At 42.7% G+C, this 218,627-nt stretch overlaps 5 protein-coding genes across 6 annotated transcripts; 2 read left to right on the forward strand and 3 right to left on the reverse strand.

Moving 5' to 3' along the window:
* Positions 1–7,343: 7,343 nt before the first annotated feature.
* LOC309444195 (synaptotagmin-like protein 2) lies at positions 7,344–85,091 on the reverse strand. Of its 2 annotated transcripts, XM_082061828.1 has the most exons (17): positions 84,961–85,091; positions 30,896–31,473; positions 28,473–28,624; positions 24,613–24,706; positions 23,099–23,192; positions 22,831–22,924; positions 21,087–22,208; positions 19,693–19,791; positions 17,583–17,674; positions 17,001–17,102; positions 15,125–15,294; positions 14,218–14,320; positions 13,452–13,613; positions 12,638–12,716; positions 11,965–12,064; positions 10,824–11,029; positions 7,344–9,196 (listed from the first exon to the last, which is right to left on the reverse strand). In XM_082061828.1, exons 2-17 carry the CDS (start codon positions 30,994–30,996, stop codon positions 9,051–9,053), a joined length of 2,916 nt encoding a protein of 971 aa, XP_081917954.1. In that variant the 5' UTR covers positions 30,997–31,473; positions 84,961–85,091; the 3' UTR covers positions 7,344–9,050. The 2 variants fall into 2 exon arrangements, with proteins under 2 accessions (XP_081917954.1, XP_081917955.1); XM_082061829.1 differs by lacking the exons at positions 28,473–28,624; positions 30,896–31,473; positions 84,961–85,091 and adding an exon at positions 26,787–26,881.
* Positions 42,253–81,680, forward strand: VSIG1 (V-set and immunoglobulin domain containing 1; the record flags this gene model as incomplete). Its single annotated transcript, XM_082062192.1, has 10 exons — positions 42,253–42,300; positions 44,367–44,789; positions 60,218–60,266; positions 63,599–63,759; positions 70,074–70,181; positions 76,575–76,773; positions 78,101–78,256; positions 78,955–79,074; positions 80,018–80,144; positions 81,497–81,680. The coding sequence occupies 10 exons, from the start codon at positions 42,253–42,255 to the stop codon at positions 81,678–81,680; spliced, it is 1,575 nt and encodes a 524-aa protein (XP_081918318.1).
* Positions 85,092–85,167: 76 nt separating the features above from the next.
* On the reverse strand, positions 85,168–89,318 carry PSMD10 (proteasome 26S subunit, non-ATPase 10). Its single transcript, XM_082061848.1, has 5 exons — positions 89,152–89,318; positions 88,929–89,027; positions 87,624–87,770; positions 87,355–87,521; positions 85,168–86,339 (listed from the first exon to the last, which is right to left on the reverse strand). Exons 1-5 carry the CDS (start codon positions 89,263–89,265, stop codon positions 86,186–86,188), a joined length of 681 nt encoding a protein of 226 aa, XP_081917974.1. The 5' UTR covers positions 89,266–89,318; the 3' UTR covers positions 85,168–86,185.
* A 154-nt stretch (positions 89,319–89,472) lies between these two features.
* ATG4A (autophagy related 4A cysteine peptidase) lies at positions 89,473–101,723 on the forward strand. The gene is made up of 13 exons (XM_082061596.1): positions 89,473–89,538; positions 90,996–91,106; positions 92,259–92,330; positions 92,682–92,780; positions 94,048–94,149; positions 94,695–94,767; positions 95,828–95,907; positions 96,739–96,926; positions 97,033–97,111; positions 98,033–98,178; positions 98,794–98,850; positions 100,008–100,119; positions 100,444–101,723. Exons 1-13 carry the CDS (start codon positions 89,529–89,531, stop codon positions 100,506–100,508), a joined length of 1,194 nt encoding a protein of 397 aa, XP_081917722.1. The 5' UTR covers positions 89,473–89,528; the 3' UTR covers positions 100,509–101,723.
* Positions 101,724–101,903: 180 nt separating this feature from the next.
* Positions 101,904–182,905, reverse strand: COL4A6 (collagen type IV alpha 6 chain). The gene is made up of 43 exons (XM_082061597.1): positions 182,861–182,905; positions 149,284–149,418; positions 148,185–148,229; positions 142,420–142,536; positions 140,970–141,038; positions 139,899–139,934; positions 139,427–139,489; positions 138,740–138,775; positions 138,570–138,611; positions 137,628–137,720; positions 136,126–136,179; positions 134,858–134,917; positions 133,820–133,864; positions 132,563–132,616; positions 131,256–131,325; positions 130,436–130,546; positions 129,462–129,611; positions 127,755–127,859; positions 126,702–126,862; positions 125,578–125,757; positions 124,815–124,998; positions 120,111–120,182; positions 119,575–119,682; positions 118,291–118,512; positions 117,895–118,056; positions 115,729–115,899; positions 114,891–115,034; positions 114,491–114,616; positions 113,995–114,176; positions 113,636–113,699; positions 113,031–113,105; positions 112,516–112,623; positions 111,662–111,769; positions 111,165–111,236; positions 109,797–109,922; positions 109,317–109,433; positions 108,652–108,813; positions 107,629–107,727; positions 107,219–107,365; positions 106,761–106,877; positions 105,840–106,031; positions 105,319–105,605; positions 101,904–104,669 (listed from the first exon to the last, which is right to left on the reverse strand). The coding sequence occupies exons 3-43, from the start codon at positions 148,221–148,223 to the stop codon at positions 104,409–104,411; spliced, it is 4,791 nt and encodes a 1,596-aa protein (XP_081917723.1). The 5' UTR covers positions 148,224–148,229; positions 149,284–149,418; positions 182,861–182,905; the 3' UTR covers positions 101,904–104,408.
* Between the last annotated feature and the right edge of the window lie 35,722 nt (positions 182,906–218,627).

Genomic DNA, 218,627 nt, shown 5'->3' on the forward strand with positions numbered 1-218,627 from the left:
CTTTTTTAAAATTTATGAAAGCGTTGGTGTTTTTTTCTTAAATAAAGATTACTTCATTAAAAAGAGCTCTTCCTGCATGACCACTATTGAAATAAACACATTCACAGGGGCTATTATATTCACTAGGTCCTCAAAAAAGGACACACATATAGCCATGAGCTAGACAGCCAGCTCGCAAAGCAGACTAGGACATTAGAGAGACCCTTTCAAGTCTTGAGAAATAAATGGCAAGGATTTTTTTTCAATATCCTTCGAAATATATGTATTAAAAAATAATAACCCCAAATGATCCTATTTTAAAATACCTCAGAACAGGGAAAAAACCCCACAACAACAGATGAAGCAATCTGCACACAACAGAAACAGTGCAACAGAAAAATATTAAAGCCATAAATCCAAGTTAGCAGTACATTAACCCATGACTGATGGCCAGCAACGCTTTGTGGGGAACTGTTGCACTTTACCATATGATTTCTGAGTACTTGACGCCCATTAGTTCGAGCCCACAACAAACTGTGGTTTCTTGTATCTGTTTTTCTCTCCCCCTCGCGCACTCACACGCAGCCGCCCCATCCCCTTTCTTGCACGGGTTCCACGCACTCCAGCAGGCACAAGGTGCTCAGTAGTAACACACCCTGCAAGTCAGCAGCATCTCCAGGAGGTACCTCGGGGTGGAGGTGCTGGGGGACATCTCATGGCAGCAGCCGACGCACCCTGCCGTGCGGGGCTGCCAGGAGCCAAGGAGAGCCCCGCGGGGTGGGCTGGGGCCCGGCAGATGCTGTCATAGCCAGAGGAGTTCCTGGAGCACCAGGGACTGTTTTCCGCAGCAAATAAGCCCGCGCGATCCCGTGATGCAGATACTATTTTCATCTTCTCTGAACACCAGCGTAGAGATGAACGCATGCTGCGTGACTAGGCAGCCATGATATTAATTAGCAGCAACTGAGCAGGTAGGAGAAAATGAGATCCTGGGAGAGCCTTTGTTCTGGTACCGCTTTAGAAAATGGAAAGTCTGGTGTCTGAGAGACAGAGAATAACCTAGATTTGATGGAAAAGGAGGTTTGTTGGCTGGCGACAGGCCAGCAGGCCCTGGTGAGGAGCGGCAGCAGCGTGCAGGCGATGGCCACACTCAGAGCAGCCTCCGCAGCCCTGGGCGAGGGGCAGTCCTCCAGCGCTCCTTCCTGTGGGGCTGGGGGGACATTCTGGAGCGGCCCCTTTTCTCCTCACAGCTGCTGGTGCTGGGGGAGAGCTGCCCAAAGCCAACGTCGGCACAGGCGAGGGCACGGCAGAGCCCACCCTGGCACACAGGGCTGGGCTCTCGCACCTGCTGGCAGCGCCGTGACTCACTTGCTACCCTGTGCTGCCTGTGGTCTCTAGCCCAGAGCGGTTATGTTAAATTCCTTGCAGTGTTAGAGGACAAAGCTCTAATCCGATACTCAAGATGGGTTTTTGCAAACCCAGTTCCAACCCATTTCAGGCTGGTGGGTGGTGAGTGCTGTGTGCATTCCAAATGGCAGGGGTTGCTGCCATGCAACCCTGTGTTAAGAGCCTGGCGCCAGGCTCAGCAGCCCCTGGGGCTCAGGATGGTTTCAAGGTGCTCAGCTCCTCTCGGGCTGTAGCTCTCTGCCATGACGCCCAGGCTCCCTGTGGCTGCGCCACAAACAGAGAAGGTGCTGAGCCATGGCCAGGGATGGCTGGGAGTCAGACACCCCCCCGGACACCAGCACTGCCATTCACAGAGGTCCCATCCTCTAAATATTTTGCCTGTCGGTTGTAGTTTAGCTTTTCTCCAAAACCAGCCAGTGCCCTTTACACCCCATGGCTGGCAGCTGGAGGCTGAGGCCACGTCCGAGCCCATGGCAGCACTACGAGGAGGAGAGTGCATCAGCACCATGCAATTTTAATGCCCTTTCAGTTTCCAAGGATACAAAACCCAATCAATCAGACAGAATCCCTCGCTGCAGGGCTGTCTGCGCAGGAGCTGCCCCAGCCTGGGAAGGTGCAGCAATTGCAACACGCTGGTGACCCAGAGCACCCAAAAGCCACAGGCTGACGTCCCCAGCTCTCACAGGTTTTATATCCCAGCCCCACTCGCAATGGAGCTGATCATCACCAAGTGGAGCCCTGCAAGGGTACGCTACCAAACACACCAGAGACCAGCTACTGACTGAACATGGTTGTGGGCCACACAGCAGGGCAATGGGAGTGATGACAGGGCTGGCTTACCACATGTAGCAAACAATTTATTAGCTAGTTCCAAAAAACATCCCTGTCAAATGAGGCCTATCCAGGAGATGTGACGTGGAGACAGATTACACTGTTGACAGAGATGTGATTGCACCCATGACCTGCCAGCTGATGCGTGCCACTGTAAAACCCAGGACAGTGGGAAGGTATTAAGTGAAATAATGTTTATTATTTATATGATGCCCATAGTTAGGCAGGGTGATGCAGACAAGCATAAAGCCAAGGGTGCTCAGGAACTGACAGCCCAGCTGACAGCAGGCACTAGGAGAGTAATTTAGGACTTTGTGAGTAATTTAGGACTTTGTGACAAGGTGACAGCCTTGGAGCCTCCAACAGCAGTAGCAGGAGGGAAGCACCAGCAGAGCTGAACAGCACGAGGCACATGCTGAAGCTTCTGTCCCACCCTGGCTTTGGTCTGGGCTTGGGTGCCTTCTGTGGCAGTGGACTTCTGTGGCAGACCGGCAGCCTGTGTCCCCAGGAAACATGTCTAATCTCCCCCCACAAATGACAACCTGTTGGCAAAATGCTTCTGCTGAGCAACGGAGTGCTGCACACCGAGGCAGCTCCAGGCTCCCTGCTGGCTGGGGCCCCAGGGGTGGCATCCTGCAGAGGTACCATAGTGTCACAGCCCAGTGTCACATCGGCATCAAATGAAAAGCAGTAGAAGCAGACACAGGCCTGATAAATGTGATAATTGCTGAGTGATGCTTGCTGTCCCTTTAAGGGTCCCCCATTAATACAGGAACAATTACCTAAATCTCTCTCCTACACTAGATGTCCAGGTTCGTTTTGTAGCCAACAGAGAGAGGCAGGAACATTTTGAGAGCTATTTATCTCACTTAGTTTGATGGGATAAACCATCCTCCACCACCATTGCTCTCTCCCTTGGCTGTAGAGAAACAAGGGGCCCAGCACCGAGCAGCTGCCCCGACCTCAGCTTGAATTGCCCCATCCCCTGAGCAGGAGGCTGTGCCTCCTCCCAAGGAGCTCAGCACCACCACAGAAACGGGGCTGCAAAGATCCGTGCCGATGGAGAATGTGGGAGACACGCAAATGCAGAGAAACTTCAGAAACAACCAGAAAACCCTCTCGAGTCAGCAGCAGTGCTCCAGGGCAGTGTTAGCATTTGCTTTGCAACCTGAATGGACAGGGAAGATCAAACTCTTGTACAGTGGGACCCACATGGGCGGACATGCACAGAGGATGAGCTCGTCCCTGCAAGTGCCACACAGCACCCACGCCACGCAGACTCCAGCCCCACCAGCCTGCACACATCAGCGAGTCAGCTGGGTTCTGAAAGAGATGAAAAACATTTCCAAAATGTTTCCCTGTGACAATAAATTAAATGTCCGCTTGTTACCATGGGATGGCTTACTCCCATGCAGCTCCTGGTGTCTTATTTCAGATTATGATCACATTAAAATGGTCATGGATTGACTGGTCAAAAAAGGGGGGCTCCCATCAAGAGATCATTGTATCTGCCCGAGTCTGTCTGAATTCAAGAACAGATCCTCCACTGGGAATATTATGTCCTTGTAGCTGTTCAGGTCTTCCCAGGAAGGGAACAGGATCTGCTTAGAGCAAATAGGAGCCATTACAATCCGGATAAATTAGTAATGGTGAGTGGGAGAGAGAGGAGGAAAGGAAAAGAGGTTATTGTGATTTTTCTTCCTACAGAGAGGGTGTCTGAGCTACTTACATTGCCAGAAAACAGCTCCCTCGCTTTCCCCCTGAGCCCAGACTGCTTGCTTACAGCTCAAGAGCTACTTTGGGTTGTTAAAAACTAGCAGGGTGGCATTACAGGTTCTTAGATGCATGAAATCTGATTTCTGTTCCTACTGGTAGCGTCTCAAGTTTAGCAGCAGCACAGGCAGGTCTGTAGAGTAAGAAAAGGCAAAATATTCTTGCATTTGCTCTTTTCAATGCTGCTAAACACATTGTTTTATCAGAAGCTGCAGCTCCCTTTGAGGACTAACTGTGGAGGTCTTTAAGGTGCTGCAGGGGGTAGAACTGTGGGTCTGTGATTTTGTATATTTTCCATTTCATAAAATAAAGGATGCCAAGTAATTCACTAAACACTGACTGAAGTAATGGAAGAAAAAGGTAAACGGAGCAGCAAAAAAGCCTTCATACTCAGGACTCCTTCCTTTCTTCCTAAGATGATTTATTAAAGCAGGGCTGGTTTAGCCAGTTTGGGTCTACAATGGAGGCTGGATCGCCACAGCCCAGAGACCAGTCTAGTCATTATACGATTACACAGCATTTTAAAAAGCAAACATGTGCCTGCTGAAGTGAGCTTCTATTTCAGCTCCCTTGCAGGGCAATGACTGTGCCAGCGCTGTCCCCTCTGCACAGCACTGCTACCTGGAGCCCTCCGGCATCAACCTGCATGACCGGCAAACCCGGCAAGCTCAGCCTCTGCTCCTGCTTGTGTTTTTCCACTCCTCTCAGGATGCTGCTGCCTGCGGATCTCTTCAACCAACTTCATTTAGATTTTACTATCTGACATGAGGCATTTCAGCTGAGTGAATGGGCAATTAATGCAAAACCAAAAGGAGCTTGGTCTAAGGCTGCTGAACTCCTGGAGGAGACACTCCCAGCTCTCTGCCATACCCACCCTATCTCATACAAGCCATTAATAGTAATTTCTCCATGGGCCTCCTGGAGGCGGATTCTCAGCCTCCCAAAAAGTGCAGCCCCTGGGAAAAAGCAGCTGCTCCCGGCCCACCCCACGGGAAGGGACTTCTGCCTCAAGAGCTTGCTTTCCACACGTCAGGAGGATCTTGTGCAGTAGCGAAGCTGCCGAGAGCAGCACAGCTCTGGTAACACGTACCTTCCAGCGTCTTTGCAAACACGTTTTTGCGTGGTGCTTTACATGGAGCTTCCCAGTGTCTTCTGACAACCTTCACGACAGCGCACACAGGGACGTCTCCGCCCGGGCATCCGTTCTGACAGTAACAGCGGGCGACCAGGACACCTGGGGGGTGGAAAGTAGGCAGGTGGAAACGATTAAGCCATGGAAGATATTAAAATACAAATCAGCCAACTAAATCAAACCTGGCGCTGAATATACTCACTCTTCGTTATCAGGCACTAAAGTGTGTTTATTTATTCAGCTTTTGATACACTGGTCTATTCAATACATTTTCTGACTTAATTTAACAGGCCTGCAAAAATACAGCATTTCTTACTTCAACAGATCACATTATTACTGTGTTTATTTAGCCAGCACAATTTTCTCCATGAATCTCCATAGTACTTCATTTTTTTTTTGGTCTTGGTGAAAGATAAAGCTGAGCAAATATTTTGTAATGGATAATTAATCTAACCACTCCTTTTCCATCTCCTCTGAGACACTCATTCACTGGATGCTGGTCAAGATTCAACAATTATTTCTCTTCTTCTTCTCTTCTTCTCTTCTCTTCTCTTCTCTTCTCTTCTCTTCTCTTCTCTTCTCTTCTCTTCTCTTCTCTTCTCTTCTCTTCTCTTCTCTTCTCTCTCTTCTCTCTTCTCTTCCCTTATCCTCTTCTCTTTTCTCTTCTCTTCTCCTCTTCTCTTTGCTTTTTTATTTTTCTTCCTTTCTTTCTCTTTCTCTCTCCCTCCCTTCCTTTCTTTCTTCCTTTCTCTTTAGTTAGCTTATAAACTATTTTCAATAGTTGCTGATACCAGTAATATGAGGAGTTTTGAATGGACATAGGCCACAGATTATATCTGAAATACCTTCTAGACTCTTGCTTTGTCTCCCTTTTTTTTTTTTCCTTCTTTCAATATTCCTGAGAAAAAGTTACACGAATAAGGCATGAACTCAGAGGAAGCATATTCACTCTCAAACGCAGGACATTCCTGGAAAGCAGTTGCCCAGCTCCACTGTAGATACTGAGGCTTGTATTTTATACCAAGGGTCCCAGCCTGTGACCCAGTGTCTCCTGGGCCTGCTCCGTCCCTGGGGTCACCCTGTGCCCAGCACGGGCTCTGTGCGCACAGTCGGCTCCCGCTGGCCGCAGGCACTGCACCCAGGGACGTCAGAGACACCAAACGCATTTACTGTATGCATCGAGTCTTACCATCTTATGGAACTTCACTTAACCCATTCTACCACGAACATGTCAACACAGTCAGAAAACTTTCCATCTGTTTTTATGTTTTGTTTTGTTTTTAAACCAGGTACTACCCAACTCATAACTGCCACATGCCCATGGGCCTGAGTCTGTTACCTGTAGAATTCACACACTAGTGTCAACATCATAAACCAAATGCAAACAGGCCCTTAACCTTATACTCACAAGCTCCTCCACTCCTCCTTATGACAATGAAAGTGCCTTAAATCTTTTTCTGATAAAGCGCTTTCTGCGCAGTGAGCGAAACAGATACAGCACAGCAAACGTCACCGCCGCAGATATAGCTGTGTTACAAACGGGCATGCGGTTTGGCAGAGTAATCTCTTACTCTGATAAACTATTAAATGCCAAAGAAAGCTTCTTAAGTTAATCAAGGCTCAATTTAAATAAACAAGCCACCAAAAGATTAACAAAAATCCTCAGCGGAATCTGAATGCAAAAATAGTCTGTTCAGAAAGTCCTGGGCTAAGTTCACAAAAGCAACAGTGCTGAGACAAAACTGGCCCACTGACCCCCTTTTTCTCCCTTTATTGGCACCACCAACAGAAAAGATGATAATTTTCTGAAACACCAACATGAACATTTCCAGCTCCACTGACAGAAACAGCAGTTTTGGCAACATCATTGCAACCGCATGTGCTAATCCTGCACGTGAGGAGGAGGAGGAGGAGGAGGAGGCGGATGACTCCATTTTTGTGATGGAGAGGAGTCAGCTGAACCCTCTGGGAAGAGACCCAGACCTGCCCGAGCCAAAGCCCCCAGTGTTACCAACCAAGAGCAGCAGCCCCATGGGTAACTCCCCTGCTCCAAGCCATTGCTCCAATGAGCAGGGCTCCTCCGAGTAGTTGAATTATACATAGGCATAAATATTCACGTGTTCAGCACCTAAGCAGGTACAGGTAATAATTTAGAAACTCCCATCTTAAGCCCAGTATTGTTATTTTATCCCACAAAGGCAATAAACGACCAAACCTCGGTGAACAATACATGCCAGGCTGGAGCCCACACAAAGTACCTTTGGGCTGACATGCTACGTAGATCAGGTCCTTCAGTAGATAGTCATTATTTAATTCTGCTGCTCTACAGATATTCTCTTAGTGCTTTCTGTATTATGACTAGTACATTTCAAAGTATAATACTATATTTTTCTAATTGCTAAACCATCTTCATTTTTTTCCACGAAAGCTGCTGATTGTCTCCCAAATCTTCCATTTCATGAAAAAGTCTTGTTATTTTAAGTGCACATTTTTCCATTCATTTCTTTACAACCATCTTTGCTAAGCTGAAAATTTATGCTGAGTTTGAGTTAAATAAAATCAATATGTTAAAGAAGAATATAAATATATTCACAAAGCCAAAATCTAGCTATAAAAACATGTCTCCATGACATTTCACTTGCCATTGGGCAAAACTGGTTCATTTTGGCATGACAAAATTTAACACCTCTTCTGCTTGCTTTTTTGTTACTCAGACCACGCTATAAATAGGTACAAGGACACCAGTTGATGACTAGAGAACAGCATTCTATTTAATCACAATATATACATCCAAAACAGGAATGACAAAGCCGCATTTCGAAATGCGTTCACAACGCCACTCTGCCACGGTTGATGTGCCGGACGCAACGTTTCTGCAAGCGACCGGCACAAAGGCAGTTCCAGCCAGGGGCACCAAGCGAAGGGAAACCCCAAGGGGCAGGAGCCCCCCAGGCAGTTTGTTCACTCCCCACTTACCTCTCCCACCAGCTCACAACTCCTGCGCTCCAGCGTTGTTCCGACCTTTCTCTCCTGACCCGTCACACCAGGCTAACGTGACTCTGTTTCCTACATCACTGTAGGAAATGTTTTGCACACACAAGGCATTTCAAAGGTGCAATTAGGCCCATTAGCAACGTAACCGTATTTTACATTTGGGCAAGCACGTCAGTTTATATTGCACCGAAACGGTCCTTTCACAGAGAAACTTGCCTGAGGTCACTGGGGAAGCCGGTGGGGAAAACAGCCCCTTGTGGCAAAATCCCACTAGTTGCAGGACCACCACTCCTCTCTTTCATATTAAAGCAGAAATAAATTAATATATTGAATTCCTCACTGTTATCCTCCTCAGGTTCCTTCATTTTCTGCTTCAAATAGTCCTTTCTTTCTTTAGATTCACCTTGGATCTCAATTTTCCTCATGTTAGAGACGTGTTATCACCAGCAAAGCTCCCATTCTCAGACTGTGCTGCTGGTGAGTTGGAGCAATTCTACATCAAGTACAAAGTGTACCACTTGCAGGGGAATATGAATAATACCATACTGCTGCTTTAGTACAACTACAACTCTGCACAGAAAAAAAATATGGCACAAGAAACAGTAAAAAAAAATAATCTATTATCTCCTTTTCCTTCTGCCAGTGTTCCCAGAGCTTAATGGAATTCAAAGGTACTGGATATAAATGATTAAATAAAAAAGCAAATGATGTTTCTTCTTGGTCAAAATCAAGTATAGCATCAGTTTGGCATCCTCCATGTCCTCTGTCAGGGAATTAATTAGTACTTAACATTTAACATCTCCAAAGTGCTGTTCAGCAATTGCCTTATTAACCTGGCATTTCCCAGCCACGTGGCTGGTCTCTGTCACCTCAGCGCAGGAAGCTTCCTAATTCTAACGAACACGTTCAGCCATTCTATGGCACGAGCGGTAGGTTATTTCAGTTTTTTCCTCCCTGCCAGCGAGCGCAGTGGCAGCAATCCCTCGATCCATTCATTGGAAGCCGACATCATCTCCTGCCAAAAGGCCACCTCCTCTTGCGTGGAGTCCATCCAGTCCACAGAGATGCCATAGCTCAAACCTGTCAAGAACAAGAAAACCACAACACTGAGAGCTACTCCATGCACAAATACTCCATGGGGTGTAACTGTTGCAGGCAGTATCTTAACATAAAAGGTGCTGACTCCCCTTCAGCAAGCTGCACCCTAATCACCTCCTGTTCTGCTCATGGCCTCCATTTTACACCAGTGTTCAGAATGAAGTCAATGGAAAAACCACAATATGCAAGAACCCAAAAGATAACCTGCCAAGGAAAATAACACTGGGCTCAAGCCCTTTCTGTATCTTTCAGAATGGTAAAGAAGGTCTAAAAGGCTTGGGTTTCCCTTGAAAAGATCTTCTTGTGGACAAGGTGGGGTATTTGTCAAAATTATCTTGCTCTACACTTCATCTGTATAGGAATCAAACATATGATAGTGGAAACGTGTGTACAGATCACAGCTTATCTTGTAGTTGGTATTTTTACATCTTGATTCTTCTTCTTCTTGTGACTTCCACTGAATAGATAACAGCCCTCCGGGTGACAGGTTAGAGATTGAAAACAGAGATTACACAAGCAAATACAATAAATATATGTGTACCTGCAAGGCAGACCTCCCAGTTGTTATGAGCCTTTTCCTGATACCCTCAAGGAACAGATATCCTTTAGTGCAATGTTCTGACATCTTTCATTTGCCTTTCACATCTCAGAGAGTCCTCTTGCTTAACAATAAATAGTTTAGAAAACCTTGGATATCACACTTATAAAAATCCGAAGATGAACATGCTATCTGTTAAAGCCTGGGTGCGGGCTACACTGAAAGCTAGGATAGAATGTTTAGAGAGGGACAAACCTCCATGATGGACAGCTGGACAAGGGCAGATGGTCCCATCTGCTTTTACAATTTTGTCTTAAAACTATTGGAATTTTCCTAACTTCAAGGATAAGTAAACCCATTGAAGCAGGACACTTTCAGCTAAGCACAGGTTTAAGTCCTTCTCTGAACTGGAATCTCATGCCATCAACTCCCAGAGACAGTGACTGTCTCCCAGTGGAGCAAATGGCACCTCTGCTGAGGTCTTCCAGCATTACACCGTCTAAATAAAAACAAAACCAGACCAATAACACCTTAGTCTACAGCCAGACAACTCCATTCTCCCAGTTTGTGATTTAATTCCAGATGGTGTACCCTCGGTACTGATTACCTACCCTATCAACTACTGTAGTGCACCCCGTTTTTCAAATATGAGTTACTCCTGCTACCAAAGCATTTGAAGGGAGGAGGTGATGTGGACAGAGTCACCAGGTGGTGCTGTCCCACATGGCATTCCAGTTGTCTTCATCTGAGCACTCTTCCCTGGGAGAAGCAGCAATATAATGCTGATTTGTAACACTGTCTGTTTTCCTGTAACAGCAGGAAAACTCTCCGATGGACCGAGGAGATTCCAGAGTTTTGTCGCACCTCAGCGCTGACGTTGGCAGAAAATGTGGGAAGAGAGGGTTGCTGTCATGTTACCAGGGCCCCCTCCATCCCGACACAGCACAAGTACCAAGAGTCTCACTAATTACTGAGAGTTTCCATCAGGAAAATGCTTTGCAACTTCCCATTATATCTTGTGGCTCAGCGACATGTTAACACTATTTATTTAACGCAAAGGAAACCACTTACCTGTCCCGAGGCCCAGCCTGATTCCTCCGAGGAAATGGTTGGTAAGTTTTTCATGATCCCACACAGTCAATTCAACACAGGCATCCTTTAGGTCCTCAGTATGAAAGCCATCATATACAATAGTGTGATTGAAAACAGGGTTTGTGTCTCTTTTGATGATTCGGGTCTTTTGGTAACTCTTCTTACTGGTGTCTGGAAGCACATAGCTTTGGGAAGAGGAAAAATACAGCATGTCGTACAGAGTATCAACTGAGATTTGAATGGTTCCTACGAAGTTCCTCAGTCTAAACAATCCTCAGTTCTGAAGAAAGGAAGAACTGGGTCTCAACATAAGAATCTATGTAGATTTAATGGAAAATGTTAATAATTCACAGATTTAACTTCAAGAAAATCCATTTTAAAAGGAAACATTTTCAGAAAGGAAGCTACTTGCTTAAAATTTCACATTAAAAAATGGACATTACTTTCACATATTTCTATTTTCATAAATTTTCATCACTAAGAGGACATTTTAAAATGGTTAGCTAAGCTTCCTGAGCAGCAAATCCTTCTGCAGGAGAACTCTATACGGATTTAAAATATACAAAAAACATGGTGAGCACTTCTAAGTACTGAAAATATCTCAAAATCTCCTTAAAAGAGTTTTAATTTTCTGGAATATTTGCAGCACCTTTTCCCATGTAAGAGGAGAACTGATGTTGCGCGCTGCAGAAAACATGCACATACTAAATTCTGGAAAAGATCAAAGCAGAATCCAACTGTATGATAGTTCTGATGAGCCCATAACAAATTCTCAAAATTCGCATGCAAGCCCATATCAAGGCAAAATTCGCAACTTCACGTTAAAACCCTGTGCTGAGGTGCAGGCCCCACATATTCCTTTCACTCTGATGTTATTGAGGTAAATCACTGAGTGAGTCACAGACAGTGATTGACCAAAAGCTTTATCACAGTAAGGATTCTCCTAATTTAGCCACGAGTGAATAACAAGGGCAATGCTCCTCTGTAGAGCCCAAAGCAACAGGAAAGGCTTTACAGTATGGAGGCACGGCTAGGTGAGCCTGAGAAAAGAGAAGAAAACGTACTGTTTGGTGGAGGCACTGCCCCAGGATCAAAGCCAAGACCATGCTCACGCACTCACCATTTCACAAAGGAGTCAACTCCCGAAGGACGCAACTGCAGCAGGTCCTTGACGTCTTTGACCCAAATGTGAACCTCACCAGAGGGAGGATTCTTGGGACCTGCCATTCAGGAGAAAAGAAAAACGATTGTGGCAGACCTTACAGTAGCTAGAATAGCAAAATGACAGGTTTTCGCTCCAGGGACCTGAGGGAGCAGCAACACAACTTCTCTGCCTACTCACTCCCTTGTGAACCCTGTACCCCCGGCTGCCACAGCACTGCTGCCACCCCACCACACTCACAGGAGACCCCTGACACCATGTGCTGATGCTGCTTTGAAACAGGAGAGGAGAAGGAACTGCTGGGCAAACCCAACCTTCCGCCTGCCCCACAGAAAGAGGGGCTGTGTGTTGCCGCTACCACATCCCAGCACCCTACAGTGCCCCCAGTGCTCAAAACAGCAGATGAGCTGGAGGTTGTTGAGCCTTTCCTCTCTCCCAATAAATCCAGATGTGAAAATCAGATGTAGGCTGCAGACAGTGCGATCGGGCACTCCTGGTTGTGCCTATGTGCTGATCTCTAAGATCCTGCTGTAATGAGATTACTCTTTAACCAGCCCTTAAACAGACGAGGCATTGCAAGTTGCATGACTGCACACGGGCAACGGTTCCTAATGCATGAAACACATTTTACCTAGGCTTCCTGGAGGGACGTACTTGATAGACAAATTCATCACTCCTCGATGATCCACACCATTAACAGCTGAGAGGCTCTGAAACAGAAAGAATTACGATTGACTAAATGAGGGATTGTGTAAACATGGCAAGCTTTTGTGATTGGTGGAGGGGCACAAACGGACCCACTCTGATTTTGCATGGCTGGGGCAGCCTGTTCTCAGGGCAGCTCCCCTCTTTGGGCCTTTGTTCTCAAACTCAGTCCTTCAGAACCAAAAGCCTGAGGATTCAGAGTGAGGCTGCCCTGTCAAACATGTCCAGCTGGACATAATTAAGAACCCTAGTTCTGATAGACAAATGTCCTTTATTTTATGGAACAGGATCTAAAATCAGACCTCTGAATCCAGAAGCATGCAGGAATCTGTACAGGCTTTACAAAAAAGTGGCGCCTGAATATTTACCTCTCAAAGCTTGTTCAACTGCATCACCTGGTACTCTGCTGTCTGTTTCTAAGGGATGGTCTTTATGTGAGTAGAGAGGGAGGCAAAGTCATGTCAGAGTTTCTGCTGATCAGTGTCAGATCACATTAATGAAGGTGTCCCTACAGATCAGTCACCAAATAAGACCCAAGAAGGCTGATGTTCAGAGCACTGAATGCTGCACTGACATGTCCAGGGCTTGCGGGTGTTTTACTGCACTTCCCTAGGTACAATTCAGGCTGTTCTGCTCCACCACACCACCCAAAGACCTCAGAGGAGTCAGGAGGAACTTCTGCCATGCCTAAAGGCTCATGGTTGGTCCCAGAAGCAGGATTGCAGCTGAGATGCACTTACTCGGGGCTTCAGTGGGTACCAGTTGAGTTTCCTGTTGCTCCAGTCCCAGCTGGCCAAGTCTATTTCGATCTCTCCCAAGAAACTGTTACGTCCCAGTGGGTCGTTGTGCCAAACAGAGAGATTTAATTTTTGGATCAGCAGTACCATTTTCTCTATTTTATACTGGAGGAAGAAAGAGAAGTCAGGTTGTTCAAGTTTTTCTTCTGTTTCTTTCACAATCCAAAATAAACTACTCAAAAGTTTGAATAATCTCTGACTGAGACACTCAAACCCACTCCACACTTGCACTAAGGGACTGGCCCTGCTCCGAACTCCGCTTTTTTTGTCCTGCAGCAATACTACTACCATGACAAGGCTTTTGCTGAGCACAGGGAAACCTAGCACTCAGTTTCCCACAGGGCAGAACCAATATTTTTTTTAATTATTAACACAGGCCCAGGCATTGTTAAACAATCCTCTAGGCTTTGATGAGTAAGATCAAACGACAAAGTCGTTTCTTACTAGTCTCATGGCTGCGCACCCGGGAAGGGAAGAAGAGCACCCCTTGCTCTGGCTGAAGACAGCTCAGGCTGCAGGTCCCGACCTCACCCAAAGATCACTGTGTGGTTTTGAGAGAGAAATCTTGTGTGCCACACAGACAGCTGCAGAGAAACCTGCAGCGTTGGCAGGAGGAAAAGTCTGGCCAAGAGGGCAGGATCTTTGCAGACCTGGCCCGCTGGAGCTTCCTGCTACAGCACAGGTTTTCAGAGCATGTATTTGTTCTCACCCGTAACACCTCGTTGTAAATGGGATTCACTGTCCTCTTCTTCACTGAAGTTTTCCTCTTACCCATTCTAGCTTTGTCTGGGAGCAGGTAAGTTTTAACATACCTGAAAAAGAAAACAAACTCCAGCTGGATATTGTTCTGTATTGTCAAGCTCCAATAAGTGGGCAGCACTTGTGAATTGTAACATGGGAATAAAAGACCTGGGGTTGGCTCTTTGAAGACGAAACTAATTTAGAGACCCACTAGGATATTAACTTGGCTTGCATGTGAAGTTATAAATCTCACTGGAGATGGGTGGATGCCACCAACATTCAGAACAGGCAGCCATCCAGGCAATATGGGAAGCCAGAAAGGTCATATAGCTATTTTCTGAAATGCCTGTAACTCCAGCATCTCTGTGCATTCAAAATCTGGGTGAAATTAGAGAGGAGGAACAAGGTGGAATGTCTTTAAGTCTCTCTCTCAGGGTTTACTCCCAAGCTCCTTTCCATCATCTTTTAAACTAGAGATCACTAACCCCTGCACAACTACCATTGTGCCCCTAATAGCACGTCTTTACGGACTTTCTTTCCGTATAGATGTGTGGGTTTACTGGAGTGTATTCACCATGGGCAGATCAAGGTTCACATGGATGAAGAGAGAACATATTCCAGTGATAACAGGAACTGTTTTTGTAGTGATCAAAGCTTTCTCAATCTGTTCAAATCTAAGTCTGTAACAACATATTTACTGATGCCAATGGTTCCAGAACCATCAGCTAGGAAAGTCCCAGCAGTAAGCATGCACCAGAAGTCTGAAGGAAGGAGGAAACCATGACATTTTAAAAGAGAAAACATCAGAAAAAACAATCCTCTTGAACACAAAATAAAGTAATGTAGAAGTCACAAGGCACCAAAGCGTCACTCACGGGTCAGATCTGCCTTTCTTTTCATCCACAACAGCCAAGTCCTTGCACTGGGACACATGAACCTGGAACTCCCGGTTCTTCTCGTCATAGTCTAGAGCAAACTCCACGGTACCTTGGGCATCCACACTCCCAAAATCGCCGCTGTAGACACTGAGCACACTGCCACTCACCTGCCAGGAGGAAGAGCAAGGTCAGTGCCAATGTAATCGGCACCGTCCTGACTTGGTTTCTGGACAAAGAATGTGCATTCCCAGAGAAATAATCTGCAATGTCTGTCCTTATGCAGTATTGTGTCCTTGACACAGAAATGGTACACATCTGCAGCTGTGCTCAAAGAAGCAAGAGTCAGAAAACCCAAATAAGGGTCTCACAAGGATGTACTATCCTAGCCCAGAACTTAGAAGCACTATTCTCTGAAATGCTCAATAAATGCAGAAGATTTTTCACTCCTAAATCCCAAAGCTTTGGGAAACAGAGTCAAATATTACTGGGGGAGGTAAACAAGTCTCTTCCCTTTCTCTGTGCTTACAGTACAAACAGCTGCTATCCTGTGCAGAACAGAAACGGATATAACCCGTCCTGAAAAGCCACTGATCCACCAGAGACAGCCTGTGTGCATTTACTTGGCACAAAGGCACGGCAGAATGGTATTTCTACAGGTACAAATCAGGAGCTAGGCACCCAAGAGTCCCTTGCTTTCCCAGAACAGACTGCATTTGCCCATAGGCCTTGGGGTTCTTTTTTGAAGGCTTTGTCTTTCACTGGCAGAAAGCAATGAAGCAAAACCAAAACACATCTCCAGAAAGATGAGAGAATTTTCTATTGCACCAATCACTTATGATTCCTCATGGGAAAACATAAAAGCTAATGCCATTTACAAAGCAAATAATTAACCCTCTATGCACTTTTCTGTGGTAGTCATGAACATTTATCAAAAAACTTTCCTAGGAATTAACCCAATTCTTCTCTGTTTTCCCCTACATCCTCTGGTTCTGAATGTCATTCTATCATAATCAAAATAATCTGCTAAATATCTCCTCCCGGTCCTTAGAGCTGCATTTACCATCCCATCAGGATACTCACCCCAGCAAAGAAGCCTGAGTGAGATTTCCAAGAACACCTGTGTGACTTGGACACAAACAGCTCATTTATGGCTCCCAGACTCTCTAGATTAGCAGGACTCACGTGCCCCAAATTTCAAGGGTTTTTCAACACATTTATCTACATTCATGACCTCTCCTTACCACCTTTGCTTCATATATATTCTTTAAATCTCACATATGCACCTCGGATATACCTGTGAGAGTAATAAAGCGAATTCAAGCACTTTTAAGCAGCACCCCCCCACACTGTTCTAAGGAATCTTTTAAAAATGCCCAACTGAACACACTCAGCTCTTTTCAGCTTTCCTTGGAAGCTGGAGCACTAAATCGCACTTTTGCTCTCCAACTCTTGAGTTCCCTTGAGTCTGTGGATAAAGTGAAGGATGAGCTTGAGAAGGGCACCTGTCTGCAGTCCCAGCTCTTCCAGAGCTGAGCCACAAACATGCCACTTGACAGCTGTGTGCCTCATTTCCCTACCCAGAAACAGGCCCCCTCTCTCCTGCACGCCGCCAGGCTCCAGAGCATCCGCGTTTCGGAGTGGGGACTATCGCTTACTGTGAATCTGTCTAACAATGACTCTGATTTGAGATGGTACCTGGAGACACTTCTTTAATGCAAGTAAGTAATTAACCATCGCCGTTCTTTTAATAATGTACCACGCAGAAACCAACAGGATACTCCGGAGGCCACATCATCAGTACCAGCCTAAACGCAGCATCATCGCATCTGATGGAGAAACACTATCTAGCGAGATGTACGTGTTAAATACCTACCGAGGAGACAGATGCCATGTCGGACGAGTGGCTGCCAACACTAGGCGTCTTTTTGTGCTTGTTAAACTGGAAGCTGATTTCCGAAGCCGTGTCTGATTCAGTCTGCTCAGAAAATAACAAGCATCTTTAAGCTCTGCCGTGTGAGCACTTCGCAACACCACAGCGACAAGCCAATAGCTCAGCAGAGTCCCATTAAGCAGCGATCAGGTTAGGAGAGTGGAGGAGAGCGCAGGGAGTCTCCCCAGAGGCACTCCCTCCGACCGGCAGCCAACGTCATCATTAACTGCCTCCAAACAGAGCTGCAAGCAACCGCCAGGGCTCTTGGATAGGGCACAGAATAGTGTGGTTTGAGACAGAGACCAGGGTTTGAGATAGGAAACCAGGACTCGAGATAGGAAACCAGGGCTCCTCTGGGTTACTGAGGGCTTTTTTCTTAAGGCTTTTCTCATTTAGTTATGACATAACGCAGGCATGCCCTAAAGCAAATACTGTTGGGGCCCAGGAGAAACATTCTCATGAAACCAACTGCCACTGAGGGGATGCTGCAAATGTGATTCCAGCCATTTCTGGCATCTAGCCTACCTCAGACAACAGGAGAGGAGAGGATCTGCTCAGCTCTTTGACTCTTTCAGGTTCAAGAAACTGATGGGGTATCAAATGAGGTTTATTGTATGCTGTAGGTACAAACAAAAAAGGCATCAAGATATCTTGTCAGAATCAGGAAAACATAAGAAAGTCACATTTTTGTTTAAGGGCACAAGGGAAGAGGAAAAGCTTGTGGGAGGCATCAGAGTACCACCTACTTGTCCTGTCTCTCTCGTCTGCCATGGAAGCTGTCCCTCCCCAAGACAAAAACTGCTGTAATACCTAACATCTTAAAGCTATTTTCAATGTGTTTCCATTCGATGTGTGGGAGCGTGCAAACTCCCTCTAGCGGCTAATCTAATTTATTCATTAGCCCAAGGATGTGTTATCTTGTTTGCACCACTTTCTCAGTGCAATTTAATTTAGACTAAAACCATACACGTCTGCCTCCTCGTCAAAGAAACCAAACATGCTCACATTTTCATCTCATAGCACATTGCCCTGTACAAAATAACTCTAAAATATTGATACCTACAATTTCACCTTGCATACACCTCTCAAATACTCTGCTAGACAAAGAGGTGGACAATAGCCTGATATCTAAGCGAAAAGTAATTCAGAAAGCTTCATATCAACTTAGAAAGATGGTTACTTCACTGCTTAAATGTCTAAATAAAACTTCTTCATTCTAGCTTTATCTTTTCTCCATAACTCCCTTGAAAAGGACTGTCTTCATCCCAAAATAACTTGTTTGTAGAAGATATTTGTGCATAAACACGCATGCACATATACACACTTGTTTGGCATGTTGGCCATGATGATACATTCATCAATGCTCAAAATGCCCAAGAGCTTCTTTCCCATTTTCTTTTAATATGACTCACCTTTTGTATCATTTACCATTCTTTTGATAGCTACTATTCTTATTTCCAAACATGAGCCAAGCATTAAATCTAGCCCACTCCACAGACTACTTGTTACACTGCAAACAAGTAGGTGTACCTCTGCAGAGGAGGGTCTCTGAGGATAAATTTTACGGCTTTAAATATGCTTTAATAAAGGGATGCTAAAATCTTGGCTGTCTGTGTAAAGACCACGTCACTGAACAGCAACGCACCTAAGACCTGAAGTCTGGAGCCACCATGCTGTGTGACATATGCTGCCGCTCCACAGGACAGGGCACATGCTTGCCAGGAGGCTACTGGATGGGTGGGGACAGTCCCAGGGCCACGCTGTGTGTCCCACCCTGGGGTGCCTTCACACCGACACGAAGGGGACTCTCCCTCCTCCCAAAACAAAGGGTTGGGTTTACTTAAGCAGGCTCAATCATTTCCTCTAAGCAGCTTTACCCATTCTTGGGCATTGCCTTCCCAGCTGCTCACCTCAGGACTGGCAGCCTTGGCCTTACCGCTTTGCTTTTACACAAGCTCTCTACTGTCCTCTTGGGCTTGCCAGTTTTCACCTTTCGGGGACTTCTATTTGCTTTCTTGGCCACAGAAGCTGCTGCTGCCTCCCTTCAGCCCGCCTTCCTCAGCTGCAGCTTTCTTGAGCTTCTTGATGGCACAGACAGGCTTCTTGGCCATGGGCTTCTTCAGCTTTGCTGCTGCTTGCTTGTTGCCTTCTCCATAGCTTCTCTTGGTTTTTCAGGTGGAAACTGTCACCATAAAGCATGTCCCAGGAGATCAGTCCAGCAAAGGGGGTCTGCTCCGAGCTCAGCAAACCCAGTGAATGCGTGACAGGAGCCTGCGGCAGGACTCACATGCTGGATGCGAGGTCTGGCACCCCCGATCCACCCACTGCCCAGGCTGCCAGGGTCCCCCAGTGCTCCGTGGGGGACGAGGAGAGACGGGCACAAGCTTCTTGCCAACCCTTTGAAGCCTGTGTGTTTTTTTGCTGAAGACACTGAGTAACACACCATCAATCTAGCTGCAGTTGCCTGGCTCTGAATTTAATTTTAGGCACTAGAAGCTCTCTAATTTGATGATGAAACAATATGTCATTTTCCTTGCCTGGTACACACGCAGAAGCACCAGGGATGCGAACATGGGCATAATATATTATCTTCAGGGAATGTAAACCAAAAAGGAGAAAAAAAGATGTTACTCACTCTCTGTGGTTGTGTAAATGTTCACCATGCTCTTTGCAAGATTAATGCTATTTGCTCGGGCCAATGCCTGAGCGGCAGGAGAATGATCCCCATCTTCCTCTGGAATACATGAAAAGCCAAATCAACATGGTAAATAAATAAACACAAACGGGCAGTGTGTCAACAAGCATGTGTGTGTGTGCCCCTCCTGGCTTGTTCACTCTGCTTAGAGCACACTGCAGTTACATTGCACAGGGCTGCCTTCAAATCATCAGTGCACTTTACACTATGATGGGAAACATAAACACTGGATTAACCCAGGCCCTAAAACACACCAGCACTTGCAAAGAGCTTCCTGTGCCACACAGCCATCTGCTAATATAATCCTGAAATGAATGTAATAATCAGGCAAAAACCCCTGAGAAACAGAAGAATGATCTGGTATAGAAAGGAAATATTTATGTTTACCTGAAGCGCAACTCAGGGTTTTCATAGACATGTTACATGATGTAGGAAATAAGCCAAGAAATAATACAGTTAAAAAATAAAAGTCAGTCGAGTCTATGGAAAATCCTCTTAAACAGGTCTTACCCAGGTACATGAGGACAGGAAATTTGGAAAAAGCTCTCTCTTCCTAGGTCTTTACTTGGCAGAGAGCAGAGTTGTGGGCAATCAGAGCCCACATGTAAAACGAACTACAATTAACAATAGCTTTTGCTCATAGTAACAGTCACTACAAGAGCCCATCAAACCCAGAGGAAGAGGATGATGAAGTGTTGATACTATTGACACAATCATGGTTGAGAACATGGTACCAGAACCCAGAGAGATCAGACTCCTTGTTCAGTCCACTTTGGTTGCAGTTTTATATCCAAATTCACTTGTGCATTCCCAATAGACCCAGAATGTCATTTAAGCACTGACAACCAGCCGTTATATCACGGTAGTCTAACAGCCAAGGTATTTGTTAAACACTTTCCTTCACATTTTATTTCTTCTACTTGTGTCAGTCTTATCTCTACCACCAGAAAGGATTCCTCCAGCCCCACACCTGAAGATCGAGTACAGTCCTCCCAGTGAGGGAAATACAGTAAGTTCCTGTGACCTGTTGTAGGCAGTGCTAAAGAAACAGGGCTGTCCCGTGCAGAGGTGCTTGCAGGTAAGGCAGGAGGGCTGGCAGCAGGGAGGAGGGAACGGGGCTCTGACTCCTTTTACACTCGCACTGTGCAACACAAGATTTGTTTCCAGAGCTGTTTGCTAAACGCATTCCACACATGCAAACTCTGCACAAATTGCAATATAGGATAAATAGACAAATGAAGAAAATGTGCAAAATGCAGAAGGGCTAGGGAAGAACACAGGCTTAGGAATGATTCTGTTGGGATTTCACATGGTGCAGTTACAGCCCTCAGTACCTGAGTAAACAGCTGAGTCCATTCCCTGAACGGCTTCTCTCTCTGTAGCTGGTTCACTGGCTGTTGGTTTGTCTGAAGACTCACAGGTTTTCTCCTTAGGTAGCTCTCCATTTATTTCCATGTTGTCATGAGTGCCCAGATTAGATCTTTCCTCTTTCTCACAATCATTTTCACCATCTGTAAGCACAGGCTCGATCAGTATCTGCACACTGTTCGCCAAGGAATTTGTTGTATGCTTGTGCTCTTCTGCCACGATAAGCTCGTTTGTAGGCGTCTCTGGCTCAAACGTGCTGCCAGACACTTCTTTGGTAGGCGACTCGACTTTGACGGAAGGCGCTCGCACAGGCAATCTGGATTTCTTGGAGCAGCGCTGTGCCATCTTCTCTTCCTCCGGCACTGGCAGCTTCCCATTGCTCTCACTCAGCGAGTTATTCCTTGTAACCAGGCCACCTTTGCCCTTGGTGTACGTGGATCTAGGAATGACGGCAACTGAACCCTTCCTTGCAGGGGCCACGTAGCTTGGTTCTTCCTCACTAGAAGACAAGGTTATTGTCCTTTTGTAAGGGGTTCTTGTTTTGGGAAAGACACCAGGTTTTTCTTCACTATTCTGGCCTTGCCCAGGCTGCACGGAGAGTGAGCGGCACAGCTTGAACTGCCTGCTGTCTGCCTCCACCCCGCTCGGGGCCTCCGGCACATTCCCCACCATTGCAGATTCTGCTCCTTTCTCCCAGAAGTTCTTCAAGTTCTTGAAGTGTTCACGATCGAGGCCAAAATCCTCCTCTTTGTTACTCATTGATGAGATTGTATAGTTCCCACCTTGCTTCACAGCCTGGCTGCTTTCCCCCTCTGTGGTCAGTGGTTTGGGACTTGCTGGCAGCTCTCTCTTTGGCAGGCTGCTCTCTGCCAGCCCCATGTGATTCACAAACTGCTCGGATTTGGGGGAAGATCTGCTTGGTTTCCTCTTAATTGGTATCTTGCTGGGAGCAAAAGTTTCTTCAGGTGGAGTTTTTGGACCCACTGTGGTGCCAGCAGATCCATCAACAGCTTCTCCTTCAGCTGTATTGCTGGGCTGAGGCACAGCATCCTCCAAAAGCTTGGTGGGCAATGGAGGCTCTCCGTGACCTACAACAACAACAAATGCTCACAGACTGTCCAACCACATCACATTGTATTTCCCCAGAAGATTTGGGTTGCAGCTTCTCAAAGAGAAGCCAGGGAGAGTTTCCAGAAACCATTAATATATTCCTAATTCTTGCCCATTTTGAGACCCTAGCAAGCCCCCTTCCCTTCGAAGAAAGCCCTGAAAACCCCAGCCCTTCTCTCTGCAACAGGATGCGGAAAAACATCCACTGAGCTCTAAAGGGTTGCTGTGAGTTGGGGATTTGTTCACAGCTTTGCTTTCAGTTTGACAGCTTTCCTACTGGCTATTTGCTATGTACTAAAAATATACTATACATTCAAGGCAGGGAAGAGAAGGTAACTTGGATCTGTGGATTAAGGAGTTGTGAGCCAAGAACTCAGTTTAAAATGTATTGAGAGCCAGAAGGTTTAGTCACTGGATTTCTTTTCTTGGTCTCTGCTGCCTTGGGTGTAATTCATACAAATACTGGCCACCCATTCTTACATGCCATGCTAAGAAACACTCTTTGTCATTCACTTCTACACACACAAAAAAGCACCTTGTCTCTTGGTGTTTGATGTTGAACACCAAAACCACCAATGGCTCACTGAACAAGAACCTTACCTTTTCTAGACATATGCAAGCCGTTTGCTGCAGCCACAAAGGGACTTGTTCCAGTGTCACTCTCTGAGGAAGAGACATCATGTATACTGGATCTCTGAAGGGAAAACAAACCCTATGAGTGTATATCAACCAGCAAGATTGGGAAAATGTATTTTATTTGAGCACAGACACCAAGGCAAGCAGCCTGTGGAGCACCTGCCAGAAGGTACAACCTGTATGAAGGTCCAAGGTATAACAGAACAAAGGGCAGAGGCTGTGCCTGTACTACCTTGTGTGATGCAGACAGTGGGACAGGAAGTCTCAGCTTCGGTTTTGGCAAGATTTTACACTCCTCTGCAGTACCGGGATCAGGTGTGCTGGATCTGTGGGACAAGAGAAATACCTGAGCAAGGAGATCAGTGGTAGTGATGTGCCTGGTAGGGGGATCAGGCGGTCTTCAACATCATCTCAGTTCTGCTCAGCTACTTTGCCACTTTTATCTACGGATCCAGCACAATATAAGGCTGCCCAGAGCCGATACCTTCGTTTATTTTCTCCATTACTGTTTGGAAGGACTGGGGAACACGTTAAATGGCCTGAACTTGGAGTAAGAATGTGTCTCCCACTGCAGTCAGTACAGAGCTTGCTCAATAAAAACAATGGTGTCAACTTCTAGGTTTATTCAGACTTTCCCCTTCTGGGAGGAAACCACAGGAAAAGCCACAGGAAGCAGCAGTGCCAGAAGAGCCCAGGAGCCAGGCAGGAGGGAGATGTGCCTCCATGCTACGGCCCAGGAAGGAACAGGCCAAAGGCGTAACCACATTGATGGAGGATTTAGAAACTACAGGAATGATTATGACAATGATAGTTAGGGCAAAACCAGAAGGAACAGATATAACAGGCAGTTTACTTGACTGTATCTACCATTTTTGGGAGCGTCTAGTGGTAGCTGCTCTCCAGATGGAAAGATTTAATATGGAAATGCATTGTGCTTAGGGTTGAATGAGAAAAACAAAGCAAGCTTTTCAGGACTTAATCAAACCCCCAAAAGACATTATGACTGTTGCTGTGTCAGTAAAGCAGGAGCATCTCAGGCTTGCCCACTCTGGTTCCTTTATTGAGCAATACCCAGTGACTGGCTGCAAGAGGTTTGGAAGTGCTGTCAAGGCCCATATTTAATATTTAACTGGAGCAATTGCCACCTGTGAAGAATGATTCCTCCTTCTGTTGACAAAACATGTAAATCAGATGGGAGCAACAATAAATGAATATGTGAATATTTTAATGGCTTCTCCATAATCCACAAATATTGAGTGAGGTCACTGATTTGCTCAGTGGAGTGCTTTTAGTGGGTGTTTCTGCTCAGTCAGCACAACGTGAAATCCTAACAAGCCTTGATGGAGACGGCTGAGCACTAGACACAAAGGCTGGCACCAGCAGGAAATGGGCAGTTTCCTCAAGCAGGTCATTTTGTTAGTGTTGCTCCATGGCAAAAATTAAACAAATAAAACCATAATTACTTTGAAAAACTAACCAGAATATCCTGACGTTAGAGACAGCTTCCATTTTACTGACCCCTTATCAGATCATGCAGGAAAAGACCTTTTTGTGGTAAGCACATTAGCACTTAGTTATTAGGGGAGGATTGAGATCCTGACAATTCCTGGAAAAAGGATTTTTAAGATATCCTATATAACATATACAGTCTTGGAAACTCAGTTAAAGACCAGGCTTTAATGGGTAGCATTCAGTTTCCATTAGAAGTAGGAGCAGCAGCCAGAGCGTTGCAGGAGCAGCGGTTACCTCTGCTCTCCTGCGCCAGCAGCGAGCTCGGGGCAGGCAGCGCTGGGGCCAGCTTGGCTTTCCAGACCCATCCGGATGTGCTCCTTGGCCTCATCTGTAACACAACACAGACAATCCAGAAATGACATTTATTTAAACTTGTAATTGTCAGTGTGTTTTGTTTGGGGAAAGAAAAGGCTTGTTAAGTGAGCCCCACCAGAGCAAGCCCTGGGGATTTAACAGGAGCTGGCTGACGGGCGGCTCTGCATCAGGGATGCCCTGGGCAGCATCGCCCATGCTCCCCTCGCAGCAGCCGGAGCTCCAGGCCCCGTGGGCTGCCCCATCACTGGAACCCCCTGCAGGACCTTGCCGTGGCTGTCCATGAAGTTAATCCGTACCAGGATTTAAATTCAGCCATTTCCTGTTTTGACTCAAAGTCATCGGATCTTGGCAAACAAAGGAGGCCAATACAGTTAATGAGGAGATCCTTGTTATTTTTACTGGCACAAGGCTCAGCTATGTCTTCTAAGCTCTCAAAGACCCTAAAGAAAAAACAATAGAAGACCATAACCTTTAGAGTAGCCTGCCAGGGTATAAAGTTGCATTAGACATTTTGCTGGCAAGCAGACTTTCTTGCTACTGCAAAATTAAAAGGATTAAACTCTCACACAGCCGAGAAAAGATCTTAGTCTAGTCAACAAGTTCTGCACATATTTATTCACACGCAGCTAGGTCTATTTTAAAGAATAAATCAGTCTATTTTAAAGAATAAATCTACCTGTTACAAAAACTGCCAGATCTGTTTAGGATATATTTTATTACACAACACAACAGAATCAGAGGCTCAAAGGATTCAGATGTGACATTCGATAATATAGCCTCGCTTGTTATCTGGTTAGAAACCTGCACTAAGCCCAAGAGCAGACAGGTCCAATGGACAGGCTGGGATATCCACATCACACCGTGTTGTGTTGTACAGTGAGCAACGTCCCCTCTGCCTCAGACCCCAGGGAGGGAGATGCTCTGGAAGCAGAGGAACCCAACACAGAGCTCCCACGTTTTCCCTCTGCCTGTCACCGTTGAAAAGACCTCGACAACCAAAGACTGCATGTATTTCTCACCTCACATCCAAAGCCATTGCATCATATTTGCTTTTCACTGCCACTTGCCCCTCAGACAGAGCTCCCCCCTCCCGTGGGCAGAGGCAGTGGGAGGTGTTCAATTCCTCCCATCCAAATCACTGCCCTTCCAAATGGCTCAGCACAGCTGTACCTGGCTTCTACAACCACAAACAAACAGGTTATTAGTACTTCATAATCCATCAAGACAAGCAAAATGCCTTTGCTAACTTTAGAATGAGACAGAATAAGAAGCAAATTCCAACAGAAATTAGTAGTGGCCTGACCAGTTTGACTTGTCCGTGCATATATTTATATACATATGTATACAGCCACTCCTGCTCTAGCGCTTTAGCTGCTTTACTCATTTCCCATCACTCTAAAACACAGACACCCAACACTTGGGGAAATCATGGCTGACGGTGCCACTGGGGCTGCCTTGCCTCCGTGGGTGCATCAAATGGTCTCTCCTAGACAATTTTTAGCTCTCATACACTGCACACAAACTCGAGGAGAAGTTATCACCAACGTCACCCATCTGCGCTGCTCTGCAGGCTGCGGTTTAAATATATGGTATCTATCTATTTTATAGATTTATATTACTGCTGATTACTAGTGTTTTCTATTATAATCAAAACCAACTGTGAAGACCCTTAGGGATCCCTGCAACCCTCCCTTCCGCAGGTTAAAACCCTCCTCCAGAAAAGGTCACTGGGCATTTTCCTGTGCAGGCACGAATTTCCACTCCTCCTCTGCCCACTTACCATGCAAAAGGAATGCCAGCAATTACCTCAGTGGGGCTTTTCCATGCAAGAATTTTCTCATTTCATTCCCTAACACAGTCATCAAAAGCTTAAAGCAGTGTCATGACCATGTTACATTGATTTGGCTAAATGAACACACACTCCTTTGTCACCTTGAAAGCTGACAAAAGGTGAATGTCTCTGATCTTTCCAGAAGAAAAAAAGGTGTCAAGATGGCAAGCAAAAGCCCTTAGCACATCTACTGCATGTGAGCTGCACAGCCAAACTGTTTGTAAAGGGCTTCATCCTTGTTCCCTGATGGCCAAGCGCTCACCGGTGCAATCCTCTTGCTGACAAGTCAGTGAGAGAAGTGCCTGCCCTCATGTGTGAGGGAACAGCGAGGTGAAGATATTCACTGCAGTAGCTGTGATACAGCAGTGGGAAAAGTAAGAGCAAGTAATAAAGTCATGTTATACCTATGCTTTACCAAAATATGTCTGATAACAGAAAAAGAGAGAGAAAAAGAATAAAAAATTGAAAAAGAAATAAAGAGGGCAAGATCTAAATATAATTACTATAGTAATTTAGTAACATTTGCTTCTTCCTTTTTAAAACAGCATTAGTCACAGAATCACAGAATGTTTGGGGTTGGAAGGGACCAACCCATGCTAAAGCAGGTTCAGCAGAGCAGACAGCACAGAAAGGTGTCCCGGCGGGTTTGAATGTCTCCAGAGGAGACTCCACAGCCTCTCTGGGCAGCCTGTTCCAGGGCTCTAGCACCATCAACTAATAACAATATATATAAAATAAGTGATGGACAAGGCAATTTCTCATGAACTCCAGCCCTGGGCAGCTGATCCCAGAAGAACAGAGGTCCGGATGGCAGCTCACGCTCAAATCCAGTTGCGCTGAACAGTCAGTCCCAGAAAAGAGAGCACCCTGGTCCCGAACAGCTGATCCCTGAGACAGCAAAAAAGCAAAAGGCCAAAAGCTGAACTAACAAACTAACACAGAACTAACAAGCTGGAAAAGCTGAACTAACTGGCTCTAGCTCTATATGGAGCATGACAGTAATGGCAGGGAATATTTCACTGACCAACCTGGATGTCAGTCTAGGTGCTGTCCTGCTGTCCTGCTGTCCTCCCTCCCAGCTATTTGCACCTGCAGCTGGGAAGCTGAAAAAGTCCTTATTCTCCCAGTCAACAGCCAAAACATCGGTGAGTTCTTACATTCTTTTAATATCAACTCCGAAACACATCTTAATTGCTGGAAAGAAAAAAGTTAACTCTTGCCAGGCAAAGCATGGGAAACCCAGCATGTTATCACATTATTCTCTTAATAAATCCAAACCAAAAGACTATGCTAGTTACTGAAAAGATTCTAACTACTATGAAGAAAATTAACTCAGTTCCAACAAAACCAGCACAGATGTGAATCATCCCCAGTTCTGCTTTGCGCAAATGTTCAGCACAAAGTGCCAGCTCCAGGCTGGTTGCATTTGGACTCAAAGCACAGTCCTGCTTGTTCAACAAGGGGCTGATCTGCTCTGCCCCGAGTCAACAAATCTGATTTATCTGTTTTACATACCACCATGAGATTTCATCTGCATGTCAAACAACACGCAATACATCTGCTTCGAATTAACACAAGGGCCCAGACATAGCCTTGTTCTGGCACAGCAACCTGGGTACAATTCAGACTTAGCCCCAAAGCCCTTTTTCCTTTGAAAACCACATTGTGCATTGGAATTATTCCCATGTAAAAAACTATGCATGGAGCATCCTTCCCCTCTCGCAGTGGGCAAATACTTGCCAGAAAAAGAGAGGCCCCGCATCCCTTTGCAGAGATGTGGCCCTGACTTTGATAATCTGGTATTTTTTCTAGCACTGAAAGCTTAGCTGAGAATCCCTATATCACAACACAAAGGCTGGTCCCCAGCAGTACAGGGAGAACCCCATACCTGACCACTTTTTTCTGGTTCATCAGTTTGTTTTCTTAAGATCCACACTAACATACTTACTTTCTAGTTTGCCCTTCTTCCTTCTAATCGATGCCCGAAGTAGATCTGGCCCCTCTAAGTCTTCCTGAAACCGTTTCGCCTTCACTTCTGAAAACCATTCACCTGTCACAAACTTCTTCTTCTTTTCATCCTTGATGGAGCCTTGTATCCGCCTGAAAGGCAATGAGAACATTACACACCAAAAAGATGTCCAAGGTTTTGTCTTCCTGTGAGCTACCTTTGTAACAACTGTCTGAACAATTCCCCTGTCTGATACTACAAAGGATCCAGAGGTTATTCTCTGCAATCACGAGGTTCCAACCAGCATTAAAACAAAAGTTGATTTATTCTTTCTCTGAAATGGGAACAGCACCTTGAAAACACAGGCCTTCACCTCTCTCAATTTTTACAAATCCAAATCAGAGTCACCTGGCAAGGAGATTCATCCATTTGCTTTGCAGCCCTGAGGGTTTAGGAAGGGGTGGGGCTGTTTGCAGGTCTTGCACTTCTCAGTTTTATTTGTCCATTAATCTCTTTACGAGCGGCAAAGCCTTTTGGATCAAATCTGATGCAAACCACGGAAACAAATCATGTCGTTGAGGGGAGCAGCCTATCCCTGCAGCACTGTCCCTGGACACTGCTCCTCTCCTGGCTCCTCCTGCCAGGCCAATTTTGGCACTCAAACAGTTAGCTGCCTTCCTGAGCACAGCTTCTCCTCCCTGAGCTTACTCGGGCACACCCAGGGCTGGTTTTTGGCACCTAAACCTGTCAGTGCTCTGTTTGCTAGCCTGTACTTTTAACCCTCCTCCGGGTATTTTGTCTTTACACCACAGCTTGCTGAATTAGCTGCCTTTCTGCTGGCACTGCCTCCCACAGCTCACCCACAATTCAGGGTCCCTGTGAGACCTGAGAGGCCAGGGGAAACTCCCACCTCAGTCCAAATCTCACCAGGAAGCCGGGGCAAAACCCCAAATAACTGTGAAGCCTTGAAGGGTCACATTTGGCTGCCTAAAGGCCAAAAGGCAGCAGGTATAACGGGGCTCAGGCCTCTAAGTTGCACAGCTCCCACCTACATCAGGGCTGCATCTGCCCTGTGAGGGTCTCGAGATGGTGGGCCAGAGGAGATGTAGGAACACATTTTAATGTTGCTGACACCAGATCAGTGTAATGACTTCATTTCGCCCAGCAGGCAGCTTGTGTTGGCGCCAAATTTGTCTACACTTGCACCAAAGGTCTTACTGCATGTAGCCATACATACAGCAAGGGGCACTTGGAACCAGCCAGTCAGGATCTTGCTCATTTCGCTCCCAAATGAAAGCCTCCTGTGCAACAGCTTCCAAAGAGAAGTGAAACAAAACTGAAATAATCCAAGCACTCTTTTCCCCAAACCTCTGCTGGTTTATCCACAGCAGAAATTGTATTGCATTTCAGAAAAAGAAAAAAAAAAAAAAAAAAAAAAGAAAACCTTTTTGAAACTGTGTTTCAATTCAAAGGAGATTGTAAGAGCATGCAGATGCATCCACCTCAAGTCCAAGCTGCCTGCATGCCACCACCAGTTCTGCTCCCCAGCTCCCGCCCCGAGCAGAGCGCACGGACGCTCCCTGGAGCTGATGCAGATACCCACTGCCCCTGCCAGCCTCGAGCATCCCTCATACATGAGGCTCACTCTTTTTTGGCTCAACAGCAAGTCGAAGACTCACATCCTTAGCAGGGGTAAACTGGCTCAGCGCCACCCGCACTCACTGAAATACTCATTCCTTGCCGTGTGCAGTCTGGTGCCAGCTTCCCGAGCCTGGTGCGTACTGTCAACCCAGATGGTCTAATGGCTGGCATTTAAAAAGTGACAGCAGCAACAAGCAATCCAATCAGCCAGACCTGAGCTCCAGGATGGCCAGTGGCAAGTGAGCTGAACTGAGAGCGATTCCTGGCTCTGAAAGGGCTCCCCGAAAACCTTTGGCAGATCAATGTAGTCTCTCACTGCCCCTCTCTGCCTGCACGATGGATGCTGCATACACATCCACCTCAAAGAGAACCAGGGGTACAGAAAGAAGAGATGGGGATGTAAAGTCTCATTTAAAAATACCCAACAGGGTTCCTGTGCTACTGAGTGAGGAAAACAAGGTAGCAGCTTCTCCCCTGCTCGGGCTTCTTACACCAAGAAATCAGCATCTGCCTCCCTATAGCAGGAAAGGGATGATTTCCTTTGGCATCCCTGAGGGCTGCTGATTAACTCAAAAGGAGAGTCCAGCCCTGCAGTCCTACAGAGAGAGGACAGCAGCGACAGCAGGATGGCTGAGAAAGCAGGAGGTGCAATGGAAAGATCCATGAGGATCTGAGCAAGAAGAGACAAGCACACACAGGCACATACACTCTGCTCTCTAAAAGAAATAAATAAATCCCCCCAGGGGAAGCTCACGTCCTGCTGTTATCACACACTCTCTCACCTGATGCGATCCCCATCCTTCTTCTTCAGCTCTGCATCTCTCTGCAGAACCTTCATCAGCTGCTCATACTCCTCCTCGGTCAGGAAGCTCAAGTCCAACATCTTCCCTGTGATCTTCTTCGGTTCTTCAGACAGCTGAAGCAACAACACACCAGGAACTAATCCAGCCTGGACTGCGGCAATGCCATGGGCAGCCCCCGTGCAGCCACCCTGGTGCGCTGAGCAAGACGCGGCTGGAGAAAAAGGACTTTACAACAGCATGGCTTGGGTGCGAGTTGCGTTAGCACCTGGACTTGCGCTTCCAAGCTCCTCGCTGGCACGTTTCTCTGCACTGCATGCCTTCCCCTGCCAGGAAAATTCTCTCTGCAAAATTAGGCTCCTTCGCTTTTCTTCAGGCACAGTCGCAGTGATTTGGAAGCCAACGTCAATCAAACAGGCAAGCACAGGAAGGAGCAAGCTTGCCGCCTGCTTCAGCTGCCTCGACAGGCACGAAAGCTCATCTCACCAACAGCAACCCCAGCACCTCTGGCATGCGCGTTCTTCAGCAGGCAAGTCTGCCTCCGTGGAGGTCACGCATCCCTGCAAAGAAATAACACCGAGATGCCTTTTACGATAAGCGTGACATATGGTAACCGAATGTGTACATTGGGGGTTTTTATTTGTCCTTCTGCACAACTTCCAAAACAAGCTGCCCTACTTTCCTCCCCATCCTACAGCTCTTCACAGGGTATTAACCTGAACAAGACAATATTTTATTTTAGCCTCTTTCCTACTAACAGGTAAACAGTTGACTCAGCATGCTACAAGCAAAATATGCCTATAAATTACCAAATTGCTTGCTTGCTTTTTATCTCCATTCTTCTTTTTCTCACTTCTTTATGCCCTAGATGAGAGCAAGGATAAGCAGCCGACCTTAGTAAAGCAATTGGAAAATTACAGAACAACAACCTGCAAGTGTTATTGCTGCTTGTTATGCTATGAAATACCAGAGGCTGCTCATTTTCTAATATGTGTGCACTTGGCTTTATGCTGCACTGATATTTGCTATTCAAACAGTACGGGCGCAGATCACTTAGTGTTTCAACAGACATCACAAATGGCCAGAGGCTGCAGGGCGTGGAGGAAGAGTAAATCATGTGTTGCTTTATTACTTTCTTTCTTTCTTTTCCTCTCTCCTGGCCAACTAGAGAGCAATAAGACACCCCTCCGAGGGAGCAGAAGTTCTGCTTGTGTCCATGTAGGCAGTTTCTAGCTCACCAGATGGGATTTTTCCACTGTTTCCAAGCCCAGCAGGTGACTGTGGGTTTTATCATATTTGGCTTTTTCTCCCAAAGCCACAGCCTTGGGAGTCAGGTCATTCAAAATGAATAAATCCAACTTTCATGGCAAACATGATCTGAAGGGCATCAGGCCCATTCCCTTCCCTAATTGTATCACCCCTACTCTCTGTCTGTCTAAAGTGCCCCTTTGAGGATGGCAACTGCAGCCCTCCCGGGCCACCTATTTCAGTGCTTTGCTAACTGGCAGCAAGAAACTTCTTCCTATTGCCCACCCCAGGTCTCCCTGATAGATGTCAACCTGTCCTGTCCACCACATCAAGCGACCCCAGCTCCTTCAGGTTCGTCAGAGCTGGGGTCTTCATCACTTTTGTCACTCTTCTTTAGGCTGGCTCCAGATGGTGCATCTCTTCCTTCAGCTGCCATATCCAAAGCTGAGCACAAGCACTGGAACAGGCTGCCCAGGGAAGTGGCAGAGCCACCATCGCTGGAGGTTTAAAAGATACGTAGATGTGGCACTTGGACATGGTTTAGTGACGCACTTGGCAGTGTTAGGTTAATGGTCGAACTTGATGATCTTGAAGGTCTTTTCTAACCTAAATGATTTTATGTATTATTCTATTTCAGCTGAATTTTGCTCATTTGTCATAATTTCACAGATTTAAATTATTTTATGGATGAAATGTTTGCCTCTTTCATAATGGTTTAACCAAATGTTAGAAGAAAGAATAGTCATCTGACCTTAATGCTCACAAAGATACACCACAGAACACCACATTAAAAGGTTCATAAAAGGAATGGGCATTGTCATCAAAACTTTGTAATTATTTGGAAAAAAAAAATTGGAGGGAAGGAAACAACATTTCATATTTCTTTGAGACAAGTATGGCTCTTCTTGTCACACTACAATTACAGCCTTTATCATCCGAGAAACTATTGATACCACCTAAACAGTTAGAAACAGTAATAAAAAGCCCTGATGAATCTCCACTGGTTAAACCTACATTTCACCCACACTTGGTTCCAACCATCTTCTCTCTCTGGCTCTCAGGCACAATCCTACTTCTATGAATACATTTACAGAAATTTCTGGGACAGATTTTATTTTTAAAAAAGTATCTAGGGACACAGTTTTCACAGTATTTGCTTCTCTAGAACTTCTATTTATTTTTAACAAACCCATGACGTGGGCTGAAAGTACTTCAGAAAACATTTTCAGCAAAGACTCATATTTATTCATTAGTACAGTAGTCAATTAGAAAAAGAAGAAAGGCTACTTCTTTGTAAATAGCCTTTTATTTTTCTCCTGAGAATGTTTTATCTTACTAGAGTAGTTACATTGGAAAGAAAAGGTTAACAGAAACCGAACAGCCACCTCCTTCTTTTGTTTTAAATAGTTAAAAATCAAACCACTTATTGCACTGGCTGTGGGAAAGTGAGCTGGTCCAGGAGACTGCTCTACCTGGGGGTTTTGCTGGCAGCCTCAGGAGCTGCAAAGCTGTTGACCCAGGCCTGCAGCAGGAAACATGGCTGGGAAATTATCTCCATACACGCCACGGCCACAGGGCCGTCCCTGCTGCCACCGGAGCTTGTGCAGCCTGTGACGGGTGCACCGTGCGGCTGTGTCTTGGTTGCTGCAGAGGCTTGAAACAGCAGAACCCCACCATGAACCATGCAGGCACGCAGCCATTAGGGAAGGCATGTTATTTGTTTATTTGGGTCTGCAAGTGCAATAGAATAAGGATAAAAATGAACTGACATGTACAGTATGTTATCAGGCAGGCAGACTGCGCTGTACCTGACCATCACCTGCTCCCCCAGATTGCTTCATCCCAGAGTTTACGCTCCTTAAGCAGCACCGCGTAACTTTGATTTGCTTTGCTAGATTGCACATAATCCCCTCCCCTCCCAAAGCCTTGTTAATAAACAGTTTGGATACCACAGGGAAGATGCAGTACAAACACCTAAACCGACAGATCTGTAAGAGAGCCAGGACCCCGTGGATCTCACACAGACAAGGCCATGCCCCATGTGTCCTGCCCAGCCCTCATTACCTCTGCAAACTGCAGGGGAGGGAAACACAAAAGCCTTGCAGATTTGTAGGGCAAATATGGGAGCCAGCAGGCAGCACTGGGGAAGATTTTGCCCTAGACTGGGACTTCTTCAGTGCAAGCACATTTTTTAGCCCGCTGACGTGAATTGGTTTTGGACAAACTGTGACAAGCAAAAGAAAGCTGTGCCCTCCTTCCCTCCTGCCAGTGGGAGACCCCTCCTAGGCCAGGATTGCCCTCTGGCAAGAGGAGCAAAACACAGAGTCGTGAAAGAGCGAACTGTTCAGAGTCCAGATAGCAGCATCTGCTTGAAGCCTGGTGCAAACTCTGCAGGACAAACTCAAGCTGCTCTCAGGTGCAGCCCCAGCACAGGGGGAGCAGCCCAGCCAGGTCCTGACACTTGTCATGACAAAGCAGACAAGTGCTATGGACAAAACAGATCAGCATGGCTACAGGAAACACCATAAATTCGAGCAGAGGAGAATGCTGGATGCTTTTCTGGGGAAGAGAATATCCCGGAGAGATTGACTCCCACACCCAGCCGTGTTGACAAACTCTGGGTGTGGAGGGGCTGCGCACACAAGCAGAAGCATGACCTATCATGTACCATAACTATCTCTTACTGTGATAGCTTTTGACCGCTCGTGGTTGCCACCACAAGCAGCAGCAAGTGCTCTAGTCCCCAGAGCAGATCTGTGGTGCTGTGTTATGCCGCTGTGCAGCTTGTCAAACCCAGAGCCCAAGCACGGGCAGAGCAGTGAGGCCTGTGCTGCTACAACAGCATATTGGGATCTGTGCATCTTGTCTCCCAACAGATTTTCAGTGTCCAGTTTAAAAATACAGGAAAGGCCACGCAGGGTTAGGCTGAAGGTCCCTGTAACACACTGGTTTATCTCCACCAAGGGCTGACAGCACACAGTGAGCCGTCCTGCGGCCCAGCCTCCTGCAAGGTGCCGGGCAGCAACCCCCCGAAGCAGGAGCAACATCTCTACATTTCACAGATCCTTCTAATTACTTTCTGAACTCACATTAATTTTAAGCATTTGCAATATCCTCAAAAGCCCCACAGTACCATGGCCTCACTACACTTTAAAGGCAAAAGTATCTGCCCTTGTTTTGTTTTGACTTGCCGCTTGCTTCATTTTATATCCCCAAGCATATATTGGAAATATATTAGAAATATAGAAATATATTAGAAAACCCAGTAAGGATCACTCTGCATTTATGTACTCCATGTAGCTCATTGTGCAGATCTGTGTCACATCCATGCTTTCTCTTCCAGATGAAGAAAGGTTTTTGTTTGCTTATTCCAGCTTTGATCATTCCCCACACTCTTCTCTGCCCCCCACCTAGCTCACTACAGAAACGCTTAGCAGTGTTTTGGTGTGAAAAGCCTTTTCCCAACAGCTGCAAGCTCTGGTATCTTCACCTGCGAGCCTGGTTTTGCAGTGCCAGGAGAGGCGGTGTGAGCGGTGTGCGGCTGCAGCTCTGCAGCCAGGAGGGACTCAGGCGATGATACCAGCCTCCACATGGGGACACATAATGGCTCTGCCAGCCCCCTGGAGAGAAGAGAGCTCTGATCCACTGCAGAAAAGCTAAGAGGGATACTAATAAAAGGAACAAACCTTCCCTTTCTCAGCTGCTTGGACTGTGCACCAGCAAAGAGCACTGCCACTCAGGGAGAACAGCAGTGCCAGTTTTGGAGCTGACAGCCAGGGAAAGGGCAGGTGCTGAGTGATTCCCATTTACACTAACTGAGACATGGAAATTTGTGACCCGTCCAAAACTGCCCCTTTCCCTTCAGTAAAGCATCAAGCGTTGGTATGACACGCATTCCCCTAGCACCAACCCAATATCCAACCCCTAGAAGTGAAAGCGCAAATAAACACCAACCTTTCTTCAGCGGAGCGCAACATCCTCTGGCAGGACACAGACCTGCACCGGGATGCACGCAGCGAGAGCGTGTCCGGACAGCCTGCAGCCTGGAGAGGGCTCGTCTCCTCCTTCCTCAGCACTTTGCAGCGCGTTCCCACACATGTGATCAAAACCAGCTGAATTACCAGCGGTCCTGCCTCCCGTCGCCCGGAGCCTGCTGGCCGCACGAGCACCGGCAGCTGTGCCTGCGAGCCAAAGCTCGGGAAGGTGCAGTTCTGGAGCACTTTCCAAAATAAATAGTTTGACTAATCCCATGTAGGGTTTCTGCAGCAGTAAGAGCTATTTATAAAGGAAGGTACGTTACAGTCCTCTCACCTGAATTAATATATCCTCTCTCTTTATGTTTTTTCTTTTTATTACTGTGGAGAAGGGTCTTCAGGGAGTTGTTTGGTTTTTTTAAGTAACTCTTTCAAACAGTTTTATCAGGTGAAAATTAAACGCTTGCTTAGCCTAGCAGGCATGAAACATAGCCTCTTTTGGAAAGGCAGATGCTAAAGAGGCTGCTGCCTTCTTTGTGATGCATTTTCACTTTATTTCTGGGAGGTTTAACTCAGCTCCAGCTCAAAACAGAATTATGTTAATGCTCTTCATAACTAACCCGGGCACAAACTGCTCAGATGCTCAGTACCAGCTCAGTGCTCTTGCTGACGTCTGCCTACCGGCAGGAGTTATCTATAGACCATCTGCGGGGCACTCCAGTCTTGGTTCTGATTTCTCAGTGTGCACCTTTCTTTCCCAACGCAGCACATCTTCCTCACTGCTGGGATGTGCACAGATTAATAATACACACCACGGGCCAGGCAGATTTCATTGAGTAGACATTGTGTTGCATGCAAAGGAAGAGGAGGAATTACGAACTTTAACCTGCCAGTTTGGCAGTCAGGTCCCACAAATGATGACAGTATTTAACACCCCAATTTCATCTCCTAGGTCAGGGTAGGACCATCCAGACCCACTTCACCCTTTGAGACCTGGAGCTGCACATAAGCCCATGTAATAAAGATATGAAAACATCCCTACCCAAAACATAACAAAACCCGGAACAGATAATACTGATCTCACCAGACTATTCATAGCCAGATGAAAATAGCAGCAAGCTGGAAAGGCTGCTTGCCTCTGTCCATACCTCTTTATCACATATCCTGTCACAATGTAAGGAAATAACCTCCTTTTGCTTTACAATGCGTGGTCACTTCCCAATGTCCTTATTAGTCAAGACAGCTCTTGTAGAGCAGGGCGAAACCAAGGGTGGCATTGTATCAAGAATGATGGATGTGGCCCTGGCACCCACAGTCATACGGCAGTTCCCAATACATGCTGTAATGAACAGTACCAGAAATGCTCAGCGTCAGAACTGCCATACCTGTACAGCGTCTGCGATCACCTTGTGCCTCTCCCTGCCTCATGCCAGAGGATCCAGCCCCAATCTTCCATCTTACTTCTGCTGCTGTCAGTACCATTAAGTATGCAGAGGTATTGCCAGCACTATTTTACAGGCAAAACACTGACAGCCATTACAATGCTCACAGGTGTAATATGATGACATTTGATTGACCTCCTTTGCCAGCAGCAACGAATAAAAAGCAACTATAGGATGGTCTTTCCCTTTGGGATGGATGGGCAAAAACACAGCATAAAGCTTCCTGTTGATGGAGACTGTCTCCCTGCCTGAAGTCTGGTGCTGCGGCTGCAGCCAGGCAGGGAGCAGAGCAATCCCATCTCCGCCCAGCACAGGAGCCTCCGGCCGGCCGCAGGCTGCCCCAGTTCAGTCCCCGAGAGCAACAACAGTCCCAGGCTGGTAACCCACAAGCCGATGGGGTTGCTGTGGCAGAAGGGAGCCAGATGTGTGGGTCTCACTGAGACCTGGGGCAGCTGGACTGACACAAGTGCTCCCTTTTACACAGGGACGAGCCGTCAGGGTGCAGCAATACAGGTAGGAAGGGTATTGCACAAACCTCCAAATACTGCTCATAAAGGATCAGACTGCTGGATAACAGCGAGTGCGGTCAGTGTGTCACCTTCACACTGGAATTCAGGTGCTGCTAAGGCAGCTGGGGGCTGTCCCGCTGGCCAGGCACACAGTGACGAGCAGAAATTCCCACCAGGTACATCCTGCCTGTGGCCACAGTCACACCACTCATCCTCTTTCTCCCTCTCTGTGTTCACATCTCCCCTCTCACTGCCATGAAATAAATATATATGATACTTGCCTTTTGGTTAGCCATTGCAAAGCAAAGCTCCACAGCATCATAAGAGCTCTTCCAAAGTGCACCATTTTCTCTTAATTTGCAACATGCTACTTGCAGCTTTGGGCTGTCCGGTCCATAGACCAAGGGCAGCTGCAAGCTGTGAGAACACAGAATATATTTAATACAGTTGTTTTCTGAAAAGGTATTCCACTAAAAGTGCTGTTGCTGCACTGTCTGCAATGCTATTTTGTCTGACTTGTCCCAGCAAAAGGAAAGAGTAGAGGTATACTGTTCCTACCCAAAAAACTCCTAAGGAACTAAGTCATATAGAAATGGCCTTCAGATGAGAGACAGCTGATAAGAACAACTTCAAACAAAGCAGGCAATTGTGGTCTCCCAGAGCAGTCCATGTATAAATGCATCTGTTACCATCACACAGGGAATGTCAAGGCCAAATTCTGGTCAATAAGAGGCTGGTTTAGTCTCACCCATCTCCAAATGCTAAAATTACTCAAGCCTGACTAATCACAGACTTCACACAGATTCTCCTCTGTTCAGTGAGGGCTGTACATGCCACGATGAGCCTCAGACACAACGATGAGCAGCTGGTGCCCACCGATCAGCACCACAAGGGCAGCGCGGGCAGACGCGAGGGGCGGGCTGGAGGCAGCAGCTCTGACCCTGCCCGTGGCTCTTCAACGTGCAGCACAGAACAAAAAATCCTGCTTAGTTCACTGTAAGCCCAGCCTTGGATGTTTTCTCTCAGTTTCAGTCAATGTCTGACATTACATTTTCCAAGAACAACCAGCACGATGGAGAATCTCAGCTGTTTTATTAAAATCTTTTTCCTTCTCCTCTCCCCGGGCAGCTCTAGAGAAGGATGTCCACTGATCAAGAACGGCCCTGAGACACTCTTGGGCACACAGGAATTTATCAGAGCAATAAGGTCTCTAGTCCAGCCGCTTGAGAGCAGCCAGTAGAAGGTATTTTAGAAGAACGACACAATGCTAAGCCAAAAAAAATTAGTAAACTCCCCTACTAAGTGCATGTGGGGGATGTGTAATTGAGGAGATGCTCCACTGACCACATTAGAAGCGGGTGAACTCTGCTTATTTGCACTTAGCCTCAGAAATACCACTGCTTCTGAAGGAGGTATGAGACACACAATATTATGGAACAGTTACCTTTTGTAAAAAAATATGCATAAGGATTTTTCTCCCTTATTCACTTCTGCCCAATGCAATGTAACTGTCACGAGTTTCTATCTACACTGAACTCTACCCATCTCCTCCTAGCGAGGAACTGTATGGGTGGAATTTGCATTATATACAATTTACTTCCTTTCATCCAGTTTTAATTAAATGAACCATCCTACGGTTACCACCTAGGGTAAACAAAAGACTGAGTTTCACAGTCCTAACCAATATTTCCCAGAGGCAGCATCACCAGAAAAAAACAAAAAAATCAGAGGAAATGTGTGACTCAGACTCCTTAAAGTCGATAAGGCCTTTTACTGGTAATAAACTGGTAATCCAACGCTTTAGTTTAAATATTTGAGACTTCTGTTTATTTCATAGGTGGGGACTATTTGCAGATCTTGCAGGATGCAGCCCATTGTAATTCTGCAGATCGGCAGAACGCAAATAAACAAGCACAGCCGCCTGGGACACTGAGAAATCCTCTGGTCTCCCATTGAACAAGGATGGCCGTGTCCCGGCTGCGAGAGCGGGTGACAGCGTTTCCAGGACCCGGCTGTGCCCGTCACCCATGCAGCCCTGCGCAGGCCAGGGGTTTGGCGAAGGCCAGAGGGACGCGCTCCCGCACCAAGCGCACTTGGCTTTGGGGAGGGGGCAGAGGCTTGTGCTGAGGTTTGCACTAAACCTGTGCTTATATCCTCAGGAAAGCACAGCTTTAAAAGAATTTGCAATTCCCTGTCTATTGGTTTGTAATAAACCCATTGAGAGCTCCTCGTGCAAGTTGTGCCGCGTTTCTGCTGCAATGATATTTCTATCAGAGAAATATCCTGGTGTCCCAGCTTCCCTCTCAGCCAAGGGAGACAAGTCACATTTTATCAGCTTTAAAGAACCCAGCTGTCCTGCTAGCAGTCTTTTGAGATGCCACATGTATGAAGGTTACTCCTAAAAAGCATCTTCTCAGCTCTTATACTTGAAAAGGCAACAAGAAGTAAGTATATAGTACCTAAAAGTGAGAAAATAGCAGCTTAAAGCTAGACCACTGCAGGTGAAGGTTATGTATTTGGACTAATCACCTCCCTGTCCCCATTTGTCACTCATTCATCCTCAGAACCTGGATGTTCTCAGTATGATAAGGGAGATGGAAGATAAGTTTCAGCTGAGTTCAAACAAAGAAACTGTAGGATTGAAAGATTGAAGAAAAAAAGTAAACACCCATGAGAACTTCTGCCTTTTATTTTTGACCGTGAAAAATATTTGCTGACCTCAAATTTGCTTCCTTGCAAACATAATTCCTCCATGTTTACCTCCAGTGGTGACATGTCACAAATTGCTTTCCTGACCCGGCTCGTTATACCCCAGTAATACTGAGTTTGCAACACCTGCCCGGCCATCTGGAGCAGGTTAAAAGCCCTCAGAATGAGAAACCATTTTGTTGGGGAAAAAAACCAAACCAAACCACACCCAAACAAAACCACACAAAAAACCCCAATAAAACAACGAAGAAACAACCAAACAAAAACCACCAAGCAAACAAAACCCCCTGGTTTTGTAACATGGTGGGAGCTCAGAAGTCAAAACTGCGTGGGGCCCAACACCTTTGTACGCCTTTGCCTGCTGAGCTCGATGGCACGAGGCAGAGCGCGGTGCCAAAACCCACGGGAAACCAGTGCTGCTTGTTTAGGAAATTTTGCAGTCTGAGGGATCCTCCTTCTGGTCAGTGATTATTTTTAAGCCTCAGCCACGCCTGGATGATTCTGAAATAGCTCAAAAGAGGGATGAAGGTAACTGCAAAACAGTGGGGCATATCTCATCATTGCTTAAAATGAGGTACATTTGGAAGGTATAATTCCCTCCAGCATCTGGGAAAAGTTTCAGAAACAACCTTCTAAGAAATAATCTCCAGATCTGCAATTTCTAATTGTGATGCCAAAACACAGAGGGGCCATGTCCGGAGTCTGGGGTCAGTCCCTCACATTATGAAAGGGGAGAAAAATGAAGCTCTAGTCCCTCCTTAATTTGGGGTCCTCACCTTTTTCTCTCCTAATTTCCAAGCATGTGTTGAGGCCTGGATTGGTTTGTGCTGCACCTGGTTCAAGTACAGAAATGCTACAGTTTTAGCTAAAGCTGGTTTACTTTATCACCCTGAGATGCCGTGAAAGGGAGCTCCAGTGAGAGCAATCCCATCACCGATGCTGTGACTTCACCTTGTGTCATTGATCTTCTTCCATGAGAAAACAAATTCATACATGGGAATATTTTTTAATAAACTGGTCACTTTTCTTCCAGGATCAATGCAACTTTCCAATGCAAGCACAGACCCAGTCATTAATTCACTTACTGGAGTCACGTATGTGTTCTAGGAGCTGGATGACTTGAGTGAGACAGGAGGTATCTCTGGCACTGCTTGTTACCTACAAGAACAAAAAAAAGCACCTGTTGCCACTGTCTGTCCCTCACAGTGCTCAGGTGAAAGATCTTGTATTTAAGTGATGTACAATACCCACAGAGGTGAGGAGGCCAACACTGCCAAAGGGCAGTCTGAACGCACAAGGAAATTACTTAATTAAATAAATCAGATGCCACACTCATTTAATCACAAAGGCGCAGTTCTCATATTAGGTTTTCTCTATAGGAGAAAGTTACAGTGGGTTAATTAACTACAGGCATGGCTAACAGATGTGCTTAAACTAGCACAGATCTGCATGTGGACATGGACTGTCATTTAGCTGAGCTCAAGATAAAGTTTAGGCAAGCTCAAGTGAGAAATGCAAACACAGATTGCTCCAATTTAATTAAATCACTAAAAATAAAATAAGTTTCAGATGATCATCTGGTACCATTTTCTTGTGCAGACAAGGTGTTTCTTCCATCTGTGCAGCTCCATGAATACTTAGCAAATCTTGCAGGGAAGTGGAGAAGACAGACTTTTTGGATAAGAATAACAAGATCACCTGTCCTGTTGAACAATGTAGATTTATTTCTAGGTGCTCAAGCTGAAGAAGATTTGGAGCTTCTATATGAGCAGTGACAACCATAATTCAAAGAAGTCACTAATAAGCACTTACATCTCAATGCAGCTTTGCTGCCTGTTGACCCCCCCCAGACAGCGATGTACTCCTTTCAACTTTGTGGCAAACATTTATTATTGTTCTTTCTCCCCTGCTACATCTCTGAAGTGTAGATAACAATATTGATTTAAATGCAATCAAAGTGAGCCTGCCGTACAATGAACACTTTGTCCACGCTGTGCCATGCTGTGGCAAGCGCTGCCTCTTTCCCAGGGACGGAGGCACATTAAAGGGACATGATTCATGAATTCAGGAGGAAAAAACAAGTTGGCACTTCAATTATAGAATTGTGCAGGAGAGCAGAAAGTTGAGTCCCCACGTGGAGCTTCTCAGATATTCTGCCAAAGGTGGAACAGGGAGGGAGGGAGAGGAGCATAAGGTAAAGGAGATGGGTTCAGCCCTCATAACCAACTGATCCTCACCTGCTGACACCCTCACAGAAGTTCAGGACAGTAGATCTCCACCACCCTGATCATACCCTGTGGTCTGCCCTGGCGGCAGAGACACAGGGGACACAGAATGGTCTTTAATGTCACTGGGAAGGATAGGCTCCATTGCAAGTGATTTTATTTAAAAATTATTCTCTGCTGAAGAAATCCAGGAAAGACATAATAAATAAAACAGCAGCAGCCACAGGCTACCATAGCTTACACAACAGCATCAATCACACCAGAGCTGGCTGCAAAGGGAGCAGAAATTAATAAATGCTGCTCTTGTTGCCATGCCAACTATTTACAACAATGACGCAGGAATAAGGAAGTAAATAAAACCAGGATGGAGCAGGGGGGGTGTGTATGGAAATACAGACAAAACAGCAGGAGAAATCACAGGGAAGTGACACTTCACGTTCCAGGTTTTCACAAGTAGCTTTCAAAACAAAGTGGAGAAGCAATAACAAAAAGTACACTATAAAGTACCAGAAGTACACCTTATTTTCTAGGATTTTATTCTGTTTTCAAAAGTCTTTCACTTCAGATCTTTTTTACAACATTGCTACATTTTTGGCCTAATATCTCTCCTCTGAAAACCAGCAGCCGCCTCACAAACTTATTCTTAATAGAAGCCACAAAAAAACTCTATGACCAATTGTGACAACACAATTCACCAATGCAAGAGAAAATATGCTTTTATTTAGGTAGCAGCCCAAAGCCCTGACCAGTCTCATAAGCGTGGTGCCCCAACCCAGGTCTCCGCTGTCTGGTGCAGCACAGGGCCATGGAACTGACCCCCAGCCCCAAGACAAGGGCAGTGAGAGGCCCAGATACCTCTGCTCCCTAAGGAGCCTTCGGCCCGGGCTGCTGCCCATTTCACAGTATCACAGTATGTTTGGGATTGGAAGGGACCTCAAAAGATCACCTAGTCCAATCCCCCTGCTGGAGCAGGAACGCCTAGGTGAGGTCGCACAGGAACATGTCCAGGCGGGTCTTGGATGTCTCCAGAGAAGGAGACTCCACCACTTCCCTGGGCAGCCTGTTCCAGTGTTCCGTCACCCTTACTGAGAAGAAATTTTTTCTCAAATTTAAGTGGAACCTCTTGTGTTCCAGCTTGATCCCATTACCCCTTGTCCTATCATTGTTTGCCACCGAGAAGAGCCTGGCTCCCTTCTCGTGGCACTCACCCTTTATATATTTATAAACATTAATAAGGTCACCCCTCAGTCTCCTCCAAACTAAAGAGACCCAGCTCCCTCAGCCCTTCTTCATAAGGGAGGTGCTCCCCTGGGTGAGATGCTTTCCTGACCGCGTTACCCCCGCAGCACGCCCGCACCCGTTCCGACGCTCCCTGCCAGCACTTCCATTCCCTGCAGCGACTGCCGAGGTGGCGAAGCCGCCCCACGTGCTCCCAGGCCAGCCCGGGAACCCACGGCTCCCGCCCGCTGCTGCGGGACCACACGTGCCCGGCGGAAGGGGAGCAGGTCCCGGCGAGCAGGTCCCACGAGGGCGGGCCCTGGCGGGGAACCGCGGGCAGCGGGCACGGCTGGCTCCGGCGGCTGCTCGCTTTGCTACCAGCCCCGCGGCTCCTCATGCCGCTGGAGCGCGGCCGTCGCGGCAGGAGGCAGCGAGGGGAGCGGGACCTCAGCCGTGATCTAACCGCCTGCCGCACGGACGCTCTCCCCGCCCGGACAGCGAGAGACATCTGGTCGGCGTTGCCGGCAGCATCGGCACCGCCCCGCCGGGAGGTGCCGGGCGCCCCGTCCCGCGGCCGGGACCGGGACACGCCGAGCGCACGGACCCGAGGCGCTCGCACTCTGCCGGGACCGACCCGGGGATCGCCCTCCCGCCGCCCACGGGCACCGGGACTGAGCCCAGAACCGACGGAGCCCCCGGCGACCCTTACCTGCCCTCGGCTGCGCGGGGCGGCCGGCCGGGGCGGGGCTACCACCCGGGGGCGGGGTTATCCCCTCGGGGGCGGGGCCGTGCCAGCCCCTGGCGGCAGCACCGCGGAAAACCCGGCCCTCGGAGCGCCAAGAGCAGGACCTGGGGCAGGCGGGGTTTGGTTCAGGTCAGCGGGGGCCTGTTGGGGCCCCTCTCAATTTTCTCAGTTTTCCCTTGATTTATATTTCGGCTTGTAACTAGTCCCACCGTTGGCACAGCGGGGTAGGACCCACCTCAGGATAGCAGCACAGCCATCCCAAGCAGTTGCAGATACAGCAGCTGCTGCAGTTTTGTCTTCTGCAACAGATAAGACCAAAGCCAGACTAGTCACACCTGGACAAGTGCACTCGGTTTTTGCTGTTTGCCTGCTACATACAAATTCTTTCACGTGACTGTCCCTATTTTAAAGATGGAGAGATGAAGGATGCGAAGTGAAACACCTTGTCCTCAAGTCCAGTTTGTCCCCAGCAGCACTGCTGACCGGTTCACGACTTCCAGCCCTGAGATGAAACCCATTGGTCTGCTCAACGACGTCCTGCTCCTGGGCAATGCTCAAGTGCCTCTGCAAGGCTGAGCCTCCACAATGGGATTGAAGTCTTATTTTGAAAAGAGGGACATTAAGAGTTCAGGACAAAGGAACATTCGCGTTGGAGCACTTGTTTTCCCACTGTAAATGCTGATTTCCAGCTGAAGTAAACTAGAATCACTCTAATGATCTCAATTAGCTGATGTAAGTTTAATGGCAGCTGTGCGTGTCCTCCAGCTTGGATAAACGGAGAGCCGATGAAACAGAGGCAGCTCTGCCGATGGCCTTCAGCTCCTGGGCTTAGTCTTTCCAGTGGTGCCTTTGGGCTATAAAATGGAGCCCTGGCTTTGAAGGCAAATAGCCAGAGTCTTACTCCTGACCCTACCACTGACTTCATGTAGTGCCATAGAAATTACTTAACTTTTCTGTGTCTCAGCTTCGATCAATGGCAATAACACTAAAGCCCATTGACATCAGTTGGAGCACAGTGCCATTACTGCAACTTGGCTCAGATGCTCAGAATCCGTTTTGGGGTTTCAGCATCAAATTAATCAGTGCAAACTGGATTCTGCAGCTGCAGGAGGAATTTTGATATGAGGATTCAATAGAGTACAATATGACTTGGATTTACAACCTGTACTTTCACACTTTTACCCAGGCACCTTAAACCCAGGCCACTACAGCCTATGCCTAATAATGGGTGTAAAAAACCCTACAACATGCAGTAAACTTCAGAAGTGATAGACATACAAAGTGTCCAGACATCTCTATGAGTTTGAATTTCTGGGTGCTGGAGAGTCAATGCTCCTGCATTAAGTGGAGGAAGGAACAACAGCTTAGTGAAGATTTTATTTTTGGCCAGTTTTGCTCGGTGATAGAGAAAAATGTGACTTGGAATTGAGTAAATACAGTCACATGGGGGCAACTTTACAACAGCCTGTAAAACCAGTGAAGAAATGCATTTTATTACTGCAGCCAGCTACTCCTATGCTTTTCTCGACTTTCAGCTTTTTAATGTCTTCATAAGAACAACTGGCAGAAGCCACGTGAAACACTAAAATAGTAGGCAGAGGTGGAAAAAAAATGGATTTACTTGCTGATTTCTATTTAAGCTTTTATGGTCCATATCCTAAAGTGAACTGCTGATTCAAGACTAAGGTTTGGCCTATTAAGCTGAAAATACCGGGGGGTGTTCTGAGCCTGGGAGACGCTGGTTGCCACCTGCCCTTACAAGTCACTGAGCATCCCTTGCCAGCAGCTGGCACTGTGCTTATGGTCCACGTGCAGCCCTATAGGTGTGTGTTCAGGATATTGGCCAAGTGTGTAAACCTCCGTGCCTGGGGAAGGAGACCAGACATCCCTGAGCCAGACCAGTGTCTCTGGCTCTGTGGGTCTGGTTGAGGATTCCCCACTGCCCCGGAGCACCCAGCCCAGGGCGGGAAACAGTGACAAGACGGGACTCGGGGCTGTTTAAGCCCTCAATAGGTTTTAAACCAGCCTCAGGCTTGCCCCAAGACACCAGGTGCTTCTGCAGTAACCCTTAGTCACCAGAGCTCTCTGCAGTGCTTCCTCCCCTTGTGGCTGAAGCGACAAGGGTTTGTGTGCTTGTATTCCAGTGAGGAAGAAAAGTCCCTCAAAACTGACACAACTTTTCAGAGCACAACGGATGAGCCCTCTTTAGATCAGGTACACCTTTAACTCGGATCAACAGTCCTTTTGCTATTTGGCCTACATTTGGACCTCAGCCATAACACGGCTCATTGTTCTCAGGGTTTTTTTCTTCCTATGCTATCCTTTTTCTTAACTCAAACCCCATTAAGCCTAGAGTGTTTCAGTATCTTTAGCTGTGACTTTCAAAAGGCTGCCAAAAGATAGCTGAAAAGGATATAGCAGTGTGATTAATGCTCTCAGTGTTTCTTCATGATTTCTCAGTGTTAGAGGAACTTAAATGTGAAAGCATGACAAAATCGCTTGCAACTGTTTCATTGGGGTTTGCATTCAAATTTTTGCTACCCCAATGGGTCTCTGTAACTTTCCTCCCCAGCTACATAACTGCAGTGCTAAAATTACCAGGAGCACCAAGGGAAGAACACAGCGATTGTAGATGCCATTTACTTCCCACTGTCTTGTCACAGGAATATTATACTGAGAACAAACTGTCTCTTAGTTTTGTTTACTGGGTGCTAAAATTTTAGTTTACGGTATGCCACAGTAAAGAAACAGATAGAAAGTCCCTGTCCATTATTGGAAATACTCCAGCAGCAAGCCATAAACATAAATGTAGACTCCCAAGAAGAAAAACCAAACCCCCCAAAACCAAAACAAACAAAAAACAACAACCAAAACACAAACCACGACAAATCTGTGTATGAGCAGGATCCTACTCGCATCCGCAGGAACTGTGAATCTAGGACTGCACAGGTGCAGCATAGCAATGTGTCTCCTTAGACACATCCCCTGCGAGCCTGCTCTGTGTCTTACTTGCTGAGAGAAGGAAAGTCATCTAACAGCCAAAATCCAGTAAGCAAAATTCATTGCGGGTTAAGTGAAGCTACGTGGAGCTCATCCAGTTTAAACCAGCTATGAACTTGGCCTTATTTTATTTGGCACTGTGGACCTCAATTTTTACTGAAGAAAAGCTGAGCTGTTTTAATCGAAAACTCAGACTCTGTGTCCTTTCCACTCTAAGGTATAAATCTGTGTTGGTTGGCTGTGAGAATTATGGAAGATTTCTGATACTATTATATCTTGCTCAGCACTGCTAGCACAGTAAGATTTTTTTTTATTATTATTATTTAATAACAGCTTTAAAAGAGAAATTGGCTCATGTTTCCGAGAACTTTCTGAGAGGCTTACAAATCATGTGTCCCAAGTCATGGGAAAGGTGTTACTAATTGAGTACAGCAAAGCCAACAGTTTTCACAGGACCACGTTCGTCCCGCTCTCAGTGTCAGAGTGGGACAGCAAAGCACACGCAGCTCCCCGTGGCTCGGGTGACAGGAGGGGCTGGAGTCGCACCCAGTGATGGGGACAAGGTCCAGGCTCAGACCTGTGGTGGGAAGAGCTGGTTACCAGAGGTTTCCCGGTAGAAATGAGGAACACAGGCACCTGTAGAGATGAATCACCCCATCCTACAGCAGGGGAGGAAGAGCATGGATGTCCTTCCTGAGGTGACTCACCTTCTTTCACTGACTGCGTAAGGAATGAGACAAGACAGCCAGGGAGTCCCGCTCGAAATGGGGTAAGCGGCATCTGATTCCAAACCAGACTCCTTTGAGACCACTGGTGGGCTTTAAGGCTTATTTCATTCCAGTGGCCAGAAAGCCAAGTAACCATGCAAAATCTGGCGGGCACAAGGAAAATCCTTCTGGAAAAAAGATCTACAAGCACAAGACCTCCAACCATACATCAGGGCTGGTATTGATCAGTGTTAGTAGAGGAAACAGCTAAGAGTTTACCTGTGTGTGAGATAAAACAGCATTGATTCATTGATTGTATACAGGTACATACTGTTCTGGTTGCAATACATACATTTGTGGCCATATGTGTCTCAGTTGAGGGCAGTTCTACAACAGTGAAAACACCACAGAAAACAAAACGCTGTGCAGCTGCTCTTGCCACCACTGTCACTCCAGGTTTGCTGTGCCAAACTGAGTATTTAGGCCAGGCACGTGGTGCCTATGGCAAAAAGCATCCTGAGAAATCTGTTCTTAGGCTTCTAAGACATGCAGTAACCCACAGCTACAGCACGAGACAACATGGAACAGAAGGTGACTTTTCAAAGAGGCAATTAGCAAAGGTTTACCATTTTCAGACAGAAAAGTGCTGTTGATTGTTAAATGACACTGACATCTCTTCCACAGCCTGGCCCACCCCTGCCATCGGGATGCTCTGCATGCTCCCCTCACATCAGCAGGAAGCCATCAGAAATACATGTTTGCTCCTAACTGGCTTTAAAATTGCACTATGTTGTAAAAGGAAATAATACAGTCTCTCCTGTTGGGAACACATCCTGGCACGCCTTTAAAAACAAACAAACAATAAATCTTTCAGATAGAGGTTTCTTTGAAATATTAGTGAGTTTGCTGCCCTCTTGCAGTCCAAATCACATTTTAAAACTGGATTTCTCTTTGTTTCTGACAGGGTGTCCTGAGTAAAGGCTACACTGCAGCATGGTGCCACACAAGGAAAGATAACACAAAGGCAAAGCCATTTGCAAGATACAAAAAAAGAAATAGATGTTTTTCCGCTTAATGAGGATATTTGTGGTTGCATTAGCCTGTGAGTGAACAAACTCCAGTGAGTAAGAGTGAAGGACAGAGTTACCCACGGGGGCACGACCCTCCCCAGTGATGCTGCTTCACCACCAGTGCACAGCCCGTTTCATTGCTGTGCAGGGAGGCACCAGCATCCCAGAGAGCCGGGCCCTTCCGACCCCGCTCCTGCCTGTGAGATACACGGCAGCGGGGTTTGTTCATGGATCTGTCATGTAAAATAGGACATCTAAGCAGAAATGCTGCTTAGCAATATGAAACTGCACTCTGCTCCTGCACAAGACTCGGCACACAAACACTTCAGGTCCATAAAACTCCTTGTCACATTCAGCACTGCACATCGTCAGCTCTGGAATTTCCTTTTTTTGCCACCTATAACATGCACATGCAACATAACCTATTTTGGAATAAATACACTGCAGGCAAAGTTCAACATTTCAGCCACGTCTGTGCATTATCCGCAGTATGAACTCATAAAACACCCTAAGGACTAACTTCCCCGGAAACAGGCGCACATTTTGGATGTTGTGAAAACTGATACTTTAAAGATGGGTTCTTTACCAGTATATATACGTGCTTTCATCCAGTGTCTTACTTAGACCATTTTTATGGATTGTACTGTGCTTTGCATCAGACCCTTAGTGACATACTCACTTTGAACTAAAAGTCCACATTTTCACAGTGGATTTGAAGTACTATAGGTAAATGTCTATCCAGAGAGGAGTCCCCACTGAACTGCCAGGTATCAGTGCGAGAACGCCTGCTCAAAACAGAGGGATTTCAAAACTGCTTCTAACCAGAATTTTAAGGGACAAAATGCATTTGGTATTTAGTGCCTTGATGGTCAGACCCAAAACGCTCACCCGTGTGTATTCCTGACTGAAAAGGCTGCAATGGGGTTTTTAGCCATGAATGTACACCAAACTTTTGCATTGGAAACAAAAGGTATTAAAATAGGTTGTTTACTGAACATGCATGGAAAACAAAACAACAAAACCCAGGACTCTGCCAGAATTTCATATTATTAAAATATTTTTTAAACACTCAAACACATTATGCTGATATTTGCTCAGAGGAAGTATTGCTTTTGCTGTATGTGCCTTGAGGGATTACTGCACTAAATGAGTTTGCTTACAGGAAGGAGATCACAAAGACAGCATTTTCTAAGGAAACAGGAAATATTTGCTGCATGTTCTTTGGAAGTGCAAATTAAGCTTCTACAATGAGGGATAACATATTTAAGGCATATTAAAAAATGTCACGTGGATTTGTGCTCAATCGCAATTAAACAAGTCCTTTTTAATCGTTGAGAGTCACCCCTTGTGATGAACTCCCACGTCCTTTATGTTTATCCCTTTGTTCAGTTCATGTTCTAAAAAACAAAACAAAAATGCAGGTAGCCTATGAACGGCATTTGAACTGCAAGAGAGATTATATTATTCAAATAAACGTTTTGCTAGAAATTATCAACTCATTGTCAACTATATTACTGTTATTGTTAATACAATTCTGAACAAGAAAAATCAGAAAGAGGCGTTGTCCTGGTTGGCTTTAAAGTCCAAACTGCAAGTAGCAGCTAATAGTTTTTGATCCTTTCCAAAGCCATTGATGAAATATTCATGGTAGCTTTGTGCTTCACTAGGGCCATACTGTTTAAAAATTAACAATTATGTAAGTAATTGATTTACTTTCTGGGTTTTTTTTTGCTCTTTTAGGGAATATTTGGAACTATTTTTAAGACATTTAAGTGCGACCAAAAGGATAGAAACAACCTTTCCTGAAAGAAAAAGCAAACAAACTGACCTTTCGCATCATTATTCACCACCAGGCCCAGAGGTAAGGACTTAGTGGAAACCATTAATTAGCATGCGGTTCATGATAATTTTGACAGTCCTGGTGCACCTTAGGTCAATGTCTCCCCTGTTCAACATATCATGATGATGAAACACGGAGGCTCAACAGCAGCTTTCTCCAGCACGTGTGCTCCGCAGTGTCCTCCCGTCCCCAGCCCGGCTCCTGCAGCCGCTCACACGCGGCTGCAGCTTCACCCCGACACCACGGGACCCCAACCAACGCTGCAAACGGTCGTTTGCCAGGTCAGGGTCTTGCTGTGCCAGGAAGGCACTTTAATTACATGTAATTACTGTTAGCAATGTACAGCCACTCTAACCCATCTGCTATAGGTTAGTTGTCAGCTGCGGTGTGACCTGACTCCCCAAATCACCATGAACTGAAAACAGCTTTTTCTAGAGATGCAAAGACAGTGACCGTGATGGGCATTGAGTGCAACACTCCTGGCTGGATATATGCCATTAACCTGCAGAACGAAAAGGGGCAGAACAAAAAGCTAGTGCTAATTCAATATCAGTCACATCAGTGGTGCCAATTAATTAGTCCTTGAACTGGATTTTAAGCTATTATTTCTTTCTGGGGGCTGTCTGCTTACAGAATTGGAAGCTTTTCAGCATTTCATACAGGCTCCAGGAACATATCACTCTACTTATTGAACATTATAGAAGAGGCCACCCAGTTCGAGCTTTACATCATTGCTGGCACAGCAGCAATGCTCAGTGTTTGGGGAGGAGAAGAGCAAAAAGAGCCCCACTGCACTGCTGATAATTTTACAAACTGATTTGATTCTTTGGGGACACCCATACAAGCCTGTGGCTTTTTGCTTTTACCTTGTGAGAGCCTGGCAGTTACAGGGTGGTTTATAAATCGAGATTGTTGCAGCAAGTTGAGGGCTCGAGCATGGCACAGGCAAGGAGAGTCCGGCTGGGGGAGCGGCTGCCGGAGCAGGGCTGGGGCAGCACCTGCGGGTGCGGGCACAGGGCCCTGTGGGTGGCACCGTGGGGTTCCCCTGGCTCAGCAGTGCCTGCACTGGGGGAAGCAGCCGCGACGTGGGACTGAGGACGCGGCCACGCGTGGCGAAGGCACAGGACGCAGCCTGGCTGTGGGGGGCAGCGTGCCACAACTACCGGCCACGGATCAGTGGTTTCTCCACCAACACGACATGTTTGCGCAGCTGCAAACCCCTGCTGCCAGGAGCGGAGGCGTGACAGGGCTGTAACTGAGCCAGGCCAGGCTGCCCCACTGCTTTTATTAGCTCATTTGCATCAAATTGCTGTGTACAACTGGATTAGACACTTGTTCTTTAAAGGTTACACCCTACACCCTATTAAGATTCATGTGTTTTTCAGATGAAGTCATCTGCGTTGATTGGTTTCCCAGCTGCTGCCATGATGTGCAGGCTGCTGACACTTTCATTTTCCATTACTTGCCTCCAGTTCACACACTCGCTGTCTGCTTGATCACCAAAGGATAACAAGGGCTTCCAAAGAATTCGAACTGCTAACACACGGTGTGTAACAAAGCTGCTGGGCTACAGGATCTGAGTCCTGACCAGCTGATGAATAACTCCGGTTGCCTGCCACAAGCGAATCAAAGGCATGACCAAAAAGTGCTTAGCTTTATCTCAGCTGGTTTGCCACTCTGCTTTTTATTTGGGATAGCTGATCCTCTGCTCAACAACTTCATCACATCAGACCATTGCACTGTCACACTCAGTGTAATTAAAATAATTAAGAAAACTCTAATGAGATAATTAACAAAGCAAGATAGGAAGCATCATATCGTTCTTCCTGAAAATTAAAAACGAGTAACCTTGTCCCAGTACGAAGCTCCTGGGAATCAAAAGGAAAAGTCTCATCCAAACCAGGCACCAAGCAAGCAGTCACTCTTGGCTCCCTTCGCATTGCCTTGCTCACCTTATCGGACCGCAGCATTTCCAGAACACTGCCCAGCTTCGGGGAATCTCCCGAGGAAAACAGGAGCCGGCGGCGGCGCTGTGGTGGGAAGCCGCTTGCTGGTAGGCAGAGCCCAGCTCCAGCCAGCACTGGGGACACCGCGACACGCACACCTGGAGGAGGGCAGCTGAGGGAAAATGAGCTTTACAACCGTTAATTAATAATTAATGGCATCTACAATTATTATTCTGCCTCCTCAAGAAAAAGGCCACACAGTCTTGTTGAATTTATGCTCCTTCAGAGGGCAGCTGAGCTGCAGAGCCTGGACATGGAAAAGCTTCTCCCAGAGACTTCAGCCCCCCCTGCGGCCAGTTATGGGAAGTAAAATGGAAAGGATTAGTGCCCAGGCGAAACTCGGGCAGGCAAAGCAATGCTCAGACACCAGAGGCTGCTTCAGTCTCTTTCCTAAATGGGAGCACACCAAAAGCAAAGAGATTTTAGCAATTCCTCCGAGGTCAGCGCTACAGTCCCTGTGTCCAAGTATGTCCTTGAAACAGTGAGAACTAAAAACTAGCTGTTTTTTTAAATAATGAGATTGTCTTGCATTCATTTGACAGCATGAATTGGAGTGTTTGAAAAGCACCAAACACTAGCATTGTTTTAACATCTATTCACCTAAACCCTCCATTTCAGGCATGACAGAAGCAGGTGGAAATCATACAGTTTAGCACAATTGCATTAATTTTATGTCAGGTTTTAATTTGGCACAGTAATCCTAGAATTACGTTACCATACCTGTTAAAGCAAGCAGGCACCACAGAAATTATACATTACATTCTTAAGCTGAAAGCATTTTTCATTTTAGACAAGTACAACAAATGCTGCCAAACTCAAGGCACAATAGCACTTAACAGTTTCAGAAACTGTTAACCTATGAAAATGCAAATCATTATTAGAAAAAAGACCTTTCCCTCCGACAAGGCTGATAGACAGTCTAATCTCCAGATCCCCACTGTGAATTTTCCATTTTGTTTTGCTTTATTGGCTTCAATTCTGAAACAACATGGAAAAGAACAAGGGAAAAAAAAGAAGACATAACAACAAGACTTAATCATATGCAGTGAAAAGGTTACGTAGCCACAGCAAATACAAGGGAACAGCAATTCTACAAAGATAGAACCATTTTACTGTGATTTATCATGCAGCGGAGAGCTTGCTCTCGTTTTGACACCAGAGCCACAGTGCAAAAATGGGTTATTTGATGTTGGCACTTTTTGTTAGAAAGTCATTCTTTAGCCTGCACCAGTCAGGGCACTCGTGGTGCACAGCTCACCCACCAAACGAGGGGGTAAAACTTACCATTTATATTAATAATAACACCACAAGTGCCGCAAATCCAGGTCTCTGCCTCTCCAACAAAACTCTCCCAGCACTCCCATCATCCTGGTCCAGCACAATCCACAGCAGCCCAGTTCTGGGTCACACAGACGCTGCACCCGCATCCCCAGGAGGGCTGGGGCAGCATCACGAGCAGCTGCTTCTCTGCTTCTTTACACTTTTCTCAGGACAGAAGGCAGGGAAGGGGAATGTTACCATCAACCCAAAAGGCCTGAGCCAGACCCACAGATGTGTCCAGGTGTTTACGTTTGCACTGACCTCACACGAGACTTGGATGGCTAAATAAACATGGCTGTGCATATAGGCGTTACAGTTCTATTGCAACGTGTTGTGCACATACAAATCACTTCAACTGCAGCAGGCATCAGCTTCCTATAGCCAATACAGGATAAGGAAACTTCCTGCGTCTTCTGTGTCTGTCAAAGAGGGCAGATCAGATGGCAGAGGTCTTAACAAAATCCCACTCAATTAACTACCTGCCACATTATTGAGCAACCTAAAATGTCCAAGCTACCACAACTGCAATAATCCAGAAATGTGGAAAACATTCAAATAACAGCCTGGGCCATTGCCAGCCCCACTGGGGGAATATTTAAAGTTCTTTGCTCGCCCACATCCCGCTTCTGTCAGGTGTGATTTTCTTTGCAGCAGGGAGCTATTTTGGGTAGACTGGCTCAGAGAGTCACCCACTTGGGACAGTGTTTGGGTGATAAAGATCACTTAGATGCCTGCTGGGCGGTCTGGCAGGGGACTGCACTTTTGTGGCTGGGTAGTATTTATCCTCTGCAGGTTTACAGGGACACACAATTCTCTTGGATTCCACAGTTATCGCCTAGGACAGGGACATTTTCTTAGCTCTCCTCAGACAACATTCTCTGCATCAGTGAGCCCCAGCCTACTGGAAGCTTGTTTGTTTATTTCCATTTCCAAGCTTTCGTTATGATTGTTTTTCAGTTACAGCTCCACAATGGTTTCCTTTTCTTCTGTTCCCTTTCGAAGAGGCACAGCTTTCTGCACAGTGGAAGTTCTGTGTCTGCCGATGCTGCTATTTTCCTTGATGAAAAGACAGATTTGCTCTGGGTTTATGTCTGGTTTTGTTTGAACCTGCTTGTTCACAGCAGATTCAAAAACACATTTAAAGTTTACAGCCTGCTGCCTTTCCTTGGCTGGGAGGAGGAGGAAGATGGAAGGGTACGTTGCATCTGATTTTTCCTGAAAACTTTCAGGCTCTATCTCCACAAAGGGCTCTTTGCAAGTGTTCCTCCACAGACAGCTGAGGCCAACAATGACGGTTTGAAGGTGGCCTTCTGTGGAGAACTGTGTGTAATTTTACAGTAACCTCTGCCATAAGCAAAATGAGCCATCACGCGCAGTACCAGCAAAGCAATTACAGGGATGAAGGCAGCCTTGGTGTCGGGGGGTGAGTTCCATGACTGGGATGAGTCCATGGGACGTTGTGCTGGGGAAGGAGTTCAGTCCCCTTCCTCTCCCATTAAGTCCTCCGTCCTGCTGACTCGCACAGCCCATGGCTTCTCTGAGGAGCAGGAGAGAAACCATGGGGCTGTCCTGGAAATGCCAGCAGGCACCGTACCAAACCAGGGAAACAGCAAGCACAAGGTTGTGGTGGGAAGGATGCAGGAAGGGAGTCAAGGTACCTTCAAATTACAGGGCAGTCTAGGCTCATGTCACAGCCACAGACTGGGAGACCAGTGCTGATAAACCTGGGTTTACTAGCGCTCATGTATAAAATAAAAATTCATACATAGTCAAAGGGGTCCCCAGGTGTCACCCCTCAGCACGCTGGCAGGGATGCAGAGTGCAGCTTTGGGGTGATGTCTGTATTGTGCTTTGTGAGAGTAAGCTGGGCCTCTTCTGAGACTTGGATACGGAGTACATACAAAGTATATTTCTGAGCGGGCTATTTTGAGGTGACAAGCCATGGTGCTCTCCTCAGAAGAGTTTATTATTATTGGTACCTTTACAGTCTTGCATTCTCTGTGCGCTTGAAAATAACAGCGAGTTCATGAATTAACTTTTAGGCAGCAAACACTCCAGCGAAAGCTTATAAATCTTCTTTTAGACAACAAAGGAGGCTGTGCAATAAGCAAGCAAACTGTAAAGTGCATTTGAAAGTCAACCTAATGGTGGATTTACAGACTTAAAGCACATCTTTTACTGTGCTTGTTTGAAACTTTAATTACACTCTTCATGCCCAGCAATCAGATGTGATACTGAACTAGAGAGCTCTATAAATCACATTATGCTGCATTTGGTGTCTTTGGACAATCACAGATTTACTGTCTTTCAGGAAGACAAAGCAGTTGAAGTGCTGCTGAGCTTTGTCAAATTAAACACGGAATTCTACAGAACGTGGTTAAGTAGGTTTCAGGCCGACAGAAGCAACCCCTCACGCCAAGGCAGCGCTCAGCTGGGCCATGTGGCCTGGCCCTGGGTGTGCCCCTGGCCTTCGTTGTTTTAATGACTGACACTTCTATTTATAGAGTGAATAGGGAGTTGCTTGGAAAGGAACATTTCTGAGTACGTTTCAGTGTACACAGATTTGAGTCACAAAGTCTGTTAACACACGGTTCCTGGTACTGGCCCTTTCCATTTTATCTCGAGATAAGAGTCTTTGCTCCACCTGCGGCAAAGCGGCTGCTGCCGCTGCTGCGCTCTGTGCTGTTCTCTCAGCCCAGGGCCGGAGGTGTAAGTGAGAAATTCCTCCTTGTCCCACTGTCACTCAACCTTAACCATTGTCAAACCACACTCGATTTTGCTTTCTGTGTTCAGTTTTTTTCCTAAGGTGACATCTGAACAGGCAGCGCTGCTCCCTAGTAGCAACGAGCTGGAAGCAAAACCATCAGCTGACAGGTACCATCTGTTACCGTCACAGGAGAATCACCCCGGATGGCTTGGAAGATGAGTGCCAGGGCACACACTTTTGGTTTGATGGTATAAAATGAGCCCCAGGCTGGTAATAATAATAAGTAAATGCTACTGGTGTTCAGCATCCTCTGTGAAACAGGATTGATGGTTGTACTCATTTGCTACAAGACATGCTCTATAATTGGTAATCTCAGCCCTGCATCCCAAGCTTAAATGGGCGTATATTAGTGCAGAAGTTGTGTTATTTGTTCCTGTTCTCTGGTCAAACTGAGCATTTTACCCTTCAGGAGTCCTGTCACCTTTCAGAGACTTGATTCACAAGAAGTGAATGTAACAGGAAGAAAATATATTTTAGCTGAGGATGCCTTAAGTGCCAGAGAAAATATTTCTGTGATGGTAAATGAGAGGGAATTAGGGACACATTGATACTATGGTAAAGACACAGGATCCTGCGGATGCGTGCTGACCTGCCGTGTGGGGTGGCAATGCCTTCTGCATCTTCTTGAAAACTGCTGTCCTTTGCAAAGGGTCAGTGCTCTGTGAGCGACTAGCCTGACTCCTTCTGGGTATTAAGGAGCTGCCACAGGCAATCACTGAAATGGGTCTGCAGATTGTGCTCATATTCAGATCATTTGTGCTCATCCACAGCTAAATGATAGGAAGCCACCAGCAGCTCCCATTTTAGACTGACCTGGGGACAGTGAGAACTTCCCATGTGCATTTGGGATCTCTCCATGCTTCCTTAGTGAAGGTGAAGCTAAACACTTGTCATGTTTTGGAAGAAACCTGAATTTGAATTTCAGTCTTTCAACATACATATTCCTTTTCGGACCCTGTGTCACCTGGGCATCCTTGGATGAGACATTTAACTATTCCAAGTCTTGTCCTCGCCGTCACTAAAAGGCAAGTGCTGCCCACCCTGTGGGAATGCCGTGTGAAGTGCTGACAGTCAGAATTAAGGAAAAGACATATTTTATAGAACTTTTGGAGATGGCTCATATAAGAATATAATCGAACCCTGACAACTTCCCATGGATTTTTCAGACAACTGCCGTGCACAGAAATATCTGGCAGGATAAAAATCACCTAAGTCCATAACCCTGATCTCAATAGTAACTGATGCAATGAGTAACTCACCACTTCTACGCTGAAGAACCCACCACCACATCACACCAGAGATGGGGGAGAGCCTGGACGTACCTCTCCCCTCCAACCACACCTGGCCAGATGCTGAGCCCCCCCTGCCAAAGGGCTGCCCCAGCTGCAGCTCGTCCCTGCCATGGACGGGTGGCTGCCCTCGCCTGCTGCTGCCACAACGGGATCATCAGGCACAAACCAGGACCACGATTTCACCAAGAAAACGCCACTGACCATTTCAATTGTTCTGGTCCCAGGCACAGGCTCACATCGACAAGGCAATGCTGCCCTCTGTGATGTGTTCTGCCTCTTGCTCACGCGTGACTGTGTGCGCAGAACCAGCTTCTCCCATCGCAGCGGGGGGTTTGAATTACCCTCAGTCAAATGGCAGGGGACAAAGCGAGCAAGCAAGCTGAGCACCTTCCCTTCCTAATGAGCTTTAGAGACTTAGAGAAGGCGTTTGGCATTCGGTAAGGACAATGTAATCTACTGTGAGTTATCATAATTAGTCCTTCAAATCCTAATCTTTATTCAGGGTTTCTTTCACTATACAAATCAGGTATTAACATTTAAATAAAAATCAATATATTGACCCTGTGGTTTTGTATTAGTAGCATCCAACTTCATGGATTAAAACTGGATGAAACAGATTTTAATATCAGTTTAGAAGAAAGCTTTACTCTTTATTTTGGTGTATTACCTTATTGATGAGTTCAATATGGAAATTTCAAGGCAATCACAAGTCCAATGTAATCATTCTGTATAAAACCATATGAGAAATATCTTTTGCAATGAAAATACACTAACAACGTATTATCTCCACGTGCCCATTTTAAAAAAAGAAATTATAGAATTAACAGGAAATAAAGATTATTCCTTATTCATATTAGGCCTGACTCCAATGCTGGTAATCAGATTGTTAAATAGTTCACAAATGCTTTGCTTGTACTCTGTGGAAGTGCTCACGTAGGCAAATACTGCTGGGCCCTGGCAAAAGTGAGAGAATCTGGGCTTCTCTGATTCAAAGGTTTATTATTAACAAAACCCTCAGTTGCCCAAAACCCAGAAATGGTTTCAACTGAACAGTCACACCACTAGCTGGAGAAAAGCACACACGTCATAAAGGAGGGGAATGAAAAAGCTTATTGGCGTGTTGATACACAGCTGATAAGGAGACAAAAGCCTGCCTAAAAAAAACCCCAAACAGTTGAGTTTTAGTCAAAGTCAGAAGCAGCATCTGGTCTCTTTTCTCTCCCAACGTCAAGAAGTTTGCAACGATGCTGAAGATATTTGCAATTCTAGCCATCCTTACAGGTAAGAATAATAAATATTGAAATAGCACTGGAATAAAGGAGCTTGTTGAAATAAGAGAGCAGGTGAGCCTGACTGGCAAACTAGGAGAATATTTATTTCAGGACGGAATGAAAATCATGGCTATGATGCTATGCCATTTTGTGGAAATCAGCAAGCTGACCACTGACTGGTCTGAGTTTTTTGCTTAAGAATAGAATTTTAGCTTTGGTAAATAAATGCTTTGCTCTCAAGCCAGGAAGAGGCGAAGAGCTCCCGCGTCGAGTGTTAGGGGCTTTCAAGTATTTCAAGGTTGGGTTTTCTTAGGTTCAGCTTTTGTCTCCCCTTGATAACAGCCCTGGGAAATGCTGCCTCCATCCCACCCCACCAAAAAATGTTTAGGGATGCTTAACTTTAAGCATGCAAATAATCCTTTGGATTTCCCTGAAGTTAAGTGAGGGCATAATATTGTGTGGAATCTAGGAATTATATGGTATATGAAAGACTATATATTATTCATGTTTCAAGGACATTTCATTGTGCTACGCTTTATTTTTAATATATACAGAAGCAGAAGCAGACATTTTTAGTCTAAAGCTCGAGTGAGGTGAAACAGCCTCTGTATCCAGTAAAGAAAATGGAAGTTAGTTTCCACATTTTCTTTTCATGATGGAATTATCTGGTTCGGATGCCAGAGAAATATTTTTAAATAATTGCTCCTGGTGTTTCAATGTTCTCTCTCTCATACACACATCAACCCCATAGATTTTTGCCTTAGCAATGGAAAGTAATTCAGTGTTAGCACCAATACTTTTCGAAACAATGTCCTCTCATTTTAAAGTTGTGGATTTAAGACTAGCAGTGTGTCCACATTGATGGGGGTTTCTGCGGTGGCTTGGTAAAGACCAGCGAACTTGGATTTACTTCGTGAGTGTTAAAACTGCACGGGACTTGAGCAGAAGTGGGCGATTCCCAATTAACCACAATGACTTCCTCTGTAGCAAGAAACCTGTCTTATTGTAATATTGATGAGTAAAATACACGGATCAACTATTTTTAACAAGTTATGGTCCTGTTCAGACTAGCTTTGTTCACCGAGTTACTTCTTACTCATGTGTTTTTTTTTCAGTGCTGTATGTGTGAAATAGGATTACGAGTCTGAAATCGCAAACAGTGAACTAAATGCAAAGCAAAGCTCCCATTAACTTCCGTGATGAGAGAAAGGGCTGCTCAGCTCCAGGTCGCTCCATTTGCAGCCAAGAGCTCCATCTTACAATTAGTGATGGCTCTAAACAGCCTCACTGGACAATGGCAGTTTGATAGGTTTTGCCTTTTTAATTTTACTAGAGCCAAGCCTATTTCAACTGAATCTATTTCTTCAAAATATACAGCTTCATGGAAACTAGAATGCTTTGTGGAGCTGCTTATGCTAAAATTAATTTATTCTGGAAGACCTTGTAACAGCCATGCTCTGTGGCACTCCTGACTCCACAAACAGAGAATGATAAGGGAAATACGTGGAGCAGATGACTGAAATTGGATGTTTTCCGTAGAATGACATTGTGTTGCAAGATTGCAGCTTTAATCCTGCAAAGAGCAGAAAATAAATACATGTAAACCTGGAAGTATTATTGTGGCAAGAAACTATCATCCCCTGGCCAACTCTTAATTCTTAGAGCTGGGAACAGTGAACTGAGATATCTATAATAATATTACATGGCTTTTGTATTAGATCTCAGGAGTCAGCTCCTGCGAGCTGACAGGACAAGCAGGACTTGCAGCCAGCACTGGGATCCCATCTTTCCCCAAGGCAGGTTTGACACATTTAGGTCAGTCTCCAGCCACCCCTGTGAGACTTCACATATAATGTACATCTTGCTGTAGTTTGAACCTGCTAGTTCTCATCCTCGCCACTGCCAACATGGAAAGTAGATTATGCCCGTCTTCCTGGCAGTGAGATTTTATTATTGAAGCCAACAAACAAGGAAAAGAGACCCTGAAGAGTTCAAACAGGTTTGCATATTGTATCAACTGATGAATCTGCAATATTTACGTGGTTAAAAATGCCAAAATAGATTATATTTCCTTTTTAAACATGGTTTTCTCTCATAGGGCTGATAATTTGAACAAAGTACTCTTTTGATATTAGTGGAGGTTCTGCTTAAACTCTCAAAAGCAGCACCCAAAAATAAGATGCACAGATATTTCACTGAGAAGAATATTTTGTATTTTTTGCCTCTATCATTCATACATGCAATAAGCCCACATGAATATTATTGTTATAACAACATGAAGTTCCGACCTTGCCTATTTTGCGTAAAAAGCTCTGAAAGACTTATGTTTTCCTTTACATTAAAAATAAAACTGTTCTCCTTCAGAATCTTTAGACAGTAGCTTTAAAGCTGGACTCAATCATTTAGCAAAACCCTGAAATGCAGACTTATTTTTCTGACAGCTCTGACTTTGTTGCTGTAGGTCACCACTGCCAGTAACTTATATGGAGGACAGAAACAGATAAATACTGTAAGATGGTGCTCGATTCCTTTCATTAATATGGCTGTGTAGCCAAGCTTGACTGGAACATTATGGGAAAGGCCTCACAAGTTATGTTTGCTCTCTTTCTGCTTTGAGGAAAACAGAAAGGGTTGATCAAGTTATCACCGAATTTCTCCCAAACTACATAATAAAAGCATTTCCAAAAAGCTTAGTTTGACATCTCCATTGTAAAAGCATTGGAAAAGAACAGTTTCAAGCCCTAATAAACCAAAACAAAAGCAAAGTAATTAGCAAATGAAAAACAGAGGAAGGTTGCTGGGCTCCAGCCTGGGGAAACCTGACAGTGCTACTGAGTCCAAGACAGAGCTAAGAATGTAAAATGAGACAACATTGTAAGAGATGGTGACCCACAGGAGAGAAAATCAGACATCTAAAGGAAGAACAGCAAAAAGAAAAGGGCAAGAAGGGTGTAAAAGCGGGCTAGAGACAGCTGTGAATGCAAGTGCAAGGTGCAGGAGAGCATGGCGAGTGTACAAGAAAGGTTCGGTTTAGTCACAGGCTCCTGGTGAGAAGACAAGTCTCTGCAGGTGAGAACAAGTATGTTTTTACAAACTCTGCCTTTTCAGAATATTATCCATTGTAAGGGCACAGGTATTCTGGGGGATTTATTTGCTTGTTAGCTTTTACCCACTCCCAGCTCGTTATCACTAAAGTTTCCCCACAAAGCCCACGGGAAGCTGTAGTGAAAGGAGAATGATGAGACATGTTCGACGGGTTCTGTGATGACGCAGGGAGCAAAGCTCCCGTGGCTCCCAGGGCTGCCCCGGCTGATCTCTCCTTTCCACACTTACTGCCCACAGGCCACGTCAGCGGTGTGGTGGTGACCGTCCCTGAGAAGATAGTGAATGTCGCCACAGGTGGAAACGCAACCCTTCTCTGTACATACACCAGTTCTGGAGCGCTGGGAAATTTCTTTATTCAGTGGAGCTTTTACAGTGCCAAAGAGAGCCAGCTGCATACCGTAAGATATTTATTTATTATTAATATGAAGTTATATTTAAGATATCCTTAAGTGCTCAAAGAATCTTGTTACGTTTGATAGTGTTATCCTCACTATAGACCAGGAAGGCAGGGAATGTTGGTGTTCCCACACGAAAGACCAGGTTGCAATGAAATTTAAGGGCAGATGCACAAAGTTATCTAGGCTCCTAATTCCTACTGGCATGCCTGAACTCCTTTAGAAACATAGGTGCAAAAGCGATTCAGATGCTCCAATGATGCTCCAAGTCACACAGGGAATGTGAAGCAGAGCAACAACCAGGTATCCAAAAATCACACAAGTGCCCCAGCCCCTGGATCATCTATCTCCCTGTTCTCTTGGCTGGCAGATATTCCTGCCCCTGTGAAGGCTGTGCTTCTGGAGAGACGCCCTTGCCATGTGTCCCCCGTTTAAGGGTCAAACAAGAGCTCCTTGACTCAGCCACTATTGTTGCTATCAGGCAGCTCAGCAAGAGGAGCGATGCACAACAAGTGGGCCGTAAGCATTTTGGCACGACTCTGTAGAAATTTGTCATAGCAGGAAATCTACCCCAGCCAACTTGTGTTGGTATTTCACGGCATCCCACAGGTACCTTTGTGGCAGCAGAACAATTACAGATCAAAGGCAAATACTCCCTGCCCCTCCTGAGACCCTGAGAGGCAGCAGAGCCAAACTGGGTTTCTCTGCAAGGGTACAACGAGACCGCGTGGTAGGTTGGGGTGTCAGCACACAGACAGCGTCAGGACTGTGCAGGACACCAAGTACTAGACAGCTACAACTACTGCCCGAGCTCTTCATGTGGCTGCAAAGACCTTGCAGAGCAGCCTGGTCTCCCTGCAAGGGTCAGGGATGGGATGTGTAACTGCCTGTACGTACTCACGCTGCTGCCCAGACTTCAAGAGCTACCCCTTAATCTGTTTTTTGGTGGGGAAGTGAATCCATGAACCTCACACCCAGCATAACATGCAGGGCATGAGCTGCCATCAGCTCAGCCCTGACAGGTGCTGAGCAATCAGCAACACCTTCCTTTGTAAGAAGAAATGCTGATTAGAGGTGTTACTGCATTCTTGAAGATGACTGTGATTTTTTTTCCATGCCCTGGTTTGGGGCTTGTGCCTATTAGACAATCAGTCCCTTTTCTCTCCCATCATTTTTATCCTGTTGCTAACATTTTTCTTCAAAAAATTCAAGCCTTCTGCTCGGTGTTACACCAGTTGACATAAAGATAGCTGACTTAGAAGAGTGTCAATTCCACATTGATAATATTCCTGTCATGTTCACTGATTTCCTAGTAGTATTATGTTAGGAGGTTTGCCATTGCTGATAGAGTCATACTTTCTATTTTGTTCACCAATTATAGCAGAATCAGACTGTCTATCATTTGCAGGAGGTACAGTATGTGACGTATTTGGCATTGAACAGCGATAGCTAGTGTGTAAGAAATTGCAGTTTAACATAGGACAATGGCTCACCCTCCTGCGGTGTATTACACAGCCACAGAGGAAGACTGTACCGGTGTTAAATACAAACACTGTGCCCATCCCAAATTCTGACTCCAGCTGAATGCCAGACCGACACACACACACCTTGCCTGACTAATTGTATCAATACTTGTTACTCATCATTTGCTTTTTTCAAGTCAAAAGTAGTTTATTAAATGAAGAATTATTCATGAGAAGGTACTACGTGCAGGTTTCCTAAGTGAGTTGTATATAGTACAATATATTATAATTTTAATCCAGTACCTTACATCACAAATTTTAATCACTTGTTCGGGTGGGAAGTACAGCACTGGGATAGGATGGAGCTTATCTTCTCTGGATTCTGTTAGAGTCTCTCTGTTCTACTTGCGCTAAATTTTCCATGTTGCAAGACAATACATGCAATACATGTTCTGGTCACAACCAAGAGCAATAAGCAGATTGTAGCTGAAAGTATTTTAGAGGGAGAATCAGACAGTTTTGAGAGATTCAGGAGGGGAAAACCATTTATATAAACTGTGACCAATGATGGGAAAACACTCCCTGCGGATTATGATAATAAAATACTGTGGGTGATTCAGAATATTCTCAAGAAGAACTGGTATGAGGCTACCAAATGTCAGGGAAACCTTATGGATCAATCCCTTCAGCGCTCAGCCCCAATTCCTTTGGCTCCCAGCACTGGCACTGGGAAAGCCGTGTGCCTGTGAGGGCTGGAGCAAACGCTACTGAGAAAAAATGCAGCTGTTTTGCCCCACGTCTGAAACTAATTTCACAGTAAATTCACTTTTACACTGCAACACACATACATTTGCAATGGATGATTTGCATTTTCAGTAAATAACGTCGGTTCAGCCTAAAGAGGCCATGGGTTGGTGCCCGGTCCTGTTCTCCCCGAGCACAAGTGACACTGGGCTGGCTCCTCTATGGGGCCAGAGATGAGCACCCCTCACAGCCACTGTGTGCCCGGGGGCTGCGTGTGTGGGAAGAGCTGCAGGACAGGGCTTTACTCTTTCTAAAATGCATGTAACAATCCATTCCGTGCTGTATTACTTGGCCCTGTATCCTTTTGACCACAACATGGCAATTCCTTACCATTTGGAACCTATTCACAATAAAATTAACCGTGTTAATGCAAAGAACTAGGAATAAAGGCCTGTGACTGCTTGTGGAAAATACGGTTTAAGAAATTACACAACAGAGCTGAACATGAAATTGGATTTTCAATCTCCCTCTGAACCCACAGCAATACAAGGTTGCAATTTCTATTTCAGGCTGGTGACTTTTCTGAGCTTGAGAAAGGACAGAGTGCCTGAAAGCATGTGTGTTGTTCTCCTACTCGTTAAACAAAAAATAACCTCTCTTTCTACAAACCTGGCTTTGCCCTGTTTGCCTGGCATGTAGCTGAAGTTTCACATTTCATTCCAAGTAGGAGATACATGCATGGCAATGGAGGAGACTTCCAGCTTTGGCTTTCATTGTTTAGATGCAGTAACTTCAAAATGCAAGTCAAAAATATATTTAACATGCTGGTAAGATGATAAAAGCAACTGAATCAGACTGGCACTATACCTTATTGAATACCAGAACAGTAGCTTGCACTTTAAGTGGGATAAAATTATTTAATGTTATGAGATATTTAGATTCTTCTAAAATGTCCAAAATCAATGAACAAACAAACAAGCAAATGCTTCCTTATAAACAGCACATATTGTCCCTGCAAAAGTTTGTTGAAAAATCCTGGCTTCATTAAAAATTTGCCAGTTTTTTCTGTAACTAAATGGATAACATTTTCAACTTGATTTTTTAAAGTACAAAATTTCTGACAAATACTTTGAAGATAAGAGACTTCTAATTAAAAAAAAAAGGGCAGAAAATACATCTTCTTATCCCACTGCTACAATTTTAAATATTGCTGACATCTTAGTAAACATTAGCTGTCTTGATGACCCTGTTATTCACATGGCTGATATATTCACAATAATAAGATTAAGCAGGGAGGATGTTCTCCATAACAACTATGAGGTAAAAAAAAATCTTGATTCTGATAAATAAAATTTACTTACATAATAGTGAATATGACCCTTTCTCTCTACAGTGGCAGCAAGTGACAGAGCAAACTGTAGAATGACAGAATTAAGGGAATTTTATGTCATTAAGATGCCTTTGACTAGAAGCATTAATGAATGTGAGCTTTAAATTACTAGATTTGAGGACATAATATATAAGAGGCACAGAGGCCATAGGTACTCCTTTTAAAAAGAATGTCAGTATTTTTCACTGCCACTTACGTTACAGATTTTGCAGTGTTTTGAGATATGTAAGGTCAGGTACCGTCCTGTCTGGTGTGAAATCAGTCAGATCAGGATCAGGACTAGTGCCGGTGTTAATTTAATGCCCCAGAGTATTCAGCAGCAGATTTTACCTTGCCTCAAAGCGAGGCAGGGCTGCCGTTATTTTGCAGCCCTGACACAGATCTGCCTCCCCGCGCTGGTTTTGTGGAGGTGACCAGTATCTTTTGGTGTTTGTTCTGGTGTTTTCATGCCCACCTTACACAACACTGGTGCAGGTGCTCGACAGTTCAAAGTCACGGCAGTTACAGCGGGGAGGATGCAATACCACAAACAGGATGAAAAGGGAGGCAGCGAACAGCGGAATGGCAGGTGTGCGTGGTGCTGCTTTGAAGACAGCGCAGCTATATATAGTGTGTGAATATAGATCTTTTTACTAATTGGAGCCTAACTCTGCTCTTTTCCTGAGAAGTTTCTCCAGGGGAAGTAATTCCCCTCATTTGAACTAAATAATGTAAATATCAACTCAGGGAAAATAGGATGCCATATATATTTTTAACTTTTTCTTCTTGCCATTTATCCCTTAGCAACATGTCTTTTTAATGATAGATTTAATTTTTAAATAATAACACCTAGCCAAGGATCTTGAGAACTTTCCAATACTGAACTATCTGTATTTTCCATGCAGACAAACTAAGGCAAACACTACTTATTCAGCTTACCCAGGATAAGAGAGTACATCGCAGCCTGGCCTAGTTCATAAGGTGAAGTCTCAGCTCCTGCTAAGATCTACATCTGTACTTCATTTCATGCTCTGAGTCACTCAGCTGGCCTCGCTGTAAAGAATATAAGTAAATGTTTGAAAGATTGAAGCCTGCTGTTGACTCTGCACAGGCGAGGCTACAGCCTCGCAAAGCTAAATACAGCTCCTCAGCCTAACTAGGGCCACACCTTGAGTCTGCAGCCCAGGGCACCCACAGTTAAGTAAGGGAAACTATCAGAGACACCACCTGGCTACCTAAAATATGCCCAGGACAGAACCCTTGATTGAAATCTTAAATTCACTAGGAGAGTAAAGGGCATGAGTGACTCTTACTTGTGAGAGAAACTGAGTTATTGATAGACTTTTCATGCAAATATCATCTAAAAAAAGCCAAGCTTGAAATACTTGCCAACAGTGACATTGACACTGCTTTGGTAAAACTACTGATGGGAAGCTGAGAGGGAAAGTGTGTTAGCAGCAGGTAACAGCAAGAATATCTTCCATTTATTCCATATATTGGCTTTCACCCTGCCAGAGCCCTGTATTTTCCTCATACCTGTACTACCAAGAGAGCACCACTTAGTGGCTTGGGGCAAGGAGGGTTTCACTCACTGCAAACCGCAAAGAAGAGGAAGGTGGCACTGTTCCCACACAAGAAGTCCAGCGATGTCCTCATACGCAGGCACACGGGCCTGATGAGCAACTTTGCAAAACCTTCACAGGAGTGAGCACACTTGTGTCATGGTGTTGAGGAACAGGGGACAGGGTGGTGGAGCCCGAGGAAGGAAAGATATGCAAGAAGAGCGATTGGAGCACACCTGTGTCTGCTACTGTCACTCTGAAAGCCTGAATTCAGATTAGCAGCAGTCGCAGAGCCAGCACAGCTCTGCTGCCCGGCACAAAGCAAGGCACGGGCACTGCGCTACCACGGGAGCGCCAGGAGCCAGCCAGCCCTGCAAGTGTGGCCTCCCCATAAAAACTACTGAAAGAACAAATTCCTGCCCATGTAGCAGGAGCAGTTCCTGAGACTCCATCACAGGCTTTCAGCCCCAGACAACCGAGATCATGGGCTACAGAGGCCGCGAGTGCTGCAGGGACACGGGCTGGGGGGCAGAGCAGTCCACTCCAGCCCACAAGCCAAGATCAGCCTGTGCAAAGGGCCTTTCCAAAACATAGGCATTTCTTTTTGCCTAGATGTGATTTTTTAAAATTAAGCCTTATCTAGTACTTAGGTGACTGAGCACGCACTTAAAAGGAATAACTTCATGGACAGCAGAGGCAACACTCCAATGCAGAGGAGCGGAGAGCCTGTTGTCATGTCACTGCAGTCACGGTGACTCACGGGGTGTCACTGGGATTCCCATGGACTGCCTGGGGTTATTTCTGGCACTGCAGTGACATTCTGAAGAGAGAAGATAAAATAAACCGATACACTGACGCAGACAATCGTGAGAACACATGGCAAAGTGGAGAAAAGTAGAACATGATTGGGTTGTAACTAGGGTGTGTGGAGCAAACAATAGACTTCAATCTCAGCTTGCCTAATTTTAGGTAAAATTTAGAAATAAGGTTATATTGCATCTCGCTGTTGACAAAGGCTTGATATATCTGCCAAATCCGCTGAATATGAGGCATTCTGCCCTTGTGAACAGCACTGATGGTATGGATGGGGAGCTGCACGGAGAACAGGCTCTTTGATTTTGGGGGAACATTTAAAGTCTCATTTAACTCTCAGATCAGCACATTTTTACCCAAATACAGAGTTCCCTGTGTCACGATATTCTGAGTATGGATGACAAGTCAGTCAGTCATTGTCAAAAGATGGTGTATGTGACAGATGCACGGGGAAGATGTAGCTGGAGATACAAGGTAAGAAAAACATCACCACAATTTTAAGGGAGCTAAATAGCTTCTACTAGATTTATGCTACTGTGAGACCTGTACTCATATTCTGGATGAAAACCTTCAAACCAGCACAGGACTGAGACAAGCAGAATCAGATGCGTAATTCAGAAGTTTCAACTCACCTTATTTTTATTGAATTTTTCTCTATCAAAATTATTTTGGATGTAGCTGTTATTTTTTTCCCACAGCTATTCTAGGTAGCTGAAGTAGCACCTTCTACCCAAAGGGCATCTGAAGGTCATGTCCACACACCAGGAGCCTCTGGGCTGAAACGTGAGCAAGTCTGGATAGCTCAAATTTGGGACTACAGATTTACATAGCAAAGAAAAAAAAATAATCCTGGATCTTTTTAGAATATAGCACCATTTTGAGGTGTGATGGATACACAGGGACCCTAAGCTGCCTGCTGAACTGGCTTCGTCTCAGCTGGCGGCTCAACAGCCCAGCCATAATCCATTCACAGCTCTCTGACTGCAGTGGGATTAAGTCTCACCATGAAGTATAGGGTACAACCTGGTGTAAATTGAGGTCTAATAATAACTGCTGAGGAGCAGCTGCACCAAATGCACTGAGAAAACATGTTTGTTGATGCACTGTAGAAATTATTTACTATTATTTACTATTATTTACTATTTACTATTTACTGTTCCTTGGAAGTATTTTGCACCAGTTAATGTTGCTAAATGATTAATCCTTTAAAGGCTTCTGACTCCAACCCTTTTTTCTTCTACCAAGGAGCAATTGTGACAAGATGTTTCTAGTCATTATTAACATCCTCAATTACCCATGCAAAAATCCCAGTAATGCAGGACACAATATCCTCACTACAGTCTGGCAGATCAGGGTTCTGGCAAAATCTGTGGAAAACTGGGGATGAAAAACGACATTTGGGGCCAGACTCAGCCACATGACACATGTCAAAGAAACCAATGCACGTGTGAGCATTTGCTTTCTCATCTAGCTGAGTTCTGAATCGGGGCCTTGGGCTTTAATTAACACTTTGAGCGCACAGCATTTGTTCTCTAATTAGATGGCAAGATGCTTAAGGGAGTGAGGAACACTTTTTTCCCTTGTTATTTTATAAATTCTGTCTGTACTCAGAATTTAAAAAGAGATCATGATCTCAAAGCAGTAAGGTTGTTAATATCCTCCTTTGCATTTATCAGTGAGAAAGAGACTTTAATTGTTCTTTTTCTAGTAGCTTGAAAAAACATCAAACAGAAAATGGCTAAACAACCCAGTGATGGGGTGCTGTGAATTCCTGAGCTCTACAGCGCTCCTGGCAAAGCCTGTGAATCAGACGCTGAATCCAGCAGCCTAGAGAAACGTCACTGAACAGGATGCTATAGCTTTGCATCTGCTGGTGGGGGCAAGTGAGAAGGGGCTGGGGGAGGGAAGACAGGTACTGGAGAGGAAATCATGTCCTGACACTGCCCCCTCAGTCAGTAAATTAAGGCTACTGTAAGGATTAAGTGGGACATTTTGTAACACATCTTCAAGTACATGTTGTCTTACAATTTTGATATCCAGACTTACCAAGCATGTACAGCAATGTGAGGCAATGACACCAGGAGATGGGTGGTAGGAGGAATATTGACCTGGAAATTACTGAGTTCATCCAAAGACTTTTGAAAGACACATATTTATGCAAATTCTAGTACGTATTTGTCCTGCTCCAAGAAGAGAGGAAGCAGATGGAGGCGTGTTTCTTCTAATTTACTGCCTGCTTTTTCACACATACCCTCCACTCCCTAAGGAAGATGATCTTTCTATAGAAGCTGTATAAAGAGAACCTGAAGGTGGGTTCCTCACTCTCTGCCAAACATCTGGCAGCCTTTGAAAATCTCAACTCAGCACCAGCTTTGCCAACTGCTTCCTCTTCAGGCAAATGTTTTCCTCACTATCACACTGGAAGAGGAGCAGCCTTCCCACAATTCAGGCAGAAGGAGAAGAAAAGGAGATGTGATTTCATGTACCAGATCCTTCAGAACTGTGGACACAAATTATTTTGTCTCCAGCATCTAGAGTGCATTGAGATTATCGAGATTTTCTTCCAAATGAGTATGATCATTCCAAATTCCCTGTTCTGTTTGTAACCCAGCTCCCCCGAACAGGTACACAAATAATTGACTCGACTGCCTTGGAAGTGTATGAGCCCAAATCCTTTTCTTGGTTGCAGCAGAAATGGTGACTGTGGAAATGCCAAGCAACTATAGCACGGCCTTAGACGAGCAGGATGGCTGCTGGCGCCTCCGGCTTTAGGCGCTGCCTGCCCCGTGGGCCGAACAACCAGCTGCACCCAAGCCTTTCTACGGTCAGGCAGGCATTTTCTTGGCAATTCAGCTGTTTTGCAGAAACTGTTTTTTCATATCGTGGAGTTACAAGGGACAACATTTTTAGGAGTGATAATCTCCGCTCTTGTTTCTATCAGTTGTTTGATTAGTCATCCCAAGCAGCTGCTCCCATGAAATGTGAAAAGGCACCATTATATAAAAACTTGCATGAGCAACTAGCTGGTAATAAGAAGTAGCGTCCATTACCGCATCCTCAATATTGTTTTTACAGTGGTAAATCATCGACTTCACTAGAGCTGCTCATTATTTTCTTGAGGACATAAAAAGCAGATTTTTTTCAAGAGAAGCATAACAGATTTCTTTCATAGTTTTTTACATTCAAGATGTTGCACTTTAAATATATTTCTCACATCAAATTAAAAAGGCTTGCAGGAAAAGTCTACCACTGACTACATTTACAGTTTTCCCATACAGACATTTTAGGTAAAATGGAAAGAAATGTCAATGAGATGTGTGTCTGTAGGAGGGAACATTAACTGTCAGTTGCCCAAAAAGAAAAAGACTTCTATATCTTCAACAGAAAACAAGTTTTTTACTTTTGAAATGGATCAGCAACATTTTTGCAAAGATTTTCATTTCAGCTTTTTGAAAGGCACAAACATGAGCTTTTCAAGGACAGCATAAAACCACTTTGAACAAGGGTTTAAAATCTCCATTTTGAGTGTATTGTTTAAAATGGGTTATGAATTCACTGTCAATTAACTGAAACATGTTCCTCCTAAATGAAATTTCCTGTGTACACAATTCAGTCATACCTTTGGGACAAGATATACACTCAGTAATTAATCACAACATTACTCAGCCTTTTTGGTGTTTACCACCTTCCTTCAGGCAATAAACTCCAGAGTTAGTGAGATAAGCATCATAGAGGAGCAGGAGAACAGGGAACGGGCAGAAGCCTGCAGAGGAACTGAACACATTTCCTTAAGGTGTTCCACTGCCTTTATGTTCATAGTTGAAATAATAAATCAAAAACAACAAACAAACAGAAAGATTCTGTTTAAATCCATGAAGGAAACCAATATCCTTTGCTGTGTTAACACCTGCCTCAGCTTTAACAGTGTACACAAAATGTTTTCTCTGCATGCATTCAGACAGGATGAGAGAACACGGGGGATTAATTTTTCAGTGTATTGTATAAGGGCTTAGATACATAATTCACCCTGACTTCAGATCAAATATACCGAGTTGCGCTTTTTCCTCTACAGTGTTCACTGGCATGCCCTGAATGCATTGAAGACTGGTAGTGCCAGTCCTGTTCCCAGGAGCATGTGCTATAGCTGGGCTGGCACTCACTGGGTAGCTTCTGCTACTGTTTACTCTCACATAAAGCCCAGATCACTCTGGATAGAATTTAGCCCCTTTTTTTCAGTAATCAGGCCTTTTAGTAGGATATAATGGGCCTGCTTCTTGTCCCATACTGCTGCAAGTCACACATTACCTCACTGAAGTCATAGTACAACTTAGTTTCACATTAGTGTGATGAGCTGATGGAAGCCCTTTCTCTACTTCACTCAAACAGATGCAATCGATGGTGACGAGATGCAAATCCAGCCCATCACTGCTGAGATCTATACAGGAACATCGGCTTAAGAGGAGCCTGAAGTTAGAAGTCACAGTTCTTGTAACTTCAGACTCTTGCAAGGAACAGTGTATAACACTCTGTTATTACTCATACTCAGATAAATGTATAAGGAGACAAGTGTGGCCAGTATGGTTTTGTAATTACAGACAGAGCAGTTTTTTTTACGAGAGGTTTGCTTATATCAAACTCCCTATTTCAAACACTCTCTGTCCTTGGGGAATATGAGAGTGTGCATCCAGACTCTAGTTTTGCAATACAGGTCCATCTCTAGACATTTGCAAAGCATAAAATCAGTTTTCAAACTGATGGCATTGCATGCAGCAATGGAAACGGGAGAGCCCACGCAGCCATTCCACAGACTTTGGAGCCCAGTCTGCTCCTGTGCTGGACCTCCAGACTTTGGAGCCCAGTCTGCTCCTGTGCCACCACCTCCTCACTGCAGCACCAGTTCCGCACACCTGGAAAATGCGGCAGTGTAGCTGTGCTATGCAGAGCCCTGTGTCCATTGTACCAGGTATTTGTAATCCTGGGGCAGGGAGAGATAAAGTCTGGAGGTAAAATTGCACTTGAGCTGAGGCCAAGCTGCAGTACCGGAGCTGCTGGTGCTGTGCAGCCTGGGTTCTGACCTTCATTTCAGAGCCTTATCATTGCACAAAGCAGCTGTGCTCTGGCAGTTTTGGGGTGTAGATTGCCTTAAGCTAATAAAGGCTTTCAGATAACATTGCTTAAAGACTTCAGTCAACACTGTATCAGGGTGGACAAACAGAAGTAAGAATCAATATTCTTAATTCAAAATGCAATCAGTTGATCTGTAAAGTAAAGCATATTATACGTCTTGCCTGGGGATCTGCAGCATACCTAAACACAGGGAACTTTGACCAAAAGGAGGTTTTGATACTAGTCAAGTGTGAATGCCATTTCATGGGAGTTTGTGGAGCTTTATCCTACAAGCATTCTCCAGCTGTTCCCATTAAAAAACATGCTGTCAGTCCTGCTTCAATAAATACATTCACACTGCTGATTCTGGAATACTGTCAGTAGGAATGATGTTAGATATATTTGGCTCCCAACCTGTAATTCTATATGGTTACCTCTCATGTGTTTAAAAAAAAGGACTGAGTATGCTGGAACTGGTCTCTTTGCCTAAACAATGGAGTTCGTGCACGTAGACAATGGGGAACATGCTGCCTACCCCAAATATAGTACTATCACTTTTACACAACACTATCATTAACATCTGGGAAAAATAATTAATGTTCCATAGTTTTCCACATTAGCTTTGCTCTTTCCGATCTTGGTTTCACAGCAGACCTAGACTGGACAGAGTGTACTCCTTGAGAACTGTTATATTTACCCCAGAGCAGATGAGATGCTGCAGTTCCGAAGCAGACCCAAGGCCCCAGTCTCAGACTAGCAACCAGGCTGCACAGGGAGCACAGCTCTACCTCTCCTTTCCGCCAACAGACAACAGGTTTGGGCTTATAAGCTTCCGAGGTTAATTCTACTCCCACAGCGCTGTTAAGTACAACTGATGCTGCTGAAATCAGAGAAACCAGTCAACATTAAACAGCAAATTTTTATGTGGGAGGAAATGCTGCATTCCTTAGAGACATTTACTATATCTATAATTCTGCAAAACTTTTTTTACTGTTTAGTGAAAGGGGAATTTCTTGATTCCAAGTAAGTGAATCCAAGCACTGAATCCAACTGCTTGACTTCCACCTATGGAATAAACTCAAAACCACACGATAGTCCCTGACACTGGCTCTGACCCTGATTACACAAGCAAGGAGAACAGCATAGTTGCTCTCATTGAAAGCGTGATGATTCTGCTGGTGTTCTTGTATTGCATTTTTATTGCTTCCAAATTTACTGCCAACAGATCAGGCGCCTTGTTGGCTTAAACCTATGTCTTGTGGATTCATTTAAATTCTCTGTTTGTTAGCTTCTATATTTGGAAAGCTCTGCAGCCATCCACTTTTTGCAATGACATGTCCATTCTTGTCACAATCTTCTACTGAGCCGCCTATTAATAATGTCACAAACTATTAGTGCTTCAATTAGTATCACTATTCATTGTGTATGACAGCGTTTTTTCACAGAATTGTCATTTAGTAGTCAATGGTCTCACTTTTGTTTTTGCAAACGCATCAGTCTGTGACTGGAGTATCCACAAAGAACTAGCTACTGTCCATCTACACAATTAAAAAATCCCATTTCTGAAAAGCTTGTCTGTTACAAACCACTAAAAATATATATTCAAATGTACCATGTTCTCAACTCTGCTTTCTCGGGGGAGGGGGCCAGAAAAAGGGTGACATTGCTTGGCTTAATCACAAATCAACTATATTCCAACTATCAAACAAAGCGCCAGGAAGATCTCATGTTATTAAACTAAAAATTGATTCTTTATCACAGATCTATTATTATTCAGAAGGCCAATCTTACTCCTATGGAGAGTTTAAGAACAGGATAACAGCTGCAACAAGTCCAGGGAACGCATCAATAACAATCTCCAACATGCAGCCCTCAGACACCGGCTCCTACACCTGTGAAGTTTTCAGCCCACAGGGTGACGCGGGACAGAGTCAAAAATCTGTGATTGTCAATGTGCTCGGTAAGCGCCTTTCCTCTCTATCACTGCATTGTGGTTTTCTTCCCTTATTATGAAACATTGAATTCACAGCTGAAAATACGCAGGACCAGAGGGAATAAGAGAATGAGTGTGATAAACAAGGGCCATGTGGCAGGGAAGGGCTTGCTGTTGCAGATTTTGGCAGGGGTTGGGAGGCAGGCAGAGCCTGGGCTCCCTCTGGCTGCCAGACGCAGCAGACCTGACACCGCCCCACAGCCACTACCCTTGCTGGACCTGCTGTAAAATCTCATTTGCCCACCAGTGGCCTTCAGATCCACTTTGTATGGGTTGGATGGAAGTAATACAAAGTCCGTTTTGGATGGAAGAAAGCAATAGTTCAACCATAAAGAGGCAGTGCAGAAATGATGAAAAGCAGTGGAATGAGATATTTCACATCCTAGTAAGATAAAAGTTTGTACTAACCCCATCTAATAATTGCTTTAATATTGAGAATTCATACCTGGTCAGAGTGACAAATCAAAGTCATCTGAAAACATGATTCCAGCACCATTTGCCTATCTGCTAGTGGTAAGAAAAAGACATATGCAAACTCAATCCACGAAAAATTTAAGTACTACTGTTAATTCTCATCTAAAATTCTCCAAACAAAGAGTACATTTTGGAGCAGTTGAGTAAGAGATTGTAATTCACATGAAAAACAAGAAATGGTGTTCATTTATGCACACAAAACGGGGCTGTGTTCTCTGCTGGTATAGTTCCACTGACAGTACCCTAAAGAACCACAACATATCTATAGGTAGGAGATGAAAAATAATTGGTGAAGTGGAATAAGTGAAGAAAGAATCTTCTCCTGTGTGCAAAGTGAGGAAATGCTATCAAAACCGATATGTTTTTAACACAACCATAGTTAATTTATTTCCTTCACAACTGCAATATACTGAAGAGTCAGGCCTTGACCCTCTCCCTTTATGTGGAAAAGCTCCTGTTGTGTCCCTAAAGAAAATGATGCTGCTGTATGGCAGAATGCTGTATGACAAATACAGATTGGCCCATTATAACTAAAGTAATTGATAGCCTTCATCTCAACACCTCCATAATAATATTTAGCATGCAAATAGAAGAAAATATAATAAAAATATATACCAGGCCACGTACATATATTTAATATTAGTGAAATCTTTACGGGAGACCTTCTGGTCAGATCCATAAACAAGACTCTGGTCTCAGGTAGAAATCTGTAGATGGGGCTCAACTCTTATCACAGCACAGGACCAGAACTTGAGGTGAGTGCTTGTGGCCCCAGGTATGTACTCACGATGTGTCTGTTCTCCTCACTGTTATTTTACAGTCAAACCGTCAAAACCTTTCTGCAAAATAGAAGGAACGCCTGAAAGAGGCCACCTAATCTACCTCTTATGCAACTGTGAAGAAGGATTGCCTCGCCCTACCTACAGCTGGTACAAAATAGACGACAATGCCCTCAAGCCTGTGACCGAACAATTTAGTACGTAACTACAGGACTACCATACTGTGTTGCAGATCTGGAATTCCACAGTACCAGCCATTTCAAACACTGTGTATCAAATAGGGTAGTTAAAACCCATCCTCTTTTTCTGACAGTCAGTGTCACAAAATCATAATTTTATGTATCCAAACCAACTGACAGCTGTTCACAAACACAGGGCTTTTTTTCTATTTGTTTTAATAAAATCGTGTGGCATACTAAAGTCTTGTCTATGCCACTACTCCAAATTGTTAAAATGGGAGAAATATTTATGCCTTTACAGCTCACTTCTCTTGGAACTTTGAGGGAACTGATAGTCAGAATAAGTTAAGTCCATTCAACTTGTCATTCATGTGCTAAGTCCTCCATCCTGAAAATCTTCAGGACCTGTTACATTTTAATTTGTGAAGTTACACTGACAATAGTATCAATGTGGGTAGAACATCAGTCAGACAGGCTGATCTGCAGAGCAGGAGGCTGCTTCTCACGTTCTCATACACTCCTGCAGAATCCACTGCAGTATTTTTCAAGGAAGGTAAATGTTTTTTATTTAAAGAATATAAAAACTCTCAATGAATGAATAATTGGACAACCCTGGTTCTAATCTCTTAACAGCAATCAGTATTATCAACTAAAGAAAACAGTTTCCCTCTACGGTGTACAAACGTCAATCTGTACCTGCTCTCTGTTTGTCACAGACCCAAGCACTGGCATTCTTTACATTGGCAATCTCACCACCTTTGAAACTGGGTATTACCGATGCGTAGCCAGCAACAGCCTGGGGAACAGTACCTGTGAGCTTGACCTAAGTGCAAAATGTAAGTTTAATACATGAAAGTAATCACAAATTCGATATATGACACACACAGTTTACAGGAAACTGCTGTAACAACTTTAAATCTTACAGGCTTTGGAGAGCTCTGGAGTTTTCATCCTGGCATGCCCAGAATTTACACTGACCTAGACAACTGATTTAACATCCCCAGCTTGATTTCCCATGGGGAGCAGGAGCTGAACCTGGCTCTGATTGCAGAGCCTTTACCAAGAACCAACATACATGGAGTTTAGAGCAATTTTTTCCAGCCAACAGTCCCACCGAGCTCCCCCTGCCCCAGAATTTACAACCATCACTGAAATGTGGTGGTACAAGGACTGGGGAACTGTAGGTGTGACCACTAGCTAGAAATACTGCAGTCACGGAAAAATACCTTATTCTGACTGCCCTAAAGCAGTGATCAACCTTATCCCGACTGTTCTCAGGCGGTGGTCAAACACATTCGCATGCAGATTTTTCATGTAACCAGTAACATTTAACAAGAACCAAACATATGTTGTGCAACCAGCATGAGAGCTGTCCCTGACGTGGTGACTCAGATACTCAGTGTTCTACAGAATGACAACTGCACATCAGAGCTAAAAGCTGCACTGAAGTGGAAATAGGTGGTTTTGGCGGCCCACAAATGATCAAAGCACACGTGTTACATCTCACCTGAAAGACAGACTTAGAGGCAACCTGAATTTCAGAATTCGTTTACAAGGACTGAAGAGCAAAGGCCAGAGTTAACAGCCTAATGTTTTCTTTAGCCAGACATAAACATCAGGTTTATTGGGGCAGGGAGCTAACGGACAAGAAAGGAGGCAGCAAACCTCATATAAGCAGTTATCTCCTGGAGAATCTTTGGCCTCCTCCACTGAATTTCCATGGGACTTTGCTATAATACTACTTTTTACAAAGTCAAGTAATCTTTTTTGTCTTTCCAGATTCGGACAGTGGTGTTGTTGCTGGAGCATTAATTGGAGCAATTCTGGTAGCTGCCATCATTTGTGTTGTTGTCTGGGTCTTAACCAAGAAGGCGAAGAAGAGGAAGTCATCAAGTAATGAGATGCAGTAAGAGATTCTGTTTGCTTCTTTTTAAGACAATTATTTCTGTAAAGCACTGCTGATACTCCATAACAAAAGTGTAATTTAAATATTTTTTGAAAGGTAAATAATATGGGTTTTGAGAAAACCTCCAGAGTGAGAATATTTGCTTTTGTGTGACTTTTAAGCTGTTGCTCTTGCAACCAAAGTTGCCATTACCCTTTCCACTATGTCCACAGTCAGCTACCACTTACAAGTATGCTAAGTATCTAGCAAATGTTTTTTAAACATCACAAACTAAAAGTGGCAAGCTGGAAAAACAGTTTTTAATATTTAGAAGTTAGTAGTGACTGCTAATAGCAGGTGGAGGAAGTGAAAAAAGGAATAGCAGCTAAGGGTTGGCTCAGCAAATTTACTGGGATTGTACGCTCAGTTCGGTGCTATTTGAAATTACAGGACACATGCTTGGGATACTCAAATGGTAGGAGACACAAGGTTTAGTCAACAGAATGGAGCCCAGAATGTCCCTTTTGATCCTTCTCTGGAAATGCCTTTTCCTCTGTGCCTTGGTTGCTCATTTTTCCCTTAAATTGCCAAATCTTCAGGATAGGGATAATCTCACACACTATACAAAACTGTATTTAGCCCTATGATGTTAAATGCTAAACAAATACATGCAGCTGATGCCAGAAAAAAATGTCATGTGGACACTTCCCTGTAGCACAGGGCTAAGACCTCCTGATACAGAATTCTGCTAATCCACACCAGTAGCCAGTCACTCATGCATCTGATTTCTGCTTTCAGTTGATGTAGCATTAACATCTGATTTTGTCCTCGCATCCTAATAAGTCTTACTACATTGAATTAATCCACTAGCTTCTGATATTTTTTACATGTGAAAGTGCTTAAATATCTGGAGTCAGTTTATTATTGTTTGGATAAGATAAACGGAAATTCATACCTGTTACTAAAATATTGAAATCAATTTCAGCCTTTTCATAGCTCTTTTCTGACTACATTTGAATGGGACACGGAACTTCTCAGAAAGCTCACACCAAGCAGCGTGTTTTGCTGCCCCTTCTCAGACACAGTTTGCCAGCACTGTTTCCCATTCTGCTTTCATGGCTTAGCACTAAACACGCTAAATCAATTTTATTCTAAGGGGATCACTTAAACTAGTGATGCAGATCAGTCTTATTATCTAACACTCTGTCACTCTTCGTGTCTTAGCAGCAGTGATGCTGTTGCCTTCTCAGGTGCTCTTGGAACAGAGTCATAAGAATGAGGAGGTTGCTGTTTAGACAACAAAACCACAAAGACTCATTCTTTTGAAAGACTCTAGTGTGTGAAATCACAATTTCCATCCTGTCTTCCTGCAGAGAAATGGCTCCAAAACAGCCCAATGCGGAATATGTTCAGGTACCTAATGAAGAAAACATTCCTGCAACCACAGTTCCATCCAGCAATGCAACAAACGAATACCCGAGTGCTGATGAAACAGCAGCCTCTGGAACACCTGGAAATGATGAGAAGCAAGAAGCTGAAAAAGAAGAAGTAGCCTAGAGTTTTAATACAGCTTTGGACCCCTTTATACAAAAATTGTTGGCATTGAATTAATATAGAAGCGTGACTAAAATGGGCATTTGTAATGTGAATGACTGGACTGGAGACTGAAAAGGGTCTGTTACACATGCACTTTGTGAATAGCACAAGATTTAGCCTTTAAAGTTAACTAAATTTCATTTATTATCTAGTGATAATTATGCATAAATATAAAAATACTATCATCCACATTTATCCAACCTACTTTGCAAAACTAGTTAGGAAATGGGCTGAAGCATTTGACAAAGTAAGAGCTTTCCAGTCAACTACCACTAATGCCATGTGTATCTATCTGTACAGTCTGAACCACAGCAGTCTTCTCCAGAACGTGTTGGCCAACCTCATGTTTCCTGTGCACCAAGAACAATCATCATGGCAAATACACACCAGTGTTTAAAGGATCTGATTTTGCACGTCAAAAGTAAAAAGAAGTTTCATCAATGTCATCAGAGTGCAGAAACAGATGTTAAGACCTGGACCAATGAAATCTTGTGTGTCTGAATTGCACTTAAAGCTAAAACAAAGTCCTGGAAACTTTCACCCTGTTGCTGCATGCCATGGAATACATTTTGTTAACAGTGACCTGCTTGGCTTTAAAGTTTGCAAGGCACCAGCACTGTGTGTTTTAGCAGTTCTGGTTTTCAGTTAAGGGAACCAGCATTCAGGTACCCACTTCAGACATCAATTGACTGGTTTCCAGACAAGAGGAGCTGGAAATCTAGATCACTTGCAAGGCTTGTCATACAGGCACACAAAGCATCAGATTCCTCACGAGATGCAGACAGAGCTGCTTTCAAAATTCAGAAATGAATACTGCCTACTAGACTACACCCTAGTTTTGATTGCTTCCTCTACCTGAGGTGATTTAAATCTATTTCCAGGCAACTGCCCTACCCACTAAGCAACACACTCCTGCTACTTTTCCACCAGTCTCTTTAGCCCAGTGTAACTTCAACTGTTTTCTATAGGTGGAAGCATCAAAAGGGAAGGTAAGTATTGAATGCACACCAACAGCTCAAGGACCGCAGGGCCCAGGTGAACACACGCAGCCTCAGCAGCTCTCTTCTGAATTACATGAGGCAGATATTCGCTGACACAAGGAGACACTGGTTTCAGTCTCATGCACTGTAGAAAAATGTATCTGGCTCAGGGATCTGGAACTTTTTGGCGCTTAAGTTTTTTATAGGATCTAATGTTCATAAATCCTTTAGTGACTGTTTCTAGCCTGTAAACATCAGTTATATGCAACTATCATCTTTAAAATAGATGAATGATACATCTGTGATACAATTTTCACTTTCAGTCCCTATAGCTATTGGTATGTTCATCAACAGTGACCACAACAACAACAAAAAAAGCTAGCAACATTTAAAGAAGATGTAAGGCATGAGATCCTAATTAAGACTCAACTTGGATCATCAAGCACGACTGTATTCACTGCCCTTTCTACCCAGCTTTCTGGCTTTCAGATATTTGTCTTTGAAATGTGCGTCCTAGTGTTTAGCATCATTGCAGAGTAAAAGAGCATTTATAGTGCTCTTACTATTTTAGCTAAAACCTGCTTGTGCTGAACTATGAGGGTCAAACCCTTACTAACAGCAACACTGCCATATTCTACCAGTGGGTTCTCGCAGTCCTCTCTCCCCAGAGCACTCAGGGTAAACCTTAAGTCACGACCTGTACAGAAATCTCTTGTTAACCAGTCTTACTGACTCTTGTGGCAATTTTGCTTAGCAAAATCCACCAACTCTGGTCCTTCAATCTAGGTTTAGAAGTTTAATAAAAATTTCTAATATTCACACCCAAAATTTTGTAAGCATGCAGAACTACAACGTTAAGCACGCTCAGTAACAGCAAGAGCAGAGTAAGTGCTACCTACTCCTGTTTGGGTGCCATTTCTTGCCAAAGCTGTTTCCTAATTAGATAATTCCAATCAATTATAGGTGCAAGGGAGACCAAAACTTAGCTGACCGTGGCCTTAATTTTAAATAATGTCTTCTGTGACATTCCTAGGCATTCTTTCACTCTTGCTCTTCATGGGAAAACATAATCAACTCTTCACAACACTCCTGTAGTTTTATTAGCTCTTCTGAAGTAATCTCCTGTATGTATATGCCTTTGTTATATTTTTCTTACTGCAACAACTTTCCAACTTCCACGTTTCTGCCAACAGCACTATTGTGATTGAAGAGGGGAAGCTATTATTATATTTTTTTATATCTTTCCTTAATCTCACCTCCACAAATTTATCCGCATATATTCTTTATATAGCTTGCAACAGTAAGATAGGAGCTTAGGCTGGTGAAGTTGAAATCACCTTCTACGGCTAATGCAATCTTCCCAGAACACCACAGGTCTTGCATTTGCGAAAAAAGTAAAAATTGCTCAGCTTATGTTTTCCATAAAAAGAAAAAACAATTGAACACAAGTTCTAGACTAATAATTCTTCTCATACCTCTAACCACCAGTATGTAATAGTACTAAAAAAAAGGAAGGCAAAAAAAGGAAAAATAAGAAGCAAAACAGATTGCTGGGGGTGAGGAGGAAGGTAAGGAAAAGAACATTTATTTGGAATTTCTTAACATACTGAGGTATTTTTTAAGCCTTCTGGCAGATGTTTGTTCTCATTCTGAGTTTCTCTCATGCAAAACAGCTTTCTAAAAAGGATGGGGCACTGTTCCTAGTTTTCCACTGATGCTCTTGGCAAAGCACAAGCCAAATTAGGTATTGATCCATGGTCTATAGCTCAAAAACCCTGCAGAGCTATGCAGGATGCCAAAACATTTTTCAGAATTTGCCTCAGACATTCCGACAGTCTTTGCTGCATGGCCCATTTGTCTTCTCCTGAGGGAGTAGGGATCATTCATATGGAAACCAGATATTAAGCCAACATTCAAGCCACCATCTCCTGGGGACGTGGATTTACAAAGCTACAGAGCTGTGGCAGGGCTTTTTTTCCTATACAAAGATCAAGGATGAACACAGAATTTTAACTTCAGCTTTTCTCAAATAAAATTTTCAGCAGTGCCTGAAGAAACATTTACTCAGTCAGGTTCTTCTTTCAAGCAAGGTCTGCATGGCCAGAGCTCCCTGTACAGGCCAGTTCTCCCTCCTGCTCTCAATAGGTACCCTCCATGAAATTTAACCTGTATTTTGCTTTCTAGGATAGGCTTAAAGTACTTCGTGAAGATATTTGTTTGATTTTAAGTTTCTGGCTCGCTTAATAAATAAATTGCATTACCTTGATCCCTACCAGTCAAACTGTAGAAACTGTCATCTTCCAATTCAAACTTTCCTTGCAGCTGAAGAACAACCATGTTCTGTTTCCATACTGTGTAACGGATGGCATGGTTTCATCTGACTTGTTCACATCCCAAGCGTAAATCTGTTTAGAAAATACTTGTTTTGTTACATGTAAGTTTAATAAAGTTTTGTAACACCAAAAGACTGTTGTTTAGGAAAGTTCTTTATTTCACACAATTTCATCAGCATCATTGTTCAGAAGGGAGAATCTACCCCACTAGTGTCAAAAGTGATCTTTCCAACATCAGAACAGGAGGTCACTTTTCAGACTCAGTCTCATTAGCTCTGCCTTCTAATAACTTAATACCAGGATTTGCTATGAGTAAATAGAAATTAAACCAGGCTTCTGTTATAAAATAAGATAGGAAACTGCGAGAAAAACAGAACAGAAAAACAAACCTACAGAAGGACAAAGAGGAAATAAAATTAGATTTGAAGTACATCCCAGAGAAGTATCCAGAGCCATTCATTATATAACACTGTATTTGCAGAGATAACTCTGAAACTGCCTGTACTCTGCCAACAGCTCAGTGCACTTCACCAAATACACGTATTTAAAGATTCAAAGAAACAGGATAACAATAGATAACAACAGAAGAGCTTTAAACACTCAGAGCTCACTTGAATAGGCTGAGTAAAAATGGATACAATTATCTAAGTAACTGAGCAAACTGCATCCAACAAAAGGAAAGGTGTTGTTTAGAATAATCTGAAGGAAGAGAATCAGTGCCTACAAAAAAAAATCCAAACACACAAAAAAACACACACAAGGCACAAAGGCTAAGGGGAAAAAACAAAGACTCTAGAATAAGCTGCCAAAATAAAATTGACTTTAGATGGTTAAAGCATTTTTGGTCCTGTTGCTTAAAAGAAATAATCCTAAATTAGGTTCTGAAATAGAAGGAAGGACTGCATTTATACAGATCATACTGTAAACCAAAAGAAAACTGCAAGATATTGAAAAATACTTTAAAAATCACTGAACTCTTTAATTAACAGGAAGTACAAATGTATTGGCACTGTACTTGAAGGCAAGCTAGAGATACACATTTTATTACCACGCTGACGCCCATACACGACATCCTAGTTGAACTACCGAAATACAAAGTTTGCAGTCTTGAATACAAGTGCACCAGGAAAGAGAGTCAAGTGAGAAGTCCCCACTAGCCTTCCACCATTCTCTTAAGTCTGGCTCCCAGGCCACCCTTGGCCACTTTCAGTGGGGTCAGTTCTTCTTTATTCTCAATGTGAATACTTGCACCGTGAGAAACCAGCAGCTCTGCCTCCGCCACCCTCTCTTCATCACAGGCTAAATGACTGTAACAAGACCAAGAGAACAGCAGCCACTATTAAACAGTCCAAGCTTATAAGGAGCAATAATTATGCCTTGTCAAAATGACAGCGTGAATGTTGGGGGGGAAATACATTCTAGAACAAAACCACAGGCAACCAACTACCTACATAGATTCCAAAGCTCGCTGCCCAGTAACTGTTGTCACTAAGCAAATCAAGAATGTTTCTCCTGCTGTTGTCCTCACAATATTACGACACTTCTTTAGATTAGGATTTGGCTCTGCAGCCAGCAAAGCTAAGAAGCACACAATCCACAATGAAATTGGAAAATGGTAATCTCTATTTGAATCAAAAGTGATAAACCAAACTGTACAATGCTTAAAAATAGTCCAAGTAAAGTGTTACTGCAAATTTTTTTTTCCATTTGGCATAGTATCTTGAGAATAAATGTGTATGTCCCAGGACAATGCTGGGTTTTATGCACAGCTAAAACATACTGCTTGATCTTATTCATGGCAAAATCTCGATTCTACTGTAGACAGGGCAGAGTGTTGCCACCAACTTCAAAGCAGCTACAGTTTTATCCTTACAAATTAAAATTGATCTCTAAGGTAATATCAAACACTGGACTGACTGTACTTAAAATAAAACTTATTTTCCTAGACAGGTGAAGACAAGCTTCCAAAATTAGTTCTTGCTTGGCAGAACAGAGCAGGCCAGCCTGCAAGACCAGTCTCCTCTGACTGTGATGTCATTAGCTTACTTTCTGCCGTCTAGTGGCAACTGAATGTACTCCGAATTATTACAAAAGGTATTCTACACTTTTTAAGCAGATGTATTAACACAAAGCATGTATGTACAGACACACTACAGCAAAATAGTAAGGATGATATTCTCAGATCCTTTTTAATTACATAGGGATGTGAAGCAAGGGAGTATTTTGAGGCACTGAGAAATGTAAAAAAGAAATTGAAGTAATGGAGTTTCATTTCATAGAGATTATGCTATATTAAGCAAAATAAAAAGAAAAATGACTTACAGAGGAGTATTCCCTTCAGAATCCTGTATATTAACAGATGCATTGTAGTTCAGAAGGATCTGTACCATTTTTAGGTTTCCTTTGGCTGCTGCTCTGTGTAATGGGGTGGAATCAAAATGATCTGTTGCATCTGGATCAGCTCCGTTATCTAAAAGCATGACTGCAATCTGAATATGCAAAAAGAGAAAGGGGGAGGAGGAAGAAATGTTAATATAACTATATACTTCTTCCAAGAGCAACACCACCTCCAGTAGCATGAGCAAACATACCTCTTGTTCATTTTTGGAGGCTGCATAATGCAGAGGTGTACAGCCGTTCTGATTGACAGCATTTACATGAGCACCCTTGGCAATGAGGGCTTTCACAATTTCATCACGACCTGCTGAAGCAGCAATATGTAAGGGAGTCCAACCAGCCTGCCAAGGCAAGAAAAACCCCACATTATTCAAACCAGAAGTTTCAGGCAAAAAAAACCACAACAAAGCATAACACAAATACAGACTTGACTACTCCATATATTCTTATAACTGTAAAGCAAAACATTATTGATTATCACTAGAGAGACAAGTCTCACGTCCTCTGACATGCCTGTGTTCAGTACCTGACAAAAGCTGCCAGCTAAATGACAGAAATCAGTTCTGTTCATAGAATCACAGAATAGTTTGGGTTGGAAGGGACCTTCACAGCTCATAGATGCCATGAGCAGGGACATCTTCACCAGCTCAGGTTGCTCAGAGCCCTGTCCAGCCTGGTCTGGGATGTCTCCAGGGACAGGGCATCCACCACCTCTTTCGGCAACCTGGGCCAGCGTTTTATCACCACCCTTGTAAAAATGTCTTCCTCAAGTTTTAGTTTAAAACCACCACTTTGCCTCTGCAGAATTGACAGTAGTGCTTTTTAAAGCACAAATAAGAGTGGCAGAAAATGGCGTTCCAAAGTTTATGCAATCTTTTCTATATCCTACCTTCTAGTTAAACTGATGGGACATTTCTTTCTTTAAGAATGACCTTTAGTGTGCCTCATAGCAGATGCAATTATTTCAGTCCTTCCTCTAGAACAGTAACAAGTGTGAAATCACTGAAGCCATCACCTACTCTGTAATGCCTTCCCCAGTCATGAGGAATCCCCAGGGTACCTCAGATTTGGCACAACATATTCACAGGGATCACACAGACCTAACGATAACATGAAAAACCCCAACTACAGCCCAAACCCCCTTGTTTTTTTTTCCTTGACAATAAGTAAGTCTCATCAAGTCTCATTACCTCCTCTTCCACATAAGCGGTGAAACACTTCAACTTGCCTTTCTAGCGCACACTCAGTACTACGGCCTTTGGTTTAGAAATCACACTGGATACACCGACTGAGGTGGGGAACAGCAGGCAGTGACCCCCAGGCCGGGCCGCTGCTGGGGGCACCGGTGCGGCTGAAATGGTAACAGCCAAGGGTCCGGACAGAAACTGCGCAACCGAACTCCACAGGCAAACCGGCTCTCAGCACCTTCCCCGCCTCCGGCAGCAGCCCCAGCCCAGCCCGTCACGGGGCGGGGGCTCCCAGAGGCCTGCGACACTCACATCATCCTTGTCGTCCACAGGCACGCCGAGCCCCAGCAGGAGGTCGGCGACGTCCGTGCGCCCCGCCGAGCAGGCCCAGTGCAGCGCGGTGCGGTTGTCCTGAGGGAGGGAGCGGCGGTGAGCGCGGGGCGGGAAGCGGCTGACAGGAGCCGCCTGGCGGGGAGCGGCCCCACAGGCCGCCGGCTCCCGCCCCGCCGCGCAGGGAGGGCCGCAGCCGACTGACCTGGTCGGCCTTGGTGGCCAGCGCCCTGTCGTGCAGCAGCTGGGCCCGCAGCTCCTCCAGGCGCCCGGCGTAGGCCAGGTTGCAGATCCCCACGTCGGAGACGGCACCCTCCATGCTGACAGACACCGACCTGCCTCGGCCGCGAGGCTTCGGCCCGCGCCGGCCAATCAGAGGGGGGAGCGGGGGCCCAGCCAATCGCACTCACTGGCCTGTTCACCTCACCCCTCGGCCGCGGGGGCTGCTGGGATTTGTAGTCCCGCGGGCAGGGGCCCGCACGCTGCCGCCGGCCGGCGGGACTACAGTTCCCGGGGCGCCCTGCGCCGGGCCGTGTTGTGCCTCCGTGTCGGGGCGAGGAGGAGGATGGTGACAGCGGGAGGATGGAGGCTGGTGAGGGGCGGCGGCGCGGGGCCGCGGAAGGAGCGGGGGGCGAGTGAGGGGCGGGTTCGGCCGCTGGGGCGGCGGCTGGCGGGGCCGAGGCGCTGGCGAGGGGCCAGGCCGGCGTTCCGCCCGCCTCTGGGGCCGTCAGCTGGAGGCCCCGCGGGCTGAGGGGCGAAGCGGGGGGTCGGGGGTTTCCGTCGTGAGGGGAGAGCCGGGGCCCCGCGGCCTGTCGCGGGGGTCGGGCCGGAGGGACTCGGGGCGGCCTGGGCGCGGCGGGAGGCCCCGGGCAGCGCTGTGCCGGGCTGCAGCCCTGGGAGAGCCGGGGGGCGGCACGACAGACGCGGGAGAGCCCCGCGGTGCCTCCCGGGGCTCCGAGCTGTCCCCGGGCAGCGCGGCTCTCGCCCCTCGGGTCTCCAGGGCTGAGAGTCTAGTGGGTCTTCGGACTCAAAAAGAAACTGTTGACTGTGTTAGTGCAGTGGGTGATGAGCTTCTGACGGAAAGCAGAGCACGGTGTCAGAGGGTCTTTGCAGGCAGGCTGAAGAAACAAGGTCACCGTGTTTATTGACAGCTGCCCGCGCGGTGTGCAGGAGGGCGGCTGTGACACCAGCGCTGCGGCCCTGCTGCTCCCTCAGCGCGGGCTGCAGCTCCGTGTCGCTTCTCATTGCTATAATGTATGTTTTTACATTGAGTGGTTTTGTGTATTTACCTGTATATTTATACTGTATATATATGGACTTGACTTGAAGAGTAAAATATAATTGTGTTTGCTTTCACCTTCAGATTCTGATTTTTGAGCAGTATATGCCTTAAGATTGGTAAAAAAAGAAAATTATTTATTGTTACACTTGAAGGTCTGTTTTCCTTTTCCAACAAGCCCTGCTTTAATTATCTAAAAATTGATTGGTCTTCTTTAATATTAATTTTAATTTCTTCTTTGCACTAAATAGATCTAATGTTGAATAATGACATTAATACATCTCTTTTCCTGAAGTGTTTCAAATCTCCAGTTAGGAAAGTAAAACCCACTCTTGCTAACACTTCTTACATGCTCCCCATTAAGCACAAGGACGTAATTTCTGTGGGCAGCAGTATTTGTGTGTTTAAGATCGAACGTGGGCACATATGCTGTCATACCTAAATTGTTTTTCCCTTTCCTCATTTCCCTGAATCAAATCTTACTGCAGCCATCCTGAACTTCTGCCGCTGGCTTCGGTCGACTGCTTATAATCACGGTGTCAGCCGTGTTATTCTCTCAGCACTCGCTGACGATCAGAATAAAACCCAGCCAGGACAGTGGATGTTTCAGTGGCAGAGCAGCTTGTTAAAGGAAAAGAGCAAATGCAGCTGGCAGCACCGCTCAGAAGATCCAAACACTTGCTACAGCTAGTTCAGTCTGAGAACTCAAAGTTGTGCATAAAAGAACAGAGGGCCAAAATGGAGTTTGAATTTTGTGTATTCTTCTTCAGTTTTGTCTAGGTATGAAAACCAGATCACTATTTTGTCAGACTACTTAGAAGAATTTCCAGAAACTGATGAGCCAGTGTGGATTCTAGGAAGGCAACACCACCTAAACACAGGTATCGTTAGAATGGAAATTCACCCGTCACATCCGTAGAGTACTCGTGGATCCACATGCAACAGCAGCTGCTGATTTCTTTGTTTACTCTAAATGTCTCATGAGAGCAGTTTATTTTTCTCCATCAACAAGAAACCAACCACGAGCAGCGGTATTCATCGTAAAATGAAACGAGAAGTTTATCAATATACTTTCTACTATAATTTATGTAAGGAAATCATAAATGTAGGAGAGGCTAGTCAGGTATGAAGCTAGTCACTTCTCAAGAGCAAATGCCTTAGAAATAGATAAATAAGTAACTTCTGGGCAATGTTCAGTATTAGTATTTCCCTTGAGGGTTGATGTCTGCATCCTGTTATTTGCAACTAAAATGATCTTTCAAAAGAAAAATGATAGTAATCTAGGGTGCGTACTTTACTTTGATGAAAATAAATATATGACCTAAAAGTCATAGCAGAATGATGTGTTTATATATCATATAAAAATAAGATTTCAGAAGTGAGTTTTGCTCCCTGGGGAGAAGACCAGGGCATCTCCTGTGTCACATGTCAAAGGCAGCGGCCACCAGCACAGGCACAGCGTTCAGCACAGCCGGGGTGCCACGTGCAGCCTTCGTCAGCTGAAGGGCCTTTGAAAAGCCACAGCTCAGAGAAAATGCAGCAAATAAGATTCCTAGGAATTCTGTGATTGTGTTAAAAAAACAAGGGGGTGTGGGGAGACATTTAATTGAATTTAATATTATTAACCTTTTCTTAAAGTGACCTTGTATTGGCTTTGGAGGTAATGCATAATTTCATGTTGGTTTGCATGTAGAATTTCTTCACCTTTCATAACTTGCTTTACCAGTTCTTTCCTCAGGACATAGTTCTCCATAGTTGTTTCATTTAAGCTGGGCACAGTCATTCCAAACAACTTGTAAAACTTCATTGGCTAATAATTACTTCATTTTTAGTAAGTTGACTTTAATTAGCAGTCTACAAAAGCTCTCCACGTTTAAACAGCTAAAAATGTTTCGAGTGTTAAGGGTAAAATATATGTGAAAGTCAACAGGAGTCTTCTGTGCACTCTATATATTGACTGTACAGGGAAAATTAGAATTTCGCAATTTTAGAAGTTTGTTTTAATAATTTCTCTCCTCTTAAAAATATTCCAGACAAATCTAAGTTATTGTTGGATATAAGTGCTCGTCTCTGGTTTACATACAGAAGAAAGTTTTCACCCATTGGTGAGTACGCTGCAGACTGTTTGCCTTGTTATAAATTAGATAGCAGGATTAGTGACGTTATTGTGAACTGAAAAATGACTTTTACAGTATTAGAACCTTTTGGGCATAATTTTAACTGTTTAAGCAAACAAAACATTAAAGCCATTAAAAAATGTGTTTACTTGCACCTACATAAAATCAGGTCTTCATGTTTGTGGAGCAAGCAGTAAAGTTAGACAAGCAACATGGTACGAAAAGGTCTTGCTTGGTGCCTTTTACACGTGGTTGTTAGAGATTTTACCTCTGAAATCTTCTCTGTGGCGCTGCGCTCAGTTTAAAGCCCATCCTGCCTGTAATGACCTTTTCTAACAGGAGGCACTGGTCCTTCGTCGGACGCCGGCTGGGGATGCATGCTGCGCTGCGGGCAGATGATGCTGGCACAAGCTCTGATCTGCAGGCACCTAGGAAGAGGTGAGTACTGTCACTTTTAGTGGACTTTTGTGTCGTTTGGGGACCATTTAATTTTTGTTGTAATTTTCCGTGAAAGCACAAAACTTAAATTTATTAATGAAACTTTTTTTGATGCCCTGATAGAAGTTACTAGTGAATTATTCTTGTCTGACGGGGTGAAGTCATGCCAGCCTTAAGCAGTGGAACAGAAATAGAGGGAGGACAAATAGAGAATCCTGTTGTTATTTTACAAATCTTTTGAGGAACACCCAAGTTGAGGCCAAGGGAAAACCTGCTGCCCTGGGTGTGAGTTCTTACCCTTCTCTTCATTGCTTGCATAGCCACACATGCTCGCACACGTTGAGTGTGTGAGCAGTGACATAGTGATAGACATCACACAAAGTACTGCACAGACCACTCGCCCGTCACCAGCCTGAGCTCCAAACCCCCCGCAGAGCCCATTAACACAAGCAGTTAAGCCTGTATCAACACCTCGCATCCCGGGATCCCAGGTGGGTATCAGGTCCGGTCTGTGTGTAGCTACTGTATCCATTAAATCCTTAGGGTTGGGCTGTGATCCTTACACTGTTGCGCTGCGGTTTCTGTGGCAGCATGTTTGAGGAGTTACCTGCTTGAGTAAGTGAATCCACAGAAGGATGTGTCAGCTTCAGCAACTGAATGCACAGAACAGAGGTGCAAAGATTCAACTGGAGGAGTAGGCAAATAAATTATCTGAGGAAAACTAGAATATGAATTCATAGTATGTAGCTAGTTCATAGTACGAGCCCCGTGTACGCGCCTCTGTCACTAACTGGGAGGTAACCGCCTTACGTGAGAAGCGAGAGCGTACATGGCAAAGCTGTATCTTGGACTTTGCTGTGGGAGAAGGCCAGCACTGTGCTTGACTTTGATCTATAGATCTTATTATCTGATGTATATGTAGCAATCTAACAAAATCTAAACAGAGCGTATAGTTTTAAATAATCTTGAAGCTCATGTACAGCAATAGCTGCCAATTCTCAGCAGTGATCACTCAGAATATATTTGCAGTTGACATCTTAATTTTATTTTCCCGGTTGTCACAATCTAGCCTGTGATGATAAGGGAGACCTTGATAATAAGTGGCAAGCTGTGACTTCTAGGAACTCTAACCAAAATGCAAATTTTAGAGATGAATTGTACATTAGTCTTTTAACTTCTCATTGTATGGCTTTCTACTATCTAGAAATTTGATCAGCACAGTGGAAACGTTACTATTTTTTAATCGATCTAACTTTTTTCCTATAAGATTGGCAATGGGAAAAACACAAAGAACAACCAGAAGAATATCACAGAATCTTACGGTGCTTTCTAGACAGAAAAGATTGCTGTTATTCCATCCACCAAATGGGTAAGAACACACATCAACTTTTCTTTTTCCCACTGAAATTCCTACTGTGTTGAAGCTTTATGACTTGAAATATGTTAATTCAAACTTTTAAAAAGGTGATTATGAAAACAATGTATACATTTATATATAAATAAAAATGCATAGAAATGGTTACTAAGTATAATAATTCAGAAATGTTATTCACTGAGACCTGAATGCATCTGAATTCTAGAATCTAGCTCTTGATAGAGTATGTAAGCCTTGGGCACCAGAGTTGATAGTATTAAAATAGTCATGAAGCTTATTGCTGTAATTTGTAATGAAGGACACTAATATTTGTAATTCTCACTACAGTTTAGAAACTTTTTGTGAAGGAACTAGCAGTCATTAAGATTTGAAAAGAATATAGATTGAGAAAATAATTGTTGTTGCTAAACACAGTTTGCAATTGGTCTTGAATGTGTGTCAAAATGTTAGTAGGTCATGCTATTTAATATATATTGCGACCACACTCTCTGTGGTCTTTTTTTTTTTCTGCATGTGTGTGTTTTCCCTCATAAAAACAGCGCAGATGGGTGTTGGAGAGGGGAAATCCATTGGAGAATGGTTTGGACCAAACACAGTTGCCCAAGTACTGAAGTAAGTCCATTTGCACTGGCTCATTCAGAATATTCGCCCCTGGGGCAGCTGAGGCCCAAGATAGAGATTTAAAGGCCGATCCCTCTCTCAGAACGAGGGGTGTGTGTGGCGTGTGTTTGCAAGTACAGTGCAGGCCCTGGTGCAGGTACTGAGTTGGGATTGGGCGAGTTCTACATTTTAATATACTAAGATCTGCCGAAAGGTCCTAGTCTAGAAGGCCCACGTAAAAGAGTTCACTTTGCTGCATTTCTGAGGGGCAGGTGGAGATGCCACATGTCAAGTGGAGGCCACACTGCAGGCCCTGAGTGCTCAGCAGCAATTCTTTGCAGCCCTGGGAGAGACAGACATTCTGGAGGGACAGAGAGGAGCTGAATTGTGCCATAGCCTCCAGCTCTTCTCACTTACAAATTCCTCATGGCTTTAGTGCTCATGTATAGGTTTTTCTGGCTTATTTTATACAGCTGACTGCCTGTGCAGCTTTCTTCCCCAGAGTTTTGGATTTCACACAACTGGACAGAAACCTGTGTGCCATAATGCCTCCCTCCTACCTTTTGGATGCCAAAAACCTTGAGCTGATCTAGGTTTTAATGCCCTGAGTCTGCTGTCCACATGTGCACAGAAATCATTCCACTGAATTTAGTGGAACTTCTTAAGTAAAAAGTAATGTGCAAAAACTGGCACAGGAATTCTTTCCTCTCTAGCCGATGCCAGACGCAATGGCAGGATCCCATTGCGGAGGCTGTTAAATGCAATAAAAAGCAATAAACTTCATCATGTGGTTGAGCTGTTACTATCTCTGCATTTGGCGAAAGAACAAAAGAGTTTTCACATGGTACAGTGTGTGTGCTTTTCCTGGTGCCACTCAGTATTTATTTTTCTAAATATATTAAACATTAAATATTCAAAGTTATCTTTTTATTACATGGAGATTTAAAAAAAAGTCCAATAAATATGTTTTTCTGAAGACACAATTTTTTGCTCAAGAACCATCTAATTGCACTGAATGAAAAGCTACGCTCGTCGTCCTAATTATATTAATTTTTACCTTAATGTTTTCTAGGAAGCTTGCTTTATTTGATGAATGGAATTCATTAGCAGTTTATGTATCTATGGACAACACAGTGGTCATTGAAGACATTAGTAAGTGAAACATCAATTCTCTGGTTACATATTTGTTTTTTGACTTGTGAATTTCCTGAATGTATTTAAATATGAACAAAATATTTTTGGGCCATCCCTACTTGTTCCCAGGGTAAGAAAAGGAATAAAGGAAATGCAGGCTCAGGTTTGGGGTGCACAGAGCGATGTAAGCTTTTGGCGGCCAACTTAGATACCATGCGGTTTGAGCGAGGATGGAATTGGTCTGTGCTATCTGAGCTCCTACCCCAGAAATGGAATGAAGTTGCAGGATGTAGAAATGCAGAGAATTGTTTTTAATACAGAGTTTGCTGAAGAGATGGGCTTTTGTCAGGCAAAGGAGAAACCAGGGGCAGATTCTAGAGAAACAAGTGGCCAGGCTTGATTTTGTGTTGTAAGAAAGGTGGATTTACCAGTGGTGTTTAACCACAGCCTGTTTCTACGTTAGTCCCTACTTCTGATTATTTTATGTTCGCATCATTGGAGTTGAAGCGTTCCCTGAAGAGTTTCTAATGCTGTTATCTCTGCCGCTTCACTTCCCTGACATTTTATGGGAAGAGCTTGAAAATACTAATAACGCGAGTAGTAAATGGAACTTCAGTCTCAAATTTTTACCCCCTGGTCATTCATCTCATGTCTCCCTGATGTGCCAGCACATTGTCTGTCTGCTAAAATTACTTCTTCTAAATAATTACAGTTTCCATGCCCTGCTCCTTTTGCCTTCAAACAGGAGCTCTATTAAGATGTCTGGCAAAGTAGCTTAATTCTGATGGAGAGGAAGATCTGCTCCGTGTTCCTTTGTGCGCTCATCCATTTCTGTTTTTGTTCCCACAGAGAAAATGTGCTGGTCCCCCCCCCAGAGCAGCAGCGCGGCGCACAGCAGCGCACATCTGCACAGGAGCGCTCTTGGCCGAACGAAGAACGCGGCAGGATTCTGCACAGCCTGGAAGCCCCTCTTGCTTATTATACCTCTACGGCTAGGGATAAATCACATTAATCCAGTATATATTGATGCGTTCAAAGTAAGGGTTTTTTTCAGTGAATTATTTGTTATTGTGAAATAAGTTCAGGTATCATATCGATAAATCAATCAACTACTATGTCATTTTTCTCCCTTTGAACTCTTAGGAATGCTTTAAGATGCCACAGTCCTTGGGAGCATTAGGAGGAAAACCAAATAATGCTTATTATTTCATAGGATTTTTAGGTAAGGAAAAAATAAACTTATTCCAAATATATATATGATCTGAAGAGAAAGGCATTTTTTGGGAAGGCGCAATAGTAAGCAGTTTAAGCATGAGAACAGAGTAGAAGAAATGAAGGAACATACCTCAAATACTTAAGGAGCAGTGTGATATCATCCTCACAGGAATGGAGAAGCAGCAGCAAAGCTTGATGTAAAAAGAAGTACTGATCTAAGCAAGCAAAACACCCTAAGAATTGCTGATAGTATTTGATCTGTCAAATGTCACTACTGATTTGTTTTTTTCCCTAATCATGAATACTTTCTAATGAAGGGCGTCTTATTTTATTATTTTGCTTCACTATTTCCTTAAATTATCGGAATTCAAACTTTTTCTACAGCAGTATCTTTTTCACCTTCTTCCATGCCTTCCTTTATTAATTAAAGCAATAGTTAATACTGGATTCAGTGTTTCAGATTTCACCCCAGTTCAATCCATAATTTTCTGGAGGTTTTGTTTTTCCTTGGGTAAAATCTGAGCTGTTTTAGCCAGACTTCTTTGTTCTAATTTCCGAATGAATGCCTAATGGGATTACAGATTGAGTTTGTGATCATCCTGTACTTTTTGATCTGTGGAATGTTGGGGTTACATCAGTTGAGGCTAAAAAAAAATGTACTGGACCTTACATAGATAAAGGAAAATATGTGACAAAGGTAGAACAAACCAACCAACCAATCCACAGTAACAGGTCACAATAGAAAATTATACTAAATACTCTGGGAAACCATTGTGTCAAACTTTCTGATTTTCTTGAGGACTCCCTAGCTAGAATGTCTTGATATTGGATGTGATGACAATCTAATTTCTATTTTACAATTCTGGATGGAATAAATACTTATTAAAGTCTCTTGCTTATTACCAACATATGGATTTTACCCTTACAGGCAATGAGCTGATCTATTTGGACCCTCACACCACTCAAAGTTTTGTAGATTGGGAGGAAAATGGGACAGTTGATGACGAGAGCTTCCACTGCCAGCAAGCCCCGCACAGAATGAAGATCATGAATTTGGACCCTTCAGTAGCTTTAGTAGGTGTCAGGACATCATAGCCGTGTGCGCTTTATTTCAAAGCAAGACCTCTGTACATTGATAAAGGGCACTAACACCTTTCCTTGAGCGGAACCAAGATCAGAGAAGAGTCTTCTATGACCTGAAACTTAACACGTGGCAGTTCACATATTAACAGCATAGGATCCACTGATCTCAGGTCAAATGGGGAACTGGCTCTTTGTGTCCCAGGGAGCCAATTCCTTTTCTTTACTGAGGAGCATTTACCTTTGCAAGAAGTATTTTGAAAGTTGAAGCAAGGAAATGAATCGGGTTTCCTTGTTTTATTTCATCACTACCATATATTAATGGCTGTTCTGGAGAAGTTACTTACTTAACTCATTTTATATCATAATTTATGAATCTTGGAATGGAATTAGTTGTAGAAGTCATCCAGTAGGTGTCACAAGGTTACTGTGGTAGTTGATTAAATGAAATCTGATCCAGTGCCAGTGTCCTTTGGTTAGGTTATGGGTGACTGTCATTGAGGACACATTTCTAAAGCTTCAAGCAATGTGTAAAGATCCTGCAGCATCCTTCATGCATTGACAGACTGTGATTATTTAATATTACTACTGTATGTGTTTTTTCCTTAGGGCTTCTTTTGCAAAGAAGAATGTGATTTTGATAACTGGTGTAGTCTTGTACAAAAGGTAATAATACTGTCTTTATTTGCTTTGTATGCAATAAGGTGTACTTTTTTTTTTTTTAATGGAAATTCCCATTACATCTTTCTCTGCATGAAAATCAAACGAGCCATAGAGAAGACTGCAGTAATGCGTCAGGGAAAGCCAATACCACTGAACTGCTGAGCAGAGTTTGTTCAGCATTTTGACAACCACAAACGTGGCCACTTGGAACAGAAGTGTAAACATGTACCCTTCAAAAGTTTTCCTCTTTTTAGCACTACTGTGTTACTGGCTGAAACAGTCATTTACTGAGAAATAAATGTTAAAGTAAGTTTTAGCTGCCATGTTGTAGCAACTTATTGATTTATTTGCTTCCTGATCATTTTTTGTTTGACATAATATATTATTATGTATTCTGTTAATTCCTGGTACCCCAAAAGATCTGATTCTGTAAGTGCTGAATCCCTCCAGCTCCTGCTGAAGTGCAGGACACATGACAGGTGCTTGCAAGACTTCAGGACATGTCTGTGTGCAGCTGGTATAATAAGCAACAGAAGTAGGAATGTGAAGTAACATCAATATTTAAAGGCATTTACTAAAAAAAAAAGAAGGCGGCTAGAGAAAGTGGTTTGTAAATAACTGAAATACAGGATACAACATAGCTTACCTGACTGAAGGGGAGTGGAATTTGGCTTCAATAACAACTTGTTTCTCCTGATCAAAACCTACCCTTCAAAATCTGTTGGGTTTTTGGAGCTGGTAGAACTGTCTTTTGTTCCCATTGATCAACAGAAAACTTGAACACGGAGAGGTCCATGCAAGTAATCTTATTTTAAACAGCAAAAAATACTGTACGTTCTTGGCGTCCATTTGCTACGTGTAAATAAAATTATAAGCATATAGATATCAAAGCTAATTGTAACACTGATAACCTGTAGGGCTGTTCAAGAGATCTGTCTTCCAGGTGTGTTTTCAGCTAGGAAAGCATTACAGAGGTCTGTGGAGCAGGGATGCATAATGGCAAGTACTTGGAATACCAGGTTTTCACTGCGTGTCCGCATAAAGCCTTTGGTTTTTGATAGAAACACATAATGACAAACATTCTTATTTCAGCAGACATTTTTTGTGTTCTAAGGTTCTTCTGAGGCGCCTTTAAAAACGAAAGCATTCTCTCTCCCCAGGAGATCCTGAAGCAGCAGAGCCTGCGGATGTTCGAGCTGGTGCAGAAGCACCCGCCGCACTGGCCGCCCTTCGTCCCTCCAGCCAAGCCCGAAGTGACGACCACGGGAGCAGGTGCGGTGCGGGTGGAACCGCGGGTGTGCGGCAGCACCTCCCTGGGGGCACTGATCACAGCGGCAATCACTGCGCTTCCCTCAGGGCCCAGCACTCAGCAGGGGTTAAACGCCTGATTCTGATGGAGCATCAGACAGTTCTCCAAACAGGCCACGTAACAATTGCTGGCACAGATGTGTTATGTTGTTGGTGGTTTGTTTGTTTTTTACATCTTACAAAATACTTTGAAGGACACATCCCAGGAAAGTGGGGGTTTTGGTTTGTGGTTTTAAGTAAACAAAATGAGGCATGTCTCTAGATTCCTTTTTTTCTTTTTTTCCCCAGAACTCATTGAATCTACAGACAAGCTATTTGAATTGGAAGAAGAATTTGAAATCCTGAGTGTATGAAGGAAACTGTGGTGACCCTTCTGAGTATTGAACATATTACAACTATTATTGCATTGACTTAAATAACAGCCATGTTAGCCCCGAAGTGCCTGAAATTACAGAAAACAGAGCACAAAAACCCAGTAGCATCCAGAAGTCCAGCAGTGACAGTTCTGTTGTCAGAGAGCTTCCCCAGATGGAAAGGCAGTAAGATCTAATCCCATGACCCTTAAAGGGAACTTGTTTTCAATGTATGTCTTACCTGGAGACAAATGGACCTTTGAGATTAAGGCAAAACTAAGTCTATCACTGGGCTGTATCTTTGGAGAAAGGGATAACCCCCCATGGATATTTCTTGCTCTCATATAATGCAATAGTTCAGTTCTTAAAGCAAAACAGTCTTCAGTTACGGAGGATGTTTACTTCTGTTCCCTCCTGTGGGCTGCATTGTAGAAAACAGATGTTGTCTTGTTTAAAAGATCGACTGGATCAGAAGAAAAATGTTTCCTTGTTAAATATTTTAACATGTATTTGAGCAACCACACTTGATTACAAAAATGTTTCTGTAAAAGGAACTATGTCTAATGTATACATTTTGCAATAGCCTTCCTGTTTCTGGGAAACCTGAAGAGGAACAGGAGACTCAAATAGTTGATATAGATCACAACCACTGTAATTGTTATGATGTATTTCACCTTGACCTTAAAATTCTGATCAATAAAACTTAGGCTGACTTGTCTTTTGGAGCTAAAATGAGTCAAAGGTGGTTTAACTGTACCTTATTTATTTTAAAAAAAGATTTACACAGGTTTCTCTGTTACAGCACTTTATTTGTGCATCTAATAAATTTCTTAAGCTTCTCATAGGTTGTATGCTGCTATATTTTGTTAATTTGTTTGCGTGAACTAAATATAAACCAGGTTATCTTAAAACTTAATATATAGGCATATGCAAATTATGTAACTGTTCTTTTTTGACCTGTTGCCTTTTGAAATCTGTTTTGGTAAAAGTGCCTTAATTCTACAGGTTTATCAGAACAGCCTGTGCAGTTTTATTTCTACAGCAGAGCGTCTCTCTAGCAGCCAGAAGAAAAACAGCTCAGAATCATTAAAGGCAAAGATCTTTGGATCCATTATAAAGTTCCTCTGTACTGTCAGACAGTCCCTGTTATGGTCATTTTGTCATGATAGTGTAACGGACACGAATCGCAGAGTTTTGTCTTCACCAATAAATGACAACATAGAAAAACACCGAATCTTGTCTCCTGTCACTTGCAGTTCTGGATCAGGGCCAGTGTGATTTCCAAGAAAACAGTTGACCAGATCATATTCCATCTTGTTTGCCTTCAGTGTTTATTAACCAGTTTGGAAACTATACAGATATAAAAAATATTATTTTCTTCCCCTCTCCATGGATTACCTGCATGTTTGTTTTAAAACAAAGCATGACTTAATTAATACAGTAACGTATTGTTCGTGTAACAGCAATTGTAGCACTCTCCTCCCCACAGATGAAAATGAAGCCCTTGCTTTGAAATGCTCAGTCTTGAGCAGTAACTGCTAAAAGAATAAAAGGAAGCACCTACATTAAAAAAAAAATCCCTTGGTGGAGCACAGTGTATTTACTCCAAACACAGATTTGTTCTGTAGACACTGCTCAGAGGGCAGGTCTGCACTCCACAGACCTCTTGATTTTTGGAGACAAACAGGTTTATGAAAATGTGGCCGATGAGGAATGGCTGGTGGTTGGAATCCCCACCCCACGTACCTGGCAGCAAACGGGTTCTGTGTGAACAGCGTGGGGAAAGTCTGGGCCGCTTGACCCTGATGAGGTTTGGACAAAGCAAACAACCAGGTTATTGCAAGAGCAGCAGTTCCCTGAAGACAGTGGTGGTTAAAATGTGTAAGGCACTGATCCTGGGGGGGAAAAAATGTATTTGCATGTGTCTGTGTTCAAAAATAAACCCAAGTCCCTGTAGACACACTACCCAATGGACACCCCTTTGCACAGCACCATGGGAGCCCCATGGCTGACAAACCCCAGGGAGCCCCATGGCTGACAAACCCCAGGGAGCCCCATGGCTGACAAACCCCAGGGAGCCCCATGCCAGTTCTTTGCGCCAACTTTCCAAAAGCAGTGGGCTTCACTGTGCACACACTGTTTTCAAGTTGTATTTGCATAACCCAAGATGCAAATACAGTATGATGTGTCTGTGCTAGGAGAGCTAAGCAGTACATTGGATATTCTGCATAAAAGGATTGTCACTCGGGTGTGTTAAAATGCCTTAAAGGTATTTGGAAAACACAGCCAAAGCAGTTGTTGATCTTTCACAATTAGAAATAAGTTAAATGAAAGACTAAAATGTTCTTCATAAATTCTCTGCTTGTCTCCAGTGTGGTTCAACTCTAGAACATGCAGAGCCCTCTGACCTCAATCTAGGAAGATAATATTATGCATGTAAATAATCATTAAGAGTAAAAATGTTATCTGCTTAAAAGTAAGCATGTTCTTAAGTACTTTGCTGGATAGAGCTAGAGCCCTAGAACCTAGCAAAGAAATATTCTTTTAAAATAATGTATCAGTCTTGCATTAGTAATTTCTTAACAATTTTTCTCAAAGATTTTTAGGCCAAGGTGACAGTGCATTTGCAAGGCACTTCTTCAAATGTCCTGGGATGTCAATATATAAGGAGGTCGTATGCTTCATGCTAGAGGGGATGGTTATAACTTTAGCCCAACTAAATGAATTCATTATATATATTAGCATACCTTTTCATGGCTTCCCCTCAAAATATACACGGATAATACAATTAGTGGCACTTCTTTTTAATTATGCCCTGAAGGAAAGTGTGACTAGTTAACAGTGCATACACTAGAAATACAGTTTTTTAAACTAACAGAAAAAAAGCCCAGAGGAAGAAGTATACAACATACCGTAACTGCAGCAGTAAACATTGACATCCCTCAACTGCTCACCTCTGTGTCTGCAGAAGCTTGTTGCTGTCTACTAAAGCCTCTACTTTTCAAACACACACAGCCTGAAGAATTGCAAACCAAGTGTGCCCAGGCTACCTCAGCAAGGAAATGCACATTGATAGTAATGAAACGTTCCTGGTGGCTGCATGTCCTTTGCCTGCGAGGAGATAAGCACAGACCTTGGAGGAGACATTTTACCTGCAACATATTTCAACAGAAAGCTATGAAAAATGGTAGAGGTGGTTTGGATTCATCCCCACACCAAAAATGGCGTTTTCCACTGGGGTAGCTCTTTAAAGCCACCCGTGGATGAGAGGATGGATTTAGAACTGATTACTTGTCACTAGAAGAAAGAACATCCCATTTGTTTAATACGCAAAGCAAAACAAATTCATCTTTGAGTTTTCCTAGGAAAGTCAGTTATCAACCATTAACGCTTAGTGTTTCTAAGTCACCTGCAACACACTGATAAATTTTAGCTAGCTCTGTATTTCATAAGAGAAGGAGTCTTCGTTCCCTTTCACTAAATCAAATACTGTTTGCAAAGACACTAATAAAGCATAACTTTTCAAAAGTCTGTTGATGCTGATTGGCATGTTCCTCGGACAGAGGAGTGGTGTGATGTGAGACCTCAGTTACTCTTTGGTCTGAATATGGAACTCACAGAGACTTTCTGAGGTAGCCATAAATGAGGGGGAAAAAACCCCATGGAAGTAAAAGTGTAGCACCATGTTCCATAAAACAAATGAGGTTTCAGAGCACTGGTCTTTCCCTCCTCTGTGTGCTGTCAAACTCCTGGACTTGACTTGACTCTCAATTTTAGTAGAATTCTGGCTGTCCTGATGCACCCATCAACCACACACCAAACAGGTTCATGAATTTATCCTTTTTCACATCAGCGATGTCTACTCTCAGGTAACAAAGACTTAACGTTGCATTTTTGTTGCTACAAGTTCTTCATGCACACTTGGCAACGGCTGACCCTCGTGCGAAGCTGTCCCGCTTTCAGGGTTTCCGAGGGAGGAGCGCTGACAAACTGCTGCGACTGCTCCACCGTTGTCAGCCAGAAGCTGTATTTGTTTGCAAAGTAATGGCACGTTCCCCGGGCGCCGTTGCATTCGATGAACGGAGTGGCACGGAAATCCTCCAGGCAAGAGCCGGGTGAGACAAGGGACTGGCCTCCGCCTTCCGCACCAGCTGCTGTGTGCTGAAATAAGGATGTCGGTTTAGATGGGTTCAGAGGAACGGAGTGGGAGGTAAATAGGGGTGTCCTCCAGCTCCGGTGTTAAAAGGAGTACAACAGGCGACCACAATGGTACCTCGGCAGTGCCTGTCCTGTGAGTCAGGGCTACGGGTGAACGAGCAAAGGAATGCACTTAGGCTGAATAGACAGGTCTGGGATAACGGAAAACCAGCTTTTCACCTGCAAGCTGGGAAAATTTGGAAACTAATGCTGACTTCATACTTTTCTAACAATCTTACACTAAGGAGCTTCTAGAAGGGTGTGATGGAAAATATTCTACTTTTTCCACTGAAAGAGGGGATTAAGACAATGCTATAGCTCAGTTAGTGTTTCCACATTTAAAGGTTTGAAGAACAAAGAATATCTGTGCAATATGGAGCTGCTGCATCAACATTACTACTGAACTTGAGCAGTACAGGTAAGAAGAGCAGCTGAATGGGAACAAACTCAGCCGGCAGCAGGCCAGCTGCTAAGGAATAAACGCACCAGGGCAAGAAGCTACAGAGCCCTGGCTTCCTGTAAGCAACTTCCAGAACACAGTCTCAGTCACCTAATCAAAAAGGTGATATGGAAATGTTTAAAGCTGCCTTTGCGTTAGTGGTAGCATCCTCACCATAAGGAAGGAGTATCCTATCCAGAGGCTGCGCCAGCCGAGGGGACACTGCGGGATGGTGATGTCCTGGCTGTGCACGGCCACAGCCTGGGAAGGAGCTTCGCAGACCGAGCAGCGGCTGATGTACTGCGGGATCTGCTCGCTGTCCACCGGCATCATGGGGATGGGCGCAGTGGTGGAGAGCCAGTAGGACTTGTCGTTTCGGCTGGCGTAGTAGCACACTTCATTGATGTTGCAGTAAATGAAAGGCATGGTGCTGAAGCGAGGCAAACACGAGCCAGCAAAACCTGGAAAAAAAAATCAGAGAAGTGGTTCTGTCAAGTATGTGCCAAAGGCTCCAGCTCACACACAGCACACGAGTGGTGGAGGACGGGACAAGTGACACTGCTCCCGGTACAGATTCTGGCCAAGCAGACTACCACCACTTCTACTACAACCACCTGCAGTACCAGTGCAGATTGCTCATTTGAAACGGGATTTTGGCTACATTGGTTATGCCTGAGAGAATTTTGTCAGCTCACCAAGATCCTGGTTGTGGGACTTTTCCTGCCCCTCCACGTACAATAAGCTGTAGCCTTCCCAGAGCTTATTCATTCCTATGGGACACGGTGGGATTTGGTCTGACTGACTGTGCTTCACCAATGTGTATCCAACACCCACGCTCCGACCCGGCATTCCCGGCAAACCAAGCAAGCCTGGCTTTCCAGCAACACCTAGAAAACAGAAAAGGAGTCACTGTTACTAATAGGCAGCATGGACATCAGCTGGCTCTATACCTGATTTTGGCATCATTGTGCTTATGTCAGTCTTGTACAATGAGGAGTTTTGATGGTTGTTACATGAATAATTAGACTTATCAGTTCCAAAACCAGCCATTTCACAGCAGCATCCACCCATTTCCTACCACATTTAATATTCTTTCCTTGCCCAACAGCTCTGGTGCTAACGTATTAGCACATATCTCACAGTGCAATAATTCTGAGGGTCTCAAAGCACCAACCAAAGCTATAGTACTCTCCACGATGATATTCTTTTGACACAGGCCAAAAGTTGTACAACAAATCTCTGGCAGAATCGAAACCTTCTCTCTCTCGCTCTTGCTTTCCTCTGCTATCCAGCCCTCACAGCTGTGTTCACTGTGGATGCCACTTTGCTCTTTTAGATGTTCAAGATGTCTCCCACATCCACAAAACATCAAAACCAAAAGATGTTCAGAACTCTACCAAGGGAAACACCAGCAGCAACAGACGACGACACGTGACATAATCCTCCTCACCGAAGATTCTATTTACTTCACTGCAGATGCAAGACACAAGATAAGGCACATTGCCCGGTTTCCCAAGGTAAGCGGGTGATGGGAAGAGTATTTGCAGAACCTGCAGGCAAACAGAGTTCTACTGGTCGCTTCTTTCTGATCTGTGCTCCCCAAAGCACAAAATTACCTTCAAATCCTTGTGGCCCTGGCGCACCCGGAGGTCCTGGATCTCCAACTATGCCCGGTGTTCCAGGCAAACCATCACGTCCTTTCAAGCCAGACCTTCCTGGCAGACCTTTTGAACCTGAAATTAAATACAATTATTTATATCATTATTTCGTCATACTAATGCCTTCACTCCTGTAATCATCTTCCAGAAGAGAAATACGTTGTCAGCAGCCACGCTGAGAGGTCACTCTTCAACAGCTGTGGTTACAAACAACTCACTCCACAGGGGGATTCTACATGATCTGATTGTCTGTTGAAGGATCAAGAGGTGCAGCTGAACATTAAGCAAGGCTGAAAATGCAGCACTGAGATCTGGGATGAGCTACTGATCTCAGTCTGAAGCCACATCAGACCTAAGATTCAGGTTTCCATTTGGTGACTGTGAAAGCATTTCAGTGATCCAAGTGTACGTTTTACCTGGTTTTCCAGCTGGGCCCTGGAATCCATGATCTCCATCAAAGCCAGGGACACCATCTATTCCTGGCAGGCCAGGTAAGCCTGCAGGGGCTGTGATTTCTTCTGGCTGGGGGGTTATACCTGGAGCCCCTTGTCGGCCAGGGAGACCTGCACACAGTGCAAATGAGAGTGTAAGCACCTCATAAAAATTTCACAGTTCTGAAGACAATACTGACAAAAGAATTAAATCTGCCTTAGTACATCAGCACTGGCTATCTTTGTAAAAAGTGGTATGTAAGCTCTTTCTAATTTATTTCAATCTCTAAGAAACTAAGAGTTCCCCAAATAAGCCCATTCAAGGGAGCTCTGAAACGTTTCCCAGCCACAGCATGTGCAATGAAGTACAGGTTTTCAAATCCCCCAGCACTCACCTCGATGGCCCATTTCACCTTTCAGCCCAGGGTGACCAGGGTCCCCTGCAGGCCCATCTTTACCTGGCATCCCCATAAGGCCAGGGTCCCCTCTTATACCTGCAAAGACACACAGCTAAAGATCTCAGGGGCTAAGCACAGGGTCCTGATTCTTCTCCACAGCTGGGGCACTGAGAAACACACTGATGGCAGCAGTGGCAACAGCATTTCAGCTCTGAGAAGGAGGCGACCACAACCCTTAAGGAACTCAGACCATTCTGATATCCAGAATGGCTGCAGAGCCTCAACACAAGAATTTTCATGGCTACATAATTACACTTTATTGAAAGCATTCTTCTCTTCCTTGGGTAACCCAGGGAAAGTGGAGAGTACACAACTTTTCTGTTTGAATCCATCTCTATGCACAGGTCAGAGGGGTGGGCAGCTGCTGGCCTACAAAGACAGCGTACAGTTCTTCACGTGGCAATGGTTCTCTGTCCTTTCCTGGCCTTTGAGCTCTGCAGTCTCTTTGAAACCTTGCTAGCAGAGCTCTTGTTTGCAGCTGCCCTCTGGTCTCCTTTGGCAGAGATCAAAGAGAGAGCAACCTGCTCACTGCCTTAGCCTGGAACAAGATCTCTTAACTCCTACAATCCTCTTAGCTTCTTGTGGAGACCTAAATCCACCACACTGTGCCCCTCAATATACATAACAGGTGGGGTGGAACAGCATCTCCAGCCTTTGCCTAGACAGTATATGCAACTGAGTAACTGTAGTCAACAAGCACACCGCCAGTGCATGTGGACATCATGGGAAGGGGAAGGGACACACTGCAGGGCACCTGGAACTGGCCTCACTTCGCTGCTTTTGGAGTCAGTAGGTAAAACCTGCATGGGTCAAAAGGGCAGACTCGGCGGCAAACTCAGCTGTGCTCACACCTGCATTAGGACTCGTTCCAAAGCAGTCACACTAACCACACAACAGCCATTCCTACTGTCAAGGTGACAGCTGCCAAGCCCCACCCAGACCCTTTCAAGGCAAGATTACCTTTCAATCCAGATGCTCCAGGGAGTCCAATTGGACCAGTGGGTCCCACATCACCCTTAATGCCTCGCAAGCCAAGAACACCAGGGAAACCTGGATTGCCTGTGTCACCTTGGTCAGAAGCTGGGCCAGGGGGCCCTCGTGGTCCTGGAGGACCTGGAAGACCTAGAGACAACAGGAGTAATTAGCACAATCTGCTCCTCGGGCAAAGGAAAAGCTGAGTTTACCCTCGGTGTGTCTTTCTAGAGGACAGTCACGGTTCAGGTGTCTGTATTTTCAGGGGTGTCCTCTTCCTGAAGGAAAAGAACCAGACCCCGCCTGCTTAGGTCTCATAAACTTTAAAATCCTTGTAACCACAGTCATTTAGCTTTGAATGCCAGGCCTGAGCATAGCCCTGGTGCCACCTGGTAGCTAGCCTGGTGACTCAGCTGTTCCCTAGGAGAACATGAGCAGTGGCCTCAAATCTTTGGCTAGGGAAAGGTCTAGAGTATCAGCCTCTCCGACAAGGCTGTGAGGTACTGAATGGGTATCAACACCACCATCACAAATCTTTCCAACTATATTTGCTGTCGACCCTACAGCAAATGCTTCTTATGTACCTCTGAGTAGCAATGAAGCTTTGTTGCCTCCCAGCTCACACACTCTCCTTAAAAGGCCTCTCTTCATACCTGAGCTCCCATCAGTTCCTGGATGGCCAGCATCCCCGGGTCTGCCACGTATGTCAGAAGGAAGAGAAGCTCCGGGTGTTCCTGGCAAGCCAGGCAGTCCCACAGGACCAGGAGGACCTACAATAAGAAATACAAAGTGAGAAAGTGTACCCAAAGCTCTTCAGTGATCTTCCCAGACATGGACAGAAGTAGTGGTTGAGTAGTGTTTATATTGAGGAGAACAAGGAGACATCTCAGTACATGCAGGAAAAAATTACCATATTCTGCTGTTCAGGAGAGGTATAGACACTGTGAGAACTATGTAACCAACAGTTTCTCAAACATATAGCCACATCGCAAATTTAACGTGTAGCTGTCAAACTACTATTCACCTCTGTGGCTTTAGGAGTTCTCTTTGGTAATTCTGCTATGATTGATGATGCAACCCATTAACCTGAGCTACAATACATCCTGCTGGGTTTCCAGAATGTCAGTATTTACCCATGTCTCCTGATGAGCCTTTTGGTCCAGGGAATCCTGGAGCTCCTCTACCCAAGCCTGGAGAACCTTCTTCACCCTTTGGACCTGGGAGACCTGCAGGGCCTTTCAGTCCAGCTTCACTCAGACCTAATTAAACATGGTTAACAAAGGCAAGAGAGCCTATTTAAATTGCCTAATAGCAGTTAAATTATTACACAAATTGAGTTGTAATTAAAAAAAATTAGCTATTTACTATTCTCTCTGCTGAAAGATTTGGTGCCTCATGTGCTATTCTGGTTGTGCAGAGTGAATTTAAACAATCTGCAAGATGCTGAGAGAGAAGTGTATGACTGTTCTGGTCTTCCCACAAGCTCTTGCACAAGGCTCTGAACAGGATTTCCCTGCCAGCCTGTATGCTGTGTCTCTCAAAAGGATGCAACATAGACTCAGGCTTCTGGTCTTTAAATAATCTAGTGGGCTACATGCTCCAACACGGACAGACCAGTTTCCACATCCCACTGCAGAAGACACACTGAGGCACAAGCGGTGCAGGGCAGGGGCTCCCCAGAAGAGCTGCAGGGACATGTTCCTCATGTCACTCTGGTAAGAGGAAACACTACGCAGCTCTCTCAGATATGAAAATTGTGGAGGATCTATATGCTGCAAATCATTACCTTCCATAGAAAACACAAGTATCATTTGAGTTGTACACATCAAGATTGTTTGTCCATTTTCATGCATAAAATGTCTGCCACAAATTTTAAGTGCTGCTTTATGAGATGACTTTAACTAAACATGTCTCTTTGGAAAGGTCTTTCTCCACCTCTTTACATTTAGTAAAACACTGTTTGCAAAACAGAAGCATGTTCTATTTCATATAGTTAAGAATACAAAACCAACAAACAAACAAAAGAAACAGCAGAAGCTTCCCAAAAGCAGAATCCAGTAACTGATCAAAGATTCTGATTTTACTGATGTCTTTTTCTTGAGCTCCACATAATTGAGGGCTACGGAGAGCAGTAAGGAAACATGCCATCACTAAGCCCAACTCACAGCAAGCATTTGATGCTGCCCTGCTAAAATCAAACACCCATTAGAATGGAAGAGTTTTGTGATTTCATTCCATCAGCTTTCCAGCAGTGACATAGTCCTTCAGAAATACAAGGACAACAATCACCAGAAAAGCCTTTTCACTCCACAGGCTGCATCCTGTTCTTACTGGCATCAAAGAAGAATTTGCTCATGCACATTCAGTATCCTGAGGTTTTTCCTCACGTTATAATTAAATCCAGACCCAGGTGAAACAGGGGAATTTTGGGGGGAACACTGCTCTCATGATGGACCAGTGTGTGTATTTCCCCAGCTATGACATTTCTACTACTCCATTACCTGGTGTTCCAGGAGACCCCTTTGTGCCTGGCAAGCCATTCAGACCATTTAAACCCGGAAATCCATGAAACCCTGAAGAGACATTGGGAACACATAAGTGAACAAATAAGCAAATAATCTAGCTAGGTGGAAATGCATACGATGTTTCATGGAGACTGCAACATGTATGAGAAATCTGACACATGGGGCAACACCATATGTAAAGTTTTCATTCACGCAGGACCCCCTCCATGGAAACTTTTCCCACTGCTCTCATGGGTTTTAGCCTCAGTGAACCGCCAGTGACCCAAATCAAGCGAGAGACTCTCCCTTTCCAACCACTCCTCTGCTCATTTCTAGCAGCTGGTGCCTGCACCAGCATTGCCAAGAAACGAGCTGATTTCCCACGCACAGCTGGCCCACACAAAGGAGAGCTGCCTGCCTACACTGACACACTTGGCTGAAACACCAGTTTTCTGACCCTATTGCTCCCCTCCATGTGCATACTCCAGATGTACCTTTAGGTCCAGCTGCTCCATGAGCTCCAGGGAATCCGACAGATCCTGGCTGCCCTGGAGGTCCTGGTGGCCCAGGGGTTCCTCTCAGCCCAGCATTTCCAGGGATTCCTGAAAACAAGCAGAAAAATGTTTCTGTACCACAGATCCAGGCTGGAACAGCTCACAGCTTCCATCTTGCGGCTCCTTAACTCCTAAGATGGGTGAATAAACTACTATGTAGATAAAGCAAAATGAGATCCAAATCTCTCCTCACTACCACTACTGGCATAGCACTTAGCAAACTATTTACTTGACGTACAGCTTTATTTATAAGTCATAGCAATGACATTCTTCATCATCCACCAAGTGACACACTGGAACAGTTCACATACTGCATAACTAATTAAATTGGTTTTCAAACAAAATATTCTAATAACAACTGTCACTGCCATCTTTAATCTTGAGAACAATTTGAGAATATACCTGCTAGTTACACCACTACCCAAAGACACTTATAGCCATCCTTCTGGGTAGGTTTGGCTCTGGAGAGGGAACAGACAGAAGTGTTGCGATGGAAGATTTCAGAGCAGCCTTGCCCATAAGCAGCTGCAAAGAAGTTGCTACTGCTTCTACCTGAGGTCTTCTCTATTTGTTAAAGGAATTCCTTTAGGTTTCAATGTGTGGGATTCACATGGTTGACCCACAGGATCAGTCATGATGAGACAAGGTGACACCTTACACTAGTGTCAACAAAATTCCCGTCTTCTTCTTTAAGCCTCAGCTAAGACAAGCCAGCCAGGGCTAAGGAAACAGCCAGGTGAGGTGGTTCCACAGTCCCACCATGAACTTCAGAACTTAGATGCCTAATCCAGTACCTGCTGGTCCTTCTCGGCCAAGATCTCCTGGGCTGCCTTTGAGCCCACTGACCCCAGTGTTTCCTGGGTAGCCTGGTTCTCCCTTGGGTCCTTCTCTCCCTCTCTCTCCTGAAAGGATAAAAACAGATGACATGCCAGAGCACAAGTCAAACTGCAGGAAGGAGTGAGGAGAATAAGAAACATGTTATGTTGAGGCTGCAGCACTTGTGTCTGCTTAGCCAAGGTCTGGGCTCTGGACTGGACTCCCTTGATGGCAAACACCAGTGCAAGTTCACAAGCTCCTTCTCAAGACATGAAGTGGGACCCAGCGTTAGAGTTGGGCTGCTCTCTAACATGTTCATTATCATCCAGACTGGTGCCCCACCTGGATTCCAGACTCCTCAAATCTCACTGCCAGGAGAGGGCTAAGGTATTTAAATTTATAGATCACAAAAATACCCAAATTGGGCAATGCCATCCAGCTTCATCTCTAGAATTTTACATTATTGAAGTGAGCAATCAAGGGCTAACTTTACCTGGGAAGCCCGGGTCCCCTCGCTCTCCTTTTGCTCCAGCAATACCAGGAATGCCAACAGACTCTCCCTGGTCACCTGGAAAAGACAGACAAGGTGGGAAGGCAATTCCCTAATGGACTGTGGGGAGCAGTTTTCAGGGCTACTCAACAGCCTTGTTTATGAAAATAAACCTCGCTTACGCTTCAAATCCAAGGAGCAAACAAAGACAATAGTAAGTGACGTACTTGAGTTTGAAAATGCTTCAACAGCAACAGATGCGAATTCACCCATGCAAGTGCATGATAAGACAAATATTTATGGGTAATTGCACCACATCCTGCCCTTTATACTTTTGACACAAGGAGATGAGAGAGAAGGGTGCCTCTCGTACTGTCCAACATGCTCTGCACAGTGCCGTGGCCAAACTTCCAAAAGACCATAAAGTATTCAGACATTTGGCTTGGGACTGGTCTCATCCGAAAGAAGCCCCTTATGAGGAGACATGTCATTTGAAGCCAGTCACTGGAGAGCAACAGACACTTCTAGAACACTCCTCATTCATTTCAGTCATGCATGTTAGGACTGTGTGTACTGAAAGACCACAGACACTATGGAAGATTTCTTACCCTTTGGACCAGGGAGGCCAATAGGTCCTGGGAATCCAAGTGCTCCAGTGATACCATCTGGACCCTGAAAACAAACAAACAAACAAATAGATCACACCAAACAAAACCACAAATTAGCCTTTGCTTTTTATTCTTGCTGTTCCAAGTTTGAGTCATGAGGGATAACAGACCACAAAGATGTAGGAAGGAGTAGTATTTGAAGTGTCATTCAACAATACGAGCCAAATGAAAATAACCTGGAAGTTTTGTAAGGAAAAATCCTGCTCATTTCTGCTGCTTTGCCACAGAAGCACCAATTACAACACAGGATTTTCCTGAGAGGACTTAGAGAAGATGAAGATACTTAAGAAGGTATTTACCCTCTCTCCTGGCATTCCTGGAAATCCCACGATACCATGTGCACCCTTCTGTCCCGGCAGCCCAGGCTGTCCAGGTGGACCGGGGAAGCCTGGGTCACCATGAAGACCTTTCTCTTTGCTTGCTGACCCCACTGGACCAGGGAGACCAGGCTGTCCACGGCTGCCTGGGATTCCTTTATCACCTGGGTTTACAAAAGAGTGTAATTTCATTTAATAATACAGACGTACAGCTCATTTGGGCCAACTGACCTGTTCCCCAGAGCTCCCCTTTAAGAGAAGGAAGAGATGATGTTAGTGCTGCAGAACAGAGCTTCAAAGGAAATTTGTTTTTTCAAAATTCAGAATTGCCGTATGCAAATCATGCTAGACCGTGAATGACAGAACAGAAAACAGTAATCCTGCAGGGGCCGTCAAAAGGACAGACCATGCTCAACTGAAAATAAGCTCAGTTGCTGAACAACTGACACTGGCAACTAACTACAATGTTGTGAAATACCTCTAGGTCCAGGGAATCCTCCAAGTCCAGCTAACCCAGGATCTCCTTTGTCTCCTTTGAACTGCACTGCCTGTTCTGGAAGCCCAAGAGCAGGAAGACCAGGTGGACCTACATCACCTCTGTCACCTGAAGAAATAAGAAGTCAGTAAATCTTCTTGCAAAATAATCTGAGAAAGGGTATAACACTCGAAGTTGGCAGACAAAACCAGAACTTTTCCATGTCTCCTGATGCAAATTCATCAGTAAGTGCTCAGCATCTTTGGCAACCAGGCCAAAGTATTTCACAAGGAAGAACAGAACACAGCATTTAGAAGAAAACATTAAGTACACAGATATCTTAGAAGAGCTTCCTATGTCCCTCTGCTGCACAGCCAGCAAAAGCCTTTCAGCTGTTTCTCACCTTTTTGACCGTGGAGTCCCACAGCTCCAGGGCTCCCTTTTCCTCCAGCTGTGCCAGGAGCTCCTTTAAACCCATTCACCCCGGGGACACCCGGCAGGCCTGGCATGCCAGGGAAACCAAGCAGGCCAGAAGAGCCTTTCTCGCCTGTATAGAAAAGGTGAGAAACAGAAAGGGAAAATCAGTCTCTTCTGGTATGCTGCATATCCACCTAGCTGGTGGGTAAAGGCAGCATGAGTCCCCCACATCTGAGCAGTAAAACTTCATGGCACGAGCACAGCGAGGCTGCTCCCCTCGTGGGTCTCCACTCAGGGTATTTTCAACCAGCACTTTTCACTTCACCTTTGATAGCTTGGTCCTGCCCCCACTGGACAGCAAAACCCAGTCAATTTCCAAGAGAGCAACATGCAGTTGCATATTAATAGCTCTGCCACTCTCCACCTAAAATAACGCAGAATTCTCCAAGTAGCCAGCTATTGTATTGATGCTTAATGACCATACAGATTGCAAAATTTTATTTCCCCTTCGGTTTGTGCTTTATTCTCTCCCTTCTATAAATTACACTGCTCCTCATTTCTTCAATTTTCTTGCCTTTCTATCTTGATTTACGTGATCCTTTGTCCATAAGGGTCCACGTCCTTTAAGATGGACTTCCTTTTGACCATGATTTGATAATTAAATCCATCATTTGTAATTCACAACTCAGCAGCAAAAGAAATGCATTCCAACACTAGTTGAGAAGTTGTGCTCTTCTGACAAGCTGGGCCTAAAATCAGTATTAATTAGGTTATTTTTTTGTGGACACAGTAATGTCAGGCTATTCCCCTAGTGGAACACATACCTTTTGGCCCAGGGAAACCGGGATGTCCATCTTGACCAAAAGGTCCAGGCGGCCCTAAGAATCCTCTTTCCCCAGGGGATCCTGGTGTACCATCAAGACCTGGGAAGCCTTTCATACCAGCAGGGCCTTGCGGACCTACATCCCCAGCCAAGCCTTTGGCTCCAGGAAGTCCTGAATCAATACAAGAAATAACTCCATAGATTATGTCACACAACACTAGGACAATTTGTGGACAGCTTCCCAAACTCCTTAAACACAGCATTGTTTCTAACATGACGAATGGACCTTACGGCACATGCAGCCTACTAATAGGCATAAAGCTTAGAACTGCAAAAGCATTAGTTATCTAATAAAAAAATACATATGAAGAGGGTTACTGCCTACATCACTACACAACTGGCAAGAGTGAAACCCCTTATGATGTATCGGTTTTTGTCTCCTTTACCAGACACTCAACTGTAGCACACCAGTCTTACCTTTATCATCACCAAGGCAGCCAAACCAGAATGGGCAGCACCATTAATGTCAGCTTCTGCGGCCTGCCCCGGCCTCCGGGTGAACCAGAGATCATTGGAGAGGCTTGTTTTGGCAAGTTTCTTTTCCACATTGGTAGCTCAAGCGTTACTTCCAAGAGCAAATAGCTCAACTAGGGGAATAAGCTTCTGCTTGTCCTGTCACAAAGCCAAGACCATATGCACTGTTTTGCTTCTAAATGTTTCAGGATGCTTCCAGCTGAAGCTTTGTAATGGTTTACACAATTTTAAGTAAAGGCTCAAACCATTGAAAACAGAATGCTCAGATCCGAAGGGAGGAAGAGAAGGAAAAAGTAGGTGGCTTCTGAAAAACGGCATTTGCAGCAGTAGCACCCAATATACGAGCTTCGTTATGCTCAGGGCTTAAACTTTTTGAAGGTACAACCCACTATTTTTAAAAGCAGAACACAAAATGGCTGCTTTATTTAAGAAGGCAAAGAAAACACACACTAAAGGTCTGTATATATTAAGGATTTCCTTATAGGCTTCAGGCTTTGTTACTGTCTGAGCATTCCCACTACAATGGTTCTTTGCCTTCTGGTTTGACTAGCAATAATAAGGGGTATCACCTACAGTCAATGCAATTCTTGTAGCATTAAAAGCTAGGTTGTTAGTCCATGAGCTTTTATGCTACACTGCATTTTCTCACCTTGACAGCCTATGTGAAGAACCCATAACCAAACAGTGTGACATCAGAAATGGAGAGTTGATGATAAATGGAATAGAAACATGGTGAAGGAGAAAACAGACAATATGTAAACAGAAAGAACAAGGGTACCAAAGAAATTAATGATTCAGAGAGACAACAGCAGCAAAAAACTTAATCATTTGGTGCTTGTCATCATAGCAATGGAAGGTTTTTAAAAACAGTTGAAGAAAAGTCATATATGGCAAACAGTCCAAAAATGTAAAACAGTAAGGAGGCAAAAGCAATGTTAATGTTAAAATAAAAAAAAAAAAAGCTTCAAAACTCTGTGATTTTCATCTCAAATGGCGTTACTGCTTTCATTCATTGATTGTCACTGTCCTCCAGCACTGATGCTCTCCATGTCAGAAAGATGAATTATATCACAGACCATTATCTACTAATTCCCAGGTCCCTCTTTGCTTGGTTGTCAAGTCTTGCATATACAGTTATCATTAAACACTTTAGTCTGTGCAGCTTGAGAGATACTGTGGTACTCAAGTGGTGGGTTTTTTTCCCCTTAAAGGGAAGGGCCATAAAATTCTCTTCTGCCCCAGCAACAAGAAAGAGAAGACCAAAGTGCTTGTTCTGAGAAAGCCAACCATTTTTGAATCTATTAGTCACATTCCAAGCAACCCCATATATTAGAAAGTATTTGTCATGAAAATGGCAAATGAAGATTAGTCAATGATACAGCCAGCATGTAAGAGCAGAGATGTTTGAAATACTGAGACATTTAAGATGCTTTCTCCTGTCTTCCTGCTGTACTTCTTACAGCCTAGGCAGGAGGCAAAGGCTCAAATCCTGCACTCTCTTACCCCTAACCAGAGGCAGGAGCTCACCCCTAGCAAATGCCAAATCTCTCCCCCACTTAGAATCATAGAATCGCTTCCTCAGCAGTGCAGCATTCAGCTTAGCTCCTTGTCTTCCCCCGAAGGCATTACACACCTGGTGCTCCTGCAAGGCCAACCGACCCCACGGGGCCCGGTTTCCCCTTGATGCCAAAAGGACCTCCAGGACCGGGAGGTCCCCGCAATCCAGGGACACCCGAATATCCTGGATTACCCTGTTCGCCTTTAATACCTAGGAGGCCTGGTCTTCCATCTAACCCTGGGAACAGAGAGATGGAAGGTTACACAACAAATAAAACAAAATTCACACTTTTAATTAAAAAGCAGATTTTAATAAAAGCCTTTGAGTTGCATTAGATTCTAAGAGAAAACCTGCAAATCGTCGCAGCTAAGAGGAATGCTAACACAATATTCTAAGGAAACTGGAAAGAGGAAAGATTTTTGAAAGAAAAACAGTCTGATATTCCCAGATACAAGCAGTATCAGTGCTTACCTTTTGGTCCTGGAAATCCATGATCACCTGTAAGCCCTTTATCACCTGGGAGCCCAGGTCGGCCACGCTCTCCCAGGGCTCCACTCTCAGCACCAAATACATCTCCAGGAGCTCCTTTTGGTCCAGCTAAGCCTGAGGCGCCCATTTTCCCAGGCAGACCATCTGTTCCATCCAGTCCTGGAAGTCCTTGTAATCCTTGCTCTCCCCGAGGCCCAGGGAAGCCTTAGAGAAAACCAGTAAATGTCATAGAGCAGAAGTACAGAATATCTGCTTCCAATAGCATCTCTAACAAAATCAACATTTTAAAAGTTTCCGTGCAAGAAAAAGTTGTTTGGCAAGTTGTAGAAGGTTTCAGTACTGAATTAGAAACAATAATTGGTGACAGAAAGTGATGAAACTGTGTAAAACAGCTAAAATATCCTTTTTTTTTTTACACAAAATCATACTTTAGGAGTATCTGGGAGCTGCAGACAGTTGCAGCTTTACAAGCGTGGTTTCACTAGATGTCAGATTAGGCAAAAAGGACAAAAAAAAGGAGGAAGATGGTAATTTCAGGCTACAGGCAGTATCTCACTACCATAATCAACCACAAAAGCTGCGAAGATTTCACATTCACCACTCCTTTCTTACTCAGCCCTCTATGCCAGACAACTTGTGGCACTGTGGGACAGAAGACACTGCTGTGTGGATGTGTCACACTGCTCGGGGGTTATGTTATGAAATCAGTGACCCCATAAAGATGACATTCCCCCCTTAATTGCAGTGAAAGGATAGAGATTTCTTCAGCCATATCCAGAGAAACCTGACGGATACATAGCAACCTAGCTTTAGGAATATTCCTTCTCCACCTCTGCTGCTTGCTCTTGTATTTACATAACCATCAGAAATCCCCACAGCTAAACTGAGTCCAAACACTGTGTACAGCACGCCTGTACCACAGTACCACATGTGTTTTTTTTTTACACTAAACTTGTAGTTAACCTAAACCGTAACAAAGCACATTATGATGGTCTCTAAAGAAACAAATTGTGTTGGTTGTCCTCTTTTCTTCCAGCAGTGATGTCGTATTACGGGAAGGTAACAAGTATCCTGAACATTTCTTTTGTTTTCTTCCAAGCTGCAACCATGCAGAAATGGCATTTGGAAGGAGCACAATCGAGCTCTCAGTGGAGTGTTATGATGTACCAGGCAGAAAAGTGGCCAAGAAGGCTGGACAACTCATTTGATAAAATATTGTACACATTAATTAGACAATAAAAAGAACTCCAGTAACTTCCCTCTTACCAGGTTCCCCTTGCAAGCCTATTATTCCTGGAGACCCTGGATGTCCTTTTGACCCATGTAATCCAGGTTGGCCTGGAATGCCTGGAAAGCCTTTGCTGCCTTTGGCACCTAAGGGTAAAAATGTATTAATAAATAATATTAATGAATGAATAGTGGAAGACAAAAACACCGCACAAGAAAATAGGATCAGATTCTTTCTGCAAAGCTAGTGTTGAAAACACTCCCTGGATACACAAATTAAGCTAAATTAAGTCTCAAAGCTATGGTTGTTTCATCAGCTACAGAAACACAGAAGGAGAGGGTTTGTGTTCAGAGGCTACTTGAAAGGGAAGAAATGGTGCAGTCATCATGGTCCCCCATGGGATTTAAGCCAGATCTCTTTGGAGAAAAAAAAATAAATAAAAGGAACATTGTTCTGCCAATTAACTCTCTGGAATATCTATCACTTGGAGATTAATTAGTAGGTATTATCTCCCTTGTGGAACAAGTGCTTCTTGGCAGCCAGCCAGTGCATTGCAACCAGCTTGTCTCCCTACCTGGCAATCCTGGAAAGCCGGGAGTCCCTGGGGGCCCATACGCTCCAGGAACGACGCAGGGCAAGGTGATACCTAAAACAAAGAAACACTGGGGTTGCACACAGCCCCTTTCAGAGAGGCGGTCAGAAGAGGAACATGTAGTATCCAGAGGTTTTACAGGACATATCGTAAGTGGTTGTGAGTGAACTTACACACAAACACTGCTGACTTCTCAAATGTGTAATGTCAAGGAAAAGAACGGAGGGTGGAATAGCAAGGGGTTTTTATTTCAGCCTTACTCTCCAACTGCTTCTTCTACAGTCTGTCGGACTAAGAAATAACCACATGGCTTAAAAGGTTAACAGCAGCAAACACAACTTAGCAACTGTGAAGCTCTTTGACTGACTTCTACCTCTCTCTCAAAAAAAAGGCTCTGTACTAGCAATCCCTTTTCAGCAGAATGAAATTCATGTGGCATTATCAGAGTTGCTAGCACATCAGATTTACCTGAAAGATCTCCAACACCTCCAACATTCCTCCTTGTAGGTCACTGGCAATTTGAAGTCACATTCATGCAGTCAGAGAAATTATTATCACAAAAAATAATTCGAGACATTTCAATTCCAGAAATGCTTCCAGTTATTTTAAGAGGAATCTGTGCTAGAACTATAGAATTAGCTCCTAGGCTGTAACAGCTGGCATAGCCTTAAACAGTCATAGATACACTTCCTAAAAATGAAGATCTAAAGGACTTTAAAACTATTTATTCAGAGAGGTTACATTAAGAAGATGACTATTGTACTAAAGGAAATTTGGGGAAAAGAGATGGGGGTTTTTTTCATTACTGAGAACACTCCTATGCACAGAGAAATGGCTGCCTAACTGCACTGGTGCTTAATATTTGCTAATTCAAATCTGGCATGAACCACAAGGCTAATTAAGAATGAGACAATCAGGTACAACAGACACATTGTTTCTCATTTTCTTACGACTCTCTTTGCAGGATCCTTCTATTTAAGCTCCATTCCCAGACTGACAAGCCAAATTTATTCATCAGCCATTCAAGAGCACTCCAAACTGTGACTGCTTTCAGTTCTAAGGAGCTAATCTGCTCTCAACCAGGCAATGCTGGAGGTACTTCCAGCACAGCAACATGAATTAAACACTTCTTTTCAGAAAAGATTAACATGTTCAGATGACTAAAAAACTTTATTAATAAAAGACCCTGAGTCAAACTATTTCCTGGATAAATCCAATCAAATCAGCAAACTTCTGTATGGATAATAAATATGCTTCTTTGCTTCCAACACTGACAGTGGGAATAGGGGCAAAATTACATAAGCCAGGACAAAAACTCATAAAATAACTCAATATGTTTTTTCTGGCGCAAAGTCTGTAAAGATCCCTATGATTTTTTTTGGCCAAAACAGTGCTAAGAATTGGTTCAATTACATTCTTCTTGGATTCCAACGCAGTTCACAAAAGGCTGTGTAAAAATATTGTGACTTGGATGCCTGCATCCAAACAGAGATGGAAAAGTTAAGCTTTCAGTTCAGGGTCCAGCCCCAAACCCAGCCGGGATAGGCAGAGCTGAGCATCCCTCTCTCATGGCGACAAACGAGAGCGATTCTGGTTCGACCTCCCGTTTCTACCCTCTTTCATTCCATGCTCAACCCCGATTCTTGTTATTTCATTATTCAGACCTCTGAGAAGAAAGAAAAATCTTAATCTCAAATTCTATCCAGCTGGGGGCTGCTAACAGGTATCAGCTCTGGTATAAAGCAACACGCAAGGCTCATGTGGAAAGTGAGACGTAGCAGGGAATAAGAGGGAATGCAACCCCCAGGGTGTCTCATCTACTCACACGTTGAGATGCTATGCGAATTCTGAAGGAAGCACGAGAACATTTTCTACTTTGATGAGATAGAACCAAAGGTCAGTTCTCAATACATCACTTTTACCTTGATGTAAGGCATTCACTGAGAGCAAAATTAATTTCAAAGTGACTATACTCATGATAACATATCTACACAGAGTTGCAATAATACTTCCATCCTTACACAAAGCCAAGGAATGCTCTGTTTCCATCTGTTACAGCAATTCATCTTTGTAGCCAGCACAAGCTTTAAGAACAGAGCTTCAAAACTAAAATACCCATACCAAGCTTATGCTTTCAATGGATATGGGCACCTGGTACCATGACTGCAAATTGTAACACACACATTGGTGCCTGCACTTGGCTACACATTGACAGGGCATTCTTTTGTTAAGGTAAATGCTAGGGACACTAAATAAAAATTCCAGTTCTGGTCTTCTGCAATCCTGTGTGAGCCTGACGCTGAATCTTTATAAACCAAAAAGTTGAGGTTCATCTCTGAGACATTTCCTCCTCAGACACAGTGCAATAAAGAATGACATTTTTCAAAAAGCAAGCATTCAGGGCAGCCACTGGCAAGGAAAGGGAAGTCTAATTAATATTTGCATTCACGTCACACGGCTTTAAGGACTGTCTTATGTGACCTTTCCAAAAACAACTCTGTACAACAGTGTATTCTGTATTTGACATTACTAGCCAGCAGCAGGATACCTGAACAATGGATATTTCATGTGAGGATAACTGAAAAACAAATAGGACTGTTTCCTTGTGTGTTTTGCAGAATGATGCAAGCAAGGCTTAGTGTAAAATTTATAAAAGCAAAACTTAGTGTTCTCTTCGATACTTAATACCCTACATTATCACAGTTTACACAATAATATCCCAGTATCAATGAAATTAAACAATTAAACCATCATGTCAAGCATAAAAGCAAAATATAGGCAGTCCCAACACTTTTGAGTAATCTCATAATATCAGGTAAAATCAGCCTAGCTTTTTATAAAATACTGAGTTACTTTCCCAAAGCAAGACTGCTTCACCCTGTATTACTGCACGTGGCAGGAACTCCAGCACAATTCCTCAGTGGTAACTTCAGTAGTTACAATCTCTTTTTAATGCCTTTCCTCCTTTTGACGATAAGGTCTTTCAGCCTTGGCAGTACAAGGAATTATTATTTCTTCCACCCACACACATTTCTTTAATATTAGATGAAACTTACTACATCAAAGGGCCTTTTAATATATGCAAATTATCTCTAGTATGGAGAGAATGATGCATTCGCAAGTTTTCTTATACATCTCTATGGAGGTGCAAACTGAACTGGCTAATGACTTATTCACACTTTCCCACATATTTTGTCTCTAGATACTCGTCTACAAAGGACCACTCATTGTCAGCAAAGCTTTGATGTCACATTCATAATGAGCTGGCTTCTGATGTGCTCCACAGAGTATCTAGAGTTCACATCACGCACAGAGCATTTTACTTTTACTTATCTTACAATGCAATTTTAATTTAGTGGATTTTGTAAGAGACAATTTACCAAACAAAGATGCAAGCATTCATAGCTATGTATTAGTAAAGCTTTTAGCATTTAGCATGTGACTTGAATCGGAAAAAGAGCTTATGCAGACTGTTCCAGGGGGACGTGAATGCTAGCTGTCTCCTCACCCCGTAACAACACCCAGCATGACACTGATGTGAGGTAACATGCCACCCGGCATGTCTGTGCAACCTCCCGGTGCTGTTCTGGGCTGGCTCTCACCTCCCTCTGGGTCTGAGATTTCCCCGCCAACTCCTTGCACTGCCGTGGTCTTGCTGCCAAAGTTTTTGAACTCAGAGCATCAGTTTATCAGTCCATAAACCTGTGCAACAATATTATGCTTGCAAACATATTATTGATTCTGCATTATTGGTACTGACTGAATTATAAACCTACAAGCCTAAATATACACAGAATGGGAAATATACCAAAAATCAGCAGCAGCATAGAAAAAAATACTGTTTATCTTAAACTACACCTAAATGGCTGACATGGAATCAAGACATTGGGACTAGCTCTGTGCAGTCATTTTGTTATGAAAACATCTTCCATAAATGTTTAGACATATGACTTCCCATCTAACTCAGTTTGAACGCTGAGAATGAACACAGAACATCACACATGAAAAATTATCAAATCTACATTTACTGGCTTTATCACTTGTCATTATGGTATGCTTTAGGTACACATAATGACAAACCAACTGATCCAAACTGTACAACCTCAGGGAAGCACATCAGCCCAGAGCTGATTGCATTGTCATGACTGAACTCCACAGCCATCACGGCAATGTCTTATTCACCGTATTCTCACAGGTACCATGTACTACAGTTTCTTCTTTAAAAAAAAATTTAAAATCTGTAGCCCTTCTTATTTGAATAACAGTAGTAGTTCTGAAAACTGAGTCAGAAGTCTCAGCTGCCGGTGAGTTACTGCGTTTACCTGCACAAGGAAGTAGGTTGTGCTCTTTAAAAACCTAATTTTATCAATTTTCCTAACTGCCTTTGGTGTAAAATGGTTCTCCAGCAACAGTGAGTAGCTCCATTCAACATTCTTAGTATTTGAGTACTGTTTGAGTATTTGTTGCTTATTATCTGTGTCCTCCTGAGCATGACAACTTGAGAAAGCTGTGACTGCTGTGTGAGCTCTGGTGGGCCCACAAACCAGTTTCCGTTATTTTAAAGAGCAATCTTTAATCTAATGCAATCTTCTGGCCTGGCTACAACCAGAGCAGTAAGTTGAGTGCCATTTGGCTTGCAGCAGCTTTGCCACCTTTTCAGACTAGGGCAGACTCAGCAACACCTACCTGGAGGGCCTGGAAGACCTGCTTGTCCTGGAAACCCGTCCATTCCCGGGTCACCTGCTGGCCCACGAACTCCACTAGGACCTGGATATCCAACGCCAGGAGAACCAGTTTCTCCACGATGGCCCTTGGAGCCAGGCAATCCTGGCAGCCCTTTTTCACCTGGGAAACCTAGCGCGCCATCACCCTATGCACAGAAAAGACAGTCACAGCTGGAAACCAAAGAAATGTAGAAAGAATACACACCACTATCATTTTAACAAACGCGTAAGAGTTTGGCTGGTTCTGTGCAAGGTGCAGATGGGCCTGGGAAGGTACATGGAAACTACTGTAAATGATCCATCACTATTTCAAAAGGAAGAAAAACTCAGTGACTATTAAAAATAATATTTTACATTGTATTTGCCAAAATACTTATTTGAAAGACATATACTTTCTTTTTAATTAAAAAGATTCTCATGTGACTTTTCTAAGATTTGACCCACAGTTATGCCTACAGTACCTTTTATCTTCTAGGACACAACATAAAACAGCATTACAGACTACCCCACTACTGGAATTTTATCTTTTGACTGGGTAGCCAGAGGTTTAATGAGCACCAATTATTAATCCCCACCAAGACAAATTTGTGCTCAGGGACTGTGAGTTTTTTATGTATTTGGAGACTTACCACAAGGCTAATCAGGACTAGTAAGCCAAGCCTTTCTATTGCCTCTGCTCCTTACTTCAATTCTGAAGCACTGCTGCTAAATTAACCGGAACTTACTGGAGGGCCTGGTGGGCCTGGCAAGCCTGGGAGTCCATCCCTGCCAGGGGTTCCTGGGATGCCCGAAGGTCCTCTGGGTGCCGTTGCACCAGGGTCCCCACGAGCACCTTTGCCTGTTGCGTAGGACGAATCCCCTTTTTCTCCCTTAAGGCCTGGAAGACCTGGCTGACCAGCCGAAGCCTACGCACCAAAACACAGAAAAATAAGAATATGAATGTGCATAGCAAAGGCATTGCTGCTTAAAAACGTCATGAGGATAGGACATAATGACTGGAGCTAGAAACAACTGCCAAAGGGTTTCCTACTGTATACATTACATTAAAAAAAAAAAAAAAGGTTTAATTATTTCCAAATGTTTAAATATTTCAGTCACTATTGCCAAACCCTAGCGTGTAGCACCACAGTGACAGCAATGCTGTCACTCATGATATAACAGGGCCCAAGTATTGAACGTTCTTCCCTGTTACTTGGTGTGCTGTATTTACTGACATGGATAAAGATACTCTGAGGACAAAAGACTGGTATCTTCATGGACTATGATTTTCAAAAGTGAATACTGCCAATGAGCAACGCTCAGCACTTTGGAAAATCCTGTTTGTTATGGTTGCTGTTTCACATAAAACACAGCCCAACTCTCGCTAATGCATTTAGCATACAGCAGCTGAGAAGGAGACGGCATCTATGGCACACAGTTTTTATAGCTACGAGCAATGATGTGGAAAGACCTCACCGTTCCATTTTCAGGTCTTCTCTCCATGCAGATGTGTATCTGCTTCCCCAGCCAGCCCTCACTTAGGAAGAGCCCTGGGTCTAATCCATGCACACGTACAGCCAAGAAGCCCTGGGATGAGTAATTGTTACTGTTTTCCTCTTGACTGCTAAACATGCAATACTCAGAACTTAATAACCATTTCTCTCCTGTTTTTTATAGGTGATAATTTCTCTACTTTCAGCTTCTTTTCACATATCAGTTTCAGGGTTGCTTTTTTTTTTTTTAATCCAAACAAGTAGAAGAATTTATGCAAAAAATGTGTTGCTTTCACTGCAGTCAACGGCAGCCATTGCATACGGACACTGTTTCTCCTTTAATTTGTGACAACCAATATAAACTCTTCCTGCCTTACCGCAGGGCCTCGCAGTCCTGGTGCACCCACAGTGCCTGGGTCTCCACCAATGCCCTTACTCCCCGGCACACCAGGGCCTCCCGACGGACCTGCTGGACCTGAGATGCCTTTTAGACCAACTCTTGTAACTCCTCCATCACAGGCACAATCACCTGCCTCTCCTGGAAAATACAGTCAACACTCCAAACTCAGTTTCATTTGGATAAAGACGCTTTTCAGTTGCAAAAGCTCCAGAAGCAGTATTTGATTCCATTAGGGCAAAGCCATTCTCCCAGGATTTGATTTTGTGCCTGCTCCGTTCAGGTGATGTCAGTGTCAAGCAAGTGGAGCTTGGGTTTTGTCCAGGTTAATTTCTATGTAATACCCGCAACCAAATTACCATGTGCAGCATGAACCTCAGCACTTCTTCCGAAAGGTTTAGACTCTCCTAAATAGATGGTTTTAGGACAGATTTCTTGTGGGGTTTTTTTTGAGAGAGATAGTTATATGTCACAGAAAACAAGTTCATACTCCTACTCACAGTAGGTTACAATGACCTGCAGCTGCATATCTTCATATTTCCCTGAATCATAACTGGCCATGGATCCAAACAATCACAAAGCACAGTGATGTCTGCATCACTGTGGCTTTTGCTACTGGTTCTATCATACATCAAGACCAAATTCTCATAATTTTTAGCACAGAACAGAATAAAATTGAGTTTCTCTGTCATTTCCAGCCCGTATTGCAAAAAGCAGTAAACAAGATTTTATTTCCAAATCTCATTTCGCCTTATGGTTTTAAGGTATAACTTAGCTAATTTTCTGGGTATGAGATATTTATCTGCTCATTCGCCTGAGCAGGGTAGGAAGTAGGAAACAGGATTTTGCTGGCAGGGCCGGGCACAAGTCCCTCTAAATTGTAAAGGCTGTTTGCTCCTTCAATCCGCCTCAACCTCCTGTGATTTGTCATAAAGACACTTCCACCTCATCCCTTAGGATATTAACCACACGTAAGTAACTTTCTGATGCCCAATGACTGCTGAAAGGCTGTTCCAAAACAAGAGTCAATTACCTTTGTACCCCTTGGGACCCAAAGCTCCTGGCAACCCTCTTTGTCCGGGCTCCCCCGGGACCCCAGGCCTTCCATCCAGGATGGTGGCTGGCAGGGATGAAGGGCCTACAAGCAGAAAGCAAGCAAGCAAAAGCCATGAGAAGGCTAGATCTCCAGCTCACTAATTACTTACAATGTCCGTTATACAACTGAGAGAAATGGCACCCGAGCAAACCTGCAACTGTGGAAGTTACACAAGAAGATGGAACTTGGTTGATAGCACAGGCTGCAGCGCTCGGCCAGCTGTTGGCTTCCAGCTTCTCATACAGCAAAGCAAAAGATCTCACAATGTGGATGCAACAGTTTCATTCCTCTACTGCTCTACCATTGCACTTTTTCAAAGACTTAACGGCTAGTTGAAGAACTAACCGAACTGTGAACAGGTTGTATAAAGAAGGGCAAACGACTTAGTTCATGGCAGGTGTGCTTTTACAGCTCTGGGAGAAGCAGAGTTTCATATGGATAGAAGCTGAAGGGACAAATCAATGCATTGGTGATGGCGATGATTGGCTATTTCCCTTTCTGTTGGCACAGAAGCTATCACGTAAGAGCAGTGTCACGGCTGCTGCTGGCATGGTAGAATCAGCCCCAGGGCTACCTCCCTTCTGCAGAGCTCCTCAACTTCTCACTAAGTTGCTGCAGCTCAAAAAAAGAGACCAAACGGCAAAAAAGTTAAGTGGACTTTCCCTGTCCCTCGCTTTATGACTGCAGGATTATTTTCTATATCTCTTTATATGCTGAATAGAACGAAACATGAGCTGACAGTAACAGCAGTGGAAAGTGATCTACCATAAACTACTGTGTCTGAAAACCCTTCCCCTCAGCGCCAGCAGTAAGATGGAGTGCTGACCAGCACCCACTGGTGTTCCATGCAAACAAACTGCAACCCTCAGCTAAAAACAGCTACAGGAGCTTTACAGACTCTGCAGAAAAATGAGCTGGATTTGATTAGCAAACAGTTATTGACAACGGGACACTGATTTCTTCTCCACAGAAAATCATTTCATCAGACCATGTTCATTGGCTCCATTGCTGGAGTGTGCCCTGTTTTGAAAGGCTGGCTCTCAAAAATAGAACAGGCTGTTTGAACTCAGTTTATGGCAGAATGGTAAAATGCAAGGTTTGTGTAAAATCAACCCTTTTCCTGTAACACTTGATCTCTGAGGAAAACAGAACAATGCATGATTAATTCATTCAGGGTATGCACACAAACGACCATGTACAAATAAAATCAGATTTCCTTAGGTCTGAAAATTATCTCTTCAGTCATCCTATCTGACCTATCTGGTACCCAAAATACATACTCACAAGACTAGACGTTTACCCCAGGTGTTCACAAGGTCATGGTCTGTTCTTTATCTAAGCCAGTAGAAGATAAGCCTAGAACTTCAAAGTCCTCTGTATCATAAATTGTGTCTAGATAACCTTGTGCTTCAGCCTCTCAGGCTACCACTCTAACAAGTACTAGCTGTATTCTCTTACTTCAGAGGGGTGGCTGCTTATATATATAGTTAAGGTTGTGAGTTACAATCACAGTGAGGTGTCAACTGAACATCTAAGGTTTACAGACAAATAGTCCTCACTTGCAAATAAATAAATATATAAATTGTTATTTGTCTCGTTTCACTCTGAATCCAATACGAAAATAGATGTTAAAAATATACATACGTGGTGAACCAGGCAATCCTGGTGCTCCTGGCAGACCCGGTAAACCAACTCTGCCAGGACTGCCTGGTAATCCAATCGTTGCTCTTCCTGGTTCTCCCACTTCGCCCTTCACACCAGGAACACCTGGAGACCCGCCAGGGCCCATTCCATCTAGACAACAATGACACAGTGAGCAGCTCTCCAGCAGCAAACACATTCTAGTATTTTTAATGTTATGAAAATTACTGTTGTGGTTTGAACCACATCCATGTCAGCACAGAACAATTTATAATTGCACACAAAGGAAAATGTACTAATTTGAGGCATCAACTGTCTTCCATTTACACACTCCTTTAATCACCCAAAAAACGTCACAGGGCTGCATTCAAGTCCCACTGATCAGTTAGACAATTAACTACATAAGACTGTGTTTTATTTATTTTCTGATTTCCTCTGAGTGAGATAATTTCTTGAGTAGCTCCTAGTTTCTGGATCATTGCAGGCCAGGACTTCACAGATGACATTCAAGTGAAACAGATCTCACTTGAAAGTTTCTTCGGTGGGACAAGGGGGTTCTACCTACAGTGGGTTTCTCTATTTCAAATATGAATAGTCATAAAAAAGTATTTCTCAAAAACATTTGCTATTATTTAAAATGTAGGAAATGTTCTGCCAATCAACTAATTCAAAATAGAAATCAAGCAACCAACCTCCTGTGTACACTGCTGCACTGAATATTCACTCCCGAAGACTTACACAGGCTGTAATTATTGTAGGACTAATTCTGCTGCCATCCAAGTCAATGTACATGTTTTCCCTGTGTGTCAACCCTGCCTCCTATGTCTCACACAGCATTCTGCAAAACAGTCAGCCCAAGGACCAGAGAGAAGCTTTGCTTCTGTACCTTCACCATCTCCAGGCCACTACCCACAGAGCCTTCTCAGCGCCAAACACAGAACACAGCCTGTGAAGGGCACTGTTAGCAGCTGCTTTACCTCTCTCCAGACCTGGAAACCCTGGAGCTCCTGGAAGGCCTGGTAAACCACCGATCCCTTCATCTCCTGGAGGACCAGGTATTCCTGGATTTCCAGGGTCACCTGGGCCACCTAATTAGACAGATACAGAAAAAGAAGGAGGAAAATCTCATGAGAATTTCTGCTGAATGACTCTGTTCAATCAACTATCCCAGTGGCCACTGATCTCTTGACAGCAACGGATGCAAAGTCATCAGCAGTAACCTGTTAGTCAAAGTTAACAATGACAGGAAAAATTCCTCCTGACCTGTTAGAGGTCGTTTCAAACTTGACTGCATGCGAAGAAGGAAGAATAGGAGAGACCATGCAATTTGCCCCCTCACCTTTATAGCTTCAGAAACTCTTCATATCCAGGTCTCATTCAGCTGTGGTGTTAATTAAGCTAATTTTCTCAATGCTTTTCTTACCACATTGAATGACAAATAATAGCAGAATAACATTCAGAGTACCCATTTTTCCTTGGTACACCGAAGACAGACACAGAGGTGGACACACAGCACTCTGCTGTGCTCACACACAGCTGCCCAGGCTCTGCATTTCACCCTGCTTTGAAAGGTATCGCTCTGCAATGTGGGGGTGAAAGGTTTGTTGTGAACTCTGAAGTGATAAACATGGGGCCAAATGTATCTGTATGTCAACAATATAGATGTTAAAGGAAAAGTAACAAGGGATGGGTCAGAATCAATACACAATGTTGAAAAGCAGTAAAATATAGTAAGAAGGAAAGTTGGACCAGAAGAAGTGCTTTGGATGAGTTCCAAAACAAAATGCAAACATGTACCTGAAATGACTACACCTTCCCTGTCAATAACGATAGGAGGGCCTGGGGGACCGATGTCACCTAATTCACCCTGTAGAAGAAAACAGATTTCACACCACATTCAGATGGGTGACGGAGGGGAAGACTGCTTGTCAGGAAACAGGCTGCCTAGTGGTAGCAATACCCGCGGTCGGTCACTGACTGACCATCACTCTTTGTCTTGGTGAAGAATTCACTTTTTTCTTCTGCTATTCAAAGTCATCTGTTGTCCTGACTTACCTCCCTCCTGTCTGATGAAGCTGATGGATGCTTCAGCTAAAGTGTTTGCTTCTATCTATCTATCTATCTATCTATCTATCTATCTATCTATCTATCTATCTATCTACCTACCTACCTACCTACCTATCTACCTATCCTCTGAAGGCATCCCGTTACCTCAATAGGAAGCACAGACATGCATGTACCATGTGTACTGGAGATCAGTTATCATATCAGCATATTGACCAATAACAGGCAGATGACATTTATTTGTTCACCTTGTGGTAAAAGCAAGAGAGCTGCTATGAACAAATCCATTTTTAAAAGTGGTGATCACTGCAGCTACCTCTTGCCTTGGAATCCTGAATGTCAATAACAGGAGCTTCCAGGTAAATGGATTCCTCTATAAAACCACCCAGGTAGAACAAGCAGGTTGTGACAAACCACGGTATCAACCTGCACTACTACTTCTTCCACGTGCTCTCCACAAAAAAGTCCATCAGTGCTTGCATTTCACATGTTTGCCAACCATATACCAATCTTGGTGGTAGATAAAGAGTTTTTCACAGCAAACTACTATCCCACCGTTTTCCACTCTGTTTCCAGATGTCTGCCTGAATTGTGAGATACCCAGACAATGTCTGCTATACATTGCCTATCTTCAGTATAAGAAATTGAACATGTTTTTTTCAGGCTTGTCAATACCTGTACATCTGTGACCTAAGACTTCAGATAACCTTGGCAACTATCTTAACATCCAACATCCTCAATTGTCCAGTAAATACGGCATTGCTGTAAGGATAAAGGAGACCAGAGAGACTACATCTACAATTCTAAGCCATGAAGTTACATGAATGAACATTGAAAAGGTATTAAAATATCCGAGTGTCCATAGTTCAGCAACCATTCATTTTTATCCCTAACTATAAAGTAAATGAGGAACTGAAACATACTGAAAATTACAGTGATACACAGATAAAGAAGATATTTGATTGGGGCAATGATACTTATTCATTCATGCAAATATCTTTAAAAAAGCAATGCCGTAGTATTTTAATGTGAGAAGTTACCTTCATGCCTTCGACTCCATCCAGTCCTGGATAGCCTGGAATACCTGGATGACCCTGCAGAGTCACACCCGGGAACATTGTTACACAGTGAGACAATAAGGCAGTGGCATTATTTGTTAGCTGAGACATTTGCAGTGCCTGGACATGAATCACAAACCAAATTCATTGTCCTACCAAACATTTGCAGAAAAAATAAAGAGAAAGCTGATAGCATCAATTCCTCAGCACTCACAAAATACCAGAGCTCCTCTAGGCCTCCTTGTGCTGTAGAGAACACGAAACTTGCAAGCAGGCAGGAGTGTGTCCAAATCAGGACACGCTGGAGTTCTCAGAGAACTGTAGAAATGATTGTGCAGTGAGGAGTCCAGAACATTATTCTCCTTGTCCCCTACACTTTCCCCTCCACACCGTTCCTCCTCCAACAAATTATTGACACCAAAACCTTTGAAGTGACACTGGGAAATCCAGCTCTCCAGTTATCCATTTCCTGGTAACATTCTCAGGGACACCAAAATTCCCCTTCTGGATGTGTGGCTGGCAATCTACAGAGCAGTGACTACTGTTCTTTCCTGGGTCACATATTCAGCCTGGCCCAGCATGGACTGCAAATCCCACTGCCACTGCAAACAAAAGGGGATATTCTAAGAGCTGTGGAGCAGGGAACCTTACATTTAAACTTGCCTGTGATTCTGAAGTCTTGGACAGCTGTAGGCCCCAAGATAGCCCATGCACAGTAGTGTTGAGAAACGTGTCAAAAAGGACTTGCTTTTAATCATATTTTTTAACACAGAGATATAAATTAGATTACATTGTAGATACCATCATCTTCGGTATAACTTGAAAAGGACATGCATAAAAAAAAATATGAAGTGACAGAATTCCAGGCTGCAAAAGGAAAATCGTATTTCTAAAAGTTGCTTTCTTGAGCAATTTCCACTGCTGCATCTCAACCACTTGATCACCCAGCCATTTCCACTCCCCAAAGGGGAAAAGTGGGAGAGCTGATTGTTCCAGGAGGGAATGTACAATTTCCAATCTGTGGAGGTGGTCTTCTGAATATGTAGTGATAATTAGAGAGACAGTTAAAGGGATCTAGAGTTCTACATGGACTTTCTAGTTAGCTCTCACTAGTTTAATAAAGGCTGGTACATTCATCCATCAGAGGACTTGGAGCCACTAAAGAAGGAAGTCAGTGGATCTGAAGCAGACGATTTCTGTAATTGTAAGCACAGTAAAAAACAAAAAAAGAAACTTCACCTTTCTTCCAGGAATCCCATCAGATCCGTCCAGTCCCAAAAGACCCTGAAACAGGAAAAAACATTACGTTTCCGAGGCTCCATCTCAGCCTGGGTTTATTATATCAGGCTCCAAATATCTCGGCACCAAAGAATGAAAAGTTATAACTTTCAAAAGGAGATGTTACCACTGATTTTCCATATCTCCCAAATACTAATGATCATAATTGAAAGAATTCAGTAGAATAGCTAGATAAAAGAAGTCTTAACTTCTTTAGCCACTGTCTTTCTAATCAGCAGTTCAAGTCAAATAAGTCACAGAGTCTCAGCTTACTAGGAAGTAAGGCAGGTAGTTTGTAGTTACAAAGCCATGAAAATCAATACAATCAGAACTTTCTACCTGGACAATTTATTCTGCACATGCAGAACAGAATGCCTGTTGTGTACAAGCACATCTCTGCAGGGTCATGGTGGTTTGAAGAATCTATGGCTGGCATGCGATGGAGCATGCTGTTAGCTCCCACATTCATTGACTAGTTTGACCAATACTGACTGCCAGCTTTCCCAATTCTTCCCCAAATATCCATCCATCCATCCATCCATCCATCCATCCATCCATCCATCCATCCATCCATCCATCCATCCATCCATCCATCCCTGTTCTCCCATGGCTGGTTCTGGCACTGGTTAAGAGCTCCTTAAAGCCCCTGCAAGGCCTCTTTATTTGGACCTCCTGCAAGCTTCCTTTTCTGTGAAGCTTTCAAAAAAAAAAAAAAACCTCGAAAAACACAGGTCCTGAAGTATCAAGACATCCACTAAATACTTTCGTATTATTTTTTTGGACTGCATTGTCTGTGTACAGATTTCATCCCACCTTTAATCTGAGGCTTCACTGAGATAAGAACTATCTATTGGTTCTGTTGTATGGCGCTGGCTCCTGTGGCACCCAGTCCTCTGTCTGCTACATGTCTCCTACATGCTTTGGGAATGCTGCTGTTGATGGAAGTCCCACTTCATGTGCTCAAAACCAGGCATTTAAGGACTTTGTAAAGTTACCTACCCTGCCACCCGGTAAGCCAGGCACACCTTTTTCTCCTTTCTCTCCAACACCTCCAAAGCCCTGAAGAAAAATGTTAACGTTAAATCTGTGGTCTGTTTGGAACTGAATATTTCAGCTGTAAAACACACTGAGCACAAATCCGTCTATTAATAGAATAGGGTGCTGCTGTCTATTGTAGTCTACATTTAGAAATTATTTCAAATCTAATTTCTTAACAGCAGCTCAAGGGAGTGCTCAGAACATGCTTTTTCATTTCTAAAGCCTAAGAATGACACAAAACAAGCATCTTCACGCTCAACATTTGGAAATGTTTGGTGCTTTTCCCAGTCAGCAAGAAGACTCAATCCAGAGATAGAACACCAGGATTTAATTTCAGTGAGCATTACAGTAGTTAAGCAATTTTCAGGCTTCGATCTTGAAATATCTTATGGTTGTGGTTAAGTTCACACATATGTTCAACTCTGCCACCCTCAATGGGCCTCTTGTGATGCATAAAGCTAAACATGCACATAATGGAACATGTCCAGAAAGGCTAATAACAAACTGTGCTTCGTGTACAGGTTTTTCTTGCACGTCTTTCTACTAAGAACATCTGTATGTTGAAGAAACTGGCAAACAATTTATCTGATTAGTCAGAACTTCCACAAAATATTTATACCCTAAACTTATCAAAATAACCTGTGTTTACAAAAGGTTATAAGCTGGGAGATAGTTGTCTGGAATCCAGGGATAAATTGTTGCTCTTGATTCATACAGAGAAGATGCTACACATTCCCAAGCTTATGAGCACTAATGTTAAACAGCCCATTTGAAAACTAGATATATATAGACAAGCAGAAAGACCTGCATGTGCTTTACCACTTTAAAATAAAAGAATAAAAAATATGTTTAGACTTCATTGAAGGAAAAAAATACTATGTAAAAAAATATACATGTGGGACATCAAGAAACACTGCCATCAAGTGGCCACGGAAAGGGTATGTCTGCTTGCAGGTCTCTGCAAACTGCAGGTTACATGTACTGAAATGACGGCTGCTTTGTAACGTCTATAGTAGGACAGTATTATCTTCTTTGTATCTCCAGGACAAAAAAAATATCAGATTACAGTTACACTCTTCAAAAAGTCTTGCGGACATGTTAATCAGATTTTCAAAGTACTCTGTTGCCTAGAAACTCCTGTAGAGACCTTGTGAGCTATTCAGAGGATGTTGAACCATCTAACCCACACCAGGCACATATTAATATTAAAAGCTCTTCTCTGTCCTTACCGGCAGGCCAGGCAATCCTTTTTCTCCAGGGAATCCTTGAGGACCTGGCTCACCCTGACAAGGGGAAGAAGTAAACACAATAAATCACTGTGTCCATGAAAGCACGACCTTCCCCATCCACTCACTCATCATGCTCCTGACTCCTAAAGTAAGGCCTTGCAATTCGTTTGTCAGCAAGTATACTTGATCTGCCTCATCATGTGCCAGATATGCAGAGTGTTTCAAAAAGGTGGACCCAATTTCCAAGCAATATATTTCACGATGGCAACATGTTACAGTTACACAAAAATTTACAAATGGTTTAATGTGTTATCAAGTTTTAGTAACATTTTAATGCTTTTTATACCATTTAAATGCTCTGTGTCCCCTTCGCCTGCTGTACAGACAACATTGAGACAATAGCTGAATTTGTCCCAAACACCTCTCAAAGTTTCTTCTTCCGCTGAGGTCACCAGTGCTGTGACTCTGGTTCTGGGGCGAAAAACTCTATGCCTCCCATTTCAAATGCTAAGAGTTTCATTCATGGGCAGTTTATGGTTGCAGAGATATAGCGATTTCAAAATGGGTCCATCTTTTTGATCCACCCTGTAGCGTAGTCTCAGCACAAAGCATGCAACAGATTGTCTGTCACCACTTCCTATGGCTTCAGCGGCCACTACTCGGGAACTATTGTTCTGCTGCCCTCCACTAATTGCTGATTTTGGGTATCAAATCCAGAAGCATTTCCTTTCGTCATCTAGGGGACTGGAACATGCACAGCCCTTCATCAAAAGCACTGAAATCATATATGATGAGATAGCATAATATCTTCACAAGCCTGCTTACAAATTCAAGAGCGAGGCAAAAGGAATGGTGTTTGTTTGAATTCCACCTCCCACTAATATGACTCCACCAAGTAAGACAATCTCCCCCATGACTTATGCAGGGGCTTAGGCAAGCTCAGACTGGGCTCCTGAACCAGTCTGTATAGGTCCTAAGTTAATTCAGTATGCCTAAATTTCATGCATATAGAGAATCTTTAACTCAAGATCCATACAGCTTTTATAAAAGCACCGATGAGCTAAATATGTATCTCAGTAAATGTCAGGATAACAGAGTAAATGAGAGATATCTGATTATTTCAGAGTAGTGTGCACCATAGCCAAAGCAAAAGTGATGGAGCTTTTATTTATTTTTCTAAATGGATTTGGCTTTTTTTGCTTCACTTTACACAATTTCACAGGTCCAACAGAAACAAACTACAGTTCATTTATTTTTAGGATTAATGAGGAAAATCTTTAATTAGCTTTCAGATTTCTCCTTCTGAGAGGTATGCATTCTCCAGTGGTCCACAATGCTCTCAGCTAAGAATATATTTATTCAATAGCCATCTGGCAGATTAAACTAGTACAGAAAAAGATTTTGATTTGGAAATATAAGAGCCCTCGCTGTCCAGTAATTTCATTCAGCCTTGAATGAAGGAGCATTGGAAGGGGGAGGGTTTGTAAAGTGAATTTACAGACCTTTTCTCCTTGCTTGCCTTTTGGAAATCCCATGAATTCCAGTATTCCAGTGGATGGTGGGGGACCTGGAGGGCCAGGCAGCCCTACATCACCCTGTTAGCAAAAGAGAAAGCTATTAACATAGGCAGAACATGTTTGAATTCACATGAATGTGGCTTCTGGATCAGAAAAAAGCCTCTCTAATTATAGCCCACACACATAGTATCAGTGCACCTGAATGCTGGCACAGGAGTTCGGTCATGGAACTCCACAGAACAGACCGAAAATTAATATGAACAAAATGCATTAATTGTGTTTCAGAAGAGTTGTAGCTATAAAACATGGCAAGGAAAAAAAAAGGCTCAGCTTTTGAATCAACATGAAAATATTCCAGAAAAACTTTGGGGTGATATACGAAAGAAGACAAGAAACAATTAGAAATGTCGGATAATGAGAACCAATTTTAACAGCAGAGTCAAGTCCCAAATTGAGAACTTTGAGAAGGCCCATTATGTCAGTGTAAATTCTCACACATACTACAGGACACCCATTTAGGATAGTGAGACTATAAATAACACATCGGTTGACCCAAAGAATACTATGAAAGTCACAAAGAATAAAGTCAGTAGAACGATTCAATACGAGAGTCCAAAGAAACTGAGAAAGAGATTAAAAAGATGTCTAAGAAGCTCATTTCCCAATAACCATGAAAATATTGCACCAAACTGACATTTTTCGCCTTCCCCCTCTTCATCCAGAAAAAGCTGCTATCCTTTTTTTGTGTACCAACAGATAAAGAACCAGCAAGACTCTTTAGTATTTGGATCATCAATCGGTCCAAGAGACTAAAAGGAAAGGAAGAAAACACCAGAATCTAGCCACTTCCTAGAGTATTGAGATACGATGGAACACTAGAGTATTATTATTTCATGCTCTTTCCATAACAGAACAAGTTTCACCCACCTTTTCTCCTTTCTCTCCTTGAAAGCCTAATCCCATGTTACCCTAGTAGAGAAAAGAATGATGATGAATGAATAATAAAACAACAGCACCACTATCATCTAGACCCACAGCACTGTTACAAAAAGCCAAAAAACAGGTGTAGAAAGAAGACAGGAAAGGCAGGTACTTACTTTTGGACCTGGTGGCCCAGGGGGACCCATTGGACCCTAAACGTGAACAAGATCAAGATTTTAATTCTTTTGACTACGTTAGGATGCACACAATTGGAACAATGCTGGGATGTGCAGTGGAACCTGAACTTTCACCTCTCGCCCCCAAAGAAAAAGTAACTAATACAGATGACGTCCAGGCCTTCACATCCATCACGGACAGCATGGCCCTTTGGTACTGTGGATAACTAACAGGAAACTTCAGCTTAAAAGCAACAAACGCATAGTTCATTTTTACCTCTGGCCAATGGAAACTCTCTGGTAACATCTTGAAAAAGGAAATCTTTGCATATTTCATGATGAGAAAGGCTCCCAACACACAGAGATCAGCATCATTCCTCTAGCCCCAAGACGAGGAGGTGCTCACAATAGCATAACGTGGTGTTTGTACACAGCACCCCAGGGCTTTGCTGGAGTCCTTATTCACAATTGCTGCTCTGAACACCACTCCAGAGAGGAGCCTTCCCTCTCGTGAGGAGATCAAACTATCCACGTTCAGGTACTCTGTGCTTGAAGTCAGCTGTGCTCAGTCCTTCTAGATGCGCACACACTTTCGCTCGTTGTCATGACACAAACACAGACAAGCAGGGAAAACTACCAACATTTTGAACTGTTCTACCAACAAGTGCAACAGCTGAGGTCTCTTACCTGCAAACCTGGTAATCCTATAGGGCCTGCAGCACCTATGGGACCTGGGAAACCTTTTGGGCCCTATAAGAACAACATAGGAAAATAGATAGTGTGTAGCACTTACCCCATCAAATCCCAGCCAAAGGCAAAGTGAGTCTCAGGAAACATTAAGTAATATTCCCTCATTAACCATGCCAATTTAAATACTGTAACAATCCATTTCATATTATTAGAAGTGTTTTAAAATCAAAGTTACAGAGTTCAATGGCAGAAGAAAGTTTGATTTCAAAAAAGAAAAACTAGAATAGATAATAGCAAAAATGGAACTTCCTCTACCATAATATGGATCCACTCAAACCATGACAAAGCTGGAATTGCTCATGCTACTGGTATCACACAGGTAAATACATGGCCCACTAATTTGAAAAGTATCCTTAAGAACCTACTTAATACTCTTTAAAATCATTATTCCCCAAATTAAATAACTTACAGAAATTCCATCCAATCCAGGAAGACCATTTTCTCCCTAAAAATTATAAATGCATGAGTAAAAATTACACTATGTTATTGCAACAAGCCATAAGGAACAATAAGTTTTGTACAAATAGAAATATTTTCTGTTAGTTACTATTAGATCAAGTGTCAATGGGAAATTATTTTGACATCTGTGCTTCCATATTTATGGAGAGATTCCAAAACCCTGGAGAAACAACAACCATTTTAGAGAAACTAAAGTCATATAAAAACCCCTGTATTAATTGTAAAACCACTGGAAAATACACTATAAAAACTCTCATTACAAAACTACTATAAAATATGTAAAAGCGTATCATTATTATATGTAATTATCTGTATTTCCCTTAAGCACTGAAGTAAATAAATAAAGATCTAGAACTTTTACCAACTTATCAGTGTATCTAATGTAGGTAGAATTTTAGAAAAGTTCTTAATTTGGACCAACAAAGTTAGTGTAAGGGGCCTTAAGTGACAGAATAATTTTCTTAATATTTTCAATATTTAATGAAGCACGAGGCTGCTTAATATTACTGAATTCAGCACCACAAGAGGTACCACGAGAGGTACTGAATCCTTCGTAGATTTATTCCAAACCTAGTATTTCTGGAAAAAAATAATCAAACCCATGGTAAGCTGGTGAGTATTTGTTTCAAGGCAACAAAGAACCAAATCTTTTTTATGCTACCTCATATAAGTCAGGATAAGCTGACAAGAAATTCCTCACATCCACGGTTTGGCAGCACAACCGAATGGTGGGAGCTCTCCAGAGACAGGCCCAGCACCTACACTGACCTGGAACAGGACAAGCAATGTCCCAGCATGGGATGAGCAACATCTCTGCCACGAGCAAGCAACTCCAAGTTCTGAGAGCATTCTGTGCTGTCAGTAATTAAGTTATTATGAGGCCTTTTTCACGGCTCTGCATTGGACATGCCCAGGATACCCACATCATGAGCAACCTAACACGCAGCATAAGCCCTGCAAGCTGTAGGACATCAAAGTGTTTCTTGTACTGTATATTCTCCTATGAGATGACAAGTCTTACCTTCATTCCCTTAAGACTGCCTTGTGCAAAAACAGGTTCCCCTTTAAGGCCTTTTGGGCCAGGACGACCCTGATTTAAAAAAAAAACAAACAAAAAAGTCAAAAATAAATTTCTGGGAAAGATACTGATTTTGTGTTGAAAGGATTTATATTCAGCATAATGAACAATGAAAACTCCCAGCTCCAGTCAACTGCAAAAGATAGATTTACCCAATTTATTTTAACCTTGATCATCCCATCCAGTTTGTTGAGGGTGATTGCATTCAATTGCCAAATTAATTTGAGATGGGTTGCCTGATCCAAGCAGCTTTTTTAGCCAAAAATGCAATCATATTAACCATTATAAAATAGAAATTTGAGCAGTAGGTGTGAGTAAATCAGTTAATTTAGGAAGCAGAATTTCAGTTGGTCTTATCGCTTCAGTATTTTTCAACATCATATGAACGTCAGTTCTGGGGGACACATAAAAATGTCTTAGCAGAGTTTAGAAAAACTGAAACAAATGGCATTATTTACATCCCCTAGACGCATTTTCTTCCTAAATGCATACGTGCAAAGCAGTTCCACTACACGTATAGTTACTCACATGACCTGTGTTTGTAAGATCAGACTTCAAATGTGAACAAATATTAAAATATTTGTCAAATATTTTAATATCGAGTCAAATATTTTTTGCTTACACTTCAAAAATAACAATGTAGTTTTTATAAAGCACTACAGATCCCAAAAGGATCTAAGAGTGGAGCTCTTATAACCAATCTTACCCACTTAAAACAGAGAGTGGAGCATGACCTAGCTACCTTCCCTTTCTCTACAGTCAATGCAGATAAATGTGTATCTCCAAAGACAACTCATCCTGAAAGGCAGGGGGGAAGTGCTCTCTCAGGTACCGCTCTCTGAGAGAGGGAAGTCCAGATGAACAGACTAGACATCTCACTTCAGGCATCCAGTGCAGACTAGATAGAACTCCAACCTGGTAGAAAAGTGTTTTCAAAAGTAGAACACATACCCTGGAAAGTAAATCCTGTTGACACTCTGAGACTGAAGCTTTTGGCTATCTTAAGACATGAAGGAAGGCATCCAGTATTTGATGCATAGACTTGAACATATGATAACATCCTCCCCTGAATTGGCATCAACTAACTTGAAACATGCCAGGTGGAAGATGGTGGACACTTCATGGTTCTTAAACACTTTATCATAGTTTCTTCTGAGTTACCTTGAATACTGCCAGTGACAAAGGTGTGGGAGCATAATGAATTCATGGGATCTTCATTTTATCACCAGAGTGTAATTTCAATATGAAAATTATACTGAGCTCTAACAATGCTAATAAACTTAGGGTTATTAGGGTTCTTCCAAAGCACTTGGGAGTTACTTTTCCAACAATGGCATGAAAAGCAAATCCTGGCTTAGTGAGTACAGAAGACCATATTTGAGTTGGGACGTACAGGCAACCCAGGCAGGCCAGGAAACCCATCTGATCCAGAAACGCCAGGACTCCCAGTGGTACCATTGCAGCCATCGAGGCCAGGCCGACCTCTAGGTCCAGATTGTCCAGGGTGACCCTGTGTAAAGGGGAAAAAGAGAGAATGGCTGACAGGATTAATTATTGCATTAGTAATACTGTCCCCAGAAAAGTGATATCTTCCAAATGGCAGCACAAAACAAAAGAAATACACAACTCCCACTCAAGTTCGGTGTATTACAGACTGCAACAGAACGAGCTTCTTTGGCCAGTGTTGTTTAACCTCCCCAAAGCTTAAAGCCTAGAACATTGGCTGCATTCATTTAATCATCTTTTTCTCTGAGGGATAATTTTCTGAAGTACATAACTTGTGCATGACTAGGTCCCAAAAAGGCAATACTCATCCCACAGCAGCCTGAAATACACAGCATACAACACAGTGTAGAACAGCACTAAGGGTGCACCTGACACTGGGAATGGAAGTTACTCATGTAAAAACAAGGGCAGAGGCAGACTCAACAATACTGAGCATTTATGATTCCAATCTACTTAAAGTTTCAGTGACTTCTCTTCCTCTCCATCGTGGGTTCTTCCCTTTCCTAGTTCAACAGATGTTACAGCTCCAGCATAAGGACACTTAAGCAAAACCACTTTTCTTGTTATATTAAACATTAGGCAACGCAACTGGGAGAAAGATCTAATTAAACTAACAGCATTTAAAAGAAAGTATTTGTAATGGTCAATTATTAATCAAGCAGAGTAGAATACACTTGTACCTAATGCGGATTTCACACCTCTTTTGCCCTGATATAGCTCTGTTAAATCGGCTAGAATTTACTCAGCATGGTACTGGTATAAAGGACATCAAAGTTTGAGACTTCAGTTACTTTCTCTTCAATGTTGTAAGGGTACAGGTAGGCAAAACACAGAAAGGCAGAACTGTCAGTCACACTACCCAGGTATGGAGCAGCTCCTTCTATCCTCCTTTTCACAGAGATCAGTTCTGTGGCTCTCAAACACAGTGTTTTGTGGCAGGAAGAAAAATGAAACTTATGGAGACAGTAACTGACAGTTCTCACCCTCCCCTCTGTACACCCTGATCTTGACTCATCCCAAAAGTACTTTTGTTTGATCCCAAAGATTCATCCTTAAGATATGGCATTAAACACGTTATGACTCACACTAGGAAAGTAAAAGTAAACAGGGATAAATGGAGATAAAGCAGAACATTAATAACACTTCATGCCTGACACTTAAAACAAAACACACTTGTGTTGCTAAAGGCCTTCCCAGTCCAAGCCAAAAACATATGCTCTGACCAAACCCAATGAGAACTTTGCAGTAATGTAAAGCCTTTTATCTATGGATCTTAAAATGCCTTGCAAAAATGCGGGAATGCTGTAATCTTCATTTTACGGATCACGAGCTGGGGGCACACAGTAGCAGAGTGACTTTCCCAAGGATGCAGAACAACTTAGGCTGTAATTACAGGAATGCTTGAGCTGATCACTGCGCTCAGCTGTTGTCGCGAGGGCCATCACACACTCATGCTTACCCACACCTACCTCTTCCCTGTGTAGGCATAAGCTCAGGCAGAACAGGCGAGTTGGAGCAGGAAACCAACACAGCAGAGAAATAACTGTTCTGTTTCTTAATAGGGCTAATTTCCAAACAGATGAGTTCCTTGGTCCAGCTCATTTGGCATTTTGCTCTTTGTGCCAACAAAATGGAGAGGAGTGGAGAGAGCCCAGATCTGCTCTCTGTCAGTCAGCAAGATGCAACCTAAATGAATGCCAAGTGTGTCTCCACTATAGGATCAAGGCAGCTCACCCAGACAAGTAAAAATTTGAGATTAAACAAGGCCTCAGGACATGGAATGAAGTCATCCCAAAGCATTAGCATCAGGCACCACTGCATACTGCATATCAGTTGCCCTGATGAATAAAGTCTGTTTGTGAAAACACCCACATGTGGTGTGCAAGCAGGGACTTGCCAGGCCACAGAAGGCTGAAGCACCAATTTATTGCCACTTGTGCTTGTCTCTTAGAAATTATTTCATTTGGTTCCCAAAGCTGGACCAAACCAGTGGCAACCCACCTTCCTCCATCCATGTGGGATGTCACAGCCAAGAGCAGCGAGTCTCTGAGGGGACAGGCTGTGACTGCAGGAGGACGCCAGAGTGGGCATCATCTATCAGGTCTTTGTTTACAGCATCAACATAAACAGAAGCTGTGTGGGACAAGTGCACATATATCTGGTTACAGCATAAGGTGACCAGCTGCAGGACTTAGTGAAGCTGAACAGCCAAAATCTGCCCCTCAGAGCCAGACAACAGGAGCCAAGCTACTGAGCCCTCAGTGCTGGCCAAGAGCCAGCCCAGAGCACAGAGCTCACCGGTGGCCTCATGTCTTGGGAACCGCTTTGGGTGAGACCTAACTCTTGGCTCAACACAGTCTGTAAGTGGCCCAAAACGATTTCAGTATCCTCTCAATATGTGAGGAGGGCTCACAAAGAGAGGATATAAAGTGTGCTGTCCACAGCGATTGCTTATGTGTATGCAATAAATCTGTGGCCCTGTTACTTAATCCCACGGCATCCATATCTGTGGTTCTAAGCCAAAGCATGACACAGACTGACACACGTACACATACCATGCCCTCTGCTTTAGGAAAATAATCCACAGCATTTCCTACTTTTGAGCTAATCTGCTATCAGAGTTCACAATGTTTTGTTTTAAGAACCTTACCTGAGGAGATATTGAGCACCCACACTGACTTCCTTGAGAATTGTAAAGTTCTGGCTTAAATGAGCTGTTTCTTTAAAATATCGATTTAAAGACCCTGTTTGACCTGAAAAACGATGGTTAATAGTTTCACCGCTCTCACCTCCTCTAATTCTTGTTTTTTGGCAGATGTGCCAGTTCACTACAGGCGCCTCAATTGACTAAGGTGGAAAACTTTTACAGGCTTTACTTATACGTGGCAGGGTGACTAGTTCACAGACCTGAGCTAAAACACAGGCTGGAGAGATGACTTGTGCTCTCTGTTCTCACAGAAGGGGACATTCTCTGTGAGACAGATAAGGAAATTTGAACGGTTCATCTAGCCCCTTGCTTTACCTGACTCTTGCTCATACACTACCACCGTGATCCCAAGGGGCCTCCTTTCTAAATCAAGCAGCACAAAGGCGATCCCAACAGGAGAGCTCAACAAATATTTAAAAACAAGGAAACAAATGCAATTAAGGCTGAACACAAAACTAATTGAATAAGCACTTTCACGGATTGCTACGGCAAAGTGGCCTTTTTACAGTTGCTGCCAAGTGCTTGTATTTCCTCTAGGAGGGTCACAGAAAGAGAACTTTGCATCTCCATGTAGCTATCATGGTACTTCTCATAGAAATACTTCCTTCTAAAACTCCTTGGACAGTTAATGAAAAGCTATATACAGCTCCTGGCTCCAGTTGCAGCCTTTGCCAGACGTGTCCTTGAATCTGGCCCCATGGGAAAAAATAAACTTCTTGAGTAGGGTTAAGGAGTTGAGGGTTTCTTCTCCAGCGTGACACAGAAAGACTAGTGATAAACACATGTAGCTGCTGTATTTACTAAGTTAAAGGGATTAGTCAGGCCAGCTGCAACAACATGATCTACTTGCCACCAGCGTTCCCCAAGGGAACGCTGTGGAACACCACTGCCCTTAATGTCAATAGTGGGATTCCCCTCTGAACCACAGCTTTGCAAGTCTTTTGGCCATAACTAAAATATACCTGCCCTTGCTAACACAACTGCATACTATAAAGAATCTCTCTTCACATTTTGATGTTAATTCTTGTGCAGAGATAGCAATGTATTTTTAATTCTCTCTTACATGTATCAGCACACACATGCTCTCTCTCCTTTTCTGGCATTTCACACATCCATATAATGCACATATGTTCATATACATTTCACAACAAACCTAAGCTACTCCCTACCCTGAAATGCGACTGGCAAAAGCATAAATATTTTTGGAAGTATTTATCTCAATGTAAACAATATTAATTCGTTTCCTTTCCCATTTTTCTGTCCTGCAGTTGAGACACAGAGGAGCCACAGTGGTGAGCACTTTGCTGCTCATGAGCAGTAAAATCTGTCTCTCCCATTCGCCCACCTGCAGAATAGTGTAAAGCAGACAAAGTACATCTGCGAATGCTGGAGGCTTTGAATCCTCTCATCTGCCTCCCCTACTCTCTCCTTGGAATGCCTGCTGCTGCCAACTACCTGGCAATGGCTGCTGCTCTATCTCTGCCTTCACTCATTGTTGGGAATCCCCTTTCTCTAGAGCCTCATCTGAAAAAATACCCTGAGAACAGCACGTTCCCACAGTGTGTTCAATTAAATTAAGTATTATGGGAACAGCTTGTTCTCTTCAGAGCAGGAGGTTTGGCTGGTGGGAAAAGAAAAAAATAGCAGCAAGGGAGTAGAGCAGGAGAGAAAACAGGCAAGGATGAGCGGAGGGGGAGAGAAGGACAAGGGCCAAGAAGGAACGGGAATCAAGCAAGCTCCTTTACAGGGCCAACTGTGCATTTCCAGCCAATCTACCAAAACAATTCAGTTTTTGATAGGAAGTAAGAAAACAGAGCTCAACTGTTGGAGCTCTTGGTGAACTGAGGAAGTAGAGAAGATGAGAAAGAGCATGAGTATAGTCTGAAGGCACAAGAATACAAAGGACGGAAAACAGCATCAAGAAAAGAAAGAGAATTCTAATACCAGAAGGAAAAAGCAGCATGAGCTAAATAGAGAGAGAAAGGAAGTTTGGGGCAATTTCTAAAGCTGGTCCAGCTAAAACTCCCCTGTAAGACATCTTTGCAAAAAACACTGGGGAAAACCAAAGCAAAAGAAAGCTGGTCAAAATACTCTAGACACATAACTTTTGTACGGTAAAGGAAATAACCATCACTAGAATGTTAAAGCTCTAAAGAATGAAAGAAACAAACAAAAAAAATTCCTGATGGTTAGAGAAAGTGGTTACCATCCTCTGCCATCTGGAAAATGCAGCAATTATCTCTTTCCTGTCTTAGGTTTCTGCAAGGCTCAGATCTAAACCAGAGCTAGCACCCAGTGAAGAAGGAATGATTCTCCGGAGGGCCTCAGCTCTAATCACTGCTTTCACTCACATCATAGAAAAAGAAGACTGAGGGTGACCTGAGAAGTTATCACATACAAGAAGGTTAATACAAAGTAAATGGGTACAATCTGCTCTCTGTGTCCATGATGAGTAAGATGAGAACTAAGAGGTGTAAACTGCAGAAAGAAAGACTGAAATTAGGCATTAGCAAAGAAGTTAGAGTCCCCATCATTATAAGGTTTTAAGAACTGGTTAGGAAACACATACTAAAAATGGCCTGTAGCACAGCTGATCATGCCTGTTGGGCTGAGGTTCCTTTCAATTCCATAAGTCTATGATTTTATGATATGGTATTTTCTAGACATGGTGCTGAAAGAAAAGCTTATCAATGATGCAGTGTAGCCCCACGTTGCTCAGGCTCTCTTCCTGATACATATCAACTTCCTATCATCCCATAATAGGATCCAAACCTCTTACAAACCACCGTGGGACCACCAGGTAGACTAGCAAACACTGCCATTTCCCTCTAGAGAGCAGCGAGCACTTGCAAGATACCCAATGCATGTGCTAGGACAGTCTCACTGTGCTTATGTCCTTTTGGTTGTAACATTCTGGTGATTTATTTGTACAGATGCAAACTTACTGGGATGCCATTGATGCCTTGAAATCCTGGAACTCCCATTGGGCCCTGAAGGAAAAAAGTACACATTATATTTCACCTCATCAATCTGTATATGTCAGTTACCTGTGAGATACTTTTCACTCCAACATTTTCGGTCTTGGACTTTAGCTTTCAAAACCAAAAGGAGGAAATTATCTCATGCAGATTCTCTCTGACCACAGGGGTCAGTGAAGACAGGAACTGAGCATCTGAGCTTGACTGGGTGCCAACTGAGTGTTGCAGGAATGTTTTAATCAGGCAATTTAAAGTAAAAATATAATCTCCTACTGCACATCTGGGGAAAACAAGATGCCAGGAAAATAAACAATCCAGAATAAACTTAATTCTCAGTGTTAAACTTGACCTTCCAAGAGTTTCAACAGAATTTATGGGGTTTTCTGTCTATACTTGGATAGCACCACCCAGAGATATGCAGACCACTGAATTAACTTCAGACTACTCCTGTCTGAGTTGCAAGTAATTACCAGTTTGTTGGTTTTACTGCTCTGCTCTGGATAGTAGCAAAACAGATCATGTAAGCAGATTACTTAGCCTAAACTGCTCTTGCTTCAGAGAAGTAAAGTATATTGCTTCTGCCTACTCTTGCACACTGCATTCACTGATACCCACACTTCACGGGTTATTCCATTTGATATGACCTAGTTTACAACATTATTCCTGTTAAAAATAACTACACCTGCAAAACTGAATTGTCCGTTTCATTTAGTGCCCATTCTTTTTGCTTTTCTAGACACCAACTCAGGATCTTCTACACAGGAACCAGCTCCAGATCTCTCTGAACACCCTTTCTCCCCGGGCACTTGAAGTGAAAGACTGTTTGCAATGACGATACGCATTTGGTTATGATCCATCTACCAGGATGGCTACAATGTTCAGTAACTTTAAGAACTGTGTTTCCTTTCCCAAATAAGAGGATTCTCTGAAGATACTAATGAAATGCTCTTTTGTCCTTACCCCATGGCAGATAGACCAAGATTATCTTTATTCATTCAAAAATATATACAAGGCCATAGATCTATTGCAGAGGGGGAAAAAAAGGAAAAGTCACTGTTGAGCCTACCTTGTCTCCCTTCTGTCCAGCTGGTCCAGGGGGGCCCACTGCTCCCCTCTCACCTTTTGCTCCTGGCAAACCTTCTGGGCCAGTAAGTCCAGGTGCACCTATTGGTCCTTGAAGCCCAATTGGTCCTGGGCGACCCTAATATACAACAAAAAAAATAAGTCAATGCACCATGTTCACAAACGTCTTTGCAATTATTCTATCCAACTCAATCTTTAATACAATTTGATACCTCTCGGGGTAGTCAGTACGTCCTGAGGTTTTCTGTGTACATTCTTAGATAAAGAGTGTTTAGAGGTTGTTTTGGATAAGTCATGAGTAATAGTAAGAAATCTCCATTTTCCTGGCAGATTTATTACTACCCATATTGCTGTAGGAAGGAACAGGTGAAGACAACAGTGTTTTGAGATTAAACTGGCTGCTGCTTCTTGAATTTGCACCTCTATTTCCAAACTGCAGAGTACAAAAACATTTGGCTTATGCTTTAGATCAAGCACAACAAAAAGATAACACAAGATGCAAGAAGTCCACGGATCACATGCAGTTGGAAAGCACGCGTTAGAGAATCTGAACTAGTACAATGGTCGGCTCAAGACCGGCATGGATTCCACTCTGCTCTCCACATTCATTACCCTATAGTCAGGGTGTGGATTTTGACTTCTCAAGCACGAAAAGAAGGATGCGATGACTGAGCATCGCCCGAAGATGGCAGCCTTTTCTACAACTCATTGTTCTACTCGTTGCTGAAACAAGCCAACGTTTAAAAAATTTTGCTGTAGGTGCTCTGATTTCTGATAAGCCTCAGAAGCTGCCTCTTGGCAGGTGAACCCTTAACACAGAGTTTTGTGTTAACATTTTTGTACTTTTTACTTGGTTCATTTTGAGAGATCAAGAGAGCCTAAGGTCCCAAAGAATCAGCAGAAAATGGCAGTTTAGGGCTATGCTTTCTACTGGCAAGACAGTGGGTGGATTACATGAAGTTATCCATGCAAAGAATCAAGCCTTACATTAAAAGATACAGATCAGAGGAAGAAGTTAACAAAAACCCCTCTTCTTTCAGTTCTCCTCTAGGCTCATGTCCATGGTAGTGTGTTTGCCTTCTATTTCCCTAACTCCTTAAAACAGCAGAAGGAATGCAGCTCCCTGCTGCAAGTGTTTTAGTCATCTCAGCTGGAGACACAAAGTCCTGACTCCATGCCTTGGCAGGTAAACGACTTTACAGTTAATTTTAAAATGCATTTTTACATGTTAATAATGAAGCAAAGTGAAACGAAATGTAACTGATTTTAAAAATTCTTCTTCTGGGATCATTTTTAGTACCTGTTTAGGCTAAAACATTTCAGCCCATATTCCATGTTTCTTCACTACTGGAGCAGTTTCTTTCAAAGCGCAGTGGTTTCCCTGTGTCACTTTTTCTGCTGTGATTGTTTCATCCTGGCCTTTTAACTGAGGTCAAGTGCATGTTTTGTATTTCATACCTTTTCTGTCTAGACACTATCCATAGTGTGCACTTCCAGAGGCACATGCTCACATCCGAAAAGGCTTTTCTGTTGATTATTTTTAGCTTTCTTCACTCTGGGCTAATTATCAATGGAATCCTTTATATTGGGAACCATATGATCATAACATTAATCCCCCAATCTTCAGTGGTCCTTGGCAACCGTACACAACAAGGAACACGTTACGGAAATCACATGCTTTGCTCTCACTTTCAGTCTCAGCTTTAAGTTTTTAATGTCCCGTGGTCACAAGTTGTTCAGAGTCCTTCAGGCAACACCTGAGCAGCCACCCACCAGAGCAACAGCACCCAGGAATCCACCAAGGCTTCTGGACAAAAAACACTGGGAATTCCTCACTTGTTTGAATTGCTAACACTTCTGTATGCAATTAGTTTGATCGCCTGGTTAATGACAGTGCTTCACAATGACCGGGAGTGATAGGAATTAAAATTTCAGGCGGCTTTTGTCTTGCTGTGCGGCAGGGCCCTGGGAGAAACACATCTAGATGAGGCGGTCAGGAGCAGTAACTGCACGTTCTGCAGCTCTGACACGACAGCTAAACACATTCTCTGTGATTTCATTGGTAAAACGCTCTCTTTTGCCTTAGTGCCCTACAAGAAAGGTTTTAACAGCACTTGAAGATTTTATCTAGTGCCTTAGAGTGTCACGAAACCATAAAGACACAGTAAAGTGCTTCTAATCTCTCTGATAATGTGATTATGCCACGATAATCAGGCTCTCAAGAATTCCTACTGTGTCTTTTGAAGTCTATGTGGATGGAAATCACGTTTTCTATGCTGAAACAAAGGACTTGCCTCCGCTGCTAAAAAAGCGGCGGTTTTTGCCCCTCTAGCACTGCCGTGAACGGTCCCAAGATAAAAGCATTATAAAGAGCAGGCACCATGGTGTGCAGGAGCAATTCCAGGGCAAAAGCACAAGGAGAGCCCAGGTTTTACCACAAGGTAAACTTACAGGGTTCAACCCCAGGCGGAACTACTGTTTGACCTCACTAAGTTTATCTTGTGGTAAAAAGTGGTAAAAGTTAAATCTTTGCTGTGCTTTGGCATCACGAATGCTCTTACTTATCCAAAGGATAAAAGGAATAAAACATCTTTTAGCAGTGAGGACAATCTTAAACATAAAATGTGGATTACATAAAACAGAAACTACAGTGAATCAACAGAACTCCCTATTTTTCGACTTTTTTTGTTCAAAATATGTAGTCCAGTAGCCTGTAGAAAAGCCATTAGTAATGAAATCAAATGGTATCATTTTGGTTTCCTGGCTGCATGACAAACTTTTTTAAAATAAGGAAAATTATAAAATTATATTAACACTGAGCAAGGGCAAAGCCTATGAAATGACTGTGACTTCTGAATGTTTTCTCAAATGCCCATTAGAATTTCATATATTTGAAAACCATGACCTGCATTCTCAAACACATTTGTGCACCAGGCTTTTATCACGCAAGCAGCACTAAATGATGCCTGTCTCTCTGGAATGAATACACTGCTGGTAAAAAATGGCATTATTTCTTGATATACCACGGTATTTCCATAGATAATTACAGGATTTTGACCAGTTTGTGCCACAAGTTCGATATGAGCCATATGCATCTCTGTTATGCACTTAGCCATTGCAAACCATTAAAGATACAGAGATGTCTCAGACACCCAGGTTTCAATTCCCAGTGTGTGGTAACCAAGAGGAAAGAATGGCTGGGGTAGGAACCTCCCATTGCTCCCGAATCACCACACTGCAGAAAGCAGTAAAACAAAATGGCCTGAAAATCTAATTTGATGGCAGTGTCTTTCAAGATGGAAAACGTTCTGCAACATGTGCCTTCTTCCGCTCACCCTTTAAATTCATCCGCATCCCAGGGTGTGGTGGGGAAAGGCCAGTATAGTGGCTAATGATGGGGCCTCTAAGGAATTCACTGCTACACAATCAAATACATCACAGTTTCTCTATTGTCCCTACCCCTTTTGCCAACTCTAATACCCCACAGAAAATTTCGCCCACTGAAGCAGAGCTGCTACACATAGCATTGCAAATTCCAAACATTCTTTTTTCCCCCCCTCGTTGTCTCTGTGAGCTTGGGAAATAAAGTGTAAATCTATTTGATTTGTCGCTGTGCAAAGGAACATGTGACAGTGATATAGAACCAGTGGACATGCCCCTTATTTCAGGGACAAAAAGAATGTAATAATACAAATGCCTACTTACTTGGGGGACAGTTCTACGAGCCTCACTCACTATCAAATACTATCTCAGTGTTTCATCACCAAAAAGGACATCAGAACTCACAAAGTGAGAGAAGTTTAGCAGGACACCACTGATCAGGTAGGGCAGAACTGACCCCTATTTCAGTTAGTAAATTTGTAGACTACCGAATTTTAAGCAGCAAAGCATTATTACTTTTTTTTTTTTCTAAGCAAAATTAAGATCCAGTGTATGATAACACAACCTGAATTTAAATATGTTCAGGTTTTCTAAAACTAACATATAGTTCATTCTCTATGAGAATTCAGTGACCACACTTTAATGAAGGGTCTTGTTCACTCTATTTCTTAGTCCACTATTTCCCCCATAAACAAAGTTTTATCAACACAAAAAAATTACTAGTGACAAAGATTTACTTCACAAGCAAATGCTTTGTAGTCTGAAGCACCTTACACTCAGCCAATCCCATTAAGGCAAACCAAAGAGCCAGCCATTAAATCATTACAGCCCTAAAAATGGATGTTCTCATATACTGCACACACCAAGCAGAATCCAGCTTGGAACTTCCAAGGAAGACCTATGTACCCGATTCCCGTGTTGCCCAGGACAACCTGTACAAGGGACAGACCCTTCGAGATGCTCTTTCACGCAGACCAACGGCATTACCCGCTTCCATCCTGGCCCTTCTCTCTGATCGGGGGGACGTGTTACAAAATGCGACTTGCACAGAACTCAGATGGAGTGTCCGTAGGTGACTCATGGGTGCAAGGCCACCCTATGGCCATTAGTGACCAGCATGACCTGGGGTCAAGCGCTTCTCCTCTCTGCCCCATCCCCTCTCCTGCTGGGCAGGATTCCTGCGGCAGGGTTATCTCCAGCACCAGAGTCCTGCGCTCCGCTGGGGCCCCACGCTTCTACTGTAATAATAATAATTACTGATAAAACCCCCTTCACTGTTTTCCTAAATTACAGGTCAGGTACCCAGTGACTTGCTCACATTCCAGAGTAATTATTTTCCCTACTGAAAAATGCTTTGTACTTTTTAAAGAAAATTATTCTTCAGTTTTTCTTCTAAAAACTCAGCAAAATTCTGGTTCAAAATGACTTATTTATTTCTGTCATATAATTTACTGTTCCCCTGTGTAGCTTTTTACCCGCACAGCATGAGATGAATACACAAAACTGTACATAAATGCAGCAGTAACAGACCAGAAAAAACATCCCGTGCAACAACGCTGCTTCATCCAGCACCTTCCCAAAAATATCATCGTTTTTTTCCTTTGTTGGTCTCTGCTTCTTAAGGAAGGATATCGGGGTAAATTTTTTTTAAATGTATTTTTTTAAGAGAAGAGACAAATTATTCCTGCACCATGTGAACTTCTTTAATATCATAATTCCTTTTAGAATCTCTGTGTTTGGGCGAAGCAGAGCTCGGCACGCTCACGCTGCGCTGCCAAGGCTGCTCTGGGCATCTCGGGAGCAATTGCTGAATGTAGTAACGAGCAACTGCAGGCTGGTGCTCATAATAATCTCCAATTGTAGCTCATGTGATAGACTCCATCTTAAAAAAATACTTTTGTTATTTCCACTAAGTCTGACTAGACATGATCACAAGTAGAAAATCCAGGTGATAAAAAAATGTGTGCATATATATATATATATATGTTGTTTTACACCCTATTTTTAAACTGCTTAAAAATAATGAAATTTGATTCCGTAAACCATTTTGCTTCTTGAATCCTGTACTTCAGCCACATAAAGTTGCAATGGAAGGTTTACCACATTATAAATATAGAACTGCATATAAACCCTGCACATTAAACAACAACAACAATAACTATTTATTTTTAAATTGGATATTTAAATCTCTGAAAACTTTGTTCTTCAGAATGCTCAATTTCCAGTTAACAACTTTCATGGAACATTCTGATCCAATCAATTCCACATATTGCTATTTCTATTCATAGAACTCAAAGAGACCACACACTGTCATCTTTTCCACACCAGGGACAATGCTGGGAGTGACTCAGTGTTAACTCTAAGTAATTATTCTGTTTTATACTTCATAACCTTTAAATAAATTACTTATACTATAAAAAAAAATGTAAGAGAGTCAAAAAGGATGACTCAGATTGGTTTTTTGCTTTGATGTACTGAAATGTCCAAGTTAGATAAGACAGCAAGAGCCTGTGGGAAGGCTCTGGGCCACAGAGAACACAGATAATGTGTGGGTTGTGACACCCGTGTGAGATGTGCGGGCGAGGTGCCAGCGCTGCACGCCACGGAGAAGGGGATCCGCGCGTAACCCCCAGCATCAGACAGAATGAATATAAAGATATTATTTGTGGGGATTTTTTCAAATAAAGAACAAGCAGCAGGATTTACAAAGGATGGTGGTGACTTACATTGTATTTCAACTAAGCGAATAACAGTTGTATGAAAATGATGAGTTTAAGCTTATTTTTAAGGAGATGCGCTATATATCTGAATGACATTTACTGGCCCTTTTCATGATCATCACTCAGAATTACGGCTATTTCAGCAGAAACGGCACAAAACAGCTGTCATGGTTTGCAGAGAGCAGGTACTGCTGAACGTGACCCACAGTGTCAGCACAGCACAGGTGATCACCCCACAATCCCCAGCTTACCCACTGCTCATTTAAGCTAATTGGTCACAAGGCTCAGGTAATACAGAGTCATCTGAGATTAACTTTACGCTGCTTGCCACAGCAAAAGATTTTTTTGCTAGCTTGACTGATATCTTTAGGGCCTTTAACTGGAGGGGCAATACTAGGTTCATACATAAACAGAGAGCAATTCACATAGCCGGCATACAGGACTGACAGCTGGCAGGACTCCTCTGAAATCACACGTGTTTAAGCCTGACTTAAATGCAAGGAGGAGGTACCAGTGGCCAGGAACCAATCCCACACCTCATGGAGCTCTGGCCTTACGTTACACTCATCAACATTGCAAAAAATGGGCCTTATGTTGAAAGGATGGATTACACAATTATGAAATCTTAGCAAAAATGTTGCAGCAAGTGAGGTCTGACTGACTTCAATCTGCTTAGAAACTGAGCATTTTTTTAATTTATTTAACAAAAGAGCATAGTACAGCCAAAGGTTTGAATGGTTTATGAGATTTTATGGTCTTTTGCAACCCCAGTTCATCTTCTCCCCCTCAAGTCTCTGGTGCCTAATCTCTAAAAAATGTTTTAAGAAAGCCCTTACAGTTCCCTGACCTGTTCACATAGGACAGCAGCTGTCATAACATTTTCCTGCCCTTAACTGAAGGAAGGGCCCTTCTGAATATTGTGTACATCTCTTGACAGCAGCAGAAGTGCTAAGCTGAATTTTAATACAAAAGAGTTAGTTATTTCAGAAGAAAACACAGGGTTTCCCTAGGACTTCCTTCCATTTTCCTGATGGCAGTATGGGAAAGCAGACAAGGTAGCATATGCAAAGCACTTTTTTTTCCCCAGAATGCACTAAGTCATCACTGGTGAGAACGGTAGAAAATGACCAAATGGGAGCTCCTCAGCAGTCAGTCCCCGAAACAGGCCTTGCAGTATGTACTATGTGTCTATATACATATGTATATACAGTATACATGTGTATATATATTGGCTCTCCAACAAATTTGCTAAGATCAAGCATACTATTCTTCACAAACCATTTAAAGGATTTTCACCTAACTCATTACCGAGGAAGATACCACACTAATTATAGATATTAGACACCCTACAACACACAGCTTTTTCAGGGATCTGCTCTGGGCTCATGTGGAAAGAAGGACACGCAGCAATGTGTTATTTTCCCTTTCACTTATCCCTATCGCCCTACAGAACCAACCAAAAAGCCTGATGTCTTTCTGAAGCACTGGGTTAGTGAACAGCCACGATGAACTTTTTGCTACCTCCCCCTCTGGCTGGCATTTCCAAACTGCCTTCTTCATGGACTCAAGTGACAGAAGATTCATTGTTGTAAAAAAATGTTGTCAGTAGAAAATTAGCTGTATTAAGCAGTGTGCTGAACAAGTGAAATCTTGCCAGTGTCAGGCCTGCTAAGACTATTAAAGGGACATTGTATCTAGAAAGGCAGGGAGGTTCGGCCACATGCTGCAGCCGGACAGACTCCAAACCTCCCCAGGCGCTGCTGTGCCCAGATCTGTTAATTTGCTTCGGGCTCCTCTCCAGTTCTTTCTTTTACAACAAACCCAATTTTAAAATTTCTAATTCCCCTTGCAAGCAGAGGCTGTGAAAAGTCAGCGTTTCCTCAGAGACAGAGCAGGGCTGTGCGCAAGGAGCTGATCTCGCAGGAAGAGGCTGCCCAAACCATTCCCAGTACAACCATTCCGCAGCAGACTGGGAGGTTTGTCTGTCCCTGTCACACCGAGGGGCACAGCCGCTGGCTTCCGTGCGTCCCACACAGGCTGCAAGAGCCCAGGCCGTGCATGGAGAAAGCTGCGGTTCAGCTCTCCGAGAAGCAAACGAGGGGGAGAAACTGAACATCTGAGTCAACAAGTCGCTCTTTCGCAGCCAGAATTCTCTGTCCATCAGCCTCTATAGCACCCACCAAGGGCTGAGGGATTTAGAAAACTGAAGACTGAGGAAGGAAGGAAATGGGGAACCAGTAATAAAAAGGTCAAAAATACCTCTCCACTGGCTCACAGTTTCTAATACATTTCAACTACATTTGACTACTTTTCTCTTTCTGCCTAGGAAGTGGAAATCAAGCACAGCCAAGACATGTCCTGCTCCCCCAATAACATAGACATGAGATAACGCAGAGATAAGGAATATACCCAGAAGCATGAGACAAAGAGACGGAAAAGGAGCCGCGGAAGCCCCTTCTGCTCTGTGGATGATACAGAGAGCTTTGCATTTCCCCCATGCTGTGGGAACAGAGAGTGTCCCTTTGTACCAAAACCTCCCCAAACGTGACGTTCAGCCAGTAACAAAAGGAACGATGATGAAGAAACCAGTAACCAAAAATACGAGAAAAGCCTTGAGGTTTCCATGTATGCAAACAGCTACAAAGCTGTGATAACTCACCTTACATGATGCCTTCTTGGCCTTTCTAAAGGGTCTCATGCTAGAGATAAAAATATAGTTCCTGAACGTCTTACAGAAACTGCACTCACTGCAGCTCTTTATTGCAGTTTCAGCTGCAGATGAGCTATTCCCAGCTTCAGTTTCTATCGGCAGCTAAACTAAGTTCTGAGTCCATATGAACCCAGGCAATTATCCTCAGGAGCTCATGTCCACCAGATGCATCTAAGACCAGCAGTTCAGGAGTATTTTTACAGGAACAGCCACGCAGAGGAGAAGAACACAAACATATACAAGAATAGCTGCAAAAATGCCAGTTAAAGAGTTCTAGCAAAGGTTTAATGCCTTCTAGAGAGAAACCACCCACTAATCAGCAAGAGCCAGGACCAAGTTAAAGGGTACCAGTCTTTAGGACAATTATCCCAGGCTTACCAGCTGGGTTCCCTGCTAAGCACTGGAGTGGATAGGCCTAGTTTTTTCTGGGCTAGCAATAGCAATGTTCCCGTCTCTTCCGGCAATTTTAGACCCGGATCTGGAGTGTGCAGCCTGGGCTAGGCTCACGCATTCCCAGATTTCTGCAACGCCAAATCAAACTCGTTTTTAAATCATATTAAAGGGCTGGAGGCATTTGGTCATTCAAATAAAATAAGTATCTGTTTACATACATGCAAAAACCCCCAAAATGTTTTCTGCCAGGCAAAGAGTTTCAATCAGAAACACTCAGTTCATCAGAGCTACAGAAAACAGTCTTGTCTTTGATGCCAAAGACATTGTGAGTTTCCACTTGATTTGCTACTTCTACTTTGAAGGTGATTATCAATAAAATGTATCAGTGAAGTAATAACTGGAAATGCCATTGGACAGCAGTTTATCTGAACAGATTAGAGTAAAAAAATGGCTAGATGTGATATGAGGAAAAAGTGATAATGTAGTGTATGACACATCTCAAGGGAGACTGATCATTTATTTTCCATGGCAATTACTCTAGAGCAACAAATTCTCTTAAAGGACCATAGCGGAGGACCATTTTAATGGAGATATCATAGTATCACATGAATTTGTTAATTAGCAGCTGTAGCTCTGCTGGAACTACTACTCCCCTAGTTTTCACACTTCTTATGGAAGTTTCCTGTGTTGCTGTCGACCTTTTCACTGTATTCCGGAAAAACTTAGCTTGGCTTAAATGCTGCCAAATTATCAGCTGAGAGAACAACCTTCATATTTAACAGCTTGCCTTTGAATCTTCATCGAAGTTGCTCAATCTTTTCTTATTTCTCTTTGTCTATCAGCAGATATCCCAGCTACTGATGTGGCTGTTTGTATCAGAGTGATATTAGTTTGTCTTACTGCATTTTGTTATAATCTATACATTGAGGTGACTTGGTTGCAGAAACTACTTAATAGTAAGTAAAATAGCACAGATTTATTTTAATACTTGGAATAAAACATAGCTGTGTTTTTTCAGGTGCTAACTAACACAATAATTAAATAAAAGATGACAATGTTTGTGATTGTGTTCTCTGTTTCTGCAAAATGTGAAGTGAATCATTGGAATACGAACAAATGTGAACAACAAAGATTTGGATCACAAGCATAACACTGGTACTCTACAAGTCGATTTAAATGCCTGTATCCAATCTTGCCCTCAGGAGTTTATCTCAATTTGTCTCAAGCTCTTTAGAGAACAAGCTTGTAAACTGCTGAGATAGCTGAATTTAAATTCCGAAACCTTCCTCTAACTTAGCTTGCAATTCAAGTCATAGCGTAACCTATTCTGGACCAGGAATCTAACACTGCTTTTTTGGCTCACTTTTATCATACTGGAACATCTAACTGTTCTATTAAATTACGCTGTTACACAGAAAGTGTGTATCTATAAATTGCCACAAGTAAAAAAACGTTCCAGATAAACAATCTTGTCTTTTATCCTTTGTTCTTAATGATGCATTACTTATGTCCTTTCCCTATCCAATATCCAGTTTTCATGCTATTACAACCAAATTTTAGTACTTAGTACAATGGGACTCTGAAAGTGGCATCCGATCCATGCAGCATGCAGCTACCTCTGAGCCTTACTACCATGTCATGTATTAAAGTTATTCATCTGGCGAATTCCTTTTTTTTTTGGAAAAGAAAGAAAAAGACAAAAACCCACACACATTTAAACAAACAAACACACACGTTTTTAGCCACCAGACCATGTGCCACATGCTAAACATTCTGTTTACAAGAGAGAAACACAGCAAAAGTTCTCATTATCCACTAAGGTCACTCAGCCCCAAAGGATGCCTCTAGTCGGAAGGCAGGCGGTGAAAGTAGGACATTCAGAGATCTGTCCGGTGAGGGGTCAGCGCAGAACAATGGATTCTCTGCAAGCAGTTTCCCCTACATTTTGCCTCCCATAGCCTTCCCAGCATGTTACTGGCACTTGAGAGAGGTCTGAACGGCTCTCCTTGCACAGGGCTCTGCTGAAAACAAAATTATCTGTTGGAACAGATAATATTAGTCAAGATTTAAAACTCAGATGGGAACCGTTTGCTTATTCAAGATAGCGGATTTAGAACAAAAATGCTTCCCAGGGACCTGTTACACAGGAGAGCCGAGGGGAGTTTTGCAAACATGCAAACAATTCACTTTAAAGGGAAAAAATGAAGTCTGTGAACTCTCATCTACACATTGCTTGGAAACATCCAGACCAAAGCAGGAGGAGTGGAGGGTGGCAGAGGCCTGCAAATCTACAAACATAACATTCGGAGAGATTCCAGTTATCTCTGGAGGCTTAAGCAGAGCAGGTCCAGGCAAAATTTTACTGCGGTGCCTGATAACAAGAAGCGCCAGTCAGTCAGTGGCTGGTTTACTAAGCAGTGTCAGAGAGTAAACTGCAATTAGTAAAAATAACTTCAAACCAAAGTCAGGGAGAGAAAAAAATAGAGGATTTTTCATTTCTCCTAGTAAGTGTTGCATATTGATCAAGATAAGGACGGAAATGAACTCTTCACCTACTTGAATTCCCACTGGCTAAGGTATATAGAATAAATGATTAATTCCAATTTTGCTTGTCATCACATAAATTGTATGTTTAAGTCCTTGGACATCTACTGCGTGGCTGTATTAACACTCCAAAAAGCTTCATTCATTTGTTGGTATAAACTACACTTCCAGTCTGCTTAATCTTTGACAGACAGGTCTCATTGTCCCCAAAATCCCTCGCTACACAATACAACAAAGACTTAACTGAGTCCGTAGGGCTGCCCTGCTACCCACACTGCCTCGCGCTTCCTGCCCATATATCCCCGGAATTCATGACCACGCAGATTACTAAATTACACACTAGGCCAGGGATTAAGCCTGGCTCTTTGTACGGGAGCATCTGAGGTCTGGAAGAAGATTTTACCTGTCACGGTCTGTGCTCACTGGGCCTTGACGAGGGGCAGAAGGAAGCGGTGCTGCAGAAGATCACAAACGCTGCTGTGCGATACTCAGCGATCTGTGTGTGATGACGGGATAACCTGACCGGTGCTGCCCTGCACACGGGTCTAGGGAGCTTTACACAGACAATAACCAGCCCACTATTTCCAAAGCAGCTCAGCAGCTTCTTCCCGCTTAAAATAAAAGGGGAAAACGTTCCCTGTTCTGACAGACCGCATGGCCTTCACTGTACCCAAGCAGAACTGAAATGTCTCAGGGTTAGGAATGTATCCTGCAGTTAAGCAAACATACCAGTAAACCAAAGGGAGGGCTATGGGAGCTCATCAGTTGTTTTAAATTAGCTGCTAATCAAAGCTGGAATTGCTTCCGATTGCTTTCAGAATGCTTAAGAGCTACACATCCAAAAGAAAAAATAAAACCAAGAAAAACAGGCTTGAAATAACAGCATAAATTTAAACACCTCAAGGATATCAAATACCTTTTATCCATATGTACATACAGAAGTAACACTGCTTACTCCAAGCTTTGGCTAAATCTGTTGAGAAATTCAGTAGTTAAAAATTACAGTAGTCAGGACAGTTTAATGATGAAAGTCAGGACAAGTCTAAAGAGAGAGACAGCACATTTTACAAATTGTTTGCCCCCCCTCCCTCATTTTTTTTCTTAAAACTAGTAGGTGTTACCATCTTGTTTGCTTTCCTTCTCTTTGTATGCATAGTCTTCATTTCAAACAGTAAATACTGACATGTTCCAGGTTTTATTAGTTATACTGATGTAGCCATACTGGTATGAAAGATGATATTAACATTTCTCATTGAATTTTGCACTCTCCTGAAGCTCAGTGAATAACAGGAATTATCAAAAGCCTGACAAATAGAGAGTTCACAGCATAGGCTTTTTTTTTTTTTTTTTAGACAGCAAACTCTGCTAACAAAATATAACAAAATGGAGAACAGTATACCGCAATGCAGGGATGATTTCGTTCAACATCATCCAGTTACATCAAAGAGTAGTGTTACTACATGCCAACATGATGACACGTCATTTTAGAGGAACCAAAACTGCCTCAGATCTGCAAATAGCCTCCTAGAAGCTCATAAAAAATTGCAGCCCCCCAGAAGCCCTGGGAGGACAAGCACTGGAAGCGGATCTGGTCTGCACAGACTCAGCAGGACTCTTTGGAAGTTGCTGCCAGTGCTCCTTTTGCAGCCAGAACAGCCACTGTTGAGCTACACAAACTACTCTAAGCCCTTTCCCTAGAGCCATCAGCTAGAAACAATCATTAGGCTGCTGTTTGAGAAAAATAAGCAAAGCATACTTTACATGAATAGAGAAAAAAGAATCCTCTATTGATCACTGCTACAAACTGGCTTTGAATTTCCCTTGTTCATCAAGTGACTCCAATTTAAATTAAACCACAGCCATCCACAGCAGTGTTTTTCCATAGGATATTTTTTAAAGCCTCACACCACGCTGTATTTGCCTAGTGTGCAATAAACTGTGCCCTCAGCCACACACATACATACCGGCCTCCTTCAGACACTAGATTAAGTTGTTCATAATCCCTGTAGGTATTTGAAATGGCCTATTTTTTAGCCAGCAAGACCAGAAAAACAGTGAATATGAGTTAACGCATTCTCTGTATCTGAATCTCCAAAAAGACATTCACTTCCACGGAGTTTCAGATCATAGGAAAACCCAGTGTTTTCTCACTGACACCAATACAGACAAATAATAACTTCAGTGAAGTACAACCCTGATGTCAGAGCCAGAAGAATCAGGCCCGGTATCCATCACCCCTCCACTGCCACCGCTCTTGCCAGCACAGCTGGTCTTCGCTGGCCTGAATCAGCATCAGCAGCAACGTCCTACAGCTGCCACTGACTGCAAACGCCAGCTTTGCATCTGCTGACCGAAGCCAAAGAGCAATCATGCCACCAAGGAGGGCTACAGCGTCAAGGCTTAAAAGCAGAAGAAAAAAAAAGGAATCTGAGAAATAAAATAAAGGAGATAATGGTAAGAAATACAGAGCAGGCACAGCTACACCATCCACCTTCGGTCTGCAGCACAGACCAAACAGCACACACGAGGGAAGCCCACAAAAGTCAACCAGTCCTACACGTAGGGTAAGATGAAGCGTCTCAACTTGTGGTAAGGCAATGGGCTGTGTCCTTGGTCCCACTGTGAAACTAAGCACTGTGGATGCGCGTGGGGAACTCTTCCTGGTTGGTTTTTATGTGAATCTGGTGGCCACGTCCCTGCTTTTGCCATTGCTCCAGATGATAAAGCCAAGAGCCACGAACGCTGAGCGGCAGCTTTGCGGGCAGTCCTGGGGTTCGTTTCCCCAGCTCTCACCGAGGATGTGCCCAAGCCCAGGACTTGCATATCGAACACTGGGATTTTACTTGAGTCTCAAAAGCTGCATCATCATCTTGTTCCAGAAACATTTTCTTTTATTTCAACACGAGTAACATTGCAGTGTCAAAGATTTTATCTGTCAACTGGAATAACAGCTTTTTTATCTTTGGGAAGTGAAATTTAACTATCCAGAAACGTTGTCTTTACTGAACAAATAAAAGAGAAATTAATTTTCCTTGTCTTCATGTTACTGGATACAACAACAAATGGGGAACAAATCTGGGACTTCTGCTATTCCTCAGATTGTGATTTACGCGTATTGAATCAGTGTTACTTAGTTTGAGATGAATTGTTGTGGGGTTTTTTTCCTATCACTACACCACTCTAGTGTTAACAGCTCGTACTGTAATTGTTAAAGAAACAACTAACCATGAACACCTATTTTCTTTTCCTGTCCACTGAAGCAACATGTGAAGCGCACACCCTTTTCAAAATAGCAGCAGCTTCCAAGGCTTTTTTTTGGTATCTCCAAGTCCAGCAGCCTTCCGTGAAAGCAGGAGAGGTTGGATCCCCACCTGTATTTAGCACTTAGCAGGCCAGCACTCAGAGAGACAACACTATATTGAAGATATCTCACACCACTGATTGTAAATCTACCTAAATTTTGTGATCTACATATATTCAGCCATACAATAAGGGTTAAATGAGTGATCTATCTCTCTTTAAATTAACCAAAAGAATGCTAAAATTTGATCCATGCTCTTATGATCTGAAATAGGACATTCCACAGCTTCTTGGGGCATTTTTATGGCTCCTTAACTCCACTGAGAGCCCATGTGCTCTGAGAGCACATGCACTTGGTCACGTATAGGCCCTGTACGCTGCCCCGGCCCAGAGCCAGCTCCGGGTGCAGCCCGCTTCAGCTTCAGTGCTTGACTGGACCAACAAACCCTGAGACTCCTTCTCTGGCTCATGTTCCTTGAGAGTCTTATCCTTCAACATTGCTTGTGTGTACGCTGGGGCTCATTTTACTTAAATTATAGCGTGGACCCATTAAACGTGTCTTTAAACATCCTTATTATGTCTGCAGTGAACACTAAGTCCAAATGCTCCACAGTTAACGCAGATGGATATCCAGACCTGCCCTTGTGTCCAGCTACAGTTTGGGACAGTTCCATGGTTTTGTCCCAGCTGTTGTGCTTTTCTCTGAAAGTAAGTAAATTTAATGCTCAGAAAAGTGCTTTGGTGCAGGGTTTTTCCTGTTGTTTGTAAGAAGTACAACTCATCCTGATGTGTAACTGAGGCCCCAGGCCCTGTTGTACTATAAATATTGAAAACAATCATCAGACCAAGGAAACTAGAGTCTTTGCACAAATGCTGCTTTTCAAATACGAACCATTTGGATGGTACCTTCCAGTGCTGCTGGAAATAGTGGTTTTTTCCTATAGCTGTTACAGAACAGATATATTTCTAATTTACTGGCATAACTAGATTCTTCTACAGAGATGGTGTATGAAATATCAGTAGTTCTTGTAGTAGTTTGCGAGTTCAATGAAAGGAAAAAGTAATCAAGTGATAAGTAAAAAGTAATTGATTTCAACAGAAACCTCTTCCACAATTGAATTTTCTGGTTAGGTTTCAACACAAAAGTACCAGAAAATTCTGATATTTTTACACTGACATATTGAGAGAACAGCATCTCAAATGGTGTGTTGCGTGGCAAGAACCATAGAAAATTACACTAAGCAGACAATTTGTAAATATACTTTTTGTTTAGACTGCAATACAAATTTTATACAGCACATACAACTCTTTAATCCTATCCAAACAAAATTTGGGACAAAGTAGATTTTAAGAGTACGTACCTAGAACTGTAGGTTTTGTTTACTTCCAAAACTTGTGCAAAATATTTGGAAATTAATTTAAACATAGGAAGTATTAGCTCAGAAAGATTCCTTAGGAAAAAAGCAAAGTACATTGTTAGTCATAACTACATTTTATTAGTTCTTAATCCTGCAAGAATAAGGCTCCTTCACTCTTGGAATACAGTGGTTAAAACATTAATTCCATAAAGCTAAAATCAGATCAAACACTATAGGTTTAGCGAAAAAGAGTAAACCCTACTAGTTCTGACAAGCAAGTGGTGCTTGCTATGTTTTGGAAACTATCCAAAGTTTGTAACCTGAATAGCTAGTTGTGCTTAGAAAGAATTAGGGTAGGGAGTTTCTGATATGCAGTAGCATTAGGGAGCAAGCAAAGGGCACTGGATCTTAGAAATGTGTATAACTTTGTTCAGAGGCCATTTCTATCCAAAGCTACCTGAGACCCTGGGCCACTACACTCAGGAGAAACAGTTCATGTTCCTTTATGTTCACATCTCATGGGAAAGTGAGCAGATATTTGCTGGAGGTGAGATAAGGTCTTGCTAGATTTGCAAAACGACTGGCCAGCAGCAGCACTTCCAGCGTTGTACAGACTGCATGAGATTAGAGAGCACACCCCAAACCCCGGCAATGGCTTCACACTAGCGCTCTCTAAAACAATGTACAACCTAGCAAGGTTACACATGAACAACCAGCTTTCACTTTGAATAAAAATAGCTTTTGTTCTCCAGACCAGTGAAGCTTTTCACTCACACTTTGGTAGTTTAAAGAACATTAAGGTTTTTGCGTGTTTCTTCAAGTGATACAGTTGTTAAACACTCAGGCAATCAGTGGTTCAACACCCAGCAGCTGCATTACCCTCTGCAAAGTCAGTTCAGGTTTCTTTCTGCCTTGTCAGTGAAACTGTTCTCCCACTAGTCTCTACTTCTGCATATCAGATTACATATGTAAAGTTACTCCTAAAGATGGAAAGAAAGGCTAGATCTATAGCCAACACACCTGTAACAGTGTGGTCCAGGACCCCATTCATTTATTTTTCCTACCTAAACCTACAGCAGCATCACTGAAGTCAGCCAAGTGGCTTCTTCATGCTAGCAACTGGTTTTCACTGAAGAACAGACCTCCAGCAAAGCTAAACCAGGGAAACGCTGGTGCTTCTCCAATATTTCTGATACTTCTCTATCTGAGAAGTGTAGGAATGCAGCAGAATTAGAGTGAAATCAAGATTTGGTACTGAATGACATTTTGCTAATCACAATTTTAGAAATGTACTTCTAGAACTGATACTTCTCCATTTAAAACTCTCCTGACATACTCAGTAATTCAGTGAGCTCTTAATGTTTAATTTGGAAAGTTGAAACAAACTTTCCTTAAGACCTCACTAAACCCCAGGTGTTCTGCATCTTCCCAATACAACTATACTATGAGGTAACAAAGTAAACAGTCTAGTCCATGTATAAATATTTAAGAAGATGCTTGCATCTGGAGCAAAATGGACCTAACTTAGTGTTCCCTATTTATAACGTAAACAGATTAGTTGCATGACACAGTGTTTGTACAAACTTTCCTTGACTATAAACATTTGCTGATGTATTTCACCAATAACGTAATGTATAGGAACAGAGGAAGGATTTTCTCTGAAGAGCGCATGTGGATAAGGTCCAATTTTGCAACCTCCTCTCACCTGACAGTGCCTTTTCCTGAAGGCTCTTGAGACGAGTTTCCTGTGCCACATACTCCTTTCTACTGGCAAAGAGGAAAATGACCCCAGTTAAAAATCACCAGCAGACACCAAGAGAAGATGCTGTTGTGCCGCCTGCATCCCCGCACAAAGCAGATGCCACCGCACTCGCAGCACTCTGCTTGCTCAAGGACTGGCTCACCAGCCGCTTCAAACAAGGGCCTGCAAGTCAGAGTTCTTAAAACTAAACAACTTCAAACACGTTCACTTACTGCCTGAAGGAAAGTTTGTTCTGAAGACCTAATCCTGCAATGTCTTGATTGCCCTCAGCTTCTGCCCATGTTTCTGTGTCTTCAGCGAGGCTGTCAATGGTGTTACGGGATCTGGGTCTGACAATGTCAACTATTGCTGACGATGACACAAGCAACAGCAGGACAAGCCGGCCATTTGAGCTTCCTTCTCCCACAGTCTCTCTCTCTTTGTATTTATGTTGCAAGCTTCCATGTCTCCCCAGAGCCCTTCTGACTGTTTCTCATGCTGAGAACTCACATACCCAGAGACTCTAATTTCAGTGCTGCACTCAGTAGTTAACTCAGTACCAGAAAGGCTGGAAAGCTTGCCCTGTGCAACCTGCTTGTACTCAGCTCTCGCTGCGGACCTGATGCTATCCAGCTGAACCAAGGGTGACCACAGAGCATACTGTCCTCAGTGGAAATAAAAAGGCTCCATGATAACAGGGGGAGCGACAGCAAAGGGACACACTGAATTGCAGGGACATTCAGCTGGGAGATCCCATCAGAATGCAAGTCCTTCCTGCTCCCTGTAGATGACTGGCACAACAGACAGTCCTTGGTCACTGTTCTGTCAGGAGAAATGAAAAGGTTACACCTCTCACAACAGGTCAGCTGAAGACCAATGACATTAACAGATCCAAATCTCACTACTATTTGGAACAAGGAACTCAATTCTATTCAACTTCAGCTCTGAAAAATCTCAGTCTAAACTCACAACTACTTGCTAAAGACAATTCAGATGGGACCAAGAGCAGCCACAATTTCTGAGGTATTAAAAATGTACCTTTTCCTCCCAGAAAGAACTCCTCATTCCCATGTTACTGTCCTTCAGGAAGAAGCCAATACATTTCCTCTCCCATCTCTTGTATTAATTCTGTTCATCTTCCATAAAATCAGATCATTTTTGCATGGCCTTGTGATTTGAGACAGGGTGAAAATACCATAATTCTGTCAGAGCTTTTTCACAGGCAAATTTTCATATGCACAGTAAAACCACATTGGCCACAATGCTCCTTAACTAATCAAACACTGAAGAGCAGCAGCTTCTTTACAGGGGATATTTCTATCGCTGACCTGTTGAGGGGATGGAAAAGCAGCTACAAATCCCATGGAAGCATGAAAAGTCTTATAACTCTCCTGTTAACAGTTTACTTTACATCTATTCTGATACCAACATTTCCACACACAAAATAAGTATGTGAGAAATTATTTGATTCACTTTGACAAAGAGCTTAATTTACCTTTAATATCTCAGAGGATTATTTTAAGAAATAACAAGTAGGACAGGCAGAAAGTAAATCATTTTACGCTGCCACGTATCTTGAACACGGCTACTCAGCCTTCTGGAGGTGGTCATTTGCCCAGAATGGTCACAAAAACACAAAATGGCTTCTCCGAGGTCCTCTAAGAATTTAATGGCCATAGTCCGCAGCACTGAAAGTGATCCCTGGTAACATAGTTGGCTACCAAGATAATAACAGAAGCCAGTTGCATCATATGCTTTCCAATATGCAATAACAACAACAAAAAGATTAAAAAAAATCCTACAAACAGGGCTTTAGGCTTCAAGTCAAATATTTTTATCTAGTAGGCTTTACTCATGAGTAACCCCAAAGTACAAAGAGGAAATGTGAACCAAATGCTGCGCTTGTTAGTAAAGCATAAGTGAAAAAAAATTCATTATATGTATGCCAGACGGTTGTTATCAGAGGTAAGTCAGTATTTCTCAAGGATCTTTATTTTTGTTTGTCAAAGTTATTTGTTTCTATGTCCAGTTAAAACAGACAAAATTTAATTAAATGCAGGATTATTTAAAGAGGATTTTTTTTTTTTTAAACAAAACATACTCCTACTTCAATTTCTCTTGTGCCAAGAGCTGCATTTGGTGAAAAAGTCTATGATAGAAAAAAAAAAGAAAATTAAAGACTATGTAAACTGCATTTTCTTCTGCAGGCCTTTAAACATTGAAATATCGTTGAAACAGACACAACGAGCACCACAGATGCTCAGAAGTCATTATGACATTTTACAAAATAACAATAAAAATCCCAAACCCATTTTGCAAGAGCAAGGAAACCACTTTTAAATGCTTCTCCTGATGTGGCACTGCAAGTCACAGCCTGGGAACGTGGTGGAATTGTGCTCCTCAAAGAGGAGGTCTGGAAAACATCACATATCTGGAGCTTTCAAAGAAGCCTGTTGCACAAGATGGAACGGCCATTCAAGCTTCACCACCCTTGAGGGACACATAGCTTGCTTTTTTCTTGAGGGTAAACTACACTGTGATACAGTAAGACATTAAAAAAAACCCACTCTTCCTTCCTTCTCCCCACCCATTCCTGTTTGCCCATCTGCTAGAAGAGAAAATCTTCACCTCTTTGAAGTAACTGAACTGATCGAAAGCTCAACATCAGGAACTTGTGTTTGTAGTGAGCAGCACACAGAGCCGTCCCTGAAACCTCCTCCAAGGAAACACCCTGCACTGAAGCCTGTGAAATGTGATGGACGCTGTCCTGAAATGCCACATTTACACAGCATGGTCATGTTATCCCGGAGGCGCCACCACCATCACTGATGGGCTTGACCTTGCCCACCAGTGGGTCCCTCTTGGAGCCAACTGGGCTCTATCAGACATGGGGGAAGCTTCTGGTATCTTCTCACACAGGCCACCCCGCTACCAAACTTTGCCACGCAAACCCAATACAACATGTAAACACGGTACACCTGACATATGCAGAATATGACACCTACATTAACACTGTGAAGGAAACCCTGCCTGCTTTCTGTCACACCACCATAAGCAGAACTGTTATTCACTCAAATGTTCTCAGGAGTTAATGCACATTCTGGCTGATAAAAATGGTTAGAATAGATTAGTTCAGGTTTTAGTCCTGATGTTAGAAAAACAAGTGAAGTTTAATTATTTCACTGCTCTGGAAAAAGTCTGGAGATAACAATTATGTCATTTATTGTTTCAAGAGAAAACATTAAATCTCAGGAAAATTTCCTTTAATGCCCCAGGAACACTGATCCAAGCCGACAAGGAACCACCGGGTGTCCCGTTGCTAGTTTTGTAATGGTTTTGGATTTACAGCTCAAGTGCAGCTGGAGTTATACAGGGAATGACCACCTGCTGCCTTGATTTTGCATGCAGACTTTATTTATTTATTTTGAATTTGCTGTGAGACAGGCTGGCCTATATTTCCACTGCTAAGGGTATTCCAAATGTTGAGATCCTCCAAAAACATTTTGTACCGTTAGGAAGGCATGTCCTAATTAAAATGAAACAAGAACAACCTCTTCTGTTATCTTCTCTTTCACATGTCTCTAAGGTTGGAAAGCAAATACATTCCAGAAGAATTAACTATTTTCAGAGGTCCCTTATTAAGGAGTACAGAGTGCTAACTTTTAAAAGTTTTATTTTAAAAGACTTTTCTATTAAGTCACCTACTTTCCTGAAAATACAGTTAAGTAACAGACTTAACTAAAACTTGAGAAAACATATAACTAAATTCTTATGGAGTGAAAGCGCTTTGGAGCACCAGCTCTCTCCTACTCTACATCTGTAACTGCCCCACACTGCAGAACTTCCCCCATCTCAGCTGGGATCCTCAAGCATTAGTCAGCAGCATAAAAGAAACGCCACAACAGCATCATGTAGGTATTCAGAATGGCCACCACAGTCAGTAGGTATCAAGCAAAATGAAGCTTCACAAAGAAGAAACAAAAGCTGTTTAAAAATTGGCTAGAAAACAGCCATTACCTCTATTTCTCCTACAAGAATATCCTGAATTTCATTCCAGCTGTTCCAAGTGTGATTCGTGATGACAGGGTGAGCAGTCCTCGGTACATTTGTAGAACTACATTAAACAGTGTTCCCAATGAAAAGATCACTGCGATTCGCAGGAAGGGCAGAGCGAGGGCAAACATTCCTGCGCAGCTCCAAATAATCGGGAGCTCGCGTGCTGCCCACCTCCCAGGAAACCTGACACACAATACAAGCGGTAACTTCTGCACTTCTGAGAGTTATATCACTGTTCATCAATCCAAACCAGCAATCACTGCAGTTCAGGGTTCAACTTACAAATCATAAATTCATTATAAACAAAAAAATAACCGTACTGAACAGGACTATTTATGAACCTTGCAACCACGGTGGGACAGGATGTCCAGCTCCAAGACACCTCTTTGGTTCTACGACCACCATTCATTGTCTCTGGCGCAAAGGTACAATCTGAAAATATGCTTTATAGAATGACTCTGCCTCGCACAGCATGGGCTCTGCATGCACACTCTGAGAGCTTCAGTTCTTTTACACAACCAGAGATTGCTTTCTAATAATCCTTCAAAGTTGTGCATCACTTGTACTGTGTTTATTATGGATTAAAATGAGACATTTCAAAATTACTTTGACTTTTTATTAGTTTTGGCAGCACACTGCTGTGTTTTATTTTGTTTTTTAAAAAAAGGACAAAAAAAAAATCTTGCAAAAAATCACCCATTATTAAGAACATTCATACCCAGGCTACTTTTCAGACTACTGAATCGCTCCTTTTTCCAAAACAAGTAACTGGATGAGATACCTGGTACAGCTCAAGTATCCCTTTCTTGTTGCAGTTCGCACCTTCCCTCCAAGTTTTCCACGCTGGCAATTCCACAGAAGGTCGAAGAGTATGAAACACGTCACCCATAAAGTCAGCTTAACATTAGAGAGTTGTGAAAACACACTTGTTCTGTTTAATGGATTTATGACGTATTGGAGAAAAACAGCTGAAAGGTCTCTAATCAACAGCTTAAAAGACAGAGACTAGCTAACACCTGAGTTTTTCCTCCTATATTTGCAGAACGAGGTTGAGGGAAAAGTTGTTACTCTTCTTTACCTTGTTTTAGCAGGATCTCTCTTTTCCCACACTTACACTGGGGAGTCTTTCAGCCAGGATCTCTCAGAACCTGCCCTTTGCCCTCAGCCGTGCGGTGCTCTCATTCCAACACACAAGCTCAGGATGCACCATCCCCACCTACGACTTCCTCCTCTTCTCTTAGGACTATATGGTCCATCCATTTATAGCTATTTTTATACAATTTATGCTTATAGCCATATTCTTAGCCAGAGCATTCTAGATCCTGCATGCTATTCATTCACCTCTTATTCCCACGATGTTCTGTTATTTGGATGCTCCTTTATTTGTCCAAAATAAAGCCATCATTCCTTTTTCTTATTAGTCACATCTCCTGCATGAGATGCCTATTGCGATAACAATCACTGGTTTCCCTTTCTTTCATTTTCTTTGCCATCAAGTGCTTTGGAAGTCAGCCCTGACGTCTTCCTGGACACCAGCAAGCGTTCGCAATCCTCATTCATAAGGATACAACTTCTCCCCGTTCTCCTTGCCTATCATTCATGAACAAGCTATAGCATATTTACAGCAATCTTACATTTATTCTAATAATCCTTTGTAATGTTGATGAAGTTTTGTCATAGATTAATAGATTAATATTTTTCAGACCAAATAGCCCATTGAGGAAGTCATCTTTTGTTTTCAACTTATCAGACAGACTCTGTCACACAGAAGATCAGGTGACACACTTTAGAATCCTCCAGATCATTTTAAGCAATGAAAACTAATTCTGAAATAAACTTTTTTGCACGAATAATGCATACATGGCATTGTGATTCAGACTCCCTTTTCTTGGTTTTTCCCTTCTTGTACTACCTTTTCCAAACTCAGAGAGTGCCTGGTTACTTCCATTAAAGGCACAAGAGGTGTCATATACTGAAGTGAAAAAGCAGCATTAACCTACAGTTACTTCAGAGGTCCTACCCTTTCTTGTATAGATATACATGTCTTTTTCTCTTCTGAAGCAGGGAAACCATCTCTAAACAGCTCTTCAACCTCGCTCACCATGATAAGTGGAGAAACGTCAGGATGTTCTCTTCCGAAATCTATATTTTCCTATCAGAAAAAGCCGCAATTCACACCAAAAATACTGCACAGTTTTCCCCAAAACCAGGGATTGACAGCTGGCTTGGGGGACCCATGCATTTGGCTTTACTTCCCCGTAATTGGCACTGGAACCTCCTTTACCACTACAAACACAGTCTTGCCTGGTTACCCATCTTCGCTCTCTCTGGCTGCGGGCTCCATGGCTTCCTGCTTGGCTGTTGCCTAATTAAGTTTGCTTTGTGGTAATCCCTGCTCTCGGCTGTTTTCCTGGCTCATGAATCGGCTCCTAACCTGACTGTCGGCCAAATCTCTTAGAACTGGGCCTTACCCATAGACTGGTTCTGTGGTCCTTCTGGTTCCAAGAGACTGACTTACTTGAGAGATCACAATGAAAATCTATGTCACACTTTTTGTTTACTGCCAACGGAAACTCTTCAAGAAAGACTCGTTTCTGCAAAGGGCACCTCTTCTCATTTTAAGCAGCTTAAAAAATAATTAGTACCAGGAACATTCTGAAACAATTACTCTTAACTAGAAGATGGGCAAGTCTTGAGATCTGGTGAGAAAAGAGAGGTAGGAAGAAAATGAGTTATTAAAGAGAACTTAACCTGGAGAAAAAGGCTAGTAAGACACAGTTCAAGTAGCAAATCCCATACAGAAATGATACAGAATATGATGGATGGAAATGCCAATTGAGTAATTTCAAGGCAGGATATAAGTTACCCCTTCTTGTTTGTTAACTGCTTGGAGAGGAAAGGCAAAGCCTTGTGCCACTTCTCAGATGTTAGAGGGCATTAATCGTCTCTTTTCAACTGAGACATCATTGCAGGAATCATCAGACAAAAATCCTATAGCTTTTGTTAAGCAAAAGCCCAACTAGACATTCATATGTTCCAAAGACTCGTGTTAACATTTGCTTTTCCTGTCCTGGGCAGGACACCAGAGAGTTTCTCTTTGTACAGGAACTCTGAGTTGTCTTCCTGACTGCAAGGTGAAGGACAGGAAAAAAATGAAGAACATTTGCAACTCTTCACCTACTGTGAATAAATGAACCAGCAACAAAAACTGAAGGGTCAATATTAGTCCTGTTCTAAGGAGTTATATGGCAAGTAAATCACCACAGATTCATCAAACACTCCATTCTATAGCCAAGAAAGAACAAATTTTATAAAGAAAAAATTTGGATATGGGGATGTTTTTACTCTCCAATATTTAGAAAGCAAGGGGGGTTACCAGGAAACTGTTGTTGAAGTCTCTGGTTTGTCCATATGGATCAAATCTGTAGCACAACTTGTCATTTTTGGTCTTTTAAGAAAGTGCCACCCATCCAAAGCTAGAACAGAAGGCCAGTTGTGGCATGGCTCCAAGGAGGGAGGGAGAAGACTAGTCTGGTTCTGTCTTCCCATCTGTCAACATATATAACATGAAATCAGTGGGAGTGATGCCACTGGCTTCAAGGGGAGCAGTACTTTACCCACCGGCTTACCAACAGCAGCTGTGGCAGCTTGTATAAGCAAGAAATCCTGAAGTATCTATTCCCAGGGCAACGTGCATACACCCTCAGCTCACAGTGCCAGCAAAAGAACAGAGAGAACCACGGATTACTGTGTCCTCAGATGAGGAGGACGGATCACAGCACGGGCAGAGCAATCCGGCTCTGCCACTACCTGACTTCCAGTAGTCACCTCCAGCTTAAAGCCATCCCAGTAACACCTCACTTGGGCAGCTCAATTTGACAAAAACAGAGCCTTTTTCAGGCTGGTATCTGAAACTATATAACTGCTTCTCAGGCTGAGATAACTCACAGCATTGTAGCATGCGGCAAGGTGCTTTTTAAATGCTCCATTTGCTCCAAAAACACTGGAAAGACTTTAAAATCCTGGGTTTCAATTCACATGAAGCATGATCACTTGAACAGTGACAGATACTTCTTTGCTGGGCTTTTCCAAGCCATCTGGAAGTGCTCTATGGAGCACAGTTTGAGGACCCATGTTCTGGTTGATTTAAAAGTAAACACGGGCCCCCACTGCAATTACAAAATCTGCTGCCCTTGCAGGCAGATTTAGAAACAGATTCAGGTCACAGAGTCACCTCAGCCACGCTGGTGATACTGCAATGCTATGGTTTCTGGTTGGTTTCCAAAGCTCTGGAAATCTTCTTAATGGGATATGTTTCCTAGAGTATATTTAGCCTCATCCACTGCACATGTCCTTACAGGCAAACTGCAAAACAAATTATGGAAACATGATTTGCTACCAGAGGCTCCTTGGTTATCCTGCTGAAATGCAGTTGTTCACCATTACTGAGTTCTGTGACGTCTGTAGGCAAGATAAGACGGGTGCCTGTCCCCTCCAGAAGTCTTCACAAATGTACTCGAGATTATAAGAGATGATGTAAGACTGTACACAGGAACAGGTTTCGTCTTGACACCCATTGCATAAGGGATACTTTCAAATGCAATGGGATCTGGGTTTTTTTATGCTTTTTTAGTCAGTGTATGGTGTGGTTCTCATTAGGAGGTAAACTCAATGTGTTTAGGTTGGGTCAGGAGGACATGTACAATAATTGCTTAATGCTGCATTTGGAAAAGTTAGTTTTATTACTTTAAAAAAAAAAATCTTGGCAGTTGTTAAAAAAGCAGCTGGCACATAAGTTGTTTGACTTAACTATTACCTCATTTTCTCTCAAAATATTGCCAAAACTTCTTAATGACAGTGAACAGATGGTCAACGTTTTTCAACATTATAGATAATCCTCTTCCCAAATCAAACAATGCCCTTTCATTTATTTAACCAGAATGGGATTTGAACAACAATTAGACATAATTTACATATATTCCACTATTTCACTAGGGGTGAAAGTACTGCAATATTGTCAAAACTGCAACACATCGAGATAATTTTAAACAAAGTATAGTTCTCACTTTCACACTTGGAGGAGAAGGGTCTGGTTGCTCAGAGCCCGGCGGACAGCAGAGCAGCCTGGCTGCCTGAGCTGCTCTGCACAGCTGGGTGTGCTGCCCTCTGCCCACCTTAGAGCTCACCCTCAGGGATCACACAATCAGCTGGTGTAGAAAGAGGCTAAGGAAAGGAGAGAAATCAGACAGGCTGATGAAGTCTCTTACTTAGACATACATGAAAGTCCAAGATCTTTCATCTTCAGGTATGACTAAAAGACACAAAGAGATGAAACACAGGAATGCAGGTCGGGACAAGGGTTTGTAAGCAATATTTCCAGGCACCAGCCAGAAAGGAAACTACAGCTGCTTCTGCTGTACCCAGAAGAAAGTGACCTGAATTGTTCATGTGTAGACAGGAAAGGAATAGAATTGGATGTATTGTAGAGAATTACAGAAATTGGTTATAACCTGGCAGGGAGAGTCAAGTCAAGGATGGCATCTAACACAGCTGATTAAGTGAAACAATGCTGGTGTTGACAACAGCAAAGAGCAGGAGGAAAAGGAAGACTCGGTTCAAAACAGGACATTGGCTTCTGGAACTGTTGCATCTAAAGTGACAGGGAGACATTTGTAAGGACATGTGTGCAGGTCTGGTGAGACATACAGCTGATGGCAGAGGGAGAGAAAAGGAAAACAACTCACTACATTGAGACAGTGAATGAATGAATGAATGAATGAATAAATAGAAGAACAGAATAGTGGAACTGTGAAAGCCAAAGGAGGGAAAAGTACTGAGGCCTAGTTTGTGAACCAGATGTGAGCCCCCAAGGTTTGGATACAAGACTTTGTTAAAGTCTTTTCAAAGAACACAGTGCAGCAGTTGGACTGGAGGTTGCCTACAATGCAAGTGGAAAGGAAGAACCTCCAACAACAACAGTTGCCAAAGCCTGGAGGTACAATCAGAGATTGTGGCAAAACATACAAATAGTCCAGTCCAAACTTTTGGGTTCTTGCACAACAGGGAAAAAATAGTTGGCTGTACTTATCTTCTAACAGGAAGGATGCTGGAGAGAAATCTTTGGATGCAGGTAACAAGGAGAGAAAGCCAGGAACCATGGCTTCACAGATGTTTTAACTGGATGGTGAAGAATGACTCTAGTATCAAGCAACATTCCATTCCCACCTGAATTTCTAACCTCCTTGTCTGAGCTCACACTAACTAGAGAACTGACTCCATCCTGTATATGAATTCAGCGGTATTTGCTACTGTGTACTGTCTTGCTTGACCAAGCTTAAACACATTACAAGAGCCAGTGATGACAACCACTGTTAAATGGCCAGAATTTCTCAAGATACTACAATGCAATCATCCCTCCTTCTCCTGGATGTGAAAAGATCTTTACAAAAACTATATAATGATCCTGGTACTCCCTCTACCACGCTGATTATCTAGGGTTAGTACACTAAGGTTGTATCTTGGCACTGTCAGTTGGAAGGAAACATCAACATCTCAGAGTCTGGTTCGATTTAAATGGTACAGCGGCCTCCCTGCAGGCCACCAATATTGAAATGGCATCACTGTCCCACAGTGCTTGTCGAGCCAGGCAGTAAGAAGCCACATAGAAACAGGGAGAAGTTTGAACCAGTGGCTTAACAGAATGTTGTCCCCAGCGAATATGTTTGGGTAAAACACTTCTGCAAGAAAAGATTTCATTTTGTTGAGTTAACACTTCCAAAGAAATTGTGTTTCATCAGCAAATCCCTAAACTGTTCCAATTAGAGTGTTTAACCAGCCACAGCAGAATTCAGCAAACATTGTTAAAAAAACACAAGTTGTAATTATTACAATTTCATAGCAAAGAAATGTCAACTGATCTTCAACAAATTATCACAAGAGAGGCACTCTGTATACCCAGTATTAAGCAGAGGGGATTAATTCCAGACAAAAGTCAATCTAGGATCTCTTGCCAATGCAACACTAGTTCATGCTAGATAACAATTAGATTAAATCATCCAAAGTTCTGACCTCAGGTTATGCTGTTCACTGCATGGATATTGCTTAAGAATATATACATTATTTGACATGATCGCATATCACAGGAAAAAATGAAATATAATTGGTAACATCAAGCTCTCCCGATTTACAGCAATTCTATGCTGTAAAGCTGCCTCTCTGTTGAATAATTTGTGGAGCCTTGGAAATTATTTCTAATTTGTTTTCCCTTCAGATCCTTTCTTTTGATGAGGGGGGTGAGAACAGGACTCAGAATTAAAAAATGAGAGATCAATATCAGCTGAAGAGCTCCAGCACATATCGAGCAAAGTTTAAAACAAATCCTAATATTATAAATTCTAAGAGAAGTGAACAGGCATCAGGAGGAGGTAATACATGCAACAAGGACTGTGCCTGCTAGTTTGTCTTTGTGAGTGTTTGAAAGTTGATGACAGTATATAAAAACAAAGCCAACACTATCATAAACACATGCAAAATGAGCTGAAGAGATGAAATGGTGCAGGCCTTCTACTATTTAGCACTTCTTGAAACTCTGCAAATAGGGAAAATGCCCTCCTGGTTACTGCTAACTTATCCACAGTGCATTTCTTACGAAGACAGCATGAAATTTTCAAAGGGCATTATCCCTGCCCATAAACTGTGGATCAAACAGTGAGAAAGGGGAGCGAAAAACAATTTTAAACACATTAATTTTCTTCTGCCAAATCTTCTTCCCCAAAATGTTCTTGCTGCAGATCACTCACCTGCACTGGAACCATACATATTAGAAATCCAGCCTTTCACTAGACAGAGACCAGCATTGGAATTTACATTCACTTCCTCACACTATAATTTAATTTGGTTGCTTTTTCCACCTTCCCTCTTGTGCTTCATAGTTTAATATAAAGCGCTGTTGTGAAAGAGGTCTGTGTGCAGAAGTGGGTTCAATAAGTGTAAGTTTGTGTTCAGACTGCCTCCCTTTGCAAGAAGATTGCATGTACCAGGGTCCATTTGGGTAATTCCACTATTTCTGCAGACTTCCTTTCAAAACAGCCTTGTTGTACCAGTTTGAACACTGAGATCTCAGCCGGCCAGAAGAACGGGAGTAAGGCCACAGATTTAGAAATCCCATACATTCACCTAGAGACTCCAGCTGTAGGTAGGGCCTCTCATAATCTGTGTCAAACTACCTGGCATTTTCTTTACACAGCATTACGTCAGATTAAAGTCAGTAACAGTTCTAACAACGCAGTTTAGAGGAAATGAACAACATATCCAAAATTCCTGGATTTATAATTGGCCAAAATCAGTTTGGTGGGCTGCCCCTGCTATTACATTTACTCTTAAACTGTTGTGTGACCTGTAAGCTCAACCAGATATCTTCTTGTGCACTTAAGTACTAAGAGCCACATACTCAGTTTAACCTTTTGATTTCACCTCTGAGAAAACCTCCAGAAGGGTCCTAGCTGGGACCTTTCAGTAAAGGTAACACCTCCCCGCTAAGAACTGGACTTCTGCACAAGTCACTGGACTGTTACCCATGAATCTTTACAAGAATGAACTGATAAAGAGGGGCAAATGGCTACAATGTAGCCCAGGAGTTTTGCCCTTCAATTACACAGAGCCAAGTTTTTCCTTAACTTATTACATACAAGCACCAATTCTGAATCACTGGCTACGGTAAAAGCTGCTTCCATAACAGATTTCTTCTTGTGCAATCTTCACAGTAAATTGGATCACAACTTTACTGAACAGCCTAAAATGGGTACCAGCCAGTATTACGGCTTTTCAAAGCTAATGCTAGTCATTGGGATAATTAACAGAAATGAAATTCTGCTCTTGTAGGAGACGTGCCTCACCTCTCTGGTAGAGGAACTCCTTAAGTGGCTGCTAGACAACAGTGTACCACCCTTCCTTCTAAAAAGTATTACAATCTGTTCCATAAAGAGCTGGCTCACCTTATAGAGATTAAACTTCTACCAAGCTCCATCTTAAAGATAAGGACTTTATACTTGTTTTCTTCTTTATTTCTTTCTTGCACATGCATTAGAAATCTATAGTAAAAGCAAGAACCATGGGGGTTCTACATGCCTACATCCCATTTCTAGAAATATCTTTCACTAATGAGGCAGTGGGTCTTAGGCATTTTTGACATTTGTATTGCCAAAAAAATTTTCTTAAAGTATCTGGTCAGAAACAAGTTCATGACGACTTGGTTTGATCAGAAGTGCACTCAGGGAGGAGGACATTTAAGGACACTGCCTATATTATTTTCATTGAACTGTCAGCTTACTGTCATTTTCCCTGAGCTTTTAAGCTATTTTTTTCTTTTAAAATGAAAGCTTAGCTTTATTCTGACCTGGTTAATTGTGCAAAATTGACAGCTGAATCTTTTCTTTAAACAAAACATGGACTCAGGGCATTGGCAAAGTCCCATCTCCCATTTGCCTGTTCTGAACTTAAAGGTTTTGCAGCAATGGAGGAGAAGGTCAGCAGGAAGCCAAGGAATTAGCCTCAGGCTGTACAGTCTCCTCCAAGAAACAAGCTGTGCTGTAGGATACATAATCATAGCATCCCCTTTCCCAGTTCAGCCAGTCACCTCCTTATCCTCTGGCATGGCAGGACTCCAGTAGCTGCCTGCAGATGTCCAAGAAGGTGTCAGTAGGGCTCAGGATGGCTTGATGGAAGTAATGTTGTAAAAAGGAAAGATTACCACTTCCAGCAGTCAGTTCACTCCACAGACAGGTCTCAGTAGGTTGGAACGCGTGTTTAAAGGACTGAAACTGCCTACCGATACAGGTCACATAAGAAACAAGCTAAAGGCCAAATGAGTTCTCAGGTCAGCAATGAAAACAGCCTAAAATCTTTGTGACATCTTAACAAAAGAGATGCCAAGAGCTCAAACTGCAAGGTCAACAGTGTTCTGGCCAGTTCAAACAATCAAGTTGAACCCCGGGAATGTAAAGAGACAGAAGAATGATGCTCATTGCTATCTAAAGGCCAGAGCATTTACAGGATATTGTGTTCCAGAACCAAACTAGGTCTGTTCCTTACTGTATCGAATCATAAAAGGTGTTGAGCAGTTGGCTTTAGCTCATATTCTAGGTTATGTTGAGAACTTCCTTGCAAAGTTCTTCCACTTACTGTTTAGACATGCTTTCACCTTGTCACATGATGATTTGGAAGAATTTTTATATTTCCAGAGCAAACACATCATCAGTTATCATTTAAGATTTCATGCTTAAGTCTGTCTGCAATTAGGGAAACATTTAAGCCCATGCTGGTGATCATTTCTAAATAGCAACATTTTCCTAAATTCAGTCCTAGAAAGTGATGCCTTTAATTTGCCCATACTGTGCCACTGAAATACAAGGAAAGAAATAATCAGGATTTCTAGTATTTACATAAGACTTAAATTCTTTTGTTTTCCCCCAGAGTATGACTTTTCAATAGGATTTCAACAAGAATAACTGCTTTATTAAACAAGACAACTAGCATTATTTCCCTTCTCCTTAAGCCCTTCCAAGTTAATTCTTCCAAGTACCTACAACACAGCTCTTCCCTCCTTTCATTTCCATACGCAAAATTTATAAGATTCGTTTTGATACATGTTAAGATAATATTTTCTTTTAAGATCTCTAAAGTAAGTACATCGTGCCTGGACAAAAATTAACATCGTAATTGAAGGCAGAGTGAAGTCAGCTGCTCTGCATTACTCTAAGATAGGAAATAACCAGTCACATGAAGATAAAAGTTATAACCCTTACATACAATCAAAAGATACAGAAGATTTTTACAGAAAACTTGCTTAAACATTTGGCTGCTTCAAATGCAGACTTCAGAGAGAGGCTATAGCTAAACAAAGGACTTTCTGAAAGGGAAATGCTTTGATTCATTTAGAGTTTTGTTCCTTCATTAAAAAACACCAAAGTCAAAAACACTTCCACAAACAAATAGAAGCAATTACAGTAAGGACTGGGCAAAGTCTGTACTGGAAGCCCACACTGCTTTGATTTTCCTTTTTAATTGTTGTAATCTACTTAAAAACCATCTGACTTTTTTGAACTAGAGCTTAGATCACAAATAAATGAGATTCCATTGAAGATTCATTGCAAAGCTAATAATTTGTAAACCTTTAGAACAGCTTTTGAAATCTTGGCCAGGGACATTTGAAATGCAGATGGTCTTCATCATCTCTCTTATTTTATGAGGTCATTAGATTGAGAATTACACATATTAGTTTGGGTTCTATTTATTTATTTAGTTATAAAAAGATTGATAAGAGACACAAGGAGTAGTTGTATTAGTGAAAACAAGCTTACCCGTGCACCCTTCTCTGGAAAACACTTGCATCCAGCGCTGCAATCGCGGCCCCCACATGGTCCACTGTAAGACTTCTTTCCACCCTATTTGGGAATAAAAAAAAAACAAAACAACAAACAACTTTGAATATGATAACTACTTGTCAGCTGACGATCTTCTTTAATTACAATGCTTTGTTCCAGCACTTTTCACCTACGTTATACTTGTGTGAATTTACCAGGAAGTGGCAAAATACAGTTACATTCTAACTTCTCCATGACTGGGCCATTTTCAGAATCATCAAACAGACAGAAAAAGTAGGTTTAGAAATCCTCTGAGGATAAGTGAACTTGCACAAGTTGGTGCTGTTCTGCAAGGTGACGAGTGCTTTCTAGGGCCACCTAACCCCATAAAACTAGATGACGTTTTGAGATAGTACAGTATTAGATTAGGACCACAATTAGTAATTAGAACTTGTGCCTTAGCCATCCTGTGTACACAGGTATCTCTATGGCAACAAGAACCACCAAGACAAATTTAACTTTGCACATTCTAAGAGCAAGGAGCTGTGACCCGAGTCACAAGAACAGAGAAACTCCCAGATGAGAGATGTTAAACTCAGAATAGATGTGCAATAAGACAGTAGGCAACCAGCGTGCATCTGGATTTCATCTGAAAATATATTCTGAATTTGCTGTGCTAGCATTACTTATTAAGGATAATTTAAAAGTTTATGCAAATCTGAAGTCTCTGTATCACAAAGTTAATTCCCAGCTAGCACAGATGGTGACAGTACAGGAAAGTCAACTACATGAGTTCAGTTTAGGTAGTTTGACCCTTTTCCTCATCAGGCTTGAACCACTGAGCTGCCAAAAGCCCTGCGGCACTACTGACAACACTGTAACCATCCCGGAAAACAGCTCAGGTTAGTGCTGGAATTTAGCCACTCACTAAGAACACCCATCGCTAAGGAAACTTCATTCAAGTGTGCTCAGGTGCAGTCCCTCGGGTTTACAACTCAGAATGGAATGAACTTTAAGGCTTCCCCATACCCAAGGTGACCAAACTAAGTGCTGCGAAACAAGTTCAGACTGGAACTGAACATTTCCTTACAAAAGCATCCACAGAAAATATTTCTAAAGCTTTTAAAATTTCCTCTACAACTGTTGGTGAGGAATACGACAAATGAAAGACAATTGATGCAAGCTTATTGTGTGCTTCTGAACTTCTCTGCATCAGCTTTCTCAAAGAAAGTAACTAGTCTGACATCACTTGATAAGTTTTCTGCTAAAGGTAAAAAAAAAACCAAACACCCAAAACCTCTATATACCCTGATGTTTGCACCATCTTGCTGAATTAAACACCTCTGTTTTTAAGGCAGTGTAGAATGAACAGATACTAACAAAAAGCCTTAAATCCAACCTCCCATACCTCCCTAGCTTGGAGGGAACATCATCTCTTGCTGCAAAACAGTCATAACAACCTTCAAGCAATTCTAAGAGGCATCAAGTGCAAAAAAACCCAAGCAAACAGTACTTTTGCAAAATTTTTGGGCAGCTTTGTTCAGATAAGACCCCATTAGATATGAGGCTTTTGAACTACCCGTTAACATACTGTGGTAGGATGTAACACAAGACTTGAGCAGAACAGAAAGAAGCAACCCAACAGGATACACAATGCAGACAATTCTGACCCTAGGCAGTGGGACATAAAAGTAAGCTTAATTCAGTAAAAGGAAAAACCAAACAAAAAGGCAAAAAAACCCCGTATCTACAGGTTATGTAATGGACTCTAAGAGCATCTCCAAACTGTCTGCTCAGACAAGCAATGATTGGCATGAACTTGAGTCTGCCACGTACATCAGCAAGGGCTCAGCAAAACCAGGAAATCTGGTCCCTGTCTTAAGAGACACACTGCTGAGAGGTCATTGCTGGTCACAAGTGGTAACGAGGCTTTAGGATCTGGTTCTAAGAAAACTTGAAGAGTGAAGTGCACCGAGACACACCTTTTGCCATGATTACATGCATATTTTGCAGTGGAAATTTGCACTTATTGCCAGCCAATGCATACCTCATTCCTGACACTTAACCTTACATTTACACTCTCAGCAGATAGCTTTATGCCTCCAGGGAATCAGATTATGCCTTTGCAGACATTTATTCAACCTTAAATTCTTCAAAGTTTTCAACTCCCAAATAATTTTTTTCTCCAGATTATTCTTTGTTCCAAGAGTCATGTGCATGAGCCTCTGGGTGCTCTGGCTCTGTTAATTCTGCTTGCCTTCTAGGAGTGAAACTTGATTTCTCCGCAGGTCTGGATTCCCCCGCGGTCACTGCCTTGCAACAGCTGCTGGCTCAGGGCGCTGCCGCTCACCTTGGCAGAACCCCCCTGGCTCGGAGGGCAATCAGCTCCTTCCCAGAGACAGAGGGACAGACAAAAAGCAAATATTCTTTCCATGCCCACTGCTTGTGCCGCTCCCCACGGTGCTGTGGTTAGCAAATACGGTTCCAGTCAAAATCCCACTGAAGTCAGAAGAAATCTTTCCATTGAATTTATTGGGAGCTGGATCAAACTCTCATTGAGGTTTATTAAAAAATGAAAATACGTCCCTATTCTGTGTAAAATTATGTTCACAATGTATTTCTAGGTTCCTTTGCACAGCGTGTGGAGTCGTTTTGCTCAGTTATGAATGAAAGCATTTGGAGAGGAAGCAAACCAAAGCCAGTTGGCTCCAAACCAGGTGTTACATATCCTAGAGTATTTCATTTAGGGGAAGTAGCTGACATCAGACACTCCAATGCTACTTAAATAGCAAACAGCCATGTGCATAATATTTATGAATACAAGCCACATGTATATGACAAATCATATGAATAAATGTTGCATATAAGATTGTAGAGCATAATGTTCTCTTCTGAAGAGGTTTCTTACATTTTTCCATTCAAATGTATGAATGCATAAGTCATTCAAACATTTATAGATTGTTGTCTGAATGTTTAAGCATGGGCCCTTCATATGTTTTCTGTGTATGTATTCACAGAAGAGGTTTTCCCAACTACTCTGAAATATTTCAGATTGATGAATATGGCTCCTCAGAAACAATAAGAATTAAAGAAATAAAGGTACTAGTTATAATGGTGTGACCATTATAACTGAAATTAAACTATTTTATTTTCATTGGCTAGAAGGAGACCAAGGTTTTAAAAACAAAACAGAAACACAAAATAGTAGCACTGTTAAAAATACATTCTCTGTGATTTAAATAGATGTAATATAAACTGATTAACATACATACTGATTTTAATTAAGTTATTTCACGTTTACATAAGAATCAGTAGCATTTCAACAAAGGAAAAAACATTTTAAGAAGTATTGATATGAGTGAGAATCCATTTTTGAAAGACATTCAAAACACGAGTCAGTGTGAGACCAGTTTTCCTCTCCTGCTTCTAGTGTCCCTCCAGCAAGCAGCCCTGGGCAGCTGATCCACTCGGATGGAACGCCATGTGAATCTTTCCATTGACTTCAGCTTGCTCTGGAGTGGGGCCAAAGAGTAACGAAACCCAACAGCTGTGGTGCCATTAGAGGTGTCCCAGACTCACCGTCATTCCAGCTTCTCTAGAGCAACACACGGGAGCACACAATAGCTGCAAATGATCCCAAAGGCCTCGCTTGCAAGTCCAAAGACAACTGTACATGCAGCACAGGCCGGAGTAAACCTACCATGGGACGGCAGCGGGAGATCTCCAGGGAGCACAGCTCAGGTGCATGAGCTGGGGCCCAATTTTGCCCCAAAACTTCTGCTCTGGATCAGACTCAACTGCAGAAGGCTGGAAATGGATTGGCTGAAGACAATTATCTCCATCCGCCAGGAAGGTGAACCCACTAGACAACAGAAGAATGCAATGAAGGAACGTTTTGGGAAAGGACAGCAGCAAGGTTAACAACATCTTTAACATAAGGAGGTTAAAGTAGCGGTGTTGGCAATGGGAAAAACTGGAAACTTCTAGAAAATAATGGATTGTAAGGAAAATTGGAGGATGTAAAGCACACTGAAAAAAACAGCATGCCTGCGGTAAAAGAGGAAAAAAAGATAATGACAAAAAAAACAAAGTAGAAGAATCTCACACTTGCACAAGATATAGCAGGGATGAATATTTTTTTCCCCAATACTTATTTCCAGCCACTTCCCAACTCCAGTTAAGGACTGATCCAAGTCCAGAGCAAAATCCTAACAAGAAACTTAATCATCAAAAGCTGGCAGTGCAACATAATGAAAACTTCTGAAAAACTTCAAATAAACACCTTTCACATAGTTCAGGATCCTACTATGTGCTGATGACTAATAAGGAAATTATATTTACAGTATCACACATTCAGACACCCTCATAAAATGTCACAGTGAAAAAACTAGTGAAACATAATATCTCTGTTTACTTCATGAGGTACGTAATGCTGCTGTGTTAACCTTGCTCTTTTTAGCCTTCATGGCTTTTAGGAAATAAATTCATTATAACATTTTTCTTTGCCTATTATTCTTTTAGTTGTTGTAATACAGAACTTAAAGCACAATTCTGAAAACACTTATCCACATGTACAACTCCTCCCTCTGAAATCAGCAGATTCTACTTTGCTATGCACATGTTAATATTGTACATAATTGCCTTACTGACATGAAAGAACTTCTTCAAGGCTAAAAATCTCTGGACAAAAAAAAAGTGATAAACCAAGAACCTCAGCAATCTCTGCACTCAGAAATGGCAGCATGACCCATCAAAGACAGCAGAACATGATGCAGCAAATGGGTTCAGTAATTCTTCCTAACGCACGAGGTGTCACTGACAGCTTTGCCAGTTAGAATGTACAAAAACAGTTGCTGAGATTTGTTTGGCAGTGAAATTGTGAACAGGTGAGAATAAAATTAATCATGTCAGCAAAACATCAGATAAAATTTAAATGCAAATGTATTTTTCCCATGAAGAATATCAAGTGTCTGAACTCATTTCAACTTTTTTCTTAGTGAGGTTCCCCCAAACCTTCATTTGATCTGTCTGCTCAGTTTTTTTAAATCATATTAAGAAATAGGCCAAACCCAGGAACTATTAGGATTTTTTTCCCCGAACTGAGTGGGGTGCGTAATCAACAGGAAGCAGCAGATGAAGTCCCGAGTAACTACCAAAGAGAAGGATGATATGCAAACTGCCTCACCTGCCGTGTCTAAGAGCTCATCTGTTTCAGACCACGTTATCGAAGCCGTACACCCAAGAGAAAAAGTGACTACAGAGATATTAATGACATGGTACAAGCATGAGTGAAATTTTAGCTGGAATACAGTGCACAGTTTTTGCTACTTTCAAGAAAGATGAACTCTGCACAGGCAGAGAGCTTGAACATCCCTCCGATGAGCAATGTGTGACATAAGAGCCTTCCTCCTGCAGAGTGGGATTTATTTGGGCCAGCAAAATGAAGACGTGGAGGTGATGTAGCGACCATCTATACCTTCAGCAGAAAGGTAAATGCCAGAGGAGCAAACAAACTTTATTTAAACAATGTTCTGGACACCACCCTGCTGCTTAGGAGCATTTTACACCTCTAAGTATCAGTAGCTGAGCAGTGTCACCAGGAAGATCTCTTTGTGGTTAGAATATATAAACCAGCACTATGAGTGCCTGCCAGGGACAGACCACTGGCTTGTCTTATACTAAGTAGTTAGAGGAAAGGACAACAGCAGCACAAGAGCAGGTATGTAAAAGCTTCCATAAATATATGCAGGAGAAATAAAGTTTTTAAGCAGGGGGTAACATCCTTCCAGTAATAAAGGCAGGAGACTTAACTTTGATGAACTGGTAATCCCTTTCAATGGAGATTGACAGGACACAGTGGCCAGTCCCAGTATGAGACAGGACTCCGTGACTGCCCCTTCTCCTCTGTTGCTATGGCATTTCATGCCAAAGCATCACCTTCCCACCCAGTCCAGCTCCAGCCATCAGCACCAAAAGTATCTAAGGCGGCAAAGCAGTGGGGAAAAAAAATTGGTGGAAACTGTCCTTTCCACACCTACAAACTTCTCCTGTGATTTGCCACATTAAAATCTGGTGTAAAATTGTGACATGCCTGGAAAAGCATTTTTCACTGACAAGATTACAGGTAGAAAAATACACATGCCAAAAAATCTCTATAGAGTTTAAATATCAACTCATAAACTACAGATAAAGCCAGACCTAAGCCCTTCCCTCATACCGAATACCACCTTATTCTTCTTACAGTCCCACAGGAACGATTGCCCTCCAAACAAGACAGCAATAGGAATGTCATATACAGGTTATTCAATGTTAACAGATTTGACTCTGGCTCGGAACAGCTCTATCTTCTGATATTTTTTGGTTTTGTTGATAGGATTACACATAGCTTTAGATACTCTTTTTTTTTCTGAATATTCTATCCGTCAATGGGCATGTAGTTTAGACCAGACAGTTTATTTACAGCTTACATGAGCAAGCACACAACACAAAGCCACAAGCTTATCTTTTACTGCACAAAAGGTCTTTCAAATGGAGCGATTAAACATGAATTTGTAGCTAAGATACTAATTCATTTTAGGGTTCACTGATTTCTTCAGTTAACTGATGTCCTCAAATTTTTTCATTCATTTCACAGAGCTGGCAAGCATCTTTACTGGCAGCTGAGGCTAAATGATAGTTACTAATAGAAACCAACCCTCCTCCAATGAGGTTACAAAACTTGGAGGAAATCCTGGCCTAGGGAAACTATAGTGGCAAATTCTGACTGAAGCAAATTCCATCCCATACCCACTGCTGCCAGTGCTGCTGCATTGAAAATTAGATTTAAAACAAAATAAATGTTAAAGGTCAATTCTTCCACTTCATACACACAGCAAAAATGAACTGATGTCTTGCAAACTATAGATGGGGTTGCTTGATTCACATTTTTTGAAAAACATTTATTTTTTATTCATTGGGTAGAATTTAGAGATAAGGTTTGCAGACTTTCTAATCACTTTAGTAATTTTCATTCATACTAATAATGTCATCAATTTCTGTGAAGGAAAACATTCACCCAGCAAAGGATAACAGCTGCCAAGTACACTATTTATCATATTTGGGGCATACAAATGGCCACAGACCTCACTACACCTGATAGTAGGTTGGAAAATTGAAAAGCAGAGAATGGCTGATTACTTGGTCTGAAAACATAAGTAATAAAATTCCAAATAGCACCACGTGGTTTAGAAAATCAAAAGCTTTATCTCTGCGGCTACACTGAAGGAACGTTCCGTCACTTCGGCCAAGGTCTGTTACTGGCTGGGAAGTCACCAGCATCAGCCTCATCCGAGCTTCAGCCAGGAGTTCAGCATCCCCCAGTTATTCCAGCAAACACTCGAGAGGCCAGTGCACCGGACCAGCCGCTTTATATCTGAGTGATAAGCACCAATCAATTTTAAAATACTCAGTATTAAGCCAACTATTAAAAAATACTCTATGCTACCCTAATTTCTATGAAGACGTTGTCCACGCTGAGAAAATTTCCTCATCTTTAGAATCCTGTCAGAGATCTTTGTTCTTCTAAAGCATCATCTCCATAACCAGATCCTATTAGACCATCTACAGCCTTTAGTACATAACAATACAAATTAGTTTTTTCTATTTTTTAACAGATACACATTTAGCCAGTCAGAAAGGCTGTGTATGTGGCTGTGGGCACTACCCACATGCAGCCAAGGATCCAAACTCCTGCTGGGCAGGTGCTGGGACAGGTTCTCATTCCCCACACCCTCTCAGTGGGAGGGAGTTCTCTGCATTAACTTCTCAACACACCAGTGCTCAGGCAGCACAGGGAGGTCCCTGAGATCCATTATCATGCAAATGTGGAACCGCTAACAAGGAAAAGTAGAATTATTGCCCCCAGTTGTAGGAAAAAGTGCTTGTGAAGAAGGGACAGTGTCACCTTGGGGGGAAAAAAAAACCCTGCATGGTCTGTTTGTTGTTTTAATTTTAATTAGTATGGAAAGAGACAACCTGAAACTTACATAGAAGTGCTTTTTAAGAGCAGGTTCACATATTGTTGCAGCACATTACACTGAATAAGACTAACGATATTAGCAGACTCTTCTTTCTTTGCACTGCTTTCTATCAAAGCTGGCTATATGTCAAAGGAAGAAGAAAAAGCATTGCCATGGTTCTGCAGCCACACAGAGCTATAAGCCATACAACCTAAAGTAGCGACTCCAAAATCAGAGAAAACTGTGTTATTCATACCATTTAGCACAACTATTTACCAAGTCTGTACCTGCCCAACAGCTTTATAAGACTCACACAACGGTCTACCACACTCCCCTGGCTAAATCCAACACACGTTACCAACTAGTACAGATATTTATCGTACTAAAGTTGCTGAGCACATTAATATTTAGGATACTAAAACCCGGGGTACCACATAGGTGAATATTATAAAAAGCATTGAAGATGTTGCTGTAGGAGGTGGGCCTTATGATACATGTTGTGCAGTGTATGTATACGATATATAACACCATGAATCAACCCAAGCCTTTATAAACACAAGCAAATCAACTAAAAGTCAATCTTAAAAAAAACCACCCACACAACACCAAACAACAGCAATCAAACAAACATAACTCACAAGAGACAAAGTGCAGCCTTTCATCAGACAGCCTGCTTCTAGACAGCTTCTCACTTTATCCTTAAATGTCCCTGCGATACATATAAGATTTCACACAATCTCAGAAGTATGCATATAGCTTGCAAGCAAGTTTTCACCAACAGCTGCATTAAATCATTCATGGACTCACAGGACAACGCAATTCAAGCCACCCTTCTGCTCCTGACAGTACCTTGCAAAAAGCTGTGTAATAGATGAAACACTTTTTTTCTCCAAAGCTTCCAGTGTTGTAGCCAGTTTTCAAGTCCAATTATAGATATAACCCTTTCATATTAACATGGATCTTTTAGAGCCATCTTCAAAACCAGCTCATCTTTTCTAACCCGTTGCCAAAATGGGAGCACAAACTTTAACAACTGTAAAACATTTGCAAGCAATATAAAGTTTCACTTTCAAAAAGAAATCCCATATAATTATAATCCTGTAGAAGACCCTGCTGTAAATTTACTATGACACTAACCATGCCCCCCCTCTTTCTTTAAAGGGGGGAAAAAAATCTTGCGTTCAGTATATTCTGTAAGTGCATCGCTTTCCCACAACTGAATTTTCAAGCCTGCATTTCTATACTCAACATCTACAGAGTCCTGTTGCATGAGAAGTCACTCACTAAAGACATTTTTTGAAATGGTATAGAGTAAGGTTTTGGTTTTGAATACAAAAGCTTTTCATTCAACTGCAACAGAAATTACTAAAATAATAACTTGAATAACTTCATCCATTTCAGCTAAAATGCTTGTCCAGGGGCTTATATATCCAAGGTGAATACAACTCCTTATGTATAATTTTACTATCTCTCTGCAGTTTTACATCCGTACCAGATCCAGCTGGGTCAGTGGACAAGTATCAGCCCTGAAAGTGACTCAGCTCCTTTATCTTGTAAACAGTTCTAACAACTATAAATACTAGAAAAGGAAAATCTTCCCCAAAAGTCAAGGCAATGCTTATAGTACTTATCAGCAAAACACGTCCCAGAAGGTAAGCTGGAATGTGTCCATGTGATTCATCCTTCACTTTTATAGACAACACAGACCACCAACTTGGAAAATATGGCAGCAATTTATTATTTGCATCTTATTTTCAAATGCATACTCCCCAAAGCCATCTGGTAAAAAATACTATTTGAAATGAAAGCTCCAGAGCTGACAATTAAACAGCATAACCCAAGCGAAACACTGGTAGAAACTGGCAGCACTTTTAGTGATGCTCTTGGCAAAATGCTGATGGATTAAGAAGTGAGGGAGAGAGCTGCATCTGGCCTTCCACTCCAAAGCTAACAACTAATCTCTCTCTGTATCTTTTGGATTTGAGTCAGAGAAAGAAAAAAAAATAATCTCTGATATAAGTGCTTACACTAGGGGTCAATATAACCTTATGTGTGGGAGACAGCTGGTATAAAGACACTTCATCTGTCTCCTGGGGAGCCAGCAAGGAGCTGGATGAGCACAAGGAAATGCACAGCTATGAACAGGAGGGGAGCTGCTTAACCCAAGGGGCTTTCAAGCCATTTCTGTGCTCAGCCAGTTTGGTGTGCAGGCTCAGCTGCCTCAGCCAGCACCAAAATACTGTCCGAAACAGAGCTGGAAGTTGTAAAATGGGAGCTAGAGCCAGTTAACCAGGACTGCACTTCAATAAACAACACTTACACTGATTCTAGCCAGGTTCCTTTTTCTTTACTATTCTGTCTGCATCCTTGAAGGTATTGTCAAAAAAGTACAGCTTAACACCAATCCCATGCAAATGAATGCTGTTGATTTCAATTATTTTCATGCCAGTTTCTTACATTAAATTATCTTTCTTTACTCAACAAAGTAAATCAACTAGTGGCAAAAGAAATCATCAAAATTCCCATAGTTCTGTTTTCTTTCAACTCTGTGTACATACAGTGCACATACCAGCAGTATTCTCAATCTCTTTATTGACTATTACTTTCTTTTGCTAATGAAAACATGTCTTTCCCAAGGCAAGGCTCCACATTACTATACACTGTTAAACATACCTTTAGTGAACAAGCACTGAAAGACTCAATTCCCCAAGGCACTAAGATCCACGCCTAATTCTGATGACCTCAGTGAGGCCAAAGAGCACAGCTGAACACCTTCCTGAACAGAAACACTCAGCCATACCCTGGCTTTCCTCAGTGAAGGCCTCAGAAACAGCCCTCAGGATACCTACCTGAGCACAGAGCAAACCTGAAAGACAACAGGAAAAAAAGTATGCATTACCTCTCTTCTGGCACAAAAGAGGCTCCCAGGAAGGCTGAGCAAAGCACTACACCTGCCTGCCCTGCCCTGCCCTGCCAGGGGTGCTTCTGAACACAACATGGAAAGAGAAACCAAACCGCATCATTTCTTCTTCAGGAATAACCAACATGAGCAAGATGAAAATACTTTGCTAGCATAAAAAGCAGTGTTACTCCCAAACAAGGAAGGGAATTGTGTGAAACTCAGTCTTTCATCTAACACCTTTAATTTTAAATAAATATGCCAAGTTGCTTTTAGCTGGAGTGAGGCACACGTTTCTTGTGATTAGCCCAAAAGACAAAATAAGCTGTTTGGAATATTCCAGATTCCTCCCTTGTCAGGATTAGGAAAAGGTTGCCCTCAGCACTGAATACTCAAGTATGTGCATTTCCATAGACACTGAAAATACCTAAACAGCTACTGCTCTCCACAGCAAAGTGCCCCAATAATCCTGATTTAGCCATAGCCATTTTTATGCCACTAATATTTCCAGAACATATACAAAGAAGTCCTACTGTGTCCTTCCCCATGACATGGTACACGGTAAAAACGCCTAGGACTACTTCAATGACCACATTATTTTGACAAATAATGCGTATTATACAAAAATCCTTATTTTGAGGAGGGAATGCAAGCCCTCCTGTTAATAATTGCAGTAGCGATTCCAGATCTGCACTGAATAGGCTCACAAAATGCCTTGCGCTCAATTTCTTTGTCACATTACCAAGACACTGATTAAGAAACCTGATGTTCCATCCTTCGTTACCAGAGGACTGCAGCTTTGAAAATGAGCAATTGAGAACTGGCTTTACTTTAAAAAAAAAGTTCCCATAGCAAGATAACATTGCTGCTGGGAGTCTGTCATAGATAACAGATTGGTTGGGCATTTCCATTTTATATATAAACAATTAGCTTCGCCTGTATCCCAAATTAACAGTTATGGCTGTGGCATTTGTCTGCTCAGGTTACTAATATACCTACCCCAGATTAAATTTCTAATAGGACAGCACATGTCAGCTGCAGACAGGGTGGAACCAACTGAGAACCACTCCCATGTGCAGAAATGGTTTAGTTAGCAAAATAGTATAGCCCACAGGCATAAACTTTACCCAGCTTTTCCAGCTCACTTACAATATCTAAATCAAGGTCACTCACGCTCCTTTTTGGGATGGGACAGATAAACAACTCAGGCAACTCGTTTTCTCTCACTTAAACTTTCATCCTATTTTTTAAATAGAATATCTACATCATATGTTACAGAAGGACTAAAATGCCCAAACAGCTGAAAGTCTATATAGTTACAGTCTTCCTAAATAAAAACATATGCAGTCATCTCCTGGAACTGTCAGAAGATTACCTCTTCTACTACCAACATGATTAACTCTTTAACCTCTATCTCTATAGCTTCACCAGTTTGCTTGCTCTCCGCATACAGTCATTTAAAGTCTATTTACTTTGTGCTCTCTGATCCTACAAACATGAGCTGGCTTGTACCCGGATGCCTCCTCACCAGCATCCCTGGAGGTTTTGTCGTTGACAGAAGCAAGAACAGACTAAACCCATCGCAAATAGCATAGTGAGGCTTCCCACTGTGTCCTGTTCATCAAGGCTTCTAGTACAGACTTACTACATCAGCTCCGGAAAGTACCAAGCACATTGTGTGTTCTTGGTTAATAAAATATCAAAAGAAATTAGGGAAGCATTTTGAGTTCCACCTACAAAACACTTCAAAGAGTAGCATCATTGAGAAATTACTCTCCTTTGGGGGAAAAAGGTGTCTGCTCATGTTTGTTTTGGACACTGCACAATGGGTACTTGATGTTGAGTAACCTTTGGGCACCATAGTAGTGAGCATAATTACGATTTTTTTTTTTCCAGTAAACACCTTTGGAGCTGCTCCTCTATCCTCTATCATATTTCTGGTATACTATTTCTATTTTCGGGGAGTAGACTTACCAAGTAAGAATTTGTTTTTCTTCTCCCAGGAACGTACAACTGTCAACTCTTGGCTGCTAATTACTACACAATCTTGATCGGTCAATTTACCCATTTTATCAGTAATGTAAAATGCTACCAGGTCAGTCGTACCATCTCAAACCTATTGCACAAACACCAATGTCAGTGAAAAACAATTCCTTTATATTAAAATGAAAAATAATAAATTATGCCTAGAGTACATCCTTTAAATTGCATACAGTCCTGCGTACACCTTAAACCAAGCACACAAATTAAAAAATAATAAAAGTAAAAGCAGACCTGCTGTTCTTCTGTAGCCCTACAACTCCGCAAAAGGAAAGTTCCATAAAAGGCCCATCCAAGCAGCAAATGCAGCCTAAATGCCCTTTGAAGTCCAGAGGCTTCCCACTTAGTCCCTAACAGGGATCAACTGAGTGGCAACTAAGAATTTCCCAAAACTACAAAAATACCAGAAATATAAAGAGTAAGCAACAGGTGGAAAATCAGAAATAAAGAAGTTACGTTAAAAAAATCAAGAACATGCAATCAAGATTGATTATATCACCATGCAAGCAGGTTTACATAACTAAACTTGGATTTATTATAGTAGTTCTCTTTTCTAGCCACATTTGTAGACAGTAAAATGACTTTGATGAGTCCTTCTATCACAGTGATGATAATAACCATATGTTTCTAAACACAGCTTATCTACAAGCACATTTATCTCAAAGTCCTCTACAAACACAGTGGTGCTCCTGCAAGGCATTTTTCAAACAAGCCGTCTCTGGGAGGAGACAGGGAGGGCAAAAATTTTATCTGCTGGAAAAACTACATTTCAGACATGTTTTTCATTCCATATGGAACAAGGTTAGGAAAAAAAAAATCCTGAAAAATTAGTTTTTTCAGTATAAAATAAAATGGATGTTTTTAACATTGGAAGAAGAATTCTGGGCACACCTTTTGCACTCTGCAGCAAGCCCCAGGAGCTCAGCTTTGAGCAGCGTGTGACACCAAGGGCCTGGAGGCTGAAGCTGCTGAGCGCCCGGGAAGACGGAAAAGTAGCCAAGACACCAGACAGGTTTTCTATACAGAAAGCTTCCTTCCCAGATTCCATCTACATCAACAGGTTCCTTGTGGCCTTTCAAGTTTTACCTGAGCAGCTCTCCCAGTGAAAAAGGGCTTTTTGAAACCCTGGGAGGCAAATAAGACAACTGTCCACCAGTTGGAAGTGAGCAAAAGTATGTAACATCCCAAAATGGCAAGGTTGAAGGGGTGCAAGACAGACAGAACAGCCCCAGAACAGCCAGTGAAGAACAACAAGGTGTTGGAGGACACAAGGCTGGGAATTCAAGTCTTTTAAATAACAGAAACAAAACTCTTTCCAAATTCTACCCGCCCAGTGCAAACGGAGCTATGGCCAAGTCTGCTTCCTTCCTATCCCCAGCAGAACACTTCTGGCTTGCTTTGAGAGCATCAGCTCCTGCCTTCTTCTCCATCCCCCTAATCCAGCTTTGCTTTCATGTAACAGCTCTGTGGGGACCTGATCTTGGGCACTGGAAATTCAAAGAAGTGGGCAAACCAAATTTGCAGAGGAAACTCTAAGCAAAAGCATGTTTTCTCTGCACTTCTTTCTGCTCTGTAGAGCAACAATGGCACAGCCCCCAGAAAAGGTTCCTGGACTTTATCTCTGAGCCTGGTTGGACACGTGTGCAGAACGATCACAGCATCACAGTCCACAATTTAACATAACCACTCAAGACTTTGAGGATTATGATGTATGTAATGAATCCAAGATGTTAAACCAACCAGCAGTTTTCTTACTACAGAACAACTCCACTTTCATCATACTTACACATACCACATAACATGCACAAGAGGATGCTGTATTTAGTATCAAAGCTGTCAGTTCAGACTGATTTTCTGGGTTGCCCTTCTCATTTCACTGAGGCTTTGGCTTGCAAGAGAAGGCAAGAAAAATGTCCTTTCATGGTAAAACAACTCTTAGTACTAATTCAGCCAGTCAACCCTTCCCTGCAGGGCAGAACCGATTTGCTTAAGGATTCCTCTCTTGTCTACCCAGGGAGTACATTACTACATGGTTAAGCCAGATGTAAATGAGACAGTAACTTGAGAAACCAAAAAAGGATGTGTTCCACATGTTGAAGAAGACAACTGCTATCATGCTAATTCCTCTTCCTAGCGACACTGATAAAGGAGAAGTGAGGAAGGGAGAAAATATAAACAGAGGTAAACATCTATAAGATGACAAAGGAAATTTAAGTAGTTCCGTTGTGTAAATTTAATTTACTCTTTGGCCTATTCAATTTCAAGTAACACTTCTGAGCAGAGCTGATGTCATTCTCATCAACTGTGGATGTTGCAAAGTTCTGCCAAGACAAAATGTACAGCCTCCATTACGGATAATCTTACCTGTCTGGAACAGGAAAAGACAAACTGCGTTTATAACATTTATCTAGATTAAACAGATCATAGGAGGTATAGCTTGATGCCGTATTTTGACAGGAAGAAGGAATGTTTGCTGAGGAATAGGTACTGATTAAATCTGGGACAATGTGTGCCACAAACTTCTACTAAGGAAACCAAAAAAGGACAAAACATAGAACTGGCAGAATAGATGGATCATTTTATTTACAAATATCCTATCTTTTAGTGTGTATCTAAGTTACTAAGCAGACTATTAGCTTTAGAATGATATATTACAAAACACAAAACCAAATGTCCCAGTTAGTGCTGGATAAGGGAAGGAAAAAGTGAGACAAAAGAAAACTATATTTAGCAATGGCTAAGTAAAATATGAAAGGATACTTTTTTGAGCGACCATTATCAAAACTCCACTAATTAAAAACAACACAAAGGATTAATTTAATCTTTTAATTTTCTTTTTTTATATTTACACATGTAACGTGTATTTTTTAGAATTCTTGTTTCCTGTATTATTTTTTATGCATGGGGGAATTGAAAACACGGCTTTTAGCTTCAGATTGTCTTACAGACAGAAAAAGGCATTTAGTAAGGATATGGAACATCAACTTTCGGACGTCTAGTTTGTCACAGAACCTGACACTAAACCATACTAAACCATGCAAAGGAAAATCTGTCATCAGAAAGACTAAAACTATCTACAAAATTAGATTGGAGTCTGATGCAATTTAGAAGCGAAATGCCTACTTAAAATAATCTCCAGAACTCATTTTTGCCAAAGGCATAGATCTTTATCAATAGGTGTGTGCCCTTGCAAGCAACTGTTTGGAATGGTGACTTGTTAAAATGCTTAACCCTCTAATTCCCGTATACCTATATACTGGATATATACATAATCCCCATCTACTGGATACAGTAATGTCTAACTGAACATATACTGGGTGAAAGACAAAAAGTGGCTCAGGAAGTAAAAGCAGCTAAAACGAAGTTGCAACTAATTAATGTAAAGAAAGGGGCAAGGCTAAACAATTCTTTGATTCTGGAAGTCCTAGCAAGTATGTTTACAAAAGTTAATCTGTAAAATAACAAATTTCTTCTGTAAGAACACATTCATCCTGTTCAAGGCATTACCTTGCCCTGTCTTCCCTGAAACTCTCTAGAGCTAATAACAGACAGATGTCAACTAAACAGGAAAACCAACATGGTGCTGATAAAAATCACAATTTTTCACTTAAGCTTTCAAAATGTCCTAAATTGTTCTTAATTTGAATTCATTTATTTGTTCTTAGCTCTAAGGCATAGCATGATAACAGATGATCTACACAACACACACAGCACCCACCAACGAGGCTGAGAGGCGTCTACTAGAATATTATTGGTAATTTAATATCAACCTTTAACATTATCACTCAGAACAGCAAACCCAACAACTCATGAACAAGTGTAGAAGGAATGAAGATTATTGCTATGAGCAAAAAATTTCCTGTCTAGTTGTGCAAGATGCCAGCTCAGCACAGATGTCTCTTCTGAGAAATTAACACCCACACTATCCCAAACAACTTTTTTCAAGGACTCTGCCAACTAAAAAAGCTTTTTTTTGCCTTTTTTTTGTTTTTGCTACAAGCATTGTAATAACAGGACAAATGTAAGTAGAATGTCTAATGGAAGAAATATCAGTTCTCTCTCTATTGGTTACTAATTTCTCCTATGTGTTTTTGTACCACCTGCCTCACTGTCTCATGTTCTTTTAGAGTGAAACTTTTGGACATAAAAATGGAATAGATTACAGAATTTAAACTGGAAAGTGAGATAATAATAAAACAGGTGGCCATAGACATAAAAGAATCAAACTTCCATTTGCACACTAGTTCAAGTTGTACTATCTTAAGAAAAGACCACTCCATTTTTTTTCTCAATTTGTAAACTGAATTGTAACTTTTACACTGTCTCCAGTTGAAAAATACCATGGTTTGTGACTTGAAACAACAGATGTTCTTAAATAACACTCAGATATTTCCAAGTGCTGTTGCTCACAGAGAAACACCAGGAGAGAAAGGAACTGTTCCTACCGACACTGGCCCCCAGGGAGGAGAACTACAAAGCGCTGAGAAACCTGGAGAGATTCAGTGAGATGAGAGCCCAGTCAGCAACCCAAGGACTATCTCAGAACCAACAGAAAATGTGTCTAACACAATACTATGGAATGGGGCACAAAGGGTTTTAAGTCAGTCTGGGCCCAAGAAAAGTTCATTTGAGCCCTGGCTTAAAGCTGGCGGTACCAGACCAAGCTGGCCCCAGCCAGGACAAACCCCCCAGCTCAACAGTCAGATACACATTCTCAAATGCTACAAAATCACAAAGACTTCTGCAATCATCTGGTACTGTCTCCCAATTTAATTTCTATTTGAACTACAATGTATCTTTTAGGAAATAATCCAATGTGCATTTGAATATCTAAACATGAAAGTTCTATGACAGGATTAGATGCAAAGTGTTTTGATTTAATCGTTTATAACTTCCTGTAAAAAGGGTCAACAAATATTGGTCCATTGGCTCAAATTCCTTGAGTTCACCAAATCAGCATTTTTTGGCAAAAAAATCTTCCATTTTTAAACACAGTTGTATTAGACAGTATGTTAATATGTATTGAGAAAAATATGTACATGCATGCATAGGTTTCATTAAACAAGTTAGCATCATCTTGTTTTCAACAGTGTGGGCCATGAATTACCATCAAGTACCACTTCCTTTTTCATCTAGGTAACTCCACAGTACTGCTGGAGTTTTAAATTCTAAGGTTTAAATGAGCTCTACTTGTGTTTAAGCCTACCAGCATGTAAATCCAACACCAGCCTTTCTGTGTTACACCGAATACAAACTGGGAGTTAACAGCATTTGTGATTATCTGCCCTCCCTCTTTCAACCAAGGCTTATCCCAAGACTTTATTTTTCACTCCTTATATTTCTTCATCTGGTTAATCAAATAGGTCCTTCACTGGCCTTTAGTCCCACCAAAGCCACTCACAAATCACCTGTGTTAATTTGCTGAAAAAAGCTTCTGAGATTACAAGCAAGTATCATTCAGGAAGAAAAACACGCTGGTTCCATGGCAACATGAAAGTCAATGAGCCCACCTTGAAACCGGGACACAATGGTCCCTTTCAGAGCCCGCAGCAGAGGGGAGGGACCACGGCTGATGGAGATGTTTGGTTCTTTCCAATTATTTGCCGGTGAGCTTTTTTAAGGAGAAAAGGCACACTGTAAATTTGCCTTGCACAAGCTCATTTGATTTTGGAGTGTATTACCAAGACACTGTTGAATTCCCTCCCCACAAAGCAGCAGCACACAGCACAATGGAAGTCACCCTCCTGCAGCCCTGTCACTTGATTCAGGGTATTCACGCTCACAACTTGACACTTAACAATTCTACAACCACTATGAAGAATGGATGGCCTTCAGGATAATATTCTATCCTAAAGAAGAAAATCTTGAGAAATTTTGTGGGGAAAAAAAAAAAAAAAAAAGACAACAGGAAATTTAGCATGAAAAAAGAAACCCCTGTCCATCAGAACTGATCTAAAACTGCAGCTGAGCTGCTGGATGACAGCCAGAGCACCACGCTGCAAAAAGATGGCTCATTTCTTTGTGTTGCACAGTCCTTAGCATAGATAAGAGTTTTGTTTTGGTGTTGTTCTGTGTTCCGTTTGTGCAGTGGCAGGCAGGGGGAGCCGTGCAGGTGAAGGGCTGCCTCGCTCCTGCTGCACAGCCTTCTGAAAGGGTTAAACTAGAGACTTTAGATCTGGACTAGAGATACAGTGAATTTTAAGTTTCTTATTCTCTGGAACTTCTGAAAATGAAGGATTTGAAAGAATTTGTACTGTCCAGTAAGAACAATTCTCCTTGCCACAGTTATTTAAGTAACTTCTGATTAAATACATTTGCTTTTTACAAAATTATTTTCTCACCAGCTCTCAACAGCTGTGACTCGTAGAGCAGCAAGATTACAGCAGTCATGTACCTGCAAATGGACCTGGCCATTACCTTGCAGGTTATAATTACAGACCACAGCTACCTCGCCCACAGTTTGAACAGACCAGGTGTGTTCTGCTAGGGAACACATTGGAGTCAGACTCAGCTGTGGATGGATGGGGAGACAGTAAATGCACCCAAGGCAGGGACATCACCTTGGGTTCACAGTACACAAACATCCAAGAAACCTATAAAAGCTCTAGGAAATATTTGCCACTATAATGGTAATAGTTAAAATCCCCAAAACAACCAGCCACAAATTCTGGTTCAGATTCTTGAAGATGTATGTCAAAGCCATTTGAAATCAATTTCAGAAAACAAGATATGTTTTAAAAACCCGGGTTTTCACTCTATACTATTATTGTTCTCTGCATGGAGGAAAAAACAGCAGGAAAGGCTGAAAATCTTTAATCTAGGGAGAAGCAGCATTAGCATTACAGACCTACAAGCAAAATAAACGCCGTTCTAGTGGAGAAAGTCAGTAGACAGGAGTAAGAATGCTTCCTACTGCATGAATCATTCCTGCACTTCAGCATTATTAATGTACGCAGAAACTGAGAGTATAGATCACAGACATTCAGCCTGCCCATTTCAGCAGGACAGCCTACTAAAACACGCACATGATATTTCTAGGTAAAAATCAGGAAGATTCAACTCTATCCAAGCTAACATTAGTGACTTGGAAGATGTAAAAAGAAGAGCAGATCATTTTATTTGAAAGGACTGCTCATCTGAGCCTGCAATACAATGAAGCAGAGAAAAATTTTCAGCAAAACTATTTTAGGAATTATTAAAATATATCTCCACAATTTCCTTTTGCTTAAAAGCCCTTCACAAGAAAAAATTCAAAAGCCCTTCACAACAGATTACACGCACTATCACATCTCCTTAGTTACCTGCGCACACAAATACATTTCTGTGTCAGCATGCTTGCCACCCGCAGCGGCAGAGGATCGCAACTCTCTGGCCCAGCAACCTTGTTATTCCCTAGAGTCAATGGCATGGAAGTGGGCTGTGAGTACAACAGCTATTTATAGATGCCTTGTCCTTTTAAAAGATCCCAAGAAAGTTTATTTGTGGTGGATGCCTCTGAACTTTATAAAACGGACATAAATCTGGAGCAGAGCACAGTAATTATGAAGAATTTCTTCAAGTTGTTACTATGGAGAAAAAAAATTGAAAACACCCCCAGCTGAAATAATTTCAAATAGCAGCAAAACGTGACTTGGAAAACTATGTTTTTTTTCCAGCATACACAATCAAGCATCCTTGCCTAAGCGAGTAGTCACATCTTTCACTGGCATGGACCAATGACATGAGGAAGGACCTTCACAGCAGCCACGCTTCTTCAGGTACCCTGTACCTCATGCCCATACGCATCTCAACAGCCAGGCTGAGCTCCAGGCCCCAGCTCTGAGGACACCTGCAACACAACACAGGCACCGCATACTGCTCCAGAGGAGGCATACCAAGCAACAGTGAGAAACAGCTGCACAGTCCTTCAGTCCCTGGAAGCATCCTGCCAGCAGCAACCTCCACCACACACCTTGTATAGCTGCCACAGTACGATCTATGAGACAGAGACACGCAGCACTATCTGGCTGCGGCGCCACTAGATAGAGGAAGAACGTTTGAGATGCCCTCTTTATTTGTACAGTACTCTGAGGTTAAAGTTTCTGTATCTTACTCATTTGCTTTAGGAAAATTACTAACACAGTCTGCATTGAAATCATCATGTATTCGTCCTGACATGAAGTGATTGGAAAGTTGGTATCATTCAAAAAAAAAAACAAAAAAAAGGCAAGCATGAATGTACCTTGCACTGTTCTTTTCACCTTTCCCACCCAAACTACCATGTGTATTGTGATGATTCTTCCTTCCCCTACCTGAAATTTAAGTAACAAGGTCAATGAAAAGATTTTGAAAGGATGGAATGTTTTTCCGTAGATTACTTAAAGCAGTGTTTAAACAGCTATGAAACTTTCCTTGAAGAAAATAGCACATACACTTAGGCTTGTCTCAGCCTGACACAACTGGAAACTGGTGCTATGTTAGTGCTTAAATGTAAGGGACAGAACACATCTGCTGCAACATTAAGAGTATCTTCACTGCCACAGTTCTAGCAGATTTGGTCCTTTCACTCTGCTCAGTCAGTTTTTGGTACCTAAATAGGCCAGATGGAGGGTTTGATTTGATAACTTTCACTCGAATTATCTTCAGTTTCATGTTCATTCCACAGGACTGCAGGCTGCTGCCCCAAGTCTCATTTCCACTCTCACATATTCCTCTCCCCATCTTTGTGTCTCCCCATTCCCACCCATTCAGAGCTGGCAATCACATCAGCCTGCTGGTAACCGTGGGTCAGACCATCAGCAGGGACGAGTCCTCTGTCAGAACAATAAGATGATCCAACTCGCCCTGTAATCAACTGGGAGGCAGGGAAACATGACCAGGACATAGGGTGGCCCACACTTAGATTGGATTAAGTGCAGTATAAGACTGCACTTCATAGAAGACAGTGGATAAAAGGTTTGAATTTAAGTATTAATTGTATTTAGTTCCCTCACTTTGATGGGCTCAGCTCTTAACAGGATTAGTCTTTTTCTTTGCTGGGTGCACTGACAGGAGGGGCAAAGAGTCTGACCTCACTCAAGATTTCCAAGTAGTTGTGAATCCTGCATTCAGTGAAGTCAATGGAAACTTCCTGCTGACTCCAACAGAGGCAAGACTGGGCTTGTTATCAAAATGTCCTCTCAGGCAAGTCCAAATGTCATTTTATCTGGTGATTGAGTACAGGCTGTGTCTTAGGGGATTATTTTATACTTTGTGCCCAACCCTAAGTTGATATTTAGACAAAGTACCTTGTGCATGCATCAGAAATCATATCTGTGTATATATGTATACACACACATATCTAGAAAACTACAAAAAAAACAGCCCACATTTTAAAGTTATGTATAGGGAACAGCCATGAATAATATTTAAGTGTATTTTTGTGAGTATCTTCATGTTTACCAGCAACAAGAGAGGACCTCTGGATTTTAAAGTCATATCTCAATAAACATACTCCAGTGTAGGAAAAAAGTCATTTAAATACTCAGCTCCTCATTTCCATCTCTGGTACTTGTTACACGGCTGCTCTCTGGCACCTGAGATCTCCTCCCAGTCAGCTCTTGCCCAATACGCGAAAGGTCCACAGCTATTCAGCTCTCAAGATCAGGTATTTTTAACCCTATTCAGGGCTACTTACTTCCCATACTATGAAAGATTTTACATTTCATTTCAATCCATAACAAAAGCTATATAGAGAAGGGATCTGCAGGTGGATCTGACAAAAGACAACTGGACAAACATGCCAAGGAAAGAGCTGATGTACTAACTGCGTAGCACATCAGCATGGGCCCAATAACATGTTATGCAGGGCAGCAGTCATTGCATATATGTACTGCGATCTAGTGGTCTTACAAGACCGACCTGTGGTGTGAAGGAACTCCTGATGCTGTTCCAGGACTGGAACCACTAGACTGCTAGTGCTACTCTTTCCTACACACAGTTTTAATATGTAGACTACATATGGTAGAGGCGCATTTTCCCAGCAATGCGTTAGCTACTAGACCATCAAAAGCACCATCATAAGACAGTAAATAATTACACGGAGACTGATAAACTTCCTTGCCTCAGCTGTTGGAAGTTAAGCCAAGACTAAACACTTTTGTACAGCACTAGTAAACTTTCACCATTTGAATAGCTTTCCTGTTATTGTCAAACCTATAAGCAAACAATCCTTCTGACTGAGCATACAGCAGGATGACAGCAGCTCATAGAAGCAGCAGTATGGGGGAGGAATTTAACGTGTCAGTACAGTTTTGTACTCTCAAATGAAAGAACAGCCAGTCCTTGTAACAAAAGTTCCAAAAATGTCATTTTAAGAACAAAGTGCCCTGACCTATAGTCCTGCTTAACACCCTCTCTTTATAAGCAGATGTTTTAAAGGTCACATTATGTACTTTTATAAACTAAATCACAATAGCAATGTTCATTAATTTCACAATCACATTTACAAAGCCAACATTTTAGTCCCTTACTGAATCTTAACCTGCGTGTGGATCCAGTATCTTCTAGATAGTGGTTGCAGCCTGTAAAACTTATCCTTCCTGGACAGGGAATATTTAAACAAATCAGACATACACAAGTTCATAGGACCTGACAAACGCACCCATGAGGGCTGTGGGAGCTGGCTCACGTTGCACGGTACTCTTGATTATCTCTAAAAAATTCACGGTGACCAGGAGAGGTTCCTACAGTCTGGAAGAAAGCAAGAAAAGCAAGAAGGAAAATCTGGGGAACTAGACGCCAGTCAGCCTTATCTCAGTCCCTGAGAAGCCAGCAGAGCAAATCCTCTGGAAACCAATTACAAACACATAAAGGACAAGAAAATAATCAGAAGCAGTCAGCACAGTTTTGTGAAGGGGAAATCATGCTTAATCATTCTGATATCCTTCTACAATGAGATGGCAGGCTCAATGGATGAGAGGAAAGGAGTAGAGGTTGTTTACCTTGACTTCAGCAAGGCATTCAACACTGTCTGCTTTAACATCTTCATAGAGAAGTGATGAAGCACAAGGTAGACGAGCAGACAGCAAGATGTATTGAAAACTGGATCAATTGCCAGGTTCAAATAGCACTATAAAAATAAACTGAATGAAATTTTACTGCTTATGTACATGAGAACATGTGCATGAAGTCATCATGATTAAAGAAGCTCAATATCATCCAGGACAGAGCCCTTTGTTTCAATGGTTACAATATTAACCTGGTCCAATCCAGCTCCAGCTGGGATGAAGGTACCCAGCACATGTGACAGTCAGGTCTCAGGTGTCACTCCTTATGAGCCAGCCTAGATATTTCTGTTCCTTGTCATCTGCAGGCTAGTAAATAACTTGTTTCACTAAACAGAGAAGCAATGGACAAGCAAAAGCCTGCAAAGGTGACTGACTGAAAAGTGGGCAGTGAGGTGAAAGAAACACAGTTCCTAATTCTGATTTCATATCACTTCAAAAGTGACAAACTACAACTAATGTCAGAAAGTAAAAGTAGTTCAGCAGACAATCTACCATTCCACGTGTCTTGGGTGCTTCCACTAATTTAAGTCAAAGCATAATTTATCACAATCTGTGTTAAGTAATCTCAAATACATGATACTTCAATGGATCTGACATAAACATCATCTTAATCCCACTCCTGTGAAAGCTCCTGATCAAAAGCTAGTACAGTCTTCTAAGATATTGCTGGCACATCACCAGAAATATATCTCTCTCTCCGTCATTTTTCAATTATGCTGTGCTGCTTTATGTAGTAGAACATAACCTTTAGCACTGTCCAAATCCTTGGGCTGCTTTAAAAACTCTTCTCCAACCACTGCACAAAAATATTTTAGGTAATTCACCTTATTAGAATCCTTCCTCTCCTCTGCAAATGCCTTTTCTAATAGTTGATTTTAGGATTCCAACAGAAATAGTATTGCAGAAATCAGAGACTGACACTGTAAAATCGACATGCAGATACACGTGAGACTTGAGAACAACTTATACGTCAGTATCAGCACAGTTAAATGTTCTAAACTTGTTTTCCTGGCAAAATGTTTCTCTGTACGTGGCATCTGAACATATTTAGTGCTTAAAGCATGCTGGAAATACTATATACTTCATCAATCCTAGCCAACAGCTTTTCATTATCTGTACCACTTTTGCCATTGACAGCTGCAGAGTGAAAGGCAGAGGGCACTTAGAAAAATAACTCACGGTCACACAGCGCTTCCACAATCAACACTGACTTTTTGATTCCAGCTTGGCACTTTCACTGTGACTCAAGGCTGTTTCTCTTACAGTAGACCATCTTCAAAAACTCCTTTTATGTCAGCAATGAGAAGCAAACAAGTGTTTTCAGAAAACAGGAACTGGTCAGATGCAAACAACCATTAGCAGACATCTGGAGGGCTACCATCTAAAGACACCAGAACACAGTAATTATTCACAGAGAATAAGGTTCTTCACTTTCCACCACATTTTGATTAGGCCAATTCTACCTTCATTTGCACATATAGCTTTTCTGTCTTTAGACAAATATATGGTGTTGCTGCTAAAGCAAAGTAAACAGAATTCTGTCAGGGGTGTCTGTTAGGATTGCTTTTTGCTTCTCCAGTGAGGAATTTGAACAGTATGTTTAAAGAAAACAGTTCAAGGACAGTTTTACAAACACTGACATTTTAAACAGTAAAGACACTCCAGGGCCTCTTAAATCATAAAATGTCCCCATTCAGCTCAATGTCTGGACTATGAGAAGAACTGGATGTTCTATGACTTCTACCTGGCTTAAATGTAGTTGAAGCATAAGAATGCAGGCAAAGGCTCAGGCTTCTTGATCTTCAAGGTATTCTTGACCACAGATTGAATGACTGCATACCAGCAGATGAAATGTGATGATTTTAGATATTAACACACACACACAAAAACTCAAACAAAAACCACACCACACCACCACCCAAACCAAACCCAATCCTTAGGATCTTTTAGATACTATTCCTTTGATTTGAATATAGCATCTCTCCTAAGAATAATCAAACTCAAACATTTCTGCAGCCTAGGTAACATGCACAGGGTGCCACTGCCCTGCCACTCTTGAAGAACTCGTGCTCCTCCCTTTCACATTCTTTCTTGTATCAACGTATTTTGAGCTACTCAGCACGTAAGCATTTAACTCTGATTTCACTAGGACAGCTGAAGACTCTTACTGGCCAATAACTTCCACATGATCTTGTTTGAATATTATATGTTCTCCCAACATTCAGGTCATTCTTAGACATTACATTTTCAAAAGCTTCGGAGAATGCGAGGAAGGCCTGGCTTCCTTATTTTGTCTCAGAAAAGATATATATTTGCATGAAATATTGGATTCAAATTCATAACTGATGCAAGCAGACTTTGAAGTCAACCAAGAATACATTTGGCTAATTTTTGCTACTTTAGCCTCATGTTTGTTTTGACTTGCTTGACACTGAGACTGACATGCCCAGAATAGAATTCATAAAATTAATTGCAGTATCCTTACACATCTTGGCACTGTAAGTTGCAATATAGTACTGACACAAACATAGCCCACGCTGTCTAAGGCATTTTCATGTCAGATTAGAGATATAAGAGCCAATATAGTACTGACACAAACATAGCCCACGCTGTCTAAGGCATTTTCATGTCAGATTAGAGATATAAGAGCTGTGTCAATAATTATATTTTGACAGCAGCAGTGCTGTCTTCTTGATGGAACTATTGCAAATGAAAGTGTTCAAGTCACTCTCTGCTTTTAGTACCTTTGTTCCAAAAATGAGAGCAGAAATACCCACCTGTACTTGGATTTTAAGAAAAAAAAAAATTGCACAAAACTGAAAAGAGCTCAATATTTGCAATAATATTTTGATGCTAATTTTTCAACAACATCCAAGTGTCAAGGTTTTAACGTAGGCTGAACTGGCCTGAATGTGCAATCCTGATTTTCTCATTGGATTTTGCCCTTGTTCAGGAAGAACTTTTGCTGCTGGGAGGAGATGGACAGGACCTCTGGCCCTGCCCCAGCCCGCTCCTCTAGCACTTGCTTGGAGGGAGGGCAAGGGTCACACAGAAGGAAAAAAGGTTTGAAGCTTTTAGTGGAAGGGCAGACGTAGGCTGAAATTTAGCTGGAGGGAGGGAAAGGAGAGGCAGAAGAAAAATTCAGTGTGTTCACAGCTCTTTCACAAATGCTGAGGTATATCAAAAGCATTTGCAAGACTTTAAGGATTAAAGGAGTTCTTGCTAAAGTACAGTTCTGACACTTGCAGCAAAAATAAAGAAAATAACTTTTCTGTTCCTATCAGCAGATATTGCAGCTCTCCATACATCCACTGTAAAGTCAGCCTCATTCTCATGTGTTCATCTGCTATAAATTCAACCTTATTCTCAACTGCCACACAAGTGCTGTGCCGTTTTCATTTTATTCCTCAAGACACAGACTTTTCTCGTGTACTTTAGACATACACAGTCAAGTTCACCTTTTTTCATTCTTCCTCCAGGATAAGTAGACGCATTTCCCTAAGCAATCTGACTCTCCCTGCTCCCCATTTTCCCCTATAAGCAGAACCACTGGAAACCTTGATGCTCTCATTTGCAGCTACTGCTGAACTCTGGTAGTTTTTTAAGAGAAGAACACAAGATGACAAGTAGTCATACGTGCAGGATCAGAAAACTTTCCCTAGGGTTTATCTGAAAGAGAAGGACCATGACTGAAAGGTTCCTCTTTCTACTTCTGGTCTGAGTTTATGTGGACCATTCACTGCAGTTCCATTCCACAGGAGCTGGAGCGGACGGCTACTCACAGACTCATCGCTGTCCCACGACACCAGTGGCCTTTTCTGCACTTCTAGTCCCGCTCACCACTAAAGAGGAGCCAGGTAACAGACTATGCTTTTGGCATGACTCTCCAAGCCCCAGCAACAAAGATGCAGGGCACAGCATACGGAACTTAAGGCGGTACTTCAAAAGAGTGGTCAAAGAGAAAGTTCCTACATATTCATCTGGAAGATGTGGTCTGTTCCTGTATTTATAGATAAGTGTGATGGCTGAAAACAAGAACCAGCTGCTTGAGGAACTACGGTTGCTGATCATCCTCTTCCTGAACGTCAGCTAGTGTCCAAAATTTCAGGGGCTGCAAGACTCGCATTTCTGGCTGCACAACATACAAGAAGGAAAGTTCAGAAGAAAAGATTTGTTTTCTTTATAGTCAGTGGTAGTTGGTCATAGCCCACACAACACTTCTTAACAAATCTAACACAATAAAGTTCTTTAATGTGTCTGAAACATATATGCTTATGTATTTTACACATATCTAAATAGCCAAAGAAATATAGAAAGCAAAACCAATGCACTATGATTTTCTTTCTGACAAATGACTGTATTAAAGAAATATTATATGTTTTCTGATTCACAAACAAGATTGTATTTATCCTCTTGCTCGCATGTACTTTAATATAATCACTATTGAACCCATGAGGTGAGGGAAATTAACATATTTACTAATATTAAAGCACTAAAGTATCCTCACTGAGTAGAAGTCTGGAAAAGTATTTTGCAGCCTATTGTTCCTCAAGTTCCTGAGTGAAGATATCACACAATAGTATGACAGAATCACTTGGACCTAAGAAGGAACATTATTGTTCATTTATTTTCTTTACAAGGCCAACAAACATACAGAGATTTGCAAAATATCTCAGAAAGAAGCCTTCTGAAGAATACTTCATGAAACACCTATTTTCTTGCACATGACCAAGTATCTGATTGCTTTGTTAATAATGTTAAAAAAAAAGGAAAAAAGAGGCAATAGAGAAGGCTCCGAGAAGGAAGACCACTAGTAGTGAAAGGTCACCCACTAAATTCCCCCTTGAAATTACAAGCAGCAAGCTGATTTCTAAGTGATTCTGGCTCCAAAACTACTTCTGAATTCATCACTGAACACAAATCCCAATTTTAAAGACTGACCATTATGTTATTCCCAAAGGAGAGATTGAATATTTTAAAAATATTTTAGACAAATGCTTTTGGATGTATTTTGTCATTGGTATGATGATAACCACCATAACCCTTGCCTTGACACGAAGGAACGTGTATATCTCACAGGAAAGCTGCAACCTTTTGCACCTAACCCTGTCAAAAATTCCCAATCTCAGCACAACTGTGTTGTCATAAGAAGCTTCACCAGCAATGTGAGTGATAGAACAGGCAGGGCTGGGAATTAGCAGGAAGCATTTGTATCTCAGTCCATCCTGAGCTATCAGGGGTTCTGATGACTTAGCCTTTCTTCCAGATGAGATAAAAACCAGAGGTCCTGGCATCTGGTGGCCATTAGGAGACCAAAGAGTTATTAGACATTGCATCCTGGTCATAGTCCAGAACAAACAATTATATTCAGCCTTCTTAAAATTCATACTGTTTCACAAGAAGTCGTATATTCTCCTACCCATTCAAAGGTGCTGTTTGATGTTTAGTGGTATGCTGCAAACCAAAACACTAACACTGTAGAAATCTAATACACTGTGCTCAGCAGTGACCTGATGCTTCATCTCTTATTTATTATCCGAAAATGGCTATATTATGTTTTGCTACCTGCGTAACTATCCTGAACCCTCATTCCCCAGAGCGATGAAATGTGGACAGGCTGCAGACCCCACAATGGGAGCTACAGAAATAGCTCACATGGGTGAAATCCTTTAGGCTTGCCTGAGTACCATTGCAAGGAAAGCAGAAGTGAACAGCTGTACTCTGTACCATCCTTGCTCCCTTTTCTGTTGATCTCTCCTGTACTGCCCCCATCCACAGGCCAGTTTACAAGAGTTTTTCATTGCACGGGGGATCTTCGTGTCAGAGGTAAGCATTTACACCCCTGTGTCAGTCACTCATTTGACCTTGGTGCTCTGAATTATCCCTCTTGCCACCTTCCTTTGGCCATAAAAGGACTGAGATTGTTAATGGTCCTTCTCCAAGTTACACCTCAGTTACATGGATAAATTAGCTCACGGCTAGATTGGCAAATATCCTCTCCTTCTTTAACTTTCTTCCAGAGATGAAAAAAGTCAGTGAGAGACACTGAATAACTAATTCTGGATACGATGCCAAATTTACCCTGAAAACTCTCTCCACCTGCTATTACTGCCCTTTGAGATTTCCAAGAGGTCAAAACTAAGCAATAGCTGTATATAAACATACACCCACACACATTGTTCCTTGAATCAAGTATAACAGCTTTGGACACTCTAATGTTAATCTTACCCAAGGATTACAACCTTGATTAATTTCTCCATTTGTAAGAGGCATGTGTATTGTCCCCAGAGTGAACACTGAGATGTATTTTCTGGCTTGACCAGGTTTCCTGTGTTTTTTTGGCTGTACAAGGGAAGATTTATCCTGAGTATAAGGAGTAATTTGATGTTTTCTGGAAGAGTAATGCTTCTGTTGTTGCAAGGAAGAGAATGATCCCTTTGGATCGCTGATCATTGGCTCAAAAGATTTATGATCTGAGCTATCACATCAACAATCAGCTTAACAATAAAATACTGTTGCAGAAAGGTTCCTTTTTTATGGCCTCTATTTCCACGCCAGCAACATAAAGCACAGCTGTGCTCTGAGCTCGCCATCCTGCCGCTGCTTTGCAATACTGAGGAGAAAGAACAGTTTTTAAAAATGACAATTGTTTCCAAGACTTTCCTCAGCTAGCTAATTACCAACACCTTCCTACTGCAATAAGTGATTTTAAACTAAAATCAGGCTTGAACCTCCACACCTTGACCCAGGAAAAACATTTAGCTCAGGCATTCTCTCTGTTTTAGAGGCAGAGGAGCTGCCATCATTAAACAGAATGAATGTCAGAGAAAGCTGTGTGTACACAGTTTCTTAAACAGCAGCAGTGCAATTCCACTGTTGGCGTGATGAGACTGCCCGTTGCTGAGCAATATTTTCCCATGATTTCTTCGGGTTTTGCATGTACCCAACAGGTTACAAGTCTTTTGGAAGAGGGATTGTATTTCTGTTCTGACTTTTCACACTCAAGAGTACAGTAGGGTCAGATCTGGTGACCTGAGTTCACAGGTGTGAGCATTACAGTAATAGTAAAAATGTGAGAAAGCTCACAACTTCACAAAGTGACATTTCAGAAAAAAATATTCCTTTATGTGTGCATGAAGATACTTAAAGCTCACAGATTTTTAACAAAGTTAATCTAAATACTATCTGAAGAATATTTTTGAAGTGAAAAATAAAAATACAATTGTGTGCTCTGGACTAAGCGCTACATTTCCTTCCTTTAACTCAAAGAAAAAGTTCATAGCTATCTATACACCCACATTCATCACTCAGACTAACTCCTGCGATGGGTACAAGACCCGCAGTTGCAGTGGGAGAAATACAACCAGACCTAAAAGTTCAGCCTATGAACTGATCCAAACATTAATTCCTAAAACCCCCTCCAGAGGCAAACAGCAACTTCTAACTGAAGAGCAGGGGTTGCACATTGTACACCCTGACGCCCTGCAGATTCCTTTGTGGTACAGAATACATTAATAAGGGCAAAAGGTTATTTTCCAGCAAAGTTTGTAAATTAAATTCAATAGAAAACCAAACAAAAGGTTACATGAGTATTCACTCCTCTATGAGCAGTGAACTCGAAAGAAAAGATTTCATTTTGGATTTGGCAAAGATGCCCTAACAATGGAAGCTTATACACCACAGGTACTCAGCAAACAAGGCTAAATTAATTACTATCAAATTTCAGTCAAATGTACTGACCTGAGAAAGGTTTCAAAGGTTTTGGGTTTTTTTTGCCAAATGAGTTTAAGCTTTAAGACCTTTGCTAACAAATAGTATAGAAAGAGTAACTAAGAACACATTTTCTTTAAGTTGATTACTTTTAAACCGAGATTTTATTTTAAATAAGAGTGACTGTTCTCATCTTCACATAATTCCAACATCTACTTTTTTTTAAAAAAAAGTTCTTTGCAGTACAAATTAACACTGGATATTCTGCAGGACTGCTAAAGATTGGCATATACCACTGTTAAAACAATAGCATTCTAAGGCTAGTACAATTAAGACTCATTAAATCCTTAGCGTTCTTAATACCAACCCTCTTGAAATCCTCTAAGAAAATAATGGCATCACCTGTATCCCTAAGCAATATACTGTATTACTTATGGCTTTATTTACACTATGCCTTTATAACTTGAATAAAACAAAGTAACACCATAAAATATAATTCTGTTGCTTTACACAGATGCTATTTGTCTGGTAGAGTCTAGACTTCTATGTAATCCTAATTTCTAATAAGCCTCCTGGGACCTCAGTGTAATATATGTAAAGAAAAGTACAAGATTCAGGTAAATTCTTTAGGTTTGTGAAATTAAAATTCAAAATCAAAGTTGCATCCAAATCAATTTTTACAAAAATACTTGAAAGAAAAATTAAAAATATTTTTCCTTTCCTTGAAAATGTACATACAAACCACCAGGATCAGTGTATGCACAATTATTTTACAGATAGCTATTATACACACATGACATGGAGCATTTAAGAAAGTTACATGTAGTCATTCATAAGCGATGTTGAGAACAGAATGTAGGTTTCCCTATTACTTGTGTGACAAGCAAATCCCCATGTTTTATCTGCAAAATACAAGCTTCCTGCTCTAACCATCAAATATCTGATACAAGTCAATACCCTGCTGCAGTTTCTTGATATAATCACACAGGAATTAGTGATTTGGGGCTTATCAGGAGCAGAGGTTGTGGTGGATATAAACTGAGCAAGTACAGTAAATTTCACAACTCTGCCAAATAACTGAATGAACTGTAGTGGTTTCATCTTACAGAGAGAATCTGGTTTCAAGCAGAATTTTAACTACTTTCCCATAGTAGTTTTACAATGAACTTATTTAATGGAAGCGTTTTAGTTCTCTTCTGCAACTTTTTCAAGATACAAGTTGATACTAGTGTTACTTTGACACAGTGTGAGGTAACATGTAAGTAATAAGGCATAGGACGCCACTGACATTCAACACATCAGGAAAATAAGGATTACTCATGCCAGACACTAAATAAAACTCCGAAAGAAACTGAGTATAATCAGTTCAATGAGACCAAAATGACACACTACGCAAGGTACAGGCTGAATGCTCACTGACCTCAGTTAAATACAGTATCATAGACTACACCTGACAGCACGGTGTTTTTAAATTTTTTCTACCTTCCTTCTATCACATCCTCAACTTTAAAGGGTCTCCCCAATACACTTTAACCGCCTATCTATAAAAGCAGAACGAAAAAAGAAAGAATACCCATTATTTGAAAATTAAACTCGCAGTATTCTCCGTGAATATTAATCCCGCTGTTTCTTCATTTATTTTTTAAAAACAAAACCGTGCAGAGAAAGAAGCGTTGTAAATTAATCTGTAAACTGCAGAAGGGCCCCTTCAAAGCAGTACGGCGTGGAGCCAGCCTGTCCCTGTGCCTTGCTGCACATTCCTTGGGAAAAGGAATTCAGGCCCGAAACCTGGTGCCCCTCTGCCCTCCTGTGAGTGAGCTCATGACGCCGGAATGAAGAGGAGGGAAACAACTTTCTCACTGGAATTTCTTTAATGGAAATTATAAGCTTGATGAAATGGTTGCTGGAAGTATTTTGCCTGGTTATTCTTACACACACAGAACACTTATTACATATAGAAAACATATAACTACCTCAGCAAAATTAATTTCTGGTCAATTCAATGGTATCATATAATCCAAACAAAATCTGTAACCAGTATCACTGCATGGAAATGGCTGGACTGACCGTCTTCTGTGCAGGGAAAACTGTAAAACGATCATTCTAGATCTGGGCAGTGATTAATAAAAAATTGAAGAAACTAACAAAAAAAAAACCAACCCACCCAGGGTTTCCTTCTCCTTTATTTCACAAGCTGAGGGGTAAGGAGGAAAGGGAAGATGGATTTGGAGAGCTATGGCCAGCTGCAGAACATTTCTGCCCATAGCAACTCAAAATGAAAGTTATGAAATTCCTGTTACTGTTTGCTGAAGTTTGCTCAACATCTACTGTTTTATAAATCAGATTTATGTCTCAGAAAACAGACAAATACACACAACAAACCACAAATCATTTAAAGTCACAGATTTTTTTTTTAATATCATACTAGTTTACTTCTATCCAAAATACTTAGTAAATATTTTGGTTTGCAGTTCATGAAGTACTGCTGAATGGAACTGAAAAGTCTCAGTAGCACTGGAGATCTGATATAAACATGAATTAATTGTACTCTACCCCTGTCAGACTGCAGTTGAGAGCAACTAGCTAGTTTTTAATCTTTGCCACTCCTCTCTGAAACATGTGCAGAACTTGGCTGGGTAGTGTGAAGCTGAAAGATAAAAACCAACCAGTGTCTTTGGTAACTTCACAGTAACATGCTAGAACATAAAAGAGAATTCAACTGAATGGAGATTCTTTAAATAGCCATAATCAACTTTTTACAGGTTTGTGCTTTAGTGGTTAGAGGTTCAAGCCTTGCAGATCTCCAAAAGCAGATTGTACAAGTCTTCTCATTTATAGAAGAGCTTTAGGGCATACAAAGCAGTACCAGCTATGGTACAACACTTCAAAGAAGAAAAGCTACATAATAGACTTATGATCATTATACAAAGTGATATTTTGCATTTCCTGGCTGTAAAGTCTGTTTTAATCCAGTGGCTAGAGCAGAGAACGAGGAGGTGCAATCCAGCCCTGCTCTTGGCTTGCTCTATGACTTGAGGCAAAGCTTTTTTCACACATGCAAGACAGTAATACTATTATCAGCTCAATCACTGATATTGAATCACCATCCCTGGAGGGGTTTAAAAGATGCAGAGACGAGATTCTTAGGGACATAGTTTAGTGGCAGTGCTGCATTAATGGTTGGACTCTACAATCTTGAGGGTCTCTTCCAACCAAAATGATTATTTATGATTATTTAGCCTGCCACAAAATATCATGTGCAGGCATGGTTGCAGGACAGCTGCAAATCACTCACATGCAGGGGTGAAAGGCAATATAATAATGCAATCAGTGATTACGTATTTCAAAGTGAAAATTGCAACACATTATTTTGTCTTTTTGTAAGAGCATCAGTGTGAAATGCACGTCCATGTTAAATAAACTCTAGAAAATAGACAAAACAGACTGAATACTATTGCTGTAACTTTAACAGGAATGTTCATTTCACTATCCAACCCATCCTGCAACTCTCAGCACTCTGGAGGGTCTGCAAACGCATTTTACCTTCAACAGAAAACGTGCTCTGGAACATTAAAAGATATTCTGACCCAGACCCCAGTTTGCAGTCTCATAGGGCAGTCTTTGCAAAACCTCTGAGCTGATTTTCTGCAGATTACTTGAGGTGCTGGAAGACCTCAGCTCCCAGAGAGTCTGCTGAGGGCTCTCAACACTCCAACCCATACACTTGGAAATCACACCCCTAAGAGATCTTAAGTCAAACCACAGTTTGGAGCTCACTACAGTTATCTAGTCAGCTTTTGTTTTAATCCTAACGAGATTATAGATTCACAGAGATTAAGGTTGTTAAAAAGTACCACAGAGCAAACCATATAATCACTGCCTTGAAGAGGCCATCTGAAGTATTCTGCTTATGGCCACCAACTCATTTAACTTTAAAACCTCTGTGGAGTTTAAAGAGTATTTCCTGCATCTATTTGTGGTAAAAATATGCTAAGGATTGACCATTTACTTTGGTGACTAGAACACTTCACCTTCATTACAGGAGTGGTTTGAAAGCCTCTTCCCTTCAACACCCTATTAACATCTGTTCT

This window comes from Streptopelia decaocto (genome assembly GCF_964273445.1).
Source record: "Streptopelia decaocto genome assembly, chromosome: 10".
Lineage (NCBI taxonomy): Eukaryota > Metazoa > Chordata > Aves > Columbiformes > Columbidae > Streptopelia > Streptopelia decaocto.

Bases quoted from the DNA above. Each gene is read 5' to 3' on its own strand.
- LOC309444195 (XM_082061828.1), bottom strand. From the start codon at position 30,996: ATGTTGGACTTGAGCTTCCTGACCGAGGAGGAGTATGAGCAGCTGATG. The intron at 13,614-14,217 runs GTGAGAACAAAT...TTCTTCCTCCAG, and splicing joins TTTACAACGAGGTGTTACGG to TATAAAATAGAGAAAATGGT. The intron at 9,197-10,823 runs GTAAGTGGTTTC...TGTTCTTGACAG, and splicing joins CAGGCTGGGCCTCGGGACAG to GTTTGAGCTATGGCATCTCT.
- PSMD10 (XM_082061848.1), bottom strand. From the start codon at position 89,265: ATGGAGGGTGCCGTCTCCGACGTGGGGATCTGCAACCTGGCCTACGCC. The intron at 89,028-89,151 runs GTCAGTCGGCTG...TCCCTCCCTCAG, and splicing joins TGGCCACCAAGGCCGACCAG to GACAACCGCACCGCGCTGCA. The intron at 87,522-87,623 runs GTATGTTTGCTC...TTGCATATTCAG, and splicing joins CCTCCAAAAATGAACAAGAG to ATTGCAGTCATGCTTTTAGA.
- ATG4A (XM_082061596.1), top strand. The intron at 92,331-92,681 runs GTGAGTACGCTG...CTTTTCTAACAG, and splicing joins AAGAAAGTTTTCACCCATTG to GAGGCACTGGTCCTTCGTCG. The intron at 98,851-100,007 runs GTAATAATACTG...CTCTCTCCCCAG, and splicing joins GGTGTAGTCTTGTACAAAAG to GAGATCCTGAAGCAGCAGAG.
- COL4A6 (XM_082061597.1), bottom strand. From the start codon at position 148,223: ATGGGAGTTCCAGGATTTCAAGGCATCAATGGCATCCCA. The intron at 141,039-142,419 runs GTACGTCCCAAC...TTTTTAAATCAG, and splicing joins CTGGCCTGCCTGGGTTGCCT to GGTCGTCCTGGCCCAAAAGG. The intron at 109,923-111,164 runs GTAATGGAGTAG...ATGTTTAATTAG, and splicing joins GGGGTCTCCTGGAACACCAG to GTCTGAGTGAAGCTGGACTG.